This window comes from Engystomops pustulosus, chromosome 6 (genome assembly GCF_040894005.1).
Source record: "Engystomops pustulosus chromosome 6, aEngPut4.maternal, whole genome shotgun sequence".
NCBI lineage: Eukaryota > Metazoa > Chordata > Amphibia > Anura > Leptodactylidae > Engystomops > Engystomops pustulosus.
In genome coordinates this window covers 173,414,061-173,635,542 of record NC_092416.1, presented here as the reverse complement: position 1 = coordinate 173,635,542, position 221,482 = coordinate 173,414,061, and the positions used below count along the sequence as shown (strand labels likewise).

Sequence of the window (221,482 nt, the reverse complement as noted above, 5' to 3'; positions counted from 1 at the left end):
GGACGGGGCTGCCACCACTCAGGGATCGTGTTTGGCCTCCATTCTTCTGTGAAAGCTGAGTGGCGTCATTCAGGATCCAGCAGAGCGACTTGTGACAAGTGGGAAACACTGGGAAACTGCAATGAGACTTAAAATGTTCTGTTACCACCTAAGGGGAGCAGTAAGTGCTGATCCATAATGTCACTGGTCCCCCCAGGAAAACCCGGCAGTCACAGGAGCTGGGATGGTTACATCACCAACCAATTATATTACCCTTCTTATACTTCTACTATACAACAAGACAAACCTATGTATAAGACTTCCATGAACTCTGGGATTGTGACCACCTCCCCAATAGTCTACAGTTTATAAATGATCTGATTTTTTTGTCCATCAAAGGAGTAATAACAAAACTTGTTACATTAAAACTATAAGATAACTAAACATATTACATGGGGACACCACCAAAACCAATTTTCCTATATAGATACAGCACCAGAACCAATATTTAAATATTGAACGCAATCGTTTTTGGCGCAGCTGGCTTCAATGCATCACAAATCGGGGTGTGTGGCCGTCAGACAATCCAACTGATTTGGACTGAGCGCAGGATTTAACTTTCAAATTTTATCGCAAGACTTTACACTTACATGCACCAGGAAGAAGAAGGCGAACTCCGGGGACCTGAGTGAGGAAGCGACACATGCAGGATATCGGGTACACGATCTTGGTGAATCACGGCACATTGCATGATCGTCGGACAATGCACTTTCGGTGAACTCCAGCGGACAAGTAAGTAAATGTGCCCCAATGTCTGATACATGTCTACATGTAGATCATAACAGAGCAGATAGCAGAATATTGGGGTCATGGGTAATATCAGCACTTACTGTAAATCTGTTGACGTTGTTGATTTATAGGCGTCTCTTTCACTTTCTTCATCTGCCTGGACGCCATGTTAGCTTCTCCCAGATTTTGGTTAATCACTTCAGCATCTCCTCCACTTTATTTTCTATAACACAAACTTAATTCTACTCTTGCTCCCTTAGAAGGCAGAGATATATCACCTCCCATGCTCTGCCACCCCCAGATGAACGTGCCGTTGCGTCCCACTTGAATCAGTGAATGGCACCGCATACTGGGCCCCGGACAGAAGACCCTGTAGCCCCCTCTGATGTCGGCCCTGCTTTCATTAGGGTTAGGCCAAGGGTTAGACCCACTAAGGCCACTGTTTGCCAAATTCTTTTCTTTTGTTCAAAAAGGCTCCGTGCAGCGGAAACGGGTGCCAGATAAGTACATTGCAATTTTTATCCTCATCCGCAGTGAAACCAGAAAACACCTGTAATCTACATCAGCATCAATGTCTCCTAAGGCGCTAAGATTTAATGACGGTCACACCTTCATAATAATACAGACACAAAAAGTGTGCAATGAACCGTGCCAAAATTACCAGCCTTCTATCATTCAGTATATCACACCCAGACGGGCTAATAGCACATGTTATCAGGGATCAATCACATTAATTAATATAATAATAATTCCTTTATTTATATAGTGCACACAGATTACGCAGCGCTGCACAGACCTCGCCAAATCAGTCCCTGTCCCCATGAGGCTCACAATCTAATCATCCTACCAGTATGTTCTGGAGTGTTGGAGGAAACCGGAGGACCCGGAGGAAACCCCCGCAAACATAGAGAGAACATACAAACTCTTTGCAGATGTTGACCCTGGGACTTGAACCCAGGACCCCAGCGCTGCAAGGCTGTAATGCTAACCACTCAGCCACCGTGCTGCCCCTGGGCCATGTTCCCCACCAAGGAGAACTATCTATGATACATCCACCCCTGAGGAGGGAAAGGTCTATTCTTAACCATCCTGCATGCTCCATCAGAAGACATCGGGGCTCATTTACTAAGGGTCCGAACGCGGCACTTTCGTCGGGTTTCCCAAATATTTACGATTTACACAAATTGCCCCAGGATTTTGGCGCGCGCGACAGAAATCGGGGGGTGTGGCCATCGGACAACCCGACGGATTTGGAAAAACTGCAGAATTTAAAAAGTGATTTTTGTCGCAAGATCAATCACTCACATGCACCGGGAAGAAGAAGGTGAACTCCGGCGGACCTGCTGGATATCGGCCGCAGGATCTTAGTGAATCCCGGCAGACCCGAATCCTCGTCGGAGAAAACCCCACTGGATCGCGACGGGACCGGGTAAGTAAATTGCCCCATTGAGACCAACCCTCCAGGCCAATAGAAATCGTCCACGTTGCAGGTTATTGGAGTGAAGTCCATTTTGTTGGATCAAACACTCCAAGAATCAACTAAAAGTCTTGATGAATGTGGAGGAGATGGTGCAGCCCATTGGGAAGTAAGTGTCCATATAAAATTCATCATCTGAGAAACAGCAGAATAATTGGGTTGAATGACTAGAAACCAAATCACAGATTCCACATCCACCAAATCCAACAATTATTTACTTTGCAATTGGAGACATTGGGGCACATTTACTTACCCGTTCCTGTCGCTATCCCGCGGTCCGTTGTCCGACGAGGATTCGGGTCTGCCGCGATTCACTAAGATCGTGTCCATCTACACTCACCGGCCATGCTAGTAACGGGTTGGACCCCCTTTTGCCTTCAGAACTGCCTCAATTCTTCGTGGCATAGATACAACAAGGTGCTGGAAGCTCCTCAGAGATTTTGCTCCATATTGACATGATGGCATCACACAGTTGCCGCAGATTTGTGGGCTGCACATCCATGATGCGAATCTCCCGTTCCACCACATCCCAAAGATGCTCTATTGGATTGAGATCTGGTGACTGTGGAGGCCATTTGAGTCCAGTGACCTCATTGTCATGTTCAAGAAACCAGTCTGAGATGATTCCAGCTTTATGACATGGCGCATTATCCTGCTGAAAGTAGCCATCAGATGTTACAGGGTACATTGTGCTCATAAAGGGATGGACATGGTCAGCAACAATACTCAGGTAGGCTGTGGCGTTGTACCAAGGGGCCCAAAGAGTGCCAAGAAAATATTCCCCACACCATGACACCACCACCACCAGGCTGACCCGCTGATACAAGGCAGGATGGATCCATGCTTTCATGTTGTTGGCGACAAATTCTGACCCTACCATCCGAATGTCGCAGCAGAAATCGAGACTCATCAGACCAGGCAACGTTTTTCCAATCTTCTACTGTCCAATTTCGGTGTGGTCTTCTGCTGCTGTAGCCCATCTGCCTCAAAGTTGGATGTACTGTGCATTCAGAGATGCTCTTCGGCCTACCTTGGTTGTAACGGGTGGCGATTTGAGTCACTGTTGCCTTTCTATCAGCTCGAACCAGTCTGCCCATTCTCCTCTGACCTCTGGCATCAACAAGGCATTTCCGCCCACAGAACTGCCGCTCACTGGATGTTTTTTCTTTTTCGGACCATTCTCTGTAAACCCTAGAGATGGTTGTGCGTGAAAATCCCAGTAGATCAGCAGTTTCTGAAATACTCCGACCAGCCCTTCTGCCACCAACAACCATGCCACGTTCAAATCACCTTTCTTCCCCATACTGATGCTCGGTTTGAACTGCAGGAGATTGTCTTGACCATGTCTACATGCCTAAATGCACTGAGTTGCCGCCATCTGATTGGCTGATTAGAAATTAAGTGTTAACGAGCAGTTGGACAGGTGTACCTAATAAAGTGGCCGGTGAGTGTATATTTCTCTCAGATGACTAGTCAGGTCACTTTCTCCCACCGCAACAACATCATCTTCATCTTCATATTGCCAATATTACCCAATCCACTATATTGTGTTTCATTCCTGCTTACGTCCGGACTGGGTTAGTTTCCCACACAAAATCAGCCCTCTCATCTCCACGATATGATAGACTAAGAACTTTTTCTTAACTTTTTTTGCCCCTAAGATTTCTTAATCCCTATGTGCAGGGGTGAATTTGTGGGGTTTTACACCAACTTTTTCTCCCAGTTTATTTTCTACTACTCCAACTAAGAGAAAGGGAAGAATCTAGACCAAGAGGAAAGTAGTGCCCAGTAGTCCGTGTCACTCCAAGGGCTGTACAAGGAGGATGTGGACCTTCATCCTGCTCTTCGCTGGACCTGTGTTGGGCCCCTGTGGCCCCATGTACTTGAGTGAGATATGATAAGGAAATCTCCCTATATGGCAATATCATAAATGATCATACAGTTTGCTTTTTCTGTAAACTCGCACAATAAGATTAAATTACATGCAGAAAACACGTTCACACATAAGACGTTGTTCTGAGGTCACAGGATGCTGCTTGGGAGTGATTCACACTTGGGCAAATCCGGGCAAATATCAATATGAATTAATCATTTTTGAGCTTCATTTGTCCCGTAACATTTTGTTTCCTATAGTAGAAACCTGGACAAACCAGTTAAGTGGGCAACAAAAATGGCTTAGTGGTGGCATAGCAGTGTTATCCATTCTAGGACCCAATTAGATCTACAATACAGAAGCTCCCAATGCCAGGCTGCTGCCTCTACAGCTAACACTTCACCGTCATGTTGGATGAAGACTCTCAAAGCCAGGAGGTTGCACCTAAAACCTCCAGTGGAGCAGACTTCAGATGAAATTATTGGGATAATAAATCTTATATTGCTCAATGCCAGGCCGCTGCATCTAAAGCTAATAAAATATTGTCGCATACTTCAAAGTGCATGGGTATGCTGCCATGGTGAAGCATTAAAATGTAATCATTGGGATTAGTCGTACTATAGTATTCAGTGTCAGGTTAATATGTTGTTTTATATTTGGAAAGGGTGAGGTTTCCTAGGAACAAAACCGGTCTATTTCACATCGCAAACCACCAACAAGTAACAGATACACTTGACAATATAGAGGTCATTGTACGGGGAGGGGGAGGAGCTAAGCTGTGACATCTTCTATTGTCAGTAGTGATGTAATGATGGGTCAGTGCTATCTATATAGAGGTCATTGTACAGGGAGGGGGAGGAGATAAGCTGTGACATCATCTATTGTCAGTAGTGATGTAATGATGGGTCAGTGTTATCTATATAGAGGTCATTGTACAGGGAGGGGGAGGAGATAAGCTGTGACATCATCTATTGTCAGTAGTGATGTAATGATGGGTCAGTGTTATCTATATAGAGGTCATTGTACAGGGAGGGGAGGAGATAAGCTGTGACACCATCTATTGTCAGTAGTGATGTAATGATGGGTCAGTGTTATCTATATAGAGGTCATTGTACAGGGAGGGGGAGGAGATAAGCTGTGACATCATCTATTGTCAGTAGTGATGTAATGATGGGTCAGTGTTATCTATATAAAGGTCATTGTACAGGGAGGGGAGGAGATAAGCTGTGACATCATCTATTGTCAGTAGTGATGTAATGATGGGTCAGTGTTATCTATATAGAGGTCATTGTACAGGTAGGAGGAGGAGATAAGCTGTGACATCATCTATTATCAGTAGTGATGTAATGATGGGTCAGTGTTATCTATATAGAGGGCATTGTACAGGGAGGGGGAGGAGATAAGCTGTGACATCATCTATTGTCAGTAGTGATGTAATGATGGGTCAGTGTTATCTATATAGAGGTCATTGTACAGGGAGGGGAGGAGATAAGCTGTGACATCATCTATTGTCAGTAGTGATGTAATGATGGGTCAGTGTTATCTATATAGAGGTCATTGTACAGGGAGGGGGAGGAGATAAGCTGTGACATCATCTATTGTCAGTAGTGATGTAATGATGGGTCAGTGTTATCTATATAGAGGTCATTGTACAGGGAGGGAGGAGGAGATAAGTTTTGACATCATCTATTGTCAGTAGTGATGTAATGATGGGTCAGTGTTATCTATATAGAGGTCATTGTACAGGGAGGGGGAGGGGATAAGCTGTGACATCATCTATTGTCAGTAGTGATGTAATGATGAGTCAGTGTTATCTATATAGAGGCCATTGTACAGGGAGGAGGAGGAGATAAGCTGTGACATCATCTATTGTCAGTAGTGATGTAATGATGGGTCAGTGTTATCTATATAGAGGTCATTGTACAGGGAGGAGGAGGAGATAAGCTGTGACATCATCTATTGTCAGTAGTGATGTAATGATGGGTCAGTGTTATCTATATAGAGGTCATTGTACAGGGAGGGGAGGAGATAAGCTGTGACATCATCTATTGTCAGTAGTGATGTAATGATGGGTCAGTGTTATCTATATAGAGGTCATTGTACGGGGAGGAGGAGGAGATATGCTGTGACATCATCTATTGTCAGTAGTGATGTAATGATGGGTCAGTGTTATCTGTACACCTCGGATTTTAGGAAAAATGATCCGGCCTGTTTTCTTCAGTAATACTCGGATGATTCGGTATTGGTGGGCTGTATCACAGAGGGGGACGACAGTGAATATCGAGAGTCAGTGAATACATTTACTGAATGGTGCAGCTCAAATGGTCTTGTACTAAATGTAAATAAGACGAAAGAATTGGTTATAGATTTTTCGAGGAAAAAGGGCGTTATGCCCAAACCGCTCATTATAGCAGGGACAGAAGTGGAGCAGGTTGGTAGCTATAAATACTTGGGCGTGATCATTGACAATAAATTAAGCTGGCATGAGCATATTGAAAAGGTCTCCAGACGTGCTAATAGTAATCTATTCTTTTTACGTAGACTAAGAGCATTTGACATCCCAAGGACTATGATGGTCGGTTTCTATAATACGGTTATGGTGAGCGCATTCGCATTTGCCCTAGCGGCTTGGGGCAACTGTATCTCTAGTAGGGATTGTCAAAGGATGGATAAAATAATTAAGAAAGCCTCCTCGATAGTGGGTGTGCCATTTGATAGATGGGAGAAACTTGTACAGTGTGGGATAATAAGGAAATTGGAAAACATCTGAAATAATAGTGACCATCCAATGCATGGCGTGCTGCAGGCACAGATTAGTGGTTTTAGTTCCCGTTTTATTCTCTTGCGATGCAGGTCGGAGAGATTTAAAAAGACGTTTATACCGGCCGCTCTCGAGCTGTCAAATACCGCAATTAGGGGTAAAATAGGAAAGTTTTAGAATGTACGACTGTTGGAAAGAAGGGTACTATTTTTATTACTTTTTATAATTCATTTAATTAACTATTTATTGAATACCAAGTGAAATTTATATTTATGTGTACCGGTGTTTCTTTCTGTTCTATGGTATATGTGTTCTTTTTATGTGAGTTTTTTTATATATGTGATGTCTTCTCAAATTGATGTACTGCGGATGTGACACTTTAAGTTCCCGTTTGGGATAATAAAGTATTATTATTATTATTATATAGAGGTCATTATACAGGAAGGGGGAGGAGATAAGCTGTGACATCATCTATTGTCAGTAGTGATGTAATGATGGGTCAGTGTTATTTATATAGAGGTCATTGTACAGGGAGGGGGGAGGAGATAAGCTGTGACATCATCTATTGTCAGTAGTGATGTAATGATGGGTCAGTATTATCTATATAGAGGTCATTGTACAGGGAGGGGAAGGAGATAAGCTGTGACATCATCTATTGTCAGTAGTGATGTAATGATGGGTCAGTGTTATCTATATAGAGGTCATTGTACAGGGAGACGGAGGAGATAAGCTGTGACATCATCTATTGTCAGTAGTGATGTAATGATGGGTCAGTGTTATCTATATAGAGGTCATTGTACAGGGAGGGGAGGAGATAAGCTGTGACATCATCTATTGTCAGTAGTGATGTAATGATGGGTCAGTGTTATCTATATAGAGGTCATTGTACAGGGAGGGGGAGGAGATGAGCTGTGACATCATCTATTGTCAGTAGTGATGTAATGATGGGTCAGTGTTATCTATATAGAGGTCATTGTACAGGGAGGGGGGGGAGATAAGCTGTGACATCATCTATTGTCAGTAGTGATGTAATGAAGGGTCAGTGTTATCTATATAGAGGTCATTGTACAGGGAGGGGAGGAGATAAGTTGTGACATCATCTATTGTCATTAGTGATGTAATGATGGGTCAGTGTTATCTATATAGAGGTCATTGTACAGGGAGAGGGAGGAGATAAGCTGTTTCATCATCTATTGTCAGTAGTGATGTAATGATGGGCCAGTGTTATCTATATAGAGGTCATTGTACAGGGAGGGGGAGGAGATAAGCTGTGACATCATCTATTGTCAGTAGTGATGTAATGATGGGTCAGTGTTATCTATATAGAGGTCATTGTACAGGGAGGGGAGGAGATAAGCTGTGACATCATCTATTGTCAGTAGTGATGTAATGATGGGTCAGTGTTATCTATATAGAGGTCATTGTACAGGGAGGGGAGGAGATAAGCTGTGACATCATCTATTGTCAGTAGTGATGTAATGATGGGTCAGTGTTATCTATATAGAGGTCATTGTACAGGGAGGGGGAGGAGATGAGCTGTGACATCATTTATTGTCAGTAGTGATGTAATGATGGGTCAGTGTTATCTATATAGAGGTCATTATACAGGGAGGGGGAGGAGATAAGCTGTGACATCATCTATTGTCAGTAGTGATGTAATGATGGGTCAGTGTTATCTATATAGAGGTCATTGTACAGGGAGGGGGGAGGAGATAAGCTGTGACATCATCTATTGTCATTAGTGATGTAATGATGGGTCAGTGTTATCTATATAGAGGTCATTGTACAGGGAGGGGAGGAGATAAGCTGTGACATCATCTATTGTCAGTAGTGATGTAATGATGGGTCAGTGTTATCTATATAGAGGTCATTGTACAGGGAGGGGAGGAAATAAGCTGTGACATCATCTATTGTCAGTAGTGATGTAATGATGGGTCAGTGTTATATATATAGAGGACATTGTACAGGGAGGGGGAGGGGATAAGCTGTGACATCTATTGTCACTAGTGATGTAATGATGGGTCAGTATTATCTATATAGAGGTCATTGTACAGGGAGGGGAGGAGATAAGCTGTGACATCATCTATTCTCAGTAGTGATGTAATGATGGGTCAGTGTTATCTATATAGAGGTCATTGTACAGGGAGGGGGAGGAGATAAGCTGTGACATCATCTATTGTCAGTAGTGATGTAATGAAGGGTCAGTGTTATCTATATAGAGGTCATTGTACAGGGAGGGGAGGAGATAAGCTGTGACATCATCTATTGTCAGTAGTGATGTAATGATGGGTCAGTGTTATCTATATAGAGGTCATTGTACAGGGAGGGGAGGAGATAAGCTGTGACATCATCTATTGTCAGTAGTGATGTAATGATGGGTCAGTGTTATCTATATCGAGGTCATTGTACAGGGAGACGGAGGAGATAAGCTGTGACATCATCTATTGTCAGTAGTGATGTAATGATGGGTCAGTATTATCTATATAGAGGTCATTGTACAGGGAGGAGGAGGAGATAAGCTGTGACATCATCTATTGTCAGTAGTGATGTAATGATGGGTCAGTGTTATCTATATAGAGGTCATTGTACAGGGAGGGGAGGAGATAAGCTGTGACATCATCTATTGTCAGTAGTGATGTAATGATGGGTCAGTGTTATCTATATAGAGGTCATTGTACAGGGAGGGGGAGGAGATAAGCTGTGACATCATCTATTGTCAGTAGTGATGTAATGATGGGCCAGTGTTATCTATATAGAGGTCATTGTACAGGGAGAGGGAGGAGATAAGCTGTGACATCATCTATTGTCAGTAGTGATGTAATGATGGGCCAGTGTTATCTATATAGAGGTCATTGTACAGGGAGGGGGAGGAGATAAGCTGTGACATCATCTATTGTCAGTAGTGATGTAATGATGGGTCAGTGTTATCTATATAAAGGTCATTGTACAGGGAGGGGAGGAGATAAGCTGTGACATCATCTATTGTCAGTAGTGATGTAATGATGGGTCAGTGTTATCTATATAGAGGTCATTGTACATGGAGGGGAGGAGATAAGCTGTGACATCATCTATTGTCAGTAGTGATGTAATGATGGGTCAGTGTTATCTATATAGAGGTCATTGTACAGGGAGGGGGAGGAGATAAGCTGTGACATCATCTATTGTCAGTAGTGATGTAATGATGGGTCAGTGTTATCTATATAGAGGTCATTGTACAGGAAGGGGGAGGGGATAAGCTGTGACATCATCTATTGTCAGTAGTGATGTAATGATGGGTCAGTGTTATCTGTATAGAGGGCATTGTACAGGGAGGGGGAGGAGATAAGCTGTGACATCATCTATTGTCAGTAGTGATGTAATGATGGGTCAGTGTTATCTATATAGAGGTCATTGTACAGGGAGGGGGAGGAGATAAGCTGTGACATCATCTATTGTCAGTAGTGATGTAATGATGGGTCAGTGTTATCTATATAGAGGTCATTGTACAGGGAGGAGGAGGAGATAAGCTGTGACATCATCTATTGTCAGTAGTGATGTAATGATGGGTCAGTGTTATCTATATAGAGGTCATTGTACAGGGAGGGGAGGAGATAAGCTGTGACATCATCTATTGTCAGTAGTGATGTAATGATGGGTCAGTGTTATCTATATAGAGGTCGTTGTACAGGGAGGGGGAGGAGATGAGCTGTGACATCATCTATTGTCAGTAGTGATGTAATGATGGGTCAGTGTTATATATATAGAGGTCATTGTACAGGGAGGGAGGAGATAAGCTATGACATCATCTATTGTCAGTAGTGATGTAATGATGGGTCAGTGTTATCTATATAGAGGACATTGTACAGGGAGGGGGAGGAGATAAGCTGTGACATCATCTATTGTCAGTAGTGATGTAATGATGGGTCAGTGTTATCTATATAGAGGTCATTGTACAGGGAGGGGGAGGAGATAAGCTGTGACATCATCTATTGTCAGTAGTGACGTAATGATGGGTCAGTGTTATCTATATAGAGGTCATTGTACAGGGAGGGGGGGAGATAAGCTGTGACATCATCTTTTGTCAGTAGTGATGTAATGATGGATAATTGGTGTTTTCTACCTATGATATTGGAGATGTGACTGTATTGCGCTGTTATTTTGGCTCTCATGCTCATTCATACTCGTCACAATGAATAGGGTGTATAAATAACAGTGGGAAATTCCAGGTTGGGATTAACTTTACATATCTGAAAGGATTTCACAACAACTGAGAAAGTAAATTTGTAAACTGTTGGGCGTGAGCAGCACAGACATAAGGTGCACCGTGTACAGCGCTGTATTGGTTACATATCCCGAGCTGCACCAATTCTCTAGAATGACCTTTCCCGGACTATCAGACTAACACACAACCTGCAAAGCTCCAGATATGTTCCTAAAACCCATGTCTTTAGGCAGATCTAACACACTTGCTACCTGCATGAAATGTCAACTCCCTCTTTACTAATCCAATCTGTGTCCTCCCATCTGTTATATGGTAAACACCAGATATATACTAAGCTCCAGGCTACTCTGCAGTCCCATTGACTTTGGACTTTGTATATAAGATGGCAGCTGATGACTGGGTCAAGCAGCATAATTTTTATCTATTAAATTATTTTATTCTGTTCCCGTATAAAGATTGGCTGGACCACTATAAAAGCACTTATACCTATTGTGTCATCCGCTCATCCTCATAGACTGTAAGTTCTTGTGTCACCTCCTCATCCTCATAGACTGTAAGCTCTTGTGTCACCCCCTCATCCTCATAGACTGTAAGCTCTTGTGTTACCTCTTCATCCTCATAGACTGTAAGCTCTTGTGTCACCCCCTCATCCTCATAGACTGTAAGCTCTTGTGTTACCTCCTCATCCTCATAGACTGTAAGCTCTTGTGTCACCCCCTCATCCTCATAGACTGTAAGCTCTTGTGTTACCTCCTCATCCTCATAGACTGTAAGTTCTTGTGTCACCTCCTCATCCTCATAGACTGTAAGCTCTTGTGTCACCCCCTCATCCTCATAGACTGTAAGCTCTTGTGTCACTCCCTCATCCTCATAGACTGTAAGCTCTTGTGTCACCCCCTCATCCTTATAGACTGTAAGCTCTTGTGTCACCCCCTCATCCTCATCGACTGTAAGCTCTTGTGTCACCCCCTCTCCTCATAGACTGTAAGCTCTTGTGTCACCCCCTCATCCTCATAGACTGTAAGCTCTTGTGTCATCCCCTCATCCTCATAGACTGTAAGCTCTTGTGTCACCCCTCATCCTCATAGACTGTAAGCTCTTGTGTCACCCCCTCATCCTCATAGACTGTAAGCTCTTGTGTCACCCCCTCATCCTCATAGACTGTAAGCTCTTGTGTCATCCCCTCATCCTCATAGACTGTAAGCTCTTGTGTCACCCCTCATCCTCATAGACTGTAAGCTCTTGTGTCACCCCCTCATCCTCATAGACTGTAAGCTCTTGTGTCATCCCCTCATCCTCATAGACTGTAAGCTCTTGTGTCACCCCTCATCCTCATAGACTGTAAGCTCTTGTGTCACCCCCTCATCCTCATAGTCTGTGAGCTCTTGTGTCACTCCCTCATCCTCATAGACTGTAAGCTCTTGTGTCACCCCATCATCCACATAGACTGTAAGCTCTTGTGTCACCCCCTCATCCTCAGACTGTAAGCTCTTGTGTCTTCTCCTCATCCTCATAGACTGTAAGCTCTTGTGTCACCCCCTCATCCTCATAGACTGTAAGCTCTTGTGTCGCCTCCTCATCCTCATAGACTGTAAGCTCTTGTGTCCTCCCCTCATCCTCATAGACTGTAAGCTCTTGTGTCCTCCCCTCATCCTCATAGACTGTAAGCTCTTGTGTCCCCCCTCATCCTCATAGACTGTAAGCTCTTGTGTCACCCCCTCATACTCATAGAATGTAAGCTCTTGTGTCACTCCCTCATCCTCATAGACTGTAAGCTCTTGTGTCGCCCCCTCATCCTCATAGACTGTAAGCTCTTGTGTCACCTCCTCATCCTCATAGACTGTAAGCTCTTGTGTCACCCCCTCATCCTCATAGACTGTAAGCTCTTGTGTCACCCCCTCATCCTCATAGACTGTAAGCTCTTGTGTCACCCCTCATCCTCATAGACTGTAAGCTCTTGTGTCACCCCTCATCCTCATAGACTGTAAGCTCTTGTGTCACCCCCTCATCCTCATAGACTGTAAACTCTTGTGTCACCCCTCATCCTCATAGACTGTAAGCTCTTATGTCACCCTCTCATCCTCATAGACTGTAAGCTCTTGTGTCACTCCCTCATCCTCATAGACTGTAAACTCTTGTGTCACCCTCTCATCCTCATAGACTGTAAGCTCTTGTGTCACCCCCTCATCCTCATAGACTGTAAGCTCTTGTGTCACTCCCTCATCCTCATAGACTGTAAGCTCTTGTGTCACTCCCTCATTCTCATAGACTGTAAGCTCTTGTGTCACTCCCTCATCCTCATAGACTGTAAGCTCTTGTGTCACTCCCTCATCCTCATAGACTGTAAACTCTTGTGTCACCCTCTCATCCTCATAGACTGTAAGCTCTTGTGTCACCCCCTCCTCCTCATAGACTGTAAGCTCTTATGTCACCCCCTCATCCTTATAGACTGTAAGCTCTTGTGTCACCCCGATTGTAACCTGCAGTGGACCCCACCAAGAGTGTCTCAGCAAGTGATCGGAGCTATTCCCTGCATAGTAGTAGGGACACCATGGACTTTGGATCATTTTAAAACATCTGCTTGCCGACTAATTGTAACATAAAAGTTTTTGTTTTTCAAGAAAAAAAATCAATGAGATGAGCAGTTATTTATCTAATCTCTCCTTTGCACATATTGATACCATAATCAGGTCTCATAACCCCTTAGATGCCATGGTCAATACTGCCCGAAGCATCAAGGTGGTTGTACAGAAAAAAAAAATGTACCATATCTAAAAAAAAAAGTTTTTGACTAATTTTGAATAAAATAAGAACCCTGGGAACCAGTTCTATAAATTTTTTATTTCACATAAAAAATAATGTCCTACAAATCAGATTGGTTGTTTTACGTTCCCTTTGCACCCGGAAACTAGAGTAAAAGTCAAAATAATTGTGTGTACTTTTTATGAGCAAGCAGAAAGCCATCAGAGGAAAAAAACTGGCCCTCGTAAAACCCTGGCAGGGCGAAAATCTTATTTTATGGGTCTTAAAATGTGGAGCAAGAAAAACATTAGATTTTTTTAGTGTTGAAAAACCCACAGAATAAAATCTAATTTATGGTATTATTTTCATAGATTTTTTTGGCATCCCCACTACAAAAAAATATATATATAATTTATAAAAATAGCATAAAAACATAAAAAAATAACAAAGATAGCATAAAAAAAGAATAAAACATAAAAATAAAAATATACCCCTCTAAAATATTCTGTAAAAATCCTGCTCATTCCAAGCTGAGTCTAGTGGGCGGTGCTACTTAATGACTAACAGTTGTTAGTTCTCTCCGTGTTTGTGTGGGTTTCCTCTGGGTCCTCCGGTTTCCTCCCTCACTCCAAAACATACTGGTAGGTTGATTAGATTGTATGCCCCATGGGGATACATAGATGGAGTAACATGGTGGCTCAGTGGCAATACAGCCTTGCAGCGCTGTGATCCTGGGTTCAAGTCCCATCCAGGTCAACATCTGCAAAGAGTTTGTATGTTCTCTCTGTGTTTGCGTGGTTCCCCCCCACCCGAGTCCTCCGATTTCCTCCCATACTGGTAGATGATTAGATTGTGAGCCCCATTAGGGACAGGGACTGATTTGGCAAACTGCAGCGCTGTGTATAAATGTGCGCTATATAAATGAATTATTATAATTATGAAAGAGTGTTGATATAAATGGGGAGGCAAGAGAAAGAAGACATGAGTGAGGCTACAGAAAGGGGGCATTATACGGGTATGAGGGGGCTTAGGGGTGGGGTAAGGGGGTGTGGCTTAGGACATGAACATGAAGACTTCTGCCTCCTATACATAGAGCTAGAGGAGATAGTAACCGATGACTTTCTTCGGAGAAGGGTCCAACAGCTGTGATTTCTTCAGGACGTGTATTTCTGAAATCTTTCCGTGGCTTACAATGTCCTTGCCAATGAGGTCATCAGGCGTGCCGCACGTCCCAGGACTTGAAGTTTATACAATTTTTTTTTTTTTAAAAACCCCAAATAGATGAGTCATCTCCCTTCATAAATTCTGGAGAATTTGATTTCATGAGCTTGCACACAGGTTTTCCAAAAAAAAAAAAAAAAAAAAGCAAGAAGAAGGGCAGAAAATTACTGATATATCGACCCCTTTTCCCGGAATCCTTGTAACAAAAAGTTTTGGGTATTGGGGGAGTGATGGCTCTATGGGGGCCGGAAAAAGCTAAGAGGGGGAGGGTCTTCTTCTGATGGTCAAATATTTCCGTCCACTGTGGCCAACCCCTTTAATAAATGGTTGAATATTTCAGGGGTTAAAGGGTTGATAGGATCTGGACCCTCTTCCATCATCCGAGTACAAGCGGATCGCTCAGTGCTGTACTGACAGGACATTTGTATGGGATACTTGTGGACAGCGCCGGCCGCCTCCAGATATACGACTTTTACATCTTGTCACTACATATTTATTATTACGAGGTGATTTTTATTGCTGTTTGCCTAAGGGCAGGTTGTGCTTTTATTTGCTTAGGTGTGGATTCCTATAAACTCCTCTCCATCAATCTCACATAAAATGTCCTACAGGTTTTATAGATTGTTATGACCTGATGCTGACATTATTCGGGTTTATTTTCTTGTTCTCAGAATGGTGAAATCCATGTAATCAGGCGGATTTACTGACCTCTCCCAGGAATGTCTGCCCCGAAAAACCCGACTCAGGGTGGCAGAACCTGAATCTTCCATGCCCGACTGTATCTCATCATGTATCCTGGCTGGAGGTGTATCTCATCATGTATCTCATCATGTATCCAGCCTGGAGGTGTATCTCACCATGTATCCAGGCTGGAGGTGTATCTCATCATGTATCCAGGCTGGAGGCGTATCTCATCATGTATCCAGGCTGGAGGCGTATCTCATCATGTATCCAGGCTAGAGGTGTATCTCATCATGTATGCAGACTGGAGGTGTATCTCATCATGTATCCAGGCTGGAAGCGTATCTCATCATGTATCCAGGCTGGAGGTGTATCTCATCATGTATCCTGGCTGGAGGTGTATCTCATCATGTATCCAGCATAGAGGTGTATCTCATCATGTATCTCATCATGTATCCAGGCTGGAGGTGTATCTCACCATGTATCCAGGCTGGAGGTGTATCTCATCATGTATCCAGGCTGGAGGCGTATCTCATCATGTATCCAGGCTAGAGGTGTATCTCATCATGTATCCAGGCTAGAGGTGTATCTCATCATGTATCCAGGCTAGAGGCGTATCTCATCATGTATCCAGGCTGGAGGCGTATCTCATCATGTATCCAGGCTAGAGGTGTATCTCATCATGTATGCAGACTGGAGGTGTATCTCATCATGTATCCAGGCTGGAGGTGTATCTCATCATGTATCCAGGCTGGAGGTGTATCTCATCATGTATCCAGGCTGGAGGCGTATCTCATCATGTATCCAGGCTGGAGGTGTATCTCATCATGTATGCAGACTGGAGGTGTATCTCATCATGTATCCAGGCTGGAAGTGTATCTCATCATGTATCCAGGCTGGAGGTGTATCTCATCATGTATCCAGGCTGGAGGTGTATCTCATCATGTATCCAGGCTAGAGGTGTATCTCATCATGTATCCAGGCTGGAGGTGTATCTCACCATGTATCCAGGCTGGAGGCGTATCTCATCATGTATCCAGGCTGGAGGTGTATCTCATCATGTATCCAGGCTGGAGGTGTATCTCATCATGTATCCAGGCTGGAGGTGTATCTCATCATGTATCCAGGCTGGAGGTGTATCTCATCATGTATCCAGGCTGGAGGTGTATCTCATCATGTATCCAGGCTGGAGGCGTATCTCATCATGTATCCAGGCTGGAGGCGTATCTCATCATGTATCCAGGCTGGAGGCGTATCTCATCATGTATCCAGGCTGGAGGCGTATCTCATCATGTATCCAGGCTAGAGGTGTATCTCATCATGTATGCAGACTGGAGGTGTATCTCATCATGTATCCAGGCTGGAAGCGTATCTCATCATGTATCCAGGCTGGAGGTGTATCTCATCATGTATCCTGGCTGGAGGTGTATCTCATCATGTATCCAGCATAGAGGTGTATCTCATCATGTATCTCATCATGTATCCAGGCTGGAGGTGTATCTCACCATGTATCCAGGCTGGAGGTGTATCTCATCATGTATCCAGGCTGGAGGCGTATCTCATCATGTATCCAGGCTAGAGGTGTATCTCATCATGTATCCAGGCTAGAGGTGTATCTCATCATGTATCCAGGCTAGAGGCGTATCTCATCATGTATCCAGGCTGGAGGCGTATCTCATCATGTATCCAGGCTAGAGGTGTATCTCATCATGTATGCAGACTGGAGGTGTATCTCATCATGTATCCAGGCTGGAGGTGTATCTCATCATGTATCCAGGCTGGAGGTGTATCTCATCATGTATCCAGGCTGGAGGCGTATCTCATCATGTATCCAGGCTGGAGGTGTATCTCATCATGTATGCAGACTGGAGGTGTATCTCATCATGTATCCAGGCTGGAAGTGTATCTCATCATGTATCCAGGCTGGAGGTGTATCTCATCATGTATCCAGGCTGGAGGTGTATCTCATCATGTATCCAGGCTAGAGGTGTATCTCATCATGTATCCAGGCTGGAGGTGTATCTCACCATGTATCCAGGCTGGAGGCGTATCTCATCATGTATCCAGGCTGGAGGTGTATCTCATCATGTATCCAGGCTGGAGGTGTATCTCATCATGTATCCAGGCTGGAGGTGTATCTCATCATGTATCCAGGCTGGAGGTGTATCTCATCATGTATCCAGGCTGGAGGTGTATCTCATCATGTATCCAGGCTGGAGGCGTATCTCATCATGTATCCAGGCTGGAGGCGTATCTCATCATGTATCCAGGCTGGAGGCGTATCTCATCATGTATCCAGGCTGGAGGCGTATCTCATCATGTATCCAGGCTGGAGGCGTATCTCATCATGTATCCAGGCTGGAGGCGTATCTCATCATGTATCCAGGCTGGAGGCGTATCTCATCATGTATCCAGGCTGGAGGCGTATCTCATCTGATACACTTGTAACACCCCTGTCAATACATAGGCAGGCTGGTAGTTGCGAATAGCGCCCTCTCAAGGTCAGGAGCTGTTAGGGGGAGTCATGAACCCTCTAAGAAGTTTCTAAAACTGAGCATTGTGTAATTGCCGCTGTAGATACTGCCTGGCAAGGCAACAGTTAACTGGTGCATGTAATTAGCCAATGATCTGTCTGTTATGAAAGCTGGAGTGTGATTGGAGAGGTGATACCAGCTGACCGGGGAGTGGGGGGGGGGGTTAGGATGGGAGTATAACAACCCCTGTTGGGTGAAAGCACATTAGTGATGGGAATTCTGGCTCTTCTTAGTGGCTCATTAGGCTCAGCTCCCTAAGAAGAGCCGGCTCCTGAACGGCTCCCTATAAAATATATAATAGGGAGCCTCAGGCTAGTTAGTCACCCCAAATCACACCACTTTTAAAGGAGTTAAAGGGGGCGTGGTGAGCTGTTTAGGGGCTCACTGACATGTGCTGGTTCGTTCGCGAACGACCCATCACTAGAGCACATGGTCTTATGTCCACACCTCCAGTGCTGCCACAGCCGCTAATCCCAGGAACATCTAGTGCCTCAGGCCTACTGCTTGGCACCCAGGGCAAGTCTGGAGACTTAAGCCCAGAACTGTAGCTTCCACCACTTGGACTCAGTTCCATCTGAACCAGCCCAACCTGCACCTACTATCAGGCTGTGTGTTACCTTCCTGTGGACGGGCTCTCCATGACTCTTCCAGCATAAAGAATCTGCTGTTCTATCATTTGGCCGTTGCCTGCTGCCTAATAAAGAACTGTAAGTTGATTTGCACAACGTTGCCTCCGTCTGATCCTTGGATACGTCCTGTTACCACCACGGGCTTCCCCATCCATTACTTAGGGATATATCCTACAGACACCTCAGGGAGAACCAGTACATCAGCCTCTCCCTATTTCTTGCACACACCACCCGCTGGAGACCTGCCAGGCTGTAGGACAGCCCTCCGGTCCCCATACCAAGCACCGCGACATCAGCGCACCCTAGACCGAAACCACCAGCCACTCCAGTATTCTGGTCCCCAGCTGCCTCCAGGCCCCGGTGTGGGATGTTGCACACTCATCACTTCCATATATCATCATCACGCTGCAGTATTTTTGGCAATACTTATTTATAATATAAATGTGAATTCTCTGGAAGATGTGAATTTGGCGCCTTTCCAAGTAAAATATTGAAAGTTTATCTAATTTAACATCTTATGATGTGTGACCTCTGGTGATATTCGGGAACACGTGACGATCCATGAAAAATTCTCTTATCACATTCCTTCCATTGTTCTCCCAGATACTTTGGAATATTTGTCACTCTGGGAGCTGAAACATTGTTGCAGGTGAATAAATAACCAGTTTACACATAATAAGGCTATGACCTATAAGCCAAGGCTACTCCTATTTTCTAGAAACAGCGACCTTGTATTACAGGGGGTGAAATTTGGATAAAAGTTGTTTTTAAAGCTAAACCTTAATTCCATGCACCGTGAATCCCAATGGGGCTCAATTGGGATATTACATTGAATTATATTAATGTTTGGAAGATCCTCCTTTAGTCTGCTCATTGCCACCACTAGAGGGAGCTCACTATATATGGATGCATACAGATGTGCTGGAGATGGTGGATTATACCAGGTGTGTACACATAACCTTATCACCCCTAAATACATCCCATGATGGGGCAGTACTGGAGGTGGGTATTCACAAGAGTCAAAGACACAGGTTCACTAGATGGCAGCTGAAATGACTCAGTGCCTTATACCACCAGGGCTCATGGAGGATCGGACATACGTACATGAATGTGAGCAATGTACAAGCATAGACAAGCACAGGAGCAGGGGCCCATTAGAACCACCATGGGCCCTGGGATGTATGAATATTATAGCCCCTACAAGCTTGGAATCACTTCCTACATCTGGTACTGGAATCAGCTTTTTGGGGGTTGTAGGAAGTGTCCCTTCTGCTGCTTTTCAGGACCTTCAAAAGTCCTAAAATGGCTGTTGTGTACATGTGTATTGAGAGCAGGGAAAGATTACGAGGACTTCATGGGTGAAGGTCCTTCTCAGTATAAAATTTGGGGGGTGGTTTGGGTGGCCATGGGCCCCCTAGAAGTCTTGGGTCCTGGCCTACCACCCAAACTGCCCATATTATAATCCAGTACTGATGTCCACAGGCCCCCTAAAAGTCTTGGGCCCTGGGCTACCTCCCAAACTGCACATGTTATAATCCGCTACTGGTGGTCATGGGCACCTTAGAAGTCTTGGGCCCCTGGCCACCACTCCAAGTGCATGTGTTATAATCCACTTCTAGTGGCCACGGGCCCCCTAGAAGTTTTGGGTCCCGGGCTACCGCCCAAACTGCCCATATTACAATCCACTACTGGTAACCATGGGCCCCCTGCAAGGTTTAGACCCTGGGCTACCACCAAAACCACCCATTTTATAACCCTGACTGCACGGGAGCAGTAACTAACACTGTACCCCCATGCAAACACTACAGAGCCCCGAAAAAGGGGTCCAGATTGGGATTAATCTCAGTGATAATGATATAAGCCTATAGGTCGTACAGACCCGTATAGAGCAGTCGGGGGTCTCCTGCTGACAATGTTCTGGAGTTAAGAAAAACAAGGCTCCATGTTTTACAAAGACTAGAGGGCAGTGCCATGGGGTAGGGGGCGACGTGTACACCGCAGGGTACCTGGTGCCTGTGCCAGGGAGCACAGGGGCGACGCGACCCGCTGACCACCCCAGGACATGTCCTCAATGGCAAGAAACCGCTGGTGCAGAAAGATCTATTGAATTCAGGTAGTAAAATAATATTATAGCTTTCTGCCCACAACACAGGAGCGCCACCCGCCCCCTACCAGGAGAACGCGGGCACCGGACTCCTTTCTTACACATGTCTCATGGACGCGAATTATTGTGGTCATAAATCATCCCCAGCGTTGGTCACCAAGGACAATAGCCCCACACACGAGGTAGATTACATCAATGAAAGAGTAAAGTGTTTTAAAGGCAACCGGTCACCAGGTTTTACCTGCCCTTTAACTACCAGTCCCCTCAAGTAGGGGATGAAATGTCCCTTCTAGAATTCCCACTTTTATGTGAAATCTCACTCGTTTACCTTCAACAAATCCCTCCCTCAAAGTCAGGCAAAAATGACTCTTCTCATCCCATTTTCACATGAGACGAGTCAAGTTTAGTGGTTGCATTCAGAAGCCAATATCTTTGGCTCTATAACACCTAGAAACATGCTGCTGGTGTCATGTTAAAGATCAAAATCTCATCTCGAACTTATGATTCTGTGATCTACAGACCTGGACATATAGACAGAGAGACCTGGATCTTGCATTTCCAATTATGATTACAGCTTTGTGTACCTCTGTTTTTCAAGTCATAAGCCTGATGATATATGTATCTAGTTATGACACCAGCTGCATGTTTCTAGGTGCTATAGGCCCCTAGAAGGCTTGAGCCCTGGGCTACTACCCAAACCGCCTCTATTAAAATCCAATACTGGTGGCCATGGGCCCCCTAGAAGACTCGGGCCCTGGGCTACTGCCAAACCCTAGGTTTGTAGGTTCTATAGAACTGAAAATACACTGAAGTGACACTACTGCTACAACCACTAAACTTGACACATTTCTGGTGAAAATTAAGTGAGAAGAGTGATATTTACCTGACTTTGGAGAAATATTTTACAAGTAAATGGGGGAGATTTCACCTAAAAGAGAGAATTCTAGGAAGGACATTTCATCTCTTATCTGAGGGGGCTGGTAGTGTACTGGGAAAATACATGGTGACAGGTTCCCTTTAAAGGGAACCTGTCAGTCGGCTTGTTCACAATTACAAATATCCACAAGGAAGGGGAAAGGTAATATGTGTCTTTGAAACTTTGGCGCTTGTGTGTAGTGGAGCCAGGACCGTTTGTGCACGTGGGGGTCATGCAGAGGGTCCCTCAATGCTTTTTAATTTGTGATGTGGGGACCCCCTGTTCTTCTCAGTGCAATCATTATTGCTCTTCATAGGATATATAAGAGACTGTCAGATTAAAAGAGACCGTCACACCGTCTAACATTCCCACAAACTAAGAGGATTACGGTTGCACGATTTTGTACCAAGCTGAAAGTAATGAGAATTGGATTATCTCCACCTATGTCGCCGCCCTAGCTGGCAATTGATGCAAATATAAATTTTGTTACTTTAAGGGATGGCACCTATACAACTCCTTACATATACAACAGCTGAGTACGCAGGGCACCGGGAGACAAGAACAACAGTCCTCCATGAAGGGAGTCACCCACATTCCTTAGGAGGCGTAGGCCCTAGGGAATTATTAAAAAATGTAAAATGGGTGTAAATTTATTCGGGTTCATTAACTTCGGAAATCGGAGTTCACACTGTGTACATTCATCTCTTACAGGAAGGACAGGGATGTCATCAGGCGGGTATTGCACTACACCGTGTCATCATGCTTAAAGGGATTGGCCTCTTTACCTCATGTATTTTTTAATGTGTGTGTTAGTGTAGGGGGTGCAGGATATGAGGTAATTTACTTATATATGCAACACTCTCGCCGATGCAAGGCGAAGGAGTGCTTGCGAATACGTCCCACAGCATGTCACTACATCACACTACATAGTCCTTATAGGACACAGGGGACATTGCAGTGGTAGATCCTGCCTGGCAAGGCAGGAGTTAAGTGTTTTGTATGATGTAAGATCTATCATCCAATCACCTGTATTACATTCTGTCCAATGTAAGCTGAGTTGTAATTGGAGGAGCAGCCACCACCTGACCTAGGGGCTACAAAACCCCTGGCCAGGAAGATTCCAGGGCTCAGTTCCAGGCAGACCTGAGGGTCTGCAGGACACTAGAAGAGACTAGTTTTAGCCTAGCTCAGATGAGAAGAAGCAGACTATCCCAGGTTATCCCAGTCCAGACTCTATTCAGCCAGCATACCAGATAAGAGCAGGAAGAGCCTAGCCCCTGCCTCTGAAGAGTGGAGCTAATAGATAAGAGTTAGTGAGGAAAGGGGTATCATCCTACCTTTAAGGGTGATACCTGAAGCACTCCAGGACGAGCTGAAGCTTCCTATTAGGACACAGCTACCTCCCAGCCTGCCCTCTGCATCCAGGCTGGCGATCTACCTCCTGTGGCTTCCTCCAACTGCATCTCAGTACTCCACCATTCTGTTAAAGGCACGTTGCTGATGTTCCTGTCGGTTCCAATAAAGAACTGTAAGTGTTTCTGTTCAACCTCTGCCTCCGTCTGGTCCCTGCTACTCCGGCTGTCACCATCACGGGCACCCTGTCCACCACACAGAGACTCATACTCTAGACACCAAAGGGTTGCCCCAGGGAGATCCGCTATAGCAGCCTCTCCCTCATCATTTCTTGCCAACACCACCCTGCTGGAGACCTGCCAGGCTGTAAGACAGCCCTTCGGTTCCCCATACCAAGCACCGTGACACAAGCGTGCTTAGGCCGCAACCGCCAGCCACTCAGGTACTGCGGGCCCCGGCTGACTCCAGGCCCCGAGAAAAGGCTAGGCCCCGGTGGGGGATGTTGCAAGTGGCGTCACGAACAGGATATATACTTCTGTGCCTTATTCTGGCACTATAGACTGTCCTTTATTACAAAGACTGTGCTGCCTAACCCTGCTGCCATTCAGGTTTAGGCCCCAAGTGATTGTGTGTTTCTGCATTGAACTGTATTACTGCTGCCACGTGCTGTCGAGCTCCGCTCCAGCACTCAAGAGGTTAAACTCTGCAAAGAACTTTGTCAGCTCTGCTACATCCAGCGCTGCCGCGCCTGAAGCATTTACCTCACGAAACTGTGGCGCAGCAAGTAATTCCAGCCCGCCAAAACTTTCACTGGCGGGAAACCCAGAGACATCGCTAAGCTCCGCCCCCTGCGCGTATGGCACGAATCCTGCCTCAGCGCACTGTGGCGCAGCAGAAAATTCAGCCCGCAACAGCTCCTGGCGGGAAAGACTCAAGCTCCGTCCTCTGGCGCGAAAACTCTCCCGTGCTGCAACGCCAGTGAGAGCCCACGAGGTACCTCAGAGTCAGCGCAGCCGCCATCCGGCATCAAAGAGGTTAATCGGCCATCTTGGATTTCTCCACGTGCTGTCTCCTGTCCTGCCGACATGCCGCACAGCCTCCGAGATGAAGAACCAAGTGTCACATGGCTTGCCCACGAGCCTCGGGCACTTTCCTCTGCTGCACCGCTTACTGCTGTCTCCCGTACGCAGTCTTCAATGGCGGATTCTCCACAGCGGCGGCCTCCACCGATTCCGGACCTCCTGAGGACCACCGCGGATGTGAGTACCATGGCCCCCAGGGCCTATATCACAGTGACTGTTACTATATCTCCCTTAGCCCCGGCTGGGGTACAGTCCGGCCTCCCTGCAGAGGGCCAACATCTCCCCATAGGAGGCCCGGCTACAAAAGGGACTCTCTTAAAGGGGCCTGACCCCTTATCTAATGCTGCTGACCGTCCTGCGGAGTATCCAGGACCACCTGCTAAGAGGCCCAGGCTGTCCGGTGAGAACGCCCTGCCAGCTACAGAGGTTACCACCGCCAGCGTAACAGCGCCCCCAAGAGCTACAGGTCAGTCCAGGAACAACAATCTTTCAGCTGTCAGCAGTGAAGAAGTTACAGCTCCTGCGGTCATCATCATGCGCTCCACAGCGCCCCCAGCTACAGAAGGTCAGCCAGAGAAGTGCCTGCTTCCTTCCTTTGCTGAGATGCCTGCCGCCGCAGATGACCTCCCTGCTGTTCCAGCTCCAGCTTCTGGGTGTCCCATGTCAGCAGTTCCAGTTTCTACCACCAGATGTCTTCAGGTGACAGATCTCAACACTGCTTTCTTCACCCAGGCTGATGATGTCCCTGCTGCAGTTCCTGCTCCCATGCCTGCAGCCATTGCTCTTGAGCAGCAAGATTAACCCCTGAAGGGCCGTAGCCCACTTCAGGTACTGTAAATACTGTGTACATATGTATATTTATTACTGCTATCCCCTTTGGGCTGAGCGCCCCTACCCTATAGAGCCAGAGACTTTCCTGAGACTCTCCCCTACTTATTTATTTCAGTCAAGAGATTCTCCTTGAACTGCCCACTGTCATGTGCTATGATAGCACCCCTTCCTCTGCCACAGCAGAGATTCCTACAAAGGACTCTGTCCCTCTACACCTAGAGGAGACCCTTTGCTTCTTTATTGCACTTTTCCCCACATCAAGGGCTGTACCCAGAAGATGGACTTTGCTATTAAAGACCTTCTGTGAGACTTTTGCCAACTCCAAGGAAAAGTTGCTACTTTATTGACTTCTTATATTGCACTTAATGCCTTCCTTTTTAGGTATGGACATTCTGCATGCACTATTATGCCTTTTCCTTTTCAGGTAAAGAGACATTTTATTCTGCTACCCTGTGTAGCCTACCTTTGTAACGTTTGTAACGTTCAAGATGTGTACCCATTGGGCTCCTAAGCCAATGTGAGTTTGCCAGTAGTTTGCACTAACTTTTGATAGGCTTTTCAGGTTGTAGTGTGGCTGTGTCGGACCGTCTCTATATAAAACCCTGACCGCTACCTTATCCCTCAAACCGAGGTTTGCACGTGGGGGTAGTCCGTAAACTGCGGGTCCTTAGGGGACCGGGGGTGTTACAGAGATAGCACCTGGATGCCACTCATACAAGGGTAAGAATGTTAGTCGGCAGGTACTTGTACATTGTACAATGTCTTATTGTGTCACATATGCCAATGTAATGCATATATACACACACTATATATTTGTCGCCAGGGAAGAAGTGTTTACATAACAAATATACAGGCCCTGGTGCAAGGAGTTGATTACAGTACATGACACCACACCTTTCCTACTGTACAGTTCGGTTTAATGGCGTTAGCGACCAACTGTCATTCTTCGCATTTACATGTCTTTGTCTTAGTCCGACACCAACCCAGGTGCCTGTTTCCAGGACCATGGGCGGTTTGTCCCTACATATCCTATAGCCTACACTTCCCAGAAGTGCCCTTATCTACCTATGCGCCCCAACCATCTGTAGTCGAGCCGAGGGCGGCTCTTTCAATTGCCCCGGGGGTATGCAACACCCTCGCCAATGCAAGGCGAAGGAGTGCTTGCGAATACGTCCCACAGCATGTCACTACATCACACTACATAGTCCTTATAGGACACAGGGGACATTGCAGTGGTAGATCCTGCCTGGCAAGGCAGGAGTTAAGTGTTTTGTATGATGTAAGATCTATCATCCAATCACCTGTATTACATTCTGTCCAATGTAAGCTGAGTTGTAATTGGAGGAGCAGCCACCACCTGACCTAGGGGCTACAAAACCCCTGGCCAGGAAGATTCCAGAGCTCAGTTCCAGGCAGACCTGAGGGTCTGCAGGACACTAGAAGAGACTAGTTTTAGCCTAGCTCAGATGAGAAGAAGCAGACTGGGTTATCCCAGTCCAGACTCTATACAGCCAGCATACCATACCAGAGCAGGAAGAGCCTAGCCCCTGCCTCTGAAGAGTGGAGCTAATAGATTAGAGTTAGTGAGGAAAGGGGTATCATCCTACTTTCAAGGGTGATACCTGAAGCACTCCAGGACGAGCTGAAGCTTCCTATTAGGACACAGCTACCTCCCAGCCTGCCCTCTGCATCCAGGCTGGCGATCTACCTCCTGTGGCTTCCTCCAACTGCATCTCAGTACTCCACCATTCTGTTAAAGGCACGTTGCTGCGGTTCCTGCCGGTTCCAATAAAGAACTGTAAGTTGTTTTCGTTCAACCTCTGCCTCCGTCTGGTCCCTGCTACTCCGGCTGTCACCATCACGGGCACCCTGTCCACCACACAGAGACTCATACTCCAGACACCAAAGGGTTGCCCCAGGGAGATCCGCTATAGCAGCCTCTCCCTCATCATTTCTTGCCAACACCACCCTGCTGGAGACCTGCCAGGCTGTAGGACAGCCCTCCGGTTCCCCATACCAAGCACCGTGACACAAGCGTGCCTAGGCCGCAACCGCCAGCCACTCAGGTACTGCGGGTCCAGGCTGTCTCCAGGCCCCAAGAAAAGGCTAGGCCCCGGTGGTGGATGTTGCATATACATCTATGAATAGTCCCTATGAATTGCCCTGCCAGGACCTTGGTCTTATATTCACGGGGGGAGATTTATTATCACGTTCCTGAGGTAAAAGTGTTGTAGTTGCCCATGGAAACCAATGAGAGTTCAGTTTTGATTTTATAAACAGCTGTGGGAAAATGAAAGCTGAGCTCTGATTGGTCGCCATGAGTAACTAGAACAGTTCTGCTTTAAGAGACTTATGATAAATCTCCCCCATGAATACAATCGTAAGGTCCTGGCAGGGCTATTGCTCATGGACAGATAGAGATCACATGACCCTCCATCTTCCGCCATTTTATGGTCAGGAATGTCTCAGGTAAAATACACAAAGGCTTCACTTTACATATCAAGAAACCAGAGCAGAACTATTCGTAGATGTATATTGGTAAATTACCTCATATCCTGCCCCCCCCCCCCTCACACACACATACACACATTACACAAAACATGAGGTAAAGTGTCCAACCCCTTTAAGGATGGTGGCCCACGTGGAGTTTTGAACCCGGTTTTAGTCCGTTTTTAGTCATGTGTTTTCAGTCCGTTAAAAAACGCATCATTTTATGTCCATTTTTAATTAAGATAATTGGGAAAACTGGACAAAAACAGATGTGTTTTAAAAAAACCCATGCGTTTTTTAACGGACTGAAAACGCCTGACTAAAAACAGGTTCAAAATGCCATGTGTGCCACCGCCCTGAGGCAAAAAAAAAAAAATGTTTTTAAAAAGTTTGTAAAAAAACGACAAAAATCCAAATAGTCCTTCCTTACCGCCCAAAAATCTAGTAAAATATTAGATTCAGTTAGCATTTCACCACCTAGGGGTAAAAGAACCCCTTCAATGCCATGGCCAGTGTTAATCAAGGCATCAGAGGTGACAATCTGCCGGGTTAATTTGAACCTATAATGTCATTAGCTTTTAGATGAATCTCTCGCCCTGAATTGCTGACGCAGCTTCTGCCATGATGGGGCAGATTTACTTACCCGGTCCTGTCGCGATCCCGCTGTGCGTTGTCTGACGAGGATGAAGTCCGGCGAGATTCACCAAGATCGTGCTCCGATTTCCTGCATGTGTCGCTTCCCCGCTGTGGTCGGAGTTCACCATCTTCTTCCCGGTGCATGTAAGTGCATTGTCTCGCGACACAATTAGTAAGTTAAATCCTGCACGTAGTCCGAATCCGTCGGGTTGTCCGACGGCCCGCCCCCTGATTTGTGTTACGCGCAAGTCGGCGCCGATGCGCCAAAATCCGATCGCGTGCGACACAATCCCCGGCGCAATGCAGGGCAAAACCCAAAATCGTTGGGAAACCTGACGAAAATGCGCCCGACGGACCCTTAGTAAATGAGCCCCGGTGACTTCTTCGGGAAGCGACTTTCTATAGTTTTAGTGATGCAAGTTTAGAGACTCCTTTTCAAATCTTAAATACTATAATCTTTTTGGCTTTAGCAGCTGCAGACTGACATTGAGAACTGCAGCTATGCTTAACTCTAACCAGAATCTCCAGAATCGGTTATTTCCAGTTTTATTCCATTGTTTTTTTGTCAATAACTAATATCTCACCTCCCAACTTTAGGAACGCAGTGGGGTGAGAAATTCTCCATGCCGCACACAGAATAATACCCGAAAGTAAAATAATATAATATGGTTACCGGATTACCCACTACCGTAATATACACACGTTTTCTCATTCACTTTATGGCTGATCTCCATGATCAGAGGATTATCCCTGCATTGCTATGTAGATCCATAGTCTACTCATCAGAGTGGTGTGCTGGTGCCACCTAGTGGTCGCAATACAGTAACACAACTTTTTCAGCCTTCAGAAGGAAATCCATATATCCATTCTGGGCAGCCATGAGAAATTTTAGAGTTCCATACAAAAACATTTAGTGGGTCCCCTATCCCAGCACACACTGTACATCATACTGGCATAGAAGCCCTGAAATAATTGCAATTGTAAGCGAACACCAGAAATTGCCCCCCTTTGCGCCATCTCCTCAACAAGGGTTCATGTAGGGGTGTACATGGGGCGTAGCTGCATTTACTCTAAGTTACATGTAATTGTGTCACTTTACATTTGTTGGCTGCTATTATGGGGGCACTGAGTTTATAGAAAGTACTTGCCGGTGTTATGGGGGCACTGAGTATATAGAAAGCACCTGCCAGTGTTATGGGGGCACTGAGTATATTGGATGCAGCTGCCAGTGTTATGGGGGCACTGAGTATATAGAAAGCACCTGCCAGTGTTATGGGGACACTGAGTATATTGAATGCACCTGCCGGTGTTATGGGGGCACTGAGTATATTGGATGCACCAGCCGGTGTTATGGGGGCACTGAGTATATTGGATGCACCTGCCAGTGTTATGGGGGCACTGAGTATATTGAATGCACCTGCCAGTGTTATGGGGGCACTGAATATATAGAAAGCACCTGCCAGTGTTATGGGGGCACTGAGTATATTGAATGCACCTGCCAGTGTTATGGGGGCACTGAATATATAGAAAGCACCTGCCGGTGTTATGGGGGCACTGAGTATATTGGATGCACCTGCCAGTGTTATGGGGGCACTGAATATATAGAAAGCACCTGCCAGTGTTATGGGGGCACTGAGTATATTGAATGCACCTGCCAGTGTTATGGGGGCACTGAGTATATTGGATGCACCTGCCAGTGTTATGGGGGCACTGAGTATATTGGAAGCACCTGCCAGTGTTATGGGGGCACTGAGTATATAGAAAGCACCTGCCAGTGTTATGGGGGCACTGAGTATATTGGATGCACCTGCCAGTGTTATGGGGGCACTGAGTATATAGAAAGCACCTGCCAGTGTTATGGGGGCACTGAATATATAGAAAGCACCTGCCGGTGTTATGGGGGCACTGAGTATATTGGATGCACCTGCCAGTGTTATGGGGGCACTGAATATATAGAAAGCACCTGCCAGTGTTATGGGGGCACTGAGTATATAGAAAGCACCTGCCGGTGTTATGGGGGCACTGAGTAGATCAGTGGTAGATGTATCTATTTGGTGAAGTGTGTATGTGTTCAATATGTATGTAGTTAAGTGTATGTACCATATATGTATATCTTTATGTATGTGGTTATGTGTGTATTTGTATTTACCGCCTCACATGTAATCTCCGCTCCTCACAGGACCTTCAGCTTCACTCTATCACCATCCACTCTTCTCACATCCGTATCCAGAACTTCTCCTGCGCTTCCCCCATACTCTGGAACTCTCTACCAAAATGTGTCAGACTGCCCCCCACTTTCCAAACCTTCAGGGCACGTTCACACTGTGCGTTTTGGCCTGCGTTTTCATTGTGTTTGAAACACGTTACGACAGCTGGGGAGAGGTGATTTGTCTAATGACATGACTGTTTACATTTGTAAACGCAAATGTTAACTTTAATTATATTAAGCAAATCACTCTCCTCAGCTGTTGTAATGTGTTTCAAACGCAATGAAAACGCAACCAAAGGATCAGGATCATCCACAATACACAATGGGGCAGATTTACTTACCCGGTCCTGTCGCGATCCAGCGGCGCGTTCTCTGTGGAGGATTCGTGTCTTCCGGCGATTCACTAAGGTAGTGCGCCCGATGTCCACCAGGTGTCGCTGCTGCGCTGAGGTCCGTTGGAGTGCACTAAAGTTCACTGTCCTGCCCTGGGTGCAGGTAAGCGCGTGTCAAGCGACACTTTTTTTTTTTTAAATGCGGCTGTTTTTCCGAATCCGTTGGGTTTTCTTACGGCCACTCCCCCCGATTTCAGTCGCGTGCATGGCGGTGCCGATGCGCCACAATCCGATCGCATGCGCTAAAGTCCCGGGGCAATACAGGGAAAATTGGCGCAAATCGGAAATATTCGGGTAACGCCACAGAAAAACGCAATTCTGGCCCTTAGTAAATGACCCACAATAACTTCTCTGCTCCATCACCTCGTGACTCCATCCTCCCTCCTATATAGATTGTGAGGCAGGGTCCTCCTCCTACTTGTCTCCTGATCTCTGTAGTTTTGTATTGGTATATTCATTTGTTCTTGTCTTAATGTAATGTATGTGACCCCCTTACTGATTGTATAGCACCATGGAATGGATAGTGTAGTTTATACATAATAATAACAATTTGTGGGGTGGCAAGATGGCTGAGTGGTTAGCATTACTGCCTTGCAGCGCTGGGGACCTAGGTTCATGTCCCAGCGTCAACATCTGCAAAGAGTTTGTATGTTCTCTCCGTGTTTGTGTGGGTTTCCTCCGGGTCCTTCGGTTTCCTCCCACACTCCAAAACATACTGGTAGGATGATCATATTGTGAACCCCATTGGGGACAGGGACTGATTTGGTAAACTCTGTGCAGCGCTGCGTAATCTGTGTGCGCTATATACATAAATTTTTATTTGTGAGTGTGTGACTCTGGTGCCCATATACAGTGTGTACACGGCTAATAGACATGAGGCCATCCTCACAGCTCACTGTGTTGTCCCATTACTGCCGAGTCCTGAAAGTGTTTGGGTGGAAGAAGTGAGTGGGATTAGAAGGTCACAGGATTACGGATCACAAATGTCAGAAGTTTCCTGGGGCTGTGACACAGACAGAGCTGCGGTCAGACACACGCAGGATTATCCTCCCCACCCGCTGGCACACGCTCATCCCAGGCCGGGAGCACTGGGGTCAGAGATTTATTATCGGATTTACAATTATATAATGAAACTTTTTTGTAGCTTTTTTTTTTTTTTTTTTAATTCCAATTATTTACCACAGCATCTAAGGGGTTAAATACAGGGGGTACAGAAAGTATTCAGACCCCTTTAAAAACATTTTCAATCGTTTTTTTCATTGCAGCCAATTTTTTTTTCCTCATTAATGTGTACTCTGCCCCCATCTTAACCAAAAACCCCCCCCCCCCAGGAAACGTAGATATCAAATGTTTCTGAGTACTCGCCCTCGGTGATCTTGGGATTCTTCTTTACCTCTTTTACCAAGCCTCTTCTCCCACAATTGCTTAGTTTGGCTGGACGGCCAGGTTGAGGAAGAGTTGTGGTCATCCAAAACTTCTTCCATTTAAGGATTATGGAGGCCACTGTGCTCTTAGGAACCTTGAGTGTTGCAGAAATTCTTTTTTAATCTTGGCCACATCTGTGCCTTGCCACAATTCTGTCTCTGAGCTCCTTGGCCAGTTCCTTAAACCTCATGATTCTCATGTGCTCTGACATGCAATGTGAATTGTGAGGATCAGAAGGAAATGGACGGCATGTGAACTAAATATGAGTGTCACATCAAAGGGTCTGAATACTTATGAAGAAGTGAAAATGGGGGGCGGAGTGTACACTAACGAGCCAATTGGCTGCAGTGAAACAATAGCGAAATTTTCAGATGTCTAAATACTTTCTATACCTACTATTTCTGGGTTTTAAGTTCTCTTGGATCATGGAAGCTGGATCTTGTCGGGCATGGAGTGGGTTTAGCTTCTCCCTAGCTACTACAGATGTAAAGCCCTCATGGCCATTGGGTCTAGCACATGCATGCACACCTTAACACACTGGGGGTCATTTACTAAGGGCCCGATTCGCGGTTTCCCGACGTGTTACCCGAATATTTCCGATTTGCGCCGATTTTTCCCCGAATTGCCCCGGGATTTTGGCACACACGATCGGATTGTGGCGCATTGGCGCTGGCATGCACGCAACGGAAATTGGGGGGGGGGGGCGTGGCCGAACGAAAACCCGACGGATTCGGAAAAACCGCCGCATTTAAAAAAAAAATGTGTTGCGAAAATTGCGCTTACCTTCACTCAGCCCGGCTCGGTGTATTGAAGTGTGTTCCGATGCTCTTCAGCGCAGCAGCGCCACCTGGTGGACGGCGGAGGAACTGTCTTAATAAATCCCGGCCGGACCCGAATCCAGCGCAGAGAACGCGCCGCTGGATCGCGAATGGACCGGGTAAGTAAATCTGCCCCTATGTAACAAGTGGAGACAGGATCTGTCTACAACTGACTCATTTTCCATTCTAGATGAAATAATATTCCTATAATTCAGTCATACTGTGACCAAGTGATGCAGCTATACTAACACCTCCACACACCAGCCCTGCCGCTACGGCTGCTCCCTTGGAAAAACCTGGACTGGAATTATTCACTTATCATTTTTTCTTCTTTAAACCCAGACCCCCATGATGACTCCTGCCTGGTATAACTGATAAAATCTCATGATCACCGTGTGACTTGTTCCTAACATGTAGAATTTGTTGCACGAGTTTGTACATAACGTCATGTAAAACCGCAAGCAACACGTAAAAAAACGACATCATAAAACTGAGCACCGCTGCATCCATGCATCACTTTGGACCTAGTTTCCTTTTCTTCTTAGGTGTAAACTTTTGGAGGAATGACGTATCAATAGTCTGAGCTGCCAAAAACTTCTGAATCACGTTACATATGTTCTGGCTGAGGCAGCGTGTAAGTGGTGTAATCTGCCAGGGAAAGGATGAGCCACGTATACGTGACAGCTGCTACATTCCTGGCCATCTACTCCTGACACACTACATAGTCAAAGGCAGCCTAGTGCTCCGATATCCTAGTCCTCCGATATCCTAGTCCTCCGATATCCTAGTCCTCCGATATCCTAGTCCTCCGATATACTAGTCCTCTGATATCCTAGTCCTCCGATATGCTAGTCCTCCGATATCCTAGTCCTCCGATATGCTAGTCCTCCGATATCCTAGTCCTCCGATATGCTAGTCCTCCGATATCCTTGTCCTCCGATATCCTAGTCCTCCGATATCCTAGTCCTCTGATATCCTAGTCCTCTGATATCCTAGTGCTCCGATATCCCAGTGCTCCGGTATCCTGGTCCTCTGATATCCTGGTCCTCCGATATCCTAGTGCTCCGATATCCCAGTGCTCCGGTATCCTGGTCCTCTGATATCCTGGTCCTCCGATATCCTAGTGCTCCGATATCCCAGTGCTCCGGTATCCTGGTCCTCCGATATCCTGGTCTTCTGATATCCTGGTCTTCTGATATCCTGGTCCTCCGATATCCCACTGCTCCGATATCCCAGTGCTCCGGTATCCTGGTCCTCCGATATCCTAGTCCTCCGATATCCTAGTCCTCCGATATCCCAGTGCTCCAATATCCTGGTCCTCCGATATCCTAGTCCTCCGATATCCTATTCCTCCGATATACTAGTCCTCTGATATCCTAGTGCTCCGATATGCTAGTCCTCCGATATCCTAGTGCTCCGATATCCCAGTGCTCCGATATTCTGGTCCTCCGATATCCTGGTCCTCCGATATCCCAGTGCTCCGATATTCTGGTCCTCCGATATCCTGGTCCTCCGATATCCTAATCCTCCGATATCCTATTCCTCCGATATACTAGTCCTCTGATATCCTAGTGCTCCGATATGCTAGTCCTCCGATATCCCAGTGCTCCGATATCCTAGTGCTCCGATATCCCAGTGCTCCGATATTCTGGTCCTCCGATATCCTGGTCCTCCGATATCCTAGTGCTCCGATATCCCAGTGCTCCGGTATCCTGGTCCTCCGATATCCTGGTCCTCCGATATCCTGGTCCTCCGATATCCTGGTCCTCCGATATCCTAGTCCTCCGATATCCTAGTCCTCCGATATCCTGGTCCTCCGATATCCCAGTGCTCCGGTATCCTGGTCCTCTGATATCCTAGTGCTCCGATATCCTAGTGCTCCGATATCACAGTGCTCCGGTATCCTGGTCCTCCGATATCCTGGTCCTTCAATATCCTAGTCCTCCGATATCCTGGTCCTCCGATATCCTAGTCCTCCGATATCCTAGTCCTCCGATATCCTAGTCCTCTGATATCCCAGTGCTCCTGATATCCCAGTAGGCAGGACACAATAGGCAGCACTATACAGTAGGCAGGTCACAATAGGCATCATTATACAGTAGGCAGGACACAATAGGCAGCATTATACAGAAGGCAGGACACAATAGGGAGCATTATACAGTAGGCAGATCACAATAGGCGGCATTATACAGTAGGCAGATCACAATAGGCGGCATTATACAGTAGGCAGATCACAATAAGCGGCATTATACAGTAGGCAGATCACAATAGGCGGCATTATACAGTAGGCAGGACACAATAGGCATCATTATACAGTAGGCAGGACACAATAGGCAGCATTATACAGAAGGCAGGACACAATAGGGAGCATTATACAGTAGGCAGATCACAATAGGCGGCATTATACAGAAGGCAGATCACAATAGGCGGCATTATACAGAAGGCAGGACACAATAGACAGTATTATACAGTAGGCAGATCACAATAGGCGGCATTATACAGAAGGCAGGACATAATAGACAGTATTATACAGAAGGCAGGACACAATAGGGAGCATTATACAGTAGGCAGATCACAATAGGCGGCTTTATACAGAAGGCAGGACATAATAGACAGTATTATACAGAAGGCAGGACACAATAGGGAGCATTATACAGTAGGCAGATCACAATAGGCAGCACTATACAGTAGGCAGGTCACAATAGGCAGTACTATACAGTAGGCAGGTCACAATAGGCAGCACTATACAGTAGGCAGGTCACAATAGGCAGCACTATACAGTAGGCAGGACACAATAGGCAGCACTATACAGTAGGCAGGTCACAATAGGCATCATTATACAGTAGGCAGGTCACAATAGGCATCATTATACAGTAGGCAGGACACAATAGGCAGCACTATACAGTAGGCAGGTCACAATAGGCATCATTATACAGTAGGCAGGTCACAATAGGCAGTACTATACAGTAGGCAGGTCACAATAGGCATCATTATACAGTAGGCAGGTCACAATAGGCAGTATTATACAGTAGGCAGGTCACAATAGGCATCATTATACAGTAGGCAGGTCACAATAGGCAGTACTATACAGTAGGCAGGTCACAATAGGCATCATTATACAGTAGGCAGGTCACAATAGGCAGTACTATACAGTAGGCAGGTCACAATAGGCAGCACTATACAGTAGGCAGGTCACAATAGGCATCATTATACAGTAGGCAGGTCACAATAGGCAGCACTATACAGTAGGCAGGTCACAATAGGCATCATTATACAGTAGGCAGGTCACAATAGGCAGTACTATACAGTAGGCAGGTCACAATGCGCGACATTATGGGGAAGGCAGAACAGTTGGGTAACAATTGTGGTTCATAATACAACGAATGGGTCTCAAATGTGGTTATTAAGTAGGTGAGTTACATTAGAGGGTATTATACAGTGTGGGGAGGGGGCACACTGGGTGGATTATGGAGGGATTATACAATATAGGGAATTATAAAACAACCTGAATCCCCTCTGTCAGTAAAAGCTTCATATTTATGCATCTGGACACGCAGGACTGGAATATTAATTAGTCAGAAATGAGGAGTCAGCAACAGGGAGACAAGATTAAAATTTCATAATCCACTATCAATAAACTTTCTATTTGTGGCTCCGGACGGAGTAAATGGCGCACAGTCAATCTACCTTCATGTTCTTAACTAAGGACTAGAAAAGACGTATGAAGGGGGAAAAACATTACTCTGTGCATTTACTGACAGCGCCACACCTGGCCATAGGTTGTGTCTGGTATTGCAGCCCAGCCACATTCAGCCCAATATATGCACAGCAATGATACAACATATACACAGCCTGATACACTCACAGATGCTATATATACTGTACATAGGTATATATTGTATCATTACTGTGTATATATATTTTATATGTATAGCACTATTAATGTGTATATATATTACTGTATACATATATATATATATATATATATATATATATATATATATATATTAAAATATGCTTTGTGTATAGATTACTGTGTATGTATATATAAATATATTGTATTATTCCTGTGTGTGTATATTTGTATAGTACTATTACCGTGTATCAGGTTATGTATATATTGTATCATTACTGTGTATAAATATATATATATATATATATTTTTATTTATTTTTTTTACTGTGTGTCATGTTGTGTATATATTGTATTATTGCTGTGTGTGTATATTTGTATAGTACCATTACTGTGTATATATTGTATCATTACCATGTATATATAGATTGTACTATTACTTTGTGACTTTGTGTGTATATTGTATCATTACTGTATGTATGTATGTATGTATGTATGTATATATATATATATATATATATATATATATGTGTGTGTGTGTATCATGTAGTGTATATATTGTATCATATATATATAGTATATTACGCTTTGCCCCCACATATAGACACATATAGATGTCTGCAGCAGCTCCTCTCCCCCCAGGGTGTTAGTTGTGCAGGTGGGTCTCTCCATAGGAATGTATGGGGGTGGGGGTACTCCTCATCCAGGCTTGTACATTGCTCCCAGTGTGTATAGGAGGCTGAGTCACCCTGCTCTCTAGTGACTAATGCAGCTATTTAGGACATGCATTTCAATGGAGCAATGGGGTCTCTGCTGCTCTTAACATGATGACATAATTGCTGAATACTAAGACAATGGCAGTGCAGAATTACACAGGCAGCACTGGCATGTGCCCTATACCTGGGTGCCAGGGGCTGCATCTCTTTTCTAGCAGGAACATTTATTTTTGCAGGTGTCAGACAACCCTCAGTGCAGTTCTAAAAAAAGCTCTCCCTGGTTAGGCTGCAGTACCGGGCTGCGCCGCTGGGGGTCAGTGCAGGGCGCTGTGCTTGCAGTTTGTATGGGAGGATTGGGGAGGTGTGTGTGAGTGTAAGGGGAAGGCAGAAAGGGAGACACAAGTCACTGGTCCAGCTCCTGCAGCATCAGTAGGGGGGTACCAGGACCCCTTGGTGAAGCATGATCAGAGCCAGGCAGCTGCTGCAGAGCATCTCTCCTGCACTCATCCTGTGACTGCACCCCTATACCCCAATGCCTGACAATGGGCTGGATTTTTGCATTGCTCTTCTCTCCCCTCTGCACCCCCAGCTTTGCCTTTAGCTCCCACTTTGACTCTGGTAAGTTGGAGCAGCCTTTATTTTCTTGATGTGATGCTATTCTGTTAGGATTTGGTTTCTTTGCTCCCCCCTCCAGTAATTGTGGAGACAGATTCCCAGACTCCCCTCCCACTCCCTCTGCATAGCCCTCCCTTCTGCGGATGGTACCTGCTGCTGTGCCACTGACCCCCTGGCCTGGGCACCAGGATCTGCTGGATGGATGGATGGATGGATGGATGAGGGATCAGCTCCAGTCCAGGTAATCACCCCCTCCCCATCACTGCTACAGCCAAACACTGGGGTACAGGGCTGCTGCCTCACTGCCATGGCTGCACATAGCTGGCACCTCCAGTATACTGTGCCAGGGGATGCCACAGCTCTAGTGTTTACTATGTGTACAATGTATTCTGTATACAATGTATTAGGACTGTCCTGTAAACAATGTATCTATACTGTCCTGTATACAATGTATTAGGACTGTCCTGTATACAATGTATTAGGACTGTCATGTATACACTGCATCTATACTGCCATGTATACAATGTATTAGGACTATACTATATACAGTGCAGCTATACTGTCCTGTATACAATGTATTAGGACTGTCCTGTATACAATGTATTAGGACTGTCCTGTAAACAATGTATCTATACTGTCCTGTATACAATGTATTAGGACTGTCCTGTATACAATGTATTAGGACTGTCCTGTAAACAATGTATCTATACTGTCCTGTATACAATGTATTAGGACTGTCCTGTATACAATGTATTAGGACTGTCCTGTAAACAATGTATCTATACTGTCCTGTATACAATGTATTAGGACTGTCCTGTAAACAATGTATCAATACTGTCCTGTATACAATGTATTAGGACTGTCATGTATACACTGCATCTATACTGTCCTGTATACAATGTTTTAGTACTATACTATATACAGTGCAGCTATACTGTCCTGTAAACAATGTATTAGTACTGTCATATATACACTATATCTATACTGTCCTATGCACACTGCAGCTATATTGTCTTCCATATACAATGTATCAATACTGCCCTGTATACAATCTATTAGTGCTGTCATACATACACTATATCTATACTGTCCTGTAAACAATGTATTAGTACTGTCATATATACACTATATCTATACTGTCCTATATACAATGTATTAGGACTGTCATGTATACACTGCATCTATACTGTCCTGCATACACTGTGTCTATACTGTCCTGTATACAATATTTTAGTACTATACTATATACAGTGCAGCTATACTGTCCTGTAAACAATGTATTAATACTGTTATATATACACTATATCTATGCTGTCCTGTAATCAATGTATTAGTACTGTCATATATACACTATATCTATAATGTCCTGTAATCAATGTATTAGTACTGTCATATATACACTATATCTATACTGTCCTGTAATTAATGTATTAGTACTGTCATATATACACTATATCTATACTGTCTTGTATACAATGTATTAGTACTGTCCTATGTACACTGCAGCTATATTGTCTTCCATATACAATGTATCAATACTGCCCTGTATACAATCTATTAGTGCTGTCATACATACACTATATCTATACTGTCCTGTAAACAATGTATTAGTACTGTCCTATATACACTATAGCTATATTGTCCTGTATACAATGTATTATTACTGTCATATATAAACTTCAGCTATACTGTCCTATATATAATGTATCAATACTGTGCTGTCCTATATACACTTTAGCTATATTGTCCTGTGTACAATGTATTCTTACTGTCATATATACACTTCAGCTTTACTGTTCTGTATACAATGTATCAATACTATCATTTATATACGCTGTAGCTATACTATCCTGTACATATCCATACATTCTGGATACATTGTATATATACTGTCATATATACACTGTGATTATACTATCCTGTATACAGTGTATCTATACTGCAGGTACAGAATGTACTTATACCATCATATATACACTGTAGTACTGTCCTGTATACAATGTAGTACTCTCCTGTATACACTGTAGTACTGTCCTGTATACACTGTAGTACTCTCCTGTATACACTGTAGTATTCTCCTGTATACACTGTAGCTGTTCAGTCATGTTAACAATAATATCTATACCATTATGTATACACTGTAGTACTGTCCTGTATACACTGTAGCAGTTTGGTTAGGTAACCATTGTATCTAGGCTGTCATATACACTGTAATTACACCAACCTGCACACAAGATTTACTATTGACTTTTCAACAGTTTATTATCTGCGTTTTCCCCCCTTGCTGCGCCTGTTGCGTTTTATTTATGAATTATCAGCTCCACAATATTTCTCTTTTTTCCGACTCTCATGCTTTTTTTTTGGGCACAGCTTTGGAATCCTGACACTGTTTTTGGCACAATTTTTGCCGCACACTTACAGCAGCAGGAAGCTGCTCTACCGAATTCTATTTCACCATCAAGAAATGTGGAGACCGTTCTAAACCGTTTCTTCGTGCACCAATTCATTAACCCCTTGCGCCGCAAACTAACATCTCAGTGAAACTTGTAGCACGATTTGCGCGCCAAAAACACAAACGCACACACACAAAATTGATAAATGGCCGACATCATATCTATATCACCGTATATACACTGTAGCTATGCTGTCAAATATATCTTGGCCTAAATAGAATGTATCCATACATGATGTTAGCATGATGTATGCAACAATGGGCAATGGGATATGGGTATAATACTCTATTTTCGGCACTAGATGTTGCTTTTTGGCACCTGATTTTAGTGGAGTTTTGCAGGGTAATGAACAAATGTCATGAAGGGGCTGGGTAGTTGGTAGACTTGGTTTTTGTTGGTCTAATTATGTGCAATAGAAGTGGCAAAAATGTTCTTGGAAAAGCATCGGGATTGAAGAACTTCACCCAAATTGAGATTATAAAAAAGGGTGAGTGTCGGAGAAACAGCTAAATTGTGGCGCGGATATATACTTAATATGTAGCAAACCACAAAAAAAAAAAACATGGAAAAAGTCCATAAAAAATAAGCCCCAATGCTCGTATCATGTTTCTACTGCTGGTTCTAATTTAAGGGGGCGAATGATGTGTTTTATTATAATCTTCATACTGGAAGGTCAAACTTATGTGACGCTTCACCCAGAGCCCGATGCCTATTAGGGTACTATGGTGGGATACGAAGGGGGGTCTCTAGACACTTGTGATTTACCGATTAGGGGTCAGTACAATGGTGGGATACAAAGAGGTGGTCTCTAGACACTTGTGATTTACCTATTAGGGGTCAGTACGATGGTGGGATACAAAGGGTGGTCTCTAGACACTTGTGATTTACCTATTAGGGGTCAGTACGATGGTGGGATACAAAGGGTGGTCTCTAGACACTTGTGATTTACCTATTAGGGGTCAGTACGATGGTGGGGTACAAAAGGGGGGGTCTCTAGACACTTGTGATTTACCTATAAGGGGTCAGTACGATGGTGGGGTACAAAGGGGGGTCTCTAGACACCTGTGATTTACCTATTAGGGGTCAGTACGATGGTGGGGTACAAAGGGGGGGTCTCTAGACACTTGTGATTTACCTATAAGGGGTCAGTACGATGGTGGGGTACAAAGGGGGGTCTTTAGACACTTGTGATTTACCTATTAGGGGTCAGTACGATGGTGGGGTACAAAAGGGGGGGTCTCTAGACACTTGTGATTTACCTATAAGGGGTCAGTACGATGGTGGGGTACAAAGGGGGGTCTTTAGACACCTATGATTCACCTACTGGGGAGCATGGCCTATAGTCACAGCTGGGACCTTGGGAGGTCCATCAATCACATAAGAGTGTAAGAACCTCTAAAATAGGTGTAAGGTGAACAGGGCACATACTCAAGTCCTATAACACATGTTTATAGCCACTAGGTCTTGTCAGATATTATATTTAAAGGGGTTGTACAGAATAAAAAACACTCCACAAACTACACCACACCCATTCACAGGTTGTGTCTGGTACTGCAACCAGACCACATTCCCTGCGAGGGAGGTAAGTTACAATACCAGATGTAACCTATGAACAGAAGTGGCGCTGTCCCATTTTTTAGACACTGATATTAGATAAAATATTATAGACGGAGGAAACCAGGAGTCCTGACTCTCTTGGTCATAGTACGTGTCAGGTAGTCAAAGTGGCAACTTGAATTGGGCTCAGCTGCAATACCAGACGCAGACAAAGAAAATGAGTGGCGCTATAACAAATGCATTTTTACAGTATTCACTTAAACTGGGCTCTCAATACTACAGTGAACTACTAAGAGAACCATTCACCACCTCCATGGGGTCCACATATTTACACACATTTAATGGGCTCAATCCATTGATTCCGGCACAGTTGGAATTTTTTCTCTAGACAACATTGTATCGAGTGATCAATGATATCTGCCAGTATAATGGGTTATGGTAGGAGGTCTGGGGATGGAGAAGACATTATGGCACCGCCCACTAGACATTGGAATCCCAAATCGGGTGCCACTGATTATTCGGGAATGGTGGCGGCTAGAGAAAAAATTCCAACTCTGCTGGAATCACTGGAGGGTAATCTATCAAACATGCAGGGGGCTGGAGATGGTGAAATAGCCCCTTTAAATTGGGAGTTGAGAAAGTATAGAGCCTTACTTCTCCTTTAAGTGCTGGGGTGCTACGTAAATGCCCCTATTAAAGGTAGGGTATTAACTCTTTTATACATTGGACCATTACTTTTTGCACAGGACTGCAGGCTCCGCTTCGCCCTGGCACCTGGCGGTGTTACTGCTCTTAAGCCCAGGAGCCGCCAATCCCGTCAGATAAACATCCGCCCTGGAAGTGTCTGCCTATGCGTCTATAAATAGGCGGCTGTGAATGAGGAAACAGGCGGGTCAGGGGGCATTTCCTAATCCTGGACACACGAGACAGGAGGATAGAACTGTGTGTGCGCCCCTCGGCTTCATGTGAACCGAATAGATCGCTAGATAACATCACACACACAGCGGGATTATAATCCCTGGATGGAATGGAGAAATGGGAAGAGTAATCCAAGTGTAACCCCTTACATCCCTGCAAACCCTGCGGCTTTATCGCCCTGATGCATGGGGAATGTGGGATCGGGGACATAAACCACCAACATGGGAAGACTCCTCCTCATTGGTTCTATCAATTGTCACCCAACTTTCCCACGACCAGATAGAACTTAAAATCCTATAACTTGATAGGACGAGGAATCGGACACCACTCATATCAATGTGGGGGCACACCCCCGATATTACTGTAAATTATAATAAACGTTAACTATACGAGGAGGGAGATGACAACGAAGTACATGGGACCTGATGAGTATTTATCAATTGTGGTGCAGGGTTTGTGTTTTCAGCGCAAATTGTGTGTTAATTTAAGCAGGAATGTTAGATTATGGCCCATGGGGGTTAATGAATTGGCGCTCAACCGAAAAAGGCTCAAAACTGTCACCACATTCATGAAGGTGAAATAGGACTCCGTAGACCGGCTTTAAGTGTGTGCCAAAAATTGTGCCCGAAAAAGTGTCTGGAAACTAGAAGCTCAGGAAAAGTGTCAGGATTTCAAAGTAGCGCCCAAATTGTGCACCTGTGTACAGCAACAGGCGCAAGTGTTGAGCAACAGGCGCAGCAAGGAAAGTCAATAATAAATGGCCCCCCATCGAAACTGTATATTTTATAATTGTAGATCCAGATAAAATTATTTTTTGTCCCTGTGACGATTGGATTTTCTACATTTTTTGCTGTAATGGGACCAATGATTATCCATAAAGCTTCATTACAGACACCTTACAGCTGATCATTGCAGTCTGGGAGCAAAGAAAAGCATCCAGAGAGCTTCACCAGAGGTCACAGTGGGCAGAGGGGTCCGTCTGTAACTAGGGGTCGTCTGTAAGTCGTGTGTCCTTAAGTAGGGGACCACCTGTAGACATGTGATGCCCTGTTACATGTTTATCTGGACTGAGTGCATTGTATATCTGGTTTTATCTGGGTACATTGTTTATAGGAATACTATGTATATCTGGTTGAATTTTTCTATTTACACATATTATTTATCTGGATCGGGCTCATTATCTGTTTTATCCAGGATCCATGTACAGTATCAGTCTGTTATTTAGCTGGGTACAAGGTTTAACTGGTTTTATCACCTATCCGAACTGAGCTCATTATCTGGCTCCTGTGTCTTTCTGGTTGTATTTTTTTCTGGGTACCATGTCTATCTGGTCATTTATGTGGGTACAATATTTATCTGGCTGTATTACTGGGCTGTGTCACAGGGGCTTTATCTGTATATATTGTTTATGTGGATACATTGTATATGCGGTCACACTTTTGATCTACATATATTACACTGGGGAACAAATAAAACATGTTTGTGGTGCCTGAATCTGAATATTTTTTCGACTGCTGGTTCCAAAAATGCCTTCCATTTCTCTTTAGCAGCTTTAGATGAAGAGATGTTGAATGTTTCCATAAAGAACTAAGTACAATGGAAGAACGATAGTGTGGACAATGCGGTACACATATAATGGCTGATTGGCGCTGGTGATGTCCAAGAAAACCTCATCGCAGGAAATCACAGGGACCTGATGGAATATCTCTAGTCAACAGCCACAAAATATGACAATAATTTCCAAAATTTCCTTAGGATCATATTGTGACCACTAGAGTGACCACTAGTTTGAGCCGCATAAACTTTGTAAGGTGGCAATGCCCGATCTCCAAAAGTAGAGCTGATAGGGGGAAACAGGTGTCATGTCTAGAATCAGGGCCCCCACCCCCACGTGTCTTGGAGGTGAGGAGGAGGTGACCCCTCCTCCCTCCATAGAGAATAGCGGCGCACGGCCGCACACGGCGAAAGATAGAGCATGCTCTATCTTTTTGCGGTGTGCGTCCCGGATCGGTGGCACACATGTGTGGCACCGGATCCCCGCCGTGCCGCTATTGCCGTCTATGGGGACGTACATGTGGCCGCATGTACGTCCCCGCAGACGGCCGTGTGAATAAGCCCTTAATATGGTTATCTGGTTTTATTACTTATCTGTACTGGAGTGCATTATCTCGGTACATTGTATATCTGGATACAATTTACATCTATTAAAGTGTTTGCGCCAGTTTTCTGTCTCACTTTGCACTGAAATGAACGTGCCAAGTGCTTGTACATGTATTTATAAAGTGCCTGCGCCAGTTTTGTGTCGCAGCTGCTCTGTGTCCGACGAGACAGATAAAAAGTTTTTGCTGCATTTATTACTGACGTGCATCACGATTCGGCAGCAGGAACAAAGTTCACCCAAAAAAAAAATGGTGCTCACTTCCTGAGCAGCACAGAGGGCGCCAGATTCATGAAGACCGGGCACCATTTATGATGAATCTGGTGCCCTCTGCACACTACAGACTGGTGGAATGCTAAGCGTACCCCCACTTCACCTTATGGCAAACACAGCACTTTTATTAACATTAAAACACCTATAACCACGTATCATTTAAACGCGCGTAACATTTAAACCGAGGCTCGAGTTGGGTGGTGGAAATCCGATCACAGCTTTTATTATATTATTTAACAATTTTACAAAACATAATTATAAAACAATAGGTACTTTATCGAACTCTTCATCCGAAGGTAGAAAAACGGCTCGGGTCTGCCCTATGCTCATCTGGACTCCTAGGTGGCAAGTCGGCCAGACGAGCAATGCAACACTCTCCACTCTCCATTTTTCCGCCAGCTGTGACTTGTAAAATACAAACATAATTATCAAACAGCAAAAACAAGCCTTAACTTAGGGAGGGAGGGTGGGACTGCTTCTTGTGTGCCGCAGTCCAGAGAGGAAGGAGGAGGAGACTCGCTCCCGCTTAAATACAAAACAGGAAAAGGGAGGAGGCAAATGCACCGCAGTAAACCTCCTCCCCTTAAAGTGCTGTTTACCTCGGTAGAATGGACTGGTGGAATGCTAAAACTTACCCCACTTCAAGTGATGGCACACCCGGCACGTTCTTCATCAACATTCTATAAAACCTGTAAAACCTGGGTGGTGGAAAACCGATCACAGCATTTATTAAATATTATTTAGCAATTTTCTCAAATCATAAAATATAAAACGGCAGGCACTTTAATTGAAAATCCTTATCCGAAGGTAATACGGTTTGGGACTGCACTATGGCCATCTGGACTCCCAGGTGGCAAGTCGGCCAGACGAGCAAAGCACCAATCTCCGATCTCCATTTTCACGCCAGCCGTGACTTCAGAACTACAAAACACAGAATATCCAGAACAGTAAAACAAAGCATTAAATTAGGAAGGGACGGAGGGACTGCTTCCTGTGTGTGCCACAGTGAAGAGAGGAAGAGGAGGAGTCTTGCTCCCTTTAAATGCAGAAAAAAGGGGGAGGAGGTAAGTACTCTGCAGCAAACCTCCTCCCCTTAAAGTGCAAACATGGCATTAACCCCTTCACCTCAGACATCCTCCACCAGTCCAGGTGCACCCTCCGTAACCCTGCGGGAGTACACTGCACTCATCTGGCTTCATTACTTATCTGGACTGTGTCACAGGGGCATTATCTGCGTATATTGTTTGTATGGATATAACGGGGGGCATTTATTCTCTCCTTTCAAATGGAAAGCTGGCAGAATTTTTTTTTTCTTTTGCTGCTCCTCTTCCGGCTTATTTAGTGTTGGTGCCACAATTTTGGTTGTTCTCCGACATTCACAACTTTTTTTTTGGAGGGGGGGCAAAATTGTGCCGCTGCTTGTGAATCTGTCACTTTTCTGGCACTTCTGTTTTTCCGAGTTGTTATGTAGTGCAGTTTTTGGCGCCTTTTTAGAGCAACTAAAAAATGGTCTAAGGAATTGTATTTCACCCTCATGAATGGGGGGAAGGTTCATGCCTTTTGGTGCGTTTGACAAATCATTAATCCATTGCGCAACAAACTTACATCCCCCTAGAAAAATGTAGCACATTTCCAGCGCCACCCTGATAAATACCCCCCAATGTATATCTGATCGCACTTTTTAGCTACATATTTTATTTATCAGGACAGGGCTTATTATCGGGTATATCATGCTACAGCATCAATACGGTTGCATTGTTTATCTGGATACAAGAATTACCGTAACTGGTTTTATAACCTATTTGGACTGAGTACAATATGTAAATACTATGTATATCTGGTCATAGCTGGGTCGAATGTTTATCTGGCTTTATTACTTATCTGGACTGGGTCAGGCGGGAGTTATTTGGGTATATTGTTTATCCGGATACAATGGGGCAGATTTAGTTACCTGGTCCTGTCGCAATTCTCCTGGTCCTGTGCGTTCTCCGACGAGGATCCGGGTCCGGCGCGATTCACTAAGATCGTGCGCCCGAGTTCCTGCATCCGTCGCTTCCACGCCAAGGTCCGCCGAAGTTCACCTTCTTCCTGGTGCATGTAAGTGCATGATCTTGCGACACAATTCTTTTTTTTTAAATTCCACGGTTAGTCCGAATCCGTCCGGTTGTCTGGCGGCCACGCCCCCTATCTCTGTTGCATGCAAGCCGACGCTGATGTGCCACAATCCGATCGTGTGCGGCAAAACCCAGGGCATTTCGGCGCAAAACGGAAATATTCGGGACACCCGACGAAAGTGCGGCGTTCGGACCCTTAGTAAATGTGCTCCAATGTATATCTGGTTGCACTGTTTATTTGGATATGTTGTTTATCTAGTCCCACCATACATTTGGCTCCATACATGCGGAGTGGTTATTTATACTGGGACCATCCTATGGAAAGTTCAGTGTACGGGACACGTGAGCACTTAGCCGGCCTTGTGCTGCACCCTAGAGGTTCGGTGTCCTCACCCCTTACAGTTTGCTGTACAGAAAGCTTTCATCCGTCCCTGAGAGGAAAAGCATTGATGTAAAATTGATACGTTTAATGGCTTGTAAGGAGAAGTGCACTCGCAGGCTTTCGGGACAATGGCGTCCATATTTTCTGGCACCATTAACTATCAATTTATTGTTATTGCCCGGTCTTGTTTTCCTCCCTCCGCGCTCTTACGGGATAAATACATAGTATTGTGCTCCTGAAATACATCAGGAAATATAGTTCCAAGCCAATCACTTGCATTACTATATTTCCCACTTGAATTTGGGGTGTGATTATACCTTATTAGTCTAAAAGGTTTCTGAGAGGAGCCCTTCACTAAACCTGCAAGCACGGCTGTGTATGTATGTATGTATGTATTTAGCTATGTATGTATCTATGTATTTATCTATGTATGTATGTATCTATGTATGTATCTGTGTATGTATCTGTGTATCTATGTATGGTATATATGTATGTAAGTGTCCTGGTTCTTACTGTTCTCACAATTGTAACATCTCCCAATATATGGGGATCCCCATATTTCAAGCAGAGCCATGGGGTTCCCAGTATTGTGAGCGGGGCCAGGGGGATCCCAGTATTGTGAGCAGGGCCAGGGGGATCCCAGTATTGTGAGCGGGGCCATGGGGATCCCAGTATTGTGAGCGGGGCCATGGGGATCCCAGTATTGTGAGCGGGGCCATGGGGATCCCAGTATTGTGATCGGGGCCATGGAGAAAACAATATTGTGACCGGGGCCATGGGGTTCCCAGTATTGTGAGCGGGGCCATGGGGTTCCCAGTATTGTGAGCGGGGCCATGGGGATCCCAGTATTGTGAGCGGGGCCATGGGGATCCCAGTATTGTGAGTGGGGCCATGGGGATCCCAGTATTGTGAGCAGTGCCATGGGGATCCCAGTATTGTGAGCGGGGCCATGGGGAAAACAATATTGTGATCGGGGCCATGCGGTTCCCAGTATTGTGAGCGGGGCCATGGGGAAAACAATATTGTGATCGGGGCCATGGGGATCCCAGTATTGTGAGCGGGGCCATGGGGATCCCAGTATTGTGAGCTGGGCCATGGGGATCCCAGTATTGTGAGCGGGGCCATGGGGATCCCAGTATTGTGAGCGGGGCCATGGGGATCCCAGTATTGTGAGCGGGGCCATGGGGATCCCAGTATTGTGAGCGGGGCCATGGGGATCCCAGTATTGTGAGCGGGGCCATGGGGATCCCAGTATTGTGAGCGGGGCCATGGGGATCCCAGTATTGTGAGCGGGGCCATGGGGTTCCCAGTATTGTGAGCGGGGCCATGGGGATCCCAGTATTGTGAGCGGGGCCATGGGGATCCCAGTATTGTGAGCGGGGCCATGGGGATCCCAGTATTGTGAGCGGGGCCATGGGGATCCCAGTATTATGAGCGGGGCCATGGGGGTCCCAGTATTGTGAGCGGGGCCATGGGGATCCCAGTATTGTGAGTGGGGCCATGGGGATCCCAGTATTGTGAGCAGGGCCAGGGGGATCCCAGTATTGTGAGTGGGGCCAGGGGGATCCCAGTATTGTGAGCAGAGCCATGGGGATAACATTTTAGACTCCATACAGCTGAGATTTTGTTACAGTTTCATCTAGTCTATTCTTGTCAAACGTCCTCACAGATTCTCCAATTGTAACAAACTATTAGAATGTGTTGATGAAATTGATAATATTTGCCTGGAGATCTTAAGAACCACATTAATAGCTTGATGGGACCTTCACCGCAGGATACATCCAGGTATATATAGCCCTGGCTTTCCGCTATATTCCCCTATGACCAGTACAGTAACGCAAAGAAATATTGCTCATAAACTTGAGCGTCCCTTTAAACCGGCCGGGGATGTGGAATTTCCTTTGGAAAGCTTGATGTCCTTAAAGAAGCCTCAGAACTTGCTGTTCCTTAAGAAAGGAAGAAGTAAGGCATTCTGGAAAACCCATGTGACCTCCGACGTCTCGGGATGTTTCCTGGTCCTGCTTCCCACTGGCTTTATATGGTCAGAAAGTGACATTGTAGATAAGGGAGGGAATGCCATAGCCATAGTCATCCACTAGGGGCACTAGTCATCTTGCTTAGGTCTCCATGGTTGGGTTCTTGGCTGTGGTCCATCATCTTGAAGACCTCCCTCCATTAATAACCAGTCTTGTAGACGGATGTGAGGAATGTTTCCTTCCTCGCCACTTGTGTAATGCCTTCCACATTAAGAAGAATGGTCCATTAGTAGGTGGGGCGCCACTTAAAAGGTGAAGTGGGGGGGTCACGGAGAAAGGACGACTTGTTTTCTTCGTTGTTTGGCTACGAGCGCTTACGGGAAACTTATATATGTACGAGGTGAAACGCGACGCAGTGTTAAGAATTGGGAAAATATAATGAGGTCTATCCCATGAAAGTTACAGATTTGGTGATTACGAAGTCCCTATGACAACACTTCCTGTGCACTTCTGTTGTGTTCTAATAGATTCCGTGGGAATAAAAATCTACATCGATGCTTGGATCCTGCATGGTCTGAGCAGATAAATTTATGGGTTGGACCATGATGGGGGATATAGAATCTATCTGAACGGTATTGGATACCTACCGTACATCTATTGTGTGGATCCAGTGCCACCATGGAGTGTTTCATGGTATTTCATCTTTTGGCAAAATTTGCAAAAATGAAATGAAAACTTAATAATGTGACTTGTATTATCCTCCCTGTGATTGTAGATGAAGTCCTGGTTGCTGTGACTTACTGTTCCCCCTATCCAATCCATAGACTTCTATATTATCTGACAGCCTGCTAAGCTTATGCAGTTCGTATCACTAGATTTAGTCCTTTCAGTGCGGCTGTGACTTACTGCTCCCCCACCCTCTCCAGAGACTTCTGTGACTGTATATAGGCTGTGTATACGGTCTGCCGTTTTATGTATGCTGCTGGGTGAAGACCTAGCTTCTGTGACTTACTGTTCCCCCTTCCTCTCCAGAGACTTCTGTGACTGTATGCAGGCTATGTATATGGTCTGCCATTTTCTGTATACTGTCAGGTGGAGATCTAGCTACTGTGACTCACTGCTTCCCCTCTTCTCTTTCCATAGACCTTTATGTAATATGACACCTCTATGAACTTCTGCATTTTGTAGTCCTAGATGATAGATGTCGACCTAGCTGCTCCAACTCACTGTTCTTCCTCCCTTCTCCATAGACTTCTATATAATCTATATAATAATCTAATAATTTCTATAATCTATATCTACCGTTTCCACTCCTCTCTCTGCGGGTGGCTGGAGCTAGCGGCCTTGCTGCTGTTACTTAATGTTCCTGCTCCCTTCTCCATAGACTTCAATGTTATCTGACACCTTGATGAGCGCATGCGGTTTGTATCTATTGTTTGTATTTCTGATTATTTACCAAGGAGCAAATTGCTTCCTTGTGCCACTCTATGGGTAAAACTGATCAGAAATTCAGGGCACATCTCTTGGCAAAGTGCATTTGCCCCTTTGTTTTAGCGGTCCATGTGTGTCCCAGCACCCAGAATATCATGGACCACTTTAATTTAAATGCCCTACCCTGTCGCAACGTGCACTTATCCACCATTGTGTTTAGATTCGAAGAGTCTCTACCAATCCCTGGTGATAGGCACTTCTCCCGCAGAAGGGTACTTCAGCATTAAAGGGATTGTCCAGCAATTATTATCAATAGCTAATTCACTAGGTATCCTAATTGCTGACGGCCTCCCGTATTCCCTGTGCTGTGAGCTGTTGTAGATGACCTTCCCCCTGCCTGCACGGATCTCTTCTCTGACCCTGACTATATCTGTCCATGAACCTTCACAGTCCACCCTGGGCTACAGCCTCATCCATGACTCGTCTCATTCCTGTTGACCCTATAGCATGAGGACAGACTTTACACAAAGAGAACAATAGAACGGGTGCCCTTTAATTCCGTTTTGCAGTGTGTCTTGGTACAGTTCAGACTTTACTTGTGGTCATGGATTTCATTTAAGTGGAAAGCGCTTTCTGTGACAAGAGGAGGAGGGGGCCTCCCATAAACACTCTCTTTGTGGGAATATATGAGGCTCAGGGGAGCACAGAGGATTTCAGGTAATTGAACTCTGTCAGAGTTTCTGGAAGTAGATACCAGTTTACCATAGAGGGTGCAGCGAATTTATATTCCTGGTCCTGAGAACGCTGCATGGGCACATCCGCAGTACAGACGCAGAGCGCTATCCCTGCCTAATGACCTCCTGACTGCAGAGGAGCCACCGCATGGCAGCATAGGCTTAGGTGGGCAGGGTTGTCATTTATTGCAGGTTGGTGACCTCAATCCAGAGTTGCTGGTGCCAGGCGCACAGTGCCCGCTCTCCATGTAATGAGTTGTGACCTTTGAAATGCAAATCACATCCACTCAGACAGAACGCTGAATTCATTTCATGTATATGGGATTTGCTGATTGTAGCAGTTTGCAGTTCGCGTTGCGGAGCTGATTTCTTAAAGGGATCAGGGCGCTTCACTAGTTACAGGCAGTCGACACCCCTGTGCATATTAAAACAAAAAAACATTTATCTTCCAATTTTTTTGCCTCCTGTATTCTGTGTATTCTATAGCTTTCTGTTTTCTAATTTTTGGAGGTGTGTGACTGTCCTCTCTGGTTTCTGGTGGAGGACATCATCAGCATTCTGCCCCTGCATTATCCTTCTTGAGTATTTCATGCTCCACCTCCGCTCTCCCCCTGTGCCCTGCAGCAGACGTCCTACACTGTGCTGGGATCTGTTGTAGATGATCAACCAACATTGACTGTGATCTGTCATTGATATTTCCTCCTTAACTGTGCTGTGATCTTCTGTAGATGATCCCCCTGTACTCTGTGCTGTAATCTGCTGTATCTTCTCCTTACTGTGTTGTGATCTGCTGTAGATGATCTTCCCCTACACTTTCCTGTGATCTTTTGAAAACGATCTTCCTGTACACTGTGCTGTGATCTGCTTTATATGATCTTCCTGTAAGCTGTGGTATGATCTGCTGTAGATGATCTTATCTGTACACTGTGCTGTGATCTGCTGTATATGCTCTTCCTGTACACTGTGCTGTGATCTGCTGTATATGCTCTTCCTGTACACTGTGCTGTGATCTGCTGTAGATTATCTTCCCCTACTCTTTGCTGTGATCTGCTGTAGATGATCTTATCTGTACACTGTGCTGTGATCTGCTGTAGATTATCTTCCCCTACTCTTTGCTGTGATCTGCTGCAGATTATCTTCCTGTACACAGTGCTGTGATCTGCTGTAGATGATCTTTTTTATACGCCATGCTGTGATTTGATGCAGATAATCTTCTTCATACACTATGAATTATTCTGCTGTTGATGATCTTACTGTACACAGTGCTGTGATCTGCTGTAGATGATCTTTCCCTCTACACTGGTGCAGTGATCTACTGAAGATTTCCTTTCTTCTAAACTATGCTGTGATCTACTGTAGATGATTTTCCTGTAAGCTGTGGTATGATCTGCTGTAGATGATCTTATCTCTACACTGTGCTGTGATCTGCTGTAGATTATCTTCCCCTACTCTTTGCTGTGATCTGCTGCAGATTATCTTCCTGTACACAGTGCTGTGATCTGCTGTAGATGATCTTTTTTATACACCATGCTGTGATTTGATGCAGATAATCTTCTTCATACACTATGAATTATTCTGCTGTTGATGATCTTACTGTACACAGTGCTGTGATCTGCTGTAGATGATCTTTCCCTCTACACTGGTGCAGTGATCTACTGAAGATTTCCTTTCTTCTAAACTATGCTGTGATCTACTGTAGATGATTTTCCTGTAAACTGTGCTGTGATCTGGTGTCGATGATCTTCTCTGTATACTTTACTGTGATCTGGTGCAGATGATCCTCTGTGTACACTGGTGCTGTGATCTACTGAAGATTACCTTTCTTCTAAACTGTGCTGTGATATTTTGTAGATGATATTCTTGTAAACTGTGTTGTAATCTCCTTTATACGATCTTCCTGTACACTGTGCTGCGATCTGCTTTATATGATCTTCCTGTACACTGTGCTATGATCTGCTGTAGATGATCTTCTCTGTACACTGTGCAGTGATCTGCTGTATATGATCTTCCTGTACACTGTGCTATGATCTGCTGTAGATGATCTTCTCTGTACACTGTGCTGTGATATGCTGTATATGATCTTCCTGTACACTGTGCTGTGATCTGATGTAGATGATTTTCTTATTACAATGTGCTGTAATCCGCTGTAAATGATTTTCCTGTACACTGTACATTGATCTGTTGTAAATTAACTTCTCCCTAACTGTGCTATGATCTGCTGTAGATGATCTTCTCTGTACACTGTGCTGTGATCTGATGTAGATGATTTTCTTATTACAATGTGATGTAATCCGCTGCAAACGATTTTCCTGTACACTGTACATTGATCTGTTGTAAATTAACTTCCCCCTAACTGTGCTGTGATCTGCTGTAGATGATCTTCCTTTACACTGTCCTGTGAACTGCTATATTACTGCTATAGATAGATCTTCCTGTACACTGTGCTGTGATCTGCTGTAGACGATATTCCCCTACTCTTTACTGTGATCTGCTGTAGATGATCTTCCTGTACACTGTGCTGTGATCTGCTGTAGATAATCTTTTTTATACACCATGCTGTGATTTAGTGTAGATAATCTTCCTATAATATGTGCTGTGATCTGCTGTAGATGATCTTCCCTCTACACTGGTGCTGTGATCTACTGAAGATGACCTTCCTCCTATACTGTGTTGTGATCATTAGTAGATGATCCTCTCTATACACTATGCCGTGATCTGCTGTATGTGATCTTCCTGTACACAGTGCTGTAATCTGCTGTAGAGGACTTTCCTCAGACACTATGCTGTGATCTGATGTAGATGATCTTCGTGTACATTATGCATTGATCTGGTGTTGATGATCCGCGCTGTACACAGTGATGTGATCTGCTGTAGAGGACTTTCCTCAGACACTATGCTGGGATCTGATGTAGATGATCTTCCTGTACACTGTGCTGTGATCTGCTGCAGACCATTGTCTTACACTATGCTGTGAATTGCTGTAGATGATCTTCTCCCTACAATGTTCTATAATCTACTCTGGATGATCTTCCTGTACATTGTGCTTTTATCTGCAGTAAATAATGAAATTGATCTACAAGGGTTTAAAAAAAATTACACATATCTATTTTTGGATTAGGAGAATGACCGCCAACGTGCTCCTCAATACAGTTTCTAAACAGGCTTTTTGCCAAATGAAATTTTTGGAGCTGCCAAATTTGTTTCCATTCAGGAGTTCCATAAAGCATTGGTGACATCCACTAACTGTCACTCAGCTTTTCCTAGACATGGATCTAGCCAGGCTGTGATTCATTCTAATAAGGAGGTAGCTTTCCTAATCCTTGTCTAGTAGGTCAGAATCTTGCCTGCCGCTTTGAGATGCAATTCATCCTTAATCTAATGATGGCATGGTTGCCAGTCCCTGAATGTCTATGGGATTAGTCCCTCTTATCAGTCAGTGCAGAACCCTGCAAATTCCATCAAGTCCTCTATTGCCCTCATACCGTCTGAGAAACCAATGTCATTAACCCTCTGTGTTCTGCAGTAGATCCTCCGTGCTCGGGAAGTGAGCTGTCTCTGGTGCTGAATGTCATATTTACTACTCACCACCTAATACTACATTTAGGACTAAAGCATAACTATTGCATAATCCTGTATGCGTCTTTCACTTTGGAGGACTGCTCCTGCGCTGTATGAGGCAAGCCATTGTTTGGAATGGCAAATGTGTAATGTTTAATCTCTCCTCTGGAGGCGCTGCAGGGAAATGGAACACTTCAGATTGCTGCTGATCACGGATTCAACTAGAACACTAATTGTCAAAGCAATGTTCTTCCTATGGTACTCTGGTGGGACCCAGCACTGGCTGTAGAGGGGCTTCATTCACTTTCACACCCAGTGTTGATTCTTGTAGTCACCAGATACAATTATTTAGAGGGTTCACCCTAGGAAATACACTCCACCAGCCTCTAAATAAAGTTGACTGATGTATCTATGGAGTCCAGTATTAGGTTAGAGGATGGGCCCACCGGAGGATCCTCTGCTGCTCTGGTGGGCCAGTCTGATACTGTGCGCACCTAATGATCATCATTGCCCCATGTAGACTTTCAGGGCATTGATCACATTCTTTGCACTGAGAGTGTTTATGGGTTTTTGTGCCTTTGAGGTTTTTTAGGGCCTTTATGTTTCTGTGATCAGATGTGAATTTTACGTTCCCTACAGCGGAGTTTCTTTCTATAATATAAGACTTGTACATCTTTAAGATGCATCGCTGCGAGGACGGTAACATGGATTCTGGGATTCCGTCCAGATTTTGTTCCTGCTTGGCTTGCTTGCTGCAATGTATTAATAGGATTGAGGTTAAGTTCTTCATGGGATATATTTATTCTCAGGGGATTGAAGCATTTTCTTGAAAAATTCCAGGTTTCTGTGAAAATGCACAATTCTCTATTGATGGAGCAACTTTTTGCAGTGAACAGAATGCGCAACCCCTAAAAGGCATTATCCTAATGCTGTGGCTAGACATGGGGCTTTGTAGGAACTAAGGAGAAAGGGGTCCCAAAAATGGCCCCCAAACCCCCCCCCCCCCAGCTAAACAATTCAGGTAAACAGCTTTTCCAAATGGTTTGCCCCTTTAATAACATTCTGCTAATGGACACTTTCCATTTTTCCTGGATCTTACTCACTTTTCATACATGGGGGACCTTTTACCAACTTTCTCCTCTCTCCATCCCCTAATAGTTGTTCCTCCATGGATTCTGGCACAGTAGGAAGTTTTCCTCTAGCTTCTACCATTCCCAAGCAATTGATGAGGCATAAGAGCCACTTCCACTGCCATGTTTGTGGCGCTAGACCTTGTGATGAACCAGCCTAATTCTGATATTTTCCCTGAACGTCCACCTCTTTGCTTCATGATGATCAGATTTGGCTCTCTGCTATGGCCTCACATGATACAGTTCGGCAATTTTCGTGACCGTAATAGCGCTATTGATGAGCTGGATAATCTTCTTCATGTCTTCTCCCCGATTTAGGTGACCTTTATCTTTGGAATCAACCTAATAATACAGTGCTCTACTAGGGAATGTGAGAACAGGTTGTAATTTGTAGTATCTAAGAAGACATTGGGGCACATTTAATTACCCGTCCCGTTGCGTCCGCCGATCCGGAATGTCCGACGAGGATTCGGAGCTGCTGCGATTCTCTTAGAGCATGCGCCCGATTTCTTGAATGTGTCGCTTCCCTTCTCAGGTCCGCCGGAGTTCACCATCTTCTTCCTGGTGCATGTAAGTGCTGATCTTGCGACACAATTTGAATTGTAAATTCTGCGGTTTGTCTGAATCAGTCGGGTTGTCCGATGGCAACACCCGCCGATTTGTGTCGCATACAAGCCGGCGCTGAAGCACCACAATCCACTCGCGTGTGACAAAAACCCCTGTGCGATTCAGGACAAATTAGAAATATTCGGGAAACCCGACGGATATGCGTCCGACGGACCCTTAGTGAATGTGCCCCATTGATTGTTCCTCCAACAGAACCAAAAAGCATCAGCATAACTAAGAGATTGTCAAAGACTACAATATGATGGCTACATTGTCTAGGTCATCAGTATCGGACAAATGGCGGTCTATGCCAAATAGCTGCAAGTAAAATTTATCCATAAAATGCTGTTGGCCTCATGTCCTGTGATGGATGGTGAGATATGGAAAATCAAAACTTCAAAACCTTGTTCTCCTTTTCCTTGCCCGTGTATAACTAGGCTCAGTCTTTTATATCCAGTATCCCAGGTATACGTTTCATCTCCATTCTCCAGCGCTTCCCACGTTTGAAGTATCTTCTATGACAAGGTAGACCGCGGCCGCTGCTGCGGGTCTTGCATCACAGTCTTTCCAAAAATAATCCCAGTGACTCATGCCAGTCCGCCCGCGTTAGGATACAATAATGACTAATGCCGATATGGTGTATAGAGTAATATCAAAAACCAATTAAAAATGCAAAATATGCCTAAAGCCTGCCAATGATGTGTTCTGCTGGTCCTCACAGCTGACGGAGGCTAAAAATAACTAGCGATCGCGTGGAAGATCAGAATACGTAGTGATTTTCCCTTCCATTGTTGGAGCCTACAACTCGTGAAGGGTTCCAGTTTTCTTGTTTTTTTGCAGCTCACTTTTTGGCTTTGCTGTGAAGACAGGGGAAGGTTCAGCAGGGCAATTGAATCATAGAAGAAGCTCATGTGACTGTAATGGGGAGAAGATGTGTGGTGGGTATTGAGCAATGGACCATGGACCCCGGATTGTGGGAAAACAACCTCCAAACAAATGGAGCAGCAATAGGGGGTTAATTGGCTAATTTCATGATCCAAAGCCCCAGTGGTGAATACATTTGCGTGTGGCTCAAGTTAAAGGGAATGTCCAAGACTACAACAGCTTGGCATGGTCATCAGTGTCGGCTGAGTGGCGGTCTCACACCCAGTACCCCCAATATTCCATGGTCGTTGCCTACGTGCGACTTCTTAGACTGATCACAAACAGCAATTAAATCAGAGCTGAGCTGCAATGACATGACATGGCCACAGCACAGAATATGGCGCTGTTTAGTAGGGGTCTCAGATGTTGAAGCCAAACTATCCTGAAATTGATAAGTTACCTAAACATAGGTCACTAATACCTATTCTTGGGCAACCCCAATTAATAATGGGTAGTAATATGTCAGTGATTCCTTGAATATTTTCCCATTGCTTTTGACTATGATTATACCTACCGTACATAATAGACATGAGATATATTCACATCATCATATAATTTGTAACTCTTGCTCTAAATTTATAACATTGTGTACTCTCATTTATGTAATGTCTGCACCGCTTCTATAACAAGGGAATTATGGAATAGTATCATTATTAATTTGTTACCATGGAAACAAGACCATGTTATTCAAAACATTAATCATAATGCATGCACAGGCTGTACAGTGTGTACGAATTGACTGCAGCATCACAATAGTAAGTGCAGCTCTGGAGTATAATATTGGATGTAACTCAGGATCAGTACAGGATTAGTAATGTCATGTATGTACAGGGTGACTGCACCAGCAGCAGAATAGTGAGTGCAGCTCTAGGGTATAATACAGGATGTAACTCAGGATCAGTACAGGATAAGTAATGTCATGTATGTACAGGGTGACTGCACCAGCAGCAGAATAGTGAGTGCAGCTCTGGGGTATAATACAGGATGTAACTCAGGATCAGTACAGGATAAGTAATGTCATGTATGTACACAGTGACTGCACCAGCAGCAGGATAGTGAGTGCAGCTCTGGGGTATAATACAGGATGTAACTCAGGATCAGTACAGGATAAGTAATGTCATGTATGTACATGGTGACTGCACCAGCAGAATAGTGAGTGCAGCTCTGGGGTATAATACAGGATGTAACTCAGGATCAGTACAGGATAAGTAATGTCATGTATGTACATGGTGACTGCACCAGCAGAATAGTGAGTGCAGCTCTGGGGTATAATACAGGATGTAACTCAGGATCAGTACAGGATAAGTAATGTCATGTATGTACACAGTGACTGCACCAGCAGCAGAATAGTGAGTGCAGCTCTGGAGTATAATACAGGATGTAACTCAGGATCAGTACAGGATAAGTAATGTCATGTATGTACACAGTGACTGCACCAGCAGCAGAATAGTGAGTGCAGCTCTGGAGTATAATATAGGATGTAACTCAGGATCAGTACAGGATAATTAATGTCATGTATGTACACAGTGACTGCACCAGCAGCAGAATAGTGAGTGCAGCTATGGGGTAAAATACAGGATGTAACTCAGGATCAGTACAGGATAAGTAATGTCATGTATGTACACAGTGACTGCACCAGCAGCAGAATAGTGAGTGCAGCTCTGGGGTATAATACAGGATGTAACTCAGGATCAGTAGAGGATAAGTAATGTCATGTATGTACACAGTGACTGCACCAGCAGCAGAATAGTGAGTGCAGCTCTGGAGTATAATACTGGATGTAACTCAGGATCAGTACAGGATAAGTAATGTCATGTATGTACACAGTGACTGCACCAGCAGCAGAATAGTTCGTGCTGACTCATTTTGCTGTGAGCTACTGACGGGTGTGGTTGTGTGCTGCTGAGCTCCTGCACCACCTGGAGCAATCTCCATCCACCCAGGCCTGCTCTCTCCTCCCCAGGGAGGGAGTGGGTTCTGTGGGATGAATCCTGCAGGAAAATCCCAGGCTCCTGTCTCCCGGACCAGGCCGGCGGGGGGCAGGAGAAGCCAGTTACCGGCCAAATCGGAGGGTGTAAGAAGATCTGCCCGGAGCCAAGGACGCAGCGATGTGACCTCGGCTGCCACCCCCAAGACCCAGGGAAGCCGCAAGGTCTCCGGAACACAGAAGATCAAGGCAAGTGACATCAGCCTGAGTGCTCCTCCTGGAAAGCTGGATGTATGTGCGGGAAAGCTGGGTGGTTCAGCTGGAAAGCTGGGTGCTCACGGAGGTGTGCAAAAAGCATGGGGGGATCTTAAGGCCCGGGAGTCTGCTTCCATCTATGGCTCCCGGATTGCTGAGCACCTCCGTGAGTACGAGGAAGCTGGAAAAGCGCTGAGGAGGCTCCAGGAGGAGATAAGGGAGACCTTGGCCCTAGCGGGGGTGGCTACGCAGAGAAAGAAAAAGTCTGATCTACTTACCACCATAGACAGACTAAAAGCCGAGGTCACCGCTCTGCAGGAGAAGCGACATCTAATCCGCGAGCACAGCGGTCCGTTCCGTGAAAAGTTGGAGAATGATGCCCGGTTTGATGACATGCGCCAGGAGCAGTTAAGAAAACTGAAGGGGCTTCAGATCCAGGCGGATGATGGCGATGATGAGGAGGATGAGGAAGACCTGCCGTGTCCGTCTGGTGGCCTGCACCAACACCAGCAGGCCTCGCACGACAGGCTGCCTGCGGAGCAAGCGCCATTACCATCAGGCTGCGGCTCTGCCAACCTGGAGGAGGAAAGTGATGACAGCGGCCAGGGGGGGGCGCTAATGGCTCAGATACGTCAGCTTGAGTCTCCAGTTCACCTCCAGAACTTTTCCTTTGGTGATGATATCCCGAGTGACGACCAAAAGAGGAAGAAGACGAGACCCAAGAAGACCAAGGCGTCTCAGGAGGTGAATCTGGTGTTTCGTCCCCTCCCTGTTCCCTCCGGGCGGGCAGCAGTGTCAGCCTGTCGTGTAGGCCCCGTAACCCAGCCCAGCACGAATCCTGCAGTGGACTCGGTGCCAGGGTGCGGGGAGAGTGCAAAGCCACGTTCCATCATGGCGCAGAGCACCAGCCTTGTTTGCAGTAGCAAGGATGGTGCAGGGAAGGCATCGGCCGAAAGGCCGGACAGTGAGGGCGATCCAGCAGGTCCTGGTACTGTGCGCTGCCCCCCAGTGGGAGGGGGGGGTGGCCCGGTGCCAGGGGCAGTGGCGGTGGCTCCTGTGGCCCCTAGCACTGTGGCTGCATCTAGCTCCGGTGAGCAGCGGCAGTGTGATGGGGCTGCTGGGGCTTGTGGTGCGGCGCCTCCCAAGCATCCCGAACAGCCTGCAGACAAAGGCGCAGGAAAAGTGTTGTTTTGCATTGGATCATCAGACCCTGGAGAGGGCACAAAAAGACTGTCCGGAGTCTGCAAGGGCAAGTGGCCTCTTGCATCCAGCGAGCAGCAGAGCAGAAATATTAAAAAAACTACTGGACAACAAGGGGTTAATGCCAATGAGGCAGAGGGCACCTTTAAGATCGGGGTTGGAGCTGCCTCTTCTCAGGCTGTATCAGCTATGGAGGTGGCTCTACCCCCAGTGCCCAGTGACGCCGAGGCAACCCCAGGTCCTCCTGGCCCAGCTGGTGTGAGTGATGCAAGGAAGCGAGGCAGTAATGCACATAGTGTGGTGAATGTGGGGGTGGTGAATGGTGCTGAGGGGGGTGATCCTGTTGTGCGTGCTGGACCTTCTGCACCCCCAGTGGTGGCCGCTCCCATAAGGAGCTATGCGAGTGTCACTGCTGGGGCAAGTGGGGTTAACTCCTTGTCTCCTGGCTCTGGGAACAGCGTTTTGCAAAGGCGTCTTCTGGAGGCTCTCAGGAGAGGGGAAAAGTCAATCACTGTAGAGGGGAGAGATGTTGATCTGTCCTTCTGGACAGACAGGCATGGCCTGGCAGCCTTCCAAGAGAAAAGGGGGGGAGAGACTGTATGGTCTTTACCCACAACTGGGCCCGGAGCTTCCCGTAGGAATGTGGTTCGTCTTCGCTGGAGGGGCAGTGACGCATGCCCACCCAGGTCAAGGGTGGTGGAGCTCCTCCTGAAGATGAACTTCAGGGCTAGTGACATCTTTGCCCTGATACATCCTTATGGTACTCCGGAGTTCGATGTCAGCTTTGTTCGGCCGGAGGGCTTAGAGCTCTTCTGGTCGAATTATGAGCTGGCAAAGAACGAGCCCGCATGGCGAGACTTTGCTGTGCAAGCAGTGTCTCGCCAAAACACAGTCAAGAAGGTGACCGTTTTGACCCGTAACGAGTCACTTTCTTGCATGGACATCATGACTTGGCTAAGTCGTTATGGCGAAGTAGTTCAGGTACCTCAGAAAAACCGCGATGAATTTGGCATTTGGTCTGGGGCCTGGACCTTCATGATGAAGTTGAAGTGTTCAGGCGGCACAGTCGCCCACATTCCTTCTTCAGCCTTTCTTGGACGGGACAGAATCCTGATTTTCTACCAGGGGCAGCCGAAGGTCTGTCACAGGTGCGGTGACCCCACACACTTTAGCGCCAGCTGCCAAGTGCAGAAGTGCGCTTTGTGTGGTGGGCTAGGTCATCTCGCTGCATCCTGTAAGGACATTAGGTGTAACCTGTGTGGTGAGCTCGGTCACCCTTTCAGCCGTTGTCCTCGCTCCTTTGCCAATGCGGTTGTGACCCCAGTGGAGGAGAGCCATGAGGTTGCTTCTGCTGGGGAAGGTACCAGCAGAGGTGGAGGAGCTGAGGGGCCTGTGAAGAAAAGCAAGAATAAGTCACCTTCTCAGTTGAGGCGGCTTGAAGCCAGACAAAAAGGGAGAGAACTGGGGAAGCCTCAGGTTGCTGGGGTGACCCTGGGTCCTTCCTCAGAGGCTGGTCTTGCTACTGAGGCCCTGAGGGATGATGAGTTGGATGAGGAGGTCAGGAGGATGGAACGCGAGAAAGGTGCCATGTCCTCCACGTCCTCCCATTATGAGAGTATGGATGAGGATAACAGGATTTGGCTAGAAAATAAGCGCAAGCAGAAAAAGAAAAAGCGCGGCGCATCTAAGGTACCTAAGGAAGGGAAAACTTCCTCCCCTCTGGTTGAGCTTTCCAACCGGTTCCTCACCCTCGATGAGATCGCCTCCTCGGAAGGAGAAGCGGAGGGTGGGGTTCTGGAGGTGGCGGCGGAGCAGCCTGTAGGGGGCGCCGAGTCTCTATCCTCTGGGGAAGCTGGGTCCTCAGAGTGGGAGACTGACTCAGAGTCAGGAGACAAGGACGAAGGAGAGGGTGGTCCGGGTGGGTCCTTGGGGTCCAATAATAACATGGACACCACAATTTCATTAAAAAGAAGTTGCCCTAAATCTGATGGGAAAAAAGAAAGGGGATCATCGTCAGAGGAGAGTCGGGGGAGGGGAAGCAATAAGAAAAAAGCCGTCTAACTCAATCACTCATGATGGCGGCACCCACTCCGTTGACGCTGGCGTCCATTAATGTCGCCAGCATTAAGTCTGATGCGGCTAGATTTGCGGCCTTTGATTTTCTCGGCCGTGTTGAAGCCGACATTTTATTTTTGCAGGAGACCAGGTTGCCAGATTTGGCGGCCGTGTTTAAAGCTAAGAGGGAATGGAGACACGGGCCTTCCTATTGGTCTCTTGCGGCCGAGCCGTATAGCGGAGTGGCGGTCCTTTTTACCGCACCGGTAGAATGCCGACGAGTTATTGAGTTAGAAATGGGGAGGTGCCTGATCCTGGATGTCCTCATGAAGGGACAAGAACTTCGCCTAATTAATATCTATGGTCCCCAGTCCAAGTGGGACAGGAAGTGTCTCTTTATGAGGATCAAGCCCTACCTTTTTACTAGTCGGCAGGTGGTCTTTGGAGGGGACTTCAATGCTGTCACGAGGTCCCAGGATAGGGGAGGTTCCAGAGACAAGCTGACTTATGATAGCGTCGCTCTTAATAGCATAGCTAGTGAGGCTCGCCTGGTGGATGTCCACATCCGGCACACCCCAGGCCACGCGGGGTTCACCTATTATAGGGGTAGCTGTAGGTCTAGAATAGACAGGTTTTATTTAAAGGAGGAAGCCATTTCTTCAGCAGTGTCCGTTGTTGAGGTGGAGTTCTCCGACCACTGTCTAATTTTGTTTTCTCTGAATGTTACAGAGACCCCCCGGATGGGAAGAGGCTACTGGAAGCTCAATTCGTCTCTCCTGGAAGAAGCGGAGATAAGACAATCCTTTGAGGACTTTCTTCAGAGCCAGGTACCATTGCTGGGCCTTAGTAGCAGTAAGTCAGAGTGGTGGGAGATGCTCAAGAAAAGGGTGGCGAGATTCTTCCGCCAGCTCTCGAGCCTCAGGAGCCTGGACAGGTACCGCCTGTATCAGGGCCTGAGGAGGAAACTCGAGCATCTCGTCTCGACTGGGGGTAGTCGTGAGGACATCTCCAGAGTGAAATCCTTGCTGAAGAGGTGTCAGTACGATAGACACGCATCTTTGGTTTTTGAGAGGGATTACGGGAAATACCGCTCGCCCGACCCTTACAGAAACTGCAAGATGTCAGTGAATGGTAAAGTTGTCACAGGACTGGTTGACAGTACGGGATCCCTGAAAAGGTCCAGATCAGGGATTCTGGAGGTCGTCAGATCCTTCTACTCGCACCTCTTGGGCAGGAAGGATCTAGATCGGGATGTGATGTCGGCTTTCCTGGCTGAAACTGTCCCTGAGCCAGGAGTAGACCCCTCTCTTGATGTTTTGACAGAGATGATCAGGGAAGAGGAAGTCAGCCGGGCGATTGAAGGGCTCGCCCTCAAGAAATCGCCAGGTCCAGATGGCTTAACATCTGAGTTTTATAAGACCTTTAAGGACGCCTTGGTTCCCCTCTTGACTGAGGTATTCAATGAGTGTCTTTCCTCGGGCGCTCTGCCGAAGTCAATGAGGAGGTCTGCCCTGATCATCCTGTCAAAGGGTAAGGACCGATCTCGTATTGAGAACTGGCGTCCCATAGCGCTTCTCAATGCGGACAGAAAGGTTTTGGCAAAGGTGCTGTTTAATCGGCTGGTGCAGTTTGCGCCCCGGCTCCTTTCGGGGACCCAGCACTGCTCTGTTCCAGGCCGCAGTACATTTAGTGCTGTGCTCTGTGTTCGGGAGGCAGTGGAGCAGGGCAGGGCTGGTAACTGGAAGGGGTACTTGCTGTCCTTGGATCAGGCAAAAGCGTTTGATCGGGTTGACCACGAGTACCTCTGGTCTGTCCTTCTGAGGTATGGCCTGCCGGGGGAGTTTGTCAATTGGCTAAAGGTTTTGTACGCAGGGGCAGAGAGTTTCCCGCTTGTGAACGGTTGGATTGGCCGCTCTTTTGAGGTCGGGTCTGGTGTTCGCCAGGGTTGTCCTCTGAGCCCACTCTTATACGTGTTCGCGATTGACCCATTCCTTAGGAGGGTTGATCGTGGGCCGTTGGTGGGAGTCGGGATGGACCAGGCGGCACCGGAAGCCACTCTAAGGGTGGTAGCGTATGCTGATGATGTCACCGTTTTTGTGTCCTCGAGAGGGGAGGCGCAATGGGTGATGTCAGAGGTTGACCGCTACTCAGAGGCTTCTGGGTCCAAGATCAACCGGGATAAGTGTGAGAGTCTCTGGCTGGGAGAGGGGGATCCAGGCTTTGATCTCCCGGACACTCTTCCAGGGCCCCAAGACTCTGCCAAAGTTCTCGGCATCGAATTTGGCCAGGGGGATTACCCCATGCAAAACTGGGATGGCAGGCTTAAGATCGCCGCCCAGAAGGTGGACCAGTGGAAGGGATGGTCTTTGACCCTCAGGGAAAGGGTGAACTTGATTAAAACTTACCTGCTCCCATTGCTGATATATCTGGGCAGTGTGTGCATGTTGCCAGAACCCCTCTGGACTCGAGTGTACAGTCTGTTTTTCCAGCTGTTATGGGGGAATAGGCTGAACCTAATCAAGAGGGAGGTTACTTACCGCACGAGGAGACAAGGAGGGTTGTGTATGGTCAACCCTGTGGTGTTCCTAGTGAATACCTTTCTTAAGATCAATGTAGCAAACCTCTGGAAAGAGAGGGCTCCTCCGTGGGTATACTCCTGCAGGGGATGGTTTCGGCCTTTCTTCCAGGAATGGGAGACAGGAGGACAAGTGAAGGATCTCCGTACACCGCATGGGCATCTTCCGGCTTACGCTACCCCGGTTCTGAAGGTGATTCGCCGGTGGGGTCTGGGAATGTGGGAGATCAGGACCATGTCGAGGAAACTCCTTGACTAGAGGGTTCTGTTGACCCATTTCCAGAAGCCTCTGGCCCTCAGGGATTGCCCAAGTCGGGATCTGGGGGTGGGTTTGAGTTTATTGAATTCTATCCGGATCCCCTTGAAGTTTTGGGACTTGACTTGGCGCTGCTTCCATGGAAAGCTGTGTGTGAGGGACAATCTGAAGTGTAGGAGCTCTGAGGAAAGGGGTTGTCCCCGGGAGGAGTGCGGTGGCCTGCTGGAGAGCATGGACCACTTCCTGCTTCAGTGCCCCTTTAACACAGAGGTGTACAACCGGGTGGGCGCTTTCATCCATTGGCCCGGGTTGGCCGGTCTCTCCTATGCGGAGTGGGCCTATGGAGCATTCAGAGGCCTGGGTGGCCGGGACCGCTGCACGTTATTCCTAGTTAGTCTAGTGGTCAGGTACCACACGTGGAACGCACGGTGTTTAGTGTCGACGCAGCGTAAAATCCTCCCGGTGGATGATGTGGTTAGGAACATTCTGGGTGACCTGGTGAAGGTGCGCTCTCTGGAGTATGAGAGGCTGGGCACGGGGAGGGCCTCTCTCCTTTGGAGGGGGTTCTCCTTTAGTGTCCCTTAGTCTGTCATCTCCGCTCCTGGTGTTGGGCTGAAGCTGACACTGTAGATTTTTGTTTTGTGTTCTGAGGTTATAGTAATGTAGGGGCTTGCAGGCGCCGAACCTGGGCTTTATGTGGTTTTGATATATGCTGGTTTGTTTAATGTGTTTGTATCTTGTGTTATATGTAGTTATAGTTCTTGTGTGTATATAGGTTGTTGGTTTTGGGGTTTTGGTGTTAGGGTGTTAGGTTGGGAGGGGGGTGGACGGGACTTGGACTATACGATCCTGGGCACTGGTCTGGACTATATAGCGTGAACTTTGGACGTTAGACCAGTGTCTGGGGGGGGGGAGGGTGATGGGCGTGGGATTTAGTTAGTTATATTTATTGTTATTTAATGTTAATGTTATTTCCGTTATATTCATTGTTATTTCTGTGTTTATTTATTGTTTATTTATTTATGTGTATTTTGCTGTGTATTTCGATATAAAAAAAAAAAAAAAAAATTAGGTGGTGGGACTGGGTGAAGGTTTTGTTTGTTTTCATGCTGAGTGTGTGGTGTGTGTGTGGCTGGGCCAGGAGGTTTTGTAAGTTTATTTTCGTTTATATTTGTTCTTTTGTAATTTTTTTTGCCAGAAGTTATGGCTTTATTTATGTTTATTATTGTTATGTTTTTCACTTTTATATAAAATAAAAGATTTACAGGATGCAACTCAGGATCAGTACAGGATAAGTAATGTCATGTATGTACACAGTGACTGCACCAGCAGCAGAATAGTGAGTGCAGCTCTAAGGTATAATACAGGATGTAACTCAGGATCAGTACAGGATAAGTAATGTCATGTATGTACACAGTGACTGCACCAGCAGCAGAATAGTGAGTGCAGCTCTGGGTATAATACAGGATGTAACTCAGGATCAGTACAGGATAAGTAATGTCATGTATGTACACAGTGACTGCACCAGCAGCAGAATAGTGAGTGCAGCTCTGGGGTATAATACAGGATGTAACTCAGGATCAGTACAGGATAAGTAATGTCATGTATGTACACAGTGACTGCACCAGCAGCAGAATAGTGAGTGCAGCTCTAAGGTATAATACAGGATGTAACTCAGGATCAGTACAGGATAAGTAAATCTATATACTACAAATGTGGAAAAATAGAATTATAAAATATACGGGGGAGCTCAGGCTACGTCACCTGAAACACAAATTTTAATTTCTGCATTCCCCCAGTTGAGCTGACTGTCCCACCGGGTCTTCCACACCCAGTGCTTAGAGCAGGAGAAATGTGGGACAGCAAGCGCAACGGGGGAAGTGCATAAATTAAAATACGTGTTTCCCTGAGGCGCTCGGGTGACGTAGCCTGAGCGCCCCAGGGTAATTAGAATATATTTTAGAATTCTATATTTTCCCAATCGCAGCATATAGCGTTAGTCCTGAGGAACAATGTTATGGCATTCTGCTAGATTGGACCTCACTACTGAGGCTTCTACGCACCATCCTCAATGACAGAGGGTACAGTCGCCCCATGGACATGGGCAAAGGTGCATTTAAAGGGACACTTGTAATATTTGTGAGTGTCACTGTTAACGAAAATGATTGATCATATGAAGGAGAATGGCGGCAGATGGATGGAGTCTGTTTGTAGGTCAGCAGATGGCATATTGTACCCGGCAGCACAATGCACCAACCACGTAGAGATAAAAAATCAGGGGAAACTCGGAAGTTGTGCCCACTTCTAGAAGCAGAAATCTCTAATCCGAGTATAATAGAGGCCGAGTGCTGGATTACATCATGTACTTGCCCTATGGCATGGAGTGACACATCAAACTCCCCATTCTTCTTCCTGTAAATTATTGGAAAATTATATTTTAAAGGACACAGTCACACCAAGGTCCAGGTGCTTAAGGGAGCCCTTAAAGGGGATTTCCTTCAGTGAGGGTGTAAATGGGGGGCTGAAACCTTCAAAGTGATAGAGAGAAAGGGTTTGGGTGGGTGGATGGATGGATGTAATGACAGACCACTACCTACCATGTGATGTAAAATAAAACACATTTGGGGGTATATATATATATATCAGGAAGTTTATGTAAGTTTTTTTGGCTTACAAGCCCTGAAATAATCTCAATTACTTGGGATCCTTAAGGAATAGCGACTATTTCCACCTTTATAACAGCTCTTTGCAAAGTGAGCGTGTAGGGGTGTAAATGGGGGTGGGCGCCGCCAGAGGGGTGATGTATCCGGCACGGTAGAGGGAAAAGGCTCGCATTATACACAGGCGCAAGAAGCGTTGGCATATATTAAACGCCCCCCATTATATTTACCAGTGGTGTAACTAGAAGCTGATGGGCCCCAGTGCAAAGTCTGTGCCAGGCCCCCGACTATAATGTATGGCTTATAGTAATAGTCTTCTCATATAGGAAAGTGACACCATAAGGGCCCCCTAAACCTCTTGGGCCCAGGTGCGATCGCAACCTCTGCACCCCCTAAAGTTACACCCCTGATATTTACAATGGGGCAAGGACATTCAGAACCAGTCTTTAATAACGGTTAAAGTACGTCCATGATCAGTGCCGTAGCAGCTACAGTGGTTATCACCCAACTTTCCCAAAGATCGAAACAATCAAAAATCCTTAAAATTTTTAATCTTTAATATATACACCCGGCCAGCTGTGAATTTGCACACCCCCCGCAGCCCCCTCCCTTGTTCCTCTTGATCAATGCGTCCTTTCTTTCTCTCTGCAGCGAAATAATCACAGCACTTGTTCCTGGTGATGAAATGATAATGTCCCAGCTGCAGACGAGGCATTTTCACTCCCCGTCCCCTCCTCTTATCCCGCACACCACCACTTCTAGGGAGAGAGGTGGCATAATGACTGTTTGGGCCCTGTGTCTGACAGGCCCGTTCCACCTTGACCCCCAAGTCATTGAATTTTTTATATTACACCATTAAATAAAACCACAAGACTGTCTTATTATTTACAGCAACCAATCAGTGCTTAGATATCATATTTTATTCATGTTTTGAAAAATGGAAGCTGTTCAGTGATTGATTGCTGTGGGTAACATGGTTGGTCTGTGATGAATGAGGCCTTAACAGCAAGGCAGTATTGACATGGGCTGTGTGCTGTCCAAGAGCCATGAAAAGATGGAAAATCCATCCGGCACTTCGACTTCACAAACCCCATTCACCTGTGGATACATAAAATTTGTTTTACAGCCAAGATTTTGATATAATTGTGTTAATAAAGACTATACTATTCTTATTGCTCGTTGCAACCAATCAGAGGTCAGCTTTCATTTCTTGAATAGCTCTAGAACAATATAAAGTGTGCTGTGATTGGTTGTTGGGGGCAACAACGGTAAATTCTTGTCAGACAGAATTAAAAATGAAGGGCCCTAATAATAAAACTGTCCTTGTTGCCCATAGCAACTAATCAATTTTCCTTCCTTCAGTACAGGCCCAAAACAGAAATCTAAACCCTGATGGGTCACTGTGGGTCACATCGCTACTTATCAACTAGTGAGGGTGAAACATGAGGTCTAGAAAGTTCTGCGCCAATTTTGGCTAGAGCGTAGCTTGTCGCAGTGTTGTATCATTGTTGACATGCATATGTAGACGGGACTGTATTTGAGATTTAGGGATCTTTCATGCAAAGTTGGGGCAGTGACATCAGAGGAGGGATGTACAGGTTTGTGTTTAGTTTTGATGGCTCACGCTGGATTCAGACATATTAGGGGCACATTTACTTACCTGGTGTCACGTGCGCCAAAAACCCGACGGAAAAAATTCGGGAAACCTGACGGAAATGCGTTCCGCGGACCCTTAGTAAATGAGCCCCATTGTGGCAGCCATCTTATAGTCGTAATGTAGCCGAGGATCAGCAGTTAAGGCCTTCAATGAGTAGGTTTGTGTATCATGAGGACGTGGCTTTCAGAGATCAATGGAGGTCAATGTTCTTCGGCTTGTTGTGAGGAGAAGTGCTTCTGTCTACATCCTCGGAGCAGTCAGACAGTCTATCGATCGTGATGATCCGCGCTCTGTCCATGAAGGTAATGCATTGTGCTATATATACATAATAATAATAATTCCTTTATTTATATAGCGCACACAGATTACGCAGCGATGCACAGAGATTGCCAGATCAGTCCCTGTCCCCAATGGGGCTCACAATCTAATCAACCTACCAGTATGTTTTGGAGTGTGGGAGGAAACCGGAGGAAACCCACGCAAACACGGAGAGAACATACCTTGTTAAAATCCCCCTTCATGCCACCAAAGCAGCTGAGACCTATTGAGGCGTGGACAGCACCAGAACTCTATAGGTGACCTGTGGTACCTGGCAGCAGATTATTGTACCGGAATGTATTTACTATAATACGGGGAAGAAACGTTACAGAAAGTCTCTGCGGACAATCACTGCAGCAAAAACCATCAGAATTATGCTGCTTGTCCTCCCTGCAGATTTACAGCTTTGCCTTATACTACTCCTATGTAGAAGATTATGGGGCCGTGCGCCAGTTTTCTGTCAGATTTTGCATGTTCTAACTTGCATGTGCAAATTGCTTGTACAGGTATTTAAGAAGTGTCCGCGCCACATATGCGTCGCACACAACCCTTTTGTGGCGCGGCTGCACTATTCTTCATGCAACACAAATTAACTACTATAATACCACCCCCTATGTACAAGAATATAACTACTATAATACTGCCCCCTATGTACAAGAATATAACTACTATAATACTGCCCCCTATGTACAAGAATATAACTACTATAATACTGCCCCCTATGTACAAGAATATAACTACTATAATACTGCCCCCTATGTACAAGAATATAACTACTATAATACTGCCCCCTATGTACAAGAATATAACTACTATAATACTGCCCCCTATGTACAAGAATATAACTACTATAATACTGCCCCCTATGTACAAGAATATAACTACTATAATACTGCCCCCTATGTACAAGAATATAACTACTATAATACTGCCCCCTATGTACAGGAATATAACTACTATAATACTGCCCCCTATGTACAAGAATATAACTACTATAATACTGCCCCCTACGTACAGGAATATAACTACTATAATACTGCCTCCTATGTACAAGAATATAACTACTATAATACTGCCCCCTATGTACAAGAATAGAGCTGCTATAATACTGCCCCCTATGTACAGGAATATAACTACTATAATACTGCCCCCTATGTACAAGAATATAACTACTATAATACTGCTCCTATGTACAAGAATATAACTACTATAATACTGCCCCCTATGTACAAGAATATAACTACTATAATACTGCTCCTATGTACAAGAATATAACTACTATAATACTGCCCCCTATGTACAAGAATATAACTACTATAATACTGCCCCCTATGTATAAGAATATAACTACTATAATACTGCCCCCTATGTACAAGAATATAACTACTATAATACTGCCTCCTATGTACAAGAATATAACTACTATAATACTGTCCCCTATGTACAGGAATATAACTACTATAATACTACCCCCTATGTACAGGAATATAACTACTATAATACTGCCCCCTATGTACAGGAATATAACTACTATAATACTGCCCCCTATGTACAAGAATATAACTACTATAATACTGCCCCCTATGTACAGGAATATAACTACTATAATACTGCCCCCAATGTACATGAATATAACTACTATAATACTGCCCCCTATGTACAAGAATATAACTACTATAATACTGCCCCCTACGTACAAGAATATAACTACTATAATACTGTCCCCTACGTACAGGAATATAACTACTATAATACTGCCCCCTATGTACAGGAATATAACTACTATAATACTGCCCCTATGTACAAGAATATAACTACTATAATACTGCCCCCTATGTACAAGACTATAACTACTATAATACCGCCCCCTGTAATGTAATATGACTCTTTATATTGTGATAAGAGGTAATGATACATCTCTCACACTTGTCCTAGCAGTTGATGTATGTGACGTGTTATGTGTCAGTGTGTGGTGTTTGCTTGGCAGGACCCTGGTTTATCACATGAAAGGGCTTGGTCCTGACTTCATCGGTGGCAGGGACTTAGGATAACAAGGGCTGATTGTACGGCTGTGACTTGTGATTGCCGGACAATGCTCAAGGCTAATGGCCATAATGTCCCTGTATTGTATCGCCCCCTGGTGGCAAGAATACCACATTACCTGCCAAAACTTGAAAATCTTTTTCCGACATGAACGGCTGTTTTCCATGTATTATCTGTGTCTGGAAAAGCTGGGTGACAACCTATATATGCTTTATTAGAGCGCAGTCAGCCAGAGTTTATGGACAACCGACACATCTAGATTACAAGTCTGTTTTATTCCAGAAACAGTGCCACACCTGTCTTCTGGCTGCGTCTGGTATTGCAACTCTGCTCCATTCACTTACAGCAAGTATGAGCTTATAGGATGAACCTCCTATCCCTGCATTTCCCTTCTCTTCCAGATGGAGCGCCGCTGAGTGACTTGTCCTGGCCATCCTCGCTTGCGGTGGTGGCGGTTTCCTTCTCCGGACTCATCACCTTCATATTCCTCATGCTGGCCTGTCTGTGCTGTAAGAAGGGGGACATCGGATTCAAGGTAGGGAAATTCAAGGTAGGAGCAGTGACTGGAGACCATCCTGTGTCCCTTTAAGTGTGAGTCCAGCACGTCTCCGTCTGTAGCAGTGGGTCCTCCAACCTGTGCATATGTAGCAGAGTTGAAATTGTTTAAGAGAAGCTCATGCGACCGTCGCTTAGGGAGACCTTTAGGTATGATATAAGAGCAATGCCTGATGGGTAGCACACATTTGCATAAAAGTATACTTCCCCTTTAAGAAAAAGAGTCTTATTTAGCCGCAGTCCTATGCAAATTGAAGTGTAACACTGTACGAATAATTTTGCTCTGCTCAATAAGCAAAGTCAGCTCTGCTACATCCCTAAACCCTGTTTTGTTGTTGTAACCTGTGCCATTGTGCAAAGCTTCATAGCACTGATGCCACCTAGTGGGGGGCATCATTCCTGCATCTGACTGGCTACAGGGACTAAGGGGCCTTACAGATGCAGAAGAATTTGCTGTGGTATTTGTTTAATTTTTTTACCGAAATAGCGCCACCGTCATCCGCAGGTTGTTATTGGTATTGCAGCTCAGCCCCAGTTAATAGGACTGAGCTGCATTACCAGATACCGCCTATGGGTGGCACTATTTAAAGGGAAAATATAATAGCCACGCCTCCTTTCTGAACCCATCCCTTCCTGTTATGACTTGCAGTGATCCCTATGCTGAACCCCTCCCCTCCATGGATCCTGTATGGTATGGGTCATGTGTGTGACACTTAGTTTCTATAGACCGCCATATAGTCTTCTGGCCGCTATATGATGTCATTTTTCTCATTTGTTTTTTGCGCTACGGATGTTTAATTTTAGCAGATCGACAACTTGGTGAGTAATACAGAATAAGGCATAGCGCCTCCGCTGGCGGGGGAACAATTCTTTTATGGATTTCATGTTTATTGGGAATATATAAACTTATGTATTGTAGATCACTGCAATGTGATTGGTGTCGGGACACACCAAAAGAGAACACAGGCCCCAGGCCATTCCCCAAGAGAATAAATACAGGCCCCAGACCATTCCCAAAAGAAAGTTTAGGCCCCAGACCATTCCCATAAGAGAGTATAGGCCCCAGACCATTCCCCGAGAGAATAAATCCAGGCCCCGGACCGTTATCCAAGAGAATATAGACCCCCAGACCATTCCCCAAGAGAATACAGGCCCCAGACCAGTCTCCAAGAGAATACAGACCCCACACCATTCTCCTAGAGAATATAGGCTCCAGACCATTCTCCAAGGGAGTACAGACCCCAGACCATTCCCCAAGAGAATACAGGCCCCAGACCGTTATCCAAGAGAATACAGGTCCCAGACCATTCTCCAAGGGAGTACAGGCCCCAGACCGTTATCCAAGAGAATACAGGCCCCAGACCATTTCCCAAGAGAATACAGGTCCCAGACCATTCTCCAAGGGAGTACAGACCCCAGACCATTCCCCAAGAGAATACAGGCCCCAGACCACTATCCAAGAGAATACAGGCCCCAGACCATTCCCCAAGAGAATACAGGCCCCAGACCACTATCCAAGAGAATACAGGCCCCAGACTATTCCCCAAGAGAATACAGGCCCCAGACCATTCCCCAAGAGAATACAGGCCCCAGACCATTCCCCAAGAGAATACAGGTCCCAGGCCATTCCCCAAGAGAATACAGGCCCCAGACCATTCCCCAAGAGAATACAGGTCCCAGGCCATTCCCCAAGAGAATACAGGCCCCAGACCATTATCCAAGAGAATACAGGCCCCAGACCATTCCCCAAGAGAATACAGGCCCCAGACCATTCCCCAAGAGAATACAGGCCCCAGACCATTCCCCAAGAGAATACAGGCCCCAGATCAGTCTCCAAGAGAATGCAGGCCCCAGACCATTCCCCAAGAGAATACAGGCCCCAGACCATTCTCCAAGAGAATGCAGGCCCCAGACCGTTATCCAAGAGAATACAGGCCCCAGACCGTTATCCAAGAGAATACAGGCCCCAGACCATTCCCCAAGAGAATACAGGCCCCAGACCATTATCCAAGAGAATACAGACCCCAGACCATTCCCCAAGAGAATACAGGCCCCAGACCAGTCTCCAAGAGAATGCAGGCCCCACACAATTCTCCTAGAGAATATAGGCTCCAGACCATTCTCCAAGAGAATACAGGCCCCTGACCATTCCCCAAGAGAATACAGGCCCCAGACCGTTATCCAAGAGAATACAGGCCCCAGACCATTCCCCAAGAGAATACAGGTCCCAGACCATTCTCCAAGAGAGTACAGACCCCAGACCATTCCCCAAGAGAATACAGGCCCCAGACCGTTATCCAAGAGAATACAGGCCCCAGACCATTCCCCAAGAGAATACAGGTCCCAGACCATTCTCCAAGAGAGTACAGACCCCAGACCATTCCCCAAGAGAATACAGGCCCCAGACCGTTATCCAAGAGAATACAGGCCCCAGACCGTTATCCTAGAGAATACAGGCCCCAGACCGTTATCCAAGAGAATACAGGCCCCAGACTATTCCCCAAGAGAATACAGGCCCCAGACCATTCCCCAAGAGAATACAGGCCCCAGACCATTATCCAAGAGGATACAGACCCCAGACCATTATCCAAGAGAATACAGGCCCCAGACCATTCCCCAAGAGAATACAGGCCCCAGACCATTCCCCAAGAGAATACAGGCCCCAGACCATTCCCCAAGAGAATACAGGCCCCAGATCAGTCTCCAAGAGAATGCAGGCCCCAGACCATTCCCCAAGAGAATACAGGCCCCAGACCATTCCCCAAGAGAATACAGGCCCCAGATCAGTCTCCAAGAGAATGCAGGCCCCAGACCATTCCCCAAGAGAATACAGGCCCCAGACCATTCCCCAAGAGAATACAGGCCCCAGACCATTCCCCAAGAGAATACAGGCCCAGACCATTATCCAAGAGAATACAGGCCCCAGACCATTCCCCAAGAGAATACAGGCCCCAGACCATTCCCCAAGAGAATACAGACCCCAGACCAGTCTCCAAGAGAATACAGACCCCAGACCATTCCCCAAGAGAATACAGGCCCCAGACCATTCCCCAAGAGAATACAGGCCCCAGACCATTCCCCAAGATAATACAGGCCCAGACCAGTCTCCAAGAGAATACAGGCCCCAGACCAGTCTCCAAGAGAATACAGACCCCAGACCAGTCTCCAAGAGAATACAGGCCCCAGACCATTCCCCAAGAGAATACAGACTCACAAGATAGGCCAAGTGACTAGACCTCAGACCATATCCCTAGTAGAGACTGGGCCCAATAGCAAACTTCTGAACGGGGCTCCCCTTCCTCTTAAATATAAAAAAGACGTATTTATATATATATATATATATATATATATATATATATATATATATATATATATATATGCATACTGTATACATACACTCATATCCACTTTCCTACATGCTCATACACTTCGTACATTTGTCTCGCACAGTAGAAAGTTTGTCAGTAACTATAGTAACAATAAGGCATGGTAGGTACTCGCAGCTCTATTGGTTCAAGAACTGCATGACAACTCTCCTGGCCATGCAGGATATACGGCCACATGTCTTCAGCTCAGCGCTGCACATCACAACACTGCGCTCCTAAAGATATCACAGTCACTTACAGTCACTTTCCATGGGTCTAATAGTACTCCAGCGTCACTATATATATATATATCATACAGTATCATATCATATATACAGATCATATAAATGTGTATATATATAATATATATATATATATATATATCTACAGCAGAGTCAGGGGGTAGTTACACCCCTGCACAGTACTCAGGAACGTACACAGAGCATGGTACTTAGAGCATGGTACGCAGAGCACGGTACACAGTACACTGAGCACTGTAAACAGAGCACGGTACTTAGAGCATGGTACGCAGAGCACGGTACACAGTACTCTGAGCACGGTACACAGTACACTGAGCACGGTAAACAGGGCATGGTACTTCAGAGCACTGTACACAGAGCACAGTACTCTGAGCACGGTACACAGAGCACAGTTCTCAGAGCACAATGCTCTGAGCATGTTACACAGAGCACGGTACACAGAGCACAGTTCTCAGAGCACAATGCTCTGAGCATGTTACACAGAGCACGGTACACAGAGCACAGTACTCTGAGCACAATGCTTTGAGCATTTTACACAGAGCACGGTACATCAGAGCACAGTACTCTGAGCACCGTACTCAGGATACAGCACACACAGAGTACGGTATTCAGAACACACCACACAGAGCTCAGTACACAGAGTACGGTACTCTGAACACACCACACAGAGCTCAGTACACAGAACACACCACACAGAGCTCAGTACACAGAACACACCACACAGAGCTCAGTACACAGAACACACCACACAGAGCTCAGTACACAGAGTACGGTACGCAGAACATGCCACACAGAGCACCGTACACAGAACATGCCACACAGAGCTCAGTACACAGAACACACCACACAGAGCTCAGTACACAGAACACACCACACAGAGCTCAGTACACAGAACACACCACACAGAGCTCAGTACACAGAACACACCACACAGAGCTCAGTACACAGAACACACCACACAGAGCTCAGTACACAGAGTACGGTACTCAGAACATGCCACACAGAGCACCGTACACAGAACACACCACACAGAGCTCAGTACACAGAGTACGGTACTCTGAACATGCCACACAGAGCACCATACACAGAACATGCCACACAGAGCTCAGTACACAGAGCACGGTACTCAGAACACACCACACAGAGCACGGTACACAGAACACACCACACAGAGCTCAGTACACAGAACACACCACACAGAGCTCAGTACACAGAGTACGGTACTCAGAACACACCACACAGAGCTCAGTACACAGAACACACCACACAGAGCTCAGTACACAGAACACACCACACAGAGCTCAGTACACAGAACACACCACACAGAGCTCAGTACACAGAGTACGGTACTCAGAACATGCCACACAGAGCACCGTACACAGAACACACCACACAGAGCTCAGTACACAGAGTACGGTACTCTGAACATGCCACACAGAGCACCATACACAGAACATGCCACACAGAGCTCAGTACACAGAGCACGGTACTCAGAACACACCACACAGAGCACGGTACACAGAACACACCACACAGAGCTCAGTACACAGAACACACCACACAGAGCTCAGTACACAGAACACACCACAGAGAGCTCAGTACACAGAGTACGGTACTCAGAACACACCACACAGAGCTCAGTACACAGAACACACCACACAGAGCTCAGTACACAGAGTACGGTACTCTGAACACACCACACAGAGCTCAGTACACAGAACACACCACACAGAGCTCAGTACACAGAACACACCACACAGAGCTCAGTACACAGAGTACGGTACTCTGAACACACCACACAGAGCTCAGTACACAGAACACACCACACAGTGCTCAGTACACAGAACACACCACACAGAGCTGAGTACACAGAGTACGGTACTCAGAACATGCCACACAGAGCACCGTACACAGAACATGCCACACAGAGCTCAGTACACAGAGTACGGTACTCAGAACACACCACACAGAGCTCAGTACACAGAACACACCACACAGAGCTCAGTACACAGAACACACCACACAGAGCTCAGTACACAGAGTACGGTACTCAGAACATGCCACACAGAGCACCGTACACAGAACACACCACACAGAGCTCAGTACACAGAGTACGGTACTCAGAACACACCACACAGAGCACGGTACACAGAACACACCACACAGAGCTCAGTACACAGAACACACCACACAGAGCTCAGTACACAGGGTACGGTACTCAGAACATGCCACACAGAGCACCGTACACAGAACATGCCACACAGAGCTCAGTACACAGAACACACCACACAGAGCTCAGTACACAGAACACACCACACAGAGCTCAGTACACAGAACACACCACACAGAGCTCAGTACACAGAGTACGGTACTCAGAACATGCCACACAGAGCACCGTACACAGAACACACCACACAGAGCTCAGTACACAGAGTACGGTACTCTGAACACACCACACAGAGCTCAGTACACAGAACACACCACACAGAGCCCAGTACACAGAACACACCACACAGAGCTCAGTACACAGAACACACCACACAGAGCTCAGTACACAGAGTACGGTACTCAGAACATGCCACACAGAGCACCGTACACAGAACATGCCACACAGAGCTCAGTACACAGAGTACGGTACTCAGAACACAACACACAGAGCACGGTACACAGAACACACCACACAGAGCTCAGTACACAGAACACACCACACAGAGCTCAGTACACAGAGTATGGTACTCAGAACACACCACACAGAGCTCAGTACACAGAACACACCACACAGAGCTCAGTACACAGAGTACGGTACTCAGAACACGCCACACAGAGCGTGGTACACAGAGCACGGTAAACAGAACACGCCACACAGAGCACGGTAAACAGAACACGCCACACAGAGCACGGTACACAGAGCACAGTAAACAGAACATGCCACACAGAGCACGGTCCCCCGAGCACGGTACACAGAGCACGGTACACAGAGCACGGTACACAGAGCACGGTACACAGAGCACGATACACAGAGCACAGTACTCAGAACATGGTACACAGAAAAAAATGGGAGTTGTAGTGCTCTATTTATAGAGTATAATACATTGTATTATGGTCATGTCAAGTGCCTGGGTAACGATGGGGGTTGTAGTGCTCTATTTATAGAGTATAATACATTGTATTATGGTCATGTCAAGTGTCTGGGTAATGATGGGGTTTGTAGTGCTCTATGTACACAGTTTAACAGATAGTTTTATGGTCATGTCCCATGGTCGGTCATGTTGTGGGTTGTAGTTAGCATTGTAGTAAAGACATGAAATAATGAAGGTTCTGCCTCGATATAAACTAGACACTAGCTCCTCACCTGCGGCATTAGATGGTGTAATAGGCAGATAATGGTGGCATTGTGCGAGCACGTGCTGGGGGAGGTGCCCGCACACACATAGTGGGCAGTGAGTGGCATGTCACTTCTATATAAGAAAAAGTGATGAGGAACTCGCCTCCCCCCATTTCCAGCACAGTCCCTGGATTTTGATTTGAAGCTCAGCTGAGCGTTGTTAATGTGCCAGGCAGTGACGGGGAACCCTGGCAGGGCTGTGCCAGATGAATCGCTGGGTGTGTAATGGCAGCACCAATCACCCCTGGCTCCCCGTCACCCTATTACTGACATGCTGACCCTTTCCTACTTAATAGCCGGAGCAGCTTTCGGGATTAGGAGCTTTCCTTGGAGACATGAAGAGGTAGGCGTGCGAGAGAGTGTCACTATGTATGCGTGTGTACAGGCTCCCAGCCTCGCTGGCACTCATCTGCAAGGGTTGTGCCCGCTCTCATCAGTGCTATGCCAGGGCAGTCATCCTCCACACAGTACACACTCTTATTCTAGACTATTTACTATCATGTAGTCTATGGTCTGCAAGTGAGCTGTTATTATTTCTATTATCTATCTATCTATCTATCTATCTATCTATCTCATATCTATCTCATATCTATCTATCTATCTATCTATCTATCTATCTCATATCTATTTATCTATCTCATATCTATCTCATATCTATCTATCTATCTATCTATCTATCTATCTCATATCTATTTATCTATCTCATATCTATCTATCTATCTCATCTCATATCTATCTATCTATCTATCTATCTATCTATCTATCTATCTCATATCTATCTATCTATCTATCTATCTATCTATCTATCTATCTATCTCATCTCATATCTATCTATCTCATATCTATTTATCTATCTATCTATCTATCTATCTATCTCATATCTATCTATCTATCTATCTATCTCATATCTATTTATCTATCTCATATCTATCTATCTATCTCATCTCATATCTATCTATCTCATATCTATTTATCTATCTATCTATCTCATATCTATCTATCTCTCTATCTATCTATTTATCTATCTAGTTATCTATCTCATATCTATCTATCTATCTATCTATCTATCTATCTATTTCTATCTATGTCATATCTTTCATTCTTTCTATTCTATCATATATATATATTTGATAAAAAATATAAAAATATATAATATATAATAAAAAATATATTTATCTATCTATCAAATTTCAGAAGAAGCTTTATTGACAGGACCAAATACAAGTTAGCATTGCCAAATCTATCTATCTATCTATCTATCTATTTCCTATCTATCTCATATCTATCTATCTATCTATCTATCTATCTATCTATCTATCTATCTATCTCATATCCATCTCATATCTGTCTATCTATCTATCTCATATCTATCTATCTATCTATCTATCTATCTATCTTTCTATCTATCTATCTATCTCATATCTATCTATCTATCTATCTATCTATCTATCTATCTATCATGATCTATCTTACACTTATATTCATCTATCTGACTATCTAACTATCTCCTATCCATCTATCTACCTCACATATATCTATCTATCTATCTATCTATCTATCTATCTATCTATCTATCTATCTATATCTATCTCCAACCTATCTATCTCTCTATCATCAATCAGAAATGCTCCTATCCCCTGATTTATTCACTATTTCTCTGTGTTTCTTCTACATTGTACCCATAAGATTACATAAGAGGTAACAACGCAGGCGTTCAGCAGACGCAAGGTTAAATAGCAGAGAGGTCTGTATTATATAATGGTCTCCATTGCTCCTGACGTACAGATGTAAACCTATGAGGACCATCACAGGCGGGCGGAGGGGGGAGAACAGAAAGATATTTGTGGTTTAGTGGAGCGTGGTGCTATGTGTCTGGTATGCTGGTTACACGCTATATGTATTTAGTGCGCTAAGGCGTAGTGTAAGTGGGTCAGGACGCCCAGCGGGTGCTATGGTAGTGATGCCACGCATACCTGTGCCATACCTCTTCATGTTAGTAAATAGACATTGTGGAGTGATGATGTATGAAATTCCCATGTGAGGAAATGGCCAGGAGTGTGATGGTGCCCGGGGGCATGCGTGAAGCTTCCCTGCTCCGTAAACAAGCAGCAGCTGGCATCTCCCGTCTCCAGAACGCGGGTAATTCCTATGCCAGCTGCAATGCCACAGAAAGTCATGCGTAATTAATCATATCTGCATGAGCCCTGAAAGTTGCTCCAATTCCTTATCTGACCGCGATTTAACCCTGTTTACCCTAAGCGACTAGCACATGCTCCATTTATAGCAAGGAGCCATAAGCATCTCAGGCGGGCAGAGAAGGCAGTATATGGCGGCAGTTCGATTGCCTGCATATATTAAATTTATTTGCTGCATTGAATTTATTGTATCAGAGCAGCAGCTCCACCTAGGGGCAGAATTGCAGTGAAAAAAAATCGGATTCGTAGACTGTTGTCAGCGGCTTCTGCTTAAAAACTAATGGCTGTGGGTGGAGTCAGACTACAGACGTGGGATATGTAGTCAGACAGGCTGGATTGTAAGCGCATGACTTAGTTCTGTCAAGACAAAAGTAGCACTGGTTGTGTTAGGCTTCTTATCTCTTTCCCATTCGATTGAATAAGCATGTATACTTGTGACAACTACTTTATGTCTATGACCAATCAAATAGCCTGTACAAATGGAGTCGTTTTTGCTTCCCCAAGATAATTGTTCCTATCTTAGTTAGGAAGATGGCCTTCCAAAAGTGGCCATGGTCAACTAATGTTTTTCAGCTTTTCAACTTTTTGTTATAAAGTTTCCAACAATGAACATACCTAAAACAACAAAGGACTTTGTCTCAAAATGTGACAAAAAGTTGAAATTAGTAAGTGTTTCTGGTCTGTTCTGAAAGATTTCTGCATAAAGGGACCACCATTTGAGTGTTTTTCAAAACCCCTATCGTCTGCCATCAAAGCTAACCAACGTTTCTCTTGGTCAAACAAGAGACAAGATATGGTCCTGGGAGTAGAACAGGGAGTCATTAGGGGTCATCAGATACTTGGATAGGAATAAACTAGTTAGAATGTTCGTTATCATATATATATATATATATATATATATATATATATATATATCATACAAAGCCAGAGCTATGTACACTGTCATTTCCTCAAGGATCAATAAAGTTTTATTGTATTGTATTGTTTTAGGTGGTGTTCTCCTTGTAGTCTTATGATACTAAGTGGTGTATCAAATTGCTATGATGAGTATGTCTAAAATTCAGGCCTCCGGTCAATGAAGAGGTTAATTCTTTAGGGCGGAGACGAACACTTTGTCGCCACCTCTTGTCTAATAAATGTCCCTTGTCATCCCCAGGAGCTTGACAATGTGGAGGGAGAAGACTACACCACTGAATTTTCTATCCAGAGCTCTCCAGCTGCACAAAATGGACCAGAAGTTTATGTCCTTCCTCTTACAGAAGTTTCGGTGCCGATGTCGAAGCAGCCGGCGAGATCAGGTACTGCTATGGGGTCTGCATCCACCCCTCATCTCTGTCCTCTCAGCTGTGGGGTAGGTACTGAACACTGGTTCAAAGACTCAGCTCAGACTTGGTGATTATTTCCTTGATGATGGGAATTTCCATTGCCAGTTCTAATTAGGACTACCTACCTATATAATTTTAGCTGCTTAGCCCCCTTCTTATACTCAAATAACTTTTTACTCTACCTGAACCAGGTCTGAGGCAACAGCTAGAATATGTCTATGCCTGATGTAAAGTATTAGCAAAACAAGACTGTTTTATTCTAAATATAGAGAACAAATTAGAAAAGGACAGTAATGGGGTCTGGGGTGACCCCTTATATTTGAAAACCTCTATCTGACGATGGCTGGTGGTGTAAGGTATTGCAGTCTTACAAGTTTACTTTCCTGAGAGTAAATTTCAGAGACGGCCTATTGTATGTATAGGTGTGTTGCTGGTATAAGAAGAAAGTAGCCACATTATGATATCGAAAAAAATGTGATGCCTGCTAGATACTGCTAGAGGAGGCAGAGATCATAGCTGGCAGCTGAAATCCATCTTTATAATGTTTTGGCGCATCTTCAGATGACTGTTTCAGCTAGAAGGGGTCACCGTAGACCCCATTACTGTCCCTCTCTGTTTCATTGTATAAAACGTATCTGTAGATGGTTTTGTTAGTGGACCTGCACTTATGGTAAGTCTAAGTTTTGATCTCATATTAATGTGGAATGGTAACTAATAGGGTTTCAGGGTGAACCCAAAGAATGTTTTTGAAAAAAACCTTCTATATTTCATGATGAGAAATTTATCGGTAGATACATTTCCCCCAAAATCCATCTTTATAATGTTTTGGCCCATCTTCAGATGACTGTTTCAGCTAGAAGAGGTCACCGTAGACCCCATTACGGTCCCTCTCTGTTTCATTGTATAAAACGTATCTGTAGATGGTTTGTTTTTGATAAAACCATCTATATTTCATGGTGAGAAATTGATCGGTACATACATTTCTGCACTTAACACACATTTTCCGACCTCGTGTAAGTATGAAATGCTGGATGGCGGCCCTATTGGTTTTCAGGTGCATAAAAGTCTGTGTCTGACAACTGATGTGGTAAAACGTTGTCAGATTTAGAGTTTTCCATTGTCATAGTGTGAACTGGTCCCTAATGATAGATTTGCCCCAGGAAGGTCAATGGGGTGAAGTGAATGTGCTGTCTGTAGTATCTGTGTAGGTAGAATATTTGGTGGGGGGGGGGACATACATAGGGGCGGTAGCACCATCGTCCATGTACATGAAGGGATCTGGTGAGTGGGACTGGAATCCAAGCAAAGGAATTAGTAGAGTATTTTTTTTCGGAAGCCGCAGGATAAGGGGGCAAGAATCAGAACAACCCCAACTACAGAACAGACGTCTCCTCACACAATGGAGCTCTTACACGCAGCCCCGGCCCCTCCATATTTGCACTGATGTCATCCAGAATGGCCCCAGTGTCCGGCATCTACACAAGGAGTGCCGGCCTGTGCCAGGCCCAGCCACAATGCTCCTGTTTGTTCCTGGCCCGGGCTGGAATGTACCCCTGGAATTCTAGGGCAGGATGGTGGGCAGGACGCCGTGGGAGCGTGGAGGGAGTCAAAATGTCACGTATTGAAGTCAGAGACATTGTGTCTCGATCCGTAGGGTGATCGGCATGATAAGAAGCCACAAGATGGGTTTTGTCTGGGGTCTGATGAGGCTTTTCTATTGCCTTATGTAGGAGGATGCCCTGTGCAGTACATTGGCGCCAACGCATGTGGTGTAGGGTCACGGATAAAAAAATTATATATAAAGACAAATAACTCTTCCATAGACTCTTCATATACCATCTATTTAGTGTCATACAATGCTGCCACCACCATACACTACAAAAATATCATATACTGCCATACTGTGCCTTACCTAATACCACCACACACTGAAAACTATTATATAGTATAGTGCCACATAGCACCACACATAATACCACTATACACTATGAATGTATTATACACTGCCATACTGTGCCTTACCTAATACCACCACACACTGCAGTATATTATACCGTATAGTGCCACATAGTACCATACATAATACCACTATATACTACAACAATATCATACACTGCCATACTGTGCTTTACCTAATACCACCACACACTGAAAACTATTATATAGTATAGTGCCACATAGCACCACACATAATACCACTATACACTATGAATGTATTATACACTGCCATACTGTGCCTTACCTAATACCACCACACACTGCAGAATATTATACCGCATAGTGCCACATAGCACCACACATAATACCATTACACACTACAAATATATAATACACTGCCATACTGTGCCTTACCTATTACTGCCACACACTGCTGAATATTATACCATATACTGTAGTGCCACACAGCACCATACATAATACCACTATACACTACAAATGTATCATATACTGCCATACTGTGCCTTACCTATTACCGCCAAACACTGCAGAATATTATACCGTATAGTGGCACACAGCACCATACATAATACCACTATACACTACAGCAATATTCAGCATTTTATGTGTATGGTCATCTAATAACACCATAAATAATACCGCTATACAATGGGCATTGAGATACATTGCATAGTAATGCACATGATCGGCCGTACAACCCCACACTAGTCACATGACAAACACAACTTCCGGACAGAATTACGGAATGCTGTCCGCATTCCCTTGTTACAATTTTTTCATTCCTAACATTACAAAATTGGGATTATACCCTGATTATTACCTGATTGAGTTTTAGCTGTTACTTTTTTTCACCATGAAATATGAAAAATGAGTTTTTCTTACAATTCTCAACATCAAAAATTGGTCTTGTTTACTACATTGTATCCGTGCAGGTAAAATGTATCGCCCTCTAGTCCGGCTCTAGTTATCCAGATGACTGTACTGTATACAGACTCTGCTGTCAGATGGATTAGGCGTAAATAATTTTATCCTCTCAAACTCACAGCAAGCAGAGATATGGCAGAGTCATAAAATACACAGTAAGGACAATCTTTATGGCCAATCCCTATGGGAGACCTTATTTAGAGTCCTCTAGGTACAGCATAGTTGCAGATGAGTCTGGAGCTGCATTGGAATGAACAGGTTCCTAATATGTTTTTGAAATTTTTATTAAAAATTTTTTTTTGCAGCACAACTTCTCAAGTCCACAGACCTGGGACGACAGAGCCTGCTTTACTTGAAGGAGATTGGGAACGGATGGTTTGGCAAGGTGAGTGTACTCTGCTGCCACCTGCTGGAGCACTGGGTTATTACACAAAAAGTTTTTACATGGGATTTTTTTGCCATATTTTAATTTTTTAACGCTTTTTTCTTATAAATTACATTAATGTTTATTCTCATAATAATAGTAATCATCATCATGACTATAATAGGTTGGCTTGGATTTGGTCCTGTAGGTGCTGCTCGGGGAGGCGAATTCGGGTCTCTCCAGTACTCAGGTCGTGGTGAAGGAGCTTAAGGTCAGCGCCAGCGTTCAGGAGCAGATGCTGTTTCTGGAGGAGACACAACCCTTTAGGTAAACCCCAAATGTCTGCTCTATAAAACGTCTACATCCACAACATGGGTGTAACTTGGAGAGGCTGGGCCCCGAAGCAGACCTCTACATGGGAGCCCCCTCGCCTTCCCCTTAAATATATAAAAATACATATTTTTACTCACACATGTTAATACACATCATGCACACACACATACAGTATATACACATCATGTACACACAAATACAGTATATACACATCATGTACACACACATACAGTATATACACATCATGTACACACACATTCAGTATATACACATCATGCACACACACATACAGTATATACACATCATGTACACACAAATACAGTATATACACATCATGTACACAAACATACTGCATATACACATCATGCACACACACATACAGTATATACACATCATGTACACACACATACAGTATATACACATCATGTACACTCAAATACAGTATATACACATCATGTACACACAAATACAGTATTTACACATCATGTACATGCACATACCTTATATACACATCATGTACACACACATACAGTATATACACATCATGTACACACACATACAGCATATATACATCATGTACATGCACATACAGTATATACACATCCTGCACACACACATACAGTATATACACATCATGTACATGCACATACAACATATACACATCATGTACACACACATACAGTATATACACATCCTGCACACACACATACAGTATATACACATCATGTACATGCACATACAGCATATACACATCATGTACACACACACATACAGCATATACACATCATGTACGTGCACATAAAGTATATATACATCATGTACACACACATACAGCATATACACATCATGTACACACATACAGTATATATACATCATGTACACACATATACAGCATATACACCTCATGTACACACACATACAGCATATACACATCATGTACATGCACATACAGTATATACACATCATGTACACACATATACAGCATATACACCTCATGTACACACACATACAGCATATACACATCATGTACATGCACATACCTTATATACACATCATATACACACACATACAGCATATATACATCATGTACATGCACATACAGTATATACACATCCTGTACACACACAGCATATACACATCATGTACATGCACATAGCTTATATACACATCATGTACACACACACATACAGTATATACACATCATGTACACACAAATACAGTATATACACATCATGTACACACACATACAGTATATACACATAATGTACACACACATTCAGTATATACACATCATGCACACACACATACAGTATATACACATCATGTACACACAAATACAGTATATACACATCATGTACACAAACATACTGCATATACACATCATGCACACACACATACAGTATATACACATCATGTACACACACATACAGTATTTACACATCATGTACACACAAATACAGTATTTACACATCATGTACATGCACATACCTTATATACACATCATGTACACACACATACAGTATATACACATCATGTACACACACATACAGCATATATACATCATGTACATGCACATACAGTATATACACATCCTGCACACACACATACAGCATATACACATCATGTACATGCACATACAGCATATACACATCATGTACACACACATACGGTATATACACATCCTGCACACACACATACAGTATATACACATCATGTACATGCACATACAGCATATACACATCATGTACACACACACATACAGCATATACACATCATGTACGTGCACATAAAGTATATATACATCATGTACACACACATACAGCATATACACATCATGTACACACATACAGTATATATACATCATGTACACACATATACAGCATATACACCTCATGTACACACACATACAGCATATACACATCATGTACATGCACATACAGTATATACACATCATGTACACACATATACAGCATATACACCTCATGTACACACACATACAGCATATACACATCATGTACATGCACATACCTTATATACACATCATATACACACACATACAGCATATATACATCATGTACATGCACATACAGTATATACACATCCTGTACACACACAGCATATACACATCATGTACATGCACATAGCTTATATACACATCATGTACACACACACACATACAGTATATACACATCATGTACACACACATACAGTATATACACATCATGTACACACACATACATCATATACACATCATGTACGTGCACATACAGTATATATACATCATGTACACACACATACAGCATATACACATCATGTACGTGCACATACAGTATATACCCATCATGTACATGCACATACAGTATATACACATCATGTACATGCACATACAGTATATACACATCATGTACACACCCCTACAAACATACAGTATATACACATCATGTAAACACACCCACAAACATACAGCATATACACATCATGTACATGCACATACAGTATATACACATCATGTACACACATATACAGTATATACACATCATGTACATGCACATACTGTATATACACATCTTGTACACCCACATACAGTATATATACATCATATACACACATACAGTATATACACATCATATTCACATACAGTATATACACATCATATACACATACAGTATATACACATGTACAAACACACATACAGTATGTACACATAAAAACACACACATACCGTGTATAAACTTCAACATACATTTTATACATTAATGTTTATTCTGTTACTCCCCGTGACTCCATGTGACACACTAGAAAATATAAAATACACCGGGCCAAGTCAGGCAGATTCCCTTTGTCCCGGTGCAAAAACGGTAGGAATTGGTTCAAACCTGCCTCAAAGTTGGTGCTAGCCTACTTTTGACAACTTTTTGACTGTTCAGCAAGGTGAGTCATCACTCATACTAATTTTGGGACAATTCTGAGAAAATCAGGATTTGGTGGTGTCATCTAGTGACTAGAATTGCAACCTGCATATGTCTTAATCTAAAGGGGTCCTCTGTTTAGGCGTATACCCCCCCCCCCCCCCCCCCACCTACATCAGCCCTGCAGTAGCTATATGGTATATAATATACCCTACTTTTAAAGTCACATGACTCAGGCAGATGCATTCCATAGGGAACCTTCAGACTAGTCGGGGATAGAAAGCCCCTTTAAGTGTACAGTTGTATAGAGACACATCCACTAGCTGGACAGCGCCTCCTCCAGGCCATATAGAGTCATGCACTGGATGTCTTCATAGTAACGTGCCTGTAAGCCATAGTGTATGATTCAGCCGTGTAGAGCACACAGTGTATCCGACTCTAGCAGAACATAAATCACTGCATAACACATGAGTCAGTCCCCGCGAGTAAGTTATGTGCTCCTGCTGTGCTAAGGAAAACAAGCAGCACGTGTGCAGCGCCACCGCAGGAGGACTGAGGAATTACAAGTATCCTCCAATGCCCTAATGAGTCATGTGCAATGCGTGTGGTCTAAACATCTATAAAGTACATGTGATACTGCCCCACACTAAGCGACCAATCACGGGTGACTGTACTGATACATTGCCAGGAGGAGCAACAGAGGAAATGCACATTTAACATAAGAGAAAGCAGGGTGACAAATAAAGGGAGTCCACTTCTGCCTTTAACACCCTACACGTAAACCGAAAGACTGATTTCCAGTAATTTATCATTTTTTAATGCAGACGAGCCTCTCAGTGCCCCAGGGGCGGGGCCATAACCGCTGGTGCACCCGTTCTTCTTTCTTTGCTGCCCAGCACTGACAAATTTGCTCCTCTGTAAATAATTGATATTAATCATATACATTAGGTGTAGAATAACGGAGATTGGCGCTCCAGCAGTCTTAAAGGGAACCTGTCACCTGGGACCTCATTCTACTAAAGACAGGTTGCAGAAGCCCATCACACCTGCAGTGCAAATCTGCCTCTCTGCCTTTTCTAAGCATTTGCATTACAATATAAATTGTGTGTTATACCTTACTCTTGCTCCCTGACAGAATCCTGGGGTAGTCACAGGGGTTGGGCTTTGGTTTGGATGCATTTCAAAAAACAACATGTGCCTTGTCTGTGTTACTTACTCCTCAGAGCTTAGCCCCCACCTTTGTGCTCCTGTACAGCTCCTCCCTCCTGCGCCTTCTCAGAGGTCACAGCCTGGTCAGCCTGACATCACTGGGGGAGGAGCTGTACAGGAGCACAAAGATGGAGGCAGCCTGCAGCTCAGACAAGTCACATGTTGTTTTTTGAAATGCATCCAAACCAAAATCCAGCCCCTGGGACTACCCCAGGATTCTGTCAGGGTGCAAGAGTAAGTTATAACACACAATTATATAGTAATGCAAATACTTAGAAAAGGCATAAAGGCAGATGTGCACTGCAGGTGTCATGGGCTTTTACAATCTTTAGTGAAAACGAGGTCCCTGGTGACAGTTTCCCTTTAACCCCGCCCCTGAGGAACTGAGGCACTAATTTGCATAAACTGTGGAAGCTTACATTTTTCTAAAATTACATTTAACTGGAATGAAATATACAACTAACTCCGGGTAGTTTTGTCTCCGCAGTTGTTTCCTCTCTAAGCAACTTTTTTTTCAGTTTTTGTGACCTGAGGTGCAGACAACATTCCAGATTTGTGTAATGATATGTCATTTTGTCGGTTTCTTCAGGCTAGAAAATACTCGAATTATTGTGTCTAAAATGACATCCATATTGCAGTAGTATTATAGTGAGACTAAGATTCCCAGCATGCTCTATTCCTGTATTACAGACATTTCTATAAATATAGACAGTGTTTTTCTCTTTAAAACAGCGCCACACTCGGCCACTGGTTGTACGGAGTATTGCAGTTTGACAGTTTTGATTTCAATGGAACTTGAGCTGCAATACCAAAGGCATCCGATAGACAAGGGTGGCGCTGGTTGAACAAAAAGGGCTTCCCAAATGTCCCTAGCCATGCCATGGAGATACACAAAAGTTTTTTGGAGTATGTGTACATGTACGTGCCGGGTGTATGTATGTAGTGATGATACATGTATGTACCAGGTGTATGTAGTGATGATACATGTATGTGCCGGGTGTATGTATGTAGTGATGATACATGTATGTGCCAGGTGTATGTAGTGATGATACATGTATGTGCCGGGTGTATGTAGTGATGATACATGTATGTGCCGGGTGTATGTAGTGATGATACATGTATGTGCCGGGTGTATATATGTAGTGATGATACATGTATGTGCCGGGTGTATGTAGTGATGATACATGTATGTGCCGGGTGTATATATGTAGTGATGATACATGTATGTGCCGGGTGTATGTAGTGATGATACATGTATGTGCCGGGTGTATGTAGTGATGATACATGTATGTGCCGGGTGTATGTACTGATGATACATGTATGTGCCGGGTGTATGTAGTGATGATACATGTAGTGCCGGGTGTATGTATGTAGTGATGATACATGTATGTGCCGGGTGTATGTAGTGATGATACATGTAGTGCCGGGTGTATGTATGTAGTGATGATACATGTATGTGCCGGGTGTATGTAGTGATGATACATGTATGTGCCAGGTGTATGTAGTGATGATACATGTATGTGCCGGGTGTATATATGTAGTGATGATACATGTATGTGCCGGGTGTATGTAGTGATGATACATGTATGTGCTGGGTGTATGTAGTGATGATACATGTACGTGCCGGGTGTATATATGTAGTGATGATACATGTATGTGCCGGGTGTATGTAGTGATGATACATGTATGTGCTAGGTGTATATATGTAGTGATGATACATGTATGTGCCGGGTGTATGTATGTAGTGATGATACATGTATGTGCCGGGTGTATGTATGTAGTGATGATACATGTATGTGCCGGGTGTATGTAGTGATGATACATGTATGTGCTGGGTGTATGTAGTGATGATACATGTATGTGCCGGGTGTATGTAGTGATGATACATGTATGTGCCGGGTGTATGTATGTACTGATGATACATGTATGTGCCGGGTGTATGTACTGATGATACATGTATGTGCCGGGTGTATGTATGTAGTGATGATACATGTATGTGCCGGGTGTATGTAGTGATGATACATGTATGTGCCGGGTGTATGTATGTAGTGATGATACATGTATGTGCCGGGTGTATGTAGTGATGATACATGTATGTGCTGGGTGTATGTAGTGATGATACATGTACGTGCCGGGTGTATGTAGTGATGATACATGTATGTGCCGGGTGTATGTATGTAGTGATGATACATGTATGTGCTGGGTGTATGTAGTGATGATACATGTATGTGCCGGGTGTATGTAGTGATGATACATGTATGTGCCAGGTGTATGTATGTAGTGATGATACATGTATGTGCCGGGTGTATGTATGTAGTGATGATACATGTATGTGCCGGGTTTATGTATGTAGTGATGATACATGTATGTGCCGGGTGTATGTAGTGATGATACATGTATGTGCTGGGTGTATGTAGTGATGATACATGTATGTGCCGGGTGTATGTAGTGATGATACATGTATGTGCCAGGTGTATGTAGTGATGATACATGTATGTGCCGGGTGCATGTAGTGATGATACATGTATGTGCCAGGTGTATATATGTAGTGATGATACATGTATGTGCCAGGTGTATATATGTAGTGATGATACATGTATGTGCCGGGTGTATGTAGTGATGATACATGTATGTGCCAGGTGTATGTAGTGATGATACATGTATGTGCCGGGTGTATGTATGTACTGATGATACATGTATGTGCCGGGTGTATGTACTGATGATACATGTATGTGCCGGGTGTATGTATGTACTGCTGATACATGTATGTGCCAGGTGTATGTAGTGATGATACATGTATGTGCCGGGTGTATGTATGTAGTGATGATACATGTATGTGCCGGGTGTATGTAGTGATGATACATGTATGTGCCGGGTGTATGTATGTAGTGATGATACATGTATGTGCCGGGTGTATGTATGTACTGATGATACATGTATGTGCCGGGTGTATGTACTGATGATACATGTATGTGCCGGGTGTATGTAGTAATGATACATGTATGTGCCGGGTGTATGTATGTAGTGATGATACATGTATGTGCCAGGTAATGTAGTGATGATACATGTATGTGCCGGGTGTATGTAGTGATGATACATGTATGTGCCGGGTGTATGTAGTGATGATACATGTATGTGCCGGGTGTATGTATGTACTGATGATACATGTATGTGCCGGGTGTATGTAGTGATGATACATGTATGTGCCGGGTGTATATATGTAGTGATGATACATGTATGTGCCGGGTGTATGTAGTGATGATACATGTATGTGCCGGGTGTATGTATGTAGTGATGATACATGTATGTGCCGGGTGTATGTAGTGATGATACATGTATGTGCCGGGTGTATGTAGTGATGATACATGTATGTGCCGGGTGTATGTATGTAGTGATGATACATGTATGTGCCGGGTGTATGTAGTGATGATACATGTATGTGCCAGGTGTATATATGTAGTGATGATACATGTATGTGCCAGGTGTATGTATGTAGTGATGATACATGTATGTGCCGGGTGTATGTAGTGATGATACATGTATGTGCCGGGTGTATGTAGTGATGATACATGTATGTGCCGGGTGTATGTAGTGATGATACATGTATGTGCCGGGTGTATGTATGTACTGATGATACATGTATGTGCCGGGTGTATGTACTGATGATACATGTATGTGCCGGGTGTATGTAGTGATGATCCATGTATGTGCCGGGTGTATGTATGTAGTGATGATACATGTATGTGCCGGGTGTATGTATGTAGTGATGATACATGTATGTGCCGGGTGTATGTATGTAGTGATGATACATGTATGTGCCGGGTGTATGTATGTAGTGATGATACATGTATGTGCCGGGTGTATGTATGTAGTGATGATACATGTATGTGCCGGGTGTATGTAGTGATGATACATGTATGTGCCGGGTGTATGTATGTAGTGATGATACATGTATGTGCCAGGTGTATGTAGTGATGATACATGTATGTGCCGGGTGTATGTATGTACTGATGATACATGTATGTGCCGGGTGTATGTAGTGATGATACATGTATGTGCCGGGTGTATGTATGTAGTGATGATACATGTATGTGCCAGGTGTATGTAGTGATGATACATGTATGTGCCGGGTGTATGTATGTACTGATGATACATGTATGTGCCGGGTGTATGTAGTGATGATACATGTATGTGCCGGGTGTATGTAGTGATGGTCCTTGTTTTATTACTATAATCCCCTACAAGAGGAAACTGCTGCTGAGACTCCTCCATCCCCAGGAAGTCGTGGAGGAGGGGGAGACAATCCCAGCTGAGGTCCTATCCCAAAGCAGGAAACCCCTTCTCCCATAATATCAGTATATAACGGGTGCAGTCAGGCGGGGGTATAATCATGACGCCCACCCTGGCTATATTTACACGCACACGCGCCTGGATCCGTGTATAAATAGTATGTGGGCGGAAGGATCCGCATGTTCTCTCCCCCATAGATTTTATTGCCAATTCTTCTTTTATATTTTCTCTATTATATGGAATTGGGAAATTACACCCCCCCCCCCCCCCCCCACTCTGTAGGAGGTAACGTAGGACTCCCCCTTGTGGTAAAAGGATGAAATAAGACATGAATAGAAAATCCATGATTATAATGGAGTTGTAATAGATTAGAATATATTGATCACCAATATCTGCATATATATAACTACAATATCCACACAATAATCACAGTGTTTCACATATATGTATATTTTATTTTTAGAAAGCTCAACCTTATTATCTTTGGCAATGTCTGGTAATTCAGCATAACCTCATATTGCAATAAGGGACACTGCAATGGACAAAATCGAGACTACAGTATATCTGGTCTTGAAGGAAGATAGGAAACATACTATTAACTTCAGCATGTGAGATATAATACTTACCTTTACCTTAAGCAGACTTTTTCTGTGTCTGTGCCATCAACAGGGTCGTATATGGCATTATAAAGAAGTACTAACCTGTGCTGATGTGAATAAAGCACTTTGGGTGAGATAGAAAACTAATAAATAGCTCCAGCAGACTCTGTTTGCACCAGTGCCTCTCCACTCTCTCCATGAAGCATAAGCAGGATGATATAGTACATGATAGAGAAGTACTGACTTGTACTAATGTGAATAAAGCACTTGGGGTTATATAGAAAACTTACTATTAGCTCCATCAGCCTCAATATGAGGTTATGCTGAATTACCAGACACTGCCAAAGATAATAAGGTTGAGCTTTCTAAAAATAAAATATACATATATGTGAAAAACTGTGATTATCGTGTGTTAAATATTAAACCACTTCTCTATGAAGCATCAGCTGGATCACATAGGACACATAGGATCACACAGGACAGTATAGGGAAGTAGTGACCTATTCTTATGCAAAGAAAGGACTTGATAGAAACTTACTCTTAACTTCAGCAGCCTCTTTCTTTAGAAGACTCTTCTCTCACTCCTCCCTTTCTTCCTCCATTCCACATCAATGTAACATAATACTTGTCAATACAGGATGGAGGTAATGGAGCAAATGGGCCTACGACTAAGCTGCAGTACTAGACACGGCCAGAGACAAGTGTGGCGCTGTTTTGTTCATTGATTTTTGTCTACCTCTTGCATCACATAGATCTATGCTTTGTGTCTCTTCAGGGTCCTGCAGCACCCTAACCTTCTCCAGTGCCTGGCACAGTGGGCGGAGATCACCCCTTATCTATTGGTCATGGAATTCTGCCCCCTGGTGAGTGCTCTGCCGACACCTTACCCCGTGCCTGTGGATAGACATAGATGGCATCTTATGTAACCCAGAATGTAGGTTACCTCCTGTTACGTTACACGGAGCAGCGTGTGGCGAGTCGGGGCGCGCCGCCTGAGGTGTCTGCTGCAGTCGTGTCTTTCACACCAGGCAATTAACACAAAACAAATTTAAACACCTTTCTAATTGCTGCATATTAATATCTGTGTCACAGCGCTGGGATTAAAGGCACTTTCCCGACGTGCTCCCTACATTCATCGTTCTATCTATCTATAAAGCACTTTGGGTACAATAGAAACCTACTATAAACTGCAGTATATAAACTTGAAGCTACTGGACCCCAATGCCAAATTTGTACTAGGCACCCACTGTAATGTATTGGACTTATGATATTTTGGGGGCCCACACTGTATGCTGGAGCGTAATAAACAAGGGGCCCGGTGAGACTTTCCTGCCCGAGTGCCCTGGAAATGTCGTATCCCGGATTTCCCCTGTAATGATCACAACTCCTTCTTATTTTCAGGGGGATCTGAAAGGATATCTCCAGAGCTGTGCGGCCACAGAGTCCACATCGCCCGATCCCCTGACCCTGCAGCGCATGGGATGTGAAATCTGCTGCGGACTCCTGCACCTGCACAAGAATAACTACACCCACAGGTCAGGAGTCATTGTCAGCTGTAGAGGAGAAGATGCTTCACTGCTCAAGTACTTGTATTTTTGTCCCTCCTCCCCCCACTCATCACTCCCCCTCTCCTCATCCTCCCCCTCCCCTCTCCTCATCCTCCCCCTCTCCTAAACCCCCTTATTCCTACCCCTACCCTCTTCTCATCCCCCCTCCACTCTGCTTATCCCTCCCCATCCGCTCTCTTTTTCCCACCCCTCACCCCCCCTTTCCTCACCACCCCCCTCTACTTACCTCTCCCATCACCCCCTCTCCTTATCTCACCCCCTCCCCTCTCCTTATCTCACCCCCTCCCCTCTCCTTATCTCACCCCCTCCCCTTTTCTTATAACCATCCCCTCTCCTTATCCACCTTCCCCTCTCCTTATCTCACCCCCTCCCCTCCCCTCTCCTTATCCCCCTTCCCCTTTCCTTATCCCCATCCCCTCTCCTTATCCACCTTCCCCTCTCCTTATCCCCCTTCCCCTTTCCTTATAACCATCCCCTCTCCTTATCCACCTTCCCCTCTCCTTATCTCACCCCCTCCCCTCTCCTTATCCCCCTTCCCCTTTCCTTATCCCCATCCCCTCTCCTTATCCCCCTTCCCCTTTCCTTATCCCCATCCCCTCTCCTTATCCCCCTTTCCCTTTCCTTATCCCCCTCCCCTCTCCTTATCCACCCTCCCCTTTTCTTATAACCCTCCCCTCTCCTTATCCACCTTCCCCTTTCCTTATCCCCCTCCCCTCTCCTTATCCACCCTCCCCTTTTCTTATAACCCTCCCCTCTCCTTATCCACCTTCCCCTTTCCTTATCCCCTCTCTCGGCATCCTCCCCCCTCCCCTCATCCCTCTCCCCTCCCTTCATCCCCGCCCCTCTCCTTATCCCTCCCCCTCCCCTGTGTTTATCCCTCCCCCTCTCCTTAGACTCTGCATTTCCTCTTGTGCACCTCTGGACACTTGGTTTGTCCCCTGTAACAATATCCTGATGCTGAATGAGTGGGACATGCAGGCTCCAGCATCAGTGATTTTGTTGCAGGCGGCACTCACTGCTCCCGACCTATCGGACGCTCCGGACTCGCCTCTTCTCCACGGATCTGACCACATGTACCTCCAAAATTTTGCAACTTTCTGATATTCCTTCTGTTTCAATTCTTCGGCAGTGTCAAGATCTCTGCTTGCTGTCAGTGAGTACTGGTGTCCTTCTAAGTTGCCCACTAGGTAGCGCTCATTTTCTACAGTGTATGATGATATTTGGATACAATGGCAGCTAACGCTTAGCTTAAGATGTAAGACTTGTTTCCACTCACTGACAGCAAGCAGAGATCTTAAAGGATCTGTACGTTCACACACTAAAATTCAGTGTATTGTATTTACGTATTTATAGTGTAACGTTGCATTCAACATAATTACAGGCTACAGAGCTGAAATCTCCCAGCATTCCCTGTGCATTCCAAAAACCATGCTCTTTACACTAGGTAATGTAGCAAAGCATCCCCAACACACACCCGTCACACAGGTGCACAGCTAGTTATATATCATACAGTTCTGATTACTCTAATGAGCTGTGCACCTGTGTGACATCACATGACCAAGGATATAACAAGCTGTGCACCTGTGTGACATCACATGACCAAGGATATAACAAGCTGTGCACCTGTGTGACATCACATGACCAAGGATATAACAAGCTGTGCACCTGTGTGACATCACTTGACCAGGGATATAACAACAATCTATCTATCTATCTATCTATCTATCTATCTATCTATCTATCTATCTATCTCATATCTATCTATCTATCTATCTATCTATCTATCTATCTCATATCTATCTATCTATCTATCTCATATCTATCTATCTATCTATCTATCTATCTATCTATCTATCTATCTATCTATCTATCTATCTATCTCATATCTATCTATCTATCTATCTATCTCATATCTATCTATCTCATATCTATCTATCTCATATCTATCTATCTATCTCATATCTATCGATCTATCTATCTCATATCTATCTATCTATCTATCTATCTCATATCTATCTATCTATCTATCTCATATCTATCTATCTATCTATCTATCTATCTCATATCTATCTATCTATTTATCTCATATCTATCTCATATCTATCACATATCCATCTATCTATCTATCACATATATATCTATCTATCTCCTATCTATCTATCTATCTATCTCCTATCTATCTATCTATCTATCTATCTATCTATCTCATATCTATCTATCTCCTATCTATCTATCTCATATCTATCTATCTATCTATCTATCTCATATCTATCTATCTATCTATCTATCTATCTATCTATCTATCTATCTCATATCTATCTATCTATCTATCTATTTATCTATCTCATATCTATCTCATATCTATCACATATCCATCTATCTATCTATCACATATATATCTATCTATCTCATATCTATCTATCTATCTATCTCCTATCTATCTATCTATCTATCTATCTATCTATCTATCTATCTCATATCTCTCTATCTCCTATCTATCTATCTATCTCCTATCTATCTCCTATCTATCTCATATCTATCTATCTCATATCTATCTCATATCTATCTATCTATCTATCTCATATCTATCTATCTCATATCTATCTATCTCATATCTATCTCATATCTATCTATCTATGTATCTATCTCATATCTATCTATCTATCTATCTATCTATCTATCTATCTATCTGTCTCATATCTATCTATCTATCTATCTATGTATCTATCTCATATCTATCTATCTATCTCTCATATCTATCTATCTATCTATCTATCTATCTATCTATTTATCTCATATCTATCTCATATCTATCACATATCCATCTATCTATCTATCACATATATATCTATCTATCTCATATCTATCTATCTATCTATCTCTATCTATCTATCTATCTATCTATCTATCTATCTATCTATCTATCTATCTCATATCTCTCTATCTCCTATCTATCTATCTATCTCATATCTATCTATCTCATATCTATCTATCTCATATCTATCTCATATCTATCTATCTATCTATCTATCTCATATCTATCTATCTCATATCTATCTCATATCTATCTATCTATCTATCTGTCTCATATCTATCTATCTATCTATCTATGTATCTATCTCATATCTATCTATCTATCTATCTATCTGTCTCATATCTATCTATCTATCTATCTATCTATGTATCTATCTCATATCTATCTATCTATCTATCTCTCATATCTATCTATCTATCTATCTATCTATCTATCTATTTATCTCATATCTATCTCATATCTATCACATATCCATCTATCTATCTATCACATATATATCTATCTATCTCATATCTATCTATCTATCTATCTCCTATCTATCTATCTATCTATCTCCTATCTATCTATCTATCTATCTCATATCTATCTATCTATCTATCTATCTATTTATCTCATATCTATCTCATATCTATCACATATCCATCTATCTATCTATCACATATATATCTATCTATCTCATATCTATCTATCTATCTATCTATCTCCTATCTATCTATCTATCTATCTATCTATCTATCTATCTATCTATCTCATATCTCTCTATCTCCTATCTATCTATCTATCTCCTATCTATCTCATATCTATCTATCTCATATCTATCTATCTCATATCTATCTATCTCATATCTATCTATCTCCTATCTATCTATCTATCTATCTCATATCTATCTATCTCATATCTATCTATCTCATATCTATCTCATATCTATCTATCTATCTATCTGTCTCATATCTATCTATCTATCTATCTATCTATCTATCTATGTATCTATCTCATATCTATCTATCTATCTATCTATCTATCTGTCTCATATCTATCTATCTATCTATCTATCTATCTATGTATCTATCTCATATCTATCTATCTATCTATCTATCTATCTATCTATCTATCTCTCATATCTATCTATCTATCTATCTATCTATCTCTCATATCTATCTATCTATCTATCTATCTATCTATCTATCTATCTATCTATCTATCTATCTCTCATATCTATCTATCTATCTATCTATCTATCTATCTATCTATCTATCTATCTATCTATATATCTATCTATCTATCTATCTATCTATATATCTATCTATCTATCTATCTATCTATCTATCTATCTATCTATCTATCTATCTCTCATATCTATCTATCTCTCATATCTATCTATCTATCTATCTATCTCTCATATCTATCTATCTATCTATCTATCTATCTATCTATCTATCTATCTATCTATCTATCTATCTATCTCTCATATCTATCTATCTATCTATCTATCTATCTATCTATCTATCTCTCATATCTATCTATCTATCTATCTATCTATCTATCTATCTATCTATCTATCTATCTATCTATCTATCTATCTATCTATCTATCTATCTATCTATCTATCCATCCATTTATCCATCCATCCAGTCTGTTCTTGTCATGGTTATGTAATTAGGAATGAGATGAGTGATTGCACCTCGCAGCTAAACTTCTCCAGTGCAGTTTTGATCTGATTAGAGTCGGGCTCCACCCGAAATTAAAAAGAATTGAATGGACAGGATTTGGAGCAATCTGTCACACTAGCGCTGCAGCCTGATCCGGATACATCTTGTTCTAGGTCACGGGAAGCAGATTGATCTACAGTTTTATGATGAAAGATTCAGCATAACTTGTACATTATTGGGGGAGCTGTTTGATTGATACTGTTATGGGGCTGCACCTGTAGTGGGGTCCTGTGTGGCTGGTACTGTGATGGGGGCACTGATTGGTCACCACTGTTATAGAAACTCTGTCTGCACAGCTGTAGGGTCACCAATTTACTGGTACTGTAATAGGGGGGCACGGTGTTATTAGGGCACTGTGTGGCTGGCACTGTAATGAGGGGCACCGCATGCCTGGGACTTTTATAGGGCACTATGTGACGGGTACTGTTATGAGAGAGATAGATATGAGAGAGATAGATAGATATGAGAGAGATAGATAGATAGATAGATAGATAGATAGATAGAAGATAGATAGATAGATAGATATGAGATAGGAGATAGATATGAGATAGATAAGAGATCGATAGATAGATAGATAGATAGATAGATAGATAGATAGATAGATAGATAGATGATAGATAGATGATAGATAGATGATAGATATGAGATAGATAGATAGATAGATAGATAGATAGATAGATAGATAGATAGATATAGATATGAGATAGATAGATAGATATGAGATAGATAGATAGATAGAAATTAGATAGATAGAAATGAGATAGATAGATATGATATAGATAGATAGATATGAGATAGATAGATATGAGATAGATAGATAGATAGATAGATAGATAGATATGAGATAGATAGATATGAGATAGATAGATATGAGATAGATAGATATGAGATAGATAGGAGATAGATAGATAGATATGAGATAGATAGATAGATATGAGATAGATAGATAGATAGATATGAGATAGATAGATAGATAGATAGAAGATAGATAGATAGATAGATATGAGATAGGAGATAGATATGAGATAGATAAGAGATCGATAGATAGATAGATAGATAGATAGATTGATAGATAGATGATAGATATGAGATAGATAGATAGATAGATAGATAGATAGATAGATAGATATAGATATGAGATAGATAGATAGATATGAGATAGATAGATAGAAATGAGATAGATAGATAGATAGAAATGAGATAGATAGATATGATATAGATAGATAGATATGAGATAGATAGATATGAGATAGATAGATAGATATGAGATAGATAGATAGATATGAGAGAGATAGATAGATAGATATGAGATAGATAGATATGAGATAGATAGATATGAGATAGATAGATAGATAGATATGAGATAGATAGATATGAGATAGATAGATAGATAGATATGAGATAGATAGATATGAGATAGATAGATAGATATGAGATAGATAGATAGATATGAGAGAGATAGATAGATATGAGAGAGATAGATAGATAGATATGAGATAGATAGATATGAGATAGATAGATAGGAGATAGATAGGAGATAGATAAGAGATCGATAGATAGATAGATAGATAGATAGATAGATAGATAGATAGATAGATAGATGATAGATAGATGATAGATAGATGATAGATAGATGATAGATATGAGATAGATAGATGATAGATATGAGATAGATAGATAGATAGATAGATAGATATAGATATGAGATAGATAGATATGAGATAGATAGATAGAAATTAGATAGATAGATAGAAATGAGATAGATAGATATGATATAGATAGATAGATATGAGATAGATAGATATGAGATAGATAGATAGATATGAGATAGATAGATAGATAGATAGATAGATAGATAGATAGATATGAGATAGATAGATATGAGATAGATAGATATGAGATAGATAGGAGATAGATAGGAGATAGATAGGAGATAGATAGATAGATAGATAGATAGATAGATAGATAGATATGAGATAGATAGATAGATAGATAGATATGAGATAAATAGATAGATAGATAGATAGATATGAGATAGATAGATAGATAGATATGAGATAGATAGATAGATAGACATGAGATAGATATGAGATAGATAGATAGACATGAGATAGATATGAGATAGATAGATAGATAGGTAGATAGATAGATAGATAGATAGATAGGAGATAGATAGATAGATATGAGATAGATAGACATGAGATAGATATGAGATAGATAGATAGATATGAGATAGATAGATAGATAGATAGATAGATAGATAGATAGGAGATAGATAGATAGATAGATAGATAGATAGATAGATAGATAGAAGATAGATAGAAGATAGATAGATATGAGATAGTAGATAGATATGAGATAGATAGTAGATAGATAGATATGAGATAGATAGGAGATAGATAGATAGAAGATAGATAGATATGAGATAGGAGATAGATATGAGATAGATAGATAGATATGAGATAGATAGTAGATAGATAGATATGAGATAGATAGGAGATAGATAGATAGATAGATAGATAGATAGGAGATAGATAGATAGATATGAGATAGATAGATATGAGATAGATAGATATGAGATAGATAGATATGAGATAGATAGATAGATAGATATGAGATAGATAGATAGATATGAGGTAGATAGATAGATATGAGATAGATAGATAGATAGATATGAGATAGGAGATAGATATGAGATAGATAAGAGATAGATAGATAGATAGATGATAGATAGATATGAGATAGGAGATAGATATGAGATAGATAAGAGATAGATAGATAGATAGATATGAGATAGGAGATAGATATGAGATAGATAAGAGATAGATAGATAGATAGATAGATAGATAGATAGATGATAGATAGATGATAGATAGATATGAGATAGATAGATAGATAGATAGATAGATAGATATAGATATGAGATAGATAGATAGATAGATATGAGATAGATAGATAGAAATTAGATAGATAGATAGAAATGAGATAGATAGATATGATATAGATAGATAGATATGAGATAAATATAGAAAAACAGCAGCACAGTCCTTGTGAAAAATGACAATGGGTGCTATCCAAACTCTCACCAGTCAGAGTTTAAACGATATCAAAATAAGGAAAAACGGCAGCACTCCAAAGTTGTGAAGAAACAAGGTGTTTATTCCACCTCCCGCAACGTTTCGGCTGTGTTCAGCCTTTGTCAAGCATGAGATAGATAGATAGATAGATAGATAGATATGAGATAGATAGATATGAGATAGATAGATGTGAGATAGATAGGAGATAGATAGATAGATAGATAGATAGATAGATAGATAGATAGATAGATAGGAGATAGATAGATATGGGATATATAGATAGATAGATAGATAGATAGATAGATAGATAGATATGAGATAGATAGATAGATAGGAGATAGATAGATATGGGATATATAGATAGATAGATAGATAGATATGAGATAGATAGATATGAGATAGATAGATAGATAGATATGAGATAGATAGATATGAGATAGATAGATATGAGATAGATAGATAGATAGATACATAGATAGGAGATAGATAGATAGATAGATAGATATGAGATAGATAGATATGAGATAGATAGATATGAGATAGATAGATAGATAGATAGATAGATAGATAGATATGAGATAGATAGATAGATAGGAGATAGATAGATAGATAGATAGATAGATAGATATGAGATAGATAGATAGATAGATAGAATAGATATGAGATAGATAGATAGATAGATAGATATGAGATAGATAGATATGAGATAGATAGATATGAGATAGATAGATAGATAGATAGATAGACATGAGATAGATAGATAGATAGATAGATAGATAGATAGATAGATAGATAGATAGATAGACATGAGATAGATATGAGATAGATAAATGAGAGAGAGACATTTACTAGCTCTATCTTATCTTAGTTCCTGTGCCCCTCAGAGTCTCTTTCTCCTCTCTCACACGCAGTGACCTCGCTCTGCGGAACTGTCTCCTTTCGGCTGACATGACTGTGAAAATCGGAGACTACGGACTTTCGCATTCCAAGTATCGGGTAAGTAGGTATCATTTTTACTGATGTCGTTTTTGTGCGGGGGAATTTGTGTTGCAAGCAGCGCCCCCTTGTCTTGTCAGTTTGTGTGTGGTATTGCAGCCCATTTCTGATTGAAGTGACTGTGGATGTGACAGGCTGAGGTCTCCTTCCCTCCTCATGGCTCTGGCAGAATATGCTGTGCACAGTGCAGCTTGTAATGTCCTACTAACCCCAGTTATCCTGGGCTAACAGTACAATCCCACAGCCAGCATCCTGGATACAGCGGCTATGATAGGTATTAGTCATAGAATACATAGCAGCCCCTTAAAGGGGACCTCTCACCACCTCCGCTCCTTCCATCCTTTAATGAGTGTTGTTCCACTGATTCCAGAACCGGTGACATTTTTTCTTTAGCCCCCACCATTCCCCTGCAATCAGTGCTTTTAGTTTAGGCATCCAATATCCGCTCTCTACTGTCAGCTGGGTGGTCCTGGACTGTTAGGACCGCCTACCTGACCATATACAAAGTATATAACAGCAGTAATTTCTCCGGACCGGTGGGGGCTAGAGAAAAAATTGCAACATTGTCAGAACTTGTGAAGCAAAAGGATGTAACGAGTGAAGGTGGTGGAAGGTCCCCCTTAAATCTGAATATCTGAAAGAAAATCAACCATCAAAATCAGGCGTGATAAACCAGTTATACGTCGTCATAAATCCAGATATCGTGACTGTGATCATCTTCTTATATTTGTTTTAATGGGTAATACCCCAAGATGTCCTCTGTGCTGTTCACAGGCTGATACACTGTCTTCCACTCTCACTGCTCCCTCAGCACTTCAGCTTTTTTTGCGTGTTTTCATAATCACACACAGAGGGAAGGGGGAAGTGCTTCTGCACAGTGTAAAAGCCTGTGAAGCTTCAGCCTGGAGGGGCTCTGGTAACACACCGCAAAGCTCTTCAGGCTCATTAGCATACTAAAAATGTTGATTTTAGAAGGAAGGAGGCCACGGATAATACATATAAGAACTTTTGGCATTTGTCAAAGCGTTGCTAGAGCGTGTGTAAAAATGCAACAAATTTGTGGCACAATTTTCATTAAAAAGGAGCGAACATTTAGATTAGTCGGTCTGGTAACGTGAGAGTTTTTTTTTCGGCATCCACCGCCATCTCTGTGAAGACTCTTCCATCGTGACGAATCGATTCCATAGATTCAGTGACACTTATAGCGTCGTAAGGCGTTATGTCACCCCCAAGGGAATGCTGGGAAATACGCCTCCCCCCCCCCTCTCCCTCGTTACCATGTTACACACATTCTGTATTCTGTAATCATACACCATGGCGCTTCGCCAGCTGTCCCCGGCCTGTGCCAGAGGAAGCACCAGGCTGCCCAGATTAAGGAAGGGGAGGGGACGTAGTCAGTCTCCCATCTCGGAGCGCGGGGAGGAGGGGACTTTAGTGTAACCTCTCTCCGTCAGGGTGAATCAGACGTCTGCTGATCCTGGAGGAGGAGGAGGAGGGGGGGAGTAGTAGGAAGCAGAAGCAGCAGCGGCAGCGAGGAAGCTGAAAAGTGTCTGTAAGTGGCCGTGTTTGTGTCTTGCAGGATGACTACCTTGTGACGTCGGACCAGCTGTGGGTTCCGCTGCGCTGGATCGCACCGGAGCTCATCGATGAAGTACATGGGAACTTGCTGGTGGTGGATCAGACCAAGGCCAGTAACATCTGGTAGGGAGCGATGTTTGTCTCTTGTTATTTTGTCCGTCTTGGGTGGAGCCCTCCACAATGATGTCTCATCAACCTGCACCGTTCCTTGTCTACTCCTCTCTCCGTCTGCATTACGGTTTATTTATAAACACGCGACGCTCGCTCCTTGGGTGGGGCCCCCCCACGAATCGCACTTACTAGCCTGAAAATTTACTTATTACGTAGCGGTGTAACCACATATAAGCTAAGGATCGTACAAGACAGGGGCGCAGCTTTCTTACATACCCCCCTTCCTATAATTTGCCCAATAATGCAAAACAATTGTTAACTTTTGTTGTCTATGGGTCCGATGCTTCCTTTATTCTTCCACGGATCTCCGATTTATCCTAATGGGTCCAAAATTTAGATAGACCCACCTTCCCCCTGTTTGAAACTCAAAAAAATGGGGGTCGATTTAGTGGAACCCATAGACGCAATGCCATATGTATGTATGTATGATATAGGTGTGTATGCTGTCTGTAGCAGCTGCCAATACGTTCACAGCTACGGGCAGATTAAGACTACCATGTGCCCTGGGCTGTATGGATATTATAGCCCCGACAAGTCCAGGATTAACTTCCTACATCCGGCACTAGAATCGGATTCATGGGGAATAGAGGACGTGTCCCTTCTGCTGCTTTCCATCTGCATTTTCAGGACGTGCAGAGGACCTTAATAGGTCCTGAAATGGCTCTTGTGTACATGTGTTTCGAGAACAGGAACAGATGTATGAGGATTTCATGGGTGAAGGTCCTTCTCAGTATAAAATTTGATGGGTGGCCATGGGCCCCCTAGAAAGCTTGGGCCCCCGGGCTACTGCCCAAACTGTCTATATTATAATGCACTACTGTTCACAGCTTTTACTACCCCACGATCACATACTTTTATACTATGGGAAACAAAGATCTGCCATTTCCAGTGAAACCTCTGTACCTGTGGACATTATAGTTTCCTCCATTGTCTTATGTGGTTTATGCAGACCATTGCATCCCATCACCTTGTAGCTTTTGTTTTCTCAAGGGGGTCGCAGTATTGTTCCTCAGTGAAACAAGTCCCATATACTCTATACTTAAGAGACATAGAATAATATGCAATCCCTTTTTATTATATACCCAATGTCCGGTTAATTTATTACCTCAGAGTCTGTGACAACCAATCACTGCGCAGCTTTCATTTGACTAAAGCAGTGAAAGAGATGAAACCTGTGCTGTGATTGCTTACTATAGGGCTATAACAATAAACATTTTTATTGCATTTCTTTTGAATGATTTTGGGGGTGAAAATTGTGAAGGGGATATTTGATATTCCTTATAGTTTTTTTTTCCTGTCCAAGCAGAGAAGATGCTACATCTCTCCCCTCTATCTCTTAAACCTTGGTCATATATTCTCCCCGTAGATCTAGTTATCTCTAGTGCCAGGAAAACCGCCATGACACCCAACAAGTCCTAGAGACATTGGCGCCGGTCTCTCCGGCACTTGTGGCAGGTTGCACCCAGTCCAATTGGGTCAGCGAGAGTGTAAGGTGTATATTATCCATAGTGCAGGGGGATTACGAGATGTTGGGAGACACAAGTTGATGTCTAGGCCGAGGGTGGGGTGACACCCATTATATGCTGGTAATTATAAATTGCAGACACGAGTGAGCCAAAGTTCACCAAGTAACTGAGCAAGTCAAGACAAAGGGAGCACAGTGCTCTGTGGAAAAAGAAAGAAAGCCTTTAATTATATGATCCTGAGCACTGAAGTCTACTCTCCATGAAGTAGTAGATGGTTGTTTGTGTCGTCCATGGTTTATAAGACGTCTTCTTTCCCTCCAAGGTCCCTGGGCGTCACTCTGTGGGAGCTGTTTGAATTGGGACGTCAGCCTTATGACACATACTCCGACCGCCAGGTCCTCTGCTATGTTATCAAGGAACAGCAGCTCAAACTACCCAAACCGCAACTTAAGCAACTCCTCTCGGACCGCTGGTAAGTGATATATATATATATATACACATTGTACATTCAGGTGTAAGCACCCTGTGTATGATAACCTGTAGAAAGAGAGACTTTACATTAAAGAGGATCTTCTGTTCAGGGTTCTCATCTCAAAGAGCGTCTCTCTTCTTGGAGGACCTGTCTTTATTACCCAGGGCTTATTCACATCGTAGGACGTCTGTGTAATACATAATTTCCCCTGTGGAGGCAGTGCAGGAAAATTTTGAAGGGATTAAAGATGGCCGCTGGGTGGGGGTTCATTTAAACAATCTCTACTTAAAGCATACATTGACAATAAGCCGGAGAACCCCTTTAACTGTGTAGGTAATGATGTCTCTCTGCACAGCAGCAATGAAGGCCTGATATTCGGCAGAGACATGGAAGTATGGAAATTATATTGAAGGGAATACAATTTCCACAGCACGCATCAGGGAGGGAATAGATGCGCCAACTGTATCATCTTGGAAACTAGAAGCCACCGGGGATTTTCTCCAACCAGAAAAACACATGCATCAAATGGATAAGTCACCTGAGAAACCTACACATCACAGATTATAAACCATAGAAACCTAGCAAAGGCCAGACACGCAAAGCTCAGTCCCTCAACACAACATCTCCAGGAGCTCCGATCACGTAACGCACACCACACATCAGGTGGCCGAGACTAATCTTTGGTTCATGTGAAGTCACTATTCTGAAGTCTCCAGGAAGAATCCACCAAGTCTTCTCGAAGTGCAGGGCGAACATCATTGGTTGGGTAGACAAGTCTGGTTTAATGTAAGGGCCATTTCGTTGTTCTGGTGGTGACCTGCAGGAATATGTTGGTGCTTTCACCTGGTACTAATGTCTACGTTCTCTTTCAGGTATGAGGTGATGCAGTTTTGCTGGCTGCAGCCAGAACAAAGACCCTCAGCCGAGGAGGTGCACCTACTTCTCTCCTACTTGAGTGTTAAAGGAGCTGGCGAGCTGGAGGAAGAGTTTGAAAAGCGCTGGAACGCCATGAAACCAAATGGTGGCGCTGATAGCGGGGGCCACCATGATGCAGAACTCTCTTCCTATCCACTACTGGAGCACTTCTCCTCTGATGGATTTCACTCCGATGGGGATGATGTATTAACCGTCACTCAGACAAGCCAGGGACTCAACTTTGAGTATAAGTGGGAGCGTGGACGGCATGAGCAATACCCACTGAGCCCGGGTTGCCAACCATATCAAGATATGTACTACACAACGAGCGGCGGAGACAGAATTAGTCTGGGTGTTTCACCTTCTGGATATGAGAACAAGGACTGCAATCCGGAGTCTCGGCCACTTGAGTTGGTGCCAGTCGTGAGTGCACGAAGTCCATCGGTAGCAGGAGATTACTACATCCGTATAGAAGAACCTCTAGGCAGCAATGTCCAACAGGAATATAGCCTACAGCATGAAGATCTAAACGATAAAGAGACACCTGGGATAGAGGAGGAACCATGTGCTGACAGTCCTTCTATAAGCCTTTCCATGGAGCCTCTACTGGTACATGTTGACAACTGTACTGAAGAAGAGACCTGTTGGCTTAGTCAGGACAAAACCCTAAATTCCTGCTCCCCATCTGAAGATGAGGCACAAGAACCTCTACTTGAGGAGGATGAGAGTATAAAAGATTTTATTGACCCTCTTGGAGCTTCACCATCTTTTGACCAGTTTTGCCAAGTACAACCTGATGCAGGAGAATTACCCCTGCCAAATACATCCGAAACTGAGGAGACTGGGCAGATGTGTAGAGAAACTTTTGATTCTGTTATGATTGAAGATGAAGAGGTCTTTTCACCCGAGAGACCTTCTCAGCTTCCTACATTTTCCCCACATTGGGCATCAAACATTTCATCCAACAATAATATCTGCAGTGAACCCCAGCAGCACAGCCCTGGTGTCTGGTGTAATCATCGATCTGAAGGCACCCAGGCTGATCAGGCATCACCGCCATATGGACCTGAAACATGGCAGGCCATGGAGACTGTTGAAGGAGATGGAGGCATGTCCATTGCTGAAGGTTTGCAGGAAGATTTTTACAAAGCTGAGGAACATGTCACCCAGGAATCTTCAGAAAATCAGCTCTCACCTGATCCATTCTCCCTTAGTCCGACAGAAGACACTGAAGGTAAAACCACTATACCGCACCTCGATCATATCGCCCATCCTCTAGAATCTCCAGATAGTCCAGATGTAGATTCAGGTCAAGAAATGGATCCTCTTGGGGTAGGTTTGTTAAGACATTGTGAAGTTTCAGAGTCTTCATGCATACTTCAGATCACAGAAGATGACACCTTGCCTATCGCTGTATCTCAAGAGGTTCTACTTTCCCCGGATAAAGAAATGGAGAGTCCAGATAAGACCATCCCTAAAGACTTTTACCCGAGTGACAGTGAAGATGAGGATACCTTGGAGCTAACTTCTGGGGTGTATACGGACATCACTAGTGAGGGAGGGGACATGGCTCCATCCTTTAGGTCCCTGCAGAAACAAGTTGGAACTCCAGACTCTTTAGATTCTTTGGATATGCCATCTACAGCCAGCTCTTGTGAGGCATTTAGCCTTGTAGCCTATGTCCCATGTGCCCAGCACAAAGCACTTGACAGTGGCTACGACACTGAAAACTATGAGTCTCCAGAGTTTGTATTAAAAGAACCTCAAGACAATAGAGAGACTGAAGTTTATTACCAGCTCAGTCAGTCCCAGGAACATATCCTGGAACCTGGAGATATGCCAATGTCCCGATCAGTAAGCAGCGACTTACAAGGTTTAGATGCCAAGAATCCCTATAGAGATTCTGCATATTTCTCAGACTATGACTCCTTTAATCGAGAGGAAGAGGAGGAGGGCGATCAGGAAGATGAAAGAGAACAGCAAGAAGCCCCCGAGAGCTCACGGTGTACAAAGCTGGACGTAGAAATTACTGCCTCAGACTTGGCAGGAAACATTGAGGACTTAAATGTCGATCAAGGTCCTTCTGTGGCCAACGTGGAAGAAGAACTTCCTGAGATTTCTCTTTCACCTCTACCTTCAACATCTCCAAAAGACGTTTCATTGCTGGAACCTCCACTGATAGTAAGGGAAGAGTCAGTGGATGAAGGTTTAGGGTTAGAATGTCATAAAGACTCCTCCACTGAGAAACAACCCAATAACGGTTCTGTAGAGCCAACCCTCTCACACCGGACCTTCACACTGTCCCCTGTCCAGCTGTGCTTGACCAAGCCAGGTGCAGCAGGTAGCATCACACTGACCACTGGTCTGCAGGCAGATGACAAGTCATTGTGTAATAGAGAACCACTGGGAGCCTCCCATCTATCCAAATGCCTTTCCCCTCCACTAATCCGGAAGGAGGGTAGAGTCGGTGACTCCACGGATGACGACGATGAGGATGAAGAAAGTGATGACAGCGATGAGTCCGATGAAGAGCTCCGCTGCTACAACATCCAGGAGCATAGCGAGGAGAGCGAGGAAGAGCACGCTACTATACCCATTGTTATCACAGATAATGACAGCTGTGGGCACCTCAGAAGCCTCCTCAAGACGCCCAACTTCATATCCCAAGCTGAGGCTACGGACCTGGACAGAAAGAAGAAAGCCGTCTCCTTCTTTGATGACGTCACTGTCTATTTATTTGACCAGGTAGGTTTTATGATATGACGTGACTGTGTCCCTTAGGTCTCATGTTCTCCTGGGTCATATAAAATGGGGGTCTGCACACTGTGGGTCTCCAGCAGGTCCGGAATACGGTTGGGCCCCTGGGCACACAGAATGTAACCCAGACAGGGTAAACATTTAACATCCATGTAATAGGCAGCCCCCCCCCCCATAGTCAGTAATCCATGTAATAGGCAGCCCCCCCCCCATAGTCAGTAATCCATGTAATAGGCAGGGTCCCCGCTTTGTTAGTTATCCATGTAATAGGCAGGGTCCCCCCTTTGTTGGTTATCCATGTAATAGGCAGGGTCCCCCCTTTGTTAGTTATCCATGTAATAGGCAGGGTCCCCCCTTTGTTAGTTATCCATGTAATAGGCAGGGTCCCCCCTTTGTTAGTTATCCATGTAATAGGCAGGGTCCCCGCTTTGTTAGTTATCCATGTAATAGGTAAGGTCCCCTATAAATCAGTAATCCATGTAATAGGCAGGGTCCTCCTTAGTCATGTAAGGGTACATACACATGGCCTTCTGGGAAGATGTATATGCGGCCGCAAATTTGCGCAATGGGTGCTCATTAGACTGTGTCCCCCTCAGTAATTCATTTGGCAGGGTTCCCCCTTAGTAATTCATAAGGTAAGCCCCTCTTCATTGTTAATTTTTAGACCTAATGCAGCAGAAAAAAAATAACAAAAAGGAAGTCACCTCCTGTCTTCTCCTCAGCATCTTCATGTGAATGATGCAGGATACCGTGTATTATACCCCTCTGCCAGATCCGGCTGCAGAGTCACTTGCACGCACATCCTGTAGACACACACGCTAGTTATTACACACCGGAATCGGTTCATTATTGAAGTCGTTGAAACTCCAAGCGGGGAGCCTGGTGCCTGTCGTGGACCCCCCCTTCCTTCTTGGGAGTAAATTGTTGGGGGCCCGGAACGTGTGCCTTGGGAGCCTTCCCCATAATCTGGCCCCGCTCTCCAGCTAGGGGTTCTACTTTTTACCTTATTCAACTTTGTATGTTCATATTCATGAAAACGTTAGGACAAATATTGTTAAGTAATTTCTATGGACTTTGAGATGAAAGGGGTGGAGGGGCTACACTCATAACTTATACACTCAGAAAGCATGATAGGAACTGTGGTCTTCCTAGCTATAGTAGACATGGGGGGGGGGGGGTCATTTATCTTTTTTTTTCCCTAGCCATTGGTGTTTTTGCGCCTTTTAGCTGCTTAATGGCTGTTTTGCGCCTATTTTGCGTTTTTTTTTAAATGTTACGCCTCAATTCCCCGTGTGTTGTTGCACCCTATTTGTTATTACATTGCACCTCTTAACAGATATTTGCGCCCGTTTTATTATAATATTGCAAATAATTTCACAGTTACTCGGCAATGTCCTGACCAGGCTTAGGAAAGGCAAGGGTATGATTTGCGCAACAAATTGCAACTTTTAAAAAAAAAATTTGCCCCTAATAAGGCACAAAAACCCCCTGCATTTGACATAGAGACAAAACGAAAAAAGACAAATGCGGTGCAAAAAATTAACTCACAACGGGGGCAAAAGAGCGCAGAGAAGTGGGACATAAAATAAATGACCCCCATGGTGTTGGCGGATGATTGTCATGTACAGTTTTAAAGTATTATGATCTTGGATGCATCCGAATAAGACCTGTCCTGTATTTTTGCCTTTTAGGAAAGCCCAACACTGGAGCCACCGGATCAGGAATACCCAGAACTTCCTACTGTGCCGCAAGATACAACTAGTAAGGAGCCTACAAACCACCTCTTAGGTAAGGACAATGAGCACTGAGGGTGGAGGATGTTGTGCTACAGACACAACTGCACTAAAAACTCATTTTTTGTTGTATTACTCCAACGTAAAAAAAAAGAAAAAAATGGATGAATTTCTCAGTAGAATATACAGCACCTATGCAGACCAATGCATCTCCATGGTAACAGACTACAAACAAGTAGTACGATGTTGCAGTCATAGTAACTTCCATCCGACCCCCTTCTCCATACTGAAAGTATTTTAGCAAAAAGCTTTGGACGGAGCAGGAATATAGGATCAGACTACATTTAGCCTGTTGCCATGGTGATGCCTAGGCCTTCATTGGCGCTAATGCAGAATTTTTATTCTGTTTTAGATACGTTTACTGAGGGTAGACATAACCTTTTAGACACATCTCTACTCTTCTGGACATGTGCTCCCATGGATTAACCATTACGGGGCTTGAGATTACTGTCTAAGAAGATGTGATGTTCCTGACGCAGGCAGATTTGTGACGTACATTGCCTTTAAGCTGACACATGGGAGATAATCCAGTTACTCAGAGCGGCTTTGAGTAAGGGAGAGCAAACCTGCGCATAATGAATGCAGCGAGGAGGCCTCATAGTGATAGCTGGCTGATCCGTACTGATACAGTGTGACAGACCATCAGCTGTGTGAGCATGACTAAGAAAAGATGGCTTCCATTCATAAAAAGGTTGTAGACATCTTGATTTGCATGTGATCAGGTCACATCCACATTCCCCCCGAACGCTGACAGCAAGCGGAGATCTGACAACTGTGAAGACTCTGACAACAGAAGATTCGAGTAATCTACTATAATGCAATTGGTAAAATTTCCATAATGAAAAGTTTAATTGTATTGCCCCCGATCAATTCAGTGTATTTTGTTTTTTTTTAAATTCGTCCACCCATTTAATAGATATGGCCCTCGGAAGTTTGTGTGTGAATTAGCGCCTCCAAGTCGATGGGGCGTGACCTTTTATTTTCTCTGGGGGTGTGTCTATTAAAAATACAAGGTCATCTTCCCAGGGGTCGTATCTTTGGAAGGGTGGATGTATTCTTAAAAAATAAACACCGCATTGATGAGGGGTAGAGCAGGAATCAGATGAGGGTCGTCATTCAGGGATTTATTCTTGAGGACAGATTTCCTTTTAAATATCATATTGATGACAACAGGTTATTGTGGATTTCGGAAAATTGGGAGCGTATTAACCCTTGTGTCTCTTGCAGGCACTGGCGAGTTTGAGTGGGACGAGGCCTTGCCTATAAAACCTGTGAAATCCTCCTTTATAACCTCACTCACGCCGGTCGTGCTGACTACCGAAGTGGACAGCGCACCCCCCGCTCCTGCACCTCTACCTGCACCTGTGCCCATTCCCGTGCCCGTCCAGAAGCCGCAGCTGCCTGTTCAGTTCTCCAGATTCAGTGTCTCCCCAACTGCTGTATCGCGATTCTCTATAACGCAAGTGGCCGACAACGCCATTGGATCCTTGCAAGGTGAGAACGGATTGGGCTTATTCTTGTTAAATTTAATAAAATTTTATTAAATGTAATACTTTTTGCGACAACTTCAACGTGGAGATGACCCCATATAAAATACGGCAGGTTTGGTTTAGTACAGCTGCCAGTGTCGGGCTATAACCCCTTAGATGTCCCGTCCACATTCCACCACATCATCTAAGGGGTTGTAAACCACTAATTTGGGATTTACTTCTACAGTCACAGATTCAGCAGTGTGAAATGGCTGATGCCAGGGAGCAGTAGATCTGTAAAGTACAGCGAGCGTGTAGATTTTTCCTTTCCTCTATGAATTGAATCCATGTGTGATTACTCTGCTGGCGGTGTTGCCTCTAAATAGCTCCTAATGTGTTCCTGTTGCCTCAGTGGGTGGGGGGGCATAACAGATGAGCGATGTTATTTCTGTCTATGAGGAAGTGGAGCCATAGACTGGGCGCGGCTTGTGGTTTTAGGTTGTACAAAACATGAAGGTTTCCAGCATAAATGGCGTCACTGGAAGCAGCAATGTGCAAGGAGGAGCATGTGAGGCCCAGAACTACAAGCTACAGCTGCCAAACCTGGCAATTAGTACTCGGCCCCCGGTGATAAGTATTTGTTCAGTGTTGAGTAGAAGCAGCTTTGGAGCTGGTGCAGCCAGGAGACTTCTTGGGAAGATGCTACGAGTTCCTCACCCCTGGATTTGGGGATCCTCTCCAGGTGCCTCAGGTTGGATGGTGAGGCCACTTTCCAGTCTCTCCAGAGATGGTGATGGGTTTAGCCTCTGCTGTGGTATTTTAGCTTTGTGCTTAGGGTCATTGTCTTGTTGGAAGGTTCGGCCCAGTCTGAGGTCCAGAACATCGGGAAGAGGTTCTCACCCAGGATATCTCTGTACTTGGCCGCATTCATCTTTCCTTCCATTACACCTAGTGGTCCTGTCCCCCCATAGCCTGATGCTGCCCCCTATGTGTCACTGCTGGGATTGTATTTGGCAGGTGATGAGCGGCGCCTGGTTTTCTCCACCGCTTAGAATTATCACCAAAAAGTTCAATCTTCATGTGTTCTGCACGCTGTATGCGGCTATCATATGTCTTGCACTGAGGAGAAGCTTCCAGACTCTGCCATAAAGCCCTGACTGCTGGAGGCTGCAGTGATAGGTAACTCTCATCTCCCTACTGCATCTCTGGAGCTCAGCCACAGGGATCCTGGGGTTCTTCTTTACCTCTTCACCAAGGCTCTTCTCCCACAGTTGCTTAATTTGGCTGGACAGCCAGTTCGAGAAAGAGTTGTGGTCTTCCCAAACTTCTTTCAGGATTATGGAGGACACTGTCAATTGTGTCTGTGGCAAGGCACAAACCTGGCCAAGGTTACAAAATTTCTGCAGCATTTAAGGTCCCCATCTCTTTGATCCTTGGGCAGTTCCTTAGACCTCATGACACTCATGTGCTGTGTGCCTTTCCTAATCAAGTCCACTTAGTTTAATTAAGCACAGCTGGACTCAAATGAAGGTGTACAACCATCTCAAAGAGGATCAGAAGGAAGTGGGCAGCATGTGAGCTAAATATGAGCGTCACAGAAAAGCTGTATACTTATAAATATCTACTTTTTTGTTTTTCTTCCTGTCAAGATGGGTGCTGAATGTACATTAATGAACAAAAAAAAAAAAAGAATGTTCTTGATCTAGCCCAGTGATGGCTAACCTATGGCACTGGTGCCAGAGGAGGCACTCAGAGCCCTTTCTGTGGGCACTCATCACCAGAGAGGACTCCAGCTATCTTCCTGCAGTCCCAGACAGCCCAGGACTTGCTGTGCACAGAAGTATTTTAAAGTGACAGCGCTACCTGGGACTATTATCTGCTTTATTGGTGTCCTCAGGGAGCTGGTATCAATGAAAACTGTGACAGAGAAGGGAGTATAAATCACAAATTACATTTCTGTGTTGGCACTTTGCGATAAATAATCGGGTCTTTGTTGTAGTTTGGGCACTCGGTCTCTAAAAGGTTTGTCATCACTGTTCTAGCCAGTTGAAACAATGCAATGAAACAAAGAGTGAAATATTTAAAGGGGTCTGAATACCCCTTGTAGAATGATGGATATTTTTGTTGTCCCCAAGCTTTAGCAGATCAGGCAAGATTACTAATGCCCAGATTTTCTTTTTACTTTGATACAGACAAATCGAAGCCTGGAAATGAAGTCTAAATGTAGCAGAAGTGGACTTTAAGGCTTCTGAAGCTCAGGACTGGACAAGCCACCACACCATGGAGCTGTCTGGAGAAAGGTCTTACTGTTTTTTGGTTGCTGCTGTCAAGGAACCTTTTCCCAATATGTCCCCCTGCGTACACTGACCGCCCCCGGGGGCTATTTGTGAGTTGCACTCAAGGTTTGGACCTGTACCGGTTTGTCTGTAGGACTGCGTGTTTGGACTGGTTCGTACGTGTGCTGATCTTCTCATGAATGTGGCCATGATTTTAATGACCAGTCGTGTACATACCTTGTGTACATAGTGCCACTTACCTGTCTTTTTTTTGTTTTAAGGAGGCATTAAGAACTACCCATCATGGGCCTGGCAGCCATTTTGTGGGATTGACCACTATTTGGTCCGTAAACGGTATGGCAGCTGATTAAATGCACAAAATGGCTGCCTCAATAAAGACTAGGACGCGGATATATATATTTTTTTGACTAAGGTGGGAGATGGGCTCCAATTTTGGGGCCAACACTAACTCACTGACCATAGAGAAGAAAAATCTGATTATAGATCATGAAATGACTATCCCGAATCTGGATGTAACCTAACCCCAAGACGAAACTGAAAGGGCACGAGCGGCTGAATTTTCACAATACTGGGAAGGAGAACTTCTATTTTCTGAAGAACATAATTCACCATTACACTCTGATAACATGGCGACGCTGAGTAATGGATTGAAGGCTCACGCCACAGGGTCTTATCCCACAGCTGTCGGATCTAAAAAATGACTGCCGTGCTCCTATATCATCCAGAGGGATCACAAGACGTGTCTGGCCATAGGCGAATCTATAGGTGGATGAAAATATTTATATTTTGTAACAGATTATAATGAACGACTGATCTATCCAGAAGTCCTGCTGTTTGTGGGGTGACTCAGGCGAACGCCCGAGACCCCTCCCTATGTGTGCGTGTGTGTATATACATATATAGATACTGTATATTGTATAAGTAAGAGTATAAGGGCCAGTGTACAAAGGATTTATTTTTTACAATGACCTCCATATGATTTGTGTGCACTTATAGGAGGAACACACTTGTAACCTTGACTAGGACATGTGTATATGGCACTTTACAGGAGCGGATAATTCGCTCAGCTGAGGGGTCCTTTTTCTCTAGAAAGGAACGGCGGCCATTTTGTGGACTAAAACCCATGAGGTGGATTTATGAAAACTAGCTAAAAATGACAGCCAATCACCACGCAGCTTTCATTTTTGAAGATCACTGTACAAAACAACAGCGGCTTTGTGATTGGCTGCCTTGGTCAACAAAGACGTCGTGAATTTCCTCATAGATTCAGGCTACAAAATGGCAGCCGCCTCAGTGAACTCTACCCACTAGGCCACATGCATCCACATGTTTTTAACGTCTTAATAACTGCATGTCTTCATCAACTTTTAGCCCTTCTAATTGAATAACAGGTCAACCCACAATGCCACAAATAATCCCTTAATATATTGTGAGACTACAACTCCCAGCATTTCCTGCCAGCCACATGCTGAGGGTTGTCAGAGCACCTTCTAGTCAGACCACTGCTCTCCATGAGTCTTTCACTTGGAAGGTGTCACTTTCATTCCATAGTACAACCAACCCTATCACCCTCTAATCCTAAAAATATTGGATACCACCCAGCTTTCCCATAACAGATGTATAAATACAACAACAAACTGTATAATCATCCATGGACTACAACCCCCATTCCTAACTACTCATTAGAATAAAGCTGCTGACTGTATAGGTTGGAGGACTAAAAGACCCAGCATGTCTGTCAGGCTGGGTGTTAAAGTCCTCCAATAATCGAATTTGGTGATTGTGAAAGCCAAAGTAAAAATATATATATATATTAAAAAACGGCATAAACCTGTACAGTACATTTAATGTTATTGCTGCCAAAGAGACCTGAATACATATGGCATTAAGGGACAAGATGGAGTCATTTTTTATCCCTTTCCCTCCCTCATTGTTTTTATTGCCCTGTGTCCTGAGTTTGAGGTATAGGATACAAGTGCAATGAAATGTTCAATAAACTAAAGAGAATGTTATGTACATGTTTCTGAGGGGTCGTCTATTACTTGGTAGTAATCTGCCAGGCCACATATGCCAGTGGCAGCCATTTTGTGAGGTAAAAGTTAGGGCTCCTGTTATATAAACATACTTTGCACAATTTTTATAAGTCTCTGTTATCAGCCCGGGCCTGTAACGATGGCAAAATGTAGTCCCCTTCATTTAACCTATGCCTCACAAAATGGCTGCCTTACAGACTAGTCTCATCACTCATGCATTTGTAGGAACGCAGGGTGACAACCAAAATGGCCACCATTATAGGTCTGGGAAGGTTAGTCATCAGATTGGGGCAGGTATTTGGCGAAAATTACAATAGATTTCTGTCATAAACATTGATAAATGTGCCCCACCATCTTTGATGCCCATAGGAACAAATCACAGAACAGTTTTCATTTCTAAAAGTCCACTAGAAAAATGTAAGCTGTCGTGCGATTGGTTGCCCTGGGTTTTCATTCGAGCACAGATCTCATTTTTGGATATGTATACACCATGGAAGTGCCGCAATAGACATCTGAAACTTTCATGAAGCTCTCCCATAGACACAACATAAAAAGTTCTTTATCTATCAATCCCCATCGCAAAGCAGGGTTGGGCACCTGTGTGTCCGCTCCTGTGTCGGTAATATTGCTCCTCACCCAGCTTTCCCAGACACAGATAACCAAAGCATCTCCATTTAAGTGATTAAAACGCTTTATTAGACTTCTCACATTCTTTGTGCTGTACAATAAAATGGAAACAAATATTCACAAAGATAATTTCGCAAATTTACAACATTCATAAAATATATTTCATTACTCGGATCATGTGACCACATTCACTGCCGCTATCGATCCTGAGCAGAGAGAGTGTTGCGTGGGTGGGACCTGTATAAGGATAAGGTGCAGCCGTCTATATATAATGTATGTACAGTATATAGTTCTACAAATCATTATGTCACCCCGCTACAGTGGCGGCAGCCATTTTGTTGTAGGCAATCGTCAAGGCATTTAATATTGACTTCCACTGTAAAGAGGACATGAGAAGGGGTTGTACATTTTTGGTTGCAGATACTCCACTTTATCCCCTCTATAACCGTAACGAGCTTGGTTGTCTACTTAAAGGGAATATTCACTTTTACCATAACATTTTATTTTTTTAATATTTGTCTCTACAATCTCCACAGAGCTTTTCCTGATGAAGAGCTCCAAAATCTCTGAATAGACAAAATGTGAACTACCTTTTGCCACCAATAGAGGGTGCTCAGGAGCTAAAGGCTTATGACATTGGAATGTGAGTTCAGTAACGCACACAGAGCTCCCCCTAGTGGTGGCAAATTATCCTATAAATCTGTGTTGTACTGAGGATTTACAGCGAAGGGGGCGAAGTGAAAATGATCAAAAATGTACAACCTCTTTAAAGAAGACATGTTGGAGAAGATGAGATGAAAGTAGAGTTTACTGTAGAAAATCTGGATGCTTTCATTGAGGAACAGCGCCACGCATGTCCATGGTCGTGTCTGGTATTAAAGTGAATGAGCTTGAGCCGCAATACCACATGCAACCTGTTGCCAGGGGTGGCGCTGCAATGTCTGGAGCTCTCCTTTAAGTTTAACAGGTTTCTATTATGGTGATAATATGGTCGAAAGTGACTGTAGATGAGGCTGCATTGCCCAGCAAATAAATATACCATTATTATTATTATTAGAATTTAATAATATATATATATTTCTCTTAGAATTAAAAATAAAGTATAAGCAACATCCCCTTTTAAAGCTCCGGGGTCCGGCCCCTTCAAACATAGGGGAGATGTAACACTTCTGCAGGTGAAGACATGCTGCAGTGTTATCAGCGCAGGATATTAAGGCTGCGTTCACATTACTAAGTATATATATAGATGCATGTGTGAAGCTTGAATATTGCATCACCCATTGGTCTCCATAATGGAATTAAATGGAATGTTAAAACAGTGTTGACCAGATAGACTGCAGCCAGTGTATTGTCCCTGGAGAGCAGTGTAATCAGACCTTTGTGGATGTTGTTAGTAACAGCAGGACTGTGTTATATGGATTTATATTCCAGGACTAACTTGGGGCATATCCCAACACTGCTTTTCTCTGAGTACTCTATAAACAGTGAAATTATACATTTGTCTATGTTGTTAGTAGCAGCAGAACTGTGAAATATGGATTTATATTCCAGAGGGTGTGTCCTCACACTCCTATGGTCTTAGCCCCTCCCTTTTTATTTAAAGTAGGGTAAAGCGGCTGTTGAACACCTTTATGCAGAGAGCTAAGAACGCAGCAGTGTGTGGACATTGCTCCAGTACACAATGCTAGAATTCACATTTCACAGTCCTGCTGCTACTAAAAACCATACACAAAGGTCTGGCTATACATCTCTCCAGGTACAATACCCAAAACCTGGTCACACCTGCTGACACATTCCCTTTAAAGTGGATCTCTTCAGGATGCAGACATTCTGAGGCTTTACTGACTGAACAGATGACATCACAGGAGACTGTGGCATCACCTATTGCCATATAATCAAAATGGCTGCCTCCACCACCGTTTTTGGTCAATAACAGAAGACAATCTTATTGGTCTCCGCCATAAAATAGCAAAATATAATATCAATAAATAAAAGCAATCACCGGGGTGAGAAGATACCATGCTGTGACTCCAAAGCTTCAAGCTCCTCGGATCTCCTACCACCACCCGGTTGACTATGGACAGTCTGACCTTCTACATACACGTTGTATAGGTCTTGCATATATGAAGGTCCAGTTAGGAGGTGGTGGAGAGACATCCACCTGGCTACCAGTATTCAGTGCCCAAGCTTCATTCCACCATCTCAGGAGAGGAGACCTAGAGCACCATGGATAGACAAGGCCCGCGGTGGTCAGTTGACAAGAGGTGCCGAGCGGTCATTAGTTACTGTGGGTTTCAATCGGACTTCAAGAAATGGGTTTCTGTTGGGAGATAAGAAGTTGCATGAGGAAAGGACATGTTCTATGTGGTGGTGGCACCACTGGAGAGGAGGATATAAACATCTAATACAAAGAATATCTTCTAAGTCTATGGTGGTCAACGAAGACCCTTAAGAGAACATCCACCAGGCATTGAGGATGAACCATATCTACGCGAATACCAGGTTCAGGTCTCTACAGCATTTCATAGGTGTGGACATAGAAGGTTAGTCGTCATTAGAAGAGGGGACACATCACCGTGTAATGGACACATCATGCATGATTAGACAGATGTCTGAAGAAGACTTCAACATAGTACACGACCACCATTAAACAACCAACGTAGTGTGGTGAGCAACTTCCCGTTTGACCATAAGAGGTTTAGAAGATCCCACCAACCTTCGGTAAATCTAGCCTTGCAGCCCCATAAACATGTAGAGTTGGTTAGTAGGATTGGTTAGGAAGCGTTGGTGAACACCACATGTTATTGGTTGGGGGCTTCGAGCATGGTAGACTCTGCCTTCTCGAGAGGTTTTTTTCCATTGCCCTTGTCAAGAAATGTGGACTCAGAAAATGTCTCCTCTGCTCCAATGTGCCTACTGGGTTTTTAGGGTTGTTTAAGGTCATAAGAGGACCTGTGGGCTATACCAGGTAGGGTATGTACCCTCAGATGGGACACGAGTCATGAGACAAGATGGCACAATGCTACTTGAGGGTCTAGCAATGGTATTGGTCATCGTAACGTTTCTTCCATAAAACCCACCACTAAATATTGGTCCTCAAGATTTTGAAGTGAATGATAACCAATATGGCCACCATCACAGCTCCCACGCGAGAGGTCAGCCAAGTTTCCTAACATGAACATATAGTTTAGCTTAGTCTCTTTAGGTTGACTCAAGGACCATCTTTTTACTGTACAACCCCCCCTTAAGACCCATCTCATATAGGTTCTGGTGAACTACTAGACCAAGCACATGGATGCCAGGTTACTAAATCTAAGAATTTACAGCCCGTTAGTACTACCTCACAAACTTGTTAAGGTTTTTAAAAAATAGACAACACAGAGGTGTAGACACAACAAGGGTTGGACAATAAGTGGTGAAGTAAGAGATACAGGAGGGAAGGACCATGGTCACCAAAGACACAAAGATCCCATAAAACAGTCGGTTCCTGTGGAGAATCCTACAAGTACACCCTGAGGAACTGGCGATGGTCAGCGCCCAGGACTGGGGAGTGAGAGGAAGGAGAGGGCCAAATCAATATGGAACAACCAAGAGAAGGGTGGTGATCGGGTATGAGAAGGGGGAAGCGCTCTACTTTGACTGCTGGGTATAAAAATTTTTTAAAAAACTAATGAAAAACAATGCTACTAATTCAGATCTATATTCTGGTCCATGGGGAGCATTATTGTACCATAAGAGTGACAATTCTACGAAGAGTCAGGCCAAAGACTAATTTAATTCTTATTTTGTCATTTTTGCACATTTTTGTAAATCCAGTTATAGGATCAGAGAAGATGTGAGCTCCTTTCCCTGTCTGTCTGACCATAGACCGTACAATCATCAGAGTGAGCTCATCCCTCATTAAAGGAGTTCTGAAATGCCTCAATGCATGAACAAAATGACTTATCTCTCCCAGAAATAGTGCCACCCTGGTCTATAGGCCGTGTCTTGAACTGCACCCTATTTAAAGGGGACCCTTCATGAAGAACAAAATGCTGAATGACATTTCTCGCTTGATTCCCCCTGTGCTCCTGATCAATTTGTTGTTTGTTTTTTTCAGATCGGTCCTTCCATTCAAAAGATATGGCCCCGGAAAGAAAATAAGAGACACGCCCCCAAACAAAATAAACGATTAACGCCCACTTAGACTTTAAGAAGTTATTCACGTATATCTTTTGAACGGGTGGTCGGATTTAAAAAATATCAAGTGGAAATTGATCGGGGAGGCAGTGACTATCAAATGAGGCATTTCTTTTACATTTTTGTAAGTGGTGATGAGTCCCCTTTAAGACATCTCCCAGATATTTTGAGATGCCCCTTATAATAGAGGTGGATATGGTGTACCCCAGCAGTCAAAGCAGAGCACAGAAAACAAGTGTGCGGGGGGGAGGGGGCAGGTGGAAAATACAAAATAAACTTACTAACTGCAGAAACCTCTCAAAATCGTGCAACCTCTGCTTCCAAGCTGCAACACAAACAAAAATGTGGTCTGTAAGTGAAGGAGGAGGTACAAGAGCAGAGGGGAGCAGCGACAGGAACAGGCCTCCCCATAGGGCACTGTCTGCTCGGGTGAGCGTCACGGCTGGATGTGTGAGCGCATTGTTCTCCGCAGCAGTCACTGTTTATTGTTGGGGAAGGATGAATAAGCCCGAGGCTGGATCGGGAACACAATGTACATAGGTGCAGAGAGAGGGGCTCTGTTTATAGAGAAGACACAGCAGCTCGCCATTGTTGTCACTGACATTTAGCTTCAGTGTACCATGTATATTCATCAGCGGACAGGAGCCGGCGGAGTTAACCGTTTGTGCGTATTCCAAGATATTTTAAGGGAACGGTAATGTCTGGGATTTCTATTTTTTGGAGAAACAGCGCCACACTTGAACTTAGGTTGTGTCTGGTATTGCAACTTAGACTCATTTTCTTCAATAAGAATGAGCTGCAATACCAGACACAGGCTGAGAACAGGTGTGGTGCTATTCATTTAAAAAAAAATATATATTGAGTTTACCGTGGGGGGTGTACACAATTTGTGGATCAGTATGACCCTAGTGGTGATAAAAGAAATACATGATTACATTGTATCAGTGATACACAGCTAAAAAGAGGAGCTCTGACTAGTATAGGGCTCCATAGGAAAGATTGATTATTAAAATTTTGCCTTCCTCCAGACACCACTAGGGGGAGTTACTGTATACCTATTAATTACGGAGTATAATGCAAAGCCAGTATACAGTAAGAAATTCATCAGCACAAAATTTTAGACTAACAGATCTTGTGTGTAACCCAGTGGGCTACCACATTTTTAGACCAACAGATCTTGTGTGTAACCCAGTGGGCTACCACATTTTTAGACCAACAGATCTTGTGTGTATCCCAGTGGGCTACCATATTTTTAGACCAACAGATCTTATGTGTGACCCAGTGGGCTACCATATTTTTAGACCAACAGATCTTGTGTGTAACCCAGTGGGCTACCATATTTTTAGACCAACAGATCTTATGTGTGACCCAGTGGGCTACCACATATTGAACAGAGGCGTAACCACAAGGTAGGGGGTTACTGATCTTTAGGAAGGGGTCTCATCCCAATACCAGGTCCATAAATAATACATTACAGGAGGAGTTCTAAAACTGGGTGTTACCATTACTCTAGTCAAAGGGGTGTGGCCTTTCAAACTTTAATACGGTCCAACCGACGCTGACCGATAACACCTAGTTGTCAATTTCGTCGACCACGTGGGTCACATTTCTTGGAACTGTCAAACTGTCCTTATTGTCACTAGCAACCAATCAGAGCTCAATAGTCATTCCAACCTGCTTTTGAAAAATAAAAGCTGAGCTGTGATTGGTTGGACTGTTAAACGAGACTCTAAGAACCGTTATCTCACAGGGAACACAAGTAGTAGGTTCTGCAGGAGAGGTCCGCTTCAAGGATCGGTCCATACAGCTATTAGGCCTGATGCAAGGGGCCGTAGTTCACCATTTTCAGCGTATCGCGGTACCATGATGTGCCACGTATGGTGGTATGTACATTAGATATATGCGATGCAAGTGTAGACTGGAGTATAATAGGTGTAATATACCATATACAGACCTCATATATCAATGGAAAGCACATAGTGGGCAGGATTTCGGATGGTCATGCCACGGGTACTAGCACAGAGATGTGGTACATCATTGGCAGGCTGAAAACAGTGGCAGGTGGGTAATCACAGGCCTCTCTTTGCGGTGTAACCCCACCCTACATTCTAGGCCAATGAATTCCTCTGTAGAGCCTTTATTTGGGCAGACCCTTAAAGGGAGTGTATTGAATCCAAAATGCCCCCCCTAACCAATAACAGTGCCAGGTAGGGGTCTTTATCTCGGCAGTGCTTCATAGGTGTCCTGCTGGAAAGGTATGTCTCTGCTCCTATTAATCATCTTTTTATGGATATGCAAATCAGCCAGCAAGTGCTCTGAGGGCGGATACAACTAGATTTAGTTGACTACAGGCAGGTGTAAAACAGGCGTAGGCAGAAATGTCAATCACAGCTAAAGTGCAATTGGATGGCTATTTCAGACAGGCAGAGATGAGGTGAAATCTATCAAATTGGCCCCGCCCCATGCACTTTCAGACTAATTTGCATATCAGCAAAAAGGAGGATTATCTCTGCATTGCTTTGTCACTTTGTGGGTCTGAAGGTATCATTCTGCTCCTATGAAAGAGCTCTTTGTGGCACGTTTATCAGTTTGGGGGTCATTTTGGATGTGATCGTGTCCCTTTAAGTGCGAGATTACGCTGCGTCCCCGAATAAACCACAACAACACGAGTCTATGAACATGATCATGGAAGGCGGTGATTCATCCTTTATTCATGTGCAAATGACCAAAATTGATGTGACAATGAGGAGGTGATGCCAAAATGTGCGGAGCAAGAAAAAAAACAAAAAAAAAAATTTGAAGAAAAGAAAGGCCGGTTGTACAAAAATTTTATTATAGCCCGAAATTATAATACAGCCGCTCAATGGTCAAAATCACAGTTAGCGTCTGTCAGCGAGACCCTGCCACCGCCCCCCCATCAAAATAATAAAAAAAAAAAAAAAATATGTAGAAATCTATACAGAGAAAGAGACAGCAAGCAAGCCTCGAGAAAATATACAGGTCCCCCAAACGCTGTAAATAAAACTTTATTTGTACAATTACATCATGAACAGGGCACAATGTGAGTGCGGATCGTTGTACATTCTCGCGCAAGACCATGAGAGTGAGAGTAAGAGACAGACCGGTAACTGACTGCCGCGAGGTCGGGTGCTTTTTGGCACTGCTGAAAAGTCGACAGAAGCCAAGAACGGAAGTGAAGGCCCCTTTAAAATCCCAACAGCCCATGATATCAGTGCGCCAGGAAGCAGTACATGTAGCCGTTAACGCCAATCTGATTGCGTTTGTTTCTAAAAGTTTTTGGAGAGACAGAGACGACGATGGAGAGAGAGAGAGAGAGAGAGAGAGATAGGAAAAGATGGGTAAAAATAAAATAAAACCCCAAAATTAAAAAAAATAGGATACAGACATGTAAAAACCTCTGCGCAGGAAGCTGTCATCCAATATAGAAAAATCTGATTTTTTTCAGTTTTTTTTTTATTTTCATTTTTCTATTTTTTTTTTATTTTTCTATTTTTCTGCCAATCTGTGTTAAATTGGCAAAAAAAAAAAATCACTATAAAAATAGGAGAAATATTAGAAATTATAGGACTAGTAAATTTAATTGGTTTGCATGGTTTTTTTTTTTTTTTTAATACCCCCCCCTTATAAAATTGTATCCTAATATTTTTGTTTAGGCCTTGGAAGATCAGAAGCCCAACAAAAGTTGTAGGTCCCCGTTCTCCGGTATATATATATAGACGTGGTTGAGCCGATCACAACTGCCATCTATAAAGATCAGAGCATCCCCTTTAAGGAAACCTGTCAAATGAAAAGTTCCACAGTCTTTATGTTAAATTGACTCGTCTTCTATGCACATACGTGTTCCTCTAGCTCAGCCGCGCCCCCAGCTTCCTGATTGACAAGGGACCTGCTTACTCTTCAGCCAAGTGAACTGGGCACAGATAAAGCGAGTCATGCAGCCAGTGTGTGAATGGTGTAAGAGAATTCCTGTGGGGGGTGTGAATGAGGCTGAAGAGACCATCAGATCACACCTCCCTCCGGAGTTCTCTTCAGCGAGGGGCATGAGGTGGAGGCGTGACTGAGCAGGAAGGAGATGAATATGCCGGACACAGCTCGGGGGAAAGGACTCACGATGGTTGGACTCGAGGTTATTTGCGTAGATGGGGAGTCAGCTTTACATATAGAGTGTAGAACTTTTCATTCGGGAAAGGGAACAATATAGGGATAGTTGTACTGCAGTATTATAGCAGCAATATTGTCCAGAGAACAGATCATCACACTGTCCCACAAGCCCAAGGTGAGAATCTAGGCTGAGACCGAATCCACCCCCTCCCCCCACCCAAGTGGAAGATGATTGCGTATGGGCTAATGGGGAAGTGCTTGACCAACAACTACGGATGTGTATGGCCGTATGCTTCTCTATGTGCTATGGGCGTGTCCTCACACTGCTGTGCTCTTACAGTGGAGAACAGAGACTGTGAAGCAGTCTAATGAAGAAAGATGAGTAAAAGCCGTAGCAGCCTTGTTGAATACTGAAGCAGATAAGAAGAGACAGGTTGTGTAGCATATCAATGCACAGAGTCTAGAGCACAGCAGTGTGAGGATACCTCCCCCCTAGAGGTTACAATTCTGGAACATAAATCCATATTTCACAGTCCTGCTGCTACTAACATACACATAGGTATGATTACACACATCTCCAGGGCCAATGCCTGACACTGCCTACAGAAAGCACAGCAGTGTGAGGACACGCCCCCAGAAGCTACACTCCTCCAGGGCCAGTACCTAACATTGGCTGTTGACATGCCCCTTTAAGTGAGGAAGCAAAAGTCCATCATTTTCCTTGAGCAGTCTCACGTGTGCCACCACCCAAATTATCAATAGACATAACCACCATACGGTCGTCTCTTCCATTCCAAAAACTTCACCAAAAATAGACAAAATCTCAAAATTTTCCACTTTTTTTTGAAGGATATGGCTTTAAGGTTCCAATTCCTTGGACTTTTAAATGAGAGATACAAAATATAAGATTAGATTCCGAGACGTCTTCCATCACTTCACTTACAGAGTGAAGGTCAGGAGAGATCTCCAACAGCCCCGAGCCGAAAATATAAAACCCCCCCCATCACTACTGATCGGCCATCCTACCCAAAGAAGGCTGGAACTAAAGTCTGAGATATTTTTTAAAAGGGATTGTCTAGGATTACAAAAACATGGCCTCCCTACAGCGCCAACCCTGTCCGCAGGTGGTAAGGGGTACTGCAGCCCAGCCCCATTCACTTTGCATTAGCTGCTGCATGAGACACAACCTGTGAACCAATGCAAAGTGGTTTTGAAAAATTATGTCCATGTTTTCTTAATTCTGGACAATCCCTTTAAGGCTTTGATAATTAGGGGAGGAGTTATTGTATTATGGGATTCTGGGCATAGAGGGCCACGTAAGGTTATCATTGTACAGTAACCTTGGAGGGAAGACTCTGGTGGAGGCCATGTCTCCGCCCATGTGACCCTCTGTTTAATTAAAGGGATTGTCTTGGGTTAGAAAAACATGGTCTTTTTAAAAGTTTTATTGCTAGATATAAGACTGCTTAATTGGAGCGGGGGGGGGGGGGGGGATTAAAAACTAGGACCCCCAGAAATTGACAGCTTGAGGGATGGGACTTTTGAAATTTGCAGTCCTGTATTTTGTCCCTTAAGTCCCAACAGAGCTCTATCTTCACTACACTGATCTCTATGGGACCTGCAACAATACCCGCTCCAAAACATCAGAGGGGGACCACCAAGTTCCTTTGACCAGTCATTTGACTCTTATATCTTGGATAGGGTATAAATGTGTTAAGCAATAAAGCCCCTTTAATCCTGGAAGAGCGCCACTCCTGACTATTGGTGGTTTCTGGTACTGCAGCTCTTATGAAATTAAATGTGGCTGAACTGTAATACCAACTGTAACCTGTACACAGGGGAGGCGCTGAAGCCAAGTTTTTCTAATCCCTGACCACCTGGATGCAACGTGCACCGAGCAAACCTTATCCTGTACGGATTTGAGGTCATGTCTTCTCCAATCACATCCAAGATCCCAATTCACTGTTCACCCATGACATCTCCCCCATACCACTGCTTAGAGGAAGAGTCTTATCCATATACTGTGATCTATAATATAAAACTCCAGTGACAAGGGCCACAGTGACAATTTGTGTCTATTAAAGGGGACCTCTCACCACCTCCATCTCTTTGCCTCCTTTAATAGGTGCCGTTCCACTGATTCCAGAATTGTTGGAATTTTTTCTCTAGCCCCCACAGTTCCCGAGCAATCAGTGATGCTAGTTCTGCCGACATGTCTGCCAATTTGAATCTCTAGTGTCCTGTGGGTTGTCCTGGGCTGGATCAGACCACGCCCCCCCTGATAGAGCTTAATTAGCATATTGGGCGTCAAAACTTACAGCAGCCATGTCTCAGGAATGGTAGGGGCTAGAGAAAAAATTCCAACTGCGCTGGAATCAGCAAAGTGGCGTCTACCAAGGCATGAGACAAAAATCTGACCAATTCCCAGTCAAAAGAATTTTGAAAGAAGCTTTGGATGTGACTAGAGTAGAAAACCCTTTCATAACTAAAAAGAATCCATATGGTTGAGAGTTTATGGGACAAAACGTAACCAGAACTATAAGACCATAAAACTATTAACAGTCCCTTCACAGTTCCATGCGTACCAATCAGTCTCGAGCAGAGGGGCAGAGGAAGAAGACCCCCCCCCCCCTCTACCCTCCCATGCAGATAGGTTTACATACACCCCATAAAAACTGGTATAAAACTTCTACACTTCTCTGTATGTTCAGTAATTACAGATTACACTTTGGCAAATTTCTGCTCTGAAAAACCCTCCGGAAAAGACGGAAAAAAAAATAAATAAATAAATAAAAACTTCCTAGGAGTCTTGCAAGGATAGCCCGAGTGCTGGGATGACCTCCGGAGTCCCTGCTTTACATGACAGCATAGATCCCCTCCAGCAACTGAATGGACTGCAGAAAAAAAAAAACAACAAAAAAAAGCAAAAAAAAAAAAAAAAATTCCAGAAAGTACAAAAGTAAACAAAGAAAAATATTCCAGAAAAACCAATTAAGATGAAAAAAATAAATAAAATAAAATTAGAAAGCGGAAGGAAAAGACGAAAGTTCTTCAAAGCAGCGGATGCCGTGTGTGTGTAAGCCCCGCCTCACACAGTAGAGATCATTGTCCCATTGCCGCTGTGAAATAGAAGAGCAGAGAGGATACTGCCGAGATGTACATCATACACAGAGACGGCACAACAGCACCACACGGGGACCACCGCACGCTGCAGCATCGCTTATCCCTCCGCCACAGGCTCCGCCCCCCTCCCAATACCCTTAAAGGGGCTCTAGCAGCTCCAAAATCATCTCTCAGGTAAAACCAGTAACATGTAGGCCCCTTTCAAAGCTTTCCATACATACTTTGTCCGTTTTTCACAACTCTACCAATTTCGAGTAAATTCAGTTTTTCATATTTATGTAAATGAGCCTCCTGGTGCACTAGAGGTGGAGCCGTGTCTGTTGGTGCACCCATTTTGTTCTTGTATACACCCATGCTGACCCTTTACATAAATATTGACAGACATTTCGCTCCACAAACAAAAACAAGAGTGCGGACGCAAATAAAATTGCCCCGCCCCCGATGCTTTGATGGGCTAATTTGCATAAATATTCAAACTTATCGAAGTTATCGATAAAATAACAGATCGTTTGGAAAACGGTAAAGTTACGTTTGGAAATCAAAGAGCCCTACACAAAGCTGGTTTTAATTTTAGGTTGATTTGGGAGCTGGGAGACCTCTACAAACTCTATAGCAGTTACAGACATTGTGGTCACCAAATTTTTTGGGCTCTAAATTAGGTTTTCGGCCCCTTGATCAGAGCCTCATAGCTCAGCTTCCTTGATGGATGTGGTCGAGGTAGAAGTTGAGTAAAATTACTTCTGATCTTTGAGTAGAGTTTGGGTCACTCTTCAGGTGTGGGCCCCCGATGTCACATCCCACCTCAATAATCGGGAGGCAGCGGGCACGGATACTACTCTGGGGCCCAAAAGCTTCAATCTGTCAAGCTTTGTTTTTTGGAACCTGTAGTCAGTCTCAATGTGTTTCTATGTTAAGTTGGCAACAAAATAAAAATAAAAAAGTCAAACATTTTTTAGGGGGAGGGAGGGGGGGGGGGGAGGGGGTCTTGATCAGAAAGCAGCGGGAATGTGTTGAATTGATGACGACAGAATTTGCAAGAATTCCCGGGCAACACCCTAGAATATGAAGGCACACTTGAGGCACTCTACTTAAAGGGGAAGTGTCACTCTTAGCCACCCTCTAAAATTACTTTCCAATGTCATATTTTGTTTTTGACATTGTAACTATAACATCCCCTTGACGTTTCATGGCGGGATGTGACCCCTCTGTGTGCTAGTAAGTGCCCTTCAAAAGGGGCCAGGCAAATCTCAAATTATAATAATTTAGTGAGGTTTTCAGGCGCTATACAGAACTGCTCACCTACTTTTGGCAATGTGGTACCAAAGTTCCATTCAGAACATTTTAATTCGTTGGCCCGGCCCTCTAAGCATTAAAGGGATATTTATTTAGCTTACAAAAAAGGCAGTTTCCACAAATGGTGACCAGGGCCTGGGCCAGCACTAGGCATACCCGGGCAGGACCACATAAGGCTGTATATAAGGAATCCATAGTAGGTGAGGGGGGCTTTATATAAAATACCCATGAGGGGGGCTGTTTGGGATGATAAACTAGGGAATATTTTAGGGAACAGTTTTAGTTTCTTAATTTTTACTGCTGCCATAAGAGTTCCCTGCAAAGGGGCCCACTGAGGCACTGTCGCCCAGTGGCCTACAGATACCTGGAGCTGACCCTGATGATAACACTAAGGAATATCAAGAGGATCATGACCAGGGATAAACACAGTTACAAACATCTTTAATGCCTTTTTATCTCAAGTCAAGACACATCCTGGAGCGAAGGGACCTGGTGCTAATTCTCTAAAAACGAAAGGAAAGATGGCGGAAACTGCCGATAGCATCCCTTTAATGAGGACTAGAGAGTCAAATGTGCTATCTACCACCATCGTAATCCTTCATTATTTACTTAATTTTGCTATATGGAAGATGGAAATAAATCAACAAACTGGCTGAGAGAGAGGCCTGCTCGCTGATGGTTTCCACTCCTTTGAGAAATCCGGCTAAATCTGTGCCTCTACCCCCATAATCCATGACGATAAGGGATACTGCAGGTGACGCACAAGGACTGCAATATAAAACCACTTACCATCAAGACATGCAGCACTAACACACACATCCATGTAGAGGCGGAGGACTTCCTTACCTGTTTGCGGGACGCGCTGCCCCGTAGTCATCTAAACCCTGCAAAAGGCAAAAACAAAAATATAGAACGTCCATAATTAATGACAAGCTCCCGATACTTAATTAGCTGGATAACTAGGCAGGAGGCGGGGGTTAATAGCTGATCATTAGCATACTAGCAGCTGCAGCGTATATATATATATAGTAGTAATGGCTGGGATGCAATGGGAGATTGAGGCGGCCATATTCTGATGTGAGGGGGGGGGGAGGGGGCAGGATTGTAGCTAGGGGCGGTGACAATGACCGCTCCACCATTGTCGTTACAGCCCATATATAAGCAGTGAGGGGTAAAATGGTTGTGAAGTGCAGAAATTCCACCAGAAATCCGCCCCATAGGCTGCCGAGAAGGGTCAGCTTTAAGATGGGGTTCAAAGCCCATTATAGACACAACTGCCATGATGACAGCAGAGCATAGACATACGTAGAGTCTTAAATGAGGGATTGGTGGGCCAGTCCCAGGCCAATACTCTTCCAACTCTACAGAAATGAGAGGAAGTCCTCCCCTTCCTGTGACTAATGCACCAGATGAGAACTCCCCTTCCTGTGACTAATGCACCAGATGAGAACTCCCCTTCCTGTGACTAATGCACCAGATGGAGAACTCCCCTTCCTGTGACTAATGCACCAGATGAGAACTCCCCTTCCTGTGACTAATGCACCAGATGAAGCCCGCTCCTTCCTGTGACTAATGCACCAGATGAGAACTCCCCTTCCTGTGACTAATGCACCAGGTGAAGCCCACCCCTTCCTGTGACTAATGCACCAGATGAAGCCCTCCCCTTCCTGTGACTAATGCACCAGATGAAGCCCGCTCCTTCCTGTGACTAATGCACCAGATGAAGCCCGCTCCTTCCTGTGACTAATGCACCAGATGAGAGCTCCCCTTCCTGTGACTAATGCACCAGGTGAAGCCCACCCCTTCCTGTGACTAATGCACCAGATGAGAACTCCCCTTCCTGTGACTAATGCACCAGATGAAAGCCCGCTCCTTCCTGTGACTAGTGCACCAGATGAAGCCCTCCCCTTTCTGTGACTAATGCACCAGGTGAAGCCCACCCCTTCCTGTATCTAATGCACCAGGTGAAGCCCACCCCTTCCTGTATCTAATGCACCAGGTGAAGCCCACCCCTTCCTGTATCTAATGCACCAGGTGAAGCCCACCCCTTCCTGTGACTAGTGCACCAGATGAAGCCCTTGCACTTCCTGTGACTAATGCACCAGGTGAAGCCCACCCCTTCCTGTGACTAATGCACCAGGTGAAGCCCACCCCTTCCTGTGACTAATGCACCAGATGAAGCCCTCCCCTTCCCTGTGACTAATGCACCAGATGAGAACTCCCCTTCCTGTGACTAATGCACCAGATGAAGCCCCCCCCTTCCTGTGACTAATGCACCAGATGAGAACTCCCCTTCCTGTGACTAATCCACCAGAGAGAACTCCCCTTCCTGTGACTAATGCACCAGGTGAAGCCCACCCCTTCCTGTGACTAATGCACCAGGTGAAGCCCACCCCTTCCTGTGACTAATGCACCAGATGAGAACTCCCCTTCCTGTGACTAATGCACCAGATGAAGCCCCCCCCTTCCTGTGACTAATGCACCAGATGAAGCCCCCCCCTTCCTGTGACTAATGCACCAGATGAGAACTCCCCTTCCTGTGACTAATGCACCAGATGAAGCCCCCCCCCTTCCTGTGACTAATGCACCAGATGAGAACTCCCCTTCCTGTGACTAATGCACCAGTGGAAGCCCGCTCCTTCCTGTGACTAATGCACCAGATGAGAACTCCCCTTCCTGTGACTAATGCACCAGGTGAAGCCCACCCCTTCCTGTGACTAATGCACCAGATGAAGCCCTCCCCTTCCTGTGACTAATGCACCAGATAAGGCCCCTCCCCTTCCTGTGACTAATGCACCAGATGAAGCCCGCTCCTTCCTGTGACTAATGCACCAGATGAAGCCCGCTCCTTCCTGTGACTAATGCACCAGATGAGAGCTCCCCTTCCTGTGACTAGTGCACCAGATGAAGCCCGCTCCTTCCTGTGACTAGTGCACCAGATGAAGCCCGCTCCTTCCTGTGACTAGTGCACCAGATGAAGCCCTCCCCTTTCTGTGACTAATGCACCAGGTGAAGCCCACCCCTTCCTGTATCTAATGCACCAGGTGAAGCCCACCCCTTCCTGTATCTAATGCACCAGGTGAAGCCCACCCCTTCCTGTGACTAGTGCACCAGATGAAGCCCTTGCACTTCCTGTGACTAGTGCACCAGGTGAAGTCCTCCTCTTCCTGTGACTAATGCACCAGATGAAGTCCTCCTCTTCCTGTGACTAATGCACCAGATCAAGCCCTCCTCTTCTGTGACTAATGCACCAGATCAAGCCCTCCTCTTCCTGTGACTAATGCACCAGATCAAGCCCTCCCCTTCCTGTGGCTAATGCACCAGATCAAGCCCTCCCCTTCCTGTGACTAATGCACCAGATGAAGCCCTCCCCTTCCTGTGACTAATGCACCAGATGAAGCCCTCCCCTTCCTGTGACTAATGCACCAGATGAAGCCCTCCCCTTCCTGTGACTAATGCACCAGATGAAGCCCTCCCCTTCCTGTGACTAATGCACCAGATCAAGCCCTCCCCTTCCTGTGCTAATGCACCAGATCAAGCCCTCCCCTTCCTGTGGCTAATGCATCAGGTGAAGCCATCATCTTTCTGTGTTGTGCATAATGAAGACTTTTGGGTTAGGTTGTTTGTCCATAAAGGTCTCCTGGACAACCCTTCATCATCGACAAATGTCATCTGCCTCTCATCTACCCTCTAGAGAAGCAGTTCTATCATGTATTTCTTATTTTGGCCTCTCTGGGCCGGCTCTCTGTGGTGTGATGTCACAGCTAGCTGCATGCTCTAAGCCAATCACATATACTCTCCAGCTCCTTCTCCCCACCTCGCAGCATTACCTAAAACCTGCAGCTCCCCCTCTTCTCCCCTTTGGCAACCAGTGTCAATAGGAAATTCCCCTCATAGTTAGATTTCTGGTGGAAGTAATGGTGAGGCCCCTTCCATTCCAGCTAATCCCACTGTTTGAGTTTCCTTTGTATCCGGATTGCATCAAACATGGGGTTTTTTGGCATCTCAACAGAAGATGCTACCCAGGGGTCCGTAAAGGGTTAACCGACCAATATATATATATAGAATAAAGTTGGCAGTCGGGATACAAAGTAGCGGCAACATCAAACAGTGGCCGTCATCAGCTGCAATGGAAGAGTCTCACGGGTGACCAACTTACGGGTGAAGACCTCTTACAAGGTTTGTACAGTCCCGATGACTGCGGGTACAGAAAGCTGGCACTCTTGTTTATGGTGTACCCATAGGGCACAGAGTAAGCCTATAAATAAGGAACACACATCGCTATGGACACACCAATAAGGACAAACAGTGTTAACGTCTATCACACTAACCAATCAGAAAGCGGGATATAGATTAGAGGAGTAGTTAAGGGTTTACCTGTAGGGGACCACCATCAGATCGGTGTAGGTCCTGGGTGTCAGACACACAGCTCTGTTACATCACTCACATACACACAGCTCTGTTACATCCACTCACATACACACAGCTCTGTTACATCCACTCACATACACACAGCTCTGTTACATCCACTCACATACACACAGCTCTGTTACATCCACTCACATACACACAGCTCTGTTACATCCACTCACATACACACAGCTCTGTTACATCCACTCACATACACACAGCTCTGTTACATCCACTCACATACACACAGCTCTGTTACATCCACTCACATACACACAGCTCTGTTACATCCACTCACATACACACAGCTCTGTTACATCCACTCACATACACACAGCTCTGTTACATCCACTCACATACACACAGCTCTGTTACATCCACTCACATACACACAGCTCTGTTACATCCACTCACATACACACAGCTCTGTTACATCCACTCACATACACACAGCTCTGTTACATCCACTCACATACACAAAGCTCTGTTACATCCACTCACATACACACAGCTCTGTTACATCCACTCACATACACACAGCTCTGTTACATCCACTCACATACACACAGCTCTGTTACATCCACTCACATACACACAAGCTCTGTTACATCCACTCACATACACACAGCTCTGTTACATCCACTCACATACACACAGCTCTGTTACATCCACTCACATACACACAGCTCTGTTACATCCACTCACATACACAAAGCTCTGTTACATCCACTCACATACACACAGCTCTGTTACATCCACTCACATACACACAGCTCTGTTACATCCACTCACATACACACAGCTCTGTTACATCCACTCACATACACACAGCTCTGTTACATCCACTCACATACACACAGCTCTGTTACATCCACTCACATACACAAAGCTCTGTTACATCCACTCACATACACACAGCTCTGTTACATCCACTCACATACACACAGCTCTGTTACATCCACTCACATACACACAGCTCTGCTACATCCACTCACATACACAGCTCTGCTACATCCATTCACATACTACATCCCTGCTACATCCACACCACACCACACACCACTACACACCCCTGCTACATCTAATCACACATACAGCAATGCTACATCCACACACGCACAGATACCGTGTTTCCCCGAAAATAAGACAGTGTCTTATATTAATGTTTCCTCCTGAGGAGGCACTAGGTCTTATTTTCAGGGAATTTTTCTATTAACAAAAATTAACATTTATTAGCGATAAATCTGGCACCGTGCCTGTGGTGCCGCTGCAGCACAGATGTACCGTGTCACCTCCCGCTGCCTCAGCGCTGAACTTGTTGGCTGGAGCTGCTGCATAGATCACTGGCGCGGCGTTCACAGAGGACTGCCGGAAATGCTTTTCCCCCGTGCACTGTCACTCTGTAACAGGAGCTGCTCCCACACAGCATCTGCCCGCAACAGCAGCGGCAGCCACTGACAGTAGAACTGCCGGTAGTTCAATTTTCCCGGGCAGTCACTCGCAGGGGAGGACGGGGGGACACTATTGCTACATAGTGTCAGCTCCTCCGGCGCGCAGACAGCGGGGAACTTTATGCCCGAACATCTCCAGCGGGTTACTTCAGCGATGGCTACCTCCAACAAAAGCTACCAGACGTGAAGGGAAGGGGGGGGGGGACCATCGGTATCTGACTGCCACTAGGTCTTACTTTCAGGGGAGGACTTATATTTGCAAACCTACTAAAAACGGCAGTAGGTCTTATTTTCAGGACGTGTCCTATTTTCAGGGAAACACGGTATCTGCTACATCCACCAACACTGCTCTGCTACATACATTCACTCACGCACACTCAGCTCTATTACATACATTCACTAACACCGCTTGCAGTGATGCAGGAAGCATGTGATCGGGCACAGGATTCGGTCATCACTGCGAGGATAGGTAAAGAGCGGAGGCCCAGGACAGTGGTCAGGAGGGTCTGTCAGTGCTGGACACTCCTGACTATAAGATGCAGACACTTTTTAGCAAAAATTTTTCTGGCTAAAAATTGTGTTGTATAGTCCAAAAATATGATATATGATCAATATTAGATTGGTGGGCCCAACACCCCTATAGGTATGAGCTGCAATACCAGTTACAGACACTATGCAATACATGGCGCTGTGTTTGATGAGCAGTAAATATGAGACAGCATGTGGTCACATAACTTGAATAGTGGGAGGGGGGGCACACCAAATAGATATTGATGACTTATTAAAGGTTACTATAATTTTATATAGTCGCAGAAAAATTATATTTGCCTGTTGTCACCACTAGGGGGAGCTCACGGTGTACACTATGTGACAATGTAGCGGCTTACTGTATACTGTGTAAGGTTTAACTTCTGGAGTTGAAGTTATTTCTAGATGACCGCCCCGCAGCCACCTCCCCCCCCAACCCCGGATATTAACCCTGTACAGCCTCTAAACAAAAGAGACTAAAGTCCCACACAGATCCTATCCCTATTATTGTAAAGGGAAGGGCTGTGGCACCCCACCTGTGAGAAGACTGGTGCGGCCACGCTGTACGGCCGGGGCTTGAAGGAGCTGATGCCCTGTGGGGGGAAGCCGTGGGAGGCCATGTTGTAGTCTGGAGGGGGTAAGGACAGGTCGTCTTTATCCAGCAGGTTCCCGGTGCTGCTGCTCTTCCCGGGCTGTAAACTGCGAGAAAAAGATGTTGTGAAAAACTCAGGATATAAAGAAAGATAGTAAGGGATGGGATAGTGGGGATCATGAACAGAGAGGGGATAGCAAGGTGTCCCCAAAACCTGCTATGTGGTCAGTACCGGTTTGGGTCACTCACTTCTGTGAACGTTCTCCTGTGTCTCCACGGTCCATGACTCTCGTGTAGGAGAACGGGAACCATCCTCTCCTGGAATGTAGAAAAAAACAACGTTACGACACAATTTTAGGGTCTTTTGTTTGGAGAAAAAGCGCTACCCCCGGGCATAGGCCGCGTCTGGTACTGCAGACAGTTTTGGGGCGAGTGGTAAGAGGGGCAACGCTGCTCGATCCTAACCTGAAGATGTGGGAACTACATCCCCTTTAAGAGTGGAGCGTGTAAATATCCTCCAGATGGAGCGGACCAGGTTTGACAATTCGACAGCTTTTCCCTCGCCACCCACATGCGTAAAAATCCAGGTGTGGGGAGGTTCCTCCAAGTCACCTCCAGCTCTGTGCTACCTACACGCTGTCATGTCAAAGGAGGGGGAGTGCAAGACGCCGGAGGATCCCAAAGTCTTCCTTCTGCTCTGGGTCATCTATAGGAAATCAGCAGTAAGACCATGTAGTGTCAGGTATTGTCCCTGGAGAGCTGTTTAGTCTCTCGTGGAGTGTCCTCACACTGCTGTGCTCTTAGCTCCTTGCATTCATCTGTAAAACTCAGCTACAGAGACCAGAGTAAAGCACAGCAGTGTTTGGACACACCTCTGCTGCACGTAGAGAAGCTACAATCCTGGAAGATTTATATTGAAGGATAGTAGAGCTAGGGGTGGGGGTGTGAGTCCTCACACTGCTGTGCTCTGAACTGCTACAGCGTGCATTCCCACTAAAATCTATAGCAGCTTTCTGGTTGGATACTATAATAATCACTCAAAGCAAAGAGGAGTTTCTGTGAACAGCTCAATGCTGAGGGGACAGAGCACAGCAGTGTGAGTACATATAACCCTCCCCCCACTGCTGTCTGTAGTCTGCATGGGCAAAGCTGTTGAAACATCACTTTTATGGATTGTGGAAAGGAAATCAGACTTGTTTAGCTGATATCCTGCACGGCTCAACGCAAATTCTGTCAAACGTCACCAATGACCAAATATAAAAAAGTCCGACCAGGATTGTGGCTGCATGTGGTTGTCGAAGGGACTAGAGATAGTCAGGGCATTAAAAGGGGTAATTCCATTTTGGCTTATTAATGTTATTGTTTGTATAATAAAAAAAATATACAATTTTCCAATCTACTTTCTGTATCAATTCCTCACGGTTTTCTAGATCTCTGCTTGCTGTCATTCTATTGAAAGCTTCATTGGTTATAGAAATTTGACCATGGTCACACAGGTGCACAGCTCGTTAGTATCACAGAGAGTAATCAGAGCTGTGTGTTATAACGAGCTGTGCACCTGTGTGACCATGGTCAGATTTCTGTCTACTGGAAGTAAACATAGAAGCTTCCATAGAATGACAGCAAGCAGAGATCTAGAAAACTGAGGAATTGATACAGAAAGTAGATTGTACAACTACAACTCCCATCAGACCCGGATATAGAGTAGAGAGAGTATGTAATGTGCTTCACCCAAACCCAACAGAACCCCACCCCTGTGCCAGTCCTTACAATTTGGTCTTCTCGCTCTCTCCGTAGTGCCAGCCGTCTCGCGCTTCGGGCACCAGCAGGGTGATGTAGTCGCCTTTGCTGAAGCTCAGTAAGGTGGTGTTGTCTCCGGCGGCGTGCGAGAAGATGGCCTGTACTCGTGTCCTGCCGTTTCGCTCTAAGCCAGCGGCCATGGAGCTGGAGCGCGGTAGAGTCTTGTTCTCGGCTGCTCGAAAAAAGGCGAGAAGAAGGTTTCATCTTTATGAGGTTAAGGATGAAAGTAAATCAAGGATTTACCAGCATACACCTGGGTCAGGGACTATACCAAACCCGGGTCACTAAGACCAGTCTGCTTACCCACAGTGTAGCTGTTTTTGGGTGGGACACTCTTGCGGGCCGGGAGGGTATTCGAGTAGGAGTCGCTGATTTGCTTGTGAGGTTGCGAAGGCGAAATTTTGGAATGGATTGGTTTCATATCTCCCCAGTGTTCATAACTGCTAGGGGGTGGTCCTGTGACCCCATTCATAATCGGTGTGCCCTCCTGGGCGGACATTCTCTGTAACACAGGGACCAGAGGTCATTAGGACGTCAACCTCATATCAATGCAAAATACACATGGACCGTATTCACAAACATCAACTTACCCCCACAAACGGGGCGAGCTCTGGGGGCACCGGCAGTGGTTTGGCACCTGGGATAGGGTCTGATATGGAAAGGCTGGATTTGGAGTTGGTCATGGGTCCTGATAGCGTTCCTGATAAAATGGTACCGTTGGGACCGGTGGCCATTTGCTGCATGATCTGTAGGGCTCGGTCTGGGATCTTGTTGGGATCGCCACCAGCTTGCTGCCAGGAGGGAATCTTCTGGGCCAACAAATCCTTTCCCTGTAACAGGAGAAATGGGTCAAGAAGCCGAGAAGTCACTAACAAAAGATTCACATTCTGGGATTTCTGTGTGTATCCTCCAGTACTTTTAGGGACAGGACGTAGCTGTGCGTCACCCATAGTCAGCCAGATGTAACCCTTAGGGCTTAATTACAGCATATGGGGGAAATCTAATGTCTATTGAGGAATTGGATATAGGAAAGAATGGACAAGTATCTAGCTTCTCCCGGTTCAGTTCTGGTAGTATCTATATTGGGTTTCAGCGGCTGCAGTCAATGCTGTGCCCTTTGTTTGGTTAAGCTTTAAGTTTCTGCACAGCTACATAAATATTGTATACAGGCCTAATATATAACCTATAGGCCTCATTATAGGGATCTACATGTGTTGTCTGCACAGCAGGGGCTCTATTTGCAGCACTTAAGGGCCAATGGTGTGGAGAAATGATACTGCAGAGATGTGATGAGCGGATCCCCCCACTAGATGTCAGCAGTGATCCGGGGGAGATCAGCGTGGCGCTGGCAGGGATGAGGGGCTTTTCTCTTCCCCTCCCTCTCTGCAGCCAAGTGGCGCTGCATCGCGCTGAGTAAGAAGCATGTGGGCAGCACAAAATGTGTGTGTGTGGGAGTTGGGAACAAGGCTTTCATTTTCAATTGCTCTCATTCCCCTCCTCCTCCTTTACTGAGAAATAGGTGGGCTGCGAACGCTGGAAGTCACTCGTGCGGCTCTGAATGAGCCAAGATAACAGGCCAGAAGAGGCACGTATGCAGCGAGTCGCCATGTAGCTGTGCCCACTCATCACACTGTGGCACTGCAGCCAGACAACACCATGCCCATTGAGAAAAACATATTCCATGATCCAGGGGCAGCTAGTAGCTACGGAGGAAGCCCGCTGCACCTAGAGGGGGGGGGGGGGCAGGGCCGCTACAAGCTGCACCTAGAGGGGTGGGGGGGCAGGGCCGCTACAAGCTGCACCTAGAGGGGGGGCCAGGGCCGCTACCCGCTGCACCTGGAGGGGGGTCAGTGCGGCTACCCACTGCACCTAGAGGGGGGGGGCCAGGGCCGCTACCCGCTGCCCCTAGAGGGGGGCCAGGGCTGCTACCTGCTGCACCTAGAGGGAAGGGGGTCACAACTGTTACATCCGCTACATCTGGTAAATACCCGTAGAAATAAACGACCACTTTTCCCACAATACAGCACCGCTCCAGTGTGCGGGTAGTGTCAGGTATTGCACATGGTCTCCATGTGTAGTGAGTAGGACATATCTGCAATACCTCACACCACCTGCACACAGTTGTGGCGCTGTCTTGTTTTCCTTATCCTGGATAATTACAGGACTGTGTTTCTAGATCTTGCGGCTGTCCTCACCTTGCCGTGATAGCCGATGGCGTTCTTGGCTACGGCGCATTGTTTCTCCACCAGGAAGCAGTACCTCCGCCTCTCCTCCGTCAGGGCCGTCTTATACCCGTCCGACACAAAGTTCTCCAGCTCGCTCTGCTTGTTACTGATTGCTTCAATATACTGCAGAGAAGAAAACACAACATACATGGAGTCATCAGGATAGGACCACTAGGATCCTCATTTATTGTAACCCCCAAAAGAGTAAAGATCCCCCCCCCCCACAAAAAAAATATACAGGAAACCTCTTAGGATTACTGTAATAGTCACAGGTTCTCATGAGCTACTATTTTGGGGTGCACAAAACCAGGTTTCAATGAATAACCAGTTCCTGACCGTTCCTGGTGGGGACTCATGGGAGGGCCTTGGGACTCATGGGAGGGCCTTGGGACTCATGGGAGGGCCTTGGGACTCATGGGAGGGCCGTTGACCTGTCCAATCTGCACAGTCATTGCCACAAGTTTGCCAGGATAGTTTGTCTTACTGATCACAGCAGATACCTGTCCGTCCAGTGCCACTCAGCAGGTGACATATATTCATGTAGGGCCTCCAACCTAAATTTCAGGTGTGCAAACATTTACAAGTCTTAAAAATAAGCGGTCCTGCTTTCCGATACAGCAGAGCTGTGGCAGAGCTGCAGTACTGCAGGCAACCACTGGACCAGCGTGGTGCTTTTCTTGGGGGTGGAGGGGTATTCCTCTGAATTTTTAATAGTAAACTTCCCCTTTAAATCGGATATTGCCTGTAGATAACAAGCCTTCATTAGCCAGTGCATAGATTTTCCTCGGTCGTCCCCGAGGTGCGAAACCGAATGCAAAAATCATTGTGAACACTGAAGGAAAAACCAATTAGAAAACTCTGCATCTTCCTCACGATCTCCGAGGAATGTCGAGGAGGTATTCGGGAAATGAACTAAGCCCCATGACCCACAATTAATTCTGGCCTCTGCGATCCTGCTACACATAATTAAAAATGCGCCAAATCTACCGCCATGAAGATATTAAATCCATTGTCCCCTGTTGTCAGCCACGATAAGTACACGCTATATGTAACAGTACAAAATCCATGTGTCAAGCGCTGAGCCAGAAGAAACAAACTGATGGACAGGAGAATGGCCCCAGCATCAGACTACAGTGTGTCCTGTTGTGTAGTCTGATGCCATGGCGACACACTGCTCTGCATAAGAGCTGTATACACTAAATTGTAACGGATTCTGATCACATGTGGGGAGTATCATATATGTGTCCAGTCTGGTTCTGGGAAAGCTGGGTGCCTATTGCTAGAGGAGAGCCCTTGCCACGTTCCTGAAGTTCCCGCATTGGCTTGTTTTAGCGAGTCCTGATGTGAAGGGAATCCCTACCTGACTACACTTCTCGGATGAAGGAGGCTTTTGATGGTCGCACCCGCTGGGCTCCGTATTGTTGGTTGCGGCGCGGAGGATACAGACAGGAGAAGCTGAATGGATGCCCCGCTGTCAGTCGCTGTACAATGCCGTTCCCCGCGCGTTCCGAGATAGAAGGCGTAAAAGTGGGTCAGGACGCGGAACACAAGCCACCGCTTAACCCCGTGTTACCACTCATCTACCCCTACGGGAGCAGAGAGTATAGGCTTCCGATTAGAGAAGCTTCTATAATAATACACCCCGCGGGGCGGAGGGCATTGTATGGGGTGTATGGAGTACTACAAACTAACAGGAAAGTTTCTGCGGTCAACGTTGCAGCACATCGCACCGAGATACCAGTGATCGGATACCATGCACGTTGCAGACTATATATAGACTGGGCCATATTTCCTATGATGCTGGGAGTCCCTGCACATCTCATCTATGATGTCAGTAATCACTCCGTGGTAGTGGACAGTAGTACTGGGGGGAAGCAGGGGCTCTCAGCAGCATAGAGGACTAGGACAATACTCCTGAACCTATTCGGAGCCCCTGCCCTGTACTGAAAGCAACTTTTACACAGGGGACTCCTAGCATCATAGGAGACTAAAGAGGACTTTAAAGCTGGGGGTCTAGGCCCTGCTTCCTTCTGTTCCATGAGGACTATGATACTGAGTCATTTGTGGGTCTCCTAGCATCATGGAGGACCATCAATGACTATGCTGCTGAGAGTCCCTATGCTCCCATCATGTAATGTTGCACTGAATACAGGTCAATAGTCCTGTAGAGTAAGAGAGGGACTCGCAGCATCATAGATGACAGAGTCCATGGTGCTGGGGGAGGCAGAGATGACTATAGTTCACTATGATGCAGGGAGTCCAGGGACACACACAGTCATGTATGATGATAAGAGTCCCTGCCTCTCCTGCCACTAAAAACCCCTACTGTAATATCATGGATGACTGATGCTGGGGGTCCTCTGCTCAACCAGAAATCTAATTTATGGAGGCATGTGAGAGCCTGGGGTCCACAATTAGGACTACAGGGGCTCCATGCCATGTATGTTCCTTGGAGAGATGTGTAAACATATCTTTGTGTATGCTATTATCCCCAAATATAAATCCAGATTTCATATGCAACTTCTCCATATGCGCTGGAGGGAGGAATGTCCTCACACTGTTGTGCTCTGTGCACTCCGCAGCTGTATTGTCCATGGAGATATATATAGATCATTGTGTAGATAGTAAGTAGCATCAGAACTGTGAAATGTGGATTAATACTCCAGTATTGTGCATGGGGGGGGGGGGGGGGGTACGACGACTCCTGATATTATGCGTCTTGCAGTCCCATGTAAATCTCACATGACTCATTGTAATGCAGGGGTTAAGCCCGATAGTAGAGACACTGTTGACATAATAAGGTCCATACGTGGAGTTGCTGCTTGTTGTCTTCATTAGCTTCTACACTGAGAGGATTATGTGATCTGGCTAAAGAGATTATGTGAGTGCAGCCTCGCCCGCAGACGCCTGGCACAGATGCCCGTGACCAGGACATACAAGTCAGAGCACCAGCCTTTGTTTACATTACAGCTAATGAGGAAACGGCACAAGCCCACTTACCTTACACACAGTTCCCTTCTATAACCTCCCCTTTATGTGCTGCTGCACCCAAAGTGCCATGTATGTTATAAGATTACATCATGATTTTAATGACCATGGTGTAATACCCTATGTCACCTGCAGGGGAAGTACATGAGCACAGGAAGAGACTTGCTGACCAGGGTTTGAGAAGTCAAAAGGGAACCCATCAGTTAAACGAACCCAAACTAAACACATCTCTAAAAACTGCTATAATACAGCAGTACAACTATCCCTATATTGTTCCTCCCAATGCTCAGCCGCGCCTCTAGCTTCCTGATTGACAAGGGGCATGCTTTCTGTTCAGCTGATCTACATCATTCACATGCTGGCTGTGTGACTCGCTGAAGAGAATTACTGAGGGAGGGGTAAATAAGGGGGTTGAGTGTGACACTGACTGCATGTGACTGGCTGAAGAGAAATCATGTCCCCTTCAATCAGGAATTCTCTTCAGTGAGGGGAACTGGAGGCGCGGCTGAGCAGGAAGGACACATCTTAGACTCATATTGGGTCATTTGCATTGATGGCGAGTCAACTTTACAAAAGGACTGTGGAACTTTTCAGGCATGGAGAGGAACAATATAGGGATAGCTGTACTGCTAGCAGTTTATTAAGACTTGTTTAGTTAGTGCGGGTGAGTTTCACTGACAGGTTCTCTTCCAGAATTAACTGTGATATAAATATTTACCAGGCTTCTAAAAGACCCCTAAAATACATGTCAAGAGTTTCTTCAAGAAACATGGCTGCAGATCCACATAACACCCGAGAATGGTATCAGACACCTCTACCTCTGTGCTGTCTACTCTCCATCCCATGAAGCATCAGCAGAGCATCACAGGGTCAGCTACAGACTGTACCATCTCTGTCTCACTGGAGGGAGGTAGGAGTGTCCCAAGAGTCTCAAGTCCATTCTAAAGGTGAAACCCATCCCCAACATTGCCATTAGATAGTAGATAATTCGGGGCCCAATGTGTTTTGGGAGCCCAGACTAGTTGGCACACAATAGTTAGGAATGATGGATGTGCAGCATTAGTGAATTTAGGGTGGTGCTGCATAGAGTAAGGGTGATCCCACCTTACCTAGATACACCCCTGTGCTGAGGCAGGACCTCAAACCCACCCATATGAATGTGAATACTATGGCAATGTCTGCCCGTAGTATGTAGGTGGGGGGCGCTAGAGAACCGCTCAGCATCTCACAGTACCAGCAGAATCTCCTTACAGGAACCTAAATGGAAAGTTCTGGATAACTGGATCTCATTTCTCCGAGCTCTTTTAGAACTTATTTTTAGAATAATGAACTTCTTAATTGAATGCGGCTGAAGTCATTTCCTTGCAGATAATTACCCATGAGATGTGGGGCGAGGTATTCCTAGTCACTGCTTAAATCAGAGCACCTCTCCCCCCGCCCACCTAAATCTTCATTAATAGCTCAAACTTTTGAGCGGTTGTAGAAATTGGGGCAATGAGACCTTCAGAATCTTCCAAGGGTCTGGGGATTTCCAGAAGTCTATGGTAAAGAGGTCATCAGTGGGGGTCTACTTCATTCCCCTGTTCCCCTTCCATGCTCTTCTAACCATGACTTGATCATGGAAGACCCCACCTAGGACTTTTGAAGACTAGCTTTATGGAAAGCTGTAGGGAATGGAGCTCGACTAGGGTGGCATGGCGCTCCACTTTGCTTGAAATGACTACTTTTAGTAGAGTTCTCGAACCTCTGTTAGAAGAGTTGTTGTGACACGTTGGACACACAAGGAACCTCTGAGCAGAATATTGAACACGGACCATCATCTTTTGACCATCTATTTGGTTGTGGACTCTTCAAATATTAAGGTCATTCCTAGTAACATGGTGGACTTCAACTTTTTAAAGGAGGAACAAACACATTGGGGCAGATTTACTTACCCGGCCCATTCGCGATCCAGCGGTGCGTTCTCTGCGGTGGATTCGGGTCCGGCCGGGATTCATCAAGGTAGTTCCTTTGATGTCCACCAGGTGGCGCTGCTGCGCTGAAGAGCATCGTAACGCACTCAAGTACACCGGCCTATTCCTAGTGAAGGTAAGTGCAAGCTCCGCAACACATTTTTTTTTTTCAAATGCGGCGGTTTTTCAGAATCCGTCGGTTTTCGTTCGGCCACGCCCCCCGATTTCCGTCGCGTGCATGCCAGCGCCGATGCGCCACAATCCGATCGCATGTGCCAAAATCCCGGGGCAATTCAGGAAGAATCGGCGCAAATCGGAAATATTCAGGTAACACGTCGGGAAAACGCGAATCAGGCCCTTAGTAAATGACCCTCATTAAGGTCAAGGTTCTCCGGGTCATGGTTCAGGGTTCTCCAGGTTTTGGAGGTGTTCCCTTAATGTTTGAACAATATACAACAGGTGGTTTCACTCAATGTAATTGGGCATCACATATCACATTTGGCATCTTGTAATCAAAAAACCATGTAAGAAGCCGTGCCACTAGATTTTTTTGGGCGGAAAAAAAAAGCCTTGGATGTTGCCAAGGTTTTTTTTAGAAAAACTGGTAAAAACGGTAAAATATCATTACACGTTTGTAGGAAGAACCATAGATTCTTCATTTGAAGTCCCATCTACAAAACCTGGAGAACCTTGAAAGTGTTGTGGTCATTACTGCAGATCAAATTAAGAAACTAAAAGAATTGATCTGCGGTAATGGACGCCCAACATTCCAGGCTCTCCAGGATTTGTAGGTGTTACCTTTTTATGAAGAACCTCAGCTTTCAAACTTTGAAGGTCAATCATCTAACATGTTCCTAAGAAGGTCGATGAGATGAGAAAAGTTCAAGGAGGATTCCCAACAATATATGACAGAAGAATTTCTCAGTAGGCCTCACAGTAGGACATCACCAGAGATGTGGTACCATATCTCATTGGAGGTCTCATCTCATGGACCTCTAGGGAAGGTGCACCTAAATTTTTTACTCTGACCTTCAGTAATAAACCCCCCATTACCTAGGTCCTTCAGAACATATTTTTAAGAGTAGCTCCAGCTTTATCACTAGATATCGGAGATGAGAACACCCCACCAGTGAGGTCATTCCCGAATGACCAATACTGCAGTATAAAAAAAGGCCAAAAACTCAACGAAAACAAAGTTTTAGAAGAGTCTATATAAAGCAGCAAGAACATCTATAATTCGTTTTGAGGCTGGAACCGCAGACACTTCCCACCTGGTTCTTGGGATGAGGCGTCAGAATTACCCGCAGAGCTAAGAATCTTAAAACAAAGCCGAAGCCTAAACCCTGGAATCAATTCATTCTTCGGGAATCTGCCAGACAGATCAAGATCACTGGGAATTACTGTGTTTAAGGAATAATGAGGCAGCAGAGTGACGTCCTAATAGGCCGACTGCTCGCCCCACCTGCCGCGGGGACCGTCTTCTACAAGAGAGCCGATCCTCAGACTGCAACAATGTGGAGGAGGAGGGGGCAGGGCAACGTACCGGAAACCGAGGGAGGCGAGAAAACTATACGAGGAACCCAAAGTCTACCAAATCCTAACACTTAAAGGGAACCAGTCAGTATTAAATATTCAGGACACCAGCCAGAGTTAGGAATTATCCCTGAAGAGAGAGTGTAATCAGACCTGTGTATATTATTAGTAGCAGCAGGACAGTGATGGAATTCTATTCCAGGACTGTAATTGGGGGTGTGTCCTCACACTGCTGTGTCCTGTGCTCTCTGCAGGCAGAGTTAAGTAAAGACCCTAGAGAAATGTATAATCAGAACTTTGTGTATGTTATTAGTAGCAGCAGGACTGATATATGTATTTGCATCCCAGGGCGTGCAGAGAGCACAGAGCACAGCAGTGTGAGAACACAGCCTTATTACAATCCTGGAATGCAAATCCATACATCAGTTCTGCTGCTACTAACAACATACACAAAGTTCTGATTACACATTTCTCCAGGGTCAATACTTAATCCTTCTGTAGAGAGCACAGAACACAGCAGGGTGAGGACACACCCTCATTACAATCCTGGAATAGAAATTCATATATCACTGTCCTGCTGCTACTAATATACACAGAGGTCCAATTACATATCTCTCCTGGGACAATACCGAACGCTGGCTGTTCTCACACTGCTGTGCTCGGTGCTCTCTACAGCCAGTGTTCGGTATTGTCCGTGGAGAGATGTGTAATTGGACCTCTGTGTATATTGGTAGCAGCAGGACAGTGATATAGGGATTTCTATTCCAGGATTGTAATGAGGGTGTGTCCTCACACTGCTGTGTCCTGTGCTCTGTGCAGGCAGATTAAATATTGATCCTGGAGAGATGTAGAATTATAACTTTGTGTATATCGATTCCAGGGAGGCAATTTCAGAGAGCAATATGGCCGTGCCCTCACACTGCTGTGCTCTTAGTTTTCCGAATTTATCTGAAGAAACCTAACAATGCTGTAGTATTCCACCAGAAGCTCGCTACAGCTTTCACCAAGTGCAGAGGGGACAGGTAATAATGCAGGGTAAGCACAGCAATGTGAGGACACGCTCCTAGTGCAATACCAGCATCTAATGTGTTAAATAATGTATAATTTGTATAAAACAACACCCTACCAAATAAATCCTATCCATAATCGGAGAATCCCCTGACACTTGCTGTCCTTCCGGGGGGCTGATTGGCTTCTAGTTGGAAGCTGGAGCGCCCCACATGGCATGGATGAGGAGGACAGAGGGATATACTACATGGAACCTCACTACTACCTGGTTAGTGTCGTGAGTAGAGATGATCAGTAAGAGGGGAAGCGGCCGGGATTACATGAAGTTACCAATTAGAGGGTCACCCTGGTTAAATATGGATGGTAATCCGGTGCCATAATCACCTGCTTATTACCTCCCTGGGTGCCCGCCATGTATAATTCACATGCAGGTCACATGTCAGAAGAGTGCGGGCTGGAGGTGGCCACCACATAATACCCGGCAGTGCCAGGATGTCGTGCGAAGGGCATCTCAGGCTAAGTAACCATAAGCCTTGCACACGGCTAAGAAGCTTTACCCAGACAGAATGGAGACCGAGACGTATGTGATCGGAAAACCCAGAGACTACGACTAAGGATTGACATACATGACATTACTTATCCTGTACTGATACTCAGAGACTGCACCAGCAGCAGAATAGTGAGTGCAGCTCTGGGGTATAACACAGGATGTAACTCAGGATCAGTACAGGACCAGTAATGTCATGTATGTACACAGTGACTGCACCAGCAGCAGAATAGTGAGTGCAGCTCTGGGGTATAATACAGGATGTAACTCAGGGTCAGTACAGGATAAGTAATGTCATGTATGTACACAGTGATGGCACCAGCAGCAGAATAGTAAGTGCAGCTCTGGGGTATAACACAGGATGTAACTCAGGATCAGTACAGGACCAGTAATGTCATGTATGTACACAGTGACTGCACCAGCAGCAGAATAGTGAGTGCAGCTCTGGGGTATAATACAGGATGTAACTCAGGGTCAGTACAGGATAAGTAATGTCATGTATGTACACAGTGATGGCACCAGCAGCAGAATAGTGAGTGCAGCTCTGGGGTATAACACAGGATGTAACTCAGGATAAGTACAGGACCAGTAATGTCATGTATGTACACAGTGACTGCACCAGCAGCAGAATAGTGAGTGCAGCTCTGGAGTATAATACAGGATGTAACTCAGGATCAGTACAGGATAAGTAATGTCATGTATGTACACAGTGACTGCACCAGCAGCAGAATAGTAAGTGCAGCTCTGGGGTATAATACAGGATGTAACTCAGGATCAGTACAGGAAACGTAATGTCATGTATGTACACAGTGACTGCACCAGCAGCAGAATAGTGAGTGCAGCTCTGGGGTATAATACAGGATGTAACTCAGGATCAGTACAGGATAAGTAATGTCATGTATGTACACAGTGACTGCACCAGCAGCAGAATAGTGAGTGCAGCTCTGGGGTATAATACAGGATGTAACTCAGGATCAGTACAGGATAAGTAATGTCATGTATGTACACAGTGACTGCACCAGCAGCAGAATAGTGAGTGCAGCTCTGGGGTATAATACAGGATGTAACTCAGGATCAGTACAGGATAAGTAATGTCATGTATGTACACAGTGACTGCACCAGCAGCAGAATAGTGAGTGCAGCTCTGGAGTATAATACAGGATGTAACTCAGGGTCAGTACAGGATAAGTAATGTCATGTATGTACACAGTGACAGCACCAGCAGCAGAATAGTGAGTGCAGCTCTGGAGTATAATACAGGATGTAACTCAGGATCAGTACAGGATAAGTAATGTCATGTATGTACACAGTGACTGCACCAGCAGCAGAATAGTGAGTGCAGCTCTGGGGTATAATACAGGATATAACTCAGGATCAGTACAGGATAAGTAATGTCATGTATGTACACAGTGACTGCACCAGCAGCAGATAGTGAGTGCAGCTCTGGGGTATAATACAGGCTGTAACTCAGGATCAGTACAGGATAAGTAATGTCATGTATGTACACAGTGACTGCACCAGCAGCAGAATAGTGAGTGCCGCTCTGGGGTATAATACAGGATGTAACTCAGGATTAGTGCAGGATAAGTAATGTCATGTATGTACACAGTGACTGCACCAGCAGCAGAATAGTGAGTGCAGCTTTGATCACAAGCAAAAGGGAATTTTACATCTCATTACTTTACACTTCCAAATATCCAGAATACAAAAATCACTTTAAAAAACTCTGAAAATACAGAACCAGCCAGGGGTGCTGATAGATTTCAGCTCCGAAGCCTGCAGAATAATGAATGCAGCTCTAGAACATAAAGCAGATGATACTGGTAACACGTGTAGTAAGAGGATGACCGCGGCCACCAGTGATTTGCTCGGTGGATATGAAATGTAGTTTTCAGGCCCTCACATGTTGTGACTCTGATTAGGTCTCGATAAATATGTAAAAATTCATTAAAAAATCCATTAAAAAGAAAAGCAGTGACCTCCCAGGACGTTCGGTATCGTCCTGTACGATCCCATAAAGGTCACGTCACAGCGATCGCCCATATTCCGATATGTAACCACTTCTCAATCCTCCGCTCAGCCCCCGGCAGCTCACAGGAGGCAGGAGCATCTAATGTATGTACAAAAATCACACGGAGGGGGCGGCCTCGGCCAACGGCATGACTGATGCCAGAGCTGTCAATCATGCAGACTGCAGAGCCGTATACCGCCACCCCTAGAGATTATTACAAGTGTAACGACTGCCGGGGCGTGGGGGCCAAGAGCCGGAGCACCTGTCCTCTAATGGGGGGGGGGGGTGTTTGATTCCCATTAACTCAGAGTCGTTCTTATCTCGGGTACGAAGACCATTTACATTTTTACGTATGATCCTTAAAACCCATGATATTGTATGTTTGGCACCGTGTATGTTGTGTAGAGGAGCACAGCCACCTCTGTTTGACAAATCCGAAACGCGTCGCTCCTGTACAGTCTCGGGGACCTCCGACCATGAAGACAACCTACCCAACGTGTACCAAAGCCTCACCTGCATTTCCTTGTCTGAATATTTCTGGGGGTTCTTGCTCCCCTGGCTCTTTTTCCTTAGTTTCTTCAGCTCCAGTTGACATTTCTCCAAGGCGTCTCCTTTGTTTTTCTGCTCCACCTGATATTTCTTCAGAGCCGCCTGGATGGGAGAAATGGAGAGGAGCTATCGGCAATTGTTAACATGGCTGCTTAATTCCACAAACAGCGCCCCCCCTTGTCTATGGGTGGTGTCTGGTATTGCAGCTTTTAGCCACTCAAAGTTTTACTATCCAGTAGGCTCTAAAATTATATATCTGGCATCCTCCAATTGGTTCCTAGTGGCCCCACTTTACTTACTAAGTAACATACAACCAAAAATCCCCCCTCCCCTGGACTGTAGGGTACTTGCCATGTTGACTAAAGATGCCCATTATATGGTAAATTTACTCTTCTGCATAGACTGCTCATTAAACATTAGATCAGTACTGAAGTGCAATACCACACACAACCTGTAGACAGGGGTGGCGCTGTTTTTCTTAACCCGTATTTAGCAACGGCTCTCGAATTACAGGTCAGTCTTTGTCTATGAGATATGAGATTTCCCAAGGGTGAGCGATTTTTAAGATCTTCTACATTAATTAGACGTGAGATGGGACCAGAGAGATGACAAGGGAGTCACGTACAAGGAAGAGTGAAAACAAAACAAGATTTAGGAGGTAAAAGCTGACATCTATAATTACGGATCAGCGCGCTGTATCTGGAGGAGGCCGCCATAGGGCAACTACGCAGCTACAACGTCTCCCTGTCATTCTCGTTTGGCAGGCGGAGGGGGCGGAACGCCGTTTGTCCGCAATATGGACGCCCCTTACATTCATTGGGGTAACACGAAACAAGGAAAATAAAATTCTGAGAGTAGAACACTTACGTTTAGGTACCGGGCATCCAGCTCCACCTTCTGTTCCAGTTGTGTGAGTAACTCATTGTGGAGAGATTTCAGCTGGAGACAGAAGATTTATAGACATCAGAATTTTGGGAAAAAAAACAAAAAAACCTTGAGTTTGTGACTTGTAATGCAATGTCCTAGTCTCTGATACCAAAGGTCCAGAGTGCAAATCCTTTCTGACAATACTGTAATATCTAAAGGAATCTCAGGAGCAGTGTGAGTGCTGGCTGGAGACTGTCCCCGGGGTCAGAAGGGAGGGGGAGCACTTCCTGTTGTGGCAGGCCAACTTCCTGTTATGAAAACACATGTAACAAGTCTGAATTTATATTGTGCTCTACATACGTATCACCCAGGTGGTGCATATTGGTACGTTATTCCGTCATTTGCAGCAGCAGTAAAGCAGTCAACAGAAATCTGAAACATGGAATGAAAGAGGAAGTGACGCTTTCGGATTGCTGGTTCTTCTGCAGTTATGATCAGGCTATACATAGATATAAATGGTTGAAAGTCTTCCTAACTTGGACATATGACATCTACACAGATCTGGGAGAGACCAGAACCTCTCGGATAGAGGTAAGTAGGGGGAAAGAAAACAACTTTCTGATTTGTACTTTAACTTACAAAAACCTTGTATGGAGGGCTTACTTTTTGCAGGACAGGTTGTACTTATTGACATCATTTCATGTTCTGTGCAAGAGAAATGAGGGGCAGTCACAATAGCATAGAGAATCCAATTGTCCTCACACTGCTGTGCCCTTAGCTCTCTGCACAACTGGTATACATTAGAACCCTTCTGCTAGACAAAAGTATCCACCTACAAGCCTTCTACAGCCTTTAATCAGAGCAGTGGGAACTGGCTGTGAATCCAAGAGCACAGCAGTGTGAGGACATGCCCCCGGAATCTGCAATCCTGGTGTAATCCTGCACATTTGTCCAGGTACAATACCAAACACTGGCTGCAGCAAACACAGCCCACAGTAGTGTGAGCAAACTTCCCCATATACTGCAATCCTTGAATATAAATCCATATTTCACAGTCCTGCTGCTACTAACGCACACAAAGGAAGGATTACACATTTCTCCAGGGACAATACCAAACACTGGCTGCAGAGAGCACAGCAGTGTGAGGACACACCCCCAAAAACTACAATCTAGGAACATAAATCCATATTTCACAGTCCTGCTGCTACTAAGAACACACACAAAGGAGGGGTTACACATTTCTCCAGGGACAATACCCAACACTGGCTGCAGAAAACACAGCCCACAGTAGTGTGAGGAAACTCCCCCATAAACTGCAATCCTTGAATATAAATCCATATTTCACAGTCCTGCTGCTACTAACACCACACGCAAAGGAAGGGTTACACCTCTCACCTAAGACTATCTCCATGGTTACACCTGCTAATATCTACAGAAATGTTCTAAGCTAAACCCCGGATGTCCTCTAGGACTCCTGTACTCCTCGGATCTCTGGCTTAGATTATCCGGTTATTACATCTATTTCAGATGCTTCGGTACAGCGAGACCTCGGCGATGATGAGGGTGATAGCGGCTGCCAGCCGGTGACACGCAGGTTCTCAGCCGGAGGAGATTCTGCCAGTAAAGTAGAAGAGAGCGAGAAGACGCGGTGACAGGTCTGTCCGGAAGGATAAAGCACAAGTGTGATGGATGGATGTGAGGAACAGATGGAGGACCATATGGAGGAGACAGGCAGGTGGAAAACCAGGAAGGGCGGAGATCCGAGTGTGGATACTAAACTGACAGGGCTAATGGAGAGGCCCTGGATACAGATCTAGTCATAGGCAACAACAGCGCTGAGCATGGAACAGCTCCACGGGGACTCATACGCGTAACACTCTACATCTTCTACAGCAACTGCGGAGTAAAGAGTGGAGGACGTGGGTGACAATCGCTTGTGTATATGCCTGGGCAGGAGGAGCGATACTATATCCTGAATGTCATTACAAGAATTTTATGCATTACATGTGTTCTGTTTTATAAATTTGAACTGTTAAAAAGGAAGCTCAACTCTGCTCCCCTTCCTTCTGTGTCAGGGAACAGTCTCCTGTCAGCACTCACACTACAGCTGAGATCACATACCAGTCCAGATATAGATCACAGAGGGGTTCGCATGTAGTGAAACTTTCTAGTCTGATAGGAAATGCTTCCCCTTACTTTTGACCTGAGGGACAGTCTCCTGTCAGCACTCACACTACAGCTGAGATCACATACCAATATGTACCGTCCAGATATAGAGGGGTTCGTATGTAGTGGAACTTTCTAGTCTGATAGGAAATGCTTCACCTCACTTCTGACCTGAGGGACAGTCTCCTGTCAGCACTCACACTACAGCTGAGATCACATACCAATATGTACCGTCCAGATATAGATCACGGAGGGGTTCGTATGTAGTGGAACTTTGTAGTCTGATAGGAAATGCTTCCCCTTACTTCTGACCTGAGGGACAGTCTCCTGTCAGCACTCACACTACAGCCGAGATCACATACCAGTCCAGATATAGATCATGGAGGGGTTCGTATGTAGTGGAACTTTCTAGTCTGATAGGAAATGCTTCCCCTTACTTCTGACCTGAGGGACAGTCTCCTGATAGCACTCACACTACAGCTGAGATCACATACCAATATGTACCGTTCAGATATAGGGAGGTTCATTTGTAGTGGAACTTTCTAGTCTGATAGGAAATGCTTCCCCTTACTTCTGACCTGAGGGACCGTCTCCTGATAGCACTCACACAGCTTCTGAGATGGCGAAATAAATTGGTCGCTTGTTCTAACAAGTTTCTGAAAGGATTTTCTCTCTTGGTATCAGAGGCAACAACACTTTGTGGTGCGTCACAGGCTTATTTGTAATCACAGTGAGGATTTTCATAGCCTAAAACTATCAAACACACTCATAACAGGTATACAATTATAGTAATAAAGCTAGACCCCTTAAAGATCTTGTACACAACTGCTATGAAGGGTTTTAGGAGGAGAAATCTCTCATTTTGATGAATCATCATAATAGAATGCTGCTCCTAATTCGAGCTGAATTCTCACAAAGTTGGACGATCGATGCTGGACAACCACTGAGTTCCACATACAGGGTTTTAGGCATATAATTTGTTGAAAACATGAAGTAAATTCCTTCAGAATAAGGGCATATGGATATCAAAGAGAAGGTGTCCAAATTCAAGGTCCACCTCTACCATCCAGGATGGAAAGCTGCTCTATACCAACATCCTTCATTCTAGGAGACCAATGCGTCATCCTGGATCTCCTGTGGTGGCCATGGCTTCTTTTTGGAGACAATTTCAGGCAATCCATGGCCTTGATTGTCCAAGCAGGGCAAAATCGGCTACTCACATGAAGGCTACATCCCGTCACTTGGATGGTCATAAAAGTCAATGTCATTGAGGAGCACAGTTGGCCACCGTTGTTTGAGGAGCACTGATACCTAGAGTGATGGTAAGGAGACCACAGCTGTTGTGGAGGTTGACCAATCACAGACCAAGGGTCCTTTTACACCAGCAAAAGTTTTGAAGTTCCAACTTGACAACTTAATTGCCCATCAAATTAGCATTGAGGAGCACAGTTGGCCAGAGGTTTTTGAGGAGCACTGATACCTAGAGTGATGGTAAGGAGACCACAGCTGTTCTCGAGGTTGACCACTCACAGACCAAGGGTCCTTTGACACCAGCAAAAGTTTTGAAGTTCCACCTTGACAACGTCATTGCCCATCAAGTTACCGTTTTCTCACTTGTTGACCGATAGGGGTAGTCATCGAAGCCATAGTCATCATGACAAACAGTGGACCCACCAGAAATTCCCTACAAATTAATTTGTACATCTACAAGTAAAAGTACAACATGAAGTCACTTACCATTTCTTCTAACTGGTTCTGGATCTGCCGGTGAACCTCAGCCATCTGGAAGAGGACGTCCCCTGATCCCACAAGTCGTCAGCGATGGAAAGACAAGGGAGGACATGGAAAGAGAAAGACGGTTTAGAGGCCGGGTGGTGTCATCTTGCCACGTTCATGCAGTAGAAGAATGAGGAGTCTAGTAAATTAACCAAAGGGCGATGGTGGAGGATGAGTGGTCAAGGCCTTGGTTAATTCTGGACTGGAGGAGGAGATAGAGATTTTAGATTTTTCGGAGGTGATTTTTGGGTAGAATGAGAAGTGTTACTGAAGTATTTCGAAGCAGGATGCTACATTTTGAGGCATGCAGATGAGGAGCGGGAAGCTTCAGATACCTACATGCTGCCTCTTCTGAACAGGCAATGCGATAAGAAGGGAACAAAAGACCAACGTGAGCAACAAAAACTAGAACCCCTCAATATCTTATTCCGTGAGGTGGGTCCGGCCGCCACCAGGGAGGTTCCTCCTAGACAAACCCAATAATACTCTACACAGCCGGGTACATCACACAGAAACCTAAAATCAGTGTTGGACTGGACAACCAGAGGATCCTCTGTAGGGGTCCAGGCTCTAACCCAATACTGGACGCTGAGGAACATCAGAAGATAACCCAATTTGAAGGAGACTTTGGGTCTTTTTCCTAGAGGGCCTTATGAAAACATTAATCAGGCGAGGCCCAGAAGCCCAGGCTGACCCCTCCGACAAGGTAACATTAGTCCTTAAGTGGATTTTGATCTGAAGAAGAAACTGCAACAACTTATGATGCAAACAAATTCCAGATTTGAGGTGGAGGTAGATCCACCTTTTTTTTGCAAAGGATAAAGACTTCAATCTGGTTGCTATACAAATGCTGCTTGACAACCAGTTTATATAATTCATATGAGAGTTCATAACACAGAGGCTTCTCCCAGATCTTTCTACATTTACAGAGTAACAACTATTCATATGTATAATAATATATAATAATACATAAAGAACATCACAGAATGCATTCACACATGTATCATAATATATTCCTGTACATAGGGGGCGGTATTATAGCAGTTATATTCCTGTACATAGGGGGCGGTATTATAGCAGTTATATTCCTGTACATAGGGGGCGGTATTATAGCAGTTATATTCCTGTACATAGGGGGCGGTATTATAGCAGTTATATTCCTGTACATAGGGGGCGGTATTATAGCAGTTATATTCCTGTACATAGGGGGCGGTATTATAGCAGTTATATTCCTGTACATAGGGGGCAGTATTATAGTAGTTATATTCCTGTACATAGGGGGCAGTATTATAGTAGTTATATTCTTGTACATAGGGGGCAGTATTATAGTAGTTATATTCTTGTACATAGGGGGCAGTATTATAGTAGTTATATTCTTGTACATAGGGGGCAGTATTATAGTAGTTATATTCTTGTACATAGGGGGCGGTATTATAGCAGTTATATTCTTGTACATAGTGGGCAGTATTATAGCAGTTATATTCCTGTACATAGGGGGCAGTATTATAGCAGTTATATTCCTGTACATAGGGGGCAGTATTATAGCAGTTATATTCCTGTACATAGGGGGCGGTATTATAGCAGTTATATTCCTGTACATAGGGGGCGGTATTATAGCAGTTATATTCCTGTACATAGGGGGCGGTATTATAGCAGTTATATTCCTGTACATAGGGGGCGGTATTATAGCAGTTATATTCCTGTACATAGGGGGCAGTATTATAGTAGTTATATTCTTGTACATAGGGGGCAGTATTATAGTAGTTATATTCTTGTACATAGGGGGCAGCACTATAGTAGTTATATTCTTGTACATAGGGGGCAGCACTATAGTAGTTATATTCTTGTACATAGGGGGCAGCATTATAGTAGTTATATTCCTGTACATAGGAGGCAGTATTATAGTAGTTATATTCCTGTACATAGGAGGCAGTATTATAGTAGTTATATTCCTGTACATAGGGGGCAGTATTATAGTAGTTATATTCTTGTACATAGGGGGCAGTATTATAGTAGTTATATTCTTGTACATAGGGGGCAGTATTATAGTAGTTATATTCTTGTACATAGGGGGCAGCATTATAGTAGTTATATTCCTGTACATAGGAGGCAGTATTATAGTAGTTATATTCCTGTACATAGGAGGCAGTATTATAGTAGTTATATTCTTGTACATAGGGGGCAGTATTATAGTAGTTATATTCTTGTACATAGGGGGCAGTATTATAGTAGTTATATTCCTGTACATAGGAGGCAGTATTATAGTAGTTATATTCTTGTACATAGGGGGCAGTATTATAGTAGTTATATTCCTGTACATAGGGGGCAGTATTATAGTAGTTATATTCCTGTACATAGGGGGCAGTATTATAGTAGTTATATTCTTGTACATAGGGGGCAGTATTATAGTAGTTATATTCTTGTACATAGGGGGCAGTATTATAGTAGTTATATTCTTGTACATAGGGGGCAGTATTATAGTAGTTATATTCTTGTACATAGGGGGCAGTATTATAGTAGTTATATTCCTGTACATAGGGGGCAGTATTATAGTAGTTATATTCCTGTACATAGGGGGCAGTATTATAGTAGTTATATTCCTGTACATAGGGGGCGGTATTATAGTAGTTATATTCCTGTACATAGGGGGCAGTATTATAGTAGTTATATTCTTGTACATAGGGGGAAGTATTATAGTAGCTTCCTCTGAGATCCTCCATCTAGCTAATTAACCTGCACTTGTATAGGGTCAGCAGCAGATATGTTCAGTATGGAGTCTAAATAAAGCCGTCATACACATTCAGCTGTGGGTGACAGGTCAACTCTAGTTTAAAATAATAAGGTCAATAATCCTATAATGGATCTTCTCTGTTACTGGTATCGGTGAGTGTGACAGGAGGGGGCGCTAGGTCAAGGAAACATTACTATGAGCTTCCCCATGTACTAGTCCCTGTAGAGGTGACAATCCCTTTAATACTCACTGACTGCACAACATTCCTGGAATAAGAGGGCTTGTATTTTCTGGGGACTTGGGTCCACATGGAAATGACTGCACCTGAGCTTCATTGCAGAACACAGTAATACAACCCTGGATCCTGCTGCAAACCTCAGCCAAGTATTGCGGGTGTCCCCCGGGGAACACCTGATGTGTCACCAAATATAATTCCTGCTAATGCCGCGGGTCTGTAGGGAGGGCAGCTATTTACAGCACCACATTAACGAGAACGCAAATTAAATATGTAGAAGATTCTGGTAAAACCTCTGGTGAGGTACGGGTTGTAACCTCTCCTCTGGGTCGCAGCTGCACAGGAGTGAGCCACTTACCGCAGGCGGCGCCAGTGCTAGGGGGACTCGTATACTCAGACACATTTCACCCAGCAGCAACGTATATACGGTCAAGGAATTTTGAATGCAGCTTTGAATGTGACTAGAGCATAACAGAATATAATACGGAGTATCTTGTTCGGTTATGGTCTTTAGAGTAGGAGAAAGTTTGTAAAAAAAAAAAAAACCCCAAACTTTTCAAAAGTGGAATTTCCTCCGAAAAAGACCAGAAGTGCCACATATTTGCAGTGAGGGAGATTGTTCTTGTTTGCTAAACAGTCAGGAGTTTATTTTGCTTGATAACGTCTTAAGTGTGTGAGCAGATCCTTTCCAAGACAATCGGATAAGGGGATGGGATAAGGGTCCTGTTTTTATGCCCTAAATTAGGATCAGAGACTGTAGGAGTAAAATGGGCAACTCTACTGCCAGGAGAAGGGTCAAAACTCATGACAAATTCACGGGACCAGGGTCATTAGGTTATTGCCTGGGGGTTTACGTGGCTTCTGTCCCCGGCCCTGGGGAGGGGTCACGAGGCTGGCAGTGGCTTCTGTCCCCGGGCCCTGGGTAGGGGTCACGAGGCCGGCGGTGGCTGCCGCCCCGGGCCCTGGGGAGGGGTCACGAGGCAGACGGTGGCTGCCGCCCCTGGCACTGGAGAGGGGTCACGAGGCAGGCGGTGGGCTGCCGCCCCTGGCGCTGGAGAGGGATCACGAGGCAGGCGGTGGCTGCCGCCCCTGGCGCTGGAGAGGGATCACGAGGCAGACGGTGGGCTGCCGCCCCTGGTGCTGGAGAGGGATCACGAGGCAGACGGTGGCTGCCGCCCCTGGCGCTGGAGAGGGATCACGAGGCGAGCTGTGGCTGCTACCCCCGGCCCTGGGGAGGGGTCACGAGGCCGACAGTGGCTGCCGCCCCGGGCCCTGGGGAGGGGTCACGAGGAGAGCTGTGGCTGCTACCCCCGACCCTGGAAAGGGGTCCTAAGGCCAGCATTGCCTGACGCCCCAGGGAGGGGTCAGGAGGCTGGCGGTGGCTGCCACCCCCAGATCATTAAAAACACCAGCAAAGAGATGGATATCAGACTACCAGACTCAAACAGGTTACGTAGCCAAATCTTGCCATAGTTTGCCTACAATCTTGATCCATTAAATTTTGTGACCACATCTTTCTTAAATGAGAACCGGCCCGACATGTCACCAGAAAAATCAAATTATTCTTTGGAGAAATGAGGTCAGTGGTTGGCGATTAATCCCATCAGGCATGGTTGGCGGAGCGGTTCCCATCACTTCTCCAGACATTGTTCAGGTCTGTTAAGGAGCAGATTTTAATATGTATTAATCTTGTTTGGATGTGCGGAGCGCAGAGTTAATTTAATGTCAGCGAGGAGGAAAAGTGCGAGTGATCGGGGAGGTGGAGGGGAGTAGTGCGACCACAGGAACACTAATTGCATTGCGCTCTATGACGGTGATCTCTCTCCCGGGAGGGAGGGACAAGCTGTGCTCCGGAGTCAAGATGGAAGATCCGGGAGGACTGGACAGGGTAGGGCACGGTCCCCAGGTACTAAACAATTAATAAAAGCACCCGCATGTCACCAGAAACACAGTTTTTGAGCTCAAGATTGGAAGAGGTGCTACAGATAACTCAAAGTGAAAAGCGACTCTTCATTTGCATATGGACTTTAGAAGAGATTTCGGGGGGGGGGGGGGGCAATTTTTTTTTTCCGTTTCATATAGGAAGGAATGCTTAAAAGAATATTTCATATTACCTGAGGGGACTGGAAAGTTAGTGATGTAAAAGCAGATCATATAGAGGATTCGGGAACCGGATGGTCATGGAGATATATTTTACCCATGTTTTACAACAACAACTCCTCCCTGAACACGAAATTTTGGAAAGTTCTCATCTGTCACAGTACATTTGTCATTAGACCATGTGTGAATACTCTCTTTGTGCGCGACTTATGTTTCTACTCAATTCTGGCCGCTGTCAATTCTGCTCAGCTCGTTGGTCGTTTCATCTTCCCGACTGGTGCAGAACAAATCGAATACTTGTGACTCTGGACAGCGAGCCAAGGGCAGAAGACCTCACATGGGTTTGTGTTGCGAGAAGAGGTTTTTTTCGCCACGGTTTGTGATGTTGTTGGGGTCCAAACATTTTCACGGAGTCATGGCTGATCCAACCCGAACTGGGATAGTATTTCACAAGGACCAATCCATCAACGAGGAACTAGAACATTGTTAAAAATGTTGGTCTTTGTATGGTACCCAACAAGGTCTACCGGTCACTAGACTATCGTAATACCCAAGTCAAGACCCCAAACAGGACTACAAATCTTAAGGGGGGTCAGAGGGTGGCGAGGAGGGGAATAGGGTGAAGAAAAGTTCCACCAGTAGATAATTTCATTTCCAACTCTCTGGGGCAGATTTACTTACCCGGTCCGTTCGCGATCCGGTAGCGTGTTGTCCGACGTGGATTCGTGTCCTGACGGGATTCACTAAGGTTGTGCGCCCGATATCCAGCAGGTGTCACTGGAGTTCGCCATCTTCTTCATGGTTCCTTGCAAGTGCGTGTTAAGTGACACAAATTTATTATTTTTTTAATCCGTCGGGTTTTCTGACGGCCACGCCCCCCGATTTCCGCCGCATGCAAGCCGGCGCCGATGTAACACAATCCGATCGCGTACGCCAAAACCCGGGACAATTCGGCGCAAATCTGAAATAATCGGGAAAATTCAACGGAATCGCGGCCAAAGGACCCTTAGTAAATGAGGCCCTCTGTCAACTAGTTGGTCCCAACTTCAGCAACCTCCCTCTGATTTACTCTGATGCTTTAATATTAAGATGCATCTGACTCTTACCTACTCGACACCTTCTGTCACAAGGATGAAAAAATGAACGAACAAAAAGAAGAAGAAGAGGTTCCTCTGCAGATGAAGACTCACAGTGAATGCTCATCTCCGCAGAAAAAACACCAGATTTTCAGGGGGAGTCGTAAGGACTAGACGCAATTATAGCTGCCGATGTGGAGCTCTGCAGGTGTAATGGGTTGTGAAGGTGACATCAGAACACGGCCAAAAGCTTCCAAAGAAGAACACTGAGCGTTTCCTCCACAGGAAGGGAAAAAGCTAAGATTTAAGTTGAGAGAACAGTGCGTTTCTACAGCGACGAGCAGTCACAGGAGGATAATGCCACCCGTGGCACCTCACATACAGATCAACAGGCAACTCCGTACAATACACCACATGTGCACAGGGAGTTGCACAGTACTACTGCTTATATACAGGCACAGCACGCTACAGCTGCTATCCCGTACAAGGGCATGGCACAGTACTACTACTCCTCCTATCCTGTGTATATGGGCACAGCACGGTACTACTACTCCTATCCTGTATATATGGGCACAGCACTACTACTCCTATCCTGTATATATGTACACAGCACAGTACTACTACTCCTATCCTGTATATATGTACACAGCACAGTACTACTACTCCTATCCTGTACAAGGGCACGGCACAGTACTACTACTCCTCCTATCCTCTGTATATGGGCACAGCACGGTACTACTACTCCTATCCTGTGTATATGGGCACAGCACAGTACTAATACTCCTATCCTGTATATATGGGCACAGCACAGTACTACTACTCCTATCCTGTATATATGGGCACAGCACTACTACTCCTATCCTGTATATATGGGCACAGCACTACTACTCCTATCCTGTATATATGGGCACAGCACTACTACTCCCATCCTGTATATTTAGATACACTATCAGTATTTAAGTAACTGTGCTCCACTGGCCCAAGCCATTTTCCTTAATTATATATAAGATACATTTAAACACACCAAAATATGCAGAATGTTGGTCCACGGGGACCTCTTGTAGGACATGTAGGAGTCTACATGAGTGGACCAACCAAATACCGTGGGGCTTCCAACTACCCGATCTTCCTGGAAGCCCATGGACATCTCGGGAGTTTTAGCTGGTCGATAAATGTGGGAAAGGACAGATTCATGTATGCTACACATCTGCCCATGGCCTATGATGGTATTACAGCATCACACACTATCCATAATCAGGTGTGAAGCCGTTTTTGGAAACAAGAGTTTTTCACCCCCCAAAGAAACCCTTCTTTAACAACTATGAGGCTTAAAAACATACGACCCGTATCACATATCAATATAATATATTGGGTCCCCCCACAAAAATCAGATACTGTTATAACATGACCGACAAAACTCTATGTGTTGTATGGAACGGTAAGAATCGTCCTCAACTGTCTGGATCGCAACGTTCCAATGAAGAACCATACATACTCGAGTATAAGCCTAGTTTTTCAGCACAATAAAAATGTGCTAAAAACCCAAACTCGGCTTATACTCGAGTAAAAAAAAATGTAGGTTTTACCAGGTTTTTGTGGTAAAATTAGGGGCATCGGCTTATACTCGAGTATATATGGTAGTACTTTTTGAAATTGGTCTTAAAAACACTGGGTATATATTATGTATAAGGGGGGATCTGGACCACAATGAGGGGTCTAAACCCAATTGCCCAATTGCTATTCAGTCGGCTCAGCAAAACCCAATTGCTATGCAGTCAGGTGATCGGACTGCGAGTAACAGGGGGGGGGGGAACCTACACACCCATCACGGAGGAAGCCAAGTGTGAAGCCTTCAAACAAAGCTCAGGACAGCAGCATAAACCGAAAGTCTGCATTTCAGTACCGTGTCTTCCATGATGAATTCATTCTTAATATATCGGAATTTCCACGGAGAGGATTTGGAGCTGTGCATCAGGAAAAACAGAGCTCCCATGGCTGTAATGGCTGCCCCCGGTTCCGGAGATTAGGCCTATACAAACCATGTTTTTATAGTACAGACTGACCTATGTAAGCACAAACATTCTGGCTGCTGTCACCCACCACTAGAGGGAGCTCTGGAGGTTACTGCATACAGAATTATTATAGAGTTCATTGGGGAAACTGTATGCGGTATCCTGCCCCTAGTGGTAACAGCCAGAGTTATAATATCGATAGTATATCCATGTGGGATATCAGGGATGAGACCACAGGGGCCGGTCCAATCTGGAACCATAAAGAGAATCTATCAGAGCATGTGACCATGCAGACATCAGCCAGTGCTAGATACTATCCCTGGAGAGACATGTACTCAGATCTGTGTATGGTGCTAGTAGCAGCAGGACTGTGAAAAAAAAAAAAAAAAAAAGATGCAACTTGCCAATAGCAGTGCCCCCCCCCCCCTCTCCTTACTGCTACACCCAAGCAGGCCTCACACTGCTGGGCTCATAGCCTCTTCCCTCTGTTCTGTGTGCCTGCTGAAGTGTACAACCAGCTTACACTAAAAATAGAGGAGAGGGGCCATGGAACTGTACGACGCAGAGCGTGCTGAGCACAGCAGTGTGAGGACACAAAAAAACTATAATCCTAGAAATCCATATAACACAGCCCTGCTGCTACTAATAACAAGCACAACGATAGGATTACATACTTCTCTGTCTATGCACAGAGCACAGCAGTGTGAGGACACAAGAAACAAAACAATAGTCCTAGAAATCCATATAACACAGCCCTGCTGCTACTAATAACAAGCACAAAGATAGACGGAGAGGTATGAATTCCTATGCACAGAGCAAAGCAGTGCTAGGACAAATCCCTAGTACCATTGAGGAAAACTAGAAATCTGGAATATAATGGCATATTTTACAGTCCTGGTGCTGCTAAAAACATACACAAAGGTATAATTAAACATCCCACCAGGGACAATACCCAACACTGCCTGCAGGGAGCACAGAGAAAAGCAGTGTAAGGACACATCTCCAGTTAAAGAAGCTTCAATTCTGGAATATGAATCCATATTTTACTGCCACTTATACACAAATCTATGATTACACACGTCTCCAGGGTCAATACATAACACTGGCTTCAGAGAGCACAGAGCACAGCAGTGTGAGGACATAAACTATAATCCCAGAATATAAACCTGTATTTAAAAGTCCTGCTGCTACTAACAACATACACAAAGGTAAGATCACACATTGTGGGTCAATAAATCTCGGATTATTTAGGATTAGGAGTATCTTGGCGGTCCACGGGCATATATACAAGCGATGCTACAGACTGGAGGGGGTGGTATACGGAGGAGCAGGGGGCGGTGTTATATAATACTGCAGCACTGAGCTCATGTGTAATACGGACTATTTTTATGCAGTCGGATCCAGTCTGAATTTTAAGAGAACAGCAAATACCGTCACGTGTCGCCTACAGCCGAGCGACGTGTGCAAGGCAAATATCAGCCGCACCGCAGTCACTGTGTACACATGACCAGGGAGTCGCTGTGTGGGCGGCAGGGCCGGAGATGTTACCCGCTTTAGGGCTGCAGAGAGGATTTCTGTATTAATCCGGAATATCCATTGTGTGCAGCTCACTCCCACAGATCTGTCATCTGCAATACACAAAAACCTCGGGCGCATCTGATACACAGCTCCAAATCCTCTGCAAAAGCAAAGGTGTAGCCTCTCAGGAAAAATACAACAGATTTTTTTTATTTTCCAGGAGAGCAGCGCCGCCACTGCTTGCAGGTTGTGTGTGGTACTGCAGCTCAGAGAAAAATCATTGCAATGGAGCCAGGCTGCAATACCAAATCTAACCTGAGTGCACTGGGGGCGGGGCTGTGTCCTCAGTGCACCTCTTTTCCTCTCTTTATGCTCCAAATCCCTAACAGTTCTACAACTATAGAAATATCCCATAGAGATAAGGCGTGGAAAAAAAAGGTTACTAGAGCACCAGCAGATCTAGCTCCGCCCACTGTGTACCAAGAACCTCATTTGCATAAAGTATAAAAATGGGGTTCTCTCTGAAACAATAGATTTTTGGTAAACAGGAAAGGTAGGCCCGAGAAGCCTATAACGCGCTCTAAACAATGTGATCATTATTTGGAGGACGATTTTGTATCCCTAGCATCACTTTCTTCAGAACCTCTTTGGCCCATCGGGCTATAATATGTATTAAAGGGGTTGGCCACTGTTCTATTAGAAATGTTTCTCCATCTTCAGCCTTTCCCAGTTGTCCCCCTGCTGCATATATACACACACAGCTTCCCCTTGCTCACTGTTCTCATGGCATTTCCCACTGTCTCTTTTCACTGTCTGTCCTCACTGACCAACAGGAAGAGGGGAGGGAGCAGGATGAGTCGATCTCCTGCTGCAGCTCCTCCTGTTCATCAGAACTCAGACATGTAAACAAAGAATCACGGAGAGTCTGCACGCAGCACTTAAGTGTGTAACAGGATTGCTGAAATCACTTGATGAACATTCAGGGATTATTATTAAGGCAGGAAAGGCACATGGGCAAACTATGTAAAAAGAGAGGCCAACCTCTCCTTAAACCTTAAAGAAAAAGCTTTAAAGTCTCACACAGGCCTCGTCCAGGTGTTGTTTCTAGAAGGGGTAAACTGTATTGTTCTAATCTCCTGTAACCCCTTTTAAGGCAATCCGCTATCTATCCCTTCCATTAGTGGTGACCTCGCATGTGATTGATGGTGGTGAAGCCTTATCTGCCGCAGCGACCACTCCACCAGGCACACGAGGAAGAATGTGCTCGGGGAGGTGACCACTGCAGATAACATTGCAATGGCATTAATCACACCAGAGCGGCAGACTCAAGGTTACATCTGCAGCTCCACACCCGCACAACAAGGCCGTGATAAATCACACTGCAAGGTGTACCATCCATAGCCGAGAGCTAGGCTGCGCTATTGTCAGAGGCAGGAGGAAAACTGCCATACAAGTCAATGTCAGGTCCTTAAAGGGAGTCTACCGCCTCCCAAATCCCCACACGAGTAATAGCAGCATTGTGTAGAGCCCTCTGTAAGCTTTCCAGATACACCTTTCCTCATTCCTAGAGGTCTTTACTTTTTGAATAAAACCCATATTTATCATTATGCAAATTAGCTTAAGTGCTTTCAAATTTTTGGTTTTAATGGGTTAACATGTCACACACACACACACACACACACACACACACACACACACACACACACACACACACACTTCGGATAAGAGGGGATCTATAAAATCCATATTTACAGAATATGAGAAGTGCCCAAGAACAATTAAAGGGGTTCTCGATGACCCCCTCGAAGACGTGTGAACACAAAAATACCTCGAAAGAGGAGAAAAAAACTTAAAAAAAAAGCTACGTAGATAAATGCAGAGTCTAAACCACAAGCTCAGAGAGCTATTGTCCTCCTGATCACGAAGTGATCATTATTTTCAACGCTCAAGGCTATAAAGTATATATAAAAAAAAATTATAAAAAATAAAAAAATATTATAGCAAAAATAGTCACAACAAGAAAAAAAAAATTCAGGTAATCTGCACAGGAGGTGGACGTGTGTTACACAATACTCCTGCAGTATAAGGGGGGGGGAAAGATTACAACAGCTGAAGGATTCGGGAGCCCGGACAATTCTGGAGGAGAGAAAGGAAAGGATGAGCAATGAGAACGGGGGAATGATTCAACATCACAAAGAAAAACCAGACTGGGACGGAGGAGGAGGAGGAAACCACAATAAGGAACTGCTCCTGTATGGGAAGTAAAAATAGCCAAAAATTATCAAAAATAAGGCATCAGAGATATCGAGAGAAGGAGGAAGATCCAGGGTCCTGCAGACAGAGAAGACAACATTGGACATTGTTTGGACGTCTCAGATGTTCTACAAGGCTAATGGGACGAGAAGTGACCACAGAGAATACCAAAACAGAAGGTATATATATAAAAAAATTAGAACATTATAGTTTTCGGAAGCCATACAAGGACATATACAGTGCTGATGGAAAGATTTGTGGACATCTCCAAAGACAAAGTCCTACACCATCCACCACCATCTCAAAAATCTACGGAAGCGCCAAGTATGATGGAGCATTACCAAACGTCAGAAGGGTCAACGAACAAAGAAATTGTCCTATAACCGAGGAACCAGATATACGCAGCTGGTCTTATGGGTAAAGGACATCAAACCGTGGTCAGAAAGACGGCTATGCAGAGTAGGTAGGTTACCATGTTGGGGTGACGAAGAATTACCTATGCGTCATCAACTGGGTACCATGATGGAATAGGCTCATTAAACATGGTCGTGGTAGAGGTGTCCAGGCATTTTTAGAAGAGCTTTGTGTGAAGTAGACTCTCCGACGGTGGTCCTTGCCAAATAAAATGGAGCCTGTAAAAGGCCTTCAAAAAAATTTACTTTGTTGCCTATAAAACTTTAGGGAGCCCCAACATGTCTGTGGGCATAGGGTATGATACCCAACTCTATAAATACATCCATGCAACCTTAAAAAAAAGGATCAAAATCATCCAATTTGGTCAAGGAACCATTGTGGTCTACTGTGGTTTGGCGTGGAGGATTTGGGTTGGTTGCCTAGCCCTCGAAGGCGACTACAATCATTTCAAATCCATTCTCAGTTGACCATAAATGGTCAGAATTTAGGTTTGGTGGTTTCTAACCTACACAAATCTAAAGAGCAAAAAAAACCTCAAGTAGAGCGTATTGGACTATACGCTTAGAGTCCTTGGTCCTGACTTCTTTATACACATTGATACTCGAAGGCACATCCATACCCAACGGCATCAGGGAGGGAGCATCACCATTAGCAGCAACTTATCTCCATAGCAGGACAAAGCATCGGAAGTGGTTCTCTGTTCCCCCGACCTCCTCTTTTGGGAGATGGACAAAGGCCAAGTCACACGTTAATGGACCAGACCTGGTAAAAATTTTCAGGTTCTGACAACCTTTATTGCCTTTGTGTTTTGGGGCAATTAGGAAATTTTTTTTGCCTGGCTAAAGAATTTTATATTCCAGAAAACTTCACGTCAAGGTTCCAATTGGAGGCAAATCTTACCAAAACCTTTGGACTTTATTGAGCATTTCAACAACATTACAAGCACATTTAGTAAAAACTGTATAGGTCAAAGATTTTTGGAACAATTTAAAAAAAAATACAGCGTAAAATATTTTTTTTCTCAGCATCATATTAACTCTGTGTTCTAACTACAATGGTCATCTCCTCACTTACCGAGTTCTTTAGACCCTTGGCTTTCACTGGCCAACTCTCCCATTTTTACGAGGGCATCAAAGTAGCCTTTGGCTGCGAACGTGACACCTAAAAAAGAAAAAAAATAAAACATTTGCATATTTAAAATAATAAAAAATAACATCAAGGGAACCACCATGGTCATTACTACGACCAATCCCTCCATGAACATCATTACTATAACCACCCAGAGCTTCACAAACCTCCTTCATCCAACATGGTCCGACACTGGCCTAAGACATAAGATGAGAGATTGGCCGAAAGACAAGACGGTGACAATGTCAACCTACCGAGAGATATCTAGTATCACCTGTTTGAACCAATTCAAGAGATTACAATTGACCTTTTTGTCGTTTAAGCTCTATCCGAGGTCTACAATCTCTTCGAAGTTGAGCTTGGCCCAATCAGCTAAACTAATAGTTGTCTGTGGGCTGCTCGACCTTATCCTAGCATCATTGGCCAACGAAGGAGAAAAATGCTAATAAACTATAGACTTCACGTGTAGGATCCCGAGCGTCTACTTTATGTGCAACTTCCACGTCTCATAGAGGTTGGCTCTTCATGTTGTGATCATTGGAGGCAGCATGGGATAAAATCTTGGTAGACTTATAACTAGTTGAGTTCTCCAAGGTTGTACAATGCAAAAGTAACCCTACTGCTCCGAGTTGACCAGCGAACCAGAAGTGTCAGTGGCCGTGTGACCATTCTACTTACATAAGCCAATTTCAGCAACCATCCCATGTTTGGGAGGCCACCCAACTCTTCTCCGTGGTAAACACTGGTGAAGATATGGATCAGGCAAGCTGCAAATCCACTTCTTGATCCTCATCTTGGCACTGGTTTTATCTGTACTTCACACAGATTTTCGACCAACCCGACCAAGTATCTGTATGAGGGAGACTGGAGAGACAGACCGCCGAGGGCCTAGAGAGCCGTCTAATGTGAATATACATCTACTACCACTGCTTCCAGAAGACCACGAGGTGACCACCAGCCAATGTTCTTGATCAACCATAAGGATTGTGACCATTCGATGGGAGTTTTTGGCAAAAGAAGATTTTCTATTCCTCCTTGTTGGAATAACCTTATGCACGTCATGGAGTTAGAATTGGTGGAAGGGAGACATGTCCATCATGTATGACCAAGGAAGTCAAGGAATGGAGCTGGAAGGCTTAGGATGTACCTAAAGGAGAGGACATGGCCAGACCATCTCTGCTGCCAGTGTATTTCCAGACCAAACAACCACCACCATATTTGTTTGTATAGTGTCCCTTTAGGTCACTGGTCTCACTCCAGTTCTTCATAGTGTCAGTAGATAGGACCATGTATCACTGCTGAATACGGTCCCTGGAGATCTGTGTAATCACATCTTCGTGTATTGCACCAAGTTGAAGGACTGACATATAAACCAGCATTGCAGGAATAGTGGTGTGTCCTCACCCTGCTGTGCACTCAGATCTCTCCAGTGAGATGTTCCGCAGCCCCTCCCCTCTGTGCTCTGAATGACTGCTGTAGTATTCAACAAGGGGCCTTTTACACCTTTTACTCAGGGCAAGGGGGACGAGACGTGGAGCGGCTCAATGTAGACAGCTAACAACATTCATAACTGTGTGATTACAAATCTCTAAAGTGACATAACCCTGCCTGCAGAAAGCAAAGAGCACAGCAGTGTGAGAACAAACCCCCAGAAGCTGAAATCCTTGAATAAAAATGCAGATTTCACAGTCCTGCTGTTAGTAACAACAAACACCGAGGTATGATTACACTTCTCTCCAGGGACATTCCTAATACAGGCTGCAGAGAGCACAGAGCACAGCAGTGTGAGGTCACACCCTCTTACCGGAAGTTTAAATATGGATTTATATTGCAGGATATCATGGTCCTGCTGCTACTAACAACGTACAGTATGAATGCCTGCTAAAACGTCTAGGTTCATATATAAGGCGCACCGGATTATAAGGATGAATGACCAGCAGGTGGCAGACCTGTGCACAGTACAAGGCAGCTGTTGTCTGTAAGTACGGTTCATATATAAGGCGCACTAGACTATAAGGCGCACCTTTAATTTCTGAGAAAATTAAAGGATTTTTTGTGCCTCTTATAGTCCGAAAAATATGGTCAGAACCATTTAGAAGTTCATACCTAATTTACAATGAATAGTCGGTTTTGTTACCCGTTTACTAAAGTGAAGCTAAATGGTGGTGACATTGGAGAAGGGAGGAAGTAACCTACTTCTCTCCTCCAACGTGGGGAGTAATAGGAGACCAAGCAATCTGGGTAGTCTGTGCCATTGTATGGGGCGGCAGGAGTTAATCAGGGTCGCACCCTATTGTGTATAGTGCTGGTCATAGGGCAGAATGTGTATCAGGTCCCCCATATACAATGTATTGTGCAGTTCTCTTTATAGGGGTCCCCTGAGGCTGCTGGACCGAGTATAGCCGCACACTCTGTACCCCCACAAGTTACATCCGTGACGAGAACAGAGCTGCAAGACGCAAGGATATATTCACATTGTAACACATGAAATGTAAAGGCCCAGACTACTCAATGGCTCATAAAGCTATAAAATATGGATTTTGAGTGGATTTTATCACATACTAAAATTTTCTACATTTTTAACAAAGCCTTACGTAAGGAAAAGCCGAATTCTATGTCGGATTTTCCGTGTTCCATTCCACATGGAAAATCCCTTACACGTTCAACGGATACAGGATCAGACTACACAAGGGCTAAGTTGTAGTCTGTCGTCATGGGAACACATACACGTGCTGGCGAGTTGCAGGGACAAAAATGCCAAGAAATTTTGTAATGAAAATTATAGTAAAATTGTTTTAATTTTTATTTAAAAAAAAAAAAAAAAAACACACTATTGTACAAATGCTCTTACCCCTGTGCCTATCCAACACTTGCAAGAGAATTTTAAAAAAAATAATTTTATTTAAAAAAAAAAAAAAAACTGGAAAAAAAAAAGTTGCACGAAAAAAGTGCAAGAAATAACGCCACGAGAGTCATAGTTTAGGTTTTGCCAGTTTCCATGACAACAAAACTAAAAAAAAAATAAAAAATTGCAGCATGAGAGCGGTGAAGGGTTAACCACAGGCTGTAGGAGTCGGCTGGGGATTATCTGGGGTTGTGGTCACCTGAATTAGTGCACAACCTTTCACATGATTAGAGCCGCGGCTGCTCACAGGGGAAGGTGCGGCGCAGTGTGTGATCCCAACCAGGACATTTACATAGCAAATCCTATTTTTAGGTGCAACGTAGAACTTGATAGGATTTGGCCGGGTCCCAGGGGAGAAGAAACTGAACGTCCTCTTATGATCCTGGGCGGGGGTTACTTTACATATGGAAAAAGACTTCAACCCAACTGCACTCAAAACAAAAACAGGAAATGGAGGGGGGGGGGGCATCACCTCCAGCCGTGGGGCGAAAAGTCCCATCTATGACCCGGGATGTAAGAAGATCCCAAGAGGTAACCCACCGGGGCAGATAGGAGCGGTCCGGGAATTTTGTGTCCAATCACTTTCTGGAGGATGTTAAGAGAATAAGAAATTCTTGTTTCTTTCACGGCTTTAGTAATAAGATTTATGTTAAAGTTCTCCTTAAAAACGCCACCAAAAATGGGACCAGGTGTAAGTAAAAGAAAAAGTATACACCCCCGGCCCTTCACTGATCACGGGACCCACTTTGGCCAATCAGTAGACATGGTCACCTAGTATAAGGGACATCACTGGGGCCCAATGAGGCCACCGATTGGCCAAAGCAAATCCCACGGCCGTGTCCGTTTCCTTCCAGATCTGTACCGTCACATGGACGGAGCCTTGGTTCCTGCTCCTGCCCAGGACCTCCCATCTGACAGTACAGAGTTTAGTTTTAGAGTAGTGTAAGCACTCGATATGCCAAGTAGGCTCTCTACTCCAAAGCAGGACCTCCCACCCGACACTAGCCAGGCTCCTCCCACCCGACACTAGCCAGGCTCCTCCCACCCGACAATAGCCAGGCTCCTCCCACCCGACAATAGCCAGGCTCCTCCCACCCGACAATAGCCAGGCTCCTCCCACCCGACAATAGCCTCAATTACAGGACAGACGTTTTCCTTTCTACTTGTATGCATTAATGCTAATGTAGCTAAAGGTCATTTCATGCTCAGACCACTTGTACAAAGCAAGTTCCACTGCGGTAGGGAAAAAAAAGTTGTATTGTATTGTTTTACACCAGCCCGCCAGGCTCCACCCGCCTGACACCAGCCCGCCAGGCTCCACCCGCCTGACACCAGCCCGCCAGGCTCCACCCGCCTGACACCAGCCCGCCAGGCTCCACCCGTCTGACAGAATAGGTTAAAGAGATTGGAAACTGGAACAAGCAATTTAGCCACAACTAAAATCACCGAGCAGATACAGAGCGAAAGCCAAAACCTAAAATCTCTAGGCAAAAGAAACAGGAAGTCAATGCACCAAAACAGATTCATCCCTATTAAAACTAAGTCAATTAGGTCGAATTTTGGGAATGCATAACAAGAGTTTTGAATGTAGTTGAGCTTATATGCCAGGCAGAGGCATTGTCACAGCTCCGTGATCAGAACGTTGTCGTTGTCAGCTCCGCCCACACACAAGGGGCGAGGGAGATAAAAATAAACTGAAGACTCGTTTGCAGAAAGAGAAAAAAAACAACTAATTGTGAAATAAAACTTCTCTTTCTGCAAAAAAAAAAAAAAAAAAATACAAGTTTATTTTATTTACAATTAGTTTTGCAGTGTCTGAGCTGGCGAGCCGGGAGCAGATGTGAGCGGGGTCTGTCAGTGTGTCGGCACCCACACTCTCCATCTGGCCAGGTGACTGTGTTCTGTACAGGGAAGGCCGCTGCGCTTCATACATGATAATCTACACACTAAAGACTCCTATAAGCTCTACATAATCCTCATCAGCGGCAGCAGGAGCGGCTGGGGGAGGCACGGGGCACCACCGCCTCCTTCTGTAGAATTGGATGCCCCTCCTACCAGAAAACTGTATATTGGGTATGTAGTGCAATGTGCAGATTTTTTTTTTTTCCCCGATATGATCACTTTCCCATAAATTTCAGATCTGTGACAGGTCCAACATTATCACCAATGACTGGGCACCGCAGTCCAGGGCGGTGACCCTGTGTACATTTATTATGTGGCCCATCTGCGGCACTGAACCATTAAGGTGAAGGCTGAGCTGCAGTACCATGGACAACCACTATACTAGGAAGGAAAGTGATAAAAAATATTGGTCTTAAAGGGAACGTGTCACCACATTTTTCACAAATATAGATAGTGGCAGGTTCCCAAAGAACCCTAGTAACTATCTGACCCTGACCCTTCTTTTTGCCCAAAAAAAAGATTCACATATATTTAACTTTATAATTTTACCTGGAATCCAAGGATGTCTATAGGGAGTTGAGGTGGGTGTGGTCTCCTCGGGCTGAATAACGCAGGCAGTAATAATGTCATGTGACCAGGGTAAGAGCATTGCAGGTCCTTTAGACTTCTAACATTAGCAAACTGTACACGAAGCATGAGACACGAGCATCTCATGAAATCATAGCACATCATATCCCACGAAATCCCAATATCCTCCATGGAGAGGAGTAGAAATCCATGCAGGCATGCTGGGATTTTTTTATGTGGTCAGATATGTGCATGGGTTGTAGTTTGCTGATGTTAAGAGGCTAAAGGACCTGTGAGGATGTCACCGTGGTCACATGACATTAGCCGCACCCCCTTGACTTGCTCTATAGATCCCTAGATACCAGGCAAGTTAATAACTCTGATTTTATGGGTATGCGAGGGAAACCATTTCTATCTAAAGGAAGGGGGTCAGATGGTTACTAGGGCACTATGGGAGCTAGCTAGTAGTCATGTGTCTGTGACTATTACACGTGACTATTTAGGATTACGCGCCCTTTCTTGTGACGTGTTCATCATGTAGTATGTACATCTAGATATAAATTGGTTTTAATTTTATACTCTGTTATCCATGACCAAGGAACGCATTGGGTTAATTTGATGTCCAAGTTTTGAAGACGCCTACATAAATAAAAATTTTATGGAACGAAAAACCCTGGTGGATTCGAGCTGGTCTGTGTGGTAAATGAGCATAAATCAATCTCCGGTGGAGTGAGGGTCCGTGCTCTCAGAAGCGGGGCGGTCCACGTGGTGGAGCTGGACATCATCTTCAGTTATTGTGTTTTGTAGTCGATCCTGAACAGGTGGGTTTTTAGGTTAGAAAGGATTAGACAAGAGTCAAAGATGTTCCGAGACAGTGGACTGTAAGGACCGGGGAGAGTGCGGAGCCATAGATGGTGACCATGAGATGCATTAAGCAGAGGAAAGATTATTACATCCATTTCCGTGAAAATTTTGCATATCCTTAAAGAGGATGAAAATTATGGTTGTTTTTTCCAAAAAAACAGCGCATTTCTCCATGCTTCATGCTGCTGTATAGAAACGACACTCAGTTGCAATACCTGCCCTAGCCACAGTCACAAGGGGGGCGTTTTTTGGAGGAAAGCAGTCTTGTTTTTGTAAACTTTGACAACCCCTTAAATTCTAGGTAAACCAACCTAAACATAGCTTAAAAAGGTAAAGGATCGGCTTCAAAGTTACTTCCGGAATTGTGTTTTCGTTTGGAACATTCTAGAATTTACCAAGAAATTAACCTTCCCCCTTCCAAAAAAAAATAAATAAATAATAATAAAAAAAAAATTATATATATATATATAGAATTTCTGTAATAGGTTTTGACAGGGGGGGTAAATATTTTGGCGCAGTACAGGTTTGGTGACAACTTACTTGCCAAAGCTTTCTCGTAGTTCTTCCCCATGGCGATGAAGTTCCTAAGGCAGGGGTTAAATTGTTCCATAATTGTCTGAAATACAAAACAAACAGGACATTAGTCATGTGCATGACGCCTAGGGACACGATCTGTAGTCAAATCCTTAAAGGGCAGGTCTGGTGGCCACACCCTTTAACAGAGGCACAAGGACACGTCTGTGTAAATGATTGATATGAGGTCTTTATGATGCGTGGACCCTCAGTTATTCCTGCTAGAAATTGGTGATAAATCATTGGATATTATCAGTTAGGGGGCGGGGATGTCCATATCCTGTCTTATACTATCCAATCAGTGCGCTCAACTAAGGGCACACCTCTTTAAGAACAGGGTAACACCCAGTTGTAAATTGTGGAATAGATTTCCAGTGGGAATAACAGAGCAAACGCAGAGAAGTATGGATGTAGCGTTTGGGTATCAGGTCATCTGTAAAACCTGAAGTGTATTAAAAGGGGTTGTCCACAATTAAAACAACCCAGCTGCTCTCCATGTATAACAGCGCCACACTGGTGTGCAGGTCGTGTAGGGTATTGCAGCTCATTTCCATTAATGTCAGTGGAGCTGTTCTAGAATTCATCTTCCGAAAATATTTTTTAAAAATTCTTGAATTCCTTAAACTGGACAATCCCTTTAACAACAAATAGTTAAACAATTCTTAGATATGGAAAAGCCTGATAGCGGCCGCACTGGATGTCACATTTCTTTAATATCCTGGATGATAAGAATTGGCTACAAAGGACATAAATTATTTTTTAGCCCACATAGAGGACGCCCAGGGGGTTACACAAAACGTCCATCAGCGCAGAATCCGGGGGCAAAAACAGTGGAACCAAAGCCGGGACGTGGGTGCCCGGGGGCCGGAGCGAAATGTTACTGCTAATCTGTACAGTCATGTAAAATAGACGTAATACACAGATAAAACACTGAATAATTCAGCCGCCGCCTGCAATAAAAAAGGAAAAAAATAAATAAAAATATTCAACGTTACACGTAGAATTCCTGACGGATTCGTTTTGGGAAATCTTCAGAAATCCATCCTCAGCTACAGAGCCTGTAAATCATATGCATCTTCCAGAATGTCTTAAAAGAAGATCGACCCCAAGGAGCGGAGGTCTGAGAAGTGGACTCTGGCGGCAGTATGACTATGCAGGGCTGCGGCCAGTGTTATGCATTGTCCCTGGAGAGATGTGTAATCAGACCTTTGTGTATGCCATTAGTAGCTGCAGGACTGTGACATGTATTTATATTATTCCAGGATTGTAGGTTTTGGGTGGGTGGGGGGGTGTGGCATGTTCTCACACTGCTGTGCTCTGTACCCTCTGTGGCCAGTGTTATGTATTGTCCTGGTAGAGATGTGTAATTACACCTTTGAGTAGGTTATTAGTAGCTGCAGGACTGTGACTTGTATTTATATTCCAGCTTTTGTTTTGTTTTGTTTTTTTTGGGGGGGAGGGGGGCGTGTTTTCACACTGCTGTGCTCTGTACTCTCTGCAACCAGCGTTAGGTATGCTCCCTAGAGAGATGTGTCATCAGACCTGAGTATGTTGTTAGTAGCAACAGGACTGTGAAATATGGATTTAAAGGATCATAATCTCTGCGGACGTGTACTTCTCTTCACCATCTACTGCCCTTTTACTCTGAGTGACTGCTGTAATGTTCGACTTGGACATTGCTGCATCTTTTACCCAGAGCAAATAAATGGTGTGTAGCAAAGTCTATGCAGAGAGCCCAAAGCACAGCAGTGTAAGGACACCTTCTTCCCCCAGTTCACTTAGAGAAGCTACAACTCTAAAATATTAATCCGCATATCACAGTCCTGCTGCTACTAACAAAGGTCTGACGATACAGAACACTGCATATTCACATGTGCTTCTCACACCAAAGAAGCCTCGATGGGAAACAACAAGGTTTAGGATGTAGAAAATTGTGGTCCTGTACAGACTTTCCGAGGGGTACAATCCAATGCCTGGAAATATTTAGGACTATGAATATTTTGGACTTTACTTCTATACAAATTCCAAAGACGCCTCTGTGCTTAGATAGAAATAAGAAAAAAATTTGGGGTTGATCATCTAGTGTGTACGGGGTCCAGTGAATCAGGTATCAAAAATACATGCATGTACCAGCGAGGTGAGAGGTCAGACACCAGCATCCCCCACAAATACTACCCTTCCCAATCTGTGTAAGGACCGGCACGGTCCACCGCTGTCCTCCATAGATAATCTTATCTGCGGGAGCCAAAAACGGAAACAAAGGCGGGTTGTAAAACAAAATCAATGTGGGGGATTGTCTCATAAATCTGCCCCTATGGCTCCTCTATAGCCGATTCAACAGTCCCTGTATTCTCCTCAAATGTATCATCTGGTCCCATTCATCACACAAATCCATCAATATCCCGATGTATGTAGGACCCCCCTCCCCCACAATTGGTGCAGGATGAGCTTCGGCAGTCTTAGTCTCCCATTTCCTGAGGGTCCTATTATTCAGGCCTGATACGTATCCCCAATACTCAGATGTCTTCTGTGAAAACCCCCTCTAAAAACCCCAAATCTCTAATCTTTTTAAATGGACAACTGGGAGTTACCCATAAGCTAAGTCATGATTGGATAAAAAGTCAGATTGAAAAGGGACACGCCCCCCAAGTGGTAACACCCAAGAGGAACGGGACAACATAGTGTTATAAGACCTCAAATAGTTATTTAATGGGGGAAGGGGTTAAAAGAATTCGCAGACATGTCAGGAGAGGTGAGGGGTGAGAGTTCTAAACCCTGAAATGTCTGTACCAAGAACACAAGTGCCCCCAGCCATTCTGTGACCTGGATGGGATCAGGATTTTCTTCTGAACGTGGCTCTCACTTTCCATTTCCACCTTCAGCAGGTCTCTACGAGGCTCCGTTCCAGCTCCCATGCCCCCAGGTAAAGCAATTAGGTCAGCAGTCAAAGGCTCCTTGTCAAAAAAAACCCTCGCCCCCACCCTTCATTGTGTTATTCATCAGCAACAAACTAAGCATTAACCCTTAATAGTAATCTACTGGATGGAAGGTCCCAAGGGAAAAGACTTCCTAAAAATCTAGAACTAAGAATTAAAGGAGTTGTTCCATAATATATACTTAGCCCCTATTCACACAAGAGTCCCCGCGATCTGGACAAAGGGGCACAAAAAGTCGATGAACCAGAAGGACGGCGAGTCACTGACTTAGGAGGGACAACATCAACAGGTGTACAACATATCCCCTTATCCTCAGGGTGGGGTTTGCCTTGAACCCCTTCCCACATTGGTCACTTTATGTAGGACAGACTTCGGCAGAGCCATCTTTTGATTAGTAGTTGAACCCCAACCAATCTACTAGAAGTTGACCCTCTTTGGTTGTCATCTTGAGTCTTCAAACAAGCCCTCCTACTGGGGACCAGTGGTTGGTAGAAACCAGCCTGAAGGTTACCACCCTTATTCCCTACTCATCTACAATTTCCTTCCACCTTAAAGGGGCCCAATGGGCTCATTCGACAACTGGGTTTATGGTGTGTAGCATTTGTCCTCCTACATTGGATTTCCTGGAGATGTGGCTACACATGGTTCTTGTACACCTCGAACGTATCACAAAATTAGCTGTAGGGAGTCCAAAGTCTACAATCTACATTATCACGTGATTCATGAGATGAGAGTTTGGAACCTACATAGATCATCAAGATGGTGGTGGACCTTCCCTTTGAAACCTTGATCAGGTCATGTATTGCAGAATGCTCGAAGAACATGAGATGCGCTCAGTGACGCCCCTCCCTGACGACATGAATCATCGCCTTTCAAATCTGTAACCAAGCACACGTGGAACAACAAATGCTAGGAAGGAAGACAAAAAGCCGAATCAGAACAACGTGTGCGAGTCATCGGCCTTGAGGAACAAAGGGATGAAATGTAAAAAGTAGAGAAGATGTGTCTGTATCTCTCCGACATGGAGATGACAAACCATTTTCCATCACCCAAAATGCATCTTGCCCTGAACCCGTCATTATGTGGTGTTACATGCTTCCGATCTACTGAATTCTAAAAACGGCAAGTCATACATTTTAAAAAATGTGTCCTTCAAGAAAACCTCTAGAAAACCTCTAGGGGTGGTCTCCTAAGGAAAGAAGGACAGTATCGTTAGATCTTGGTTGCCTTCAAAGACTTGGGGAGAATGTACATGCTCCTTGTAGATGACCACCATGTTTCAGAAGACCAGAAGAATTCCACCCAAAGAGGTGGTTCTTCTGAGAGGTATGAGAAGAGGGCTTACTTTGAGGAGTGGTGTAATAAAGGACCACAACCAGATAAGTCTTCTTCAGACTATAATCAGTTGGTTTCAGTCTAATCACTAATGTGAAGGATTACCATCCCGGTGATGTAACAATCCAGCATATGACGAGATGTTGAGGGGTGGTAATCCCCCATCCCAAAAATCATGACAAGTCATATAATAGAAGGATCTATTGTGCTCCAAAAGAGAGCTCCGTGTGAAACTCAAGATTGAAGCCCAGTCCTGGTCCAGATGTTCCTCCACCATTGATGGTGGGATATTCCTTGTAGACTATGACCTTTGGGATGCGTTCACACGTTCAGTTTTTCAGATGCTGTTTTTGATGTTTGTAGTGAACAAAAGAGGAGGAGTAACTCTTCTCAATGATGGGTTCTTTACTCATTATCATCCACAACTGCTTTTGGCTTCAAAAACTGCATCTGAAAAACTGAACGTGTGAACGCACCCTCAATGTAGACTATGAGCTAACCTTCTCCATCGTGGTATTACATCACGAGAGATCCATTAGAGAGTCATAATACCCTGAGCTCTCCGGTGGTGGTGTCATTGTGCTATTACTACAAACATAAGAACTGTTGTGCTTTGTTCTCGGATCTTCGCTGGATGCACCCAGGGAACATTGGAAGGTCACCCCAGATGACGATCACATGATGAACAGGTTATATAACTGCAATGAACAGTCCATAAAAGTCCGTGAAGGTGACTCTTTAGGTGGACTTCTTCTGGAAGGGCTTCCGAATGGCAGCAGTTTTGACCATGCAGTGTTTCAAGCAAGGTCATATCTGCTGAGAGGTGCCCTTTAAGAAACACTGTGGTCCTGTACTATTACAAGTTGAGTAGGAGAGTGAAATAGCAATGACTAAGTTCTATTACCAAATTATGCTAGGCCCAAGGCTGGAAAGGAAACTCTGGAACTGATTAACTTGGTGGAAATACTAAAACTGGACCTTCAGCGCTTGACTGAGATATGGTTTCTGACATCGGGTCTGGCAGCCAATTGTAAGGGGACCCCATCAAAAATACCCTCTCTACATTAGTCTATGGGTCTACCTACCCAAAGCAAGCACTTGCTTTATCTATGACACACCGAGCAATCTTATCCGGCTTGGCAGCAGCTTCCTGGCATTGAGATTGCAGTCTGTTACCTTTATACCACGTTTGGTCATACATCCTCAGCCCAAGACTGTTGATCTCTGCTAAAAACACACGTAGGAGAAGAAGCTAGCTGCCTTCCTCACCCACCAATAAACCGTATTTTCCTTCCAGTTTTTCATGCTTTAACCTTTAAGGTCCACCTGTGCCAGCTAATTCCTTCAATTGGAAGTCACCAATGAACTACCATTCCCTTAAAGTTTTTCACATGATGTTTTTCAGGTCCACTCCACCTCAATCCAAGACTGCTGGAACACACATCGGAGAAGAAGTTTCCTTGTGATAGACTTTGCGCACCAGTGCATACAGCTTTTGATCCAGGTTCCTTACCCCCAAGACTACAGTATCGGCTACAATGACTTCTACTGGACCTCATGAAGGAGAAGAAGCTACTTCCTCGTAATAAACATCATAAGTTTTTTCCAAGTCTATGTACAAATCCCAATTGACGATTGTGTCCTTACCCTTCAGACCCTTTCCGACTGCCGTATGCTCGTCCCGGCCGTGCCTCGGGCAATCATGAAGCCGCACATTCCATAGCGAAGCACGGTGCATCCGGCCATAAACACGGGAAAAGATCTATCCATAGGCGTCTATGGGGGATGTATATCCGGCCAGTTATACATCCCCACAACGTCAGTGTGAAAGGGGCCTTAAACAAGTGGCCAAATAGTTTTAAAACAATGGAAAAGCAGCTACCAATTCAATAACAGAGGTCATCAATGGACGTCGTAACCCTTACCAATTTCTGTGTTTTTGCAGGTGCACGACACTGGACCCTTCCCCTAGGACTGAAGACCACGGATTTCTACTATAAAACACATGTAGGGGGAAGAAGATGGCGACTTCCTCTATTACACCCTATTTTACATGATTTTTGGTGGCACCTTAGGCTTAAAGAGAAGCTGTCACCCCCGAAAAATACCCCCACCAAATAAGTCCCCCCTAATCCTCTCCCCAGCCCCTTTATATTTATTCAATTTTATTAAAATTTGTGTGTGCAAACTTTGTTTTAAATCCATCCAACCTCTTACCAAATAAGATTAGGGGGAACATATTCGGTGGGGTATTTTTCAGGGGTGACAGGTCCTCTTTAAATGTCAATGTGCCGCTTGCCCACAACTAAACCAAAACCTGGAGACGCCCTTCCACGGACCCCCGTAGTTATCCGACAGCTACTTCCTGTTCCGGAACCTCGAGACAGGAAGTTAAAAGTGACTGGATATGATTATTGGGCACAAGGATGCAGAGATACAAAACATGTGGCGTATTTAGCCCATACAAAAATCTGCAGCTTTATTCTTAGTCGTCACCTTCCTGATGTTGAGCTGAAAGTTCACATCACAGATGCCCAGACGTCCTTACAAGGTCACACAAAACCAATAAGAAGCCATATTACCTAATTTTTAGGATATCTGATCCATTTTTATGTAGGGCACATTCCAAAAACCGTGCGCTGAGAAGCGGAGCCGACGTGTGTTAGATCAGAATGAGATCATTTTTTTGATAAGGAGCCAGCGACACACAGAGCAAGAGGCAGCGAGGAGGACAATATATACCAGATGCAGCAGAAACTGAAATATCGCTCTTAAAGGAACTGGGGTTGTGCCAAAATAGGAACTTATCTCTGATCTACAGAATAGGGGGGGTGCTGGGAGTTGGGAAATGGGACTGTAGTGAAAAAAAGCTACAGCTTTTACTCAGAGCAGAGGGGGATGAGGATATGTTTAATGCACAGAGCTAAGAGCACAGCAGTGTGAGGACAACCCCCCCCCCTCATTGAACTAATAATAATTCCTTTATTTAAATAGCGCACACAGATTGCACAGCGCTGCACAGAATTTGCCGAATCACTCCCTGTCCACAATGGGGCTCACAATCTAATCAACCTATCAGTATGTTTTGGACTGTGGGAGGAAACCGGAGGACCCGGAGGAAATCCACACAAACATGAAGAGAACATACAAATTCTTTGTAGATGTCGACCCTGGGACTTGAAACTTGGAACCAGGTCCCCAGCGCTGCAAGGCTGTAGTACTAACCACTGAGACATGCCCTATAACTCCATATTCCACAGTCCTGCTGCTACTTACATATAGAGAGGTATGTTTACACCCTTGACTGAGACTACTACCCAACACAGGCTCCAGTCAGTGTGGTCAATAATGCTGAAAATGTCCAGCTATGTGTTCAGATCTTTCAGCAAACTCAGCAGGGTGTGTTGGAGAGATTATCCGATTCTCCCCCTCCCCCCTTCAGTAGACTGCAGCTTTATAATGGAGTGAACATGTTCCACTACTGCCATCCTTCTATATCCGAGTACATTGGAGTGTGTCCTCACACTGCTGTGCTCTGAAAGCCAAGAGCGCAGCAGTGTGAGGACACACACGCTACAGTCCATATTTCACAGTCCTGTGGCTACTAACAACGTACACAAAAGATATGATTACACATCTCATCCGGGACAATACCCATTTTGCATGGTCACACCTGCTGCCAACATGTCCCCTTTAAGAAATCAGCCACTTCTGATGAATGACGGACGCGAGGACATTAATACCACAGCAGGCGACATGGGAATTGTCCCAGCATTGGCTTCCTGGTACCAAACATATGGAGGCTTGATACATGCGCCAAACTAACAGGTGCGCCGGTCACCAGGACAGGGCGAGCTGCCATTCACGATTGGGAAATGCTATTTTTAATTTTTTTAACCATTAACACTCCAAATCCAAGAGCGCGTCTGAACATCCAAAGCTTGTAGATCCGGCCTCCTCCAAGCCAAGCCGTGGATATCCCCGACATATAGGTCAAAGTTTACAGAGGTTCCCGGACTTGGAGATTTAGTAATGACCATGGGGAGGGGGGAGGGGGTAGCAGCTCCCGAGCGGCAGTATAATTAGCATCTTCTGTCAGATTCCCCTTAACTGGCTTAGGGATTACCGTCCGTCCCCGGGCTACAACCAGGATAGGTTCTTTAGGTTCTACAGGAAGTCATCTTCTGATCCGGTTGACCATGCAGGACAGTTGCACATGACCAGATTTGGAGGAGAAAGAGCAAAATTACAAAAAATATAATAAAAATGTTATAAATAACAAAAAAAAAAAAAAAAAAGCATAAGACAAAACAACTTTTTGTGCTAGACAGGACAACATTCCCGAAAGAAGAATTTATGACCATCAAAATGTGAAGAATTTGGTCATTCTGGTTTACTAGAGAAGGTTTTTTCATACCAGGAAGTTCACGATAAAAGGTCAGAAATACAATCAGAAGATGGTGAGGAGGGTCTAGAATGGAGAACTCCATGGACTCCATTGTGGTGGTATCAAGTCAATTCCACTTGAAGAGGTCGCCCACCGAGAGGACTAAGGAGATGAGTGGAGCTCAGGTCCTTTGGGACCATCATTGATCATGAGAATGGAGGTCCTCAGTCCCATTTTTTATGAACTGTTCTACAGGAGCGCAGCCAACCTACTAATTCTACAAGATTGGCTCTAATATTGGGGTACACCGTCAGCCCAACTGTGACCACCCCCACCACAGTCGACCATTATCTAGGATCATCACTGGTTTAAAGGGCATGCGGGGAAAACACTTTTAAAGGTGAAGTGTATACATAATATCACAATGTTCAACCATTTTAAAAGGGGAAGTAAAGAATTATAGAAACAAGGCTGCCTCATCTCAAAAACAGCACCACACGTGTTCACAGGTCGTATGTGGTACTGCAATATATAATGGGGCTGGATTGTAATACCAGGCACAACCCAATACCGTTTTGGCAATGTTTGATCAGCCTTCCTGAAACTTATACAAACTTTTGCATGAAGAAGGGTGTGAGTAATGGGTGTAGCCTGCGCCTCCCGATACGACGGTCAGGAATGCGGGTCGTGACACTTTCATGATTTCTTATCAGAAAAACAGAGGAAAAAATATCACAAAGGTGTCACTGTACCAAAAAGATAAGACAGAGATATTATTTAAAGCAATTTCAAATAGTGGAGTCAACAAATATAGATTTTGGACTATTAAGATTGATTATGATTTTTTTTTTTTTACAAATTTTCCTCTTTTTTTATGTCCTTAAAGTAGTAATTGGACTGCTGCCTGAACTAATGAGGAGCCAGGGGGCGTGTCCAAGACTACCTCAGTGATGAGGGAAGATCAGTTGTAGTCACAGATCAAGGCTCTGTCCTATGGACCTGGACTAAGAAGAAGCAAAATGGGGGAAAGGGATTTCTAGTACCCACTCAGTTTTCAAAAGGATGACCTATCGTCAGGTCAGCAGTGGGGTCCAACCACCAGACCCAACAATGATGGAGCCAGATTAGTCAACATGGAGCCAGGGAACTTGAGTACCACAGCCACCATACAGAGAATGGAGCCTTCAGCACCGCCCACAGAGGTCTCCAATCACTGGAATTTGGAGGGGTCTCCCTCTCGTTCAAACGCTTAAAACCAACCCTTCACTGGAGTTGGATACTTTGGACTTCGAATCTACCAAGACCAAAAAGAAACATTTGGAATAAGCCTTAAAAGTGGTTTTGTGTTCAGGACAGACCCTACTTTTTAGAATAGTCCCTAGACAAGAAATTGAAGGGGGAAGAACCTGCAGGGCAAGAAACACTGTTGACATGAGTCAAGAAAGGGCACCCTAAACATAGAACCCTATTCTTAATTCCCTAATAAAAATGGGTACAAAACTCCTTTATAGGGGGGTTTCCAATTTCGATCAACTGGGGCATTCCAGAAAGTCTAGTCTCCTTGTAACAATCACATAAGGTTCCTTGTCCCCACCACTGGAGATGTTGAAGCCCTATCCTTCGTAGATGGAAGCAGTGTACATCAACTAGCAAACGGGGTGGTCTTTTGACCTTAAATGGCCTATTTTGTTGAATAAGTCTCCACTGCAGGACCTGGACTCTATATCTGAGGACCAGATGCATCGATGTGCTCGTTTTATGGAGAACATTAGCCATTCACGAAAAGTCTTTCCTCGAATGTCTTCTCGATACTGTATAATTGCTGGTTGCAGTTACGTAACAAGCAAGTATCTAGAACGACAAGAAGGTTACGTCGCCGGCAATACTTCTCAGTGATGAATCACAAGCTGGAGAGAACATTAGACTACACCTGAGCTCATAAAAACCAAGCCTGGTTATCTGATGTGATACACCATCTACATATAAATGGGTAGGAAGGTGCAATCATCAGCCCTTCAAAGTGAAATAACCTGGATCTGAAGAATCTCTTCTCGGTGACGTCAGGAGAACATACAAGAGCGGCAAGTATTGTGTTATCACCCACACACTGGAGGTGGAGGTGGTGGGGGGGGTCCTGTACATTGAACCAATATTCATATTGTCAATACACCGAGTGACTCACGCGAGACATGACATCACAAGTCATTCATATCCGATGAACGTGGGGTGTAGTCCAAATACTGACCAGCTCCTGAGAAACGGAGAAATCCGAAGCAGAGGTAGGTACACCTTACTAATCCTGAGCAAGCGTAGTCCATTTAAGTACACATGCACCGGAGCAGTATGCAGATCTGTATCACCAAATCGTCACAAGCATCCTGGATGGGTAACATGCACCCCAGCTCTAAGTCTTGGTGGGCCAAATCTCGTTCCATTCAACCCAATATTCTCGATGCTTACAGGGTTGCCTAAAAATGTAAGTGGAAAGGAGATTGATGTTGTCATGGTAAGACTAAACCAAACCAACACTTCCCTTGTAATGGTGAAAGCAGGAGGCCTACCGGAGGAGAAGGAGAACATATGTGGTCAACGCCTAATCGAACTTCTGTTGTGAAGCCAACAATGTCCACTGAGAAGCAAAGGGTCAAACCTTAATCATAACTGGTCTAGATAACATCGCTTAGTCGCAGTTGGTTTCCAGAAGATAAGGTCTACATTAAACACCCTAGGACCTATATGGCAGCTGCGATTATAACTCCGACCCCCCCCCCCCCCCCCCATGACCTATAGACCATTCAGGACAAAAAGGTGGCATAAAAGAAAATACAAAAAATTGGAAGCCCTGGAAAGAGGAGGTTGGTTTTGATATCAAGAAGGTGACAAGAGGACAATGAGGTGGACAGTGTGCCCGGCCACACGACGTGAAGCCAATATGCTATGGTAAGAAGCAGCTATCCAGTGTGGTTGATCTAGGATGAACATACAACCTCTACATCCAAGATGTTGTTTTCCCTTTAACACCCTACATCCTCCCGTCACATTACTCGGCAATGTCTACCGCGTGCGAGGAAAACTGGCTGATTTCAGACAAAGGCTTTCTTTGCCTAATTAGCGATAATAACCAGACAAATTGGAATAGTAAAAGCTGGAAGGATGTGAATTGAGAGTTTCCATCCAAACCAATCAGAAAATGTCACCTCTCAAGGCTGAGCTAAAAACAAACATGTTTTTTTTTTTTAAGGAGAGATCCATTAACGCATTAGCTTTACCATCGGCGGGAGGCGGATCTATTACACGATTATCTGGGGTGATTAAAATTTCTGTTTCGAAACAGTCATTCGTCAGCCATGCTTCATAAACAAATTGCCCCTGTGGTGCCTATAAGCAAGGCATCCATGTGTTGACCCTGGCCTGACTCTTACCTTTAGCTGCCTGCCCTGACCTTGGCCCGTCTATGACTATTCCTAGCATTACACTATGTTGACTCGCACCCGTGACTCTTATCTCACCTGGGCCAGTGGTCATCAGAAACTTGACTACTTGTGATCCTGTTGCAGCAAAGTCCAAATCTCTGTATACCAGTTAAAGAGTGAATACTCACAGTGTCAGCTGAATGACCCCATTAGAATTAGTAATAAGTGGAACCAATATGATGGCTCAACAGTTCCTCAACCTATTAGTTGTGGCAATTTTTAAATCGGTTAGATCAGTGTTCCCCAACCACCAGTCCACGGCCCAAGACCGGGCCATGGAACACCTGGTTCCGGGCCGTGGCAGATCTCTATAAAAACATAGAAAAAAAAAAACAATACTCACCTTCCCTGTTCCCCTGCAGCAGTCTTCTCTACCTTTACTTCATTTCCACGTCAATGGGCTTGCTCTATTGCCGGCACATGTGACGATGTCATCACATTGTGTTTCCTGACAATAGCGCCATGCACAGATGCGGAAAGGACGTGAAGGAAGAGAAGACTGCTGCAGGGAAATGCGGAAGGCGAGTATTGGATTATTTTTTTTTTTTTTTTTTTTTTAAGAGTTTGGCTGTGAAAGGGGACATTGGAAGGAGAGGGTGGGAGGGGCAGCTAAAAGAAAGGGGACATGGGAGAGGGGACATGCTGCAGGAAAGGGGACAATATAAGTGAGAGGGAGTGCTTCTTCAGGAAATGGTACAACAGGGAATTATGGTGGGTCATGCAAACATACATTTTTGGCTACGAAACTATGACACCAGAACTCATCCCCCCACCCACCGGTCCATGGAGAAAATTTAGTTCTACAGCCGGTCCTTGGGCAAAAAAAGTGTTGGGGACCACTGGGTTAGATGACCATTATCCAGCAGCGTGCATGTGCAAAGCCCAGGAGAATATACTTTGCTCACTGTCACACCCTCCCTACTTTAGAGCATGTATCTACCCAAAAAAAGTTGCTATTTTGCGAATCATACAAAAAATGGATTCCTTAGAAGGGGTTGACTGTTTCTTATAAAAGAATTGAATCCTTTTAAGTCCTATGAAAGTAATAATCAGCTGATCGCCCACAATTCCAGGTCCATGCACTACAGCGGCCACTGTAGGGGAAATGTGGTATTACATGCCTGCCTTTGAAATGAATGAGTCCTGGATCCTCCAAACCAGCCGACATAAATCTGGGGATCTCTGAAAGATTTTTATATTTAAGAAAATAAATAAAAAACAACTTATAAAGTTTATATCATATCCAGTAATTTTTTTCCTTGAGATTTTTTTCTTGGACTGAAGGACTGAAGAGATCCACACAAGGTTCACATGGCTCTCGGGCTCTGTTTACACAGTAACACGCCTTATTACATCACAGGGATTATACGATATTTGAAGTGCACTGACATGTACAGGCTCGGCCAGAAATACCCAGCAGAAGGTCTCTTCTCAAAAGGCGATTTCCTAATCAGCCAAATTACTGTTTGCCCTCACCACGCCCTGAAGAACAACATGGACAGGTTTTTATGCTGCCATGTAACACGTGTGACGGGTGGGAATCAAGTTTAGGAACCTTCGTGTTGTCTACAGTTCAGGTTGGAAAGACATCAAGGTGGCCACAGGCAAAAACTCAAGGAGCCAAGGAACAAACTTCTATAACCTGGAACCATCCTAAAGGTTGGACCCAAATGTAGATTTGTTTCTGGAAGGGCTATTAAAGGGTTATTCTTACCGATAGGTTATAAGTAGGTAATGAGGCCAGGGATTTTACCAAATCACTAGAGCATGGTCTCAAAAGTGAGCGTAGTTGGCCCTAACCTCTCCCATGCCACCAATTGTCAAGGGTCTACAGGCCTAATGGTAATACACGGCACTAGACCAACCACAGAGCTGACATTACGCTCAAAGGGAACGGTACATAAACCTTCCAGAGCCCAAGACCTCCAGAGAAGTTACTGCATGAGAAGTGCATCTTGCCTCAGTAGCATTGACCTCAAGTAAGGGGCGGGGGGGGGGGGGCTTTTTTAAAAAAAATTTCTCATAAAAGTAGTGAATGATGCACCGATTACCTCTCTGGGACACCTAAGATGACCTACGACATCCTATCTCATCGGAGGTCCTAATGGTCAGGCCCCCAACTAAACAGACACTAATCCATAGGATACGGGAGCAGCGCCTATTATGGTCCTAGACCACCATGGACATTATTACGTGAATTACCACTTTCCATTATACATCAACTCCCAAAAAGTGGGGATTTTACGAAGGTGGATACATGACCCAGAAAATGCAGATGCCAAGTAGTGTTAATCCTATATTTATATGTGATTATGGTTCTCTCTCTGCATGAATATAATTTACAGCAAAAGTGTCTAAATGAGGTCTTACTGGCTTCATTTTTTGACAGGAATAAGTATAGGATGAAAAAAAAAAAAAAAAAAAATTCTAGCAGAAGTCTATTTCAGTGCCAGGTGCCCCCTCCCATCATACATTGAAATGCAAATTACTCCCCCATCTATTTTAAGGCTGATCATCTATTAAAGTAAGTGGTAGATGAGTGGTTTAATTGCAGCATCGGGGCAGGATTGCCGTCAGGACCTGAGGCTTCGCAACGCCACATTATTCACACCCAACGATCAACATCAAAAACAAATTTGGTGTTGCCAGCCTTTGGTCATATTACAAAGTAATAGTCCAAAAACATTGCAGACTGGAGAGAAGACCATTCAACGAGTGGTGACCTACTAAAGAAGTCTAGTAGGGATGGTCACCAAGATCTTACACGTGTCTTTGCATCCCCTTTCGTAGGGGGATACAGGCTTAACATTGGCATACTGGTGGACACTGAAGGAGCAACGCATGAGAAGAACTCTCATGCTCAAGCTAAGCTCAAGGCATCGATCTCCGACCCTTGTGGGACCTTCCGGGAAGTCCCATCTGAAATCTAAGCTCAAACCATTGACCACATTGTGGGACCTTCCGGGAAGTCCCATCTGAAATCTAAGCTCAAACCATTGACCACATTGTGGGACCTTCTGGGAAGTCCCATCTGAAATCTAAGCTCAAACCATCAACCACATTGTGGGACCTTCTGGGAAGTTCCATCTGAAGTTAAAGCTCAAGCAATCGATCTCCAACCCTCGTGGGATCTTCTGGGAAGTCCCATCTCAGGTCTAGTTGGGATGGCTACCAAAATATTCAGTGTGCCATTGCATTCCCTTGGGAGGGGGATACAACCTTGACATTGGCAAACTGGTGGACATTAAAGGGGCAACTCAGGAGAAGTCCACTTCTATGATCAGGCCATCAATTACCAATCCTTGTGGAACATCCGGGGAAATCACACATGAAGTCTAGTAGGGATGGCCACCAAGATCTTCAACAAGCCTTTGCATTCCCTTTCAAAGGGGGGTACAAGCTTTACACTGGCATACTTGTGGATACTAAAGGAGCAAATTGGGAGAAGAACTCTTCTACGCTCAAGCTATCAATTACCAATCGTTGTGGGACCACCTGGGAAGTCGCATATGAAGTCTAGTAGGGATGGCAACCTCGATCTTCAACATAACTTTGCATCCCCTTTTAAAGTGGGGGGGAGGACATTGACATTGGAACTCTGGTGGACATTGAAGGGGCAACTCAAGGAAAGACCTCCTAGCTTAAGCTAAGTTGGAGATAACATACTAAATTAGTCCCAACAAAACATGCAGTTTGCTCCAAACCAAGACAAACAAGACCATCGATGACTATTTACTTGTACGAAACCATGACCTACTTTATGGGAGTATTCATTGAGGACAGATTTACATTTACACGTAACACCAGGCATGTTTGGCACCTCCCAACAATGACCATACCCAGAAAACACCTAAAACTAATGCTATCAAAATTCCAGAGTACCGTCATAGGAAGCCAAAAATATACCTATACGTTGTCAGATCGTGTTGCAATGTTAAAGGTATTTTTAGCTACATAATCCCGCCAAATATTAAGCACAATGCAGTCAATCATCTAGTGTGCTCACGCAATACCGCTATACAGTGCATTACAGTCACACAACCCTCCAACAATAGACCAAACAGTGTCCATATAATACCGCCAACACAGCAACACAGTGTGATACGAAGCCTGCAATTCTGAATATGCAGAATGACTAGCGATAACCGCACAACCTCATACCAACACATAGGTTCATGTTTAATAAAGCTACGATGCCTGGGGCGGAGGTGGAGGAGACGTCTCTTCTTGACAGGAGAACCTTAAACTGCATGACAGCCGGCTCAACTACAATGTCAAACCTTTTCGCAGGCAATCGTGGCCAAGTAGAGGCGAGTGGTAGAGCGCTATATGGTGGATATGACCAGGGTACACAGAGGTGAGCGGAAGTCACATGGACAGGAAGTCAACTGGTGTCTTGGCAACTTGGAGTCCCCAATAATCGAGACCATATTCATAGAGTCATACAATACCGAAACTATGCACAAAACTATACTAGAAAACATAGCGAGTGCTATATGGTGACAAACAATAGAAAGATCAGAGAAGCCCCTATCTTGTAAACAGATACATCAGATTTTGACTTGAGTCCTACTATGAAGAGATTCCACTCTATGACCACAGATGGTTCCTCATGACCTACTAGACGCCTCCCAATGATGAAAACTTCCTGCACCAGATATGAAGAGAAGCTCTGGAGTACGAAATTCTGCTATACAAAGTATCTCCCATATCTGCCCCCAAAATTGGAATTTTTAGAAGGTTTATTTCAACAGGAATAGGAGATTAAGATAAAAAAAGAGGTCCAATACTTGTTGCGTTGACATCTGTAAAATTGTCAGGGTCAATCTTGAATGTTTCTAAATTTGATGGCTTCCAGTCATGCTTTGTCCTGGTAATATATTTAGATGGGACGTGGACGGTGACAGTATTACTATCAGACTTGACCCACCATGACTGTACTGCTAAGGTCCCATCTAAGGATTGGACTTGGACCATTGTGACTCTACTGTTATGATCACATCTAAGGATTAGAGTTGGACCATGACTGTTCTCCTAAGGTCCCATCTAAGAATTAGACTTGGATCACAAATGTATTCCTGTGGCCCCCATGTAAGCATTAGACTTGGATAGGACCTCAGGAGAACGCTCATGGTCCAAGAATTAGACTTGGACCACCATGACTGTACTGATAAGGTCCCATCTAAGGATTAGACTTTGATCATGAATGTATTCTTATGGTCCCATGTAAGCATTAGACTTAGAAAATTAACCATTCTCCTAAGGTCCCATCTAAGAATTAGACTTGGACCACCATGAACATACTGCTAAGGTCTCATCTAAGGCTTAGACTTGGACCACCATGACTGTACTGCTAAGGTCTCATCTAAGAATTAGATTTGGACCACTATGACTCTACAAACTTTAGATGGGATCATAGCAGTAAAGTGCTACAGAATTCGGTGGTGCTATATAGACTAGTATTGCTCAGACTGATGGGTTCAAGTACGGTCAAGATCTAAGGATTAGACTTGGACCAGGAGGTTCTCCCATGATCACATTTGAGGTTTAGAAATTGGACCACAATGCTACTTTTATGGTCCTTTCAACGGATTAGGCTCTGACCAAAATAGTTCTGCTCTGAACTCCATCAGAGGATCAGACTTGGACCTGACCGTACTCCTCACGATTACTACTAGGGTCCCATCAACAGTTTAGACTTGGACCACCATAGTCCTGCTCTGGTCCCATCTGAGAATAAGACTTTGGCCATGACCGCGCTGACATGTTCTTGGAGTTGGACATGATTATTGACATGAAGAAGATCTGCAGCAGGTGTCTGAAGGCTCAGTCTCCATCACAAGGATAACTCTGCCGCAGGCATCTGTATTATCTCCGGTAACTTTCCAATTAGCAGAACATAATGTGAGGCCACCACGCTCCGTCTAGCAATGTCATGTTCTACAGAGATTCGCTTTCCAGTCTACTGGGTAATTAACAACTTTATAGATTGTTGGTTTCCAACCCAGAAAATCACCTGCACCTGCGGCAGCAATTATATTATTGATTATTATCTACAGAACAAAAGTTCTAATGTCACATGTAACTGATGATCTGGAGACCTCAGAGCGAGATCTGCTGTACCCTGGGAGTGCATCCAGGTCACAAACCACGTACGGGCAGTGGTCATCCAGACACGAGGGAAGACAATGGTTATCTACAGATAGGACACTGTGTACAATCTGCACAGCTCCTCCTGCTCTATAACATGCTGCCTGCAGATAGGACACTATGTACAATCTGCTCAGCTCTTCCTGCTCTATAACATGCTGCCTGCAGATAGGACACTATGTACAATCTGCTCAGTTCCTCCTGCTCTATAACATGTTACCTGCAGATAGGACACTATATAAGATCTACTCAGCTCCTCCTGCTCTATAACATGTTACCTGCAGATAGGACACTATGTACAAACTGCTCAGCTCCTCCTGCTCTATAACATGCTTCCTGCAGATAGGACACTATGTACAATCTGCTCAGCTCCTCCTGCTCTATAACATTCTGCCTTTAGATAGGACACTATGTACGGTCTGCTCAGCTCTTCCTGCTCTATAACATGTAACCTGCAGACAGGACACTATATACAATCTGCTCAGCTCTTCCTGCTCTATAACATGTTACCTGCAGACAGGACACTATGTACAATCTACTCAGCTCCTCCTGCTCTATAACATGTTACCTGCAGATAGGACACTATGTACAATCTGTGCAGCGACTCCTGCTCTATAACATGCTTCCTACTGATAGGGCACAACGTATAGACCTTCAGCTTACAGAAGGTGAAGATTGGTGTGAACAGTAGAGTGGATTTATCCAAAAACCCATCTTTATCTTTACTGTAGGAAACTAAAGGGGTTAACAGGACCTCCCTATCCATCTCATTTACAAGCAGCGAGTCGATGCAAATGATATTTATACGATTTCATCCCTGCGGGGATGCAGAACCCCCTCCAGCAGTGTATATCACGCGGCAGACTGTATACAGTGGGTACACAGCACTGGCAGAGTATAGGAGGGCACAGGGAAGCTGAAAACTTAGGCCTACATCTACATGCTCAAGCAAGGAGAAGCCATGGATCCAGGACCCTTGTGGGGCCTTCTGGCTCCGGAGTTGGGGAAGCGATGCATCTTATATGGGTTATCCGTTCAATGGAGCGTATAGATATATATCCCTTCATGATCTGAGGGTGGAGTATGGTCCCCACTGCAATAGTCTGTAGCTGCAGGAGCTCTCCCTCGAAGGTCCTCTGCCCCAGGCAAATCTCTTCTGCACGGAGGGGTAGAGCACCATACTTAAAACCCTTTGCTAATGCTGATCTATCCGTTCCGGCATGGAAAGGGTTACAGCCGCCTGCGGATATAACATCTCCATCCAGTCCCCCCCTTCCTTAGGGAGATGAAGCTGCAGACCCACGCATCATTCACCTCCTACCCGACAGTGACAGCGCGTTCCCACACAGACACGTATCCAAATCGCTCAACTGATGCGCTAATCGACTCGCTCTCATGTCTAATGTACAAGCCCTGCCCCCTGTGATGTCTAATGTACAAGTAGGAAGCCCCGCCCCCTGTGATGTCTAAGGGAGGTTACCGACAGCACCCAGATACCCTATCCAGGGGTCCACCGCTGCAGCATACCATCTACATGAGGTCTGTAAAGTAGCTCAATGCAGAGAGCACAGCAGTGTGAGGACAAGCCCACTATGCACTTGAAGGAGCCCCAATTTTGCAATATACATCAAAATTTCACAGTCCTGCTGTTACTAATATGGATAAATGTACGATTACATAGCTCTCCATGGATAATACCCAACACTGGCTGCAATTCAATGCAAAGGGCACAGAGCACAGCAGTGTGTGGACAAACTCAATGCACTTGAAGCCCCAATCTTGCAGTATTCGTCAATATTTTTACAGTCCTGCTTCTACTAATATGGATAAATGTATGATGCATGATTACATAGCTCTCAAAGGATAATACCCAACACTGTCTGCAATTCAATGCAAAGGGCACAGAGCACAGCAGTGTAAGAACAAGCCCCCCAGTGCACTTGAAGGCCCCATCCTCAAATACAAATCTATATTTTACAGTCCTGCTGCTACTAACCTATACATAGGTCTGATTACACATCTCTCCAGGGGCAATACATAACTATGCCTGCAGAGAGGACAGCAGGGTGAGGACCCCCCACTGTGCTTGTAAAAGGTACAATCCTGGAATATAAAATCCATATATCACAGTCCTGCTTTTACTACATACACAAAGATATAATTACACATCTCACCAAGGACCTAACCTAACAGTAGCTGCAGTTCAACGTAGAGCACAGCAGTGTGAGGATGCGCCCCTAATGCACTCAATAACTACAATCCTGGAATAAAAATCCATATTTCAGTCCTGCTGCTACGAACATCCAAAAAAGGTCCGATTACTCATCTCTCTAGTGCCTACACCCAACAGTTGTTGCAGTTCAATGTATAGAGCACAGAGCACAGCAGTGTGAGGACAGTGCACTCGAAGCTTCGATCCTGGATTAAAAATGCACTTATATTTTGGGGATTTTTATATATTTTTTTAATATATAAAAATTAAAAAATTGTATTTTTTTTAATATAGATCTCCTATGATTCTAATTTTTTGGAAGTTTCCTTGACAAGTGTTAATGCTGTGCACCCAATGGGCACTGCTATGGCCGAGAAGACAACCCCCTCCTGGTCACCTGCTTTGCGTGTGTGGGCAATGGAACTCGCAGGATCTACAATGTAATCTCTGCCCAAGGCCCAATATGACCCTGTGTGGAAAAATGGAGGGGGGGGGGTCGTCACAGCCCCCCATTATCAGTCCACTTGCTTCAGGATCATCTATAAAAATCTGCCTCTTTTCCAGAAACTTTATCACAGTGTCTGGCATTGCAATAGTCATATAAATAGTTCTGAACTGCAATACCAGAAGCAACCTGCAGAAAAGTGTGGCGCTGTTTTCCCCGAATAAACAAAAAATGCTAATTTTAACCATCGATGATCAGGAATTTCATTCTGTGACTGTAATCATATCAGGCCATCCCATATACCCAGTCCCCGGGCTCGGACCCCCGTACACTAGACGGCTGAATGGAGATCATGCGGCTCCCCGTCTGACGAGACAATGGTGGAGCGGTGATAACATCAGGCCGCTCTGTTCTCAGGGCTTACAGCCATTCTCCTCTATGGAGGGTCTAGACAAAGCCTGGTACAAGCCGATACCGAGTTATTTAGGGCACAGCCGGGAAGCTAATGCACCGGCCTTAGGAATACAATCCGAGACCTGGATTAGGAATGTACACGGACGCACAATGGAGTCCAAAGACACTACCAATACAGCGGGTGCACATACCAGGGCCTGCACATAGCTGCAGTACTTTAAAGGGGCCAAGTACTTCACAGCCAGTGCTACATACAATCCCTGGAGAGATGTGTAATCACACTGCTGTGCTCTGTGCTCTCTGCAGCCAGTGCTACATACAGTCCCTGGAGAGATGTGTAATCACACTGCTGTGTTCTGTGCTCTCTGCAGCCAGTGTTACGTATAGTCCCTGGAGAGATGTGTACTCACACTGCTGTGTTCTGTGCTCTCTGCAGCCAGTGCTACATACAGTCCCTGGAGAGATGTGTAATCACACTGCTGTGCTCTGTGCTCTCTGCAGCCAGTGCTACATACAGTCCCTGGAGAGATGTGTAATCACACTGCTGTGTTCTGTGCTCTCTGCAGCCAGTGTTATGTATAGTCCCTGGAGAGATGTGTAATCACACTGCGGTGTTCTGTGCTCTCTGCAACCAGTGTTACGTATAGTCCCTGGAGAGATGTGTAATCACACTGCTGTGTTCTGTGCTCTCTGCAGCCAGTGTTACATATAGTCCCTGGAGAGATGTGTAATCACACTGCTGTGCTCTGTGCTCTCTGCAGCCAGTGCTACATACAGTCCCTGGAGAGATGTGTAATCACACTGCTGTGTTCTGTGCTCTCTGCAGCCAGTGTTACGTATAGTCCCTGGAGAGATGTGTAATCACACTGCTGTGCTCTGTGCTCTCTGCAGCCAGTGCTACATACAGTCCCTGGAGAGACGTGTAATCACACTGCTGTGTTCTGTGCTCTCTGCAGCCAGTGCTACATACAGTCCCTGGAGAGATGTGTAATCACACTGCTGTGTTCTGTGCTCTCTGCAGCCAGTGTTACGTATAGTCCCTGGAGAGATGTGTAATCACACTGCTGTGCTCTGTGCTCTCTGCAGCCAGTGCTACATACAGTCCCTGGAGAGACGTGTAATCACACTGCTGTGTTCTGTGCTCTCTGCAGCCAGTGCTACATACAGTCCCTGGAGAGATGTGTAATCACACTGCTGTGTTCTGTGCTCTCTGCAGCCAGTGCTACATACAGTCCCTGGAGAGATGTGTAATCACACTGCTGTGTTCTGTGCTCTCTGCAGCCAGTGTTACGTATAGTCCCTGGAGAGATGTGTAATCACACTGCTGTGCTCTGTGCTCTCTGCAGCCAGTGCTACATACAGTCCCTGGAGAGACGTGTAATCACACTGCTGTGTTCTGTGCTCTCTGCAGCCAGTGCTACATACAGTCCCTGGAGAGATGTGTAATCACACTGCTGTGTTCTGTGCTCTCTGCAGCCAGTGTTACGTATAGTCCCTGGAGAGATGTGTAATCACACTGCTGTGTTCTGTGCTCTCTGCAGCCAGTAGTATACACTGTCCATGGAGAAATTGTTGTTCGTAGCAGCAGGACTGTTATGCATGGGTTTATATTCCAGGAGTATATGTTCTCTAAGTGCACCTGGGGCGAGTTCTCACACTGCTGTGTTCTGTGCTCTGTATGAAGTGTTAGGTAGCTGTCCTGTGTAGTAATGGCTTTGTGTATGGTTTTAGCAGCAGCAGGACTGTGCTATATGGATTTATTTTTCAGGACTGTAGCGTCTCCAAGTGCATGTCCTCACACTTCTGTGCTCTGTGGAGACAGTGTTAGGTAGAGATGTGTAACCAATAGTGTATGTTGCTTGCTGCAGCAGAACTTAAGCTTCTGGGTTTCTGTACTCACACTGCTGTGTTCTGAGCTCTCTGCACAACAGTAGTTCTCATAGGCATAAATGGCGTAGTATTAAACCAGAAACCTTTTACAAATTTTAGGACAGGAGGTGACGAAGAGCAGCTCACTGATATGGCTCAGAGCACAGCTGTGTGAGATGACACCCTCTAGACTGAAAGGCCCACTGCTGTGACAGTCTAACCCGGAGCCTTAGGCCTTTGTGAGCAAAATAAGGGAGAAAATAATTATCACTTGATAAAGAAACTTTTACCTTGAAAGTGACTGGGGCAGGATACACAACATTCCCCTCACACTGCTTTTCTCTGTGCACTGAACCATTCCGAAGCTTTTACCCTCTGCTTGGAGTAAAAGCAAAAGCGGGCTTCTGGTTGGATACTATAGCAGTCATGTACAGCAGAGACCCTGTGGAGCAGTTCAGCGCAGAGAGCTAAGTGCACAGCAGTGTGAGGACGTGCCACCAGGGCACCTGAATATAATACCATTTTTCATAGTCCTGCTGCTACCAACACACACACACAAGGTACGATTATACACCTCTCCAGCGACAACACTGGCTGCAGAGAGCACAGAGCCCAGCAGTGTGAGGACATTCCCCCAGAGCACCGGGATATAAATCTATTTGTAATTCCGGTTGCTACTAACATACATAAAGGTGTGATTACACATCTCTCCAGGGACAATACACAACAAATTTTGGATGATCAAAAACTGCTGATGGATAGAGAGACACTGAGCGCTCTAAAGAGACATCCTGGAAGGTTTTCTATGCTGAGCATTGTGTATGAAAGGTTACAGTAATAATCCCCAGAGCCAAGATAAACAGACGCGGCAAACAAAACCCATTATAGACCGAGCCGCAGCAGCCACTGCCCCCGACCGGAGGGGTTAATAGGCAATAAAAAAAAAGTACCCTTAAAGGGGTCCTCGGCTCTACTCATTAGTCTGATAGATCAGGGTCCTAGACCCTAAGGGAGGTCAGATAAAATGCAATGGTTTTGTAACTTATCTACAGCAACACATTGTGTGTGAACAGACTCCTAGCCAGGCCCCATGTGCGCTCACAGGCCCCGCGCCGCTGTGTGCGTCCCAGCTGACACGTGAGGAGGTGACACGTCAGGACTTCTCATAAAACTTTTCTATGTATTCAGTGTTCAGTTATTCCTCCTGGAAATGTGTGAATAGACGAACAACAGGGTGTCAACATTTCCCACAGCGAAGCAGGTGGGTGTGGCCACCTGTACAGAACCACAGGCCCCGCCCCCAGCGGGTAACGCCCACTCCGGAATTCATTCAGACATTTTCAGGAGGAATAGCAGAGGGAGGGTCTTCCTACAGCACAGACTATCCTGCTATGCAGGGCCACCATTAGGGGGGGGTTTAGTGTGACTGTATTTAGGGGGCCCAGAGGAGGAGAAAGGGCCCCAAATCACAAAAAATCAACCTCCCTTACCAGGTGCAGGGAACTCACTGTGCACACAGAGCCGGATGACCATTCTCTGCAGGGCCCACAAAATTTACCAGTCAGGGGCCCCAAACTTTCCAGTGGCGGTTCTGCTGCTATATGTACTTCAATTTAAACGGATGGATAAAAAAAAAATAATAATAATAATAAATAAAAAATATTTATATATTATTTTTTTTTTAATGCAGTTACATTGTAAATATTTTAACCCAACATAAATTTTAATGCTTTTTATATTATTGTAAATATTTTAATGTAGAACTTTTTTTTTTTAGATATTTTTCCTGATACTTCAACGTATTATTTTTACGCTTACAGAATTATCCACATTTCAATGTCATTTATCTTATTTTTAGACGATTCCATTATTTTTATTATTTTTGGCAACTGTAGAATTATTTGTAAATATTTGGATACAATGTATTTACATTGTTCCCTTTTGTATTATTTTCTCATGCATATTCTAATATGATGTACAATTTTTTTTTGTCATTTTTTTTTATCACCATTACATCTCTCACAATATTTTTTTCTAACATAATTTAACATCACGTAGTGTATATTATTTACATCATTGTTTATTGTTTTCATCTATTTGACGTTTCGGTTTGATCTTATTTGAGCCAATTTTTTTTTTAGATTTTACATATTTCTATATATTTTTTCCTTTTTTATTATTTTATCAAACATACCTCCGTATCATACATATATTTTATGGACATTTTTATTTAATACAATGTATATTTTTATTTTATCTTAGATTTTTTTTTCCGCATTTTTCCACATTTATCTTTTAACACGTTTTATGATACGTTTCCACACACACACAGATACTAAATCCACATCCTGCTCCATATTCTCAATTTACACAAGCACAAGACTGCGAGGAGCAACCAGCAAGAGGTTCTGCATCAGCTGTACCGTATGCCGCTGGGTAAACACTATGGTCAGGTCACCTATACAACCCCCCAGCTATTACAGGGTTAATCACCATTACAACCCCCATCCTCCTCAGCGCTGAAGCCTCAGCTGGGCCTATGTGCGGCAGCAACAGGTCCTCCTCCTCCTCCTCCGTCTCCCAGAGCGCCCCTGTAATTAGGCGCAGATCTCGCCATCACCTCCCGTGACAAGGGCTCACTGTATAATTGAAACTAAATTAATTTTCCACTTGTGCAGATTACTAACGAAACCGCCGGCATCAGACCGCACCGCACCGGCGCCCAATGCCCACCCATAAGACTGCGCATCGTCAACAATCACAGGAGACAAAACAATAAGAAATATCTGTCCTTTATGAGGAAGAGATCAGCGATGGAGAAGATGACAATTCACTGCTCAAATTAAACATTCAAATATTCCGGATTATTTAATATGTAAATTTGTTGCACAATAAAAAGGATTGGATGAGAGGGAGGGAGAGGTGCAGAATCCGAAGACATCCACAGGTATCAGCTGTAACTATACCTGCAGAACTACAACCCCCAGCATGCCCTTACAGACTGTAAATATCTATTAGTAACAATACTACAACTCCCAGCATGCCCTTACAGACTGTAGCTCTGCATTGGTAACGATACTACAACCCCCAGCATGCCCTTACAGTCTAACTCTCTATTGGTAACGATACTACAACCCCCAGCATGCCTTTACAGACTGTAGCTCTCCATTGGTAACGATACTACAACCCCCAGCATGCCTTTACAGACTGTAGCTCTCTATTGGTAACGATACTACAACCCCCAGCATGCCCTTACAGACTGTAGCTCTCTATTGGTAATGATACTACAACCCCCAGCACGCCCTTACAGACTGTAGCTCTCCATTGGTAACGATACTACAATGCCCAGAATGCCCTTACAGACTGTAGCTCTCCATTGGTAACGATACTACAACCCCCAGCATGCCTAAATAGCTCACTCCTGTACACTTGTTGCAGAATGACAACTCCCAGCATGGCCTAACAGCTGGCTTGTCTGCACTGGTTGCAAAACTACAACTCCCAGCATGCTACAACCTTGAAAGGCTGCAAAACTACCACTGAAACATGCCCAAACGACCTAGTTGCATTACTACTACTCCCAGCATGCTCCAAGAGCCTACGGCGTTCCAGTGCTTAAATACTACATCTCCCAGTATGCCATGACAACCTGCTGCTCTCCATCTATTGCATAACTACAACACCCAGCATGCCTTAGCATCCTATTTCCAGCAGTTACACTACAACTCCCAGCATGCCATTAGAGCCCGTGGCTCTCCAACGGTTGCATAACTACAATCACAGTGTGCCTCAAGTAGTAGTGTCGCAAACACCAAAACAGCCATATTTCCAAGATTACGGATGTGTATAATATCTAGATGACTCGAAGGGGTTAACGGTTAGCACCTGACTATAGTGGGCGCAGAACTACCACCACCATTATCACCATTGTTTACATTCAGCACCAGAACCCCGGACAGCACCATTTAGGGGGCACACATACACTCCATGCCAGGGAACCCCCTCCTCCCCGTTACTATTAAAGGGAACATTCCAGATAGTTTAGGTGACAATATAATAATTAATAGTAATTAAGTACCAATTATACTATAGGTCCATAAGGGTCTCTATTCTGTGGTGCACTGGTCCAACAGCTTCCAGGCGGTTCTGGAGAACCTGTGGATTGCTGCCTACCTTACAATTCTCTGTAGGAACCCTCAGGGGCAGGTCTATATAGTCACATGACTTCATAGCCCCGCCCCCGAGGAACTTTCTTATAGGATACAAATAATTTGCATAAATGACACTTTTAAGGTTTCCACTTACTCCCATTGGGGTGAAACAAAAAGTTACAAGCTCACCCAGCTATGAGGGATAATTAGAGGGGTCCTCCAGCCTGGGGGGTCCTATGTAATGACCATGTAATCAAATCCATACAGGTTCCCCACCATTTCCCGGTGCCCCGCCGCTCCTCACCTTGTAGACATTCTCGGTGAGCCGGTGCACCTCCTCCGAGCGGGACATCCTGGCTCCTGTCAGTGCCATACACCGAGGGAACCGCTCTAAGTGATAGGAACAATCCCGGTACCGTCGGCGGCAGCGGGAACAGCGTTATCCTCTGCGCTGTCACTTGTGTAGGCGCTTATATACCAGGAGGCGTGTCTGTGTCTACAAGAGCCACCCCATGGTCACGCCCACGCCCCGCCCCCAGCTTTCCGCCTCTTATGAAGGGTTCGGTTTCGACGTTTCTTAGCAACAGCCGCTGTGTCCAGACGCAAAGCGAGGCGGCGGCCAGTCACAGCAATGTCCAAATCACAGCATGCACATAATAATAAAACCGCACCATATACATTGGAAATGGTCACCCAGCTTTACCACACTCCTGATGGGAAAATATGTGCGTGTAGGTAGATAAAGAAGTTCAAAGTGCATGATGGCACTTCCTCTCAGGAGTTTGGGAAAGATGGGTGACACAACCCCTGAGGGTGTTATGTTCCAGTCACAAGTTGGTCTCACCTCATAAAATCACCTCAGACATGAAGCCAGAAAAGAACAATACCCCACGTAAACTAAACTCCCCTACTGGGGTGTATTCACACCTGCAGGGAGGCATGAGGTTTTTTTTATGGAGTTTTTGACACCAAAACCAGGAATAGGTTGACGTGTCTCCTGTTTTTTCAGTTTTACAATCGACACCTGACTCCACAAACCTTCAATCTTCAGGTGTGAACATACACTCTACACAGAAGGTCCTTATGGAGCAGAGGATTTGTGTCCCAAATCGCCTTTTATGATTTGGTGAAAGCAACAATGAACCATAAACTTATCGGGGCACATTTACTAAGGGTCCGCGGAACGCATTTCCGTCGGGTTTCCCAAATTTTTCCGTTTTGCGGCGCATTTAACTGGGGTTTTTGGAGCACTCGATCTGTTTTCACTAGACACAAATGAGGGGGCCGGCCGTCGGACGATCCCTAAACCCTAAAACAGGTCCAAAAGTCTTGGGGTTGAGGTGTTGGACGCGGAAAGAGAGAGTAAATGTAAGGCTACAATCACACACACATGTGCCTGCCGTACCATAGCACGGCGGGCACACATCGGCGCCCGGGAGAAGAGGAGGGGACGAGCAGCACCCCTCTCCATAGCGATACATGGCGCAAGCCGCCGCAATACTGGGAAAGATAGGATATGTCGTATCTTTTCCCTAGGTACGGAAAGGTACGGTGCCGCACGTGTGCGCCCATTGCGGCCTATCGGGGACATATATACAGCGGCCGTGTGAATGTAGCCCAACGATTGGCAGGGGTCAATAACAGTGGCGTAACTAGGAGAAGCTGGTCCCCATAGCAGACTTCTTCATGGGGACCCTTTACCCTTAAAAAAGCACGATAGACCAGGAAATAATTGGTCTGAGAGCAAAATTAAGGCACAGTCCATGAAAGATTTTGGCACACACTTCATTACTGTCGGCATTTTTCTGGCACACGACTGATTAATTCCGTCTACCCAGTAATCACTAACAGCCGTGCGCCACTTTAATACATCGGGCTGTGCTTTACAGGGACTGATCTCTGATGCCGACAGACGTGCTTGTGCCACAATTAGTAAGTCCCCCCCAGTATATATACACATACTGCATATACACATAGCATATACATACATACAATCTCCCTCTCTCCCTCATTCAACTATGAAATGCCCCTCAAGATCGGTCATCGCTAAATTCAGCACCTTTAAGCTTACATCACCTTTAAATCTGTGATTTACCCCTGGGTCTCATCTAATTTTTATTGTAACTATCCACAACTGTCCAGACTGAGGACATATATAAATTCAGGCTTTGTCCTGGGCTCTAGATTTCACTCTTGAGACATCTGTGTGTCAAAATCTGAGCACATAGGCTGCTGCCCAAGCAGCAGAGCCAACCTGGCTCCTATTTCTAACCTTCTGATCAATGGATCAAGGCGGAGGTATTCCTAAATTCCTACTCCACAACGGAATCATTCCGACAGCCATCCCATCCACTGCCTTGTGACTGCAGGGAGGACCCCTCTGTGACCACTGCTGATCAGAACTGTGCATATAGCTTTCCAAGTACAACATGCAAAGATCTTGAAAGGGCTGATGATCTAAAATGCTAAATCTAATTGAAAGTTACAAAACTTTTCAACACACAGTGATTTTTATTGGGGTGGTGGAGGGGATTCCTATCTTTAAAAACTGGAAGTCCCCTGACCTTCAGCTATAGCCCTGGACACCACTTAGAGAATGATGGAAACTTTCACCTACACTATGACAATTTCAAACAACAAAAAAGTTCAGGTCTCCCCACAAAGTCACACTGGAGCCAGTAGTGGCAGCTTGTATATATGACGGCACATTGTACACGTACGACACGGGCAGCGTGGCAGTGGAGCTTGGACAGAAGCCTGGGCTGGCTATCTGTATCATTAATATTGAAGCCAGTCACATATGGGCTTCTCCGAATTCTGAGTTTCAGACATTTGGTGAAAAAATATGTTTGTTCACTTCAACCCAATTATGGTCCGATGTGACGTATTCCCATGTTCTGATGGGCCGTATAGCAGTCCAGAGCGATGCTGTCGCTGAAGGCAACACATTGCCCAGTCCATTTGTCAGAGAACATTTAATAACGGCACGAGCAGTCGTCTACACTGATTGCCCAAAGATCTGAGCTGCAGCACAAAATGTTAAGTAGATCCTCCTATCTACAGTACTACGACTCCTATCCTGTATATATGGGACACAGCACAGTACTACTACTCCTATCCTGTATGTATGGGACACAGCACAGTACTACTACTCCTACCCTGTATATATGGGGCACAGCACAGTACTACTACTCCTATTCTGTATATATGGGACACAGCACAGTACTACTACTCCTATCCTGTATATATGGGACACAGCACAGTACTACTACTCCTATCCTGTATATATGTGCACAGCACAGTACTACTGATCCTATCCTGTATATATGAGCACAGCACAGTACTACTGATCCTATCCTGTATATATGAGCACAGCACAGTACTACTACTCCTATCCTGTATATATGAGCACTGCACAGTACTACTACTCCTATCCTGTATATATGGGCAAAGCACAGTACTACTACTCCTATCCTGTATATATAAGCAATGCACAGTACTACTACTCCTATCCTGTATATATGGGTACAGCACAGTATTAGTACTCCTATCCTGTATATATGGGACACAGCACAGTACTACTACTCCTATCCTGTATATATGGGACACAGCACAGTACTACTACTCCTATCCTGTATATATGTGCACAGCACAGTACTACTGATCCTATCCTGTATATATGAGCACAGCACAGTACTACTGATCCTATCCTGTATATATGAGCACAGCACAGTACTACTACTCCTATCCTGTATATATGAGCACTGCACAGTACTACTACTCCTATCCTGTATATATGGGCAAAGCACAGTACTACTACTCCTATCCTGTATATATCGGCAAAGCACAGTACTACTACTTCTATCCTGTATATATGGGCACAGCACAGTACTACTACTCCTATCCTGTATATATGGGCAGAGCACAGTACTACTACTCCTATCCTGTATATATGGGCACAGCACAGTACTACTACTCCTATCCTGTATATATGAGCACAGCACAGTATTACTACTCCTATCCTGTATATATGGGCACAGCACGGTACTACTACTCCTATCCTGTATATATGGGCACAGCACAGTACTACTACTCCTATTCTGTATATATGAGCACAGCACAGTATTACTACTCCTATCCTGCATATATGAGCACAGCACAGTACTACTACTCCTATCCTGTATATATGAGCACAGCACAGTACTACTACTCCTATCCTGTATATATGAGCACAGCACAGTATTACTACTCCTATCCTGTATATATGGGCACAGCACAGTACTACTACTCCTATCCTGTATATATGAGCACAGCACAGTACTACTACTCCTATCCTGTATATATGGGCAAAGCACAGTACTACTACTCCTATCCTGTATATATGGGTACAGCACAGTACTACTACTCCTATCCTGTATATATAGGTACAGCAAAGTACTACTACCCCTATCCTGTATAGATGGGCACAGCACAGCACTACTACTCCTATCCTGTATATATGGGCACAGCACAGTACTACTACTCCTATCCTTTATGTATGGACAGCACAGTACTACTACTCCTCTCCTGTAAATATGAGGCACTGCAAAGTACTACTACTCTTATCCTGTATATATGGGCACAGCACAGTACTACTACTCCTATCCTGTGTATATGGGCTCAGCACAGTACTACTACTCCTATCCTGTATATATGGGCACAGTACAGTACTACTCCTCCTATCCTGTATATATGGGCACAGCACAGTACTACTACTCCAATCCTGTATGTATGGACACAGCACTACTACTTCTATCACTGTATATATGGGCACAGCACAGTACTACTACTCCTATCCTGTATATATGGGCACAGCACTACTACTCCTATCCTGTGTATATGGGCACAGCACAGTACTACTACTCCTATCCTGTATATATGAGCACAACACAGTACTACTACTCCTATCCTGTATATATGAGCACAACACAGTACTACTACTCCTCTCCTGTAAATATGAGGCACAGCACAGTACTACTACTCCTATCCTGTATGTATGGACACAGCACTACTACTCCAATCACTGTATATATGGGCACAGCACAGTACTACTACTCCTATCCTGTATATATGGGACAGCACAGTACTACTACTCCTATCCTGTATGTATGGACACAGCACTACTACTCCTATCCTGTATATATGAGCACAGCACAACACTACTACTCCTATCCTGTATATATGCGCACAGCAAAGCACTACTACTCCTATCCTGTAATAACCCTTCTCTGCACTAACCTGCAGATGGGCTCCTCTGGTTTGGTTGGAATATTTGGGATACTGTACATTTGCCAATGCAATGTGACTTTGCCAGGAAACCCAATGCCCTGTTATCTGGGTGCCAGCGATGTCGGGCATGGGCTCCTCACACAGGGCCTAGATCCTCTTTCCTCTGTAATGTTACGTGTTGAGCAGTTTCTTCCAGGCAAGACCAAATTATTCCGATTGCTGGTGCTTAGAAGATATTAGCATTGATCAATTCCACCCACATTCATGTATCGGATCTGTCATCATCTCCGTGAGCTGCGCTGGGATTCTGCAGTGTAAACAGTGAAAAACATGGAGAGAAATGTTTAACTAGGACTGAATGATGGAAGTCAGATGACTAACCTCAGGTGTGCGGCCCAAAGACACCTCTGCCACTGCTATATACCTCAGGGTGCCACACAAAGACACCTCTGCCACTGCTATATACCTCAGGGTGCCACACAAAGACACCTCTGCCACTGCTATATACCTCAGGTGTGCCACAAAGACACTTCTGCCACTGCTATATACCTCAGCTGTGCGGCACAAAGACACCTCTGCCACTGCTATATACCTCAGGGTGCCACACAAAGACACCTCTGCCACTGCTATATACCTCAGGGTGCCACACAAAGACACCTCTGCCACTGCTATATACCTCAGGTGTGCCACAAAGACACCTCTGCCACTGCTATATACCTCACGGTCCCACACAAAGACACCTCTGCCACTGCTATATACCTCAGGGTGCGACACAAAGACACCTCTGCCACTGCTATATACCTCAGGTGTGCGGCACAAAGACACCTCTGCCACTGCTATATACCTCAGGGTGCGGCACAAAGACACCTCTGCCACTGCTATATACCTCAGGGTGCGACACAAAGACACCTCTGCCACTGCTATATACCTCAGGTGTGCGGCACAAAGACACCTCTGCCACTGCTATATACCTCAGGGTGCGGCACAAAGACACCTCTACCACTGCTATATACCTCAGGGTGCCACACGAAGACACCTCTGCCACTGCTATATACCTCAGGGTGCGGCACAAAGACACCTCTGCCACTGCTATATACCTCAGGGTGCGGCACAAAGACACCTCTGCCACTGCTATTTACCTCAGGGTGCCACACAAACACACCTCTGCCACTGCTATATACCTCAGGGTGCCACACAAAGACACCTCTGCCACTGCTATATACCTCAGCTGTGCGGCACAAAGACACCTCTGCCACTGCTATATACCTCAGGGTGCCACACAAAGACACCTCTGCCACTGCTATATACCTCAGGGTGCCACACAAAGACACCTCTGCCACTGCTATATACCTCAGCTGTGCGGCACAAAGACACCTCTGCCACTGCTATATACCTCAGGGTGCCACACAAAGATACCTCTGCCCCTGCTATATACCTCAGCTGTGCGGCACAAAGACACCTCTGCCACTGCTATATACCTCAGGGTGCGGCACAAAGACACCTCTGCCACTGCTATATACCTCAGTGTCCCACACAAAGACACCTCTGCCCCTGCTATATACCTCAGGTGTGCGGCCCAAAGACACCTCTGACACTGCTATATACCTCAGGGTGTGACACAAAGACACCTTTGCCACTGCCATATACCTCAGGGTGCCACACAAAGACACCTCTACCACTGCTATATACCTCAGGGTGCCACACAAAGACACCTCTGACACTGCTATATACCTCAGGTGTGCGGTACAAAGACACCTCTGCCACTGCTATATACCTCAGGGTGCCACACAAAGACACCTCTACCACTGCTATATACCTCAGGGTGCCACACAAAGACACCTCTGCCACTGCTATATACCTCAGGGTGCCACACAAAGACACCTCTGCCACTGCTATATAGCTCAGGGTGCGACACAAAGACACCTCTGCCACTGCTATATACCTCAGGGTGCCACACAAAGACACCTCTGCCACTGCTATATATCTCAGGTGTGCGGCCTAAAGACACCTCTGCCACTGCTATATACCTCAGGGTGCCACACAAAGACACCTCTGCCACTGCTATATACCTCAGGGTGCCACACAAAGACACCTCTGCCACTGCTATATACCTCAGGGTGCAGCACAAAGACACCTCTGCCACTGCTATATACCTCAGGGTGCGGCACAAAGACACCTCTGCCACTGCTATATACCTCAGGGTGCGGCACAAAGACACCTCTGCCACTGCTATATACCTCAGGGTGCCACACAAAGACACCTCTGCCACTGCTATATACCTCAGGGTGCGGCACAAAGACACCTCTACCACTGCTATATACCTCAGGGTCCCACACAAAGACACCTCTGCCACTGCTATATACCTCAGGGTGCGACACAAAGACACCTCTGCCACTGCTATATACCTCAGGGTGCCACACAAAGACACCTCTGCCACTGCTATATACCTCAGGGTGCGGCACAAAGACACCTCTGCCACTGCTATATACCTCAGGGTGCGGCACAAATACACCTCTGCCACTGCTATATACCTCAGGGTGCCACACAAAGACACCTCTGCCACTGCTATATACCTCAGGGTGCCACACAAAGACACCTCTGCCACTGCTATATACCTCAGGTGTGCGGCACAAAGACACCTCTTCCACTGCTATATACCTCAGGGTGCCACACAAAGACACCTCTGCCACTGCTATATACCTCAGGGTGCCACACAAAGACACCTCTGCCACTGCTATATACCTCAGGGTGCCACACAAAGACACCTCTGCCACTGCAATATACCTCAGGGTGTGACACAAAGATACCTCTGCCCCTGCTATATACCTCAGCTGTGCGGCACAAAGACACCTCTGCCACTGCTATATACCTCAGGGTGCGGCACAAAGACACCTCTGCCACTGCTATATACCTCAGTGTCCCACACAAAGACACCTCTGCCACTGCTATATACCTCAGGGTCCCACACAAAGACACCTCTGCCACTGCTATATACCTCAGGGTGCCACACAAAGACACCTCTGCCACTGCTATATACCTAACGGTGCCACACAAAAACACCTCTGCCACTGCTATATACCTCAGGGTGCCACACAAAGACACCTCTGCCACTGCTATATACCTCAGGGTGCGGCACATAGACACCTCTGCCACTGCTATATACCTCAGCTGTGCGGCACAAAGACACCTCTGCCACTGCTATATACCTCAGGGTGCGATACAAAGACACCTCTGCCACTGCTATATACCTCAGGGTGCCACACAAAGACACCTCTGCCACTGCTATATACCTCAGCTGTGCGGCACAAAGACACCTCTGCCACTGCTATATACCTCAGGGTGCAGCACAAAGACACCTCTGCCACTGCTATATACCTCAGGGTGCCACACAAAGACACCTCTGCCACTGCTATATATCTCAGGTGTGCGGCCTAAAGACACCTCTGCCACTGCTATATACCTCAGGGTCCCACACAAAGACACCTCTGCCACTGCCTTATACCTCAGGGTGCCACACAAAGACACCTCTGCCACTGCTATATACCTCAGGGTGCCACACAAAGACACCTCTGCCACTGCTATATATCTCAGGTGTGCGGCACAAAGACACCTCTGCCACTGCTATATACCTCAGAGTGCCACACAAAGACACCTCTGCCACTGCTATATACCTCAGGGTGCCACACAAAGACACCTCTGCCACTGCTATATACCTCAGGGTGCCACACAAAGACACCTCTGCCACTGCTATATACCTCAGGGTGCCACACAAAGACACCTCTGCCACTGCCATATACCTCAGGGTGTGACACAAAGACACCTCTGCCACTGCTATATACCTCAGCTGTGCGGCACAAAGACACCTCTGCCACTGCTATATACCTCAGGGTGCGGCACAAAGACACCTCTGCCACTGCTATATACCTCAGTGTCCCACACAAAGACACCTCTGCCACTGCTATATACCTCAGGGTCCCACACAAAGACACCTCTGCCACTGCTATATACCTCAGGGTGCCACACAAAGACACCTCTGCCACTGCTATATACCTCAGGGTGCCACACAAAGACACCTCTGCCACTGCTATATACCTCAGGGTGCCACACAAAGACACCTCTGCCACTGCTATATACCTCAGGGTGCCACACAAAGACACCTCTGCCACTGCTATATACCTAACGGTGCCACACAAAGACACCTCTGCCACTGCTATATACCTCAGGGTGCCACACAAAGACACCTCTGCGGCTGCCATATACCTCAAGGGGACAAAGAAACAGATGAGTATAGATCTCATGTGAATCTACAGGACCCACATGTCCTTTGTCCTTAGGAAGGGTGGTGCTCTTATGGAGGACCTGATCATACCCAAGAGTATCAATGGAGGTATAGTAATGTCCACCTCTCGCCCCACCTCCGCCATAGCTGCTGGTTGAGGGTGGCCCAATTTTCCCCCATGCACATGCATACTCGGTTCAGGGAAACGTAAATGTGTTTCCAGTGGGATAATCTTGAATTTTGGGATTTGTCTTACTGTCCTGGGCACCGGAGGTACGTCCGAAGGATGCAGATAGAGTGGAATACAATGGTGGCTCCACCATTCAGAAAGCCACTGAATAGATCCAGGGGGCCACAATGATGATGGGGTCCATGATATGGAGATAGGTCTCAATAAGGGAAGGAACTTTGGGGGTCACAATAGGGTGGGCTTGATTGGTATAAGTTAAGTGTGGCTTGAAGGGCCACAATGGGAGAGTTATACAATATTAGGGGCCACAAAAGGGGAGGGCACAGTACGAGGGAAAGATGAGCCACAATGGGGAGGGAGAATTAGTTTGGGGACCACAATAGGGAGCATACTAGGGACTATAGGTTTTGGTGGCATAATGGGTGGGATTATAAATTTGGGGACAACAATGGGGTATAGTTACAAACAAAAAAGGAGTACAGGCGGACACCCGACTTACAGACGAACCCCTAGTTGCAGATGGACCCCTCTGCCCACTGTGACCTCTGGTGAAGTCTCTGGATGTTACTATAGTCCCAGGCTGCAATGATCAGCTGTAAAGTGTCTGTAATGAAGCTTTATTCATAATCCTTGGTCCCATTACTGCAAAAAATGTAGAAAATCCAATTGTCACTGGGACAAAAAATAATTTTGTCTGGATCTATATAATTATATATAATTTTATAATTATAAAATATACTGTTCCGACTTACCTACAAATTCAACTTAAGTACAAACCCAGGAAACCTATCTTGTACTTAACCCAGGGAATGCCTAACCCGGTGACTGTATTTATCCCGGGGAATGGCCTCAACTTTTGACCCTCTTTCCCAAAGTGGATATTTCTGTAGAACGATGGGAATTATGGTGTATGCTTCTTGTGAACCGCCATCAAGGTCATGCGCATGGTGCACCTAAATATTCAATGCATTTTAATAAAAAGTCTACTCCACAAATTTTATCAAAAGAAGACCAGTGGGTAGCACTACAGCCTTGCAGAGCTGGGGTCCTGGGTTCAAGGTCCATCCAGGTCAACATCTGCAAAGAGTTTGTATGTCCTTTCTGTGTTTGTGTCGGTTTCCTCCGGGTCCTCCGGTTTCCTCCCACACTCCAAAACATACTGGTAGGATGATTAGATTGTGAGCCTCATTGGGGACAGGGGCTGATCTGGCCAGCTCTGTGCAGTGCTGCATAATCTGTGTGCACTATATAAATAAGGAATTATTATTATTATTGTTATTATTATTACCAAATAATTTTTTATGTGATTTGTTTCCCTTTGAATAAGGTGCATGTTTCTCAAAAACCAGAAAACTGTGAATGTCGCTGAATCACGACGAGAAGTCACCATGAAAGGTCACCCATAACCACAAAATCTCATGTGACTGGTTCCCAAATGTCTCGCTTCCCACAAGGGAATTTGGGAAAACCCCTTTAATTATTTACAGACATATGGGATATTGCTAAGCACACTGCAGATCCTGCCTCACACGCAGCTGGTCGTAATCCGGAAGAGGCATCGGGTGTTCCCGTAGCGTCTCCATATAATTATTCATAAAGACTGGATCTAGAAGAGCTATTGGCCTCGCTATATAATTGTCACCTTAGCAGTAAATGGGGGGGAGATGACAGCCTCACCTGTGGAGAGAACACATTATTTGCGAATATCAAGATTCGCTACCCTGAGGGCATCCCAGGCGTGCGGGGGAATAACACGCGGCCCTACATTAGTGTGACCCAGAGCTCAGGTCCTCTAATAGTATCCGAATTATTATCTGCCGGCCAATGCCCTGGAGATGTGGCCATCTATGTAATGTGCTGGAATAGCGCACTGGATGCAGGCAAGAAACTGAATTTTACATGAAATAATAAGGGTCTTAGAATCTCCCGTTGTTCCCTAAATCCTACGGTTGCCATGGTGCTTCCTAGTTCTCGAGCTGTCGCTGCACCAGAAGAAATAGCGCTGACGGGGAAATAAGGCAGATACTTCACTCGTAAGGAAAGCGATTGCACAAAACAACAGCTTCCCGCAGAA

At 44.7% G+C, this 221,482-nt stretch overlaps 2 protein-coding genes across 16 annotated transcripts; one reads left to right on the top strand and one right to left on the bottom strand.

Moving 5' to 3' along the window:
* Positions 1–38,080: 38,080 nt before the first annotated feature.
* Positions 38,081–122,257, top strand: AATK (apoptosis associated tyrosine kinase). 7 transcript variants are annotated; one of them, XM_072112483.1, is made up of 15 exons: positions 38,081–38,329; positions 73,888–74,036; positions 74,846–74,860; positions 84,403–84,544; positions 87,760–87,839; positions 88,027–88,145; positions 97,934–98,021; positions 98,560–98,693; positions 107,239–107,323; positions 108,903–109,024; positions 110,861–111,010; positions 111,883–114,670; positions 116,374–116,470; positions 117,703–117,969; positions 120,137–122,257. In XM_072112483.1, exons 1-15 carry the CDS (start codon positions 38,254–38,256, stop codon positions 120,163–120,165), a joined length of 4,341 nt encoding a protein of 1,446 aa, XP_071968584.1. In that variant the 5' UTR covers positions 38,081–38,253; the 3' UTR covers positions 120,166–122,257. The 7 variants fall into 7 exon arrangements, with proteins under 7 accessions (XP_071968584.1, XP_071968585.1, XP_071968586.1 ...); XM_072112485.1 differs by lacking the exon at positions 38,081–38,329 and adding an exon at positions 38,415–38,567; XM_072112484.1 differs by lacking the exon at positions 74,846–74,860 and having other exon boundaries at positions 73,888–74,021.
* A 690-nt stretch (positions 122,258–122,947) lies between these two features.
* On the bottom strand, positions 122,948–210,167 carry BAIAP2 (BAR/IMD domain containing adaptor protein 2). Of its 9 annotated transcripts, none has more exons than XM_072112490.1 (16): positions 209,976–210,166; positions 182,267–182,342; positions 175,435–175,521; positions 161,983–162,044; positions 158,080–158,151; positions 157,177–157,314; positions 146,595–146,747; positions 144,990–145,229; positions 144,703–144,901; positions 144,370–144,571; positions 142,849–142,917; positions 142,544–142,706; positions 139,778–139,876; positions 136,465–136,502; positions 127,362–127,405; positions 122,948–125,221 (listed from the first exon to the last, which is right to left on the bottom strand). In XM_072112490.1, the coding sequence occupies exons 1-15, from the start codon at positions 210,042–210,044 to the stop codon at positions 127,378–127,380; spliced, it is 1,695 nt and encodes a 564-aa protein (XP_071968591.1). In that variant the 5' UTR covers positions 210,045–210,166; the 3' UTR covers positions 122,948–125,221; positions 127,362–127,377. The 9 variants fall into 9 exon arrangements, 8 of the variants coding, with proteins under 8 accessions (XP_071968591.1, XP_071968589.1, XP_071968593.1 ...); XR_011847852.1 differs by having other exon boundaries at positions 125,173–125,221; positions 139,795–139,876; positions 209,976–210,163; XM_072112488.1 differs by lacking the exon at positions 127,362–127,405 and having other exon boundaries at positions 209,976–210,167.
* Between the last annotated feature and the right edge of the window lie 11,315 nt (positions 210,168–221,482).

Bases quoted from the DNA above. Each gene is read 5' to 3' on its own strand.
- AATK (XM_072112483.1), top strand. From the start codon at position 38,254: ATGGGCTGGATTTTTGCATTGCTCTTCTCTCCCCTCTGCACCCCCAGC. The intron at 109,025-110,860 runs GTAGGGAGCGAT...TTTCCCTCCAAG, and splicing joins ACCAAGGCCAGTAACATCTG to GTCCCTGGGCGTCACTCTGT. The intron at 116,471-117,702 runs GTAAGGACAATG...TGTCTCTTGCAG, and splicing joins GCCTACAAACCACCTCTTAG to GCACTGGCGAGTTTGAGTGG.
- BAIAP2 (XM_072112488.1), bottom strand. From the start codon at position 210,044: ATGGCACTGACAGGAGCCAGGATGTCCCGCTCGGAGGAGGTGCACCGG. The intron at 157,315-158,079 runs GTAAGTGTTCTA...TCTCCCATCCAG, and splicing joins TGGATGCCCGGTACCTAAAC to GCGGCTCTGAAGAAATATCA. The intron at 144,902-144,989 runs GTAAGTTGATGT...CCTGTGTTACAG, and splicing joins AGCTCGCCCCGTTTGTGGGG to AGAATGTCCGCCCAGGAGGG.